Source organism: Ranitomeya imitator, chromosome 1 (assembly GCF_032444005.1).
Source record: "Ranitomeya imitator isolate aRanImi1 chromosome 1, aRanImi1.pri, whole genome shotgun sequence".
Taxonomy (NCBI): Eukaryota; Metazoa; Chordata; class Amphibia; order Anura; family Dendrobatidae; genus Ranitomeya; species Ranitomeya imitator.
The window spans coordinates 122,990,475-123,278,832 of NC_091282.1; positions in this window are offsets into that span (position 1 = coordinate 122,990,475).

Genomic DNA, 288,358 nt, shown 5'->3' on the forward strand with positions numbered 1-288,358 from the left:
GGGAACACGGGCAGCAGTGGCCTGGTCAGTGTAGTAGTACTAGAAAGAACGGACCGCAGACAGGCTTCGAAGGCCTAACATAAAAAAATTGGGTTGGCTGTAGGCAATTTTAAATTGGTTCCAGGGGAACACGGGCAGCAGTGGCCTGGTCAGTGTAGTAGTAGTAGAAAGAACGGACCGCAGACAGGCTTCGAAGGCCTAACATAAAAAAATTGGGTTGGCTGTAGGCAATTTTAAATTGGTTCCAGGGGAACACGGGCAGCAGTGGCCTGGTCAGTGGAGGCCTAGTGGAAGGAGTGACCGCAGACAGGCATCGAAGGCCTAACATAATAACAGATGGCTGTAGGCAATTTTAAATTGGTTCCAGGGGAACACGGCAGCAGTGGCCTGGTCAGTGTTGTAGTATTAGAAAGAACGGACCGCAGACAGGCTTCCAAGGCCTAACATAAAAAAATTGGGCTGGCTGTAGGCAATTTTAAATTGGTTCCAGGGGAACACGGGCAGCAGTGGTCTGGTCAGTGGAGGCCTAGTGGAAGGAGTGACCGCAGACAGGCATCGAAGGCCTAACATAATAACAGATGGCTGTAGGCAATTTTAAATTGGTTCCAGGGGAACACGGGCAGCAGTGGCCTGGTCAGTGTAGTAGTAGTAGAAAGAACGGACCGCAGACAGGCTTCGAAGGCCTAACATAAAAAAATTGGGTTGGCTGTAGGCAATTTTAAATTGGTTCCAGGGGAACACGGGCAGCAGTGGCCTGGTCAGTGTAGTAGTAGTAGAAAGAACGGACCGCAGACAGGCTTCGAAGGCCTAACATAAAAAAATTGGGTTGGCTGTAGGCAAATTTAAATTGGTTCCAGGGGAACACGGGCAGCAGTGGCCTGGTCAGTGTAGTAGTAGTAGAAAGAACGGACCGCAGACAGGCTTCGAAGGCCTAACATAAAAAAATTGGGCTGGCTGTAGGCAAATTTAAATTGGTTCCAGGGGTACACGGGCAGCAGTGGTGTGGTCAGTGGAGGCCTAGTGGAAGGAGTGACCGCAGACAGGCATCAAAGGCCTAACATAATAACATATGGCTGTAGGCAATTTTAAATTGGTTCCAGGTGAACACGGCCAGCAGTGGCCTGGTCAGCGGAGGATGATTGTAATGAGTGTCTGCCAGTTAGTAGTCCAAAACAATACATAAATGTGAATGTCTCACATTAAAATCCAGCGAAAACACTAAAGGGTGCAATCCTTAGGTACAGGGGTGGGATCCTCTGCGTTGTTTCTGACCTACTAATTTGGCACAAAGGTTTTACTTTGGTAAATAGAGGACACTGCCCCTGACTATGTTAAGTACCATTATACATGTCAACACAATGGTATTGTCAGTGGCAGGAATGGAAGGATGTCAGCGCATAGTCTAAACATTGGTGGAAGTGTGAGAGATAATTGTGGAAGTGGCAGAGCAATGTTTGACCTGGGGGTGGGTGAACTCTCTTGTGGCCGGCGGTACAGGCCCAGGGCCCCTCATGTTACAACAGTGTGTCTGACATTGGGTGCGCACCACCACCGCCAGAGACAGTTTATTGTACTATGAGGGACCCAGTGGCAGTGCTGTCGACCAAAAGCGGGCACACCCACCTCTTCAGACAAACAGCACTCTCACGGGTGCTTGCGCCAAGTCGCGATACCACGGCCCCGTGTGGGGAGTTTGGCCATTTAGGGAGGTGTAAACATGTCGTATGCTGGACAATCAGCTGCTGCAAATTAAGACATTTGAAAAGTCATTCACAGTAGTCCACAGGCAAGAGCTTTTCATAGGAAAGCTAGGTGTCGCCCGGGCAAGGTGGGGCAAAAGAATTCGAAATCCAGTTGTGGTTCATTTTAATGAATGCTAGATCATCAACATTTTGTGTAGCCAGACGAGTCCTTTTTTCGGTTAATATTGAACCTGCAGCACTGAATACTCTTTCTGATAGGACACTAGCTGCCGGGCAAGCAAGCTCCTGCAATGCATATTCAGCCAATTCTGGCCAGGTGTCTAATTTTGATGCCCAGTAATCAAATGGGAATGACGGTTGAGGGAGAACATCGATAAGGGATGAAAAATAGTTTGTAACCATACTGGACAAATGTTGTCTCCTGTCACTTTGAATTGATGCAGCAGTACCTGTCCTGTCTGCGGTCATAGCAAAATCACTCCACAACCTGGTCAGAAAACCCCTCTGTCCAATGCCACTTCTGATGTGTGCACCCCTAACACTCCTGGTCTGCTGCCCCCTGGAGCTCGTGTGAGAACGATCACGGGCGCTGTGTGCTGGGAATGCCTGAAGCAAACGGTCAACAAGAGTTGATTGTTTTGTTGCTAATATTAGTTCCAAGTTCTCATGTGGCATAATATTTTGCAATTTGCCTTTATAGCGAGGATCAAGGAGGCAGGCCAACCAGTAATCGTCATCGTTCATCATTTTAGTAATGCGTGTGTCCCTTTTGAGGATACGCAAGGCATAATCCGCCATGTGGGCCAAAGTTCCAGTTGTCAAATCTGCGGTTGTGCTTGGTTGAGGTGCAGTTGCAGGCAAATCTACGTCACTTGTGTCCCTCAAAAAACCAGAACCCGGCCTTGCCACGCCACCAATTTCCAGTGCCCCCGGGAAAGCTTCATCATTAAAAATATACTCATCCCCATCATCCTCCTCGTCCTCCACCTCCTCTTCGCCCGCTACCTCGTCCTGTACACTGCCCTGACCAGACAATGGCTGACTGTCATCAAGGCTTTCCTCTTCCTCTGGTGCAGACGCCTGATCCTTTATGTGCGTCAAACTTTGCATCAGCAGACGCATTCGGGGGGTGCTCATGCTTATTATGGCGTTGTCTGCACTAACCAGCCGTGTGCATTCCTCAAAACACTGAAGGACTTGACACATGTCTTGTATCTTCGACCACTGCACACCCGACAACTCCATGTCTGCCATCCTACTGCCTGCCCGTGTATGTGTATCCTCCCACAAAAACATAACAGCCCGCTTCTGTTCGCACAGTCTCTGAAGCATGTGCAGTGTTGAGTTCCACCTTGTTGCAACGTCTATGATTAGGCGATGCTGGGGAAGGTTCAAAGACCGCTGATAGGTCTGCATACGGCTGGAGTGTACAGGCGAACGGCGGATATGTGAGCAAAGTCCATGCACTTTGAGGAGCAGGTCGGAGAAACCAGGATAAGTTTTCAATAAGCACTGCACCACCAGGTTTAAGGTGTGAGCCAGGCAAGGAATGTGTTTCAGTTGGGAAAGGGAGATGGCAGCCATGAAATTCCTTCCATTATCACTCACTACCTTGCCTGCCTCAAGATCTACTGTGCCCAGCCACGACTACGTTTCTTCCTGCAAGAACTCGGACAGAACTTCCGCGGTGTGTCTGTTGTCGCCCAAACACTTCATAGCCAATACAGCCTGCTGACGCTTGCCAGTAGCTGCCCCATAATGGGACAACTGGTGTGCAACAGTGACAGCTGACGATGTAGTGGTTTGGCGACTGCGGTCTGTGGAAGAGCTCTCGCTTCTGCAGGAGGACGAGGAGGAGGAGGAGGAGGGGGTGCGAACGCCTACAGCCAACTGTTTCCTAGACCGTGGGCTAGGCACAACTATCCCGAAATTGATGTCCCCTGTGGACCCTGCATCCACCACATTCACCCAGTGTGCCGTGATGGACACGTAACGTCCCTAGCCATGCCTACTGGTCCATGCATCTGTAGTCAGGTGCACCTTTGTACTCACAGATTGCCTGAGTGCATGGACGATGCGCTGTTTAACATGTTGGTGCAGGGCTGGGATGGCTTTTCTGGAAAAAAGTGTCGACTGGGTAGCTCTTAGCGTGGTTCAGCGTACTCCATCAGGGCTTTGAAAGCTTCGCTTTCAACTAACCGGTAGGGCATCATCTCTAACGAGATTAGTCTAGCTATGTGGGCGTTCAAACCCTGTGTACGCGGATGCGAGGATAAGTACTTCCTTTTTCTAACCAGAGTCTCATGTAGGGTGAGCTGGACTGGAGAGCTGGAGATCGTGGAACTAGCGGGTGTACCGGTGGCCATGGCAGACTGAGAGACTGTTGGAGACGGTATTGTTTACGCCGGTGCCCTAGATGCAGTATTTCCTCCTACAAAACTGGTGATTCCCTGACCCTGACTGCTTTGGGCTGGCAAAGAAACCTGCACAGATGCTGCCGGTGGTGCAGAAAATGGTGGCCTTACAGTGACGGAAGGGATGTTGCGTTGCTGACTAGCTTCATTGGCCGAGGGTGCTACAACCTTAAGGGATGTTTGGTAGTTAGTCCAGGCTTGCAAATGCATGGTGGTTAAATGTCTATGCATGCAACTTGTATTGAGACTTTTCAGATTCTGACCTCTGCTTAAGCTAGTTGAACATTTTTGACAGATGACTTTGCGCTGATCAATTGGATGTTGTTTAAAAAAATGCCAGACTGCACTCTTCCTAGCATCGGATCCCTTTTCATGAATTGCAGACTGAGCTTTAACCGGATGGACACGCTGTCCTCCAACAGTTTTTTGCTTTGCCACGCGTTTTGGGCCAGATACGGGCCCGGCAGATGGAACCTGTTGCGATGTTGATGCCTGCTGCGGCCCCTCCTCCTCCGCTTCAGAACTACTGCCGCCTGCACCCTGTTCCCCCAATGGCTGCCAATCGCGGTCAACAACAGGGTCATCTATTACCTCCTCTTCTACCTCGTGTGCAACTTCGTCTGTGTCACCGTGTCGGTCGGTGGTATAGCATTCGTGATGGGGCAACATAGTCTCATCAGGGTCTGATTGTGGATCAGTACCCTGAGAGGGCAATGTTGTGGTCTGAGTCAAAGGACCAGCATAGTAGTCTGGCTGTGGCTGTGCATCAGTGCACTCCATGTCAGAATCTACTTGTAATGGGCATGGCCTGTTAACTGTTTCACTTTCTAAGCCAGGGACGGTATGTGTAAAGAGCTCCATGGAGTAACCCGTTGTGTCGCCTGCTGCATTTTTCTCTGTTGTTGTTTTTGCTGAAGAGGACAAGGAAGCGACTTGTCCCTGACCGTGAACATCCACAAACGACGCGCTGCTTTTACATTTACCAGTTTCAGAAGAGGAGGCAAAAGAGCTAGAGGCTGAGTCTGCAAGGTAAGCCAAAACTTGCTGTTGCTGCTCCGGCTTTAAAAGCGGTTTTCCTACTCCCAGAAAAGAGAGCGTTCGAGGCCTTGTGTAGCCAGACGACGAACCTGGCTCCACAGCTCCAGACTTAGGTGGAATATTTTTTTTCCCACGACCACCTGATGCTCCACTACCACTACCATCATTACCAGCTGACAATGAACGCCCACGGCCACGACCTCTTGCACAAGACTTCCTCATTGTTTTAAAAACTTAACCAAAGTAACTTTATTTGTTGCTGTCAAACAACTTACACGGTGAGCTATAACTTCAGTTTGATTTCAATATTCCTTTACAGGTTGGTGAGACCACAAGGAAAATCAGGCACAATGTTACACACTCTGTTTTCTGTGGCACCAAATCACAGAGATGCCACACACGCAGGACTGTCACTCAAGCACAAATGTCAATATAAATCTCCCACTGTTTTTTTTTTTTTTTTTTTCCCGGGAGACTTTATAAACAAAATAAAATAAAATGATTTTTTCAGGAAGAATTTAGAAACCAAATAAAATAAAATGATTTTTTCACGGACAATTTAGAAACCAAATAAAAAAAAATAGGCTTTCTATGGCCCACTGAGTGAGAGATCGCACACACAGGAGTCAGGAGTGGCACACAAGCCCAGAGGCCAATATTTTTCTCCCACTGATTGATGTAGTGATTTTTTCAGGTAGATTTTAGAACCCAAATCAAGCAAAAAAATAAATAGGCTTTCTATGGCCCACTGAGTGAGAGATGGCACACACAGGAGTCAGGAGTGGCACACAAGCCCTGAGGCCAATATTTTTCTCCCACTGATTGATGTAGTGATTTTTTCAGGTAGATTTTGGAACCCAAATCAAGCCAAAAAATTAATAGGCTTTCTATGGCCCACAATTTGAGAGAGAGAGAGATAGCACACCCAGGAGTCAAGACTGGCACACAAGCAGAAAGGGCAATATTAATCTCCCACCTATTTTTTTTTTTTTTTTTTTTCAGGGAGACTTTATAAACAAAATAAAATAAAATTATTTTTTCAGGAATAATTTAGAAACCAAATAAAATAATATGATTTTTTCAATGACAATTTAGAAACCAAAAAAAAAAAAAAGGCTTTCTATGCCCCACTGAGTGAGAGATGGCACACACAGGAGTCAGGAGTGGCCCACAAGCCCAGAGGCCAATATTTTTCTTCCACTGATTGATGTGATTTTTTCAGGTAGATTTTGGTACCCAAATCAAGCCTAAAATTTAATAGGCTTTCTATGGCCCACAATTTGAGAGAGAGAGAGAGATGGCACACCCAGGAGTCAAGACTGGCACACAAGCAGAAAGGGCAATATTAATCTCCCACCTATTTTTTTTTTTTTTCAGGGAGACTTTATAAACAAAATAAAATAAAATGATTTTTTCAGGAATAATTTAGAAACCAAATAAAATAAAATGATTTTTTCAATGACAATTTAGAAACCAAATAAAAAAAAATAAAAAAAGGCTTTCTATGCCCCACTGAGTGAGAGATGGCACACACAGGAGTCAGGAGTGACACACAAGCCCTGAGGCCAATATTTTTCTCCCACTGATTGATGTAGTGATTTTTTCAGGTAGATTTTAGAACCCTAATCAAGCAAAAAAATAAATAGGCTTTCTATGGCCCACTGACTGAGAGATGGCACACACAGGAGTCAGGAGTGGCACACAAGCCCTGAGGCCAATATTTTTCTCCCACTGATTGATGTTGTGATTTTTTCAGGTAGATTTTAGAACCCAAATCAAGCAAAAAAATAAATAGGCTTTCTATGGCCCACTGACTGAGAGATGGCACACACAGGAGTCAGGAGTGGCACACAAGCCCTGAGGCCAATATTTTTCTCCCACTGATTGATGTAGTGATTTTTGCAGGTAGATTTTAGAACCCAAATCAAGCAAAAAAATAAATAGGCTTTCTATGGCCCACTGACTGAGAGATGGCACACACAGGAGTCAGGAGTGGCACACAAGCCCTGAGGCCAATATTTTTCTCCCACTGATTGATGTAGTCATTTTTTCAGGTAGATTTTAGAACCCAAATCAAGCAAAAAAATAAATAGGCTTTCTATGGCCCACTGACAGAGATGGCACACACAGGAGTCAGGAGTGGCACACAAGCCCTGAGGCCAATATTTTTCTCCCACTGATTGATGTTGTGATTTTTTCAGGTAGATTTTAGAACCCAAATCAAGCAAAAAAATAAATAGGCTTTCTATGGCCCACTGACTGCGAGATGGCACACACAGGAGTCAGGAGTGGCACACAAGCCCTGAGGCCAATATTTTTCTCCCACTGATTGATGTAGTGATTTTTTCAGGTAGATTTTAGAACCCAAATCAAGCAAAAAAATAAATAGGCTTTCTATGGCCCACTGACTGAGAGATGGCACACACAGGGATGGCACTCTAGCAGAAATGCCAATCTTAATCTCCCACAAAAAAAAACAAAAAAAGACAGGGACTGTCCTGCAATTACTATCCCCCTGCAGTAATCTCAGCCAGGTATGGCAGGCAGCAATAAGGAGTGGACTGATGCACAAATTAAATAAAAAGTGTGGACAAACAAAAAAGATAGCTGTGCAGAAAGGAAGGAACAAGAGGATTTGTGCTTTGAAAAAAGCAGTTGGTTTGCACAGCGGCGTACACACAGCAATGCAGCTATCAGGGAGCCTTCTAGGGCAGCCCAAAGAGCTACAGCGCTGAGAAAAAAAAAAAATGTAGCTTCCACTGTCCCTGCACACCGAAGGTGGTGTTGGACAGTGGAAATCGCTACAGCACAAGCTGTTTGGTGGTTAATGGACCCTGCCTAACGCTATCCCTGCTTCTGACGAAGTGGCAGCAACCTCTCCCTAAGCTCAGATCAGCAGCAGTAAGATGGCGGTCGGCCGGAACGCCTCTTTATAGCCCCTGTGACGCCGCAGACAGCAAGCCAATCACTGCAATGCCCTTCTCTAAGATGGTGGGGACCAGGACCTATGTCATCACGCTGCCCACACTCTGCGTTCACCTTCATTGGCTGAGAAATGGCGCTTTTCGCGTCATTGAAACGCGACTTTGGCGCGAAAGTCGCGTACCGCATGGCCGACAACGCACAGGGGTCGGATCAGGTTTCATGAAACTCGACTTCGCCAAAAGTCGGCGACTTTTGAAAATGTTCGACCCGTTTCGCTCAACCCTAGTGGTAAGCCATCAAGTCAACCGACTGTAATTTATGAAGACAACCAAGGATACATTAAACTTGCATACAGTGAGAAGATTAATGTGAGAACCAAACAAATTGACGCTAAACATCATCATTGATTGAAAGTGGCATAGTTGAGTTTGTTTATGGCGAGACTGACCAGATGATAGCTGATGTTATTACAAAGCCATTTCGAAGAGCCAAATTTGAAGAATTCAGAACCACTATGGAACTAACATAAGTAGTTGTTGAGTGGGGGTGTTGGAATAATGATCATTATTGTGTATATTGCAACTACTACTATTTGCTACTGTTTAATAAAGCATGAGTTTCTATATCCAGTAATAGTGTTATATTGCTAATAATGCAGTGTTTAAGAGAAAACGAAACAGGATGTTCCTGTTTACTGTAGGCATAGCTAGAGCACATTATTACTTTCACTTTGCAAGCTGACAGACAGATGCTAAGATCCTAAGCTATGAGAAATACCAGTTGTAAGCTGTGTTAACTTTGTTCCTGAATAAATATTCGCTATTAAATGGATGGACAGTACAGAGATTAATCCGCTGAAAACAGATGCACAACTGTCAGTCACAGGAAAAAGGGACAGAAAAGCCTGACAGTGTAGACTTCAAAAGAAGGAAAGATAAGTGAGGATACTGAGAGGATAACCTGAGAAGCACATTTTGTGGAAAGAAGCAGAACAACACTTCCGCCAGGTCTGGTTCTAAGTGAAAAATGTAAGCCACCATACAAGAGAGCCGTAGCTGCAGTGATGTCCGATGACTGGATCCTGGTTTCAGTAAGAGCCAGAAAGTTAAGAAAGTTTGAAAGTAAAAAGTCATGGATGTAGGAGAATTTGTTACATACTAACCGTGAGTTCTAGAGGGCACAGTGAAAGGATATTGAAGGCATGCAAAGAATTTTAATGAGATTCGCAGGGTTTCTGAGTGTAACAGGGAAGGAATTAAAGTTACCATTACAAGAAAGGACTAGGTTCAGGAAGCTATGTCCTGCGACATGGGAATGTTTTAAGCAAATGTGGGCCCTGGGCAAAAGTTCAATTTACATGTTCTGAGTTATGATCATGAAATGAGTGCGATTGACAATATTGAAGTGTTTCTCTATTTGTTTATCAGCCTCTTTACACAGCTTAATGAATATTGATGGTACAGAACGATCACTAGTAGTAACTCAAACTGTCCCAGTACAGTACCATGCTATCAGCAGCACATCTGCAATTTACAGCAGGTGATGTGCTGCTGAGAACAATGATTTTTGTTCTGCCATAAGCAATCCAATCACCCAATGAATGAACAACAATTTTGCTCATTCATTGGGCGATTGTCCACCTATGAACTCTTGTCTATGCAGCCGGGATTTATATATAGATGCTACATAATCACACTGTATGTAACAGACACACATATGTATAGACATACATAGCACAAATGCATGTATACACAGAGCACATACACACATGAATACACACAGATCATACATATAAATGTATGCAGAGCACATACGTAGACATATGTGCACACATGTATGCACAGAGGACATATATACATATAGACATATGTGAACCTTCATACAAACACATGCATACAAAGAGCACATACAGTTGTGCTCAAAAGTTGATATACCCCAGCAAATTTTTTGCTTTCTTGGCCTTTTTCCAGAAAATATGAATGGTAACACCAAAACTTTTTGAACTTTTTCTCCACTCATTGTTATCGGTTGGGTGAAGCCATTTATTGTCAATCTAATGTGTTTTCTCTTTATAAATCATAATGGCAACAGAAAACATACAAATGACCCTGATCAAAAGTTCAAATACCCCATTTCTAAATACAGTGCATTTCCCCCTCTAACATCAATGACAACTTGAAGTCTTTTGTGGTAGTTGTGGATGAGGTTCTTTATTTTCTCAGATGGTAAAGCTGCCCACTCTTCTTGGCAAAAAAAACTTCAGTTCCTTTAAATTCCTGGGCTGTCTAGCATGAACTGCGCACTTGAGATCTCCCCAGAATGGCTCAATGATATTGAGGTCAAGAGACTGAGATGGTCACTCCAGAACTTTCACTTTATTCTGCTGTAGCCAATGACAGGTTGATTTGGCCTTGTGTTTTCGATCGTTGTCATGTTCGAGGGTGCAAATACGACCCATGCACAGCTTCGGGGTTGATAAGTGCAAATTTGCCTCCAGTATTTGCGGATAATGTGCTGCATTCATCTTTCCTTCAACTTTGACCAAGTTTCCTGTGCCTTTGTAGCTCAATATCCCCAAAACATCAGCAATCCACCTCGGTGCTTTACAGTAGGAATGGTGTTCCTTTCATCATAGGCCTTGTTGACCTCTCTTCAAATGCAACGGTTATGGTTGTGGCCAAAAAGTTCAGTTTTAGTCTCATCACTCCAAATTACTTTGTTGAAGTTTGAGGCTTGTCTCTGCGCTGTTTTGCGTATTGTAGGTGAGATACTTTGTGGCATTTGCGCAGTAATGGCTTTCTTCTGGCGACTCGACCATGCAGCCCATTTTTCTTCAAGTGCCTCCTTATTGTGCATCTTGAAACAGCCACACCGCTAGTTTTCAGAGAGTCCTGTATTTCAGCTGATGTTATTTGTGGGTTTTTCTTTGCATCCCGAACAATTTTCCTGGCAGTTGTGAACAAAATTTTTGTTGGTCTACCTGACCGTGGTTGTGTTTTTACAGAGCCCCTGATTTTCCATTTGTTAATCACAGTTTAACCGCTGCTGACTGGCATTATCAATTCCTTGGATATCTTTTTGTATCCCTTTTCTGCTTTATACAGTTCAACTACCTTTTCCCGTAGATCCGTTGACAATTCTTTTGCTTTCTCCATGACTCACAATCCAGAAACGTCAGTGGCTGAACGAAAGATGCAAGAGTCTGTCTGCATCCTAGAAACTCACAGTTTTTATGCACACATGCTGTTTGCAAGCAAACAGGTCACAGGTGAGGATGTTTCCTTTAGTAGCCATTCAAACCCATTTGTGTCAACTTCTGTGCATGTTATCAGGCCAAAGTCACCAGGGTATGTGAACTTTTGATCAGGGTCATTTGGATATTTTGGGTTGTCATTATGGTTTAAAAAGAGAAAACATAATCAGTTGACAATAAATGGCTTCACCCAACCACTAACCATGAGTGGAGAAAAAGTTTTGGTGTTATTATTCATATTCTCAGAAAAAAATGTCATGAAAGCAAAAATACTGCGGGGGTATGTAAACTTTTGAGCACAACTGTACACACAAGCAAGGGCCAGCTCCAGGTTTTCGTGGGCTACGGGAGAAAGACTCTAAGTGGGCACCTTTAACACATACCACAATTCATGATGCACATATACGGCAGAGAAATATAGGTATAGTATAATGACAAAGATTTCACTTACTTCTTGCATTACATGAGGCTCAGAAACCAGACAGTACAGTGTACTCCTCCATACAGTATTATGGAGACCACATAATGCTCCATACAGAATAATGAGCCCAATATAAATCTCTATATAGTATTATGGGCACCACATAGCGCTCCATACAGAATGATGAGCCCTATATATTTCTCCATACAGAATAATGGACCCCATATAATGCGCCATACAGAATTAGCCCCATATATTGCTCCATACAGTATAATGAACCCCATATATTGCTCCAAACAGTATAATTTACCTATATATTGCTCCATACAGTATAATGGGCCCCATATAATGCTCCATAAAGAATAATGAACCTCATATATTGCTCAGTACAGTTTAATGAGCCCCATATAATGCTCCAAACAGTATAATGAGCCCCATAAAATGCTCCATACAGTATTATGGACACCACATAATGCTCCATACAGAATAATGAGCCCAATATAAATCTCTATATAGTATTATGGGCACCACATAGCGCTCCATACAGAATGATGAGCCCTATATATTTCTCCATACAGAATAATGGACCCCATATAATGCGCCATACAGAATTAGCCCCATATATTGCTCCACACAGTATAATGGGCCCCATATAATGCTCCATAAAGAATAATGAACCTCATATATTGCTCAGTACAGTTTAATGAGCCCCATATAATGCTCCAAACAGTATAATGAGACCCATAAAATGCTCCATACAGTATTATGAGCCCCATATACTGCACCATACATAATGTGCCCCATATAATGTTCTATACAATATATGATAGGCCACATATAATGCTCCAGTATATGATGGGCCCCATATATTACTCCAAACAGAATGGGTTCCATTTAATGTTACATATATAATAGGCTCCATATGATGCTCCAACTTATGATGGGCCCCATATATGATGCTCCAGTGTATGATGGGCCCCATATAATGCTCCAGGAACAGGGTGAGGGAAGTATTGCAAGTACTGGGGTCCTGAGTAAGTGGGGGTCCCACTTGCGGATGTCGGCACTGGCACTAAGCCCCCATAGTGTGCCACTGTCCCCGACGGCGAATGGGCTCCCCCACCTGCTCAGGGCCCCGCCATTTGCCTGAGTGCTGACGTCGACCCTGATACTGACACATATACCTACTGGGAGCTCACAAATTCTGATGTCTTCATTAATATATACTGGGACCTAGAGCCATTCCAGCAGGAGGAGATGACTAAAGGTTTCAATACTTACCCTACATTTTTTATTTCTCCTACTATGTATTAATCACGGTTTGGACATCTAAACTCGGGCTGTGACTATTATAGCACTTTGCCCTTCGCATATATATCCTGCATATTGTGATCATATACTAATTTATCTCTTCTGCTGTTTTGTGTTATTCCCTTTTTTGTGTACTCTTCTTATTTTTAAGCTTTTATTTTACACCTGTAACTTGGCTATTTTTTGTGAGCAAGTTTTGGTTAGCTATTTATTTATGGCCACATGTACCACCCTTATCCAAACATTCTAAGGTGCTTCTATTGACACTATGCATTATAAATATTGGGGCTTTTTGATATTTTTCACAGAGAAAAATTAAAATCCTATAAGAAATCTCAAGAGAGGTTACATATCACCTTCACATTGAACATATTGTATGGGTTTAATAGCTAGGGAGGAGAGAAAACTAATTATAATTAGAGAAGTGAGAGAGCTGGCACTTCAAACTCCATTGAAGTATGGTCCTCCTGTAGTGACCAGGTAACTACAACAGGGAGATTTGCTGGAAAGAAGACACCAAGTCTGGGATATGTTTACGCAGAGGCGGGAAAGTACACTTTCAAACCAAATACCTTCCTCTAATCAAAGAATTTTTCAGAGACATTTCAGAGTTAGTGGTCACTGTTGAATATCGGGGTTTGCATTGATCCAATATTTATGGTAGATATATTTTCGGAGTCGTAGAAAAGGGACGTACATTACGCATTCACTCACATCACCATAAAGCCAGCAGAACCCCCAACTTAAAGAGGTAGTCCACTACATTGCGTATAACCCCATTGATTTACACCTTTTAACTACCGTATTTTGTGGATTATGAGACGCTCCGGATTATAAGACACACCCCAAATTTTGAGGAGAAAAATAAGAAAATTTTTTTTTTTTATAAAATGGTGGTGCTTCTTATTGATCTCTACATCGATCAAGTAGGGCCCTCTATCACTGACTGCATTGTACTTCTGGACAGCGCCAGCCAATCTTTGATTGAGAATAAAAGTGACATTGCTTCATTTTTGGTTGTCGTAATAAGAGATTTAGTAATCAAATTAAAAAAATTTACTATTAGTGAGGCAAATGTATTTTCACACATGTTTGCAAGCATAAGGCCTATTTTTTATTTATGACAGATTTCAATATACTTTTCAATGGTTTAATCTCTAAATAGCCAAAACATGCATCTATTTTCACAGAAGATTACAAACTCTAATATCATAGGAGCTTGATCTGGTTTATAAATCCCATATATCGCTGGTTATAAGTTCTCAGGACCCAAGCAGCTAACTCAAAGTTGATGTAGTCAGTCATGAGATCTGTGTCTTAATCTGGTAAGGAAAGATAAATTATATTTTTCCAGACAACCATGACCAAGACATCCTTGAATCACTTGTTAGGTCAAGTTAAGAGTAATAATAAAAAGAAGTGAAGACTGAAAAAGCTGATTACGAAGCCTAAGGTAAACATGGCTGGTGGCCTGGGTTCTAAACAATGGAGTCAGCTGACGCACCATGGGTTTTCCTTGCTGTGCTTTTAATGTCCCTCACTTCTTCCTACAGACGAAGTTACATGTTGAGAAGATGCAAGACATGGAAAAGCCTGGGATTTGTCTTGTTATTTTAGCTGGGGGAGTTTATAATGTCTGTGTGAGTTCCTACTCTGGGACACAAACTAAGTTACAGGCATCTTCCTAATTTTTAAAAAAATAACATTAAAACCATCTCATCCCTTTATTTCAAGGCCAACAATCATGAAAGAGAAATTTTAGCACCTCACATCTTGTACTTATTTGCTCTTGTCAAGGCTTTGCCTTTATTAACAACCATGGGAAATATGTTTTGGGACTGACTTGAGGTCAGTTTTAAGGATGGGAACAAACAAGTATGTTTTTATTAATTAAGCTCAATATTTATGTCAGTATTATGGTGTTTCATTATTTTTCATCCCTATCGTTATTTGTGATGTATTCAATTTTTTCTCATGTTCTAGATAAAAAATCAGATCTGTAATTTGGATTTCACATTGTTGTGAAATATGTATGCTGTGAAAAATGATACTTTTATGCTTAGAACATGCGGTGCACACCAAGCTTTAAAAACCAAACTGTCACAGATGTAAATAAGGAAATACACTTATTTGGCAGAATTTTCAGGAATTAAATATCTGGAATGATTACAGATCCTGACGTGTAGAAGAGAAATAATTCTCATCAAGCCGTCATGCTAAAGCAAAGGAATATAAATTGTGTCTATAAAATGCTTTATTTTCAGACACAGAAAAAAGAGAATCCAGCATTGCACAGTTCCATTATAATAAATTACTGTTTTTTTATTCTGCCATTACAAAGGAGTATAAAAAACAAATAGCTGCCGGGGTTGAGATTTAAGCTAGTGAGCTATTACTCATAGCCAGGGCAAGATGGTTATGGTTAAATGGCAAGCTGTGGAGCTGTTGTGGAACACATGTAAGAGGAGGCGCGGGTACCCCTGAAGAGCCCCTGCATGATTTGTCATTGGTGCGGGAAGGCTCCTACATTCTGGCTAGATGGGACCATGTGGAGCCAAGCAGCACCAGAAGAGTTGCAGGGGGGACAAGTTCAAGTGCAACAATCAGTCAGGTGTCTTTAATGACGAAGTTACCAGATATAAAAGTCCTGCACTCTAAACCATGGGGTGGTTTGGTGCCCAGGGAAGGAGAGGTGCAGACATGGGCAAGACTGAACGCTGAAGCCAGAGTGATAGGCCTCAATGGAAAGCGTGTGCCAGCAGGGTGCTGGCTGCTGTCAGACGAGGCCCAGACGTCACCACATGAGACCCAAAGACCCAACTATGCTGGACAAGACCCGAGGACCAAATATATACTGGTCAAGACCCAGAGCCCAGACTGTGGCGGTCAAGGTTCTAGCTGTCTTTCCTCCAGGTTCAGGAGACACCTGCCAGCAGTCAAGCACCAAATATCAAAAGAGGCTTAAGGTACCGTCACACTAGACGATATCGCTAGCGATCCGTGACGTTGCAGCGTCCTCGCTAGCGATATCGTCCAGTGTGACAGGCAGCAGCGATCAGGCCCCTGCTGGGAGATCGCTGGTCGGGGAAGAAAGTCCAGAACTTTATTTCGTCGCTGGACTCCCCGTAAACATCGCTGAATCGGCGTGTGTGACACCGATTCAGCGATGTCTTTGCTGGTAACCAGGGTAAACATCGGGTAACTAAGCGCAGGGCCGCGCTTAGTAACCCGATGTTTACCCTGGTTACCATCCTAAAAGTAAAAAAACAAACAGTACATACTTACCTACAGCCGTCTGTCCTGCAGCGCTGTGCTCTGCTCTCCTCCTGCTCTGGCTGTGAGCATCGGTCAGCCGGAAAGCAGAGCGGTGACGTCACCGCTCTGCTTTCTGGCTGCCCGGAGCTCACAGCCAGACCAGAGAAGCAGAGCGCCGAGGACAGACAGCGGTAGGTAAGTATGTAGCGTTTGTTTTTTTACTTTTTAGGATGGTAACCAGGGTAAACATCGGGTTACTAAGCGCGGCCCTGCGCTTAGTTACCCGATGTTTACCCTGGTTACCGGGGACCTCGGGATCGTTGGTCGCTGGAGAGCTGTCTGTGTGACAGCTCTCCAGTGACCAAACAGCGACGCTGCAGCGATCCGGATCGTTGTCGGTATCGCTGCAGCGTCGCTATGTGTGACGGTACCTTTAGCGTTCCTTGATAGACTTCATTAGGAGGTCTTGTGGCCTATCGGGAATATCCAGTGACCACCGCTAGGGGCATTGTGTGAAAATGAGCTAGTGTACCAGCTTTCTCAGGAACGGATGTATCAGCCCTGTCCCGAGACCTGTATAATCCTTTAGGAGACTTCTCTGACTATTCAGATTGAGCTTTAAGACTCACTCACTAGTATCACTCTCTAGTGTTTGTGTTGTTTTTCTATTGTTAAAACGCTTCCCTAGTTCTATAAATTCTGACTGAGGGCAGATATTAAAAGCCTAGAGAGGGACCATGGTTATTGGCCCCCCCTGACTAAAAACATCTGCCCCTAGCCACCCCAGAAAAGGCACATCTGTAAGATGCGCCTATTCTGGCACTTGGCCTCTCTCTTCCCACTCCACTGTAGTAATGGGATATGGGGTAATAAAGGGTTAATGTCACCTTGCTAATGAAAGGTGACATTAAGCCTGGTTAATAATGGAGAGATGTCAATAAGACAACTATCCATTATTAATCCAAAAGTAGTAAAGGGTTAATAATACACACACATTATGAATAAAGTATTTTAATGAAATAAATACATATGGTGTTAAAATCTTTATTGTACGCTTAATCCACCTGAAGACCCTTGTTCTGTAAAAATAAAACATGAAAAAGCAACAATATCCCATACCTCTCCGGCATTCAGTCATGTCCCACGCTGTAAATCCATCTGAAGGGGTTAATTACATTTACAACCAGGAGCCTGCTAATGCAGCTGTTGCTCCAGGTTGTAAAAACTGGGGAATGAATGGAATGCAGGGGAACGTAGCATCGTAGACTTGCGGTGATACGCCCCCTGCAGGCATAAACTCATATGAACTCTAGCGTGGGAATTTTTCTGAATATTTTCTCACACAATGCGTTGTTTTTGCGCCTCTCATGCATCCGTAAAACTCTCTAGTGTGACACCGGCCTAAATGAATCAAGGCCACAGTATTTTGTGGAAGAGCACAGTTTTAAATTTTGGGTAGAGGTATTGTCACGGGGCTACCGCGACAGAGAGGTTCCAGAGAACCGCACCGCTCTGGGCCTCGTTCACACACAGTGAATAGAAGCTCTTCTCCTGTATTCTGACCTGGCTGCTTTGTGCCAGCAGTGCAGGAGTTAAGCTTGTTTCTGAGATGCTGTGAGCTGGGTCTCTCAGCTGAAGTGGATTTTGTAATCTTCTCCTCTATATAGACCCAGCCTTGACGACAGCTATTGTCAGTGTTCAGTTCTGCTGCCTGGCTTGGAGGTTGAAGGAGCGTGATATTAGGAGCTTGGAGGTTTATTTACAGAGATTGGTGTCTGCTGTTTTGGTTGCATGTTAAACCTGTTTTCCTTCCTAGTTTTTTCCTTCTCTTCCCTTCTCTGTGCTTCCTCTGTGGCTGTGTGAGCATTTGGTGAGTTTGAGACTTTTTGTTACCTTGTCTGTATACCCTGTTTATTGTTGTATTTATACACTGGTGCAGTCCTCCTCCCTGGGGGGGAGAAGGGGTCACTGATAGGGCCTGCACAGGAGACAGGGATATGCTGGCGGCTCAGGCCTCCTAACCATCATAGGTACCCCCGAGATAAGGGAAAGCCAGGGCCCCTTATAGTGGCAGGGACAGGTGCGGGTCCCAGTACGCCGTCCTGCCCTTATCGCCATAATCAGCGTGACAGGTATTCCGTAGGCCACAAATGTATCATTGCATTTTCTGTCATTTCAAGAAACTTTACATTATTGCACTTCAACAAAAACATGGAATGCATAAGTCAAAGTCACACAGAAACAAAAAGCAAGGCAAAGCTTTAGCCACTGCAAATCAGCTTCATAGATTTTACAGCCATTGAATCAATAGGTTGCAGCTTTACAAGTTAGTCTATAAATCTTTTCTTGGGATTAAACATTGTCATGTTAGCAACCTGTGAAGCTATTTAGAATAGCAGACAACTGAGAACTATCAGCTGTAATTATATTTCCTCATCATTAATGCCATGGGTGAGGAGCACAAGAGAATCCAATCTTTGAGAGAATCTTTAATTTTCAAAACAGCTATAAAAAATAATATTACAGGCTCAGACTGTGACCTAAGCATACTATCACAATAATGACTACAAGTCCCTTATTTCAGGATACATGGAGTTTCATCATTCTCAATGGACATTTGCAATAACTCATTTTACTGACAATATTTGATCAGACATTAGCAGTTCACTCCCCAAACTATTCATATGTGCATAAGCTCTTTCAAGGACAAGTCCAGCAATACCTTTACATGGTCACTCCATTCTTCCATTATTAAAAAAATCAGCATTTTAATTGAAATGGAAGAACTATGAGGGGTTACCCAAAAAAAGAGAATTATTTAAATTTAATTTGTTCAAGATAAAATCTTGAAAACATAAATCTCCTTCAAAATACTGTCCACTGAGATGATATACAGTTGTCACAATGGCTTTTCCACTCTTCGAAACATTTTTTATATTCTTCTGAACTAATGCTGTTAAGTGCCTCCAGCTAGTCTTTCTTATCCTCTTCTATATCCTGAAAACTCCTCCTCTTTAGGTTTTTTTTCTCATTCTAGGGAAAAAGAAGTCACAAGGGGCTAGGTTGGGCGAATAAGAAGGTGACCCTGATTTTTTTGTCTAAAATCATCACAAGGGAGGAATCATGTTGTTACACTCATCATCCTGAAACAAAACAGCAGTCTAGCCAGTGGAAGATGGCTTCATCGCTCAGACCAAAAAAAGCACGGCAAGTGAAATCAAATTTGAAGTCCATGATGGTTTCCTTTTCGACATCAAAGGTGTTGTTCATGTCGCATTTGTTCCTCAGGGAACCACAGCGAACCACCATTACTATCTGCAATTGCTGAAGTGATTGCATGAGGCAGTGAGAAAAAAAAACCCGACCTAAATTGTGGAGATCGGGGGCTGGCTGCTTCATCATCAACGCGCCTGTCCACACAGCATTGGAAATCAACCAGTTTTTGGCAAAAGATGGCATGACAATGGCTTCTCACCCCCCTTACTCGCCCAACTAAATTTACAAAATACTAACAAAATAATCTAATATATAAAGCTGAATGTGTGTGTGTGTGTTTGTATGTGTGTGTGCATGTCCGGGATTGGCATCTGCACCGTCGCACCTACAGCCACAAAATTTTGCACAGTCACACGTCTGGACCCCGAGAGCGTCTTAGGCTATGTTGTGAGACGAAATTTTAACCCCGCATGTTCCAATTCACCAAACAATTTTGCCCCTATCTACATAATGGGGAAAAAGTGAAAGGAAAAGCAAATTGACAGCTGCCAGATGTGAACAAGGGGGACTTAAAGAACAAGAGCGACAGCGCCAAAGAGTATATACTGTACAGTTGCTAAGGTGGGGCCCCGACATGGGATACTCACCACACACAGGGATATGAGCACACACACAAAATGCGCCACACACTACCACGTGTTTGAACACATATCACCCTCAGCACACATTTCACCACGCATACACCAACTTCCCAAAAAAAAAAAATGTCCAGCTTCACCGAGTCCGTAAAAAGGCGATTTCTTTATTAAACAGCGGGTCCGTGCTCCCGAGGTTTGGTTGCTGAATCATGGGTGAGCTGGTTTATGTTCCTTCATACACCAACTTCGCCACATAAAAGTCGAAACACAAAAGTCGCTGCTCAAAACTCGCCACGCGCAAATCTAGCCACATGCAAAACTAGGCTCATGCAAAACTCGCCACATGTGCAAAACTCACCTCATGGAAAACTCGCCACATGCAAAACTTGCACATGGGGGAAAAATTCCCACATGCACAAAAGTTGCAACACATGCAAAAGTTGCCTCACACAAAACTTGCACATACTCAAAACGCACCACACATAGAACTTGCCACGCGCAAAACTCGTCATGCGCAAAACTTGCCGCACACAACTTGCTACACTAACCTGTCACATGCAACTCGACACACAAAAAGTTGCTACACGCATGTTGCCACACAAAACTCATCTCACAAAAGTCGCTACATGTATGTTGCCACACGCACTCAACACACACAACTTGACACATGAAACTCGCCCTAAAACACACACAAGTCTGGTATTATCCTTCAAAAATAAAAATCTGATTAATAAGCAGACAAACTACAAGAGCAACAACTGTACCATATAGGAAATACGCCAGCTGTCAGTCACATGACCTGTCTATTATGTGTATGTGTGAGCTAATATATACTGCCAGGGGGGAGGGCTACCTGTTGGCCGGGGATTTTACAGGCTGCCAATTTAGCTTACAAATAACATGTGAATGAGGTCTAATACTGGAGGAGATAACACACAGATATCTATATATATAATTGCCTAAGGGTTTTTCCGTCTGTCTGTCTTTCTGTCTGTCTGTCTGTCTTTCTGTCTGTCTGTCTGTCTGTCCTGGAAATCCCGCGTCTCTGATTGGTCGAGGCCGCTAGGCCTCGACCAATCAGCGACGGGCACAGCGACGATGATGTCATAAAGGACGTAGACTTCCCGCATCTCTGATTGGTCGAGGCCGCCTCGACCAATCAGCGACGGGCACAGCGACGATGATGTCATAATGGTTGCCATGGCGACGATGATGTCATAATGGTTGCCATGGTGACAATGATGTCATAAAGGTTGCCTCGACCAATCAGCGACGGGCACAGCGACGATGATGTTATAATGGTTGCCATGGCGACGATGATGTCATAATGGTTGCCATGGCGACGATGATGTCATAAAGGTTGCCTCGACCAATCAGCGACGGACACAGTCTGCCGCGAATTCTGGAATCATCATTGTCCATATACTACGGGGACATGCATATTCTAGAATACCCAATGCGTTAGAATCGGGCCACAATCTAGTATACTATATACAGGAGGAGATGACACAGGTATATACTATATACAGGGGAGATGACACACACATCTATATATATAATTGTCTAAGGGTTTTTCCGTCTGTCTGTCTGTCTGTCTGTCTGTATGTCCTGGAAATCCCGGCTCTCTGATTGGTCGAGGCCGTCAGGCCTCGACCAATCAGCAACGGGCACAGCGACGATGATGTCATAAAGGGCGTAGACATCCTGCGTCTGATTGGTCGAGGCCGCCAGGCCTCGACCAATCAGCAACGGGCACAGCGACGATGATGTCATAATGGTTGCCATGGCGACGATAATGTCATAAAGGTTGCCTCGACCAATCAGCGACGGGCACAGTCTGCCGCGAATTCTGGAATCATCATTGTCCATATACTACGGGGACATGCATATTCTAGAATACCCGATGCGTTAGAATCGGGCCACAATCTAGTATATACTATATACAGGGGAGATGACACACAGGTATATACTATATACTATATACAGGAGGAGATGACATACAGGTATATACTATATACAGGAGGAGATGACACACATATATTTACTATATACAGGGGAGATGACACAGGTATATCCTATAAATTTAGTAGCATCTTAAGGGGTGCACGCGTGTGGGGTCAGGCACGCGCATCTCTGCAGCAAAGCATCACGGCAGCTAAGCATACAGACGCCGCAGTTATTTCAACGGCCAAGAATTAACATCCATCTCCTCTCTTCATACAGGTACGAACATCTCTGCTACTCGCTGTTATCTGCCGCCCCTAATCCTGCACCCTTCCCTTTAATGGTACGAACATCTCTGCTACTCGCTGTTATCTGCCGCCCCTAATCCTGCACCCTTCCCTTTAATGTGCCTGTTGACTGTATGCTAAATGCATTTGTTGCATTGTATTACTTACTGCTGTCCATCCATGCTGGGGTCACAGGAGACATTATTGTGTTCATGGTGTTAGAGCAAATGTTTGCAGCCAGGTCTAGTGCCTTTGATCTTGTAACCTCCCCCGGGGTGTTGGCCAATTGCTAATTTTTCCCAAATAAGGACCCACAATCCCTCTCACCTGATCCTTTAGTCAGTCCTGTAAATTTAGTAGCATCTTAAGGGGTGCACGCGTGTGGGGTCAGGCACGCGCATCTCTGCATCAAAGCATCACTGCAGCTAAGCATACAGACGCCGCAGTTATTTCAACGGCCAAGAATTAACATCCATCTCCTCTCTTCATACAGGTACGAACATCTCTGCTACTCGCTGTTATCTGCCGCCCCTAATCCTGCACCCTTCCCTTTAATGGTACGAACATCTCTGCTACTCGCTGTTATCTGCCGCCCCTAATCCTGCACCCTTCCCTTTAATGTGCCTGTTGACTGTATGCTAAATGCATTTGTTGCATTGTATTACTTACTGCTGTCCATCCATGCTGGGGTCACAGGAGACATTATTGTGTTCATGGTGTTAGAGCAAATGTTTGCAGCCAGGTCTAGTGCCTTTGATCTTGTAACCTCCCCCGGGGTGTTGGCCAATTGCTAATTTTTCCCAAATAAGGACCCACAATCCCTCTCACCTGATCCTTTAGTCAGTCCTGTAAATTTAGTAGCATCTTAAGGGGTGCACGCGTGTGGGGTCAGGCACGCGCATCTCTGCAGCAAAGCATCACGGCAGCTAAGCATACAGACGCCGCAGTTATTTCAACGGCAGTTAGTCACGGCAGGAATCAGGACCCCACTCTATGTTCTGTTTCTTCTGGGTGTGTCTTCCGAGTAAGCACTTCTTATTACTTGAATCTAGCTTTCTATTAACCCATCTTACTTCTTTGCCATGTTTACCTATGCCCCTACATTGTTTGCTCCACTAGTCCTCTCTCTCCTTCGCTATCACAAATCCCAGCACTCCCTAACCTAATAATCATCTCCCCTTCCCACCTGTCCTCCTCTGCTGACCTGCTCCTCAACCTCAAATCTGTCCAACAAACACATAAAACAAGTCGGACACTCTCTTTCTCCCACCTGCTCTTTCTCTCTCCTTCTCCTCACTGCTGGAGACATATCTCCCATCCCTGGACCCCCACATCTCATACCTCCCATTACTACTCCTTCCTGTCACTCACTATCCAACATGAACTTCCGCACTCTTTCCAACGTAAAACCCGTGCCCCTGACGCCCACCCCCCTGCTCCCTCTCTCTGGAGCACTCTGGAATGCCCGCTCAATCTGCAATAAGCTTCATGTGATTCACGACCTTTTTCTCTCCCGCAATCTTGCCTTCCTTGGCCTCACAGATACATGGCTAACATCCTCTGACACCGCCTCCCCTGCTGCGCTGTGTTACGGAGGCCTCCACTTCACCCACACCCCTCGACCCGGCAACAAACATGGTGGAGGAGTGGGTCTTCCCCTTTCTTCAAACTGCACCTCTAACCCAATCCCACCTCTTCCCTCCCTTATCCTCCCCTCTTTTGAAGTCCATTCTGTCCGCATCTACTCTCCCTCCAACCTCCAAGTGGCTGTCATATACCGACCTCCGGGCCCGGCCACTGCCTTTATTGACCAATTCTCCACCTGGCTTCTTCACTTTCTCTCTGCTGACACTCCCACCATCATCATGGGTGACTTCAACATCCCCATTGATACCCTTCAGTCAACAGCCTCCAAACTTCTGTCCCTTACCTCATCCTTTGGACTTACTCAGTGGTCCTCCGCAGCCACCCACACAGATGGGCATACACTAGACCTGGTATTCACCCGTCTCTGCTCTCTATCTAACTTCACCACCTCCCCTCTCCCTCTATCCGACCACCACCTGCTCACCTTCTCATCCCTGTCCTCCTCATCAATCATCCATATCCAGCAACATGCGCACCCACGCAGAAACCTTGCACACCTAGACACCCACACACTCTCTGACTCCATCCTACCACTGGCATCCATATCCTCACTCCACGACACAGACAGTGCTGCTGCTTTCTACAATGCCACTCTCGCATCAGCTATTGACACGGTTGCCCCTCTCGTCCATGGCAGAGCGTGACGTATCAATAGACAACCTTGGCATAATAACACCACCAAAAAGCTAAGGCAAGTGTCCAGGGTTGCGGAGCGGCGTTGGAAGAGAACACACTCGCAAGACGACTTCACTGTATTCAAACAAGCAACACTCGCTTTTAAATCTGCACTCACCTCTGCTAAACAGGCCTACTTCACAACCCTCGTATCTTCCCTATCCCACAACCCCAAACAGTTATTCAAAACATTTAACTCCCTCCTCCGCCCCCCACTGCCCCCTCCAACCTCCCTCATCTCTGCTGAGGACTTTGCCACACACTTTAAAAATAAGATCGACCAGACAAGGCAAGACTTTATTGTTCAACCACCACAACCCCTTTGTATACCAGACCAATGTTCAAACCCCATAACCTCCCTATCCAACATCACTGAAGGGGGACTTAATTGTCTCCTCTCCAAATCCCACCTCACCACCTGTGCGCTCGACCCCATCCCATCCCACCTCCTCCCCAACCTCACCACCACACTTATCCCATCCCTAACCCACCTCTTCAACCTATCACTAACTTCTGGCAACTTCCCCTCTGCGTTCAAACATGCCACAATCACGCCTATCCTTAAAAAGCCAACCCTCGATCCAACTGCTATGTCCAGCTATCGCCCAATATCGCTGCTCCCATTTGCTTCCAAACTCCTGGAGCAGCACGTCCATGCTGAGCTCTCCTCCCACCTCTCATCTAACTTGTTGTACGACAATCTACAATCTGGTTTCCGCCCCCATCACTCAACTGAGACTGCCCTGACCAAAATCACTAACGACCTACTTACCGCCAAAGCTACTGGACAATACTCTGTACTCCTCCTTCTAGACCTGTCCTCTGCTTTCGACACAGTTGACCACTGCCTCCTACTACAGATCCTCTCCTCCTTTGGCATCAAAGACCTCGCCGTATCCTGGATCGCCTCGTACCTTTCCAACCGCACATTCAGCGTTTCCCACTCCCATACTACCTCCTCATCCCACCCTCTCTCTGTTGGAGTCCCCCAAGGCTCTGTTCTAGGACCCCTACTCTTCTCAATCTATACACTTGGCTTGGGACAACTCATAAAGTCCCATGGATTCCAGTACCACCTCTATGCTGATGACACTCAGATCTACCTCTCTGGCCCAGACGTCACCGCTCTGCTGTCCAGAATCCCAGAGTGCCTATCAGCCATATCCTCCTTCTTCTCCTCTCGCTTCCTCAAACTCAATGTGGACAAATCTGAACTCATCATCTTTCCTCCATCCCACAAATCTTCCTTACTTGACCTATCTATCACAGTCAATGACATCATGCTTTCCCCTGTACCCGAAGTCCGCTGCCTCGGAGTAACCTTCGACTCTGCCCTGTCCTTCAAACCACACATCCAAGCTCTTTCCACCTCCTGTCGCCTCCAGCTCAAAAATATCTCCCGGATCCGTCCTTTCTTCAACCCCCAATCTACTAAAATGCTTGTGCACGCCCTCATCATTTCCCGCCTTGACTACTGCAACATCCTTTTCTGTGGCCTCCCTGCTAACACCCTTGCACCTCTCCAGTCCATCCTTAACTCTGCTGCCCGACTAATCCATCTCTCTCCTCGCTACTCCTCCGCTTCCCCCCTCTGCAAATCTCTTCACTGGCTCCCATTCCCTCTGCGTATCCAGTTCAAATTGCTAATACTGACCTACAAAGCCATCCACAACCTGTCTCCTCCATATATCTCTGAACTAATCTCTCGATATCTTCCCTCACGTGACCTCCGGTCCTCCCAAGACCTCCTTCTCTCCTCCACACTTATTCGCGCCTCATCCAATCGCCTCCAAGACTTCTCCCGAATATCCCCCATCCTCTGGAACTCTCTGCCCCAACACGTCCGACTATCAACCACAGTCGGATCCTTCAGACGGAACCTGAAAACTCATCTCTTCAGGAAAGCCTACAGCCTGCACTGACACCGCTGCTGCCTCATCACCAACGAAGCTACCGCCTCACCAACACCGGAGCTACCGCCTCACCAACACCGGAGCTACTGCCTCACCAACACCGGAGCTACCGCCTCACCAACACCGGAGCTACCGCCTCACCAACACCGGAGCTCCTGCAACCCTCAACCTACTGTCTCCTTCCCCATAATCCTGTAGAATGTAAGCCCGCAAGGGCAGGGTCCTCGCCCCTCTGTATCAGTCCGTCATTGTTAGTTTGTTTACTGTATGTGATATTTGTAACTTGTATGTAACCCCTTCTCATGTACAGCATCATGGAATCAATGGTGCTATATAAATAAATAATAATAATAATACTATATACAGGGGAGATGACACACATATATACTATATACAGGGGAGATGACACACAGGTATATACTATATACAGGGGAGATGACACATAGGTATATACTATATACAGGGGAGATGACACACAGATATATACTATAGACAGGAGGAGATGACACACAGGTATATACTATATACAAGATGAGATGATACACAGGTATATACTATATACAGGGGAGATGACACACGTATATATTATATACAGGAGGAGATGACACACAGATATATACTATATACAGGAGCACATGACACACAGGTATATACTATATACAGGAGGAGATGACACACAGGTATATACTATATACAGGGGAGATGACACACGTATATATTATATGCAGGAGGAGATGACACACATATATATACTATATAAAGGAGCAGATGACACACAGGTATATACTATATACAGGAGGAGATGACACACAGGTATATACTATATACAGGGGAGATGACACACGTATATATTATATGCAGGAGGAGATGACACACAGATATATACTATATACAGGAGCAGATGACACACAGGTATATACTATGTACAGGAGGAGATGACATACAGTTACATACTATATACAGGAGGAGATGACACACAGGTATATACTATATACAGGAGCAGATGACACACAGGTATATACTATATACAGGAGAAGATGACTTACAGGTATATACTATATACAGGAGGAGATGACACACGTATATACTATATACAGGAGGAGATGACATACAGGTATATACTGTATAAAAGAGGAGATGACATATAGGTATATAGAGGAGGAGATGACATACAGCAGGTATATACTTTATACAGGGGAGACGACATACAGGTATATACTGTATACAAGAGGAGATGACATACAGCAGGTATATACTATATACAGGGGAGATGACATACAGGTATATACTATATACAGGAGATGACATACAGGTATATACTATATATAAAAGGAGATGACATACAGGTATATAGTATATACAGAAGAGATGACATACAGGTATATACTATATACAGGAGGAGGTGACACATAGGTATATACAATATACAGGAGGAGATGACATACAGCAGGTATATACTATTTACAGGGGAGATGACATACAGGTATATACTATATACAGGAGATGACATACAGGTGTATACTATATATAAGGGAGATGACAAACATGTATATACTTAGGGGAAAATGAGAGGTGTGAGGTGAGAATGAGGGGTGTGAGGTGAAAATGAAAAGGTGTGAGTGCAAAATGAGAGGAGTGAGGGAAAATAGTGGAGTGATCGAAAAATGACAGATGTGAGGTCGAAATGACAAGTGTTAGGGGGGAATGAGAGGAGTGATGGGGAAAATGAGAGGAGTGAGGGGGAAAGTGAGAGGTGTAAGGGAGAAAATGAGAGATGTGAGGGGGAAAATGAGAGGCGTGATGGGAAAATAAGAGAAGTGAGGTGCTATAACTAACCACAGATATTTACTATGCCCAGGCAACGCTGGGCTCTTCAGCTAGTGAAAAATAAAATTTAGATTTTTAGGAGCAAAACAGTAACAGTGCAGTGACATGACAAGAATCTCCATAACTAATCATATGCTATATAATTGCAAGTCAAATTAATGTATGAGATAGCCAAGATGAATGTCTATAAAATGATGGTAGTTTCACGTTGGACGTCATAGTGGATGGCGAGATATGGAGACTGAAAGTCAAAAGGTCAAAACATTGTTACCCTTTTGCTCATCACTGTGTACATGCTCATATAAATTGTTTGGAGGGTGAAATCCTGCTGACAGATTCCCTTTAAGCACCCTTGATATGATTTTAACCTCACACCTTTTGTACAGACTGTGTAGACAAGTCCAATATCATCACTATGTAATAACTTTTGGTTAACGTGAGTTTTCAGTGCACATATCAAGTGACCCATTAAAATGTCTGCCACAGTAATAGCTGTAAATAAAGAGATTAAGTTTAGCCCAACTTTAACGTAGGTGCATTGAATTTCCTAAGTAGACCGCAGAGAAACATTCCATAAACAGCGGATTGGTTTTCTTTGTTTGCTATATGTCCTGCTTTTATTTGCATTTTGATCCGAGCTTGAAAAGTGTTTAAAAAGGCGTATAATGCAGTCACTGCTCTGCTTCCCTTTTTCTATGCTCTCTTTGATTGCTCAAAACTTCCTTTCTCTGTTAAATCTTTCCAAAGCAAACTTCTCAAGTGACTGATGACTTAAGTGTTGCTTAGGTGGATAACCCATTCTTATCTTTTTTCCGGTTCTGCCTTTAATAAGTAAATTAGAACATTATCTGATGCTGACTGTAGTTGCTAACAATCCAGTTTTCCTGATTGTTGCACCACTGACTCAGATGGATCATGCTTTGGGTTAGGCTACGTTCACATTGGCGTTCCGCCAATGTGCGTCGCTGTTGCGCCGGCGACGCAGCGGTGACGCAGCGGCGACGCGCCCCTATGTTTAACATAGGGGACGCGTGCGTCGTTTTGGTGGCGTTTTTCGCCACGTGCGTCGTTTCCGACGCTAGCGTCGGACGCAAGAAAACGCTACATGTAGCATTTCTGTGCGTCCGATTTTCGTCGGAAAACGACGCACGCGTCGCAAAACGCGCGCGTTTTTGCGCGCGTTTGCACGCGTTTTAGCGTGCGTCGCGCGTTGCGTCGCCGACGCACGGCGGCGCAACGCTAATGTGAACGTAGCCTTAGTTATTGCTGTGACACTGAAGGATGTTCACAACATCTACTTCAATCTTTCCAGATTCTTCTTATTCTTATCTTCCAGCAAAGCTTTTTTCTTGCACACTGCTGCGACTCTTGACTGGGGACTCATGAGCACGCTAAACCAGGGGTGGATAGAGAAAGAAGAGGGCTCCTGTACAAGAACAGTATATTGGTCCATAGCAGTCCAATAAGGCACACCTTTATGCATCTGTAACAAACTTCTTGCTGCTTTTAAGGTAGAAGTGGGCCCTCTTTCCTTTTGTGCCTGTGTGGCTGCACAGATTGCGTCAATGGTATTTCCTTCCGTGTACTAAATAGGTCTTAAAAGTGCTTGTTAGGACTGATCCTCAAACCTATCTTCTGACACTCCAATTAATTCTTCGGTATGTCACACAGCTGTAGCATACAATGGTACCTGCTTAATCTGGTGAAATCATGGCATTACTGACATTCTGACTAACCAAAAATTAGAATGCAAATAATTTAGCACGCTTCATGCAGAAACGAGTAAGGTTGCTTTCACGATTCCTCCACTCAATGAGTGATTGTTTTGCTTCCCTATGGAATCTGGGTCATGCTGAGTTGTCGGTGTTTTCAATAATAGCTCGGCCATCCAATCTTGTGATGGGCCTGCTGAGCTGTCAGTACTTTGTCAGCTTGGCTGTCCAATCTGTGTCTGGGAGGTGCAGGGCTTTCTCCAGGTGTTCTCTGTTCTGGAGATTCCCCAGCTACTTAACTGAGGTGTCTGCCTCTGATCCCTGCCAGACACAGTTTTTGCTTTCTGGTGAGTGTTTGCCTAATTCTGTTGTGCTGAGTTCGGATCTTCTGCTGCCTGACCCTTTAGACTGCATTCTGACTATCCCTTTGTCTTGCCCTTTTGCTTTGATGTGCTATCTCCTGGTATTTTGACCCCGGACCATGATCTGACTTTTGTCTTTTCCCTTGGTTTTCTATGTACTCTCTTGGTACTGACCCCGGAACATCTTACTTCTCTGCCTCACAGTCTGTCTGTGAGTAGTGACTAGCATCAAAGTTGCATTAAAGTAAATCTGTCAGTAGGATCAATCCTCCTAAGCCGTGTATATGGGCATGTAGGTTCTACTGTCCTGTGTTGCATGTCTCACAATGATAATTCCCCCTATAATTGAATGTAATCTCTGGATACAGATCGTTATACAGATCAGTGTCCAGTCCATAGACCTGATCAACTCTTTTACACATAAGAAAAATGTGGATTTCTCTGGAATAAGACATCATGTCGCAGATATCAAGGAATCATTTTATGTAGCTTCCTAGGACCGAAATACCCATATAGAGGGTTGATTTTGCTGACAAATTCCCTTTAAAGTCACGATTTTCCTTTAAACCTTTAAATATTTGCAAAACATTCTGGATATTTTAAACTTGAAAGAATTATATTATAATATAGAACTATTGAACATATATATTTGTTTTATCTGTTCACATTATACCAAGCAGCTAATGATATAGTCTGTAATTCTGCATTGTTTGATGGTAAATGCAGTTTCTCCGAAACCTCCTATTGGCAGGCAGAGGACGATCAGATATGCATTTTTAAGCATAAGGCTACTTGCGTGCCAATTTATTTTTCCCGACCCAGGGTGCTATTAATTTCAGTTAGAGTCGGATATGGGAGAAACACCGGGAGATACTTTACAGCTCATTAATTTCAATCTCAGAGCAGAGGTCAAGGCTTCAGCCCTGTGCTGCATGAAATCTGTTTGAGTTTAAGGATATGATGTGTTATCTCTGGTAACAGCAAAGACAGATGAAATTATTTTATGGCAATCTGTAGCGGTCATGAAGGACACTCTTTTGTCTTCTGCATTGGCTTGAAGATTGCTAATGAGTTTCAGTTGTAGCATGTAGGCTTTTGTATTGGACTCTGAAATATGACATTTCTGCTATATTTGCCTTTAATGTTTGACACATGGACACATGTTTTTCCATTTTAATCTATGTGGAAGTAGGCAGTAAACCTAGAAGAGAAATGTTTCATTATAATGCCTTGTTCATAAATATCTGTAAAGGCTCATTTATCATTTTTACAAAAATCACCAACATAAAAGTGGGTGAAAATCGGACTAAAATTACAAATATTCTTCCATTTCTATTTTCTTTCCCCCTAAACACACAATCAATAAAAAGGAGAAAACAAAATTACCTAGAGATTCTGCTAAAGCCAAAAAAGGCCTTGATGACTTCAATATGAACTGCTTTTCTAACTGCACCTCACCAATACCTGTGGGGCACCATCAACAGTGGGGCCTATCTCACATTTTGAGAAAGCACCACCACAAAGTTGCTGATAGCCCCAAATTTACTGGGATTTTATAGAAACATGAAATCCTGGAAAATTTGGGAATATCCAAGGCCTTATGTGTTATATAAACCCCACCCAAAAGTGTGACTAATGTTGTCACATGACTAAAGTTTGCTAGGTGTCACAGTGCAATGTAAATGGAAAGGGTCGCATTGCAACCCTGAGAGCAACTATGACAAACAAGTCTTCCAACCTTGTTTTTTTGTGACCTTGTCATTGTCACAGTACCCTTGGGTACATGAAGTGACACCCAGTTCCCATGTAAATCACCATGAGCCACAATCCAAGAGTGGACAAACAGAAACGCACAGTTTGCTTATGACCATGGCACATAGGCAATAAGTGTTTTTATCTATGATTGAATAAATGATTTAGATTTTTATACCAGGTACTGGAATTTTTTCAACTTTTTGTATTTACCCTAAAAATTAGGTAATTGTACCTGGTTGGTTTGAGGATGTTCTTGGACTTGATTGCTGCATTTTGAGGTGGGACTGGAGACAGAACTTAAATGTCCCTATTTTGCCAACAGAAAATTTTCTACAATAAAGAATATCATAGAGATACAACAAAGAAATATTCAATGCTATATAGAAATTTAAAGGATCTCAAAGAAAGGGGTCTTTTTGTTGAGCCACAAAAAAATACTATAGATGCAAAAAGGTATGAAAAAGTGGGAAATAAAAGAGCTATCTGCCATGGTCACATTGATGTTAGGGCCCTTAATGGGGTTATCAAGGACAGTCCAGAGCTACTTTTGCATTAGAAATAAACGGTGTTGATAAAGATATGTTCCCACACACTTGCTGAGGTGCATGATGATCGGCAGGAATGATGCATGTATTCAACAGTTTTTTACAGTGGGGAAAAAAGTATTTAGTCAGCGACCAATTATGCAAGTTCTCCCACTTAAAAAGATGAGAGAGGCTTGTAATTGACATCACAGGTAGAGCACAACTATGAGAGTCAAAATGAAAAAACAAATCCAGAAAATCACCTTGTCTGATTTGGCAAGATCTGATGATAAAGCATCATTTTTTGCATTTTTTTTATTTTTTTATATGACAAAGGGGCTCGATAGTGGCACAGTTTAATAGGTCAAATCGTTCCGGACGCAGTGATACCAAATATGTGTACTTTTTTGTTTATCTTTTTTACATAAATAAATGTATTTATTGGAATAATATCTATTTAATTTGTTTTGTTCTTTATTTGTTTGTCTTTTGATATATTTTACAGTTTCTAATAACTTTTTTAGTTACTTTGATACATTGTCCCACTATGGGACATTATCTTTACACTGACAATGCGCTTCTCTGATACTCTGAAATGCTTCTGCACTGCTGGGCATCAGAGCAGCATCTGACAGGCAGGGAGGAGGCGTGTCAGCTCCTGTGTTGTAAATTCTGTTGTCGAACTCCCTCCTGTGGTCGTGAATGGTACTTCGGCGAGTTCTGTCCATGGACTCCCTCTGGTGGCTGTGAGTGAAGCTGCTGCTTCTGAGGTTCCTTACACAGGTGATGTGGTTTATCCTTTGGTTGGCTGCTCTATTTAACTCCACTCAGATCGTTACTCCATGCCAGCTGTCAATGTTCCTGCATTGGTTCAGTTCGCTCTTGGATCTATCTGGTGACCTGTCTTCTCCAGCAGAAGCTAAGTTCCTGTTAGTTATTATTTGTTCATTGTTTCCTTGTCCAGCTGGTTATTATGATTTTGTCTTGCTAGCTGGAAGCTCTGGGATGCAGAGTGGCCCCTCCGCACCGTGAGTCGGTGTGGAGGTCTTTTTGCACACTCTGCGTGGTCTTTTATAGTTTTTGTGCTGACCGCAAAGATACCTTTCCTATCCTCTGTCTGTTTAGTAAGTCTGGCCTCCCTTTGCTGAAACCTGTTTCATTTCTGCGTTTGTGACTGTCATCTTTACTCACAGTCAATATATGTGGGGGGCTGCCTTTTCCTTTGGGGAATTTCTCTGAGGCAAGGTAGGCTATATTTTCTATCTCTAGGGCTAGCTAGCTCTTAGGCTGTGAAGAGGCGTCTAGGGAGTGTCAGGAACGCTCCACGGCTATTTCTAGTTGTTGTGATAGGATTAGGGCTTGCGGTCAGCAGAGCTCCCACATCCCAGAGCTTGTCCTGTGTGAGTTTAACTATCAGGTCGTGCCGGGTGCTCCTAACCACCAGGTCCATAACACTCCTGCTCTTAGCATGTGTTCACAGGTCACCTTCCCTGCAGGACCCTGAAGGACCCCGCAGCCATCTTGTGTCCCAGTGTCACCATGGTGACCATCATCACAATGCGAACGCATCGTATAATGTCAATGGGAGCAAACAGGGAGCTCACTCCCTCAGCGATGTTTACTATTGACAGCAGCATCAGAGGTGTTAAACATCCATGATCAGTGTTAGCACCGTTCATAGGTATGCTGCAGCGGGTCAGCTCTCACAGAGAGCTGACCTCTGCGATCAATCGCAGTGGCAATTGAGAAGAAGTATATGTACTGGGGTTAATTACAGTCACAAGATTGCGGAGCTGGACTGCAGCTATGCTGGGAAGAGCTGAAAACAGTGACTGGCAAGTATAATACTAGGTCATGGACCTTATATTAGTGACACCACTCTATCGATGGAATAAAAAGGAAAGCACTGAAGTGGTGCTTTAAATAATAAAGGAAAATATTTGCCTTTGGTATGTTGAGAAGAACATGTTTTTGGTCTGAGCACAGTTCATGTGGAAAATGGATGGCCCATGTACTGCATTTAGACCAATGTTAACTAATGTGTTAGTTCACATGGAGGTTTCCACATGGAATTATGGTGTGTTGGGAAAAAATTGCATCATCTTCCAGTCTCTTCCACTTATTGGATAAGACTCATCTGACTGGCATCCATTTTTTATCACTCACAAATATTTAAATTTTAATTATTGATATAAAGAAAAGGATTCCATGCTAATGTCAAAAACAGACATATGGAAGGCAAAAAAGTGACAATACGGATTAAAAAACGACAAAAATTGACTATTTTTCATACGCTTTTGTGAGCTTAGCCTTATTAGTACTAGAATATTACACATAATTAATTCATCAATAAAATGTGTAAAAAAAAGCAAAGACTGTCTATTCATATTGAGTATGTAGCTTGTATTCTGTACTTATTACCCCCAAAATGTTATTAGGCAATGGAATAAGAGCTGAGGATATGACTATCCCCATTACTGATATGACGGTGACCATTACCGATTGGTCTCTATGGTAACCAGTTAATTAGGACTCTACTGTCAATTAAATATTCACTTTCCTCTTGAATTGGTCTTCCATGCGAAACATCCTGGAATTAATTCATTTATAAATGTGTGTTGGCAGATAAACATATTGGTCACAGGTTTCTTCTTGTCACAGCCACATAAACCTTTGAAATCGGTTTTAAGCCTAATGATGTGTACAAGTCAACAGGCCACCATATAAGTAGCAACACATCCAGTTTCTGTAATTAATGACCATAGCTTCTGCCAAAATAAATTGATAAAGTAGAAAAGATCACAGGGTTCAACAAAATGGATGTAATAAATTCTTTCCACATTTGCCTCTAGACACGTTACCTCGCATCATTCCCTGTAGTTTCATTTAAGGTGCACACAGTGTTGGACTGGAGAGCCAGGGGCCCACCAGTAACCAACTCCAGGGCCCCACTTTTCAGCTACATGCAAATGTGACATTATCCTCAATCACAAATGTATATAACAATGAACTGGGTAGACTGTTAAATGAATAAGATGCTGCCTTTGTCTGTACATAATGATTCAAGATAATTAGTTGCATAGTTACATAGGTTGAAAAAATACCTAAGTCCATCAAGTTCAACCTTTCTCCACCAACTGTACATTTTGTCATAAATTTAACTATAAGCCGCAATGTTATGTGTATCAAGGAAATCTTCCAGGCCTTTTCTAAAAGCTGTTATAGTGTCTGCCATTACTACCTCTTGAGGTCAACACTCCACAGTCTGACTGCTCTAACTGTAAAGAATCCTTTCCTATTTAGCTGCGGGAATCGCCTTTCTTCCACCCGTAATGAGTGCCCCCGGGTCCTTAGTATGGTCCTTGGAAGGAATAAGTCATGCGCCAGTCCTTTTTACTGACCACACATATATTTATACATGTAAACAAGATTACCTCCGAGGCGTCTTTTTTTTAAGCTAAACAAACCCAACTTTCTTCATATGAGAGGCTTTCAATACCTTGTAATAATCTAATTGCTCACCTTTGAAATAACTCTAATTTCTCAATGTCCTTTGTAAAATGTGGAGCCCAAAACTGGATCCCATATTCTAGATGTGGCCTCACCAGTGATTTATTAAGGCATTGCGGGATTTTAACTCTCTTTTTATACACCTTAAAATCTTGTTTGCTTTTGCTCAGCTTACTTGTATCCAGAATATCCAAGTCCTTCTCCTGTTCTGTAGTCCCGAGTAGACTCCCATTTAATGTATATGCAGCTATAGGATTACTCCATCCTATAATAACAAATAATAATCTTTATTTTTATATAGCGCTAACATATTCCACAGCGCTTTACATTTTGCACACATTATCATCATTGTCCCCAATGGGGCTCACAATCTAAATTCCCTATCAGTATGTCTTTTGGAATGTGGGAGGAAACCGGAGTGCCCGGAGGAAACCCACGCAAACACAGAGAGAACATACAAACACTTTGTAGATGTTGTCCTTGGTGGGGTTTGAACCCAGGACTCCAGCACTGCAAGGCTGCAGTGCTAACCACTGTGCCACCGTGCCACCCGTTAGGTCCTAGGTGCATTACTGTACATTTATCTACATTAAATCTCAATTGCCAAGTGTTTACCCATTCAGTCATCTTATTCCGATAGTTTTACAATATTGTAATGTCAAGGCCAGATTATAATATCTTACATAGTTTGGTGTCGACAGCAAAGACTGACACCTTACTCTCAATCTCATCCAGAAGGTCATTAATAAAGAGGTTAAACACAATCGGTCCTAGCACAGATCCCTGTGGTCCCCACTGCTGACTATATGCCATTTAGAGAACGTACCATTTATGACAATTGTGCACAACGTGGGCAGCGGATGCAGTTTTTCAACGCTGCCCATTCTTTGTCCCGGGGAGGAGGGGGCGGAGTTCTAGCCGCACATGCGCCGTAGGAAATGGCGGATCCAACGTACGAAAAAACGTTACATTGAACGTTTTTTCATGCCGACGGTCCACCAAAACACGACGCATCCAGTGCACGACGGACGCGACGGATGGCTATCCGTCACAATCCATTGCTAAAACAAGTCTATGGGAAAATGCAGGATCCTGCTAATTTTTTTGCAGGATCCTGCATTCTCAAAAAGTGACGGAGTGTGACGGAAGCTAAAAAACCCAAGTGTGAAAGTAGCCTTAGGGTACTTTCACACTAGCGTTTTTTTTAATCTGTCACAATGCGTCGTTTTGCAGAAAAAACGCATCCTGCAAAAGTGCTTGCAGGATGCGTTTTTCCCCATAGACTTCTATTGACGACGCATTTGCGACGGATTGCCACACTTCGCATCCGTCTTGCGACGGATGCGTCGTGCTTTGGCGGACCGTCGGGAAAAAAAAACGCTACATGTAACGTTTTTTTCTCCTGACGGACCACTTTTTGCGCTCCCACCTCCCCGCCGGAAAAATGCATCCGCTGCACCCATTGTGCAATGCAGCAAACGCTAGCGTCGGAATCTCTCCCCGACGCATTGCGACGGGGAGATTCCGACGCTAGTGTGAAAGAAGCCTTAGTTAGATACGACTTATTCTTCATGAGTCCATCCAGTTAGTATATTATTATCTACAATTTATTTCTGCAGTTCATCTCTTGTAATCCTCTCAAGCATTTTGCACCCTATTGATGTCAGGTTTACTGTACGGTAGTTGCCTGGATCCACCTTCTTACCTTTCTTAAATATTCGTACCACATGAGCCATTCTCCAAACCTATGGCACCACTCCTGTTACAAGAGAGTCTAAGAACATGAGATACAGTAGTCTGTCAATTATTGAGAACAATTCCCTCAGTATCTGTGGATGAATGTCACCTGGGGCGTAGGATTTGTCAATGTTTAAATTACTCAGAAATAGATGGTGTTAGGGCTGGCGGAACGCACCAAATAATATTAAGGAAGATATAAGGTGCGTTTGCAGCCCGGGGTCCACCGTGCAGAGAAGACACGTACTGCTCGGTAATGGTGGACAGTATATGGCGGTATAATGTGAACACACCCAGGTTAGCTTCATCCGGTATGTAAGGAGGTGAACCCTGTTGCGTCACAGGGCCGCAATACCGCAGAGTGAATGCTAGTGTTTGGTCACAGGACTCTACCCCAAGGACACAGGGTTAGAGTCTCTCTAGATCCACTAGCACTTAGTGCAGGAACTGCAGTGCCAGGAGAAAATGAAATGCTAATAGACTTAGTGCACTAGGTGCACACAACGCCACTCTTGCGGATGCCTCTAATCACCCCAACTAGGGCCTGGTTGCGCACGGCGCTACACTGGCAAACGCTGTTGCTCTTGTGCTGGATTGGATGGCGCTAGTCAGCTTCAAACACCCAACCACATACAACAACACTAGGGAAGGGGTTCAATTAGGAGCTTTCAACAGATTGCATACACACATCCACACATTTTAGGTTTATACTAACGCATGGCCAAGCGGCCATGCAAACCTTTTATAGCTGCGTCCTTCCAGGACCTTCATGGTGGTCCAATCAGGGCCGTTTCAGGAACTGAACATGAGAGGTCATCCCATGGGCATGCTCAGTTGACCGAAAGCAGGACTTAGTCCCTGGGACGTCTGCTCGCCGCTGATTACTGCTGGTTACAATAGCTGAACCTGAGAGGGCAACAGTAACCAGACGCTTGAGCAAGACACTGAAAGCGATGTCTCTGCTGAGCAGGCTCCTCTGGGGAAGAATGAGAGACTGCACAGAACATGGTTCGAGGTTCCCACTGTGCAGCAGTGGGAACTCAACACCTAACAGATGTGCTTCTTTTTGTATTAAACAGGTTATGAATAGTGTTGAGCGATACCTTCCGATATCGGAAAGTATCGGTATCGGATAGGATCGGCCGATATTCAAAAAATATCGTATATCGCCGATACCGATACCCGATCCCAATGCAAGTCAATGGGACCAAAATATCGGAATTAAAATAAACCCTTTCTTGCCTTGTAGGTTCATTCTACATGAAGGAAAACAACTAAGAATAATGTAGGATGTATTGTGGGAGGTGGCGGAGACATTAAAGGCAATGAGGTTTAGCCCAATCAAATAGAATAGCATGTTTTTTTTTTTTTTTTAAGACGTTCGGAGTGAAAAAGATATTGAGTATGTTTATTTTTTCATTTATTTTGTCAGATATTGATGTTTCACTATTCCACGCCCTTCCCCTTCTTTTTTTTTCTTTTTTTTTTTTACTTTTCCCACACTTTCATCTTCATCATCATCAGCATCTTTGACATCAACTTCTTCTTCACCTTATTCATCTTCTTCTTCATCTTCTACCTATTTTTTTTTTTTATTACATTCTTCATATTCATTTTATTCAACTATTATTATTCTTCCTATTCTACATATTCTTTTTATTCCACTGTTATTATTCTTCCTATTCTACTTCTTCATCATATTCTCATTTGTGACAGGCATTCCCGTAGTTGTTTTCTATAAAAGTTGGAAGATTACACCTTCCGTTCTGCCAGTCACAAAAGTTACATTTGTCCACGTTCAGTTTGGCCTGCAGCATCAGGCTTTATCCAGGGGCACCACGAGGAGGAACGGACTCACCCCCATACACTGCTTGGTCTTCTTCTGCATATAATTTAGATAATATCTTTTGCTCTGATATTAAGTCTTATGCTTAATGTTCTTCTGCTCTTTGTTCTGCAGCCTCTTGTTCTTCTGCTTCTCGGTCTTCCATGTCGTCGTCTCCAGGGTCGTCGTCTCCAGTGTCGTCATCTCCGCCGTCGTCGTCTCCGCCGTCGTCGTCGTCGTCATCGGGGTGGTCTTCTGGGTCGTCGTCGTCGTCATCGGGGTGGTTTTCCGGGTCGTCGACTTTAGGGTCTTCAACTTGGAAATGTAGCAGAAGGTACAAGAAGGCTGAGAAAATGCCAAGAACCAGCTGATGGAACTGGAACTCGGATGGCTACCCGAAGGTTCAAGAGCCTATGGAACTACCGAGGACCAGCTGACGTTACTGGAACCCGGTTACTAAGCAGGAGGTACCCGTGCTAAAAAGCACTACCAAGGACCGCCTGACGTTGGCGGAACTCGGATACCCAGAAGGAGGCACCTAAGCCAAAGGCTCTGCCCGGAACCAGCTGACGGTACTGGAACCAGGATGGGGAGCAGAAGGTACAAGAGCAAAAGACACTGCCGAGAACCAGCTGACGGTACTGGAACCCGGATGGGTAGCCGAAGGTCCAAGAGCCAATGGAACTACCGAGGACCAGCTTACGTTACTGGAACCCGGTTACTAAGCAGGAGGTACCCGTGCCCGAAAGCACTACCAAGGACCACCTGACGTTGGTGGAACTTGGATACCCAGAAGGAGGCACCTAAGCCAAAGGCTCTGCCCGGAACCAGCTGACGGTACTGGAACCAGGATGGGGAGCAGAAGGTACAAGAGCAAAAGACACTGCCAAGAACCAGCTGACGGTGCTGGAACCAGGTGGTGGACCTGAAGGTCCACAGGAGAGGAGAGAACAGCTAGGCCGCGAGGCAGCCGCAGTTACCGAACCCCAACAGTCCTACAGGGGGAGCTGGGCCTACTGGCACTACAGAACCAGCCTTGACTACCAGTTCACGCAGCCCACATAGGAAGCTCCTAAACTGGAGGCACCCTGGAGTTGGCTAACCCGACCGCATCACGACGGGGCAAGCATAGGCGTCTCAGTGAGCTTGACACAACCCGGAAACAGCTGGCGGTGCTGAAACCAGGCTTGGCACGAGGGAGTACCTGTGACAAGAACACTGCCGAGAACCAGCTGGCGGTGCTGGAACCCAGATGCGTTGCCCCAGTGTGCAAGAGCCAATGGCACGACCGAGGACCAGCTGGCGGTGCTGGAACCCGGTTACTAAGCTGTAGGTGCCCGCGCTTAAAAGCACTACCAAGGACCGCCTGACGTTGGCGGAACTCGGATACCCAGGAGGAGGCACCTAAGCCAAAGGCTCGGCCTGGAACCAGCTGACGGTGCTGGAACCAGGTGGTGGACCTGAAGGTCCACAGGAGAGGAGAGAACAGCTAGGCCGCGAGGCAGCCGCAGTTACCGAACCCCAACAGTCCTACAGGGGGAGCTGGGCCTACTGGCACTACAGAACCAGCCTTGACTACCAGTTCACGCAGCCCACATAGGAAGCTCCTAAACTGGAGGCACCCTGGAGTTGGCTAACCCGACCGCACCACGACGGGGCAAGCATAGGCGTCTCAGTGAGCTTGACACAACCCGTAAACAGCTGGCGGTGCTGAAACCAGGCTTGGCACGAGGGAGTACCTGTGACAAGAACACTGCCGAGAACCAGCTGGCGGTGCTGGAACCCAGATGCGTTGCCCCAGTGTGCAAGAGCCAATGGCACGACCGAGGACCAGCTGGCGGTGCAGGAACCCGGTTACTAAGCTGTAGGTGCCCGTGCTTAAAAGCACTACCAAGGACCGCCTGACGTTGGCGGAACTCGGATACCCAGGAGGAGGCACCTAAGCCAAAGGCTTGGCCCGGAACCAGCTGACGGTGCTGGAACCAGGTGGTGGACCTGAAGGTCCACAGGAGAGGAGAGAACAGCTAGGCCGCGAGGCAGCCGCAGTTACCGAACCCCAACAGTCCTACAGGGGGAGCTGGGCCTACTGGCACTACAGAACCAGCCTTGACTACCAGTTCACGCAGCCCACATAGGAAGCTCCTAAACTGGAGGCACCCTGGAGTTGGCTAACCCGACTGCAACACGACGGGGCAAACATAGGCGTCTCAGCGAGTTTGACACACCCCGGAAACAGCTGACGGTGCTGAAACCAGGTTTGGCACGAGGGAGTACCTGTGACAAAAACACTGCCGAGAACCAGCTGGCGGTGCTGGAACCCAGATGCGTTGCCCCAGTGTGCAAGAGCCAATGGCACGACCGAGGACCAGCTGACGGTGCTGGAACACAGTTACTAAGCTGTAGGTGCCCGCGCTTAAAAGCACTACCAAGGACCGCCTGACGTTGGCGGAACTCGGATACCCAGGAGGAGGCACCTAAGCCAAAGGCTCGGCCCGGAACCAGCTGACGGTGCTGGAACCAGGTGGTGGACCCCAAGGCCCACAGGAGAGGAGAGAACAGCTAGGCCGCGAGGCAGCCGCAGTTACCGAACCCCAACAGTCCTACAGGGGGAGCTGGGCCTACTGGCACTACAGAACCAGCCTTGACTACCAGTTCACGCAGCCCACATAGGAAGCTCCTAAACTGGAGGCACCCTGGAGTTGGCTAACCCGACTGCAACACGACGGGGCAAACATAGGCGTCTCAGCGAGTTTGACACACCACGGAAACAGCTGACGGTGCTGAAACCAGGTTTGGCACGAGGGAGTACCTGTGACAAAAACACTGCCAAGAACCAGCTGGCGGTGCTGGAACCCAGATTCGTTGCCCCAGTGTGCAAGAGCCAATGGCACGACCGAGGACCAGCTGGCGGTGCTGGAACCCGGTTACTAAGCTGTAGGTGCCCGCGCTTAAAAGCACTACCAAGGACCGCCTGACGTTGGCGGAACTCGGATACCCAGGAGGAGGCACCTAAGCCAAAGGCTCGGCCTGGAACCAGCTGACGGTGCTGGAACCAGGTGGTGGACCCCAAGGCCCACAGGAGAGGAGAGAACAGCTAGGCCGCGAGGCAGCCGCAGTTACCGAACCCCAACAGTCCTACAGGGGGAGCTGGGCCTACTGGCACTACAGAACCAGCCTTGACTACCAGTTCACGCAGCCCACATAGGAAGCTCCTAAACTGGAGGCACCCTGGAGTTGGCTAACCCGACCGCACCACGACGGGGCAAGCATAGGCGTCTCAGTGAGCTTGACACAACCCGGAAACAGCTGACGGTGCTGAAACCAGGCTTGGCACGAGGGAGTACCTGTGACAAGAACACTGCCGAGAACCAGCTGGCGGTGCTGGAACCCAGATGCGTTGCCTATTAAAGATTGTCTTCCTAGAGCCCCAACTAGCGGTGTTGGAGCTAAGGGTAAGCAGGGGGAGCAGAGTGTAGGCCGAAGCCTGCACTGGAGGCAGCTTTGTGTCTGCGTTGCGTTTGCAGGACACTTTGCCGGCTACACAGTGGGGGAACAGCTGGCGTTGCTGAACCCCACTAACACAATGGCGTGTGTTTTTCTCTGTGCAGCTAGCACTTGCGGTCAAAAACTAGCGATGTTAGAGCCCGTGTTGAAGCAGGAGGAGGAGGAGAGGAGCAGAGTGTAGGCCGAAGCCTATTTGAACCAATTTCAAAGGAAACCTTTAACCCCCCCTCAGGTGTTACAAAGTACAAGAGACACACCTTGTGCAGTATTAATGCTGCACAAGTGGAAGGTTGCTCTATTAATTTGTCTACTTGCACACGCTGAATGAAAGACGTACACAATTTAGCCTATTCTACAGTCAAACTGTAGTGGATGCGTGACTTGGCTTTTTAAGGAGACGCAGCACAGGTGTCCCAAATAACGCCTTGGTGCTTGGCGCAGCTTCCTGAGCGTTGTTATTTGCTGTACAGGAGTCTGCGCTCTTGTGTTATCCCTTGGCAATGCCCTGTTAGAGCTGCCCGTCTTATGACCTCATTTCATGTTGGCCGGTGCGGTTAACGATGGCCATAAATCCCAGACCCACAGTGCCTTTTCATAAAGTCACACTGCGGTGCTGTGATTCGTGGCCTTGAGCAGTAAATATTTTGGCCGCTCACACACGTCCTTACACCTGCTTCAGACTGGGCGGCCTCTGCTGATCCCTTCTCGCATGCCGCGGCCATGAGGCTGCACAGTCTGAAGAAGGCGGAAGGAGATGAGTTAAGACAGGTGAAGATATGCACTGCTCGTGCCCATCAATCACACCCTCGCAGTCAAAATAAGACAACGAGGAGCATTGTTTCAGGCAGGGCGGACGCACAGGCGCAACAAGCCAACCAATGATGTCAGAAGACGGGAAGCGCTACCAAGGGGGGTGCTGCGTATCATTAGAAAGGAAAGTCACACCTCAGGGACAGTGGAATGGTCTCAATGAGACACATTTTGTACGTTTTGATTTCCACGTGGGCAAGGACAAAAAGGCAGCCACCTTGTACAAATGCAGCAGTACTGCTGTACAAGGTGGCTGTTATACATAGAAACACCTGGGGGTGGGGGGCAGGCTCCCTTCAATTTCAGTTCATGTGCCTGCGTGGCGTTTGCAGGACACGTTGCCAGCTACACAGCAGGGGAACAGCTGGCGGTGCTGAACCCCACTAACACATTGGCTGGTGTTTTTCTCTGTGCAGCTGGCATGTCCGGGCAGAAACTGGCGTTGTTTGAGCCCAGGGTCAGCAGGAGGAGGAGAGGAGCAAAGTGTAGGCCGAAGCCTGCACTGGTGGCAGCTTTTGTTCAGTTGTGCCAGCGTGGTTTGTGCTGGACACGATGCCGACTACACAGCAGGGGAACAGCTGGCGGTGCTGAAGCCCACTAACACATTGGCTGGTGTTTTTCTCTGTGCAGCTAGCATGTCCGGGCAGAAACTGGCGTTGTTTGAGCCCAGGGTCAGCAGGAGGAGGAGAGGAGCAAAGTGTAGGCCGAAGCCTGCACTGGTGGCAGCTTTTGTTCTGTTGTGCCAGCGTGGCTTGTGCTGGACACGTTGCCGACTACACAGCAGGGGAACAGCTGGCGTTGCTGAACCCCACTAACACATTGACTGGTGTTTTTCTCTGTGCAGCTAGCAGTTCCGGGCAAAAACTAGCGGTGTTTGAGCCCAGGGTCAGCAGGAGGAATAGAGGAGCAGAGTGTAGGCCGAAGCCTAGTTGAACCAATTTCAAAGGTTACCTTTAACCCCCCCCTCAGGTGTTGCAAGGTACAAGAGCCACACCTTGAACAGCATTAATGATGCACAAGTCAAAGGTTGCTCTATTTAATTTTGCTCCTTGCACACGCTGAATAAAACACGTAGACTATTTAGCCCATTATACTGTCAAACAGTAGTGGAGGCGTGACTACTAGTCTTTTTAAGGAGATGCAGCACAGGTGTCAAAATTTACACCTAGCTGCTGTGCGCAGATTCCTGAGCGTTGTTATTTGCTGTACAGGAGTCTGCGCTATTGGGATCCCTTGGCCATGCGCTGTGAGCGCTTCCTGTCTTCTGACCTCATTTAATGTCGGCCGTTACGGTTAGCGATGGACATGAATCCCAGACCCACAGTGTGTTTTCAAAAAATCACACTGCGTGGCTGGGATTCGTGGCCTTGTTCAGTAAATATGTTTGACGCTCACACATGTCCTTACACCTGCTTCAGACTGGGCGGCCTCATCTGATCCCTTATCGCCTGCCGCGGCCATGAGGACACCCAGTCTGAAGAAGGCGGAAGGAGATGAGTGAACACAGGCAAACATATGCACTGCACATGCCCATCAATCACACCCTCGCTGTTCAAAAAAATAAGACACCGAGGGGCGTTGTTTCGAGCAGGGCAGACGCACAGGCGCAGCCAGCTAACCAATGATGTCAAAAGATGGGCAGCGCTAACAAGGGTGGTGCTGCGTATCATTAGAAAGGAAAGTCACACCTCAGGGACAGTGGAATGGTCTCAATGAGACACATTTTGTACGTGTTGAGTTCCACGTGGGCAAGGAGAAAAAGTCAGCCACCTTGTACAAATGCAGCAGTACTGCTGTACAAGGTGGCTGTTTTACATAGAAACACCTGGGGGTGGGGGGCAGGCTCCCTTCAATTTCAGTTCATGTGCCTGCGTGGCGTTTGCAGGTCACGTTGCAAGCTACACAGCAGGGGAACAGCTGGCGGTGCTGAACCCCACTGACACATTGACTGGTGTTTTTCTCTGTGCAGCTCGCATGTCCGGGCAAAAACTGGCGTTGTTTGAGCCCAGGGTCAGCAGGAGGAGGAGAGGAGCAATGTGTAGGCCGAAGCCTGCACTGGTGGCAGCTTTTGGTCAGTTGTGCCAGCGTGGCTTGTGCTGGACACGTTGCCGACTACACAGCAGGGGAACAGCTGGCGGTGCTGAACCGCACTAACACATTGGCTGGTGTTTTTCTCTGTGCAGCTAGCACTTCCGGGCAGAAACTGGCGGTGTTTGAGCCCAGGGTCAGCAGGAGGAGGAGAGGAGCAGAGTGTAGGCCGAAGCCTGCACTGGTGGCAGCTTTTGGTCAGTTGTGCCAGCGTGGCTTGTGCTGGACACGATGCCGACTACACAGCAGGGGAACAGCTGGCGGTGCTGAACCTCACTAACACATTGACTGGTGTTTTTCTCTGTGCAGCTAGCAGTTCCGGGCAAAAACTAGCGGTGTTTGAGCCCAGGGTCAGCAGGAGAGGAGCAGAGTGTAGGCCGAAGCCTAGTTGAACCAATTTCAAAGGTTACCTTTAACCCCCCTCAGGTGTTGCAAGGTACAAGAGCCACACCTTGTGCAGCATTAATGCTGCACAAGTAAAAAGTTGCTCTATTTGTTTTGCTCCTTGCACACGCTGAATAAAACACGTACACTATTTAGCCCATTATACTGTCAAACAGTTGTGGAGGCGTGACTTGTCTTTTTAAGGAGACGCAGCACAGGTGTCAAAATTTGCACCTAGGTACTGGGCGCAGATTCCTGAGCGTTGTTATTTGCTGTACAGGAGTCTGCGCTATTGTGATCCCTTGGCCATGCGCTGTGAGCGCTTCCTGTCTTCTGACCTCATTTCATTTCGGCTGTTGCGGTTAGCGATGGACATGAATCCCAGACCCACAGTGTGTTTTCAAAAAATCACACTGCGTGGCTGTGATTCGTGGCCTTGTGCAGTAAATAGGTTTGCCGCTTACACATGTCCTTACACCTGCTCCAGACTGGGTGGCCTCAGCTGATCCCTTATCGCCTACCACGGCCAGGAGGCCGCACAGTCTGAAGAAGGCGGAAGGAGATGAGTTAAGACAGGCGAACATATGCACTGCTCGTGCCCATAAACCACACCCTCGCTGACAAAATAAATATGACAACGAGGGGCGTTGTTTCTAGCAGGGCGGATGCACAGGCGCAGCCAGCTAACCATGATGACAAAAGACGGGAAACGCTACCAAGGGGGGTGCTGCGTATCATTAGAAAGGAAAGTCACACCTCAGGGACAGTGGAATGGTCTCAATGAGACACATTTTGTACGTGTTGAGTTCCACGTGGGCAAGGAGAAAAAGTCAGCCACCTTGTACAAATGCAGCAGTACTGCTGTACTAGGTGGCTGTTATACATAGAAACACCTGGGGGGGTGGGGCCAGGTTCCCTTTAATTTCAGTTCATGTGCCTGCGTGGCGTTTGCAGGTCACGTTGCCGGCTACACAGCAGGGGAACAGCTGGCGTTGCTGAACCCCACTAACACATTGGCTGGTGTTTTTCTCTGTGCAGCTAGCACTTCCGGGCAAAAACTAGCGGTGTTTGAGCCCAGGGTCAGCAGGAGGAGGAGAGGAGCACAGTGTAGGCCGAAGCCTGCACTGGTGGCAGCTTTTGTTCTGTTGTGCCAGCGTGGCTTGTGCTGGACACGTTGCCGACTACACAGCAGGGGAACAGCTGGCGGTGCTGAACCGCACTAACACATTGGCTGGTGTTTTTCTCTGTGCAGCTAGCACTTCCGGGCAGAAACTGGCGGTGTTTGAGCCCAGGGTCAGCAGGAGGAGGAGAGGAGCAGAGTGTAGGCCGAAGCCTGCACTGGTGGCAGCTTTTCGTCAGTTGTGCCAGCGTGGCTTGTGCTGGACACGATGCCGACTACACAGCAGGGGAACAGCTGGCGGTGCTGAACCCCACTAACACATTGGCTGGTGTTTTTCTCTGTGCAGCTAGCAGTTCCGGGCAAAAACTAGCGGTGTTTGAGCCCAGGGTCAGCAGGAGAGGAGCAGAGTGTAGGCCGAAGCCTAGTTGAACCAATTTCAAAGGTTACCTTTAACCCCCCTCAGGTGTTGCAAGGTACAAGAGCCACACCTTGTGCAGCATTAATGCTGCACAAGTAAAAGGTTGCTCTATTTGTTTTGCTCCTTGCACACGCTGACTAAAACACGTACACTATTTAGCCCATTATACTGTCAAACAGTTGTGGAGGCGTGACTTGTCTTTTTAAGGAGACGCAGCACAGGTGTCAAAATTTGCACCTAGGTACTGGGCGCAGATTCCTGAGCGTTGTTATTTGCTGTACAGGAGTCTGCGCTATTGTGATCCCTTGGCCATGCGCTGTGAGCGCTTCCTGTCTTCTGACCTCATTTCATTTCGGCCGTTGCGGTTAGCGATGGACATGAATCCCAGACCCACAGTGTGTTTTCAAAAAATCACACTGCGTGGCTGTGATTCGTGGCCTTGTGCAGTAAATAGGTTTGCCGCTTACACATGTCCTTACACCTGCTCCAGACTGGGCGGCCTCAGCTGATCCCTTATCGCCTACCACGGCCAGGAGGCCGCACAGTCTGAAGAAGGCGGAAGGAGATGAGTTAAGACAGGCGAACATATGCACTGCTCGTGCCCATAAACCACACCCTCGCTGACAAAATAAATATGACAACGAGGGGCGTTGTTTCTAGCAGGGCGGATGCACAGGCGCAGCCAGCTAACCATGATGACAAAAGACGGGAAACGCTACCAAGGGGGGTGCTGCGTATCATTAGAAAGGAAAGTCACACCTCAGGGACAGTGGAATGGTCTCAATGAGACACATTTTGTACGTGTTGAGTTACACGTGGGCAAGGAGAAAAAGTCAGCCACCTTGTACAAATGCAGCAGTACTGCTGTACTAGGTGGCTGTTATACATAGAAACACCTGGGGGGGTGGGGCCAGGTTCCCTTTAATTTCAGTTCATGTGCCTGCGTGGCGTTTGCAGGTCACGTTGCCGACTACACAGCAGGGGAACAGCTGGCGGTGCTGAACCTCACTAACACATTGACTGGTGTTTTTCTCTGTGCAGCTAGCAGTTCCGGGCAAAAACTAGCGGTGTTTGAGCCCAGGGTCAGCAGGAGAGGAGCAGAGTGTAGGCCGAAGCCTAGTTGAACCAATTTCAAAGGTTACCTTTAACCCCCCTCAGGTGTTGCAAGGTACAAGAGCCACACCTTGTGCAGCATTAATGCTGCACAAGTAAAAGGTTGCTCTATTTGTTTTGCTCCTTGCACACGCTGACTAAAACACGTACACTATTTAGCCCATTATACTGTCAAACAGTTGTGGAGGCGTGACTTGTCTTTTTAAGGAGACGCAGCACAGGTGTCAAAATTTGCACCTAGGTACTGGGCGCAGATTCCTGAGCGTTGTTATTTGCTGTACAGGAGTCTGCGCTATTGTGATCCCTTGGCCATGCGCTGTGAGCGCTTCCTGTCTTCTGACCTCATTTCATTTCGGCCGTTGCGGTTAGCGATGGACATGAATCCCAGACCCACAGTGTGTTTTCAAAAAATCACACTGCGTGGCTGTGATTCGTGGCCTTGTGCAGTAAATAGGTTTGCCGCTTACACATGTCCTTACACCTGCTCCAGACTGGGCGGCCTCAGCTGATCCCTTATCGCCTACCACGGCCAGGAGGCCGCACAGTCTGAAGAAGGCGGAAGGAGATGAGTTAAGACAGGCGAACATATGCACTGCTCGTGCCCATAAACCACACCCTCGCTGACAAAATAAATATGACAACGAGGGGCGTTGTTTCTAGCAGGGCGGATGCACAGGCGCAGCCAGCTAACCATGATGACAAAAGACGGGAAACGCTACCAAGGGGGGTGCTGCGTATCATTAGAAAGGAAAGTCACACCTCAGGGACAGTGGAATGGTCTCAATGAGACACATTTTGTACGTGTTGAGTTACACGTGGGCAAGGAGAAAAAGTCAGCCACCTTGTACAAATGCAGCAGTACTGCTGTACTAGGTGGCTGTTATACATAGAAACACCTGGGGGGGTGGGGCCAGGTTCCCTTTAATTTCAGTTCATGTGCCTGCGTGGCGTTTGCAGGTCACGTTGCCGGCTACACAGCAGGGGAACAGCTGGCATTGCTGAACCCCACTAACACATTGGCTGGTGTTTTTCTCTGTGCAGCTAGCACTTCCGGGCAAAAACTAGCGGTGTTTGAGCCCAGGGTCAGCAGGAGGAGGAGAGGAGCAGAGTGTAGGCCGAAGCCTGCACTGGTGGCAGCTTTTGTTCTGTTGTGCCAGCGTGGCTTGTGCTGGACACGTTGCCGACTACACAGCAGGGGAACAGCTGGCGGTGCTGAACCCCACTGACACATCACCTAGTGTTTTTTCTGTGTAGACAACACTTCCAGGTGGCAACTGACAGTGTTGAAACCCAGGGAATCAAAGAGGAGCAGAGTGTAGGCCGAAGCCTGCAGTGGAGCAAGTTGAAAGGGAACCTTTAACCCCCCCCCCCAGGCATTTGTTGCTGAAAGAGCCATCTTGTACAGCAGTAATACTGCACATGGAAAATGGTGGCTCCGAAAATTATGCTCCTTGCAAACGCTGAAGTACACACTCATATAATGTGACCCCTCACACCGTCAAACCATCCCGGAAGTGGGACTTTCCTTTGTAATGTGACACAGCACAGCCGTCATTCCAACCCCCTTGGTGCCGGGCGCCACCTCCTCAACGTTGTTTGGTTCTGTCACGGAGCCCGCGCTGTAATGTTATCCCTTGGCCATGCACAGTTAGCGGTGCCCGTCTTCTGACATCATGTAGGTGTCAGGCTGGCAGTGCCTGTGCGTCCAAGCTGCCCGAGATCCAACCTTGCAGTGTCATCTAATGTAGTCCCACTGCGGGCCAGGGATCCATGGGCATGCGCAGTGCATATCATCGCCTCTCACTCACCTCCTTCCTGCTTCTTCAGACTGTGCGGCGTCACGGCCGTGGCATGCTATTAGGGATCAGCTGACGCCGCCTAGTCTGAAGAAGCGTGAAGAAGGGGAGTGAGAGGCTAGTATATGCACTGCGCATGGCCATGGATACCAGGCCCACTGTGGGATCACATTAGACGACACTGCGAGGTGTGATTTCGGGCAGCGTGGACGCACAGGCGCAGCCAGGACGACAACAAATGATGTCAGAGGACGGGCAGCGCAAACTGTGCATGGCCAAGGGATAACATAACAGCGCAGGGTCCATGACGGAATCAAACAACGCTAAGGAGGCAGCGCACGGTGCCAAGGGGGTAGCAATGACGGCTGTGCTGCGTCACATTACAAAGGAAAGTCCCACCTCCGGGACGGTTGGACGGTGTGAGGGGACACATTACATGAGTGTGTAGTTCAGCGTTTGCAAGGAGCATAATTTCAAGAGCGACCTTTCCCTTGTGCAGTATTAGTGCTGCACATGGTGGCTCTTTCAGTAACAAACGCCTAGGGGGAGGGGACAGGTCCCCTTACATTTTAGTTGTGCCAGCGTGGCGGTCGCATGACACGTTGCCGGATACACAGCTGGGGATCAGCTGACGTTACTGAACCCCAATAACAGAGGAGCAACTGTTGACTGTGCACACAGCACTTCCAGGCACCAACTGGCGGTGTTAGAGCCCAGGGACAGCAGGAGCAGCAGATTGGAGGTATTGCCGCACACACAGCTGGGGATCAGCTGACGTTACTGAACCCCAATAACAGAGGAGCGACTGTTGACTGTGCACACAGCACTTCCAGGCACCAACTGGCGGTGTTAGAGCCCAGGGACAGCAGGAGGAGCAGATTGGAGGTATTGCCGCACACACAGCTGGGGATCAGCTGACGTTACTGAACCCCAATAACAGAGGAGCGACTGTTGACTGTGCACACAGCACTTCCAGGCACCAACTGGCGGTGTTAGAGCCCAGGGACAGCAGGAGGAGCAGATTGGAGGTATTGCCGCACACACAGCTGGGGATCAGCTGACGTTACTGAACCCCAATAACAGAGGAGCGACTGTTGACTGTGCACACAGCACTTCCAGGCACCAACTGGCGGTGTTAGAGCCCAGGGACAGCAGGAGGAGCAGAGGAACAGAGTGTAGGCCGAAGCCTGATTGGAGCAAGTTGAAAGGAAACCTTTAACCCCCCCCCCCCAAGACGTTTGTAGCTGAAAGAGCCATCTTGTGCAGCACTAAGGATGCAAAAGGAAAAGGTTGCTCTTTTAATTATGCTCCTTGCAAACACCGAAGTAAACACTAAAAATGTGTCCCTTTATACCGTTAAACCGTTCCGGAGGTGCGAATTTCCTTCGTAATGGGACACAGCACAGCTGTCATTCCTATCCCCTTGATGCCGTGCGCTGCCTCCTCAGTGTTGTTTTAAGCTGTCACGGAGCCTGCGCTGTTCTGTTAGCCCTTGGCCATGCCCAATTAGCGCTGCCTGTCTTCTGACATAATTTGGTGTCAGGCTGTCAGTGCCTGTGCGTCCACGCTGCTCCAGATCCCACCTCGCAGTCTCGTCTAACGTAATCCCACTGCGGGCCTTGGAACCATGGGCATGCACAGTGCATAACCTCGACTTTCACTCCCCTCCTTCCCTCTTCTTCAGACTGTGCGGTGTCACGGCCGTGGCATGCTAGGGATCAGCTGACGGCGCACAGTCTAAAGAAGGCGGAGGGAAATGAGCGAGAGCCCGAGGGGAAGATATGCACTGCGCATGCCCATGGATCCCAGGCCCGCAGTGTGACTCAATCAGAAGACACTGCGAGGCGGGATCTCGGGCAGCGCGGCCGCACAGGCGCAGCCAGCCTGACACCAAATTATGTCAGAAGTCAGGCAGCGCAAATAGGGCATGCCCAAGGGATAACAGAACAGCGCAGGCTCCGTGACAGCTTAAAACAACGCTGAGGAGGCAGCGCATGGCACCAAGGGAGTAGGAATGACGGCTGTGCTGCGTCACATTACGAAGGAAAGTCCCAGCTCCGGGACGGTATAACGGTATCAGTGAACACATTTTATAAGTGTTAAGTTCTGCGTGTGCAAAGAGCTAAAAAAAAAGAGCTACCTTTTCCTTGTGCAGCATTACTGCTGCACAAGATGGCTCTTTCAGTAACAAACGACGGGGGGTGGGGGGGGACAGGTTCCCTTACATTTAGGTTGTTGTGCCAGCGTGGCGGTCGCAGGACACATTGCCGGCTACACAGCTGGGGATCAGCTGACGTTACTGAAACCCAATAACACTGGGTCGTATGTTTTTACTGTGCAGCCTGCACTTCTGAGCCGCAACTGGCGGTGTTGGAGCCCAGGAATAGCAGTTCAGGTGGTAGAAAGATGAACACAGCAGGAGACCTGGATGACACCCAATTACTTAATCAGGCAGAGGAGTGGCAAATTCCTGCGAGATCCAGGCCTGGTTCATTTTCAGGATAGTAAGCCGGTCAACGTTATCGGAGGATAGTCGCATGCGACGGTCTGTTAGTACACCACCTGCGGCACTAAAGACACGTTCCGATAAGACACTAGCCGCAGGGCAAGCCAGCACCTCCAATGCATACTGGCTTAGCTCTGGCCATGTATCCAGCTTAGAGACCCAAAACTTGAACGGGGAAGAGCCGTCTGGGAGTACAGTAAGAGGGCAAGCCATGTAGTCTGTCACCATCTGACGGAACCGTTGCCTCCTGCTGACTGGAGCCGCCGGTGATGGTGTAGACATTTGGGGCAGGCACACAAAAGTGTGCCAGAGTTGTGCCATACTGGGCTTGCCTTGGGCAGAGGCACTGCTTCTGCTCCCTCTTTGGGCAGAGCCTCCCCCACTGCCTCGACGCACTGAGCTGCTTTGTAAAGCACTAGCAGCACTCCTCTCAGTTGGACAGGAGAAGATGATGGAATTCACCAGTGTGTCGTGGTACTCCCGCAATTTACGCTCCCGGGTCAACGCAGGGATGAGGTTTTGGACGTTGTCCCGGTAGCGAGGATCGAGGAGGGTGAACACCCAATAATCAGGCATGTTGAGAATGTGGTCGATGCGGCGGTCGTTTCTCAGGCACTGCAGCATGAAATCCACCATGTGCTGCAGAGTGCCAACTGGCCCAGAAACGCTGTCCCCTGCTTGAGACATGATCTCTGCCCGCTCGTCATCACCCCACCCTCGCTGTACACACTGACCACTGGACAATTGTGTCGCTCCCTCCTCTGGACGGAGCTCTTCCTCCTCCATTGACTCCTCCTCATCCTCCTCACAAATTGGCCCCTGCGTACCCCTTTGTGAGGAACCACGTGGCGCTGACTCTCCAGAAGCTGATGGAAAAGGTGACTCCTCATCCTCCACCTCTTCCACCACATCATCCCTTAACCCTTGCAAAGTTTGCTGAAGCAGGCAGATAAGGGGGACAGTCATGCTGACTAGTGCATCATCTGCACTTGCCATCCGCGTGGAATAATCAAAAGGACGCAAAACCTGGCAGACGTCCTTCATAGTGGCCCACTCTGTGGTTGTGAAGTCTGATCGGCGCTGACTGCGACTTCTTTGCGCCTGATGCAGCTGGTACTCCATAACTGCTTGCTGCTGCTCACACAACCGCTCCAACATATGTAACGTGGAATTCCACCGGGTAGGTAGGTCACATATGATGCGGTGTTCCGGAAGGCGGAATCGGCGCTGCAGAGCAGCAATGCGGGATCTGGCCAAGCTGGAACGCCGCAAGTGAGCACACTCTAGGCGGACCTTGTGCAGCAGGGCATCAAGATCCGAATAGTCCCTCAGAAAACTCTGCACAACCAAATTGAGCACATGTGCCAGACATGGGATGTGAGTGAGGTTGCCAAGGGCCAAAGCTGCCACCAGATTTCGGCCATTGTCACACACTACCATGCCTGGCTGGAGATTCGCTGGCAGTAACCACACATCGCTCTCCTGCTTGATGGCATTCCAGAGCTCCTGCGCTGTGTGGCTTCGATGCCCCAATGAAACTAGTTTCAAGACGGCCTGCTGACGTTTGGCCACGGCTGTGCTCATGTCGGTCATAGGTAAACGTTCACGGGTCCATGTGGAGGTGGACTGTGACGGATCCTGCAGAGAGGAATCAGAGGAACTGGTGTAAGAGGAGGAGTCGATGCGTACAGACTGGATTCCTGCAATCCTTGGAGTGGGCAGGACACGTCCTGCGCCACTCGCATGATCTGTACCTGGCTCAACAACATTAACCCAATGGGCAGTGAGGGAAACATATCGCCCCTGTCCATGCTGACTGGTCCACGCATCGGTGGTGAGGTGGACCTTGCTACTGACGGCGTTCAGTAGCGCATGTTTTATGTTTGCCTCAACATGCCTGTGCAGGGCAGGGACAGCCTGCCTGCTGAAGTAAAAGCGGCTGGGTACCTTGTACTGTGGGACTGCCAATGCCATCCAGTCACGGAAGCTGTCAGTCTCCACCAGCCTGAACGAGAGCATTTCCAGGGACAACAGTTTGGCAATGCCTGCATTCAGAGCCTGTGCTCGGGGGTGGTTGGCCGAGAATGCCCGCCTTTTCTCCCATGCCTGGACTACCGATGGCTGTAGAGTAGACTGGGAGTGTGAGGATGACTGGGAAGGTGGTGCTGTGGGTGGAATTACACTAGGTCTCTGGACAACAGTGGAGGAAGAGGCAACACGAGATGAAGAGGTGGTAGCTGCCACTGTTGGTTGGCCTACGTCTTCACTGTGTTTCTGTAACTCCACCGCGTGCCTGTTCCGCACATGTTTCCACATATTTGTGGTATTGAGGTTGCTGACACTTTTACCTCTTTTTACTTTCTGATGACACAGCTGGCATTTGATAAAACAAATGTCATCTGCAACTGTGTCAAAAAAGGACCAGGCACTGCAAGTCTTGGGAGCGCCCTTTTTGGCTTTGGAAAGAGACAGGCTCCTAACGGGTGCCAAAGTGGAGGCTACAGGCTCCGCAGTCTTCCCCCTCCCTCTCCCTCTTTGGCCCGTAAGGGGAAGCTCTTCCTCAGAGCTGCTCCCACCACCTTCCTGTTCCTCACGCCATGATGGGTCAAGGACCTCATCATCTCCACTACCCTCTGCCACCAACTGCTCCTCCTGGGTAGTCTCGGCAGCACAGTACGCATCAGAAAGCGGCACCTGAGTTTCATCATCAGATGCGTACTGCGCTGTGGTCACCGGAGGCACTGGCCCACCTGCCTCTTCAGAGTCAGAGAGATAAAGCTTTTGGGCATCACTGCACACTGCCTCTTCTTCCATTTCTCCAATGCTGCTTGGCTGGCCCCCTGTTTCCAAGCCAAGAGATTCAGAGAACAGAAGTAGAGACGGCTCCTGTCCTGGGCTCTCTGACTGCCTGGCCAATTTGGCAGGTGGTGAAGAGACAGATGGCTGCTCTCCAGTGCTCTGTGCCTGAGAGGATGTGGCACTAACTGAAGTCGATGCCGAGGCGTTAGCTGCCATCCACCCGACAACGGCTTCAATTTGGTCTTCACGTAGCAGCGGTGCACGGCGCTCTCCGACAAAGCTGCGCATGAAGGACTGTTCCCTGCTGAAACTGAGTGACGACGAGTCACCGGCGCCCGCAGCAGGCACAGAATCACCACGTCCTCTCCCTGCTCCTCTCCCTGCTCCGCGCCCACGCCCACGTGCCTTACTCCCTGCCCTCTTCATCTTGGTTGACAGATAAAGATAAGCAGAAAAGTACTAAAGGTACTGTCACACTAGACGATATCGCTAGCGATCCGTGACGTTGCAGCGTCCTCGCTAGCGATATCGTCCAGTGTGACAGGCAGCAGCGATCAGGCCCCTGCTGGGAGATCGCTGGTCGGGGAAGAAAGTCCAGAACTTTATTTTGTCGCTGGACTCCCCGTAGACATCGCTGAATCGGCGTGTGTGACACCGATTCAGCGATGTCTTCACTGGTAACCAGGGTAAATATCGGGTAACTAAGCGCAGGGCCGCGCTTAGTAACCCGATGTTTACCCTGGTTACCAGCGTAAAAAAACAAACAGTACATACTTACATTCAGCTGTCTGTCCCTTGTCGTCTGGTTCCTGCACTGACTGCTGGCCGTAAAGTGAAAGCAGAGCACAGCCACAGCGGTGAGTCACCGATGTGTGACTCACCGCTGTGCTGTGCTTTCACTTTCACTTTACGGCCAGCAGTCAGTGCAGGAACCAGACGGCAAGGGACAGACAGCTGAATGTAAGTATGTACTGTTTGTTTTTTTACGCTGGTAACCAGGGTAAACATCGGGTTACTAAGCGCGGCCCTGCGCTTAGTTACCCGATGTTTACCCTGGTTACCGGGGACCTCGGGATCGTTGGTCGCTGGAGAGCTGTCTGTGTGACAGCTCTCCAGCGACCAAACAGCGACGCTGCAGCGATCCGGATCGTTGTCGGTATCGCTGCAGCGTCGCTAAGTGTGACGGTACCTTAAGGCCTTAGTGTGCTTATTCCTGAAATGCTCCTCCTAACAGGTGTAAGAAACACTAATGTTGTAAATTGTGGACTAAACTTTATTATTTTTCAAATGTGGCCTACACAAGTGTTAAGTTGTGTTTGGTGAACTTAACTTTTTTTTTGGTGCAGATCGGGCTACAGAGCTAGTTTAAATCACACGGAGACCGTGTAGACAGCCGTAAACGGCGCTGCAAGGCCAAAAAACCCTCCTCTCGGTTATCCTATATAGTGTTTTTCCACTATTTAGCTGGATACGAGTGGAAAGACACTAATAGGAATTTTTTTTTTCAAATTTTAAACAGGCTGCACTATTTGAAAAAAAGTAAAATTTTTCTCAAGGTATGAGGCAGTAACGAACCCTGAGCTGAATCCAACTGGCTATGGCTGCACACAGACTACAGGGCGAGCTGGGCTCACACGGAGACCGTGCAGACAGCCGTAAACGGCGCTGCAAGGCCAAAAAAACCTCCTCTAGGTTATCCTATATAGTGTTTTTCCACTATTTAGCTGGATACGAGTGGAAAGACACTAATAGGAATTTTTTTTTTCAAATTTTAAACTGGCTGCACTATTTGAAAAAAAGGAAATTGTTTTTCAAGGTATGAGGCAGTAACGCACCCTGAGCTGAATCCAACCGGCTATGGCTGCACACAGACTACAGGGCGAGCTGCGCTCACACAGAGACCGTGCAGACAGCCGTAAATGGCGCTGCAAGGCCAAAAAACCCTCCTCTAGGTTATCCTATATAGTGTTTTTCCACTATTTAGCTGGATACGAGTGGAAAGACACTAATAGGAATTTTTGTTTTTCAAATTTTAAACAGGCTGCACTATTTGAAAAAAAGTAAAATTTTTCTCTAGGTATGAGCCAGTAACGAACCCTGAGCTGAATCCAACCGGCTATGGCTGCACACAGACTACAGGGCGAGCTGGGCTCACACGGAGACCGTGCAGACAGCCGTAAACGGCGCTGCAAGGCCAAAAAACCCTCCTCTAGGTTATCCTATGTAGTGTTTTTCCACTATTTAGCTGGATACGAGTGGAAAGACACTAATAGGAATTTTTTTTTTTCAAATTTTAAACAGGCTGCACTATTTGAAAAAAAGTAAAATTTTTCTCAAGGTATGAGCCAGTAACGAACCCTGAGCTGAATCCAACCGGCTATGGCTGCACACAGACTACAGGGCGAGCTGGGCTCACACGGAGACCGTGCAGACAGCCGTAAACGGCGCTGCAAGGCCCAAAAACCCCCCTCTAGGTTATCCTATGTAGTGTTTTTCCACAATAGAGCTGGAGACTGGTGGAAAAACACTAATAGGAAATTTGAGAAAAAATGTGCAGCACGCTGCACTAAGAGCAAAAAAGGACAACTGTGTGAGGCAGTGTGAACCCCCCCTGAGCTGAATACAACCGGGTATATGGCTGCACACAGACTACAGAGTGAGCTGCACACACACACACACACAGAGACCTTGCAGAACGCTGTTAAAACAGCGCTGCAAGGCAAGAGCAAGGTGAACAGTGAAGAACACACAGCGTTTTGCTAAATTAGCCTTTGGAAAGGAAAATAAAGCAATTAGCTAGCTCGACTGGCCCTCAGTTAGAACACAGCGTCCTGTCCCTAACTGAAATCACAGCAGAGTGAGCGCAAAATGGCGGCAGCGTTTTTTATAGTGCAGAGTGACATCATTTCAGCAGCCAATCCAAGCCTTGCCAGTACTTACATGCCCACCATGCTAAACAGGATGTGCCCACACTTCCAATCATTCCTCATTGGCTGCTGCGTTCAGTTTGAATTCTGGGAACTTCCGATTCCGGTATCCGATACGCGGGAAGTATCGGAATTCGGTATCGGAATTCCGATACCGCAAATATCGGCCGATACCCGATACTTGCGGTATCGGAATGCTCAACACTAGTTATGAATTTTGATTTTTGCCTTGTTGAATGATTCCTGTTACAGACCTCTTAATGGTGAACATGGATGAAAATTGCCTGTTTAATACCTCAGCCTTTTCTTTGTCCTCAATAATTATGATTTAAAAAGAGAAAACACAGTAGTTTGACAATAAAGGGCTTCACCCAGCAGCACGGTGGCTCAGTAGATAGCACAGCAGCCTTGCAGGGCTGGAGTCTTGTGTTCAAGCCCCATCCTGGACAACATCTGCAAAGAGTTTGTATGTTCTCTCCATGTTTGAGTGGGTTTCCTCCAGGTTCTCTGGTTTCCTTCCAAAGACATACTGATAGGTAATTTAGATTGGGAGCCCCATTGGGGACAGTGATGATAATGTGTGCAAACTGTAAAGCACTGTGGAATATGTTAGCGCTATATAAAGACTATTATTATTATTCACCAAACCGCTAACCATGAGTGGAGAAAAAGTTTTGGTGCTATCATTCATATTCTCTGAAAAAAGGCCAAAAAAGCAAAAATTCTGCCGGGGTATGTAAACTTTTGAGCACAACTGTATTTGTTATCCATCTTGACAGCTGACTGCGACCATTAGAAAGCTATGAGCTACTAATGAAGGCATTTATAAATCAAAATCAACTCTGTTCATTTTAGCATTATAGTGTCTTGTTCGGCATAATTTCTAATAAAATAGCTAAAAAAAATGTTTCCTTGAAGCCTCATTTTGACTTTTACAAAAAATACACAAAACAATTACTGCACCTCCAGGTCGTCCAAGTGTAGCAGACACGGGCTCTTTGACAGAGCCTCTGTTATACGACCTAGATTGTCTTGTAAGACACCTATTGAAAGATGTGTCATCTTATTTGAAGGACACAAATACATTTCTGAAGGTTTTACATGAGATATCTTGTCAAGACAATTTTAAATTAGCATCTATAGATGTCGTAAATATATACACATGCATTCCACGATGTCAGGAACAGCACTCCTGCTGTCACCAATTTGTCACGAAATCACTCGCTCGCGACACACGTGCCTGGGATGCCACCATAAAGGGGGGCTCCGCTTCCAACACTATCTCATCTATATCAATAGACTAACAATCAGATAAGCGCACCCCACAGCCAGTTCTCACATCCACCTCACCCTTTTCTCTGCCACTACTTCTTATTTATTTTGATAGGCCAGTGAAATGCCAGCTTTTCCGACCACCTGATGGGTACTCTTCTTGCACTCTGCACACACAGGGTAAAACAAGCAAACTATACTCTCCCAGCTTAAAATTTGTGGGTATGTTTAGAGTAGCAAGGAACAAACATATTATATTTTAGATTTAATTAAAAAAAATACAGTGCTTAAAAAAGATTCCAAAGGTGAAATAGCAAACAGATACATAAAAGCAAAAGCAGTATAAAATTAAATAGATAAAATACCGATACTCCCTATGAATTTGATCAATACGATCTTCTGATGGAGGAGAGTGCCACAGGAAATATGGACAGATCTGCAATACTCCTTGCTTCTCCTGGATTTTGATAATGATATTCAGTAGATCATATGTTATAAAGGGTCTCACCAGACCCCTCACTTCGTTCTGTGCTTATTGCTTAGATAAGTGAGGAATGGCTAATTAGATTAGATTGTAATCCAGTTTTAGCTCTTATTTTTTCTGTTGGTCTTATTTTCCCCGAGGAACCTCCTGGAGAAACAATATGGCCATCATCTTATTAAACATCTTTCAGGTATTCTATACATATCACACATGAATATAATATATCAATAATTCAGGGAGATATTATGTTCCTGTGGATTACCAGCTACCAAAACTTTAGCAATTTTACCTACAGATGCAAATATGTTCCCTGATCATTTATATATCTATGGATTATATCAAACTCAGATTTTATAGATATGGCATGAAAAATTTCGTAATTCCATTTTCATTTGAGGTCTCAGATATGGATTTGCACTGTCTGCCTTCCTGCAGCTATCTTTACCTTGTGTTGACTAGCACCTTTTGGTAATAAAGCTGTGCACATTGAAAATGTGCCCTACCAACAACTTTCAGCTACTTGTTAATTGCTCTGTGTGAACACTCCATGTCTGCTCTCCATCAGATAACCTGCTTCAATTATGTGTTCACAGTGGGGGATGCAGGCAGTGATCCTGTGTCTCCAGCCTTTGATCTGTATAACTCAACTCCATTTATGACAAGCAAGAAAAAGACATTGAAGTGATGAAATGCATACTTAATTCTATTGGAGAGTCTAATGCTGGCCATACACATTAGATGGAAATTGGCAGAATGTTGCTTCGGCCAACAGCCATCTTAGGCTACGTTCACATTAGCGTCTTTGAGCGCAGCGTCGTCGACGGATACCAACGCATGAGTCATGCGCCCCTATCTTTAACATAGGGGCGCATGGACATGCGCCGGTATGCGTTGTATTGCGCTTTATGATGCATGCATCATATTGACGCACAGACAGGGCGCAGAGGACGCTACTTGTAGCGTTTTCCCTGCAACAAAATTCCTGCTCTGTGCGATCCTATGACAATGCATGCATCGCAAAACGCTGCATTGTGTATTTGCATTGTTGGTTGCGTTGCGTCGCAATTGCCGAGGCTGCGCCCAATGACGCAAATGTGAACGTAGCCTAAGCCAACACTCCCATGCACAGAAGCGCTCACTTGGTCAAGAACTTGTGTTCTCTGGGAAGAAAGCACCGAATAACACGTTAAGGCTATGTGTTAAGGTACCGTTACACTAAATGATTTACCAACGATCACGACCAGCGATACGACCTGGCCGTGATCATTGGTAAGTCGTTGTGTGGTCGCTGGGGAGCTGTCACACAGACAGCTCTCCAGCAACCAACGATGCCGAAGTCCCCGGGTAACCAGGGTAAACATCGGGTTACTAAGCGCAGGGCCGCGCTTAGTAACCCGATGTTTACCCTGGTTACCATTGCAAATGTCCCCCGGCGTCAGCATCATTGCACTGTGTAAGTGCCGGCCGTAAAGCAGAGCGGTGACGTCACCGCTGTGCTCTGCTTTATGGCCGGCCAGCGCTGACACAGTGCAGGGAAGCTGACGCCGGGGGACGCGACAGACACCGGAATGTAAGTATGTAGTGTTTTTTTTTTTTACATTTACAATGGTAACCAGGGTAAACATCAGGTTACTAAGCGCGGCCCTGAGCTTAGTAACCCGATATTTACCCTGGTTACCAGTGAACACATCGCTGGATCGGCGTCACACACGCCGATCCAGCGATGACAGCGGGTGATCAGCGACCAAATAAAGGTCCTGATCATTTGCAGCGACCAACGATCACCCAGCAGGGGCCTGATCGTTGGTCGCTGTCACGCATAACGATTACGTTAACGATATCGTTGCTACGTCACAAAAAGCAACGATATCGTTAATGAAATCGTTATGTGTGACGGTACCTTTAGGTGTCAAGTTCCCGCCGCTGAACAGGGGGAATCTCGAACCATATCTGCTGCAGTCTCCCATTCTCCTACAGCCACAGTGGAGCCTGCTCAGCGGAGACGTCGGTCCCAGCGTCTGGCTCAGGCTGATACTGGACGACTGGCTTCTACTGCCCTTCCAGGCTCTACCTTTGTAGCCAGCAGTGTTCAGCAGCAAGCAGGTCTTTCTGGGACGAAGTCCTGTTTTTCTCATACTGAGCATGCCCACGGGATGACCTCCCATTGGAAGTCGGTCACATGCTTAGGTCTTGTTGCGGTTCCTATTGGACCACTAGGAAGGTCCTTGTCTGCTGCAGATATAAATGGTTCACATGGCCGAATGGCCATGCGCTAGTATCAACCTTTGTCATGAGCTTTGCTGCTTTAGTGGTCATGTCTGCATAGGTCAGGGTTGGCTGAAATAAGCCCCTAGAATACTGGCACCTCCGGTGAGGAGTTTTGTGTGTTTGAATTCAGGGCTTGGCTGAAATAAGCCCCTAGAATACCAGCACCTCCAGTGAGTTTTGTGTGCTTTGCTGACTGCGTTGCTCTCTACTCAGTTAGGTAGCTGTGATCCTCTGTGAGGTTAACAGGGCACAGCGTTTTCCCTATCTATGCGATTCTGTGAAGTAACAGAGTTTGCTTATACCGCCATATAGTGCCACCAATTCTAGCAGCAGGTTACTCTCCTGCACGGTGGACCCCGGGTTGCGAACGCACCTATTATTATTTATATATATACTCGGTGCGTTCCGCTAACCCTACACTATGTGCACACATCAGGATTCTTTTCAGAAACTTCCTGAACAAAACCAGACTTTTTCTGCAGGAAATCCGCATTCGTTTTTTTCGCAGTGCGCAGGCGCCAGAAAGGTCAGAGAGGCCCGGCGCCTGCGCACTGCAGTACTTTGCTCTGCCCTCAACAGGGCAGACAAAGTACGCCTGCGCCGGAGCCGCAGCATGAAGACCAGAAGAGGACGTCATGGAATGAAGATGGGAGGCTCCGGAGCGGACCTGAAACACCCATTTGACCGGACCGCAGCGGGACCGCCCCTGGGCGAGTATAATCTAACCTCTTTTTCTCATCTTTCAGGATACATCGGGGGCTTATCTGCAGCATTACAGAATGCTGTAGATAAGCTCCTGATGACAGTGTGCTTACCTCACCATCGATTTTGGGGGTGACAGGTTCCCTTTAAGTTTTGTCATCTCTTGCTAGGTAAGTAGATTTTCTCATTGAGGTAGTCCAGAAGAAATCCATAGGAGGAAATTTTGTCTCTTTTTTTCTAGTTGAATGATGACAGCCCTTTGTTGGTTAAGAATAAAATTGTAAAGTGTAACTGAGTGGTGATAGCCAGGGTTCTTGTCGTACAAAGACCAAGAGAGGAGGGCAAATTTCCTTGGAGAGCTGCTGACAATCTTAAAGATGATGATGGTTATAACTGGCAGCAAAGTGTCAAAGACCATAGCACAAGTCAAGGACGGAGCACGCTGTATGGATTCATAATCAATAAAACATGGTCATGGTCACTGGCAGAAGACAAAGGTCAAACCAAAGTCGCAGTTGTGCTCATAAATCAGACAGTAAAATATGCCCAAGCGGAATAGGTTACCCAACCTGTTGGTCTTGCACAACAGGCAGAGACGGTTAAATGTATATGAGTGACATCATAGATTTTTCAGTTTTTCTTTTTATCTATGTAACAGTGATAAATTACTGTGGTTGCCTAACTCTGCAAGAAAACAATACCATATCCCTTATGTCCCACATCTGTGGAAGACATATTTCGGTAATAACCCCGCAATTCATTAAAGTCTGTATTTCATTTTTCTGTTTTATCATAATTGTATTGTTTTTCTCCCTTTATAGTTGCAGTATTGTAAATTACCACACAGAGGAAGAATCCCCCGACTGCTGCATGTTCCACTCCCTTATGCCTGGGAGCTTAGATTAAATAGACTTCTTTATGGAAGAACATGTGGTGATCTAATGCTGCATAGTTTCTAAATGAATATCATCCTTCAGTCAAAACTCCCCAAAGGGAAGCAGTATGTATTGAGTATATAACGTAGCAGAAAGGGAGTCATCATAGGTTATGTGTGGGAACATTCCAGATCAGCTTTTAAGAGAGTGCCGTAGAATATACTGTATATGTCAGGTACACTTTTGTAGGGTGGCTGCATATATATAGACATGTATAGCTACTGTATGTGTTGACATAGTGGTGTGGTAAGGCTTTATTGTTACAAGACAACATAAGAATTTGTTGTATGTGCGGGCGTCACTTGTTTATAATACACCCTTAATACAAAAGAATAGACGAAGAAGGAAATTACACAGTACAGAGGAAGAGTCATCAGACAGTGATTTTATATAGTAGGTGACTCCCTCTGGAGAGGCCCTTTGTGCAATCATCCTTGGAGTGAGATTAATTTCTGGAAGGCGAAGGCGCCGGCAGTGAATAGCAATCTCTATGTTTTTATGTGTGTGTCTTGTATACAAGGTCATACGAGAAGCCAACACATTGTCATGGAAGATAAATAACAAAGGATGTTCTGAATTTGTTATGCGGGAAGCCGTAAACCAAAAAAACAAAACAAAACCAGACATGGTAAAGTCTGACTTCTACGCAAGCCTATGCTATGTCTGTGTAGTATATACTGTAATAGCAACTAGCACAGGAATGTTTTTCATCATACGTGTACATGTACATCTAACCAATATGGTTCAAATACTGCCCAAACTCTTAAAGGGGTCTTCTCGGAATAGAAAAAGTAAACAACTAAAGGAAATATAATTGTAGATGACATGTGAGCATGTGCAGTATGAAGCTTCGCCTCACTCGCCTACATTGGTTTAGGAAGATGTGCTCCCTATGAATATTCTAATCTAATATTTGTGATACCAGGGATGCTGAGAAGAAGAGGCTGCACATATTGCTTTTCACTCTGATTATATAATCTAATACTGGAGATACCAGGGGTGCTGAGGTAAAGGTACCTTCACACATAATGATATCGTTAACAAAATCGTTATGTGTGACAGCGACCAACGATTAGGCCCCTGCTGGGAGATCGTTGGTCGCTGGGAATGATCAGGACCTTTTTTCTGGTTGCTGATCACCCGCTGTCATCGCTGAATCGGGGTGTGTGACGCCAATCCAGCGATGTGTTCACTGGTAACCAGGGTAAATATTGGGTTACTAAGCGCAGGGCCGCGCTTAGTAACCCGATATTTACCCTGGTTACCATTGTAAATTTACAAAAAAAAAAAAACACTACATACTCACATTCCGGTGTCTGTCACGTCCCTCGCCGTCAGCTTCCCGCACTGACTGTGAGCGCCGGCCATAAAGCACAGCGGTGACGTCACCACTGTGCTCTGCTTTACGGCCGACCTCACAGTCAGTGCGGGAAGCTGACGGCGAGGGACGTGACAGACACTGGAATGTGAGTATGTAGGGGTTTTTTTTTTTTTTTACATTTACAATGGTAACCAGGGTAAATATCGGGTTACTAAGCGCGGCCCTGCGCTTAGTAACCCGATGTTTACCCTGGTTACCCGGGGACTTCGGCATCATTGGTCGCTGGAGAGCTGTCTGTGTGACAGCTCTCCAGCGACCACACAACGACTTACCAACGATCACGGCCAGGTCGTATCGCTGGTCGTGATCGTTGGTAAATCGTTTAGTGTAACGGTACCATAAGAAAAAGCTGTTCACATTATTGTCCACCCTGTTTTTCTGATCTAACACTGGAGATACCAGGTGTGAAGACATAAGAAGAGACTGCTCACACTTCTGTCCACCTGGTCCTTCTGATCTAATACTGGACATACCAGGAGCGGTGAATTAACCCCTTCCCGACCTGTGACACAGCGTATGCGTCATGAAAGTCGGTGCCAATCCGACCTGTGACGCATATGCTGTGTCACAGAAAGATCGCGTCCCTGCAGGCCGGGTGAAAGGGTTAACTCCAATTTCACCCGGCCTGCAGGGACAGGGGGAGTGGTAGTTTAGCCCAGGGGGGGGTGGCTTCACCTCCTCGTGGCTACGATCGCTCTGATTGGCTGTTGAAAGTGAAACTGCCAATCAGAGCGATTTGTAATATTTCACCTAAAAAACTGGTGAAATATTACAATCCAGCCATAGCCGATGCTGCAATATCATCGGCCATGGCTGGAAACACTGATGTGCCCCCACCCCACCCCACCGATCGCCCCCCCGCCCCCCGATCTGTGGTCCGCTCCCCTCCGTCCTGTGCTCCGCTCCCCCGTCCTCCTGTCCGCTCCCCACGTTCCAATCCCACCCCCCGTGCTCCAATCAAACCCCCCCCGCACTCCGATCACCCCCCCCGCACAGCGATCCCCCCCGTGCTCCGATCCACCCCCCTGCACAGCGATCCCCCACCCCGTGCTCCAATCCACCCCCCCGTGTTCCGATCCACCCCCCCATGCTCCGATCCACCCCCCCCGTGCTCCGACGCTCCCCCCGTACCCTGATCTCCCCCCCCCCTTATACTTACCTCCCGGGATCCGTCCGTCTTCTTTCCTGGGCGCCGCCATCTTCCAAAATGGCGGGTGCATGTGCAGTGCGCCCGCCGAATCTGCCGGCCGGCAGATTCGTTCCAAAGTGAGTTTTGATCACTGAGATATAACCTATCTCAGTGATCAAAATAAAAAAAAATAGTAAATGACCCCCCCCCCCCCTTTGTCACCCCCATAGGTAGGGACAATAAAAAAATAAAGATTTTTTTTTTTTTTTACACTAAGGTTAGAATAGGGTTAGGGTTAGGGGTAGGGTTAGGGGTAGGGTTAGGGTTAGGGGTGGGGTTAGGGGTAGGGTTAGGGGTAGGGGTAGGGTTAGGGGTAGGGGTAGGGGTAGGGTTAGGGGTAGAGTTAGGGGTAGGGTTAGGGTTAGGGGTAGGGGTAGGGTTAGGGGTAGGGTTAGGGGTAGGTGTAGGGTTAGGGGTAGGGTTAGGGGTAGGGTTAGGGGTAGGGTTAGGGTTAGGGTTAGGGGTAGGGGTAGGGTTAGGGTTAGGGGTAGGGTTAGGGTTTCGGTATGTGCACACGTATTCTGTTCCTCTGCGGTTTTTTCCACTGTGGATTTGATAAATCCGCAGTGCTAAACCGCTGTGGATTTATCGCGGATTTACCGCGGTTTTTCTGCGCATTTCACTGCGGTTTTACAACTGCGATTTTCTATTGGAGCAGTTGTAAAACCGCTGCGGAATCCGCAGAAAGAAGTGACATGCTGTGGAATGTAAACCGCTGCGTTTCCGTGCAGTTTTTCCGCAGCATGTGTACAGCGATTTTTGTTTCCCATAGGTTTACATTGAACTGTAAACTCATGGGAAACTGCTGCGGATCTGCAGCGTTTTCCGCAGCGTGTGCACATACCTTTAGAATTAGGCTATGTGCACACGGTGCGGATTTTGCTGCGGATCTGCAGCTGATTGGCCGCTGCGGATTCGCAGCAGTGTTCCATCAGGTTTGCAGTTCCATGTAAACATATGGAAAACCAAATCCGCTGTGCCCATGGTGCGGAAAATACCGCGCGGAAATGCTGCATTGTATTTTCCGCAGCATGTCAATTCTTTGTGCGGATTCCGCAGCGTTTTACACTTGCTCCACAATGGGAATCCGCAGGTGAAATCCGCACAAAAAACACTGGAAATCCACGGTAAATCCGCAGGTAAAACACAGTGCCCTTTACCCGCGGATTTTTCAAAAATGATGCTGAAAAATCTCACACGAATCCGCAACGTGGGCACATAGCCTTAGGGTTAGGGTTGGCATTAGGGTTGTGGTTAGGGGTGTGATTAGGGTTATGGCTACAGTTGGGATTAGGGTTAGGGGTGTGTTGGGGTTAGTGTTGGAGTTAGAATTGAGGGGTTTCCACTGTTTAGGCACATCAGGGGTCTCCAAACGCAACATGGCGCCACCATTGATTCCAGCCAATCTTGTATTCATAAAGTCAAATGGTGCTCCCTCAATTCCAAGCCCCGACGTGTGCCCAAACAGTGGTTTACCCCCACATATGGGGTACCAGCATACTCAGGACAAACTGTGCAACAATTACTGGGGTCCAATTTCTCCTGTTACCCTTGTGAAAATTAAAAAATGCTTGCTAAAACATAATTTTTGAGGAAAGAAAAATTATTTTTTATTTTCACGGCTCTGAGTTGTAAACATCTGTGAAACACTTGGGAGTTCAAAGTGCTCACCACATATCTAGATAAGTTCCTTGCGGGGTCTAGTTTCTAAAATGGGGTCACTTGTGGGGGGTTTCTACTGTTTAGGCACACCAGGGGCTCTGCAAACGCAACGTGACGTCCGCAGACCATTCCATCAAAGTCTGCATTTCAAAAGTCACTACTTCCCTTCGGAGCCCCAACGTGTGCCCAAACAGTGGTTTACCCCCACACATGGGGTATCAGCGTACTCAGGACAAACTGGACAACAACTTTTGTGGTCCAATTTCTCCTGTAACCCTTGGGAAAATAAAAAATTCTGGGCTAAAAAATTATTTTTGAGGAAAGAAAACGTATTTATTATTTTCACGGCTCTGTGTTATAAACTTCTGTAAAGCACTTGGGGGTTGAAAGTGCTCACCACATATCTAGATAAGTTCCTTTGGGGGCTAGTTTCCAAAATGGGGTCATTTGTGGGGGGTTTCTACTGTTTAGGCACACCAGGGGCTCTGCAAACGCAACGTGACGCCCGCAGACCATTCCATCAAAGTCTGCATTTCAAAAGTCACTACTTCCCTTCGGAGCCCCGACGTGTGCCCAAACAGTGGTTTACCCCCACACATGGGGTATCAGCGTACTCAGGACAAACTGGACAACAACTTTTGTGGTCCAATTTCTCCTGTAACCCTTGAGAAAATAAAAAATTCTGGGCTAAAAAATTATTTTTGAGGAAAGAAAACGTATTTATTATTTTCACGGCTCTGTGTTATAAACGTCTGTAAAGCACTTGGGGGTTGAAAGTGCTCACCACATATCTAGATAAGTTCCTTTGGGGGTCTAGTTTCCAAAATGGGGTCATTTGTGGGGGGTTTCTACTGTTTAGGCACACCAGGGGCTCTGCAAACGCAACGTGACGCCCGCAGACCATTCCATCAAAGTCTGCATTTCAAAAGTCACTACTTCCCTTCGGAGCCCCGACGTGTGCCCAAACAGTGGTTTATCCCCACACATGGGGTATCAGCGTACTCAGGACAAACTGGACAACAACTTTTGTGGTCCAATTTCTCCTGTAACCCTTGGGAAAATAAAAAATTCTGGGCTAAATAATTATTTTTGAGGAAAGAAAACGTATTTATTATTTTCACTGCTCTGTGTTATGAACTTCTGTGAAGCACTTGGGGGTTCAAAGTGCTCACCTCGCATCTAGATAAGTTCCTTTCGGGGTCTAGTTTCCAAAATGGGGTCACTTGTGGGGGGTTTCTACTGTTTAGCCACATCAGGGGCTCTGCAAACGCAACGTGACGCCCGCAGAGCATTCCATCAAAGTCTGCATTTCAAAACGTCACTACTTCACTTCCGAGCCCCAGCATGTGCCTAAACAGTGGTTTACCCCCACATATGGGGTATCAGCGTACTCAGGAGAAACTGGACAACAACTTTTGGGGTCAAATTTCTCCTGTTACCCTTGGGAAAATAAAAAATAGAGGGCTAAAAAATCATTTTTGAGAAAAGAATTTTTTTTTTTAATTTTCATGGCTCTGCGTTATAAACTTCTGTGAAGCACTTGAGGGTTCAAAGTGCTCACCACACATCTAGATTAGTTCCTTTGGGGGTCTAGTTTCCAAAATGGGGTCATTTGTGGGGGATCTCCAATGTTTAGGCACACAGGGGCTCTCCAAACGCGACATGGTGTCCGCTAATGATTGGAGCTAATTTTCCATTTAAAAAGCCAAATGGCGTGCCTTCCCTTCTGAGCCCTGCCGTGCGCCCAAACAGTGGTTTACCCCCACATATGGGGTATCTGCGTACTCAGGACAAAGTGGACAACAACATTTGTGGTCCAATTTCTCCTATTACCATTGGCAAAATAGGAAATTCCAGGCTAAAAAATCATTTTTGAGAAAAGAAAAATTATTTTTTATTTTCATGGCTCTGCATTATAAACTTCTGTGAAGCACCTGGGGGTTTAAAGTGCTCAGTATGCATCTAGATAAGTTCCTTGGGGGGTCTAGTTTCCAAAATGGGGTCACTTGTGGGGGAGCTCCAATGCATAGGCACACAGGGGCTCTCCAAACGCGACATGGTGTCCGCTAACAATTGGAGCTAATTTTCCATTCAAAAAGTCAAAAGGCGCGCCTTCCCTTCCGAGCCCTGCCGTGTGCCCAAACAGTGGTTTACCCCCACATATGAGGTATCGGCGTACTCGGGAGAAATTGCTCAACAAATTTTATGATCCATTTTATCCTATTGCCCATGTGAAAATGAAAAAATTGAGGCGAAATTAAATTTTTTGTGAAAAAAAAGTACTTTCTCATTTTTACGGATCAATTTGTGAAGCACCTGAGGGTTTAAAGTGCTCACTAGGCATCTAGATAAGTTCCTTGGGGGGTCCAGTTTCCAAAATGGGGTCACTTGTGGGGGAACTCCAATGTTTAGGCACACAGGGTCTCTCCAAATGCGACATGGTGTCCGCTAACGATGGAGATAATTTTCCATTCAAAAAGTCAAATGGCGCTCCTTCCCTTCCGAGCCTTACTATGTGCCCAAACAGTGGTTTACCTCCACATGTGAGGTATCAATGTACTCAGGAGAAATGGCCCAACAAATTTTAGGATCCATTTTATCCTGTTATCCATGTGAAAATGAAAAAATTGAGGGTAAAAAAATTTTTTGTGAAAAAAAAGTACTTTTTCATTTTTACGGATCAATTTGTGAAGCACCTGGGGGTTTAAAGGGCTCACTATGCATGTAGATAAGTTCCTTTGGGCGTCTAGTTTCCAAAATGGGGTCACTTGTGGGGGAGCTCCAATTTTTAGGCACACGGGGGCTCTCCAAACGTGACATGGTGTCCGCTAAAGAGTGCAGCCAATTTTTCATTCAAAAAGTCAAATGGCGCTCCTTCCCTTCCAAGCCCTGCCGTGCGCCCAAACAGTGGTTTACCTCCACATATGAGGTATCAGCGTACTCAGGACAAATTGGACAACAACTTTCGTGGTTCAGTTTCTCCTTTTACCATTGGGAAAATAAAAAAATTGTTGCTGAAAAATCATTTTTGTGACTAAAAAGTTAAATGTTCATTTTTTCCTTCCATTTTGCTTCTGCTGCTGTGAAGCACCTGAAGGGTTAATAAACTTCTTGAATGTGGTTTTGTGCACCTTGAGGGGTGCAGTTTTTAGAATGGTGTCATTTTTGGGTATTTTCAGCCATATAGACCCCTCAAACTGACTTCAAATGTGAGGTGGTCCCTAAAAAAAATGGTTTTGTAAATTTCGTTGTAAAAATGAGAAATCGCTGGTCAAATTTTAACCCTTATAACTTCCTAGCAAAAAAACATTTTGTTTCCAAAATTGTGCTGATGTAAAGTAGACATGTGGGAAATGTTATTTATTAACTATTTTGTGTCACATAACTCTCTGGTTTAACAGAATAAAAATTCAAAATGTGAAAATTGCGAAATTTTCAAAATTTTCGCCAAATTTCCGTTTTTATCACAAATAAACACAGAATTTATTGACCTAAATTTACCACTAACATGAAGCCCAATATGTCACAAAAAAACAATCTCAGAACCGCTAGGATCCATTGAAGCGTTCCTGAGTTATTACCTCATAAAGGGACACTGGTCAGAATTGCAAAAAACGGCAAGGTCTTTAAGGTCAAAATAGGCTGGGTCATGAAGGGGTTAAGAAAATGCTTCTCATACTGCTGTCAACTCTATTTGTTTGATCGATTGCTGAAAATACCAGAGCTACTGATGTAAGAAAAGACTGCTGTCCACCCTGTCTATATGATCTAATATTGTAGATTCCAGAGGAGCTGAGATAAGGCTGGGTTCACACTGCGTTATGGTGGTACATTAAACGGACTACGTTACACCGCGGCATAACGTGGTGTAACGTAGTCCGTTAACGCTGCCATTGAAAGCAATGTCGGACGCATCGTTAGCGCATGCCCACAATGGGCATGCGCTAGGGATGTGCGGTCATTGAGTGACGGACCCTGAGACGCGGGCTGCAGCGTTTCCGGGTCCGTCACTGCTAGCGCAGATAGAGCTGGCAGATTCTCTATTTGCGCTAGCGCGATGCAAATGCCAGCACTTGCATTACAGTAGCCCGTTAGCGTATGTGCTGAACGGGCTGCTGCTAACGCAGTGTGAACCCGGCCTAAGAGACTGCTCATTCTGCTGTCCACCCTGTCTATCTGATCTAATACTCATACAGCTGTTTATCCTGTCTGTATGGTCTAATAATGGAGATACCAGGGGTGCTGAGGTAAGAAGAGGCTGCTCACATTTCTCTACATGCTGTCTATATGATCAAATACTAGAGATTCAAGGTGTTCTGAGGTAAAAAAAAAAAACCTATTTGCACTGCTGTCCACCCTGTTTTTTTCAAATATACTAGGGCTGCTATGGTTAGAGAAGTCTGCATATATTGCTGTCCACCCTGGTTTTTCAGATTTAACACTGGAGATTAGGGTTGAGCGAAACGGGTCGAACATTTTCAAAAGTCGCCGACTTTTGGCTAAGTCGGGGTTTCATGAAACCCGATCCGACCCCTGTGCGGGGTCGGCCATGCGGTACGCGACTTTCGCGCCAAAGTCGCGTTTCAATGACGCGAAAAGCGCCATTTCTCAGCCAATGAAGGTAAACGCAGAGTGTGGGCAGCGTGATGACATAGGTCCTGGTCCCCACCATCTTAGAGAAGGGCATTGCAGTGATTGGCTTGCTGTCTGCGACGTCACAGGGGCTATAAAGAGGCGTTCCCGCCGACCGCCATCTTACTGCTGCTGATCTGAGCTTAGGGAGAGGTTGCTGCCGCTTTGTCAGAAGCAGGGATAGCGTTAGGCAGGGTCCATTAACCACAAAACCGCTTGTGCTGCAGCGATTTGCACTGTCCAACACCACCCTCGGTGTGCAGGGACAGTGGAATTTTTTTTTTTTTTTTTTTTCCCCTCAGCGCTGTAGCTCATTGGGCTGCCCTAGAAGGCTCCCTGATAGCTGCATTGCTGTGTGTACGCCGCTGTGCAAACCAACTGCTTTTTTCAAAGCACAAATCCTCTTGTTCCTTCCTTTCTGCACAGCTATCTTTTTTGTTTGTCCACACTTTTTATTTCATTTGTGCATCAGTCCACTCCTTATTGCTGCCTGCCATACCTGGCTGAGATTACTGCAGGCAGGGAGATAGTAGCTGCCTGCCATACCTGGCTGAGATTACTGCAGGCAGGGAGATAGTAATTGTAGGACATTCCCTGTTTTTTTTTTTTTTTTTTTTTTGGTGGGAGATTAAGATTGGCAATTTGGCATTTCTGCTAGAGTGCCATCCCTGTGTGTGCCATCTCTCTCACATAGTGGGCCATAGAAAGCCTTTTCATTTTTCTGTATTTTTTTTTGTGGGGTGTATAAATTCTCCCTGATAAAAATACAGTGGGAGATTAATATTGGCCTTTGGGCTTGTGTGCCAGTCCTGAGTGTGCCATCTCTCTCACAAATAGTGGGCCATAGAAAGCCTATTTATTTTTTTTTTTGGTTTTATAAATTCTCCCTGAAAAAAAGGGAGATTAATATTGGCCTCTGGGCTTGTGTGCCAGTCCTGAGCGTGCCATCTGTGCCAGCCCTGAGCGTGCCATCTCTCTCACAAATAGTGGGCCATAGAAAGCCTATTTAATTTTTTTTTTTGTTTTATAAATTTTCCCTGAAAAAAGGGAGATTAATATTGGCCTCTGGGCTTGTGTGCCAGTTGTGAGCGTGCCATCTGTGCCAGTCCTGAGCGTGCCATCTCTCTCACAAATAGTGGGCCATAGAAAGCCTATTTAAATATTTTTTTGGTTTTATAAATTCTCCCAGAAAAAAAGGGAGATTAATATTGGCCTCTGGGCTTGTGTGCCAGTCCTGAGCGTGCCATCTGTGCCAGCCAGCCCTGAGCGTGCCATCTCTCTCACAAATAGTGGGCCATAGAAAGCCTATTTAATTTTTTTTTTTGTTTTATAAATTTTCCCTGAAAAAAGGGAGATTAATATTGGCCTCTGGGCTTGTGTGCCAGTTGTGAGCGTGCCATCTGTGCCAGTCCTGAGCGTGCCATCTCTCTCACAAATAGTGGGCCATAGAAAGCCTATTTAAATATTTTTTTGGTTTTATAAATTCTCCCAGAAAAAAAGGGAGATTAATATTGGCCTCTGGGCTTCTGTGCCAGTCCTGAGCGTGCCATCTGTGCCAGTCCTGAGCGTCCCATCTCTCTCACAAATAGTGGGCCATAGAAAGCCTATTTTATTTTTTTTTTGGGTTTTAGAAATTCTCCCTGAAAAAAGGGAGATTAATATTGGCCTCTGGGCTTGTGTGCCAGTTGTGAGCGTGCCATCTGTGCCAGTCCTGAGCGTGCCATCTCTCTCACAAATAGTGGGCCATAGAAAGCCTATTTAAATATTTTTTTGGTTTTATAAATTCTCCCAGAAAAAAAGGGAGATTAATATTGGCCTCTGGGCTTCTGTGCCAGTCCTGAGCGTGCCATCTGTGCCAGTCCTGAGCGTCCCATCTCTCTCACAAATAGTGGGCCATAGAAAGCCTATTTTATTTTTTTTTTGGGTTTCAGAAATTCTCCCTGGAAAAAAAAAGGGAGATTAATATTGCCCTTTGGGCTTGTGTGCCAGTACTAAGCGTTCCATCTCTCTCTCTCTCTGTCAGTGGGCCATAGAACGCATATTTTTGGTTTTATTTGTTTTCTAAATTCTCCCTGAAAAAATCATTTTATTTTATTTGGTTTCTAAATTCTTCCTGATAAAATCATATTTTTTTTATTATTTTTATTTCTAAAGTCTCCCTGAAAAAAAAAAAAAAAAAACAACCAAAAAAACAGTGGGAGATTAATATTGGCCTTTCTGCTTGTGTGCCAGTCTTGACTCCTGGGTGTGCCATCTCTCTCTCTCTCTCTCTCTCTCTCTCTCTCTCCAATTGTGGTCCATAGAAAGCCTATATTTTTTTTCCTTGATTTGGGTTCTAAAATCTACCAGAGAAAATAACTACATCAATCATTGGTAGAAAAATATTGGCCTCTGGGTTTGTGTGCCACTCCTGACTCCTGTGTGCGTCATCTCTCAGTCAGTGGGCCATAGAACGCCTATTTTTGGTTTTATTTGTTTTCTAAATTCTCCCTGAAAAAATTATTTTATTTTATTTGGTTTCTAAATTCTTCCTGATAAAATCATATTTTTTTTATTATTTTTTTTTCTAAAGTCTCCCTGAAAAAAAAAAAAAAAAACAGTGGGAGATTAATATTGGCCTTTCTGCTTGTGTGCCAGTCTTGACTCCTGGGTGCGTCATCTCTCAGTCAGTGGGCCATAGAACGCCTATTTTTGGTTTTATTTGTTTTATAAATTCTCCCTGAAAAAATCATTTTATTTTATTTGGTTTCTAAATTCTTCCTGATAAAATCATATTTTTTTTATTATTTTTTTTTCTAAAGTCTCCCTGAAAAAAAAAAAAAAAAAACAACCAAAAAAAACAGTGGGAGATTAATATTGGCCTTTCTGCTTGTGTGCCAGTCTTGACTCCTGGGTGCGTCATCTCTCAGTCAGTGGGCCATAGAACGCCTATTTTTGGTTTTATTTGTTTTATAAATTCTCCCTGAAAAAATCATTTTATTTTATTTGGTTTCTAAATTCTTCCTGATAAAATCATATTTTTTTTATTATTTTTTTTTCTAAAGTCTCCCTGAAAAAAAAAAAAAAAAAAACAACCAAAAAAAACAGTGGGAGATTAATATTGGCCTTTCTGCTTGTGTGCCAGTCTTGACTCCTGGGTGTGCCATCTCTCTCTCTCTCTCTCTCCAATTGTGGTCCATAGAAAGCCTATATTTTTTTTCCTTGATTTGGGTTCCAAAATCTACCAGAGAAAATAACTCCATCAATCATTGGTAGAAAAATATTGGCCTCTGGGCTTGTGTGCCACTCCTGATTCCTGTGTGCGTCATCTCTCACTCAGTGGCCCATAGAAAGCATATAGTTTGTTACATTTGTTTTCTAAATTCTCCCTGCAAAAATCTATTTTTTTTTTTTTGGGGGGTTTCTAAAGTGTTCCTGAAAAAAATAAAAATAAAAAAAAAATAATAGTGTGACATTAATATTAACATTTGTGCTTCAGTGACAGTCCTGCGTGTGGGGCATCTCTCTAATTTGCAGCCACCAAAAAAAGAGTGTGTAACATTGGGCCTGATTTTCGCTGTGGTCTCACCAACCTGTAAAGGGGTAGCTAAATCATACTGAAGTTATAGCTCACCGTGTAAGTTGTGTGACTGCAACAAATAACGTTAGTTTGGTTACGTTTTTAAAACAATGAGGAAGTCTAGTGGAAGAGGTCGTGGCCGGGGGCGTTCATTGTCAGCTGGTAATGAGGGTAGTGGTAGTGGTGGAGCATCAGGTGGTCGTGGGGGAAAAAATATTGCACCTAAGTCTGGAGCTGTGGAGCCAGGTTCGTCGTCCGGCTACACAAGGCCTCGAACGCTCCCTTTTCTGGGATTAGGAAAACCGCTTTTAAAGCCGGAGCAGCAAGAGCAAGTTTTGGCTTATCTTGCTGACTCAGCCTCTAGCTCTTTTGCCTCATCTCGTGAAACTGGTAAAAGTAAAAGCAGCGCGTCGTTAGTGGATGTTCACGGTCAGGGACAAGTCACTTCCTTGTCCTCTTCAGCAAAAACAACAACAGAGAAGAATGCAGCAGGCGACACAACGGGTTACTCCATGGAGCTCTTTACACATACCGTCCCTGGCTTAGAAAGTGAAGCAGTTAACAGTCCATGCCCATTACAAATTGAATCTGACATGGAGTGCACTGACGCACAGCCACAGCCAGACTACTATGCTGGTCCTTTGACTCAGACCACAACATTGCCCTCGCAGGGTGCTGATCAAGAATCAGACCCTGATGAGACTATGTTGCCCCATCACGAACGCTATACCACCGAACGACACGGTGACACAGACGAAGTTGCGCAGGAGGTACAAGAAGAGTTATTAGATGACCCAGTTCTTGACCCCGATTGGCAGCCATTGGGGGAACAGGGTGCAGGCGGCAGCAGTTCTGAAGCAGAGGAGGAGGAGGGGCCGCAGCAGGCATCAACATCGCCACAGGTTCCATCTGCCGGGCCCGTATCTTGCCCAAAACGCGTGGCAAAGCCAAAACCTGGTGGAGGACAGCGTGGCCATCCGGTTAAAGCTCAGTCTGCAATGCCTGAAAAGGTATCCGATGCTAGAAAGAGTGCAGTCTGGCATTTTTTTAAACAACATCCAATTGATCAGCGCAAAGTCATCTGTCAAAAATGTTCTACTTCCTTAAGCAGAGGTCAGAATCTGAAAAGTCTCAATACTAGTTGCATGCATAGACATTTAACCACCATGCATTTGAAAGCTTGGACTAACTACCAAACGTCCCTTAAGGTTGTTGCACCCTCGGCCAATGAAGCTAGTCATCAACGCAACATCCCTTCCGGCAGTGTAGGACCACCATTTAGCGCACCACCTGCTGTATCTGTGCAGGTATCTTTGCCAGGCCAAAGCAGTCAGGGTCAGGGAATCACCAGTTTCGTAGTAGGAAACACTGCATCTAGGGCACCGGCGGCAACAATACCATCTCCCACCGTCTCTCAGTCTGCCATGTCCACCGGCACCCCCGCTAGTTCCACGATCTCCAGCTCTCCAGTCCAGCTCACCCTACATGAGACTATGGTTAGAAAAAGGAAATACTTAGCCTCGCATCCGCGTACACAGGGTTTGAACGCCCACATAGCTAGACTAATCTCGTTAGAGATGATGCCCTACCGGTTAGTTGAAAGCGAAGCTTTCAAAGACCTGATGGACTACGCTGTACCACGCTACGAGCTACCCAGTCGACACTTTTTTTCCAGAAAAGCCATCCCAGCCCTCCACCAGCATGTTAAAGAGCGCATCGTCCATGCACTCAGGCAATCTGTGAGCACAAAGGTGCACCTGACAACAGATGCATGGACCAGTAGGCATGGCCAGGGACGTTACGTGTCCATCACGGCACACTGGGTAAATGTGGTGGATTCAGGGTCCACAGGGGACAGCAAGTTTGGGACAGTTCTGCCTAGCCCACGGTCTAGTAAACAGTTGTCTGTAGCCGTTCGCACCCCCTCCTCCTCCTCCTCCTCGTTCTCCTGCAGAAGCAAGAGCTCGTCCACAGACCGCAGTCGCACAAACACTCCATCCGCACCTGCCACTGTTGCACACCAGGTCTCCCATTATGGGGCAGCTACTGGCATACGTCAGCAGGCTGTATTGGCTATGAAGTGTTTGGGCGACAATAGACACACCGCGGAAGTTCTGTCCGAGTTCTTGCAGCAAGAAACGCAGTCGTGGCTGGGCACTGTAGATCTTGAGGCAGGCAAGGTAGTGAGTGATAACGGAAGGAATTTCATGGCTGCCATCTCCCTTTCCCAACTGAAACACATTCCTTGCCTGGCTCACACCTTAAACCTGGTGGTGCAGTGCTTCCTGAAAAGTTATCCGGGGTTATCCGACCTGCTCCTCAAAGTGCGTGGACTTTGCGCACATATCCGCCGTTCGCCTGTACACTCCAGCCGTATGCAGACCTATCAGCGTTCTTTGAACCTTCCCCAGCATCGCCTAATCATAGACGTTGCAACAAGGTGGAACTCAACACTGCACATGCTTCAGAGACTGTGCGAACAGAGGCGGGCTGTTATGTTTTTGTGGGAGGATACACATACACGGGCAGGCAGTAGGATGGCAGACATGGAGTTGTCAGGTGTGCAGTGGTCGAAGATTCAAGACATGTGTCAAGTCCTTCAGTGTTTTGAGGAATGCACACGGCTGGTTAGTGCAGACAACGCCATAATAAGCATGAGCATCCCCCTAATGCGTCTGCTGATGCAAAGTTTGACGCACATAAAGGATCAGGCGTCTGCACCAGAGGAAGAGGAAAGCCTTGATGACAGTCAGCGATTGTCTGGTCAGGGCAGTGTACATGACGAGGTACCGGGCGAAGAGGAGGTGGAGGATGAGGAGGATGATGGGGATGAGTATATTTTTAATGAGGAAGCTTTCCCGGGGGCACGGGAAATTGGTGGCGTGGCAAGGCCGGGTTCTGGTTTTTTGAGGGACACAAGTGACGTAGATTTGCCTGCAACTGCCCCTCAACCAAGCACAACCGCAGATTTGACAACGGGAACTTTGGCCCACATGGCGGATTATGCCTTGCGTATCCTCAAAAGGGACACACGCATTACAAAAATGATGAACGATGACGATTACTGGTTGGCCTGCCTCCTTGATCCTCGCTATAAAGGCAAATTGCAAAATATTATGCCACATGAGAACTTGGAACTAATATTAGCAACAAAACAATCAACTCTTGTTGACCGTTTGCTTCTGGCATTCCCTGCACACAGCGCCCGTGATCGTTCTCACACGAGCTCCAGGGGCCAGCAGACCAGAGGTGTTAGAGGGGCAGAAATCAGAAGTGGCGTTGGACAGAGGGGTTTTCTGACCAGGTTGTGGAGTGATTTTTCTATGACCGCAGACAGGACAGGTACTGCAGCATCAATTCAAAGTGACAGGAGACAACATTTGTCCAGTATGGTTACAAACTATTTTTCATCCCTTATCGACGTTCTCCCTCAACCGTCATTCCCATTTGATTACTGGGCATCCAAATTAGACACCTGGCCAGAATTGGCAGAATATGCATTGCAGGAGCTTGCTTGCCCGGCAGCTAGTGTCCTATCAGAAAGAGTATTCAGTGCTGCAGGTTCAATACTAACAGAAAAAAGGACTCGTCTGGCTACCCAAAATGTAGATGATCTAACCTTCATTAAAATGAACCACAACTGGATTTCAAAATCTTTTGCCCCACCCTGCCCGGCTGACACCTAGCTTTCCTATGAAAAGGTCTTGCCTGTGGACTATTCTGAATGACTTTTCCAATCTCGTAATTTTCTTCACCTGATTGTCCAGCATACGACATGTTTCCACCTCACGAAATGGCCAAACTCCCCACACGGGGCCGTGCTATCGCCACTTTGCGCTTGGACCCTTGAGAGTGCTGTTTGTCTGAAGAGGTGGGTGTGGCCGCTTTTGGTCGACGGCACTGCCACTGGGTCCCTCATAGTACAATAAAGTGTCTCTGGCGGTGGTGGTGCGCACCCAACGTCAGACACACCGTTGTAATATGAGGGGCCCTGTGCCTGTACCGCCGGCCACAAGACAGTTCCCCCCCCCAGCTCAAACAGTGCTCTACCACTAGCAAAATTATCTCTCACAGCTTCACCAATGTGTAGTCTAGCCGCTGACATCCTTCAATGCCTGGCACTGACAATACCATTGTTTTGACATTTTTGTTATGTTAGGCCTTCGAAGCCTGTCTGCGGTCCCTTCTTTCTACAACTACTACACTGACCAGGCCACTGCTGGCCGTGTTACCCTGGAACCAATTTAAAAGTGCCTACAGTCAGCCCAATTTTGTTATGTTAGGCCTTCGAAGACTGTCTGCCGTCACTCCTTCCACTAGACTTCCACTGACCATACACTGCTGCCCATGTACCCCTGGAACCAATTTAAAGTGCCTACAGCCAGCCCAATTTTGTTATGTTAGGCCTTCGAAGCCTGTCTGCGGTCACTCCTTCCACTAGACTTCCACTGACCAGACCACTGCTGCCCGTGTACCCCTGGAACCAATTTAAAAGTGCCTACAGCCAGCCCAAGTTTGTTATGTTAGGCCTTGGAAGCCTGTCTGCGGTCACTCCTTCCACTAGACTTCCACTGACCAGACCACTGCTGCCCGTGTACCCCTGGAACCAATTTAAAAGTGCCTACAGCCAGCCCAAGTTTGTTATGTTAGGCCTTGGAAGCCTGTCTGCGGTCACTCCTTCCACTAGACTTCCACTGACCAGACCACTGCTGCCCGTGTACCCCTGGAACCAATTTAAAAGTGCCTACAGCCAGCCCAAGTTTGTTATGTTAGGCCTTGGAAGCCTGTCTGCGGTCACTCCTTCCACTAGACTTCCACTGACCAGACCACTGCTGCCCGTGTACCCCTGGAACCAATTTAAAAGTGCCTACAGCCAGCCCAAGTTTGTTATGTTAGGCCTTGGAAGCCTGTCTGCGGTCACTCCTTCCACTAGACTTCCACTGACCAGACCACTGCTGCCCGTGTACCCCTGGAACCAATTTAAAAGTGCCTACAGCCAGCCCAAGTTTGTTATGTTAGGCCTTGGAAGCCTGTCTGCGGTCACTCCTTCCACTAGACTTCCACTGACCAGACCACTGCTGCCCGTGTACCCCTGGAACCAATTTAAAAGTGCCTACAGCCAGCCCAAGTTTGTTATGTTAGGCCTTGGAAGCCTGTCTGCGGTCACTCCTTCCACTAGACTTCCACTGACCAGACCACTGCTGCCCGTGTACCCCTGGAACCAATTTAAAAGTGCCTACAGCCAGCCCAAGTTTGTTATGTTAGGCCTTCTAAGCCTGTCTGCGGTCCATTCTTTCAACTACTACTACACTGACCAGGTCACTGCTGCCCGTGTACCCCTGGAACCAATTTAAAATTGCCTACAGCCAGCCCAATTTTTTTATTTTAGGCCTTCGATGCCTGTCTGCGGTCCATTCTTTCAACTACTACTACACTGACCAGGTCACTGCTGCCCGTGTACCCCTGGAACCAATTTAAAATTGCCTACAGCCAGCCCAATTTTTTTATTTTAGGCCTTCGATGCCTGTCTGCGGTCCATTCTTTCAACTACTACTACACTGACCAGGTCACTGCTGTCCGTGTACCCCTGGAACCAATTTAAAATTGCCTACAGCCATGTGTTATTATTTTAGGCCTTCGATGCCTGTCTGCGGTCACTCCTTCCACTAGACTTCCACTGACCAGACCACTGCTGCCCGTGTACCCCTGGAACCAATTTAAAAGTGCCTACAGCCAGCCCAAGTTTGTTATGTTAGGCCTTCGATGCCTGTCTGCGGTCACTCCTTCCACTAGGCCTCCACTGACCACACCACTGCTGCCCGTGTACCCCTGGAACCAATTTAAAATTGCCTACAGCCAGCCCAATTTTTTTATTTTAGGCCTTCGATGCCTGTCTGCGGTCCATTCTTTCAACTACTACTACACTGACCAGGTCACTGCTGCCCGTGTACCCCTGGAACCAATTTAAAATTGCCTACAGCCATGTGTTATTATTTTAGGCCTTCGATGCCTGTCTGCGGTCACTCCTTCCACTAGGCCTCCACTGACCACACCACTGCTGCCCGTGTACCCCTGGAACCAATTTAAAATTGCCTACAGCCAGCCCAATTTTTTTATTTTAGGCCTTCGATGCCTGTCTGCGGTCCATTCTTTCAACTACTACTACACTGACCAGGTCACTGCTGTCCGTGTACCCCTGGAACCAATTTAAAATTGCCTACAGCCATGTGTTATTATTTTAGGCCTTCGATGCCTGTCTGCGGTCACTCCTTCCACTAGACTTCCACTGACCAGACCACTGCTGCCCGTGTACCCCTGGAACCAATTTAAAAGTGCCTACAGCCAGCCCAAGTTTGTTATGTTAGGCCTTCTAAGCCTGTCTGCGGTCCATTCTTTCAACTACTACTACACTGACCAGGTCACTGCTGCCCGTGTACCCCTGGAACCAATTTAAAATTGCCTACAGCCAGCCCAATTTTTTTATTTTAGGCCTTCGATGCCTGTCTGCGGTCCATTCTTTCAACTACTACTACACTGACCAGGTCACTGCTGCCCGTGTACCCCTGGAACCAATTTAAAATTGCCTACAGCCAGCCCAATTTTTTTATTTTAGGCCTTCGATGCCTGTCTGCGGTCCATTCTTTCAACTACTACTACACTGACCAGGTCACTGCTGTCCGTGTACCCCTGGAACCAATTTAAAATTGCCTACAGCCATGTGTTATTATTTTAGGCCTTCGATGCCTGTCTGCGGTCCATTCTTTCAACTACTACTACACTGACCAGGGCACTGCTGGCCGTGTACCCCTGGAACCAACATCAGAAAATATAAAAATAAGTATTTTGCTTATAAAAAAGAAAATACTGGTGAGATATCAAATGCAGACATTTTAACATTAAAAACAAACACACAACTCTAATCTGGTACAGTACTAAAAATGGCCACCAGCTACAATTACTTTCTCCTGCAAGTAGTTAACTGAAAGTTTTTTTAAATTGAAAACACACATATGGCATCCACCGAGTGTTGTCCTGTCGCGTCTTCTTTATATTATTGCCAAGAAGATGCAAAATAATGAAAATAATAAAATCATTAATTACCAAAATAATAGAGAAAGTCAACACCACATTGCAAATAAACATTCATTCCAAATAAAGAAGCAGGGCGCGTCCGAGGGTGAGTATATACCTAATAAGAATATAATCACCCTCGGACGCGCAATGCTTATTTCCAACAGCCTTCCTTCCTAAGAATCAGCCCTTCCGTCGTGTAGAGAGACGTTGTGTTACACTCCAAGGTGTTCCCCAGGTTGCCTTTCCTGAGCTTCGATCTTCCGGCTCTCGTTTAGTAGTTCTTGGAAACTACACTGCATTAGGCCTTCAAATTGGGTATGGGGTGTAGAGAGAGGGTGTGTTACACTCCAAGGTGTTCCCCAGGTTGCCTTTCCTGAGCTTCGATATTCCGGCTCTCGTTTAGTAGTTGTCGGAAACTACGCTGCATTAGGCCTACAAATTGGGTATGGGGCGTAGAGAGAGGGTGTGTTACACTCCAAGGTGTTCCCCAGGTTGCCTTTCCTGAGCTTCGATATTCCGGCTCTCGTTTAGTAGTTGTCGGAAACTACGCTGCATTAGGCCTACAAATTGGGTATGGGGCGTAGAGAGAGGGTGTGTTACACTCCAAGGTGTTCCCCAGGTTGCCTTTCCTGAGCTTCGATATTCCGGCTCTCGTTTAGTAGTTGTCGGAAACTACGCTGCATTAGGCCTACAAATTGGGTATGGGGTGTAGAGAGAGGGTGTGTTACACTCCAAGGTGTTCCCCAGGTTGCCTTTCCTGAGCTTCGATCTTCATGCTCTCGTTTAGTAGTTGTCGGAAACTACGCTGCATTAGGCCTACAAATTGGGTATGGGGTGTAGAGAGAGGGTTTGTTACACTCCAAGGTGTTCCCCAGGTTGCCTTTCCTGAGCTTCGATCTTCCGGCTCTCGTTTAGTAGTTGTTGGAAACTACGCTGCATTAGGCCTTCAAATTGGGTATGGGGTGTAGCGAGAGGGTGTGTTACACTCCAAGGTGTTCCCCAGGTTGCCTTTCCTGAGCTTCGATCTTCCGGCTCTCGTTTAGTAGTTGTTGGAAACTACGCTGCATTAGGCCTTCAAATTGGGTATGGGGTGTAGCGAGAGGGTGTGTTACACTCCAAGGTGTTCCCCAGGTTGCCTTTCCTGAGCTTCGATCTTCCGGCTCTCGTTTAGTAGTTCTTGGAAACTACACTGCATTAGGCCTTCAAATTGGGTATGGGGTGTAGAGAGAGGGTGTGTTACACTCTAAGGTGTTCCCCAGGTTTCCTTGCCATTGCTTCGGTCTTCCGACTCTCGTTTAGTAGTTGTAGAAAAGTACACTGCATTAGGCCATACAAAATGGGTATGGGGTGGAGAGAGATGGTGTGTTACACTCCAAGGTGTTCCCCAGGTTGCCTTTCCTGAGCTTCTATCTTCAGGCTCTCATTAAATTGTGGTTAAATGGAACAACTGCATTTGGCGTACTAGTTGGTTTGGGGCCTACTATCGGTGTCTGCCACTCCTTGCTGTTCTCCTCCACTGAACAAAGCTGTGCCGCCTGTTTACTACGGTTGCCAATTTTGAACTGCATTTCGACTACTTACTGATTTGGCCCTACTCTCTGTGTCAGCCTCTCATTCCAGTTGTCCTCCACTGCAATGCCCCCTGGTTATTCCTGTGTTACCAATTTTGAACTGCATTTAGCCCACTTTCTTCTTTGGGCCTATATCTGTGTTTCCACTTCATCGTGCCCATTGCCCAGCCAGTGATAGATGAGTCTGCTGGTACATTGACCCATAACGCAACATTCCCCGTGCACGCTACACAACAACATTGTGACCCTGCTGAAAGTCAGGTTGCTCTTCCCGCATACCATACCACCTTACACGGGGACAAAGAGGAAGGTGCAGATGAAAGTGCAGGTTCCTTCATCAGGTGGGGGGAGGAATACTAGTTGGCGACGTCACTGGCACAGGGCCTCTCATAGTACGCAAAAGTGTTGCTGCCGGTGGGAGGCGCCCCCGCCGTGCAAACACACCGCTGTACTTTGAGGGGCCCTGTGCCAGTGCCAATGCCAACGAGTGGGCCCCCCCTGCTTGCTCAGGTTCACAGCACTTGCAAAGTTGAAATACTTACCTCTCCCTGCTCCACTGCCGTGACGTGGTCCAGATTTCCTGGGCCCACTAATTACTTGAACCAGCCCTACCCCCCACAACTTTAGCCAAATGACCCCCAATTTCAAATGCCTTCCAATTATTATAAGGTAAATTACGCTTGACAAGCTTCATTAAGAAGAATGGATGGTTTTGACATTAAAATGGCCACTCTAGGTGTTTTCCTGGCCCCCACTCACTGCCGACTATGCTGCCCCATTGACTTGCATTGGGTTTCGTGTTTCGGTCGATCCCGACTTTACGTCATAATCGGCCGATTTCACTCGACCCGACTTTGGACATAGTCGGGTTTCGCAAAACCCGGCTCGACTCTAAAAAGGTCAAGGTCGCTCAACTCTACTGGAGATACCAGAATTGTTGAGGTTAGGTGAGGCTGCTCACACTGTCTTCCACCCTGTCTATCTTATCTAATACTGGTAATACAGGGGTGTTGAGATAAGAGGCAGCTCACACTGTCCACCTTGTCTTTCTCCTCTAATACTGGAGATATCAAGGGTGCTGAGGTTAGATGAGTCTGTTCACATTGCTGTCCATCCTGTCCTCCTAAATGCTGATCTGTTGCTGTGACCTGGAGAAAAATATTAAGTTTTGAGAGTCCTCAGTGGTTGATACATTTTAATGGCTAACTGAAAAGCTGGTTACAAATTGCAAGCTTTCGAGACTACTCAAGTCTCTTCATCAGGCATAGAATAACACAAAATCTGAAGTCTCATATTTATGCACAACGGGACACAGAAATAATACAATTGATAAGACAAGTGAACAGAACTATCTTTCTATTTATGTAGAAAGACATATATCCATGCAACACATTCATTCCTGCACTTAGTGTTTCAAAGGTTGTCATATGTTTACACTCCCAGACTCTTCTGTCTCTCTGAGATTTGAAATTAAAAGGGAACCTGTGACCCCCAAAATTGAAGATGAGCTAAGCCCACCAGCATCAGGGGCTTATCTACAGCATTCTGTAATTCTGTAGATAAGCCCTCGATGTATCCTGAAAGGTAAGAAAAAGAGGTTAGATTATACTCACCCAGGGGCGTTCCCGCTGCGGTCTGGTCCGATGGGCGTCGCGGTCCAGTCCGAGGCCTCCTATCTTCATAGGATGATGTCCTCTTCATGTCTTCACGCTGCGGCGCAGGCGTACTTTGTCTGCCCTGTTGAGGGCAGAGCAAAGTACTGCAGTGCTCAGGCGCCGGGCCTCTCTGACCTTTCCCGGCACCTGCACACTGAAGATGGGAGGCCCCGGACAGGACCGCGATGCCCATCGGATCGGACCGCCCCGGACCGCCCCCCCCAGGTGAGTATAATCTAACCTCTTTTTCTCATCTATTAGGATACATCGGGGGCTTATCTACAGCATTACAGAATGCTGTAGATAAGCCCCTGATGCCGGTGGGCTTAGCTCATCTTCAATTTTGGGGGTGACAGGTTCCCTTTAATACTATTAATTTCACGTCTTTGGTGCTGTGATCAGGGATACAAAAATGTTTGGCCACAGGTAGACCTATTCTTTTTTTATTTTATTATGTGGCGATGAGAATTCATCCTTTTTCTAAGTTTTTGCCCTATCTCCCCTACATACAGACCCCCAGTTGGATTTCAAATTTGGATTATAAAGGGACATGTTTTACTTTTTTTCTGGTTGCAGGGAAAGGCTCCTGTAGCTGTTGGAGAGGGCACGGAGCTTCTAACAATTATGCTACTTAGATTTGAGGGCTTCCTAAAACACAGTAGTCGAGGGTCTGGGAATATGGATTGTAGTCGGGCCTCTTTTTACAGTAAGGGTTGTCATTTTCATGCAGCTCCTCTTCGCACCTCTTCGTGAGTTGTGAACTGGTGCATGGTCTTGCAGAAGGCGGACACCTTCGGTCAGCATGACACGTCTCTTGGTTTTGATGGCCTCCAGCAATTTCTGCAGCAGTAAAGCATAGTATTCCCCAGTGATCATGGTAGCCTTTGCTAGGAAATCCATCAATACCACTCCTTGCTAGTCACAAAATACTGTGACCATGACCTTGCCTGCCGAGGGTTTGGCATGCGACTTCTTTGAAGGTGGTGTGTCATGATGCTTCCATTGCATGGACTGGACTTTAGTCTCAGGATCATAGTGATGGACCCAGCTTTCATCCTGTGTGATCAGTCTCTTGAAAAAGTCCTCCTGGTTTCCATGGCACATCGTCAATAGAGACTGAGAGCATTCAACTTGCTTCTGCTTCAGGAAAGGTGTGAGCAGCCGGGGAACCCAGTGAGCGGAAATATTATGCATGTGAAGATGGTCTTGGATGATTTTTTTCTACGGACTCTTCCACACTAAGCTTGACACTTTGGGCTAGGTGGTGAAAGGTTACGCTGCAATTTTCAAAAATGGCGGCCTCCGCTTGCTGGATGGTGTGTTCATCAATAGCAGAGTGGAATTGGAGCTGTTTGCACCAAAGTCCGAACACATTTGCATTGACGATGCCAATTCTTGACTACATCATATGATGTGGAATAGTCACCATAAACCTCTTTTATCTCATCGAACGTCTCCTTTGGTGTGCGACCTTTCATTTAAAGGAACTTGTTCACTGCTCTGTATTTCACTGGGTCCATTATCAAACCTCACACCACTTCAGCACCTGTAAAATAAAGACCGTTATCAGTTCTGAGTTGCAAATTGGCATGTAACCTATAGAGACTTATATCATTACACATGTCCAGTTTCAGCATCCTGTGGAAAATAGAAATGGGTCGGGAAATCTTTAATGAACATCCCTCGTATGCATGAGAGATAACGTCAGACTGTTGGGATTACTGTCCTTCTTAATGTTTTTTTCTTTTATATGATCTTTACTTTAAAAAAATTATTTGTTGTATTTGAAACACTGAATCATTACATGACCCATTCGTCTGCAGTATAGACAGAAATGAGCAGGAGCTTCACATATACAACTCCACCCTTGGATTCTCTGCAGGCCCCAAGTTGTATGGGTTCACCTGCCTCAATAAGATGAGAAGGAGTATTCACAGAATCAGTATCAAATATGTCCTTATTCCTAAGACGTTGGTTCAGGTGCACTACCAGAGACATAGCCTCATCCAGGGACAACGGAGAGGGACTATAAACAATGATATCACGGATTTTACTAGAACCTGGTGGAATTGACTGTGGAGAGCTGGGTCATTCCAGGAGGTCTACAATGCCTAGCATCAGAACTGAAAGCAGTAGTCCTCCACTTTATTTCCCTGAACCAACCTATGGACCATTGATTCAGCAACTGCAACTTTATTTGTGTTCCATAGTTTGGAAGTTATGAGGGTACAGTACAGTTTAGGCAAGGACTATAGGGCAAGTTAGACTGCGACAAACATTGCGCCAATAATTTTAGCATCACAATACTACAGTAAATTGGACCATAATGAGGGAGACTGTATCAATTCATCACTAGAAAATCAGGCAGGCTTTGATTTCTAGCAACATGCCAAGGGGCAATCCAACCACATTCACTTTCATTGTAATACTACAATCCTTACCCATGCTGTGTCTCATGGCAAAATTTGCAATGTATCCTCAGCCTTATCACAAACATCTACGAATATAAACAGGTACATACACATACTGTATACACATATACATTTATTTCCATAAACAAGATTACACAAGGAAATAGTCATACTGGCAATGACTGCATCAATTTTATAATCCAAATTGGGTTTTATTTTCCTTGTCCAGTAATTAAATCCCCCATAAGTTCTTTTAGGATCAATATAAAAGCATTACACTCACATATGGGATCAATTATTGTTAGTTTTGGCTCAGGATTAGAAATAGTAGAAAAAAATGTTTAAAATCTAGGAGTAATAGATTTTAACTTGGCAACTTTCTTCTTGGTGCATTGTAATAGCAATCTTATATAGGCTGTATCCCACACAGTGTTTACTTATCTGTTGGCCGGGGATCAAAGACTGAACTAATCTCAAGCTAGAATGAAGTTTTAAATCTTATGATGAAAAGATAAAGTCTGAGGCTCGTGGTGTTAAATAAGTGCACATATTGCAAAGTTTCATTCAAAGTGGATTGCCAGAGACTAGTTTATTTCCCAAAGTTCATATTTAAGGTGCGTTTCGATGAAAAATTTAAGCTTACATATATAATAGTAAATCAGATAATAGGGTAACAGAAAGAATGTATTAAAGTTTTTGTCTGAGCACGTACTCACTGCACTTACTGGCTTTGGAAACTGCAGGGTTCAATGGTCTTACACTTCAATCTGGGCGTCAATACATCAGGTACCTACTGAATGATGCCGAGCTTCCTTCAGACACATGTCCAATGGCTCTGCTGGTTCTTCTCTCAGCTTGATCTGTGGAACTTCTGTCATTGGGATGCTTAGCACGAGCCTGACTGACTCAAGGGTGCTGCGACTAACAGAAAGGAGCATAATTGATGAAATTTGGTTAATCAGATTTGATTTTACAGTCCAAGGCATGGAAGAATGAAGATGGAAGAGAAAACCAGACCCGAAGGCCAGATGGGAGCCAGTGGAGGACTGAGTAGGAAGCTGTGGTGTCAGGGCAGGTGAAGGAAGAAATAAAAATATTGTTTATTTGTGTTTTAACTCCTTTCTGGCCCTAAAATGAAAAAGAAAATGGTGGCCAGGTTAGCTAATCGAATTGCTAAAAATTGAGGTTCTTGCAAATCTGCATTTTTTTTGTGAAATTACAAGAAAATTCCATTTACCATTAATTAGATTATCTCTAGTGACCAACACTCAACTTCTGCTGCATAGGGTGTATTGGGGGTAGTCCAGGAGTCCAACACTGCACTTTGGTCCAGCTTTACCTTTGTAGACAGGTCCTCTTGTCCTTCTGTCAGGCTCCTGTGCCAAGCACACATAAACTAAAGTATAACTTGACAATCACTCTACCCTTCTGCGTTCCACAAACCAGCTCCTCGGGAATCAGCTTTCCTCATGGTGTGCTCCAACTTAGTTATAATATCACTTTTTAATGGTACGAAAACTTTATTTTATCACTGATTTTTCCAATTGCTCAATTGTAAGATTGATGAGTGGTGGCATACACAGGGATTTATTTTTGCTCCGAAGGCCCTTTTGTCCTATGTAAATGATCGACTTTAGGTATTCTAAAGATTCCTACATTTAAATTTGCATATCTTTTATATTCCGGTAAAAATAGGACTCATTATAGAGCCAAATGACTATGACAACCCAGCGATTGTGCCATTGTGTTTGTACGTATGTTCTATTTCAGCTTCTCTGCTTACATAAAATAACATTACTAAGAGACCTGCCGTAGTTTGGGTATTCTAACACAAATAAGTAATGTGATCTAGTAAAATCTCCAGTTTCAGATGTGTCATTTATCACATCAGAAAGTGACTTTGCAAAAACCAACTAAACCCAAACTGAAAGCTAACCGTTGGATAAGAGCATACGGCAACCTCCATGGAAGATAAAGACTAAAAATATGACTTTCGTATCTCGACCCTGCTGCCTGTTTCTGCCTGGTAGCCCTAGTAGCCACTTCAGTTTACAATTACAGTATGTCTAAAGAAATCGCCAAGCAATGGAAAGGCAGTCATTTCTAGCATGCAAATAATAGGGAGTAAGGCTGTGCATTTTCAATAATACGACAATTATAGGCCCCAATCCCTGGAAGGGTTAGAAACTGAGTTCTAAATATGTGTATATATCTATGCAGCTAAGGTGAACATCTACTAACATACTGTATTAAAAGGGTCGTCCAGTCCAAATCAATAAGTCTACAGGCACTCTGTGTGAGTGCAGACTTATGAATCCCCCCAGGGCGCACACTGTTAAGGATAAGTTGTACATACTCATAGCCAGAGACCGTCCAGTGGGTGCTGCCTCATTCCATACATTTCTATGGAGTAAGGCCGAGATCTCTGGACAGCCGCATCACTAGTCAGGGTGTTACGTAGCTCCATACAAGTGTATGGAGTGAGGCCATGCCCACTGGACTGGTTCTGGCTGTGAGTATGTATAACGTATACATACCCTTCTGTGCCAGCTCAGAATCCAGCAAATCCTCGCAGCTCACAGTGCGTGCACTGGGAGGACTCATAAGTCTGCCATCACACAAAATAACTACAGACTTATCAATTTGGACAAGACAACCCCTTTAAGGTTTTGGCTCATCTGGTAAGGGGATTCTCAAAGCTCTTGGAATGGATGAGCAGTTGTGAAGCTGCACAGACTGATGATGTTGGGGAAGCAGGGAACTCTAGATCAGGGGTGTCAAACTGCATTCCTTGAGGGCTGCAAACAGGTCATGTTTTCAGGATTTCCTTGTACTGCACAGGTGATAATTTAATCACCAACTCATTATTTGTGTAGGTGATTAAATTATCACCTGTGCAGTACAAGGAAATCCTGAGCGGAGTTCACTTAGCATTATAGTAGAATTGAGTTTGTTACAGAGTCTGATTCAGAGCTGGCAATATTTTTACTGATTGAAGTTTTTCTGCTTCAAGTAATAAAAGTCTATGTGTTTAATAATAATATTAATAAAAATAATAATAATAATAATAATAAAAATGTTATTTCTACAGCACCAACATATTCCGCAGCACTTTACATTTTAGGGGGGACTTGTACAGACAATAGATATTACAGCATAACAATAAACACATAGATCAAAACAGATAACAAGAGGACTGAGGGCCCTGCTCGCAAGCTTACATTCTATGAACTTTAAAATTTAAGTCTGTTATCTTCTCATATAACTTACCTGACAAACCTGAACCCCCAATAAAATGTTGAAAAATTAAGTAATTCTTGTGTATATCATTCAACGCTGCTGATATCAAGGGGGTTCAATCTGGCATGAGGTGGTATTAAAGGGCCTAAGCCAATTTAAATACCAGAGTATAAATTGGTCTAGGCTATAATATACCCGCAGCATAATCAAGCCTAGGCTGCATTAACCCCGGGTATTGTCTGGACTTGGGGTACATGATGGCCTGTTGCACTGGGACTCTTGCAAATCCAAGGAGAGAAGAACAGCAATTACTTTGGCATAGTGTATCTACTGCACAGTGGAGCTCCCTGACACACTAACAAAACCTAAGATACAAACAAAATGAACATATACCCTGCTGTAAGTAAAAAAGCAATAGTGCATATACAGTTGAAACTAGAAGTTTGCATACACTATATAAAAAGATATATATGCATATTTTTCTCAATATCCATCATGAAATCAGAATAAACCTTTTCTGTTTTAGGTCAATTAGGATTACCATAATTATTAATATTTGCCCAATGCCAGAATAATGAGAGAGAGAATGTTTTAAGGCATTTTTATTACTTACTGCAAAGTCAAAAGTTTACATACACTAAGATTACTATATCTTTAAACAATTCTTGACTGCCCATATGATGATGTCATGTGTTTGGAAGCTTATGTTAATTAGAAATACACCTGTGGATGTATTTTAATGCACACCTGAAACACACTGCTTCTTTGTGTAGCATCATGGGAAAGTCTAAAGAAATCAGCCAAGATATCAGGCAAAGAATTGTGGACTTGCACAAGTCTGGCTCATCCTTATGTACAATTTTCAAAATACCTCAAGGTGCCCCGTTCATCTGAACAAACAATTATGCACAAGTACAACCAAAATGGGAATGTCCAGCCATCATACCGCTCAGGAAGGAGACAGGTTCTGTGTCCCAGAGATGAACGTGCTTTGGTGCTACATGTGCATATCAACCCAATGACAAAAGGAAAAGACCTTGTGAAGATGATGGCTGAAGTTGGTAACATTGTGTCAATATCCACAGTGAAACGAGTACAGTTTCAACATGTGCTGAAAGACCACTCTGCCAGGAAGAAGCCATTACTCCAAATGAAATGCACAAAAGTCAGATTAATGTTTACAAATGCACACAGGAACAAAGACCTTAATTTTTGGAGACATGTCCTGTTGTCTGATGAAACTAAAATTGATCTTTTTGGGCATAATGACCATCATTACATTTGGAGAAAATGGAGAAGCTTGGAAGCCTAAGAACACCATCCCAACTTTGAAACATGGGGGTGGCAGCATCATATTGTTGGGTTGTTTTGCTGCAGGAGGGATTGGTGCACTTTACAAAATAGATGGCATCATGACAAAAGAAGATTATGTGGCAATACTGAAGCAACATCTCAAGACATCAGCCAGGAAGTTAACGCTTGGGCAGAATTGGGTCTTGCAAATGGATAATGACCTGAAGCATACTGTCAAAATGGTAACAAAGTGGCTTAAGGACAGCAAAGTAAATGTTTTGGAGTGGCCATCACAAAGGCCTGATCTCAATCCTATTGAAAATTTATGGGTAAAGCTGAAAAGACCGATGCGAGCAAGGCGTCTTACTAACCTGGATCAGTTACACCAGTTTTGTCAGGAGGAATGGGCCCATATTCCGACCAAGTATTGTGAGAAGCTTGTGGAAGGATATTCCAAATGTTTGATCCAAGTAATTTGGTTTAAGGGCAATGACACAACAAATTAATGAAATGTATGTAAACTTTTGACTTTGCAACAAGTAATAAAAATGCCTGAAAACATTCTCTCATTATTCTGGCATTTGGCAATTATTAATAATTATGGTAATCTTAGTTGACCTAAAACAGGAAAGATTTACTCTGATTTCATATCAGATATTGAGAAAAACATGCATTAGTGTCTTTTTATATAGTACACATAAACTTCAAGTTTCAACTGTAAATAGCATACAGTACTTAGTAAACACTGTTTTTGATAAAAAAAAGCATAAGCCATCTCACCAGTGACAAGATGTACTTTGTCGGTATGGTCCTAACCCCCAGTATTAAAACCTTATGATATGTCAAAAATGACCTCTATGTGAATAAGGACTGAGCAGGACTAGGGCACCAAGCGCAAAAACCTATAGCAAAACAAAAAGAAATGAACTCGTGTATAAGTTGGTATACATGAAACATGTTGGAGCAAGTTCACACTGGCCACTAAACAGATAAAACCTAGGATAGAAACAAAATGAACATATACCCTGCTGTAAAGGGGCGATCTAATAACCATGTATAAGTATATAAGGGGACAATACAAATATCTTGCTGAGGATCTGTTTATACCAAGGAAGGTGACGGGCACAAGGGGGCATTCTTTGCGTCTGGAGGAGAGAAGGTTTTTCCACCAACTTAGAAGAGGATTCTTTACTGTTAGGGCAGTGAGAATCTGGAATTGCTTGTCTGAGGAGGTGGTGATGGCGAACTCAGTCGAGGGGTTCAAGAGAGGCCTGGATGTCTTCCTGGAGCAGAACAATATTGTATCATACAATTATTAGGTTCTGTAGAAGGACGTAGATCTGGGGATTTATTATGATGGAATATAGGCTGAACTGGATGGACAAATGTCTTTTTTCGGCCTTACTAACTATGTTACTATGTTACTACACGTTACAGAGATGGTACATACTAACAATATGCCATCACTACCTACAGTTGAAAAAATATATTTCCATAAGAATGAAATCTATAAATTAAATCTGTAAAACCAGATAGCACTGTGTAATGGCACGCCATGAATAAACGTATTACCTTAATGCATTTGTCACTCTCAGTGACATTCCTAAGCCAAACATTGTTTTATTAAAGATAAAGGATTTGGCCTAGCTGTGGGTCTCAAAGATTTAATACACTTTCAATCCCTTCTAACAATTCTTCTGTGAGAGGACATAAGATCCTGTTTTACAGGCAAAAGAAATCCCAGGGAGTTAAGAAGTCTTTTTGTGTTACTGGGATTTCAAAGGTGGGAATTCCTTAATAATCCTGTTAGGTACCATGACATCATAAATTTCAATGGGATCATCAGGAGTTAAGAGGTGAATCTATACATCTAGCAGCTACCATACAGAACATTACATGGATGGTCAGCGTTGAATAATCACACTCAGGCCATGACATTCCTCATGATTGGGGTCATTAATAATGGATTACTCTGTTGACTTCATGGGATCTTGAAAGCTATAAGTTACCTACATTACTTGTAATGGAGTATTTTATACTCAGGAGATCACCCTAGTTTATTATAGCATTAAGAAATGGAGATGTGCATATTTTTGCATGTACAATATCTATCTATGTATAGCATATAACTATCTATCTACTCTACAAGGATAGCTCACAGATGCATGTTAAAGGGAATCTGTCAGCAGGATTTCATCCACAAATTATTCATATGCATATGTAGCTCTTTCTAAGACAAGTCCAATAATACTTTGACATGGCCAGTCTGGTCCTCCATTACTGAGAAATAAAGATTTGAATTAATGTCCAAATGAGACTGAAAAGCTATATGTAGATCTGAAGACTTTGTCACTCCAACTCTATTCCCAACACAGTGCTGTATCCTCCTTCTTGACTGACAGCCTCTATGCTGTGTGACTTCAGTGAAGCAAGAGGAGGTGTCACTGGGTAAGGAATAGAGATGGTGGGATAGATGCTTCAGTTTTACAAATGCAATGAATGAGGAATATGGTGGTTCAGAGTCTGCGCTGCCCAAGGTTGAAACATACGATCACACACCAAGGTGAACCATGAATGTGGTTTGTTGTCAATGTGTTTCAAGGTTTCCAATCCTCTTCATCAGGACCAAACCACAATGATAGCATAATTACTTCATTACAAATTTGTCGCACAATCCCTGCAGGTGTTGTGGCTGTCTACCAACCGGGAGACAGGTAGCCGTGGGGACTTGAACATACTTTTTGAGCACGCTGATGTCACGCACAGTGTTGGAAAGACTAAGTGCAACACGAAGGGATAAGGGGAAGGGAACCCAGCACTAGGTAAGGGGCAGTGGAGGCCCCTAGGCAGATCTAACGTCACCCTGTCTGCCCTAAGTGTCTCTATATAGGTTCCGCACCTATCACCGAGCAGGATACCTAACCCCTGCCTGACCCTGGCGATAAGCCCTGAATAGTGATGAGTGAGTATACTCATTGCTCGAATTTTCCCGAGCACGCTCAGGTGATCTCCGAGTATTTGTTAGTGCTCAGAGATTTAGTTTTTGTGGCCTCAGCCACATGATTTACGGCTGCTGGAAATGTGGGAATTCCCTAACAAACAGGCATTCCTCACATCTATTCAACCTGTCTAGCAGCCGTAAATCATGCAGCTGCGGCAATGAAAACTAAATCTCCGAGCACTAACAAATACTCGGAGACCACCCGAGTGTGCTTGGGAAAACCCGAGCAATGAGTACCCTCGCTCATCGCTAGCCCTGAATAGGGAAGGACAGGATTAGCATTAGTCAATTCCCACTACCACTAAAGATAGCTGGGATACACAAACAAGGGGAACACTTAGCTTGAGTAGACTAAGAGAGAAATACAGATGTCCTCCAAACACCAAAGAGGAAGATAGCTGACTGCTATAGCTCCAAGCCTCAACAGGGAAATGGAATTATCACTGGCAACTCCCAGCAGCAAGCCGGGAGTTATAAATCCCCCGGTCCATGTATGTCAACCAGAGCCAGGGGAGGTTGCCACTGGGTCCTAAAGTCAGAAGGACTAGGAAGGAGTCTGCAAAGCCAACCGCTGAGACTTTCTGCATCTAGATGCAGTGCAACTATCTGCAGCCTCTGAGATACCCATGACAGCCGAAGACACTCAGTTAGCACACGAGCATGCTCGGACAACAACTTATCTGAGCACGTTCGCTCATGAGTCATAACTAGTCCCCACTAGTCCTGCAGACAAAACCTGAAGCAAAACCTGATATCAGCAAAGTGAATGAGAAATCTGACATGTAATGCATATGAAAAGTATTTTTGACATGCAGATTTGGTGCAGAATATAATCTGCAGTATGTTAATTCTCTGTGCATTTTTGCCCTGCCTGACTTCACTCTAATCAATCAAAAATGCAGGCAAAAACATGCATTTTTTTCAGCTGTGTTTTTCCTGACAAGAGATGCAGAAGTGGTGCAGAAATTTAACTCAACGTGTGCACATACCCTTATCGGTATTATATTGCTCACTCCTAGACTATTCCATGGTCTCGAAGTACATTTCATTGGTATATAACCCTCAAAAGTGCATTGAATTTATGAGTCTAGGACAATTTAAACAGAATGTGTATGAGCTCTTCCTTTATGTCTAATACAGGGTGTATGTGAATTCCTCTGAGTCGCTTATTTTGGCAATTCTTGCTTCCTTCATAAATTAAACTGAAATGTCCTATGTTTTAATAAAAAAATCTATTTTAGTTTACCTAAATTATTTTTGTTTCTCAATCCTTTTTTAAAATTTTGCCTTACATACAAGTCATCATACAAGAAAAAATGTTTTTTAACTTTTTCCCTGTAAAATGCAATTTTTCATCACTTTAGAATGTTTTATTGTCACTCCTTACAGTGGAGTAAAAGTGTGACACCATTGTTCTTAGCAGAGATCCGAGATGCTTCTAGGGGTCTTCCCCATGCTGTCCTCCTTCCATTCAGCACTTTTCCCATCCATTTGAACATTTTCACTGCCCCCCAGACTTTTTTGTAGCTGGTAAATAGCTTGGTTTTCTCATTGACTTCCATTATACTCGTTACTTGCAACGAGCATGTGAGTATAAGGCTTGAGTCACATACAACATATAAAAATAAGGTCCGTTTTTTTACGGACCAAATACGCAGAAATGTTCCCTGAACAGTGATCCGTATGTCATCCGTTGGCAAAGTGTGGCTGCATATTTTGCTCATGTAAACCTCTGTATGGCATTCGTATGGCAAGATTTTCTTGCCAGCTTGCAAAATGGACATATAATGGATCCATGGGCTCAAATACTCGTGAAAACATATATACACTCTATATATATATGTCAGTGAGACCCTGTTAGGTGTCGAGTTCCCGCCGCTGCACAGGGGTAATCTCTAACCATCTCCACTGTGGTCTCTCATTCTCCTCCAGCCGCAGTGGAGCCTGCTCAGCAGAGATGTCGGTCCCAGCGCCTGGCTCAAGCTGATACTGTGCGGCTGGTTACTGCTGTCCTTCTGGGCTCAGCCATTGTAACCAGTACTGATCAGTGGTGAGTAGGCGTCCCTTGGACTAAAGGTACCGTTACACTAAACGACTTACCAACGATCACGACCAGCGATACGACCTGGCCGTGATCGTCGGTAAGTCGTTGTGTGGTCGCTGGGGAGCTGTCACACAGACAGCTCTCTCCAGCGACCAACGATGAGGGGAACGACTTCGGCATCGTTGAAACTGTCTTCAACGATGCCGAAGTCCCCGGGTAACCAGGGTAAACATCGGGTTACTAAGTGCAGGGCCGCGTTTAGTAACCCGATATTTATCCTGGTTACCATTGTAAAAGTAAAAATAAAAAAAAACACTACATACTCACATTCCGATGTCTGTCACGTCCCCCGCCGTCAGCTTCCCGCACTGACTGTGTCAGCGCCGACCGTAAAGCTGAGCACAGCGTGATGTCACCGCTGTGCTCTGCTTTACGGCCGGCGCTGACAGTCAGTGCAGGGAAGCTGACGGCGGGGGACGTGACAGACATCGGAATGTGAGTATGTAGTGTTTTTTTTAACTTTTACAATGGTAACCAGGGTAAATATTGGGTTACTAAGCACGGCCCTGCGCTTAGTAACCCAATATTTACCCTGGTTACAAGTGAACACATCGCTGGATCGGCGTCACACACGCTGATCCAGCGATGACAGTGGGTGATCAGCGACCATAAAAAGGTCCTGATCATTCCCCAATGACCAACGATCTCCCAGCAGGGGCCTGATCGTTGGTCGCTGTCACACATAACGAGATCATTAGCAGGATCATTGCTACGTCACAAAAAGCGTGACGTTGCAACAATATCGTTAACGAAATCGTTATGTGTGAAGGTACCTTAAGACCTGCTTTTCTTCTTCTGAGCATGCCCAAGGAACGATCTTTCATTGGAGGTCGGGGGTCACATGCTCAGGTCCTGGAGCAGCTCCTATTGGACCACTAGAAAGGTCCCGGAGCACCTCCGCTATAAAAAGTTTGCATGGCTGCACGGCCAAGCGCTAGTATAAACTTACTAATGTGTGTGTGGATGTATGCCTGTAGATGGATGAAGGCTCCGAATCATTCCCATCCCTAGAGTTGTTGACTGTTCGCGAATGATGGAGTAATCTAGCGCCAGACAGTGCTATCCAAGCACAAGAGCACAATCCTTACAGCATCTATCCAGCAATGACCGCCAGTGCGGCACCGTACGCAATGAGTGCGCTTTCCTGGCTTTAGACAGGGTGGTTAGTGGCATCCACCAGTGCGGCACTGTATGTACTCACATGCGGTAAATATTAGTTAGTTTTCCCCTGGCACTGCGGTTGCAGCGCCGAGCACTAGTGGTCTAGAGGGACTCTTCCCCCTGTCCTTGGGGCAGAGTTCTGTGACATCGCTCTAGTGCTCACTCTGGGGTTCGGCGGCCCTGTGAAGCAACAGGGTTCGTCTCCCTTTTCATACCGGATGAAGCTAACTCATGTGTGAACACGTTATACCGCCATATTGTGTCTGTTATTACTTAGCAGCAGGTTCCATCTCTGCACGGTGGACTCCGGGCTGCAAACGCACCTCATATCACTCATTATATTATTTGGTGCGTTCCACCAGCCCTAACAGACACATACTGTATATATATTTATATTTAATACAGAGCTAGATAGCAGAAAAGCCGGTAATTCAATTGCCTGTTTTTGCTCTCTCCTTATGAAACCCGGCAGGATATGAGACATGGTTTACATACGGTAAACCATTTCATATCCGTTATATTTTGACATATTCCTCACTAATAATGTTAGTAGTGTGTGTGTGCAAAATTTGGGAGCTCTAGGTGTTAAAATAAAGGGTTAAGTCACAGAAAAAACTGTCGCGGGCTCCTGCTCAATTTTCTCTGCCAGAGTGGGAAAGCCAGTGACTGAGGGCAGATATTAATAGCCTAGAGAGGGATCATGGTTATTGCCCCCCCCCGGCTAAAAACATCTGCCCCCCAGCCACCTCAGAAAAATTCCCACGCTAGAGTTCATATGAGTTTATGCTACCAGGGGGCGCAGCACTGCAAGTCACCGAAGCTGCATTCCATTCATTCCCCAGTTTTTACAGCCAGGGGCAGCTGCATTAGCAGGCTCCTGGTTGTAAAATTATTTAACCTCTTCAGATGGATTTACATCATGGGACATGGCTGTACGGTGGACTGGTATGGTATATTGTTTTTTTCATTTTTTTCAGAAGATCGAGGGTCATCAGTTGGATTGAGAGTACAATAAAGATATTAAAACCCTATGTGTGTTTATTTCATTAAAATACTTTATTCATAATGTGTGTGTGTTTATTTAACCCTTTATTACTATTGGATTAATAATGGATAGGTGTTTTATTGACATCTCTCCATCATTAACCAGGTTTAATGTCACCTTACATTAGCAATGTGACATTAACCCCTTATTACCCCATATCCCACCGCTACTCGGGAGTGGGAAGAGAGAGGCTAAGTGCCAGAATAGGCGCATCTTACAGATGCACCTTTTCTGGCGTGGCTGGGGGCAGATGTTTTTAGCCGGGGGGGTGGGCTGTTAGGAGTCGAGTTTCCTCTGCTGCACAGGGGGAATCTCGATCCGTCTCCGCTGCGGTCTCCCATTCTCCTCCAGCCGCAGTGGAGCCTGCTCAGCAGGGATGTCGATCCCAGCGTCTCGCTCAGTCTGACTCTGTGAGAAGAGTTACTGCTGCTTCTCCAGCTTCTGCCTGTAAAGCCTATACTGGTCAGCAGCGAGTGGACTTCTCTGGGACTAAGTCATTGTCTGCGCACACTGAGCATGCCCAGGGCAAGATCTCCCGTTGGAGATCGAGGGTCATGTGCTCAGACTCTGCAGCGCATTCTATTGGTCCTCTTGGCAGGTCTTGGAAGGGCAAAGTTTCTGTGGCCGCTTCCTGTCCTGCAACTATATAAACTGCGCATGACCGCACGGCCATGCGCTAGTGTACAATTTAATACGTGTGTTTGTTGTGAGTGCAAGTCGTTCTTTAAATACCCCTACCCTATTGTATGATTGTTCGCGTATGGAGTATGGCTGCTATCAAGCGCCCGACTGATCACTCAACGTGTCACACACATGTCAGCGTCTACTGCTGTGACCGCCAGTGCGGTGCCACGCGCCAGTGTGCGCTTCCTGACCCACGTCTGGGTGCTTAGTGGTGCTTGCCAGCACGGCACAGTTCGCACTTCGGTGCCTTAATTATATATTCCTTTCACACCCAGTTGCGGTGTAGTGCCAGCAAGGGTCTAATCGGACTACAATCCCTGTTGGGGTTTAGTTCGCTGACCACTTGCTCGCGCTCTATGTGCGGTACCGCGGTCCTGTGACGCAACAGGATCGCTTTCTTCACGCTGGGTGAGGTTTAACCCACGCGTGTATACTTTTGAATACCGCCATATTGTCTGTCATTTCCTAGCAGCAGGTTTCACCTGCACGGTGGACCCCGGACTGCGAACGCATCTATAGCATCTCTCTTGGTGCGTTCCGCCAGTCCTAACAGGGGCAATAACCATGGTCACTTTCTAGGCTATTAATATCTGCCCTCAGTCACTGGCTTTCCCACTCTGGCAAAAAAAATTGCGCGGGAGCAGTTTTTTCCATGACTTAAAGGGAACCTGTCACCCCGTTTTTTGAGATTGAGCTATAAATACTGTTAAATAGGGCCTGCGCTGTGTGTTCCTATAGTGTATGTAGTGTACCCCGATTCCCCATGTATGCTGAGAAATAACTTACCAAAGTCGCCGTTTTCGCCTGTCAATCAGGCTGGTCAGGTCGGGAGGGCGTGGTGACATCGCTGGTTCTTCCTCAGCTTTACGTTGGTGGCGTAGTGGCGTAGTGGTGAAGACACAGCGCGCGATCTGCGCTGTCATCCCTTTCGTCGGTGGGGGCGGCCATCTTCCTGGGGCCGCGCGTGCGCAGATCGAGTGCTCTGCTGCACGGGGCTTCAGGAAAATGGCCGCGGGATGCCGCGCGTGCGCATTAGAGATCGCGGCGGCCATTTTCCCAAAGCCGAGATGCAAACTCGGCTTTGGGAAAATGGCCGCCGCGATCTCTAATGCGCACGCGCGGCATCCCGCGGCCATTTTCCTGAAGCCCCGTGCAGCAGAGCACTCGATCTGCGCACGCGCGGCCCCAGGAAGATGGCCGCCCCCACCGACGAAAGGGATGACAGCGCAGATCGCGAGCTGTGTCTTCACCACTACGCCACTACGCCACCAACGTAAAGCTGAGGAAGAACCAGCGATGTCACCACGCCCTCCCGACCTGACCAGCCTGATTGACAGGCGAAAACGGCGACTTTGGTAAGTTATTTCTCAGCATACATGGGGAATCGGGGTACACTACATACACTATAGGAACACACAGCGCAGGCCCTATTTAACAGTATTTATAGCTCAATCTCAAAAAACGGGGTGACAGGTTCCCTTTAACCCTTTATTTTAACACCTAGAGCTCACAAATTTTACACACAGACACTTCTAACATTATTAGTGAGGAATATGTAAATATATAAAGGATATGAAATGGTTTACTGCATGTAAACCATGTCTCATATCCTGTTGGGTTTGATAAGGAGATTGCAAAAGCCGGCAATTGAATTACCGGCTTTTAAGCTATCTAGCTCTATATTAAATATATATATATATATATATATATATATATACCAAATGGAAAAAAGAAGGCAGCACTCCAAAAGTTTCAGATGAAAAAGAGGTGAAGTTTTAATCGACCCACATCACTGCGCGACGTTTCGGCTCACTGAGCCTTTTTCAAGCAATTGGTGTTAACAATGATTGTGCTTTTATAGAAACAATTTCAATAAATTTGCATATTACAATTGCCATTAATAAATAAATAAACAAACAGTTGTACAGTTTTCTATGACATGCATATAGTGTCTCTTTAGTGCAATATCTGTGTTTATTAAGGTGCTTTGTGTTATGTTCTTTATAAAATATTACACTTCCCCATTATCTCCTCTGTTTCACAGACTGTCTCATTAGCATAGATTTATATTAATATTCATAGTGATCACACTTTATAACCCTCACCTTGCCGCTATCCGGTGACTCCACATGGAGGACTCTGTATCGGCCGTTATCGGCGTTCATACAACTCCATTGCACATGTCTACAAGTCCAATTACTATGTCACACAATGTCGGCCAATAGGAGTTCCAATACACTTTCATTTTACTAGCGCATGCGCACTAGCGTTATGTCCGCACCGCGGCGCCATCTTGGTAGTGGCAGAACATTCCATTATATCTATATGCGCCACTATTACGATCAGGCACCAGCGCTCATTTTACTACTATATGGACCACTGTTCTAATCTTGTATCAGCGCTCAAACGAGCGTCTTTGTACTTTATATAAAGTGAATGGTACTAAGTACATTTAGGCTGTATGTCTAAAGAACGGAATATATTCCTTAATTGGATACCAAATGGCTATAAGGATATGTATATCACTCAGACATAACGGATGAAAGCCTTATTCAGGCTATCTCCCTTAGTCTATGCTGTTCCAAGAAGACGTACAGCCTCTCCAGGCCATAACATCGTACTTTAGAACAGACAAAGAAGTGAACATATATAATGTACCATATATCCAAATATCAGACAACAGCTATTGATATTTCATTTGCAGACATTTTTATTATGGATAAGGAACTTTTACTATAAGTCGACATTCGTGACAGGCAAAAATAGGCAGAGCATTTTATAAAAATTTAAATTTCGTTTTCCAAAAAGAACAGAGAAAAAAAAAAAAAATTGAATAGTTATTTTGATGCCTCCATATGGGTACTTCATCAAGCGGCTGGTGAGGAAATATATAAGACCCACCGGTCATACGGATATCTATGAAACAACAAAAAAATATTAAAATCATATTAAAATCAATGCACTCTTGAAAGTACAACCAGGAGCCTATATACATCCAACTCAGAGTTACATCATAGGAGATTATCACATACCTGACTGGATTTTAAATTCTACATTAAGTCCTTTAGGTTTTAAAGTGTTCAATTCGTAAATCCATCTCAATTCTAATTTTTTTAAGAGGCATATTCTATCCCCTCCTCTCCTCTGTATGGGGACCCTATCTATTATTTTACATTTAAGGTATTTTTCTGTATGTTGAAACTCTGTAAAATGTTTCGAAACCGGGAGATCTAATCGCTTTTTCCTTATTGAGTGCCGATGGTTGTTTAAACGCATTTTTAACTCACAGGTCGTTTCCCCTATATACCACAATTTACATGGACATTCAAGTAGGTACACTACATAATCAGAGTTGCATGTCAAAAAATGTTTGATTGTATATACCTTATTTGTCTCTGGATGTTTAAATGTAGAACCTTTTAATATATTTGGGCAGTTTACACAGGACAGACATGGAAAGCAACCTCTTTGAGTCCTGCCTGTAATTGTGGTCTGACTGGAATTTCTTAAAGGACCAATATCTGCTTTGACCACATAGTCTTTGATATTTTTAGCCCTACGATATGAAAATAATGGCGGCTCCCCTAGTTCCTTAATCCTTGGTAGGCAATTGCCTAACATCCCCCAATGTTTTCAAATGATGTTTGCCACCGCCCCACTTTCCTCTGAGTAAGTCATCACACAGGGAACTCTACTCAATCTTCTTTTACCATGATCATTGTTTCTTAATAGATCTTTTCGATCTTTTTGCATAACTTTATTTTTAGCAATGTCAATCACATTTTGAGGATATTTCCTTTTTAGAAATTTTTTTGCTAGGATATCAATAACTCCCTCCATCTCTTTGTCCTCTTTAACAATCCTACGCACTCTTAGAAGTTGACTAAGGGGTATTGACCTCACCATACTGCGTGGATGTTGGCTGTCATATGTAAGGAGATTGTTCTTATCTGTCTCTTTCACATACAATGTAGTTGTTAATACTCCCTCATTCTGTGTCACAGATACGTCTAGAAATTGTATTTTGGTTCTGGAGAAGTTTAAAGTAAATTTGATGGTATCATCTATTCCATTTAGGAACTGATGAAAATTATTCAACTCTTCTTCAGTATCTTTCCATAGGAGGAAGACATCATCTATGTATCTCCACCACACCAGAACATGCCGGAAGTGGTGGGACACATAGACTAGGTCTTCCTCCAAGGTACTCATTACCAGATTTGCATATGCGGGGGCCATATTGGCCCCCATGGCTGTACCTCTTTGTTGTCCATAAAAGGTATACCCAAATAGGAAGTAGCTCCGCCTCAAAATTATTTCCAACAATTTGATAATAAATATTTTACCTTCAGGGGTTATATTTGTTGTATTTAGCTTTTTATCAACCGCCCTTATTCCCGAGGTGTGGTCTATAGAGGTGTAGAGCAAAATGACATCAAACGAGGCCAAAATGACATTACCCTCCAATTTTATAGATTCCAATTTGTTTAAGAAATCTGTAGTGTCTTTGACGTAAGATTTTGATTTTTTTGCAATTGGATTAAGGATTTTGTCTAAGAAAGTACCTATTCTACTAAATACTGAATCTACACCTGCCACTATAGGCCGCCCAGGAGGGTCGACCAGTGACTTGTGGATTTTAGGAGTTATGTACAATACAGGTGTTCTTGGGGATTCTATGGACAAATAGTCCATTAATTCCTGATCTATAATTTTATTATTAAGAGCTTCTTGTAAATAATTGTTAATCTCCCCCATTATTTTGAATTTAGGATCACTTTCAAGTTTTTTATAGACATTCTCATCCCCCAACTGTCGATTTATTTCTGCTATATATTTGAACTTGTCCATGATGACGACAGCACCACCTTTATCCGCAGGCTTAATGTAGAATTTAAAATCCAGTCAGGTATGTGATAATCTCCTATGATGTAACTCTGAGTTGGATGTATATAGGCTCCTGGTTGTACTTTCAAGAGTGCATTGATTTTAATATGATTTTAATATTTTTTTGTTGTTTCATAGATATCCGTATGACCGGTGGGTCTTATATATTTCCTCACCAGCCGCTTGATGAAGTACCCATATGGAGGCATCAAAATAACTATTCAATTTTTTTTCACTGTTTTTTTTTTTTTTTCTCTGTTCTTTTTGGAAAACGAAATTTAAATTTTTATAAAATGCTCTGCCTATTTTTGCCTGTCATGAATGCCGACTTATAGTAAAAGTTCCTTATCCATAATAAAAATGTCTGCAAATGAAATATCAATAGCTGTTGTCTGATATTTGGATATATGGTACATTATATATGTTCACTTCTTTGTCTGTTCTAAAGTACGATGTTATGGCCTGGAGAGGCTGTACATCTTCTTGGAACAGCATAGACTAAGGGAGATAGCCTGAATAAGGCTTTCATCCGTTATGTCTGAGTGATATACATATCCTTATAGCCATTTGGTATCCAATTAAGGAATATATTCCGTTCTTTAGACATACAGCCTAAATGTACTTAGTACCATTCACTTTACATAAAGTACAAAGACGCTCGTTTGAGCGCTGATACAAGATTAGAACAGTGGTCCATATAGTAGTAAAATGAGCGCTGGTGCCTGATCGTAATAGTGGCGCATATAGATATAATGGAATGTTCTGCCACTACCAAGATGGCGCCGCGGTGCGGACATAACGCTAGTGCGCATGCGCTAGTAAAATGAAAGTGTATTGGAACTCCTATTGGCCGACATTGTGTGACATAGTAATTGGACTTGTAGACATGTGCAATGGAGTTGTATGAACGCCGATAACGGCCGATACAGAGTCCTCCATGTGGAGTCACCGGATAGCGGCAAGGTGAGGGTTATAAAGTGTGATCACTATGAATATTAATATAAATCTATGCTAATGAGATAGTCTGTGAAACAGAGGAGATAATGGGGAAGTGTAATATTTTATAAAGAACATAACACAAAGCACTTAATAAACACAGATATTGCACTAAAGAGACACTATATGCATGTCATAGAAAACTGTACAACTGTTTGTTTATTTATTTATTAATGGCAATTGTAACATGCAAATTTATTGAAATTGTTTCTATAAAAGCACAATCATTGTTAACACCCATTGCTTGAAAAAGGCTCAGTGAGCCGAAACGTCGCGCAGTGATGTGGGTCGATTAAAACTTCACCTCTTTTTCATCTGAAACTTTTGGAGTGCTGCCTTCTTTTTTCCATTTGGTATACATGTTGGATTAATGTTTGGACCATTTTTATCCAGGGGGCTAGGCACCCACCATTGGTGAGCATTGTGTTGTTCCATTTTCTTTATATATATATATATATATATATATATATATATATATATATATATATATATATATGGGTCAATGATATATATATATATATATATATATATACATATATATATATATAGATATATACTGTATATATATACATTGTATATGATATATACCTATTCTACTGTATGTGTAGACATTTATTTTAGCTATTCTATTCTATCCTGTCAGTGTGATTTTACTGTATACCGCTCTGAATTACTGGCTATTCTATAGGACACCTGTGCGTATTTATCGCAATTCACACGCATGGTCCGTGTTTAATCCGTATTTTTCACATCCCCATGGACTTTCATTGTCGGATTTTTTGCGCAATACGCTGACAAACGCAGCATGCTGCGATTTTCTCAGCCTGTAATATACGGCCGAGAAGTATACGGCTGATGGAAGCTGCCCCATAGAGAAACATTGGTCCTTGTGCAATGCGTTGTTTTTGCGCCTCTCATACGTCCGTATTTCTCTCTAGCATGACCCCGGCCTTAGGAATTGCTCGGTTCCAGCAACAAGCATTTTAGTGCTCGCTCATCTCTAATGAACATGTGTTTATATGGATATAAAGATATATTTATAATTATGGACTATTTTAACATATTTCCTGTTTGCTGATTTTTTTTTATTCTATTCAACAATTTAAAATGGATCTAAACTTTTGGATTTGAGGCTGATGAGGTTAGCAAATCTGACAATTTTGGCAATCAATAGTAATAAAGAAACACATTATGGTAGCTTAATCATCTTAGTTTAATCATCTTAGTGACTCTGCTTTTGGAATATATTAAACATGCGTGCGCTGTCCTTATGCAAAATGGGTAGCATGCAGAAAGCAGAAGGAACAATACAAGTCAATCTATGGTGTACCCAATCGGGACAGGTAGGGTATATGCTTATTTTGTTTATTTTTCTTGAGTTTTAATATATCAGTGAGACAAGTTTTGGCATTTTACCACAACATGTTCAATATATAGTTATATAATCAATATGATCTTAGCAGTAAGTGCAAAGCCTCAGCTTTAATTTTTGAGTATTTGCATCCTAATTGGAGAAAGGGTTTAGGAATCACAGCTTTTTAACCCCTTCATGACCCAGCCTATTTTGACCTTAAAGACCTTGCCGTTTTTTGCAATTCTGACCAGAGTCCCTTTATGAGGTAATAACTCAGGAACGCTTCAACGGATCCTAGCGATTCTGAGATTGTTTTCTCGTGACATATTGGGCTTCATGTTAGTGGTAAATTTAGGTCAATAAATTCTGCGTTTATTTGTGATAAAAACGGAAATTTGGCGAAAATTTTGAAAATTTCGCAATTTTCACATTTTGAATTTTTATTCTGTTAAACCAGAGAGTTATGTGACACAAAATAGTTAATAAATAACATTTCCCATATGTATACTTTACATCAGCACAATTTTGGAAACAAAATTTTTTTTTGCTAGGAAGTTATAAGGGTTAAAATTTGACCAGCGATTTCTCATTTTTACAACGAAATTTACAAAACCATTTTTTTTAGGGACCACCTCACATTTGAAGTCAGTTTGAGGGGTCTATATGGCTGAAAATACCCAAAAGTGACACCATTCTAAAAAATGCACCCATCAAGGTACTCAAAACCACATTCCAGAAGTTTATTAACCCTTCAGGTGCTTCACAGCAGCAGAAGCAACATGGAAGGAAAAAATTAACATTTAACTTTTTAGTCACAAAAATTATCTTTTAGCAACAATTTTTTTATTTTCCCAATGGTAAAAAGAGAAACTGAACCACGAAAGTTGTTGTCCAATTTGTCCTGAGTACACTGATACCTCATATGTGGGGGTAAACCACTGTTTGGACGCACGGCAGGGCTTGGAAAGGAAGGAGCGCCATTTGACTTTTTGAATGAAAAATTGGCTGTACTCTTTAGCGGACACCATGTCACGTTTGGAGAGCCCCCGTGTGCCTAAAAATTGGAGCTCCCCCACAAGTGACCCCATTTTGGAAACTAGACGCCCCAAGGAACTTATCTAGATGCATAGTGAGCACTTTGAACCCCCAGGTGCTTCACAAATTGATCCGTAAAAATGAAAAATTACTTTTTTTTCACAAAAAAATTCTTTTAGCCTCAATTTTTTCATTTTCACATGGGCAACAGGATAAAATGGATCCTAAAATGTGTTGGGCAATTTCTCCTGAGTACACGATACCTCACATGTGGGGGTAAACCACTGTTTGGGCACATGTTAAGGCTCGGAAGGGAAGGAGCGCCATTTGACTTTTTGAATGAAAAATTATCTCCATCGTTAGCGGACACCATGTCGCATTTGGAGAGCCCCTGTGTGCCTAAACATTGGAGCTCCCCCACAAGTGACCCCATTTTGGAAACTAGACCCCCCAAGGAACTTATCTAGATGCCTAGTGAGCACTTTAAACCCTCAAGTGCTTCACAAATTGATCTGTAAAAATGAAAAAGTACTTTTTTTTCACCCCAAAAAATTCTTTGCCTCAATTTTTTCATTTTCACATGGGCAATAGGATAAAATGGATCATAAAATTTGTTGGGCAATTTCTCCCGAGTACGCCGATACCTCATATGTGGGGGTAAACCACTGTTTGGGCACACGGCAGGGCTCGGAAGGGAAGGCGCGCCATTTGACTTTTTGAATGGAAAATTAGCTCCAATTGTTAGCGGACACCATGTCGCGTTTGGAGAGCCCCTATGTGCCTAAACATTGGAGCTCCCCCACAAGTGACCCTATTTTGGAAACTAGACCCCCCAAGGAACTTATCTAGATGCATATTGAGCACTTTAAACCCCCAGGTGCTTCACAGAAGTTTATAACGCAGAGCCATGAAAATAAAAAATAATTTTTCTTTCCTCAAAAATGATATTTTAGCCTGGAATTTCCTATTTTGCCAAGGGTAATAGGAGAAATTGGACCCCAAATGTTCTTGTCCAGTTTGTCCTGAGTACGCTGATACCCCATATGTGGGGGTAAACCACTGTTTGGGCGCACGGCAGGGCTCGGAAGGGAAGGCACGCCATTTGGCTTTTTAAATGGAAAATTAGCTCCAATCATTAGCGGACACCATGTCACGTTTGGAGAGCCCCTGTATGCCTAAACATTGGAGATCCCCCACAAGTGACCCCATTTTGGAAACCAGACCCCCCAAGGAACTTATCAAGATGCATATTGAGCACTTTAAACCCCCAAGTGCTTCACAGAAGTTTATAACGCAGAGCCATGAAAAAAAAAAAAATTATTTTCTCAAAAATGATTTTTTAGCCTGCAATTTTTTATTTTCCCAAAAGTAACAGGAGAAATTTCACCCCAAAAGTTGTTGTCCAGTTTCTCCTGAGTACGCTGATACCCCATATGTGGGGGTAAACCACTGTTTGGGCACATGCCGGGGCTCGGAAGTGAAGTAGTGACGTTTTGAAATGCAGACTTTGATGGAATGCTCTGTGGGCGTCACGTTGCGTTTGCAGAGCCCCTGATGTGGCTAAACAGTAGAAACCCCCCACAAGTGACCCCATTTTGGAAACTAGACCCCGAAAGGAACTTATCTAGATGTCTGGTGAGGACTTTGAACCCCTAAGTGCTTCACAGAAGTTTATAACGCAGAGCCATGAAAAAAAAAAAAAATTATTTTCTCAAAAATGATCTTTAGCCTGCAATTTTTTATTTTCCCAAGGGTAACAGGAGAAATTTCACCCCAAAAGTTGTTGTCCAGTTTCTCCTGAGTACGCTGATACCCCATATGTGGGGGTAAACCACTGTTTGGGCACACGTCGGGGCTCAGAAGGGAAGTAGTGACTTTTGAAATGCAGACTTTGATGGAATGGTCTGCGGGCGTCACGTTGCGTTTGCAGAGCCCCTGGTGTGCCTAAACAGTAGAAACCCCCCACAAGTGACCCCATTTTAGAAACTAGACCCCCAAGGAACTTATCTAGATGTGTGGTGAGCACTTTGAACCCCCAAGTGCTTCACAGAAGTTTATAATACAGAGCCGTGAAAATAATAAATACGTTTTCTTTCCTCAAAAATAATTATTTAGCCCAGAATTTTTTATTTTCCCAAGGGTTACAGGAGAAATTGGACCCCAAGAGTTGTTGTCCAGTTTCTCCTGAGTACGCTGATACCCCATGTGTGGGGGTAAACCATTGTTTGGGCACACGTCGGGGCTCAGAAGGGAAGTAGTGACTTTTGAAATGCAGACTTTGATGAAATGGTCTGCGGGCGTCACGTTGCGTTTGCAGAGCCCCTGGTGTGCCTAAACAGTAGAAACCCCCCACAAGTGACCCCATTTTAGAAACTAGACCCCCCAAGGAACTTATCTAGACATGTGGTGAGCACTTTGAACCCCCAAGTGCTTCACAGACGTTTACAACGCAGAGCCGTGAAAATAAAAAAATCATTTTTCTTTCCTCAAAAATGATGTTTTAGCAAGCATTTTTTTATTTTCACAAGGGTAACAGGAGAAATTGGACCCCAGTAATTGTTGCGCAGTTTGTCCTGAGTATGCTGGTACCCCATATGTGGGGGTAAACCACTGTTTGGGCACACGTCGGGGCTCGGAAGTGAGGGAGCACCATTTGACTTTTTGAATACAAGATTGGCTGGAATCAATGGTGGCGCCATGTTGCGTTTGGAGACCCCTGATGTGCCTAAACAGTGGAAACCCCTCAATTCTACCTCCAACACTAACCCCCCACACCCCTAACCCTAATCCCAACTGTAGCCATAACCCTAATCACAATCCTAACCCCAACACACCCCTAACCACAACCCTAACCCCAACACACCCCTAACCCTAACCACAACCCTAATTCCAACCCTAACCCTAAGGCTATGTGCCCACGTTGCGGATTCGTGTGAGATTTTTCAGCATCATTTTTGAAAAATACGCGGGTAAAAGGCACTGCGTTTTACCTGCGGATTTTCCGCGAATGTCCAGTGTTTTTTGTGCGGATTTCACCTGCGGATTCCTATTGAGGAACAGGTGTAAAACGCTGCGGAATCCGCACAAAGAATTGACATGCTGCGGAAAATACAACTCAGCGTTTCCGCGTGGTATTTTCCGCACCATGGGTACAGCGGATTTGGTTTTCCATAGGTTTACTTGGTACTGTAAACCTGATGGAAAACTGCTACGAATCCGCAGCGGCCAATCCGCTGCAGATCCACAGCCAAATCCGCACCGTGTGCACATGGCCTAATTCTAAAGGTATGTGCACACGCTGCGGAAAACGCTGCGGATCCGCAGCAGTTTCCCATGAGTTTACAGTTCAATGTAAACCTATGGGAAACAAAAATCGCTGTACACATGCTGCGGAAAAACTGCACGGAAACGCAGCGGTTTACATTCCGCAGCATGTCACTTCTTTGTGCGGATTCCGCAGCGGTTTTACAACTGCTCCAGTAAAAAATCGCAGTTGTAAAACCGCAGTGAAATGCGCAGAAAAAACACGGTAAATCCGCCATAAATCCGCAGCGGTTTAGCACTGCGGATTTATGAAATCCGCAGCGGAAAAATCTGCAGAGGACCAGAATACGTGTGCACATACCAAAACCCTAACCCTAGCCCTAACCCTAACCCTACCCCTAACCCTACCCCTACCCCTAACCCTAACCCTACCCCTAACCCTACCCCTAACCCTAGCACTAACCCTAACCCTATTCTAACATTAGTGGAAAAAAAAATTCTTTATTTTTTTATTGTCCCTACCTATGGGGGTGACAAAGGGGGGAGGGTCATTTATTATTTTTTTTATTTTGATCACTGAGATAGATTATATCTCAGTGATCAAAATGCACTTTGAACGAATCTGCCGGCCGCCAGATTCGGCGGGCGCACTGCGCATGCGCCCGCCATTTTGGAAGATGGCGGCGCCCGGGGAGAAGACGGACCCCGGCAGGACCGGTAAGTATGATGGGGTGGGGGGAGCACGGGGGGGGGGGATCGGAGCACGGGGGTGGTGGATCGGAACGCGGGAGGGGTGGAACGGAGCACCGGGGGGGTGGAACGGAGCACGGGGGGGTGGAACGGAGCACGGGGGGTGGAACGGAGCACGGGGGGGTGGATCGGAGTGCAGGGGGGTGATTGGAGCACGGGTGGAGTGATTGGAGCACGGGGGTGAGCGGACAAAAGCACGGGGGGAGCCGGAGCACAGGACGGAGGGGAGCCGGAGCAGTGTACCGGCCAGATCGGAGGGCTGGGGGGGTGATCGGTGGGGTGGGGTGGGGGCACATTAGTATTTCCAGCCATGGCCGATGATATTGCAGCATCGGCCATGGCTGGATTGTAATATTTCACCCGTTATAATAGGTGAAATATTACAAATCGCTCTGATTGGCAGTTTCACTTTCAACAGCCAATCAGAGCGATCGTAGCCACGGGGGGGTGAAGCCACCCCCCCTGGGCTAAACTACCACTCCCCCTGTCCCTGCAGATCGGGTGAAATGGGAGTTAACCCTTTCACCCGGCCTGCAGGGACGCGATCTTTCCATGACGCCACATAGGCGTCATGGGTCGGATTGGCACCGACTTTCATGACGCCTGCGTGGTGTCATGGGTCGGGAAGGGGTTAATATGTAGAAGACTTTTTTAAAGGAATCAAAAGTAATTGGACAAGTATCTCAAAAGCTATTTCATAGGCTGCATGAGGAACTCCCTATTTAATCCATCATCAGTTAAGAAAGTAAAAGGTCTAGAGCTCATTCCAGGTGAGACGTTTGCATTTGAAAGCTATTGCTGTGAACTCACAATGTGCAGTAAAAGCTCTTATTAGAAACAGACCATCATTAGGCTGAATAAAAAGAAGAAATTCATGAGAGAATAGTAGAAATGTTGAGAGTGGCCAGATCAACAGTTTGGTACACTCTGCAAAAATAAATAGTGCACTGGTGAGCTTGTGAACTCAAAAAGGCCTGGACATCCACAGAAAACAATAGTGGTGCATCAATGCAGAATCCTTACAATGGTGTAGAAAAACCCTTTCACAAAATCCACCCAAATGAAGAACACTCTCCAGGAAGTAGGTGTTTCAGAATCTAAGGTGCAAAACATTAACCAGCCTTAAATATAGAAAAGTAAGATTAGACTTTGCCAAAAAAACAGCTAAAGAAGCCAGCACAGTCCTGGAAAAGCATTATTTGGACAGATGAAACTAAGATCAACATGTATCAGAATGATGGGAAGAAAAAAGTATGGAGAAGGCTTGGAACGACACATGAACCAAAACACAGGATATCCTCCTTATACAGTAACATGATGGAGTCAGTGTGATGGCATGGGCATGCTTGGCTTTCAATGGCACTAGGTCACTAGTGTTTATTGATGATGTGACTAAAGACAGAAGCTGATGGATGAATTCTGAAGTGCACAGGGTGAAATGTTCTGCTCAAATTCAACCAAATGTAGAGAGGTTAATTGTATGAGGCTTCACAGTATAATTGGATAATGACTCTAAACATGTTGCGAAAGTAAACCAGGAGTTTGTTAAGGCAAAGATGTGAAATAGTCTGCATTAGCTGAGTCAATCACCAGATCTCAAAACCATCAAGCAACATTTCACATGCTTAAGACTGGGATCCAAGAAGTATCATTTCTCCTTGCGGAGAGTGACATGATAAGCATGTCGAGGTGTGGAGACTTAAAGCCGCAATGCTCCTCTGGGAAATATGCAAATTGTCTCTTCAGAGAGGAAGAGGACTAGAACTCTAGTGCCACCTATTGGAAGTAGCAATCCTGTTATGACCTGGTGGTTAAGAGGCCACACTGATATGACCTGGTGGCTAAAACGCAACATGGAGCGAGCTCTGAGAAGGTGGTATCTCTACTGACCGCAGTCCCTAATCCTAACAACAACACTAGAAATAGCCGTGGAATGTTCCTGGCTCTCCCTAGACACCTCTTCACAGCCTAAGAAATAACTACCCCTAAAGAAGGAAATAGAAAGCTATCTTGCCTCAGAGAAAACCCCCAAAAGGAAAGATAGCCCCCCACAAATATTGACTGTGAATGGAGAGGGAAATGACGAACACAGAAATGAAATCAGAATTCAGCAAAGGAGGCCAATACTAAACTAGATAGACAGAGAGAAAAGGATACTGTGCGGTCAGTATAAAAAACTACAAAATCCACGCAGAGTTTACAAAAATGAACTCCACACCGACTCACGGTGTGGAGGGGCAAATCTGCATTCCCAGAGCTTCCAGCTAGCCTGAATAAGACATAGTGACAAGCTGGACAAAAAGAGACATATTTGCAAAGCAAATGGACAAACAAAAACTAGCAAAAACTTATCTTTTGCAGACAAGGACTGGCCATATGAAAATTCCAAGGAGAGAACCAAATCCAACCAAGAACATTGACAGCAGGCATGGACTAAAGCCCAGAGCAGGTTTAACTAAGAAACCCAGGCAAGGCGATTAGTGAAGGCAGCTGCTACAGCTACCTAAAGGAGCAGCAGTTCCACTCGAAACCACCAGAGGGAGCCCAAGGGCAGAACTCAAAAAATACCATTAGCAACCACAGGAGGGAGCTCAAGAACGGAATTCACAACAGTACCCCCCCCTTGAGGAGGGGTCACCGAACCCACACCACAGCTCCCAGGCCGATCAGGACGAGCCAAATGGAAAGCACGAACCAAATCGACAGCATGAACATCGGAGGCAACAACGCAAGAAATATCCTCCTGGCCATAACCCTTCCACTTGACCAGATACTGAAGCTTCCGCCTCGAAAAACAGGAATCCAAAATCTTCTCCACCACATATTCCAATTCCCCCTCAACCAACACCGGAGCAGGAGGATCAACGGAGGGAACCATAGGTACCACATATCTCCACAACAAGGATCTATGGAACACATTATGAATGGAAAAGGAAGCTGGAAGGGCCAAACGAAAAGACACTGGATTGATAATTTCAGAAATCTTATAAGGCCCAATAAAGCAAGGCTTAGCCCGAGCACAGGTCCCACAGGACTGCACAAACAAACGCACATCCCGCGACAAGGAATGCCACCAAAAGGACCTAGCCACCAAATCTCTGGTACCGAAAATCCCAGGGTGCCCAGCCAACACCGAACAATGAACCTCAGAAATTACCCTACTAGTCCATCTATCAGGAACAAACAATTTCTCCACAGGACAGCGGTCAGGTTTATCAGCCTGAAACTCCTGAAGTACCCACCGCAAATCAGGGGAGATGGCAGAAAGAATCACCCCTACCTTGAGGATCCCAGGCGGCTCAAGACCTCCCGGAGAATCAGGCAAAAAACTCCTAGAAAGGGCATCAGCCTTTACATTCTTAGAACCCGGAATATACGAGACCACAAAATCAAAACGTGAGAAAAACAAAGACCACCGAGCCTGTCTAGGATTCAACCGCTTAGCAGACTCGAGGTAAATCAGATTCTTGTGATCAGTCAAGACCACCACGCGATGCTTGGCTCCCTCAAGCCAATGTCGCCACTCCTCAAATGCCCACTTCATAGCCAACAACTCCCGATTGCCGACATCATAATTACGCTCAGCAGGCGAAAACTTTCTGGAGAAGAAAGCACACGGTTTCATCAAAGAGCCATCAGAATTTCTCTGAGACAAAATGGCCCCTGCCCCAATCTCAGAAGCATCAACCTCAACCTGAAAAGGGAGAGAAACATCTGGCTGACGCAACACAGGGGCAGAAGTAAAACGACGTTTAAGCTCCTGAAAGGCCTCAACAGCCGCAGAGGACCAATTCACCACATCAGCGCCCTTCCTCGTCAAATCGGTCAGAGGCTTCACCACACTAGAAAAATTAGCAATAAAGCGGTGATAAAAATTGGCAAAGCCCAAAAATTTCTGAAGGCTCTTTACAGATGTAGGTTGAGTCCAATCATGAATGGCCTGGACTTTAACAGGGTCCATTTCAATAGCCGAGGGGGAAAAAATGAAACCCAAAAAAGAAACCTTCTGAACTCCAAAGAGGCACTTAGACCCCTTCACAAACAATGCATTAGCACGACGGACCTGAAATACCATCCTAACCTGCTTTACATGAGACTCCCAATCCTCGGAGAAAACCAAAATATCATCCAAATACACAATCATGAATTTATCCAGATAATTCCGGAAGATATCATGCATAAAGGACTGAAATACCGATGGAGCATTAGAGAGCCCGAATGGCATCACAAGATATTCAAAATGGCCTTCGGGCGTATTAAATGCTGTTTTCCATTCATCACCTTGTTTAATACGCACGAGATTATACACCCCTCGAAGGTCGATTTTAGTAAACCAACTGGCACCCTTAATCCGAGCAAGCAAATCAGAAAGTAAAGGTAAAGGGTACTGGAATTTGACAGTGATCTTATTGAGAAGGCAATAATCTATACAGGGTCTCAAGGAGCCATCCTTCTTGGCAACAAAAAAAAATCCCGCTCCCAACGGTGACGAAGACGGCGAATATGCCCCTTCTCCAAGGACTCCTTTACATAACTCCGCATAGCGGCATGCACTGGCACAGACAGATTGAAAAGTCGGCCCTTAGGGAACTTACAGCCAGGAATCAAATTAATGGCACAATCGCAGTCCCTATGAGGAGGCAGAGAACTGGACTTGGGCTCATCAAATACATCCTGGAAATCCGACAAAAACTCAGGAACTTCAGAAGAAGGGGACGAGGAAATGGACATCAAAGGAATATCACTATGTATCCCCTGACAACCCCAACCAGTTACAGACATAGATCTCCAATCCAGCACTGGGTTATGTACCTGTAACCATGGAAAACCCAGCACAACAACATCATGCAAATTATGCAACACCAAAAAGCGAATATTTTCCTGATGTGCTGGAGCCATGTACATGGTTAACTGAGTCCAATACTGAGGTTTATTCTTGGCCAATGGCGTAGCATCAATCCCCCTTAAGGGAATAGGACTCTGCAAAGGCTCCAAGGAAAAACCACAGCGCTTGGCAAATTCTAAGTCCATTAAGTTCAGGGCAGCGCCAGAATCCACAAATGCCATAACAGAGAAGGACGACAATGAGCAAACCAGGGTAACAGACAAGAGAAATTTAGGCTGTACAGTACTAATGGTAACAGACCCAGGAACCTTCCTAGTACGCTTAGGGCAATCAGAAATAGCATGAGCAGAATCACCACAGTAAAAACACCGGCCATTCTGACGTCTGAATTTCTGTCTTTCTGCTCTAGTCAAAATCCTATCACATTGCATAGAGTCAGGACTTTGCTCAGAGGACACTGCCATATGGTGCACCACCTTGCGCTCACGCAAGCGCCGATCAATCTGAATGGCTAGAGACATAGATTCGCTCAAACCGGTAGGCGTAGGAAAGCCCACCATAACATCTTTGAGGGTTTCAGAAAGACCTTTTCTGAAAATAGCAGCCAGAGCCTCTTCATTCCACTTAGTGAGCACAGACCATTTTCTAAATTTCTGGCAGTATAACTCTGCCGCTTCTTGACCCTGACACAGGGCCAACAGTGTTTTCTCAGCATGCTCTACTGAGTTAGGTTCGTCATACAACAATCCGAGCACTTGAAAAAATGCATCCACACTCAACAATGCCGGATCCCCTGTTTCAAGAGCAAAAGCCCAGTCTTGAGGATCACCACGCAGTAAGGATATGATGATTTTTACTTGCTGAATGGGATCACCAGAAGAACGGGGTTTCAAAGCAAAAAACAATTTGCAGCTATTTTTAAAGTTCAAAAACTTGTATCTATCCCCAAAAAACAAATCAGGAGTAGGAATTCTAGGCTCTAGAGCCGGAGTCTGGACAATATAATCTTGGATACTCTGGACTCTTGCAGCAAGTTGATCCACACGAGAAAACAAACTCTGAACCTCCATACCTAAGCACATATCCAGCACCACCCAGATATCAAGAGGAAAAAAAAGACAGAACAGAGCACAGAAAAAAAAATGGTTCAGAACTTTCTTTTCCTTCTTTGGAGATGCATTTAATTCATTTCTGGCCTGCTGTACTGTTATGACCTGGTGGTTAAGAGGCCACACTGATATGACCTGGTGGCTAAAACGCAACATGGAGCGAGCTCTGAGAAGGTGGTATCTCTACTGACCGCAGTCCCTAATCCTAACAACAACACTAGAAATAGCCGTGGGATGTTCCTGACTTTCCCTAGACACCTCTTCACAGCCTAAAAAATAACTACCCCTAAAGAAGGAAATAGAAAGCTATCTTGCCTCAGAGAAAACCCCCAAAAGGAAAGATAGCCCCCCACAAATATTGACTGTGAATGGAGAGGGAAATGACGAACACAGAAATGAAATCAGAATTCAGCAAAGGAGGCCAATACTAAACTAGATAGACAGAGAGAAAAGGATACTGTGCGGTCAGTATAAAAAACTACAATATCCACGCAGAGTTTACAAAAATGAACTCCACACCGACTCACGGTGTGGAGGGGCAAATCTGCATTCCCAGAGCTTCCAGCTAGCCTGAATAAGACATAGTGACAAGCTGGACAAAAAGAGACATATTTGCAAAGCAATAGAGTCCAAAACAAATGGACAAACAAAAACTAGCAAAAACTTATCTTTTGCAGACAAGGACTGGCCGTATGAAAATTCCAAGGAGAGAACCAAATCCAACCAAGAACATTGACAGCAGGCATGGACTAAAGCCCAGAGCAGGTTTAAATAACAAACCCAGGCAAGGCGATTAGTGAAGGCAGCTGCTACAGCTACCTAAAGGAGCAGCAGTTCCACTCGAAACCACCAGAGGGAGCCCAAGGGCAGAACTCACAAAAATACCATTAGCAACCACAGGAGGGAGCTCCAGAACGGAATTCACAACACAATCCTAACAGTCAATGCCGACTCTTTAACGAGCCTTGTCACATGACTTAGGATAAAAGCCAAACCAGAATCTCAATTTGCAGACACTGTGTTTCGGGGTATTGCCCCTCGTCAGTGCAAAGTGGAGATTTGGTTTGGCTGATTGAGAGGTGTCTGACCTGGATCCAGGAAGTATCTCCTAGCAGAGAGTGACATGATAAGCATGTCGAGGTGAGGAGACTTAAAGCTGCAATGCACCTCTGGGAAATATGCAAAATGTCTCTTCAGAGAGGAAGAGGACTAGAACTCTAGTGCCACCTATTGGAAGTAGTAATCCTAACAGTCAATGCCGACTCTTTAACGAGCCTTGTCACATAACATAGGATAATAGCCAAACCAGAATCTCAATTTGCAGACACTGTGCTTAGGGGTACTGCCCCTCATCAGTGCAAAGTGGAGATCTGGTTTGGCTGATTGAGAGGCGTCTGACCTCTCACTCTCCTTCTTGGTCAAATAGCCCTTACACAGCCTGGAGGTGTGTTTGGGGTCATTGTCCTGTTGAAAAATAAATGATAGTCCAACTAAACGCAAACCAGATGGAATAGCATGCCGCTGCAAGATGCTGTGGTAGCCATGCTGGTTCAGTACGCCTTCAATTTTCAATAAATCCCCAACAGTGTCACCAGCAAAGCACCCCCACACCATCACATGTCCTCCTCCATGCTTCACGGTGGGAACCATGCATGTAGAGTCCATCCGTTCACCTTTTCTGCGTCGCACAAAGACACGGTGGTTGGAAACAAAGATCTCAAATTTGGACTCATCAGACCAAAGCACAGATTTCCACTGGTCTAATGTTCATTCCTTGTGTTCTTTAGCCCAAACAAGTCTCTTCTGCTTGTTGCCTGTTCTTCGCAGTGGTTTCCTAGCAGCTATTTTACCATGAAGGCCTGCTGCACAAAGTCTCCTCTTAACAGTTGTTGTAGAGATGTGTCTGCTGCTAGAACTCTGTGTGGCATTGACCTGGTCTCTTATCTGAGCTGCTGTTAACCTGTGATTTCTGAGGCTGGTGACTCGGATAAACTTATCCTCAGAAGTAGAGGTGACTCTTGGTCTTCCTTTCCTGGGGCGGTCCGCATGTGAGCCAGTTTCTTTGTAGGGCTTGATGGTTTTTGCCACTACACTTGGGGACGCTTTCAAAGCTTGCCAATTTTTCGGACTGATTGACCTTCATTTCTTAAAGTAATGATGACCACTCATTTTTCTTTACTTAGCTGTTTTTTTCTTGCCATAATACAAATTCTAACAGTCTATTCAGTAGGACTATCAGCTGTGTATCCACTAGACTTCTGCACAACACAACTGATGGTCCAAAACCCCATTTATAAGGCAAGAAATCCCACTTATTAAACCTGACAAGGCACACCTGTGAATTGAAAACCATTTAAGGTGACTACCTCTTGAAGCTCATCAAGAGAATGCCATGAGTGTGCAAAGCAGTCATCAAAGCAAAAGGTGGCTACTTTGAAGAACCTAGAATATAAGACATATTTTCAGTTGTTTCACACTTTTTTGTTAAGTATATAATTCCACATGTGTTAATTCATAGTTTTGATGCCTTCAGTGTGAATGTATAAGTTTCATAGTCATGAAAATACAGAAAAATCTTTAAATGAGGAGTGTCTATACTTTTGGTCTGTACTGTATATACACTACTCAAAAAAATTAAGGGAACACTTAAACAACAGAATATAACTCCAAGTAAATCAAACTTCTGTGAAATTAAACTGTCCACTTAGGAAGCAACACTGCTTGACAATCAATTTCACATGATGTTGTGCAAATGGAATAGACAACAGATGGAAATTATTGGCAATTATCAGGACACGCAATAAAGGAGTGGTTCTGCAGGTGGGGACCACAGACCACATCTCAGTACCAATGCTTTCTGGCTGATGTTTTAGTCACTTTTGAATGTTGGTTATGCTTTCACACTTGTGGTAGCATGAGACGGACTCTAGAATGCACACAAGTGGCTCAGGTAGTGCAGCTCATCCAGGATGGCACATCAATGCAAGATGTGGCAAGAAGGTTTGCTGTGTTTGTCATTGTAGTGTCCAGAGGCTGGAGGCACTACCAGGAGACAGGTCAGTACACCAGGAGACGTGAAGGGGGCCATAGGAGGGCAACAACCCAGCAGCAGGACCGCTACCTAAGCCTTTGTGCAAGGATGAACAGGAGGAACACTGCCAAAGCCCTGCAAAATGACCTCCAGCAGGCAACAAATGTGCATGTGTCTGCATAAAAGGTTAGAAACCGACTCCATAAGGATTGTCTGAGCGCCCGACATCGACAGGTGGGGGTTGTGCTCACAGCCCAACAAGGTGCAGGATGCTTGTCATTTGCCACAGAACACTAGGATTGGCAAATTCACCACTGGCACCCTGTGCTCCACACAGATGAAAGCAGTTCACACTGAGCACATGTGACAGACGTGACAGAGTCTGGAGATGCTGTGGAGAGCGATCTGCTGCCAGCAACAACCTTCAGCATGACCAGTTTGGCAGTGGGTCAGTAATGGTATGGGGGGCATTTCTTTGGAGGGCTGCATATCCCATGTGCTCGCCAGAGGTAGCCTGACTGCCATTAGGTACCGAGATGAGATCCTCAGACCCCTTGTGAGACCATATGCTGGTGCGGTTGACCCTGGGTTCCTCCTAAAGCATGACAATGCCAGACTTCATGTGGCTGTAGTGTGTCAACAGTTCCTTCAAGATGAAGGCATTAAAGCTATGGACTGGCCCGACTATTCCCCAGACCTGAATCCGATTGAACACATCTGGGACATCATGTCTTGCACCATCCACCAACGTCATGTTGCACCACAGACTGTCCAGGAGTTGGCGGATGCTTTAGTCCAGGTCTGGGAGGAGAACCCTCAGGAGACCATCCGCTGCCTTATCAGGAGCATGCCAAGGCGTTATAGGGAGATCATACAGGCACGTGGAAGCCACTCACACTACTGAGCATCATTTCCTTGTCTTGAGGCATTTCCACTGAAGTTGGATCAGCCTGTAACTTCATTTTCCACTTTGATTTTGAGCATCATTCCAGTTCCAGACCGCCGTGGGATATTAGTTGTGATTTACGGTGATCATTTTTAGGTTTTATTGTTCTCAACGCATTCCACTATGTAATGAATAAAGATTTACAACTGGAATATTTCACTTAGTGATATATAGGATGTAGGATTTTAGTGTATATGAAAAAATCATATATACTTTTTTTCTTTTGTGCTTTTTTCTTTAAATTAGCTAGTAATAATCCATCATAACATATTAGTTAAATCCTTTAAATGCTGGATTTTTTTATCCAGAATTTTTTCATATTTTTTTTACAGAATTTTATTTAGCGTTATTCATGCTAAATGGATAGTAATTATATACAGACTTGCTTAAGAGCATTAAAAGTATAAGGCTAATCACATATAATTATAACATAATAATAAATGAAGTATAATTTACCATTGAGTTACTTTTAAAAGAATAAGAAACATATCACTATGAGCTTAGTTACTATAGTAATATTAAGACTTTAACAGTCCATTGTAGTTAAAGTTTTCATACACCTATATAATATTAGAAAATGCAATAATACATGACAAAGTCACCAAGAGGTTTATCTTTATTGACATCAAATTAATCACTAAAAGGTATGTTCACGTATAACTCTGCTACACAGTTCTTGGAAATTGAGACTTAATGGTTGGTAAAACCATATTCATGGCAGAGAGCATGTTAGTAGTTATGTCGTTAAAACAACACATTCTGGTTATTAGCTACTTGACGTACATTTTACTACATTGTTTCCAACTCATCAATTTACACCAGAACTTTGGCATCAAGTGTTTGAAATTTTGCAAAATGCCAATAGAGTTCTTAATATTCTGTCATTACTTGGATTAAATGCAATAACAATAAAAATGCAAATTGTTATTGATATAGCACCAACATACAGGTGCTTCTCACAAAATTAGAATATCATAAAAAAAAATAATTTCTTTCAGTTCTTCAATACAAAAAGTGAAACTCATATATTACAAACAGTCATTACAAACAGAGTGATCTATTTCACGTGTTTATTTCTGTTAATGTCGATGATTATGGCTTTCAGCCAATGAAAACCTAAAAGTCATTATCTCAGTAGATAACACCTCAGCAGAGCAACACACACATCTGGGGCGCCGGACAGCTGATCAGCAGGAGCGATCCAGGAATCCAGGTTCCCTCTGCAGGTTATTTGGTAAGTGCTATAGCTTGCTGAATAAGGAGGGAGCCGAACATATTCTCCTATCTCTACACAGGAACTGCCTGTCATGGGTGTGGGTGGGGTAGTAGCTAAGACTTTTGAGCTGTGTATAACATCTACATCAGACAAACAAGGTTTCTATCAAAACGCCACCCAGCCGTCTAGTAAGTGACACATCACTGGAATCATTGTCACTTGCCCCATATTATGCTGCTCTCAGATTATACAGTAAAAACCTGCTTACAGATTCCCTTTAATTGCTGTCTAAATAGATATATTTTTATGGTCTCTTAAAACTGTAGACACTCGCAATAACCTGATTGTCCAGCATAGTACTTTCCCAAAAACAAACAAGAAAAATCTTTACGATGGAATTGGGATGTTCCGATAATAGAATATGTTAGTTTTAGGTTATTAATTGAGTGGAGAGAACAGGAAGGGTGGTCACCAGAGATAAGAAGGACATGCAAGATGAGAGTCAAAAGTTTATATTAATTCAATAGCAGATGGGTAGCCAGTGCAATGACTGGCACAGGGTAGAGGCATCAATGTAGTGGTTGGACAGAAATATGAACCTGGATGCTAAGTATAGGGTAGACTAGAGAGGTGAGAGTTTAGTGGGATAAAGACCAATTAGTAATGACTTGAGAACGTCAAGTCAAGATGAGAATGAGAATGAGCTGCAGTACATTTTTATGGTTTCAGTGGTGAAAAAAGCATTGATTTATTGAGAGAAGTGCAGGAGAATCTAGACGGCAAGTTACCAAAACTATGTAAATCGACTACTTCTAGTATTTACATTGGGAATAAAAGGAAATCATGTGTGTGTGTATTGCACACCTCCACTATTCAGCCGTCTGCAGTCACACAGAGTGACTCCAGACTATTCTTGTCAGTCCCAGAAAATCCATTTAAATAGGTGGCTATATACTCATTACTGACAACAGTGGTAGATGCCTGCATTTTGGGACTGAGGGATTGCTACAATCTGTGTTGGAGGGGTATTTCTATGTATCTTACTATATTGTTGGGCATCCATATATATAAGAATATGAAAAGACGAGGGATTACTATGTTTGTAATCCTGTTGCTTGCAGATATTGAACTAGACTGCTCTCAGGTTATGGGAGTGTAGCTTAAAGATGCAGCTAATTAACTGGATTAATGCAAAAGGTAGAAAAAAATTTCACGTCCCAATTCCTTTTATAAAAACATTGAAATTTTGTTGCATCTTGATTAAATAAACAGCATATCGTATTCTTGCATATACTCAATAGAAAAATGTTTTTATCAGGATGGAATAACATTTTGGAATGTGGATTGGGATGTGCAGCTTTTTCTACCTTGTTCCTTAATCCAGTATAATGTTGGGTAGCAAATCTGGGACAAAAAAGATAAGATATTGGGGGCAATGATTACTGTAAACGTTCTGCTCTCCCAAACAATTAAGATCTGCATATAGCTCTTTAAAAGACAAGTCCAGCAATACATAGTAACATAGTAACATAGTTATTAAGGTTGAAGGAAGACTTTAAGCCCATCTAGTTCAACCCATAGCCTAACCTAACATGCCCTAACATGTTGATCCAGAGGGAGGCAAAAAAAAACCTATGTGGCAAAGAGTAAGCTCAACATTTGGGAAAAAAATTCCTTCCCGACTCCACATACGGCAATCAGACTAGTTCCCTGGATCAACACCCTGACAAGGAATCTAGTGTATATACCCTGTAACATTATAGTTTTCAAGAAAGGCATCCAATCCCCTCTTAAATTTAAGTAATGAATCACTCATTACAACATCATACGGCAGAGAGTTCCATAGTCTCACTGCTCTTACAGTAAAGAATCCGCATCTGTTATTATGCCTAAACCTTCTTTCCTCCAAACGTAGAGGATGCCCCCATGTCCCTGTCTCAGGTCTATGATTAAAAAGATCATCAGAAAGGTCTTTCTACTGTCCCCTCATATATTTATACATTAAAATAAGATCACCCCTTAGCCTTCGTTTTTCCAAACTAAATAGCCCCAAGTGTAATAACCTATCTTAGTATTGCAGACCCCCCAGTCCTCTAATAACCTTGGTCACTCTTCTCTGCACCCGCTCTGGTTCAGCTATGTCTTTCTTATACACCAGAGACCAGAACTGTGCACAGTATTCCAAGTGTGGTCGAACTAGTGACTTGTATAGAGGTAAAATTATATTCTCCTCATGAGCATCTATGCCTCTTTTAATGCATCCCATTATTTTATTTGCCTTTGTAGCAGCTGCCTGACACTGGCCACTAAATGTGAGTTTGTCATCCACCCATACTCCCAGGTCTTTTTCATTGACGGTTTTGCCCAGAGTTTTAGAATTAAGCACATAATAATAATAATCTTTATTTTTATATAGCGCTAACATATTCCGCAGCGCTTTACAGACATTATCATCACTGTCCCCAAATGGGGCTCACAATCTAAATTCCCTATCTGTATGTCTTTGGAAAATTATACATCTTATTACTTCTACCCAAGTGCATGACCTTACATTTATCCCCATTAAAACTCATTTGCCATTTATCAGCCCAAGCTTCTAGTTTACATAAATCATCCAGTAATATAAAATTGTCCTCCTCTGTATTTATTACCCTGCAGAGTTTAGTGTCATCTGCAAATATTGAAATTCCACTATGTATGCCCCCTACAAGATCTTTAATAAATATGTTAAAAAGAAGAGGGCCCAATACTGACCCCTGTGGTACCCCACTGCTAACCGCGACCCATTCCGAGTGTGCTCCAATAATAACCACCCTTTGTTTCCTATCCCTGAGCCAGCTCTTAAGCCACTTACACATATTTCCCCTATCCCCATTATTCTCATTTTATGTATCAACCTTTTGTGTGGCACTGTATCAAAAGCTTTTGAAAAGTCCATATACACTATGTCCACTGGGTTCCCTTTGTCCAGTCCAGAACTTACCTCTTCATAGAAGCTGATCAGATTAGTCTGACATGAACAGTCCCTAGTAAAGCCGTGCTGATACTGGGTCATGAGGTTATTCCTCTTCAGATACTCCAGTATAGCATCCCTTAGAATGCCCTCCAGGATTTTACCCACAGTAGAGATTAAGCTTACTGGCCTATAATTACCGAGTTCAGTTTTTGTCCCCTTTTTGAATATTGGCACCACATTTGCTATACGCCAGTCTTGTGGTACAGACCCTGTTATTATGGAGTCTTTAAAAATTAAAAATAATGGTCTATCAATGACTGTACTTAATTCCTGCAGTAATTGGGGGTGTATACCATCCGGGCCTGGAGATTTGTCAATTGTAGTGATTTTTAGACACCGCCGTACTTCCTGCTGGGTTAAGCAGGTGACACTTAATGGGGAATTTTTGTTATCACTGATCATATTGTCTGCCATGAAAAAAAGTCATTTAGCATATTGGCTTTTTCCTCATCCTCATCCACCATTTCACCCAGACTATTTTTAAGGGGGCCAACACTATCATTTTTTAGTTTCTTACTATTTACGTAGTTAAAGAATATTTTGGGATTATTTTTACTCTCTCTGGCAATGAGTCTCTCTGTCTCAATCTTTGCTGCCTTCATTTGCTTTTTACAGAATTTATTTAATTTTCTGTATTTAATGCCTCATCACTACCTACTTCCTTTAATTCTCTAAATGCTTTCTTTTGGTCACTTATTGCGCCCCTTACAGCTCTATTTAGCCATATTGGTTTCCTCCTATTTCTAGTATGTTTATTCCCATACGGTATATACTGTGCACAGGTCCTATCCAGGATGCTAATAAACGTCTCCCATTTTATTTGTGTATTTTTATGTCTCAGGATATCGTCCCAGTTAATTGCACTAAGATCATCTCTCATCCGTTGGAAATTTGCCCTCCTGAAGTTTAGTGTCCTTGTAACCCCTCTACTACACATCTTATTAAAGGATACATGAAAACTTATTATTTTGTGATCACTATTCCCAAGTGACCCCCAACCCTTATGTTTGACATGCGGTCTGGCCTGTTGGTTAATATTAGGTCTAGCAGTGCCCCCCTTCTTGTTGGGTCCTGAACCAGTTGTGAAAGGTAATTGTCTCTCATAGTTGTCAAAAACCGATTACCTTTGCTGGAACTGCAGGTTTCTGTTCCCCAATCTATTTCAGGGTAGTTGAAGTCCCCCATAATAATGACTTCTCCTTGAGTCGCAGCTTCATCTATTTGCTTTATGAGGATATTCTCCATTGCTTCCATTATTGTTGGAGACTTATAACAAACCCCTAATTTATTATTTTTCCCCCTCCCCTTATCTCCACCCACAGGGACGCTACATTTTCATTAGATTCACCAATATTATCACGCATGATGGGTTTTAAGGATGATTTTACATATAGAACACCCCACCATGTCATAATTATGCTCCAACATCATTAATTCTAATTCATCCATTTTGTTGGCAAGGCTTTTGGCATTAGTATACATACATTTTAGGTATCTCTCTGCACCTCTATTCTTTCTTAAATTATTAATTGATCTAACCTCACCCCCCATGCCATCGCCACCCGCAACTTCCTTATTTGTGCCCAGGTCTCTATCTGCACTATTTTCCCCTCCTATAAATTGAATACCCTCCCCCCCAATCCCTAGTTTAAACACGCCTCCAACCTTCTAGCCATTTTCTCCCCCAGCACAGCTGCACCCTCCCCATTGAGGTGCAGCCCATCCCTAGAGTAGAACCTGTAGCCAACTGAGAAGTCGGCCCAGTTCTGCAGGAACCCAAACCCCTCCTTCCTAAACCAATTCTTGAGCCACTTATTAACCTCCCTAATCTCCCGTTGCCTCTCTGGAGTGGCACGTGGTACAGGCAGTGTTTCGGAAAATACCACGTTGGAGGTCCTTGCTTTCAGCTTGCAGCCTAATTCCCTGAAATCGTTTTTAAGGACATTCCACCTACCTCTAACGTTGTCATTTGTGCCAATGTGCACCATGACCGCTGGGTCCTCACCAGCCCCTCCCAGTAATCTGTCCACCCGATCAGCGATGTGTCGGACTCGAGCGCCAGGTAGGCAGCACACCGTTCGACGATCCCTGTCTTTGTGACAGATTGCCCTATCTGTTCCCCTAATACCTTTAACACAACATTTCATTTCTCCATTCCTAAAAATCAGCATTTGAATATATATGGAAATGAAATTGAAGTGTTTTCAAGACACATAAATGCTCATCCTGATCCTCTGTCACTCCGGCTCTATTCCTCTTCCAGCGATTATTTCTGGATTATTTCTGGATTTGTCTTTGAAAGAGCTACATGTATATATAAATAATTTAGGGAGAGGTGTAAAATCATAGAGAATGGGAGTGAGGTTTGGGAAAATTGCCTGAAAAGTGCATTGAAAAGAAAGAAGCTGGCTAACTTCATGCATGCTCTCAGGTCTAGGGTTATGATAAATGTGTGGCCCACAATACGAAACAGCAGTACTAGAAATGGTGTTAGATTATTTGTTCCAAGATTCAGAGAGAGTCAGCAAATTAAAACAATTTTAAAGGACGTCATCAATGTCGGGAGTTTGTAACACACTGACAAGGGTTCCAGAGAGCTCCAGAGTTTCATTACATTAGGAAGGTTCCTGTGTGCAGCATTCAAAAAAGAGACTAAACAGGTACCAAACTGATATGATTACAATTTATTAATCTGACCTGCAATATGGATTTTTAAGTCCACAGTATATCAATTTATCGTGGCGATATATTTTGCGGATTGCACCTTTTGAAATGCATAAAGTAAAATTTGTTGCAAATTCTTTTACACCCTGATATTAAACTGAGCATTTCTTGATTTCAGCTGGAGCTAAAATGCTCATTTCAGTATCAGGTAAAACAAAAATAAATAGAATTATGAAGTCATTTTAAGATGGATTTTCATAGATTCTAAGATTGATTTTCAATGTCAGTTCACCATCCTCATCAGGTATAGGAGAACTATTTAATAATATATGTAGTGTCCCAAAGAGTTGGTAGCAAAGATTCCAAAAATGAAGAGCAAATAGCTGTCAGATCTATGATTTCTGTAAATCACTATGATAAAAGAGTAGATAAGGTATATTTGAATTTAGGAAAATGGTGGTAAACTTATATATCGGCCTGGTTTCATAAATTTTTAGAGCCATCATACTTAACACAAAAGAAAAATAAATAACACTACTGACATATGACACAATTATGGTTACAATTCACTGTAAAAAATAGTAGTTGTGGATGAAATGATAGATTTCATTGGTTACCTGGTGAGAAAGAAAATGAGAGCTTTAGGCTTCATGTCTCAGTCAAATGTGACATTGCTTCTACTGGGAGGGGTTGAAAATTCAACATGGTTGTAAAATAATAAAACATGTCTGTGCTACTATTCTGCTCATTTGTAGCAGGCTCTTAACATCAGGTTCTCAATAATAAACCTTGCAGGAGGTTATCCTGGGAACTTTTTAGTACAATCTTACAGCACCTTACAAACAGACTTAGGATCAAAGGACAAATGGCATGCCAATAATTGCATGCGGCTATATCGCTGTTTATACCTGAAAGAACAGCAAATATTTTGAGCATAGCGTTACGTTGTAAATGATTCTCGGAAATAGATTGTGCAAACTATTGACAGTAATACACAAAATAAGACTTCTCTAGAATTGGAAACATTTTTTTAAAGTAGTTATACGGGTGATCAAGTGATTAAAGGTTTAAGTCCCCTAAGTTTAAAAAAAAATGGTAAAATATTTCAAAAGTTTACATCATCCCATTATCTTGAAATGAAAATAGCAATATGTAAAAAGGAAATAAAATTGACCTATTTGATATTGCTATGTGCGTAATTGCCTAAATTAATCAAATATACAAATATTTATCCCATTAGGTGAGGGCCGAATTGAAAAATTAAAATGAATGAATGATCACTCAAAAATCAAAAAATTGTGATTAAAATATTATATGTACCTCAAAATGGTATAAAAAATGTCAGTTTAATACATAAACAATTGGCCCTCTCATAGGTCCATGAATGGAAAATAAAAAACTTGCATGCAAAGACTTCAGGGGTTCTCATAGCAAAATTCCTCTAATGGCGCAGTCAGGCGGCCATATTTCTCCTGCAAGGATCGCACCGCAATCCTAGGACTGACCAGGCACCTCTCCTGACCTGAGCATGACAGCTGCATAGAAATACATAAATCTGTCAGGCTCAGGTCAGGAGAGGTGCCGGGCCAGTCTGAGGGTTGCGATGCGATCCTCGCACGAGAAATACGACCATCTGTCTGCGTCCTAAGATATCTAACACTGCACTCATCTATTACTCAACTCGCATTGTAGTTTTGCCACTATGGAAGCCACTTATTGTTCTCACCCACTACAATTCTCCTTCCATGGCTGCCATAAAATATGATGCCCTCCAAATGTCCTTATGTATGATACTCCCACAGTGAATTCCACCACAGTAACTGCCACATGCACAGTATGATAACCCCACAGTGCACCCAGTGAGATATGATGCCCCACAGTGACTCCATCACAGTATGATGCAGCCACAGTGCCCCACAATACATTTAGAAGTCTATCTGATTTCCCTCACACATCATGATGTCCTCACAGTTTTCACACACACAATCTGAGGTCCACAAAATAACCACTCAAAACAGCATGATAGCCCCACAGTTCTCTCACAACCATTTTGAGGGCCCTAGAGTGAATAGAAACTCTGCATGATGCCCCCAAATCTTTCTACATAGTATGATCCCTGTACAATATGCTTCCCTCGCACATGATGGCTCCACTGACCCCACACAATATAATGCAACCTACAGTCTCCCATAAAGTATGACATCTCACAAACCCTAAACACTATATAATGATCCTACAGGCCCCAACACAAATAAATAATATAATAAATAATCTTTATTTTTATATAGCGCTAACATATTCCGCAGCGCTTTACAGTTTTTGCACACATTATCATCACTGTCCCCGATGGGGCTCACAATCTAGATTCCCTATCAGTATGTCTTTGGAATGTGGGAGGAAACCGGAGTGCCCGGAGGAAACCCACGCAAACACGGAGAGAACATACAAACTCTTTGCAGATGTTGTCCTGGGTGGGATTCGAACCCAGGACCCCAGCGCTGCAAGGCTGCAGTGCTATCCACTGAGTCACCGTGCTGCCCTACACAAGATATGATGGCTCCACAACTCCCCGCCAGGTATGATGGACCTACAGCATTCCATATAGTATGATGGCCCCCACAGCCTTCGGGCACTGTATGATGGCCCTCACATTCCACCACAAAATATCATGCAACCATAGTCCCCCACACAGTATATATTTTCAAAACCCACCACATTTTATGATGTTGCCTAAATACTATATGATGGTCTCCACAACCCCCTTAAGCAGTATAGTGGTCTCCACAGCTGCCCACATAGTATGTAACCTACACACACAGTATGATGGTGCACCACAGCATACCTACACAGTATGATAGACCCTATAGCAGTGGTCCACGACATTTTATCAAAATATTTGTACTAACATGGAGAATCATACTGCCAGTCATTACCGCATTGTCAATGCCGCAAGGAAAAAAAATATTGGAATTGTGATTTTTTCACATCACGTTATAAATTATGTCATTAAAAATCACAACTTCTCCAACAAAAAGATATTGCTATAACCACAGGAAAATGAAAAAAGTTATATCTTTAAAGACACCAATGGTTATAAAGTAGGATTACTCACACTCAGCTCATTGTGTCCTGGATGCCAGGCTGAGCAGTCACATTAGTTATGTCACTGCTCAGTAATACATGAGACATATGGATTATCAGTGGAGAGGTAAGTATAACTTTTTTTTATTTTTACATTAATAAATGGGTAAAAGGGGGTTGGGGAGTGTTTATTTCGATTAAAGGACTTTTCTCTGTGTCTTTATTAAACTTGACAACGGGGTTAGTAATGGGGGGTGTTTGATAGAAACCTTTCCTTTACCAACCCTTAAGTTTGATGTCAGCAGGTAGAAAACAGCTGACATAAACCCCAAAGCCAGTACCCAACTTGACAATGCACCTGGTCAAGTGGGAATAGCAGGGCAGAGCACCAGAATTGGTACATCTAATGGATGGTGCGGCTGTGGGCTGGGGAGGGCCAATATCTATTGCTCCTTCCAATCTGAGAATACCAGCCCCCAGCTATTTGCTTTAGCTTGGCTGGTTATCAAAAATGGGGGACCCAACACCGTTTTTAAAATTATTTATTTATTGTTGGGACCTCTCTATTTTTGATAACCATCCAAGATAAAGCTGACAGCTGAGGGCTGTAGTCCGCAGATGTAAGCTTTACCTGTGCTGATTGTCAAGAATAAAGAGGACTCCACATCATTTTTTTCTTTTATTTATTTAACTAAATGGACAGGTGCTGGCTGGTGAATACTCTCATCAGCATAGCCTGCTATTACTGTAATCAGTGAGACATGGTGTACGCTGATGAGAGTTGCACTCATCAGCTGATGCCTGACTGGCTGTAACCTATTGATCGCCGGTCACAGTTGCTGGTTCACATGCTATCATCTGTTTGACAGCATGGGAACCACAGCGTTGTGACCGGCGGTAACGTCTAATGTGTCTCTGTCATAAAGATGACCTCATGTGAAACGCCAGATGTTCGGGTTTGAGTTCAGGTACCGCTTTATTACAAGAACTAAACTTTTTTTTTAAAGTTCGGCTGAACCCGAATATCCATGAATCTATGTATGTTATTTTACATACAGTGGGGAAAAAAATATTTAGTCAGCCACCAATTGTACAAGTTCTCCCACTTAAAAAGATGAGAGAGGCCTGTAATTGATATCATAGGTAGACCACAACTGTGAGAGTCATAATGAGAAAATAAAACCAGAAAATAACCTTGTCTGATTTGGCACTGATACTCAGTGGCCCAAGGTGTTGTTTTCAGATGAAAGTAAATTTTGCATTTAATTTGGAAATCAAGGTCCCAGAGTCTGGAGGAAGAGTGGAGAGGCCACAATCCAAGCCGCTTGAGGTCTAGTGTGAAGTTTTCACAATCAGTGATAGTAACATAGTTAGTAAGGCTGAAAAAAGACATTTTTCCATCCAGTTCAGCCTATATTCCATCATAATAAATCCCCAGATCTACGTCCTTCTACATTACCTAATAATTGTATGATACAATATTGTTCTGCTCCAGGAAGACATCCAGGCCTCTCTTGAACCCCTCGACTGAGTTCGCCATCACCACCTCCTCAGGCAAGCAATTCCAGATTCTCACTGCCCTAACAGTAAAGAATCCTCTTCTATGTTGGTGGAAAAACCTTCTATCCTCCAGACGCAAAGAATGCCCCCTTGTGCCCATCACCTTCCTTGGTATAAACAGATCCTCAGCAAGATATTTGTATTGTCCCCTTATATACTTATACATGGTTATTAGATCGCCCCTCAGTCGTCTTTTTTCTAGACTAAATAATCCTAATTTCGCTAATCTATCTGAGTATTGTAGTTCTCCCATCCCCTTTATTAATTTTGTTGCTCTCCTTTGTACTCTCTCTAGTTCCATTATATCCTTCCTGAGCACCGGTGCCCAAAACTGGACACAGTACTCCATGTGCGGTCTAACTAGCGATTTGTACAGAGGCAGTAGAATGCTCTCATCATCCAGACCTCTTTTAATGCACCCCATGATCCTGTTTGCCTTGGCAGCTGCTGCCTGGCACTGGCTGCTCCAGGTAAGTTTAGTCCTTCTCCCTGTCAGATTTACCCAGTGGTTTCCCATTCAGTGTGTAATGGTGATATTGATTCCTTCTTCCCATGTGTATAACCTTACATTTATCATTGTTAAACCTCATCTGCCACCTTTCAGCCCAAGTTTCCAACTTATCCAGATCTATCTGTAGCAGAATACTATCTTCTCTTGTATTAACTGCTTTGAATAGTTTTGTATCATCTGCAAATATCGATATTTTACTGTGTAAACCTTCTACCAGATCATTAATGAATATGTTGAAGAGAACAGGTCCCAATACCTACAACTGAGGTACCCCACTGGTCACAGCGACCCAGTTAGAGACTATACCATTTATAACCACCCTCTGCTTTCTATCACTAAGCCAGTTACTAACCCATTTACACACATTTTCCCCCAGACCAAGCATTCTCATTTTGTGTACCAACCTCTTGTGCGGCACGGTATCAAACGCTTTGGAGAAATCAAGATATACCACGTCCAATGACTCACCGTGGTCCAGCCTATAGCTTACCTCTTCATAAAAACTGATTAGATTGGTTTGACAGGAGCGATTTCTCATAAACCCATGCTGATATGGAGTTAAACAGTTATTCTCATTTAGATAATCCAGAATAACATCCCTCAGAAACCCTTCAAATATTTTACCAACAATAGAGGTTAGACTTACTGGCCTATAATTTCCAGGTTCACTTTTAGAGCCCTTTTTGAATATTGGCACCACATTTGCTATGCGCCAATCCTGCGGAACAGACCCTGTCGCTATAGAGTCCCTAAAAATAAGAAATAATGGTTTATCTATTACATTACTTAGTTCTCTTAGTACTCGTGGGTGTATGCCATCCGGACCCGGAGATTTATCTATTTTAATCTTATTTAGCCGGTTTCGCACCTCTTCTTGGGTTAGATTGGTGACCCTTAATATAGGGTATTCATTGTTTCTTGGGATTTCACCTAGCATTTCATTTTCCACCGTGAATACCGTGGAGAAGAAGGTGTTTAATATGTTAGCTTTTTCCTCGTCATCTACAACCATTCTTTCCTCACTATTTTTTAAGGGGCCTACATTTTCAGTTTTTATTCTTTTACTATTGCTATAGTTGAAGAACAGTTTGGGATTAGTTTTACTCTCCTTAGCAATGTGCTTCTCTGTTTCCTTTTTGGCAGCTTTAATTAGTTTTTTAGATAAAGTATTTTTCTCCCTATAGTTTTTTAGAGCTTCAATGGTGCCATCCTGCTTTAGTAGTGCAAATGCTTTCTTTTTACTGTTAATTGCCCGTCTTACTTCTTTGTTTAGCCACATTGGGTTTTTCCTATTTCTAGTCCATTTATTCCCACAAGGTATAAACCGCTTACACTGCCTATTTAGGATGTTCTTAAACATTTTCCATTTATTATCTGTATTCTTATTTCTGAGGATATTGTCCCAGTCTACCAGATTAAGGGCATCTCTAAGCTGGTCAAACTTTGCCTTCCTAAAGTTCAGTGTTTTTGTGACTCCCTGACAAGTCCCCCTAGTGAAAGACAGGTGAAACTGTACAATATTGTGGTCGCTATTTCCTAGATGCCCGACCACCTGCAGATTTGTTATTCTGTCAGGTCTATTAGATAGTATTAGGTCGAAAAGTGCTGCTCCTCTGGTTGGATTCTGCACCAATTGTGAAAGATAATTTTTCTTGGTTATTAGCAGAAACCTGTTGCCTTGATGGGTTTCACAGGTTTCTGTTTCCCAGTTAATATCCGGGTAGTTAAAGTCCCCCATAACCAGGACCTCATTATGGGTTGCAGCTTCATCTATCTGCTTTAGAAGTAGACTTTCCATGCTTTCTGTTATATTTGGGGGTTTGTAACAGACCAAAATGAGAATTTTGTTACCATTTTTCCCTCCATGAGTTGCGACCCATATGGACTCGACATCCTCATTCCCTTCGCTAATGGTGATGGTTTGGGAAGCCATGTCACTTGCTGGTGTAGGTCCACTGTGTTTTATCAAGAGCAAAGTCCCCCCAGCTGTTGCGGCTGTGTGACAGTCACAACACATGCATGGAGAGCCCAACAAATAGGCTTTCCATGCATATTTTGTGACTGTCACACAGCCGTGACACATGTAGCTGCGGCACTGAACAGCTGATCAGCTGATCAGCAGGAGCGATTCAGGTATCCAGGTTCCTGCGGCAGCTTGTTCAATAAGCACTATAGCTTGCTGAATAAGGAGGGAGCCGAGGATATTCTCTCATCTCTAATTAAGGACCAGTAATAAGTTCTTCACATATGGAATGGAAAAAATCTTAGGAAACCAAGATACCACAGAGTCTAAATCAAGATCATTCATTAGAATTTTCCAGAGTTTTTAGCATAATACTGATAGATCTAAATCAATGATGTCCAACACATTTCCAACATGTACAGTAGGTACGGAAAGTATTCAGACCCCTTTAAATTTTTCACTCTTTGTTTCATTGCAGCCATTTGGTAAATTCAAAAAGTTCATTTTTCCTCATTAATGTACACTCTGCACCCCATCTTGACTGAAAAAAAAGAAATGTAAACCTTTTTGCAAATTTATTAAAAAAGAAAAACTGAAATAGCACATGGTCATAAGTATTTAGACCCTTTGCTCAGACACTCCTATTTAAGTCATATGCTGTATATTTCCTTGTGATCCTCCTTGAGATGGTTCAACTCCTTTTTGTACCCACTGTATAATAGTTATATTTCAATATATATACAAGATATAACACCCCCTCACTGTTGGTGAAGTGAGGTTAGTCATATTTGGCTACTCATAGGTTCGCTAGATATAGCTGTTGATAGATCAATCAAGAGCCATTCAATGATTGCTTGAGATATAGAGTGGGTATGATATGTTGAAATGGCTCATGGTTAGTGAGCCCCAAACACCAAAATGAAAGAGGGCAACCAAAAATCAAAGTTTAAAACTTGTAGAGAGGCATCAGATTGTATGTTATTTATCTGTAGACTCTGTAGTATACGCAGCCACGACACGTTTCCCCTCTGTCTTATGGTCCCTCAGGAGACTCATGAAATGACCAGTGTCCGTATGACATCTGTGATATGTTTTGGCCTAATTGTAGGTGTCTTGATAAGTATATCCCTTACTGATGTTATAATAAATGTCAGCACATGTGTGTGGCATTCACAACACATCCTGTTAGATCCGCTGGAGAGACAGTGCACATGCCCCCGAAATGTAAACCGAAAGGATGAACATGGCCACTGGTATTACCCCAGTCTGGGACTGGGGCACATTTTTGGAGCAAGTTACACCAGTAAAGTGGCTTAACTTTTGAAGAATTTGTAGGACGGGCTTTGTCACACCCCATCCCGCCCATGCTTTGTCCGCTTTGGCAGATCTGGCTAACACTGGCATAAAAATGGCAAAATTGCAAACATTTTGCAACTTGTTAAAGTGTTTTATGCCAGAAATCAGGTGAAAACACTTTGATGAATCTAGGCCAGTGTGTATTCATGAGTTTTGCATTATCCCAGGGGAGTTGTCTTTGCCTTTCAGGCACAAACAGCCTTTATCATTGTATAAATCCCTGGCAGGATATGGGGGTCTTAACATAGCCTAAAGAAATTCTTCCCAGCCAAATACCCTGAAATTGTGATCTACTTATTAGCCTCCTGCCAGCAGAAGCCGTTCCTCTCATTGTTCTGATTTTTAAGTCTTTCCATCCTGTCTCTGGTTTAGTTTTCACCATCCAATGTTAAATTTACATGGATGTATCCAGAAATAATTAGTGTCACAAAAATGTAAGCGGCAGTGTGCATCTGCCTAACAATAGCAGAAGTTAAGCTTTGAGTGACTGAATGGAACCTATTGAAAGAGTTTTTCAGGAGCCTGACATTCATTAGATATGCTTTAATAAAGCTAATGTGGTAATTAGCCTGTCATATGTTACTGGCTCTGGAAACGATAGCTAAAAGTGAAAGCAAATTGTGCAGTCTTATATTTTTGGACACATAAAAACAACAAAAAAAAAGAAGGAATTCAATGATTTCCATGGTTGAAACTAACACTGTATCAGCTATAGTCACCAACAATTAAGTCAATCAAGAAAATTAGAAAAGAATGCATGGATGAAAAAATGCCTGCTGTTTCCTGGGTGGAAAAGTACTAAAGGCCCCTTCACATTAAGCGACGCTGCAGCGATACCGACAACGATCCGGATCGCTGCAGCGTCGCTGTTTGGTCGCTGGAGAGCTGTCACACAGACCGCTCTCCAGCGACCAACGATGCCGGTAACCAGGGTAAACATCGGGTAACTAAGCGCAGGGCCGCGCTTAGTAACCCGATGTTTACCCTGGTTACCATCCTAAAAGTAAAAAAAACAAACAGTACATACTTACCTACCGCTGTCTGTCCTCCAGCGCTGTGCTCTGCACTCCTACTGTACTGGCTGTGAGCACAGCGGCCGGAAAGCAGAGCGGTGACGTCACCGCTCTGCTTTCCGGCTGACCGACGCTCACAGCCAGAGCAGGAGGAGTGCAGAGCACAGCGCTGGAGGACAGACAGCGGTAGGTAAGTATGTACTGTTTGTTTTTTTTACTTTTAGGATGGTAACCAGGGTAAACATCGGGTTACTAAGCGCGGCCCTGCGCTTAGTTACCCGATGTTTACCCTGGTTACCAGTGAAGACATCGCTGGATCGGTGTCACACACGCCGATCCAGCGATGTCCACGGGAGATCCAGCGACGAAATAAAGTTCTGGACTTTATTCAGCGACCAACGATCTCCCAGCAGGGGCCTGATCGTTGGTCGCTGTCACACATAACGATTTTATTAACGATATCGTTGCTACGTCACAAAAAGCAACGATATCGTTAACAATATCGTTATGTGTGAAGGTACCTTAAGAAGCAAGATTGGAATCCAGCAATCCTCAAAAAGCAAATACAAAGTACCGTAATATTTATTACAAGATCTTTCAAAACATGATGAAAAATTAGAAAGGAAAAGTGAACAAAATCATCATCATGTAATTTTATTCTTTTTTCCGTTCTATTTTTTCTGCAATGTTTTTAAAGATTTTAGAATAAATATAAACTTTTTAATTGCTTTTTGGGGATTGCTGGATTCCAATCTTGATTTTCAATAAACTGTGTGTGCCTTCTCTATAGGGAGTCTGGCTGTGTCTGACAGCAGGCTCCTGTTCCCTCATCTGCACTATGTCATGGAGCTGCTATACTTTGCAGTGACATTTTAGAACATCACTGCAGAGTAAATCATTGGCTGCTTGGATATTTTTCATCTATGGGTGGTCCAAGGGTAGTTACAGTTAGGGGAAAACAGAGCTCTGACCCTTACTAATAAAATCTACATATTGGTCTCCTGATCTATTAATATCCTTACATTTTTGTATTGTTAATGGTACATCCTATTGCACCCTATTCAGTGTCCATGTCTCGTTGCTGGGAGTTTTTGTGAACAGTTGGAGCGAAAATAGTGAAAGAAGCCCCTGACATTTCCCTCTTGTGTTCTCCCTATAAGGGTTCGCTCACATTAGCGTATAAATGAGATGGTGCAGATTTCCTTTTTTTTTTCTCAGCTGTATTTGGCATGAGAACAAAATTACAGCATGCTATCATTTCACGGGTATGACATCAGTATGACATCTGATTTTTATGGATACAATTCTGTAGCATAGTAAACTGTAATAAATTCTGTAAAATATTAATAGCTGCTGAGTAAAAAAACAGATTACATCCTGACAGAACATGGACAACAAGTGAGAAAAAATCATCCCACGTCTGTGTAAGAGAATGGGACCGATTTTTGATACGCAAGTGTGAGCAAACCCTAATTCTGCCCCATATATATCATCAAAGGCTGCAGTTTGTTATAGAAGTAATAACCCCTAAAATAATACTTAGGCTGGGTTCACACTGCGTTGTGTGAACCCGTTTAACGGACTACGTTACACCGCGGCATAACACGGTGTAACGTAGTCCGTTAACGCCTCCATTACTTGCAATGGCGAACGCATCGCTAGCGCACGCCCACAATGGGCATGCGCTAGCGATGAGCTGTCATTGAGTGATGGACCCGAGACGCGGGCTGCAGCGTTTCCGGGTCCATCACTGCTAGCGCACTGCTAGCGCAGATGGAGCTAGCAGATGCTTCATCTGCGCTAGCGCAGTGCCAAAGTCGGCACTTGCGTTAGTGCAGTCGGTTTAACGGATTTGTTGAACGGACTGCACAACGCAAGTGTGAACCTAGCCTTACTGTAGCTTCTGTGGCCTCATGTGACTTTCAGTTCATAGTGTGGACCAGGAGTGAGTTCCTTTCTTATTCATGACTCTACTTTGACTATTTATCATGAATTTCTACATTTTAGCTTCACTAACAGTTTTCATATATTGTACATAAAGCTACTTCACACCAGAGAATAATCGTACAGCACAGATCAACTCAAGGTTGTAACAGACCTCATTACTCCTCTGTTATCTCTCATTATCCGACCTGTTTGAGGCCTTCTTGCTGTACACAATATTTTTCACATTTTATGGCGACATTTAGTTAGGAGATGTGATAACAATTTGAAAAGCACTTGCCAGAAATCCTTTTTATCCTTGTGTGAAACAATCATTTATAACTCCTGTTTGTGAGATAAGGGATTCTCTATGTATCGTGCAACACATCATTTCAATGGCATGCAAACCATTCCACAGGCAGGAATAATGCGGATGGTAAAACAGATAACACGTCAAATAATAAATGTCTGCACAGTGATGGGACAGAATGGCCAACCTTGGCTTGGATCTCGGCACTGATAGGAACAAACAGTTTTCTGACACACAGCCCTGAGTGTTTTATTCCAGTCTGCGCAGAGAACTTGAGGAATGTACGCTCATTTGTTCCACAAGCCACAAACGAAGAGGTGCGGCCCACTGTTCCCAGATGAACTTGGAGTTCGGATTGGTGGGATAGGTCAAATTGTGGTGAAGGTCACAGCCTTACTAATGAAACGTGCAATAGCTCCATCTTTTGCTTTTGCTTGATCCATCCTATAGCTTTCTAGCTTTAAGTTTTACAGAATATTTAAGTGAAATTAAATCTTTTTAGTAAATCAACAGTTGAGTTAAAGTAGGTCAATTACATTTCTGCCCAGAAATTATAATGTTACAATTGAGTGCTAGTTTTAATTGATCAATTCATTATGGCATAGGTAGATTAACGGGGTTGTTCCCTTTCAATTAAGTTCCTACACGCCTGCTGTTTTGTTTAAGAGTACACTATCCCATGTTTTATCGGATAACACTCGGACCAATGCTATACTATGGGGCAGTGCAGATCTGCAATTTTTTTCTCATTCCAATTCGAGGTATACTGCAAGTACATCCAATAATCGGATCAGGTGCACCCATATAAGCCTATGGGTGTGAGGGAAACATCGGACTGCACGCGGATGACATCGGAGCGCAATCTAATGTACGAACACAGAGACAATTGAGATGGAAAAATTAAGTTATCCTTCTTCTCCGAACCTGTGACATGATTCTCTAATGCGAGAGAATTGGATCATACTAAGATGACACTCTGATCAAACTCTGACAGTGCAAACTTACCCTTAAAACAACAAACTCCGTGATACTCGCCTTCCCCAGGTACCCTACTCCATGTGTCTAACATTGGCTGTGGAGCAGCACGACAGCTAGAAGTGAGCTCAGAGACTCTGCCAGTGTAAACGGAACGCAACCTTTAGAATCAATGAGCTCACTGATTGTCTGCCGCACTGTCAATGTGAAGTCAATGCCGCAGCCAATGCTAGGTACCGAAAGCAGTGGCCAAGACTCGCTGGTGGACCAGTGGAAGGTGAATATAGCACAGTTTGTTGTTGTGTAGAAACTTAATTAAAAGAGAAAAACAAATTGAAGGGAATCCTCTCAGTGTATGTGCTGCAGATTATCCAGCAAGGAATTGCATGAATAATACCAGCAAAATGGATGAGGCATTACAAAATATCATCCACACAGTGTGGGAAAAAATGGTTGATTTTCCCGGTCGCATCTCTTTAGAAAAATATATAGATGTGGCAATACACATGCTGACTTACAGACCCCCTGCTTCCCCTACAGTCTCTGTGATCTTGTCTGCCATTTATTTTTTGCACTAATATACTTCATTGCTTGATGTTGCATTTTGTTTTCATTTGTGTTTTTTCCCTGTAGTTTGCATTGAAACTTAAATTAAACTCTATGTTTTCCGATGCCCGCTATTGTGCAGTGTTATTATTCATGTACCCCTTGGTCTTTTCTTTTCGTCTACAAGGAAAAAAACACATACAGTAAAAAACTGTTTTAGCAACACCAGTGTACATAGGAAAAGACCTATCAATCAACTGAAGTGGAGCAATGAGAAACCAGACAGCTTTTTGAACCATACTTTTTCTGAAACATTGCAGAATTTCAGAGACAGACATGCTGTACATGGCTGAAATCCTGCAGCATGGCTCTGATTCATTGGTTTGGGAAGCATAAATCTTTTCACAGGTCTCCTTTATAGGAGTTTTCTTATCTTGTCTTCAGGAGTTTAGTGGTTTTCAGCCTTCTGGCTAAAGGTACCGTCACACTTAGCAACTTTACAACGAGAACGACAACAGTCCGTGACGTTGCAGCGTCCTGGATAGCAATCTCGTTGTGTTTGACACGCAGCAGCGATCTGGATCCCGCTGTGCCATCGCTGGTCGGAGCTAGAAGTCCAGAACTTTATTTGGTCGTCAGGTCGGCGTGTATCGTCATGTTTGACATCAAAAGCAACGATGCCAGCAATGTTTTACATGGAGCTAACAACCAGCTACAATGATAAGTGAGTTGCCGTTACGTCACTGGATCGCTCCTGCATTGTTCTGGAGCTGCTGTTTGACGTCTCTACAGCGACCTAAACAGCGACGCTGCAGCGATCGGCTCGTTGTCTATATCACTGCAGCGTCGCTGAGTGTGACGGTACCTTTATGACTTGCCAGATTGCGGTATTTGCCTGCTTGGTTTTCAACTCTCGGATGCTGCAAACAAAGTCAACTTTGCCTCTACAGTTTCAGAGGAGAGCAGTGGCACCGATGCAAGCTGGATCCAACAGTCCATCTAGCTTCAGAATAGTGCTTACAAGCACCTTTGGAAAAAGCTTGTAAGCGCTGCGCTCCTTGCCTAAGAAACTAGCCAACTCAAATAGACTGGATTTTTAAGAAAGGAGTAAATTGCATAGTTGCTCATTTTTACAAGCACTTTGCATTTTTTTCCCCATTTTGACCTTATTCAGACATCTGTAATTTATCTTGGGCGTAAAAAAAATCGGACTATCCATGAATCTGAGATTCACAAACACATAGACTTGTATGGGTAATATTGATCTATTACTAGTATCAAAAATGGATACTTAGTCTGGAAAAAAAACAAAGACATGTGATCACCCCAATAAAATATAATAGCTACGCGTTCTATCAATAAAAAAGACAGGACACATACGTGACTAACAAGCATCTGAGTGAGACCTTATGATGATGAGACAACCATTCAGGCCTCGTTCAGACATCCATGAGTCATGTTCTGTAAGTGTTCTATGTATTTCAGGGTTTGAACACATACCCATTTTATTGTACTGGGGTGTTCACCTGTCTGTAATTTTTTTGCAGACCAAGTGGTCTGCAAAAAATTACAAAGACAAGTTCATTTTTTAATGTGGGTCCATGAAAGTCATACACAGCACAAAAATGGCATGAGTTCACAATGCTTGTGCTGTGTGTGAGTGACACTGCAAAGTATAGAAGCTTTCCAATTTATTTACTTAATTTTTTCATAAGTGAAAATAACTGATGAAAACCTGATGGTAAAAACGGACACTGACCAAATATTAATGAAAATCGGATCTAAAATACTAATTAACAGCAGTCCATGTTTTTACTTACAAGGAAATGATAGACAACTGAAGGAGGCCTCAAACCATATTGTCTAGCTGTCCATCCACAGGTATCAGGAGACCAAGGATGTGTCAAGTATACAGCTCTGGCAAAAATTAAGAGGCAACTGCAAAATGTTCAGTTTGTCTGATTTTTCTCTTTATAGGTATATTTTTGAGTAGAATGTAAATTTTTCATTTATTCTATAAACCACTGACAACATGTCTCCAAATTTCAAAGCAATAAATTTAGAATTTTTTTTCTGAAAAGGAAAAATGGTCAAAACTAGAGATGAGCGATGTTCGAGTCGAACTGTTCGCCAATTTCAAATTTGAGCTGTTTTGGGCGGTGTTTGAGTCGTTCTTCGAACCCGAACAATTTGCTTAAAATTCGGCTGTTCGAGTTTCTGTTCGATAACTGTTCGTTCACCAAAAGTCTAACTTGATTTGCACATTAAAACTTTTTATCATTGTTAATAGACTGTTTCAGTGTATAGTGGGCGGGGGGGGGGGATAGATCTGTGCTGAAATAACGCCGATCTCCATTTTTTTTCTTTCCCGCATTTACAGTGGGGCGGTGCAGTCTCTCAGCCTATCAGCATTGCACACACACACAGTAATGTGCATGTGATGCACACAAGCAAGGGCATGTGTCATTGGCTGTGTATGTCACATGTCCTCCTTGCCCTATAAGAACCAGCCATTTGCCCCGTCGCCACCATTTCCTCACTGCTGCAGCTTAGTGTTAGACGGCACCGCTGCTGCTGTGGGCGCTATACAGACTAAGAGTGTTTTTTTGGAGCGAATTGTCAGAGAGATAGGTTTAGGGAGTCGGGAGGAGTCGGGACTAGTTGTAATATCAACCCTTTTCAGGGTAGGTTGCAGCAGTTCATAGCACTGTTTGCCAGGCAAGTCTGTGCCAGTGCTATGCAAGTGTTTGTCACAGTATTTGGTGTAATCTAGCTCAGCCAATCCTTTTGGGCTAGTAGCATTGTCAGATAGTCATCTGAGTAGCCCGCCTATGAAGCTAGCTACACCGCCTGTGTATCTCCATTTTTACTGCATCTAATCAAGTTAATAGTTTAGGGCCTAGGAGCAGTGTCTGCACGTCAGCAGAGTAGCCCGCCTGTGAAACTAACTACACCGCCTGTGTATCTCTATTTTCACTGCATCTAATCCAGTTATTAGTTTTAATCCTAGGAGCAGTGTCTGCACATCAGCAGAGTAGCCCGCCCGTGAAACTAACTACACCGCCTGTGTATCTCAATTTTCACTGCATCTAATCTAGTTATTAGTTTTGGGCATAGGAGCAGTGTCTGCACGTCAGCAGAGTAGCCCACCTGTGAAACTAACTACACCACCTGTGTATCTCAATTTTCACTGCATCTAATCCAGTTAATAGTTTAGGGCCTAGGAGCAGTGTCTGCACGTCAGCAAAGTAGCCCGCCTGTGAAACTAACTACACCGCCTGTGTATCTCTATTTTACTGCATCTAATCCAGTTAATAGTTTAGGGCCTAGGAGCAGTGTCTGCAAATCAGCAGAGTAGCCCGCCTGTGAAACTAACTACACCGCCTGTGTATCTCAATTTTTACTTCATCTAATCCAGTTAATAGTTTAGGGCCTAGGAGCAGTGTCTGCACGTCAGCAGAGTAGCCCGCCTGTGAAACAAACTATACCGCCTGTGTATCTCAATTTTCACTGCATCTAATCCAGTTATTAGTTTTGGGCCTAGGAGCAGTGTTTGCAGGTCAGCAGAGTAGCCTGCCTGTGAAACTAACTACATTATCATGTAAGAAATGGTCTTCTGAATACAGTTGGCTCAGTTGCGATGTCACTTCACTTTATACGTGTATACCATTCAATATAGCCATTTAAGCTTTACGGTTTAATTTAGATTGTTACAGTTCTTATTCAAATGAGTTAATTAATTTTATTTTGCAGGTGACTTCTTTTCTTCTAACACACAATTTTTTTTCTTTTGATTGTAAATATTATTTACAGCATACTGGAGTAGCCATGGGTGCTAAATTTTCACCTTCGTTAGCCAATTTGGTTATGGCCTCATGGGAATTTTCTTTTTTGTTTTCATCTACTAATCCTTTTTCTACATGTATCAATTGGTATGGCAGATACATCGACGATACGTTGATCGTGTGGTCGGGCGATGTGTCTGCCATACCGATGTTCATTGATTATATTAATACTAATAATTTTAATATAAAATTTACTTTTGTTCATCACACAACAACTATTACTTTTCTGGATTTGGAGTTGACTGGTATTCCTGGGCAATGTATTTCTACCAGAACATATTCCAAACCAATTTCTGGCAATACAATTTTGCGTGTTAATAGTGGCCATCCTAGGCACACAATAAAGTCGATTCCAGTTGGTGAATTTATTAGACTTAAAAGGAACTGCAACAACAATGATCACCTTAATAATGATTTAACTAAATCTTGTAAAAAATTTCATGATAGAGGTTACCCAAATTGGATGGTAAATCGAGCCTATAACATCGTTATTAATAAAAATCAAAAAGACCTTATTTCATCTCAAAAGAATCATGAAACACATAGACAGAAAAAAGAATTCTCGAACAAACCATTCGTATGTCTGCAATATAGTCCCCAATTTAATGCCATCAAAACCATTATTAATAGAACCATACCTATATTGTATGAGGATCCCATTTTAGCGAGAATATTGGACAGAGGCTGCAATGTTGTGGCCAGACAAGCTCCAACTCTCGGTAACATTCTATCTCTGAGTTTATTTGTATCACAGAATAACCGCAGGTCTAAAACGTGGTTAGACTGCAAGGGCAGTTACAAATGTGGCACCGTTAATTGCACTACGTGCAAACATATGGCTGTTACAAAAACGTTTTATGATTCTAATAAAGCTAATTTTTATCATATTCGTGATTTCATTAATTGTAATTCAAGACATGTTGTCTACAAAATTGATTGCAACCTTTGTAACAAATCTTATATTGGTTGCACCACCCGGAAACTAAAAACACGTTTTTCCGAACATCTGTATGATATTTCCAGTATCAGAAATATCAACCGCAATATATCTGCAGCAGCAAAACATTTTGTGGACGTACATGCCATGAATACTAGTTCTTTAACAATTACCGGCATTGAAAAAGTGAAAAAACCTCCCCGCGGCGGTGATCTGGCCAGATCTTTGCTCACACGTGAAGCATTTTGGATATTTAATCTAGGGACCAGATTTCCTGAAGGGTTAAATAAACGTCACAAAATTATGTTTCACTATTGAGAATGATCTTTCATGATAATTTTATCATATTTTTGTTATTATTCATGTATTTGTTGTTTTTGCATGTTTTGTATATATTTTTGTATTCGTTTTCTTAAATTTAGTTTAGACATATCATGTCCTATAGGACCTTAAACATGTGACCTATTTGTAGTTACCTGATTGGCAGAAGGGTTCCTTTTTTTTTTTTTAGTTTAGATATATCATGTCCTATAAGACCTTAAACATGTGACCTTTTTGTAGTTACCTGATTGGCAGAAGGGTTCTTTGTATTCTCACAGGAATCTTGGTAGATGTGCTTTGACAAAGACCTTTCTGGTCGAAACGCGTAGCCAAACTCACGCAGGTCATGGTGTTGTCTGCATGGAGCTCATGATTTTTCATGTTTTTATATTTTCCCAATAAAGTTTGTTTATTTTACCTTTTGGAGCTGGAACATCGTGTTTTTTTTTTTTTCCCATTGGTTCGCATCGTGTCAGGACTTGGTTCCGTGCTCTGCTGGATATGGTGAGCTGGCTTTTTTTCTTTTTTCTTTGCATATGTTTCAATTGATTGCCGTGCACCCATTCCTTTTTGCTCCGTATTTTTTACATATTATATTTTTTTGACACATCACCCTGTTATTTTTAAGTGAGTTAAACATCTACCGCAGTCATCAGCAATTTTTTTTTATCATGTCTGACTTTGCTAAAAATCGCCTTCAAAAAGCCACACATGTTTTCTCTGATTCCTCCACCATGGATAAAGAGACCTCAGATGTATCCAATTTGTGGACACAGTTGCACAAGTTAATGATCCAAGAGAATAAAACATGGTGGGATTATACCACTTTAAATAATTATGTCTCTAAGGATATGATTCCTAGGGGTCTGAGGATCAAGAAAAAATGTACCACCACTTTTGGTGATCAGTTTTCCAATGAATGGAATTCTATCTTAAGCGCTTGTTCACTGAATCTGATGCGGCTGATCATCAAGTATGAGGAAATAAAATTAACAGACATACAAAAAGAGATTGACGCTACTAAATTGAGTTTCAATACACACGTCACAGTTATAGAGGATAATACATCGTTCAAAAAAACACAAGATGAAATTAATAAATTGGAGGATGAGATTATGTCCCGTAAAAAACGTAAATTCCAGCGTGATTTGGAAGATTACTCGTCTAACAAAATCTATGATTGGAACGATGACAATTCCTCCACCAGAACACCAAGATCTATTTTAAGAAATACGTATTACCGGAAAAAACATAAACGCTATGTGAGTTTTAGCTCACATGATGGTGATTCTGGTGATAGCAATCCCAATATAAAAAATCATATAAATCCCCATAAAATTCTTTTATTTCAAAAATATTATTAAAAAGGCCACCAACCTGTGGTCTACCCAAAATATCACAAAAAACACACACCGTGAAAAAACTGGTTGGGAAAACTATTAACCCTACGATAGAAGCTATACTGGTACCTGCCTACCTGCGGGGGTTGGCGCCCTAGGGGAAACGTTATGGCGCCCCCACTCCACGGTGGCTGGCCCTGGGGTCCCTATTGAGCCCTAGAAGGTCCCAGGTCCCACTACCCAATCGTTGATCTAAAGGGACCCCTCGCAACTATACATAGACATACCTATACACTAAGGGTTAACTCGACCCCAAACCGTGTCATAAAAACAATAAGGAACATGTAAGAGAGGTGGTACATAGAAATGAAAACAGCCTAGGAGCACTTGATTTCCACTCCACTAAACATATGATATTTCTATCAATAGACTGCACACATGCTCCTCCTTAGTACACATAGATATGCTGGTGAGTGTATCTCCACATAGGGACATTATTGTTAGTGTACTCATCCAGTCACCGCATGTGGTCCTCCTCTCCCCAGTACCGCCTCAACGCGTTTAGCTTCGTTGGCTCATCAGGAGGCCCTGATCAAACAAACATGTGTCCCGATGATAACAGATAAGGTTGAGTGACTGATGCCGTTACCTCTGATTTAAAGGATCCACTCGTGACGCTGGGACCTGCCATATCCGGTCCACTTACGTCATATCCTTGACTGCAAAGAGGTCTAATGTGCAGAATCATGGTGAACCGCACACAAAGGTGAAGCGCGCAGAATCCCTGTAAGGGATCATGATGACGCACCAACACACGTAAAGCATCCTGCGTAGAATCCCCGATGCGGGATCCCCCAGTATACGGTCCACCTACATCAGAAAAAGGCCTACTGCGCAGACTCATGATGACGCGCAGACCCAAGTCGAGCCTCCTGCGCAAAAATCATCATGAAGCGCAGAAAGACTCCCTCCATGCCAGCTAGAGCACCCACGCATGCCCACTACGGACCATCTCATCCCGGGCTCGGCAATCCCCGATGCGGGATCCTCCAGTATACGGTCCACCTACGTCAATAGGAGGCCCAATGCGCAGACTCGTGATGACGCGCAGACCCAAGTCAAGCGGCCTGCGCAGAATCACCATGAAGCGCAGAGAGACTCTCCCTCGATGCCAGATACAGCACCCGCGCATGCCCACTAAGGCCCATCTCATCACGGGCTCGGCATGAGATCCCGGGCATGTCAATTATAGCCCATCTTGTCACGATCGAGAGTTTACTGAACGGCCTTCTGCGTTTGCATATAGCCAACCCGCAACAAGCGCTCGTAAGTCACCTAAAAGTGGATATCGATCGGGATTCATGGCTTCTCTGGCTCTTTAATAAAGGATAGACAAATATACGCCTATAATCAAACAAAATAGAACACTCATTTTATATGTGATCCTGAATCAGAGGATTTTGATTAAACCTATTGAAAGGCACACCAATCTATGCCGTACCCTACCCAGGGGTTACATAATTGTAGCATAGACATAGCCAGCCCTTTTTAATCATTATGATATCTAGCTCATTCACCCCAAACAAATGAATGGGAAAGAAAACAGAATAACTGGACTAGAAAGGACACCCATCCAAGACAAAATTAAACACAAATTTCTAGAAGGGGGGGGGGGGGGGTGTGGGGATTATGGGGTTTATCAATCTCTCAAGGGGACTTTGCATAATGTTAGATAGACGCCATAGGCCAGCTGACATGCCATATGATACATCAAGAAGACCTTTACAAAAAACAGGCAAAAGACAATTGCTCGTTCAGCCCCCTAGGGGCCATTGCATCCATACGGAAGGTCCATTCACATTCCCTTTGCAGGAATTTTTTGGTCCAAATTGCCCCCTCTTGGGCTAGGCTTTACTACTTCAATCACTGCAAACCTAATATTGGACCTTTCTCCCGGATGTATCTCCCTCATGTGTCTCGCAAGAGTGGTGTCCCTGTTGTTTCTCACATCTCCCAAGTGTTCACCCACCCTTCTCCGCAATTCCCTTTTCGTTTTGCCAATATAGTCCCTCGGGCACGGACAAGTGGCCATATAGACGACCCCTGTGGTTTTACAGTTAGAAAAGTCCGTCTGATAGAATGTCTTTCCTGTAGAGGAACTAGAAAAAGACTTACCAGGTTTCATATATTTACACATTTGACAATCCCCACAGCGGAAAAAACCACATGGTCTCCTATCAAGCCACGTTCCACCTATTTTAGGTCTCGTATAGTGGCTATGGACCAATGTGTCTTTAAGTGACGTGCCCCGTCTAAAGGTAATGTCTGCATGCGCACCCAACAAGTCACCAAGATCTGGGTCCATTTTAAGGATGTCCCAGTGCCTGTTGATAATGTCCCTTACTTTTTGATGCTGGTGATCATACGTCCCTACAATTCTAATGACATCTTTTGTTGTATCTTCAGATCTGCCCTGCTTATGCAGCAGTTGTTGTCTGTCCAGATTAGCAGCCCCCTGATATGCCGAATCCAGCACATACCTGGGGTACCCTTTTTCTTTGAACCTGTTAAGCATGTCACTCGATTGGCTATGGAACGTTCTCACATCGGAGCAGTTTCTCCTCAATCTCGTAAACTGCCCTTTAGGGATCCCCCTTTTTAACGGTATTGGGTGGTGGCTATTCCAATTCAGGAGATTATTTGTGCTTGTTGGCTTCCGATAGATGCTTGTTGTTAAACCCCCATTCATTCCTTTTCTAATTTTAACATCAAGGAACGCCAGTTCTTCTTTATTGATTTCAAAAGTGAATTTCAGGCCGATCTCATTGATGTTCAGATCTCTAATGAATCTTTCAAATTGATGTTTTGTTCCCGTCCATACCACAAACACATCATCAATAAACCTGAACCACATTGCCACAAATTCATGCCACCATCTGACTGTATCACCAAACACCAGGACCTCCTCCCACCAGCCCAGGAACAAAATAGCATACCATGGGGCACAGGGGCACCCCATCGTTGTGCCCCTGAGCTGGTGGTAGTGTTTTCCGTCAAGTTTGAAGGTGTTGTGGGTAAGTATGAACCTTAGTAGGGCCTCTGTGAACTGATTATGTTCACCACATACCACCGACCTCTGTTTGAGATAATGATGTATACTCTCAATCCCTTTCTCATGTGGAATGCTACTATAGAGAGCTTCTACATCTATAGAAGCTAACCATGAATTTTCATCAAGATGGAGCCCTTCCAACTTTCTCAACAGGTCAGTTGTGTCCCTAAGATATGAGGGTATAGAAACAACAAAAGGTCGGAGGATCTCATCCACATAGAGGCCGCAATTTTGCGTTAAAGATCCCACACCAGACACAATGGGTCGTCCTTTAAGGGGGTTAGCCCCTTATGGACTTTGGGCAGAGTATAGAACGTTGCCTGCTGGGGATATTCAGGAAATAAAAATTCAAACTCACTCTTGGAGATTAATCCTCTATCAAGGGCTCCCCCCAGAAGCTCACCTAGGCGTTTCTTAAAAATATCCATGGGATCATATTTCAAAACCTCATAGGTATTACTATCCTGAAGAATTTGATAGCACATATCTCTATATGTCTGATGCTCCATTATGACCAGATTCCCACCTTTATCAGATGGCTTGATTATTAACTGGTCATTTTTTCTTAGTGCCTCTAACGCCTGTTTTTCTCCCTCAGTGAGATTGTAATCAATATCCTGACTCCCATTACCTATCCTTCTGAGGTCCCTTTCAACGAGCTGTAAAAAGATATCAATATTACTCTTATCCATCTGCGGTGGCATTCTCCTGCTGCTGTTCTTTAGTGCTGTAAACGGGCCTTTACCTGTCGCTGCCCCTTGATCATTTTCAGCCAGAAGACCTACGAGGTCCTGATAGCTATCCCAATCTTCCTCCTGAATGCCCTGTTCTAGGCATTCCTCACCATTATGATGTTTAAAGAACTTTTTCCATTTTAATTTTCTACAAAAAAGGTTCAAGTCCTTGAACCACCCAAAACAATTATAATGATTTGTAGGTACGAAATTAAGGCCTTTCTGAAGAATACCGTACTCATCCCTCGAGAGGACATACTGGGATAGATTAATAATCTGGCCTCTGTCTAGGCATGTTTGGTTCTGAGATTGTATCCCAGTCCCATCCCCTGCTCTAAAAAAGAGACAGATGAGGAGGATGAGGATTGTGGGGGTGCTGGCGGGATTTGTACAGGATTTTCCCTTGGAGAAGGGACAAAAGTTCTTTGTATCCCTTCTCCATTTCTGTGATATCCTCTTCCCCTCTTTCCATATTTCCCTCTTGAATGTTGCCATTTTTGTCTAAAGGTCGATCTCTCAGCTTGTGCCCCCCTAAAGAAAGTCTCAGATCTCTCTGTATCTGACGTATCAATGTCAGACGAGGAAATCTCCCCTGATATTGTTTTTTGAAAATTATACGCTTGATTTTTAGAAACATTTTTTAAGTCTTTTTGAAACTGAATCTGCTTCCTCTCTTTTAATAGGGCCTGATACTTTTCAACAGACGTCTGCAGCAGGCCTTCCCTCCTATTAAAATCTGGATCTGATTTGAATTTTAGGACACGTTCAATCAAATTATTGAGGTCACTCGTCGATTTTTCCAGTAGCTTTTTTTCCTCAATTAGTAACAATTGCATGAAACGTATCGATGAATCGACTGATTCTTTCAACCATGCATTTAGAAGTTCAGGGGAAGAAGTCCTGGGGGAGGGGCTAATATTGATCCTTAAGCCTCTAGGGATTATCCTGTTTTTAATATAATTTTCAAAAGTCCTTATTTCCCACCATGACTTCAAGTATGCCTTATAACCCCCATATACCTCATTAAACAGATTTTTTAAAGTTAGAGTGCCCGTATTTGAATCTTTTGCCCCTTCAATATTGAATGCTTGGATAGCATCCTCTAGCCACAAATCATTATTCACTGGTCCTGACAAAAAACTGGCCATGCTACACCACAATACGAATCAGAATATTTCAGAAAGTCTAATATTGCACAGGGGTATTAGCAACAAAAAATCATATAAATCCCCATAAAATTCTTTTATTTCAAAAATATTATTAAAAAGGCCACCAACCTGTGGTCTACCCAAAATATCACAAAAAACACACACCGTGAAAAAACTGGTTGGGAAAACTATTAACCCTACGATAGAAGCTATACTGGTACCTGCCTACCTGCGGGGGTTGGCGCCCTAGGGGAAACGTTATGGCGCCCCCACTCCACGGTGGCTGGCCCTGGGGTCCCTATTGAGCCCTAGAAGGTCCCAGGTCCCACTACCCAATCGTTGATCTAAAGGGACCCCTCGCAACTATACATAGACATACCTATACACTAAGGGTTAACTCGACCCCAAACCGTGTCATAAAAACAATAAGGAACATGTAAGAGAGGAGGTACATAGAAATGAAAACAGCCTAGGAGCACTTGATTTCCACTCCACTAAACATATGATATTTCTATCAATAGACTGCACACATGCTCCTCCTTAGTATACATAGATATGCTGGTGAGTGTATCTCCACATAGGGACATTATTGTTAGTGTACTCATCCAGTCACCGCATGTGGTCCTCCTCTCCCCAGTACCGCCTCAACGCGTTTCGCCTCGTCGGCTCATCAGGAGGCCCTGATCAAACAAACATGTGTCCCGATGATAACAGATAAGGTTGAGTGACTGATGCCGTTACCTCTGATTTAAAGGATCCACTCGTGACGCTGGGACCTGCCATATCCGGTCCACTTACGTCATATCCTTGACTGCAAAGAGGTCTAATGCGCAGAATCATGGTGAACCGCACACAAAGGTGAAGCGCGCAGAATCCCTGTAAGGGATCATGATGACGCACCAACACACGTAAAGCGTCCTGCGTAGAATCCCCGATGCGGGATCCCCCAGTATACGGTCTACCTACATCAGAAAAAGGCCTACTGCGCAGACTCATGATGACGCGCAGACCCAAGTCGAGCCTCCTGCGCAAAAATCATCATGAAGCGCAGAAAGACTCCCTCCATGCCAGCTAGAGCACCCACCCACTACGGACCATCTCATCCCGGGCTCGGCAATCCCCGATGCGGGATCCTCCAGTATACGGTCCACCTACGTCAATAGGAGGCCCAATGCGCAGACTCGTGATGACGCGCAGACCCAAGTCAAGCGGCCTGCGCAGAATCACCATGAAGCGCAGAGAGACTCTCCCTCGATGCCAGATACAGCACCCGCGCATGCCCACTAAGGCCCATCTCATCACGGGCTCGGCATGAGATCCCGGGCATGTCAATTATAGCCCATCTCGTCACGATCGAGAGTTTACTGAACGGCCTTCTGCGTTTGCATATAGCCAACCCGCAACAAGCGCTCGTAAGTCACCTAAAAGTGGATATCGATCGGGATTCATGGCTTCTCTGGCTCTTTAATAAAGGATAGACAAATATACGCCTATAATCAAACAAAATAGAACACTCATTTTATATGTGATCCTGAATCAGAGGATTTTGATTAAACCTATTGAAAGGCACACCAATCTATGCCGTACCCTACCCAGGGGTTACATAATTGTGGCATAGACATAGCCAGCCCTTTTTAATCATTATGATATCTAGCTCATTCACCCCAAACAAATGAATGGGAAAGAAAACAGAATAACTGGACTAGAAAGGACACCCATCCAAGACAAAATTAAACACAAATTTCTAGAAGGGGGGGGGTGTGGGGATTATGGGGTTTATCAATCCCTCAAGGGGACTTTGCATAATGTTAGATAGACGCCATAGGCCAGCTGACACGCCATATGATACATCAAGAAGACCTTTACAAAAAACAGGCAAAAGACAATTGCTCGTTCAGCCCCCTAGGGGCCATTGCATCCATACGGAAGGTCCATTCACATTCCCTTTGCAGGAATTTTTTGGTCCAAATTGCCCCCTCTTGGGCTAGGCTTTACTACTTCAATCACTGCAAACCTAATATTGGACCTTTCTCCCGGATGTATCTCCCTCATGTGTCTCGCAAGGGTGGTGTCCCTGTTGTTTCTCACATCTCTCAAGTGTTCACCCACCCTTCTCCGCAATTCCCTTTTCGTTTTGCCAATATAGTCCCTCGGGCATGGACAAGTGGCCATATAGACGACCCCTGTGGTTTTACAGTTAGAAAAGTCCCTCTGATAGAATGTCTTTCCTGTAGAGGAACTAGAAAAAGACTTACCAGGTTTCATATATTTACACATTTGACAATCCGCACAGCGGAAAAAACCACATGGTCTCCTATCAAGCCACGTTCCACCTATTTTAGGTCTCGTATAGTGGCTATGGACCAACGTGTCTTTAAGTGACGTGCCCCGTCTAAAGGTAATGTCTGCATGCGCACCCAACAAGTCACCAAGATCTGGGTCCATTTTAAGGATGTCCCAGTGCCTGTTGATAATGTCTCTTACTTTTTGATGCTGGTGATCATACGTCCCTACAATTCTAATGACATCTTTTGTTGTATCTTCAGATCTGCCCTGCTTATGCAGCAGTTGTTGTCTGTCCAGATTAGCAGCCCCCTGATATGCCGAATCCAGCACATACCTGGGGTACCCTTTTTCTTTGAACCTGTTAAGCATGTCACTCGATTGGCTATGGAACGTTCTCACATCGGAGCAGTTTCTCCTCAATCTCGTAAACTGCCCTTTAGGGATCCCCCTTTTTAACGGTATTGGGTGGTGGCTATTCCAATTCAGGAGATTATTTGTGCTTGTTGGCTTCCGATAGATGCTTGTTGTTAAACCCCCATTCATTCCTTTTCTAATTTTAACATCAAGGAACGCCAGTTCTTCCTTATTGATTTCAAAAGTGAATTTCAGGCCGATCTCATTGATGTTCAGATCTCTAATGAATCTTTCAAATTGATGTTTTGTTCCCGTCCATACCACAAACACATCATCAATAAACCTGAACCACATTGCCACAAATTCATGCCACCATCTGACTGTATCACCAAACACCAGGACCTCCTCCCACCAGCCCAGGAACAAAATAGCATACCATGGGGCACAGGGGCACCCCATCGCTGTGCCCCTGAGCTGGTGGTAGTGTTTTCCGTCAAGTTTGAAGGTGTTGTGGGTAAGTATGAACCTTAGTAGGGCCTCTGTGAACTGATTATGTTCACCACATACCACCGACCTCTGTTTGAGATAATGATGTATACTCTCAATCCCTTTCTCATGTGGAATGCTACTATAGAGAGCTTCTACATCTATAGAAGCTAACCATGAATTTTCATCAAGATGGAGCCCTTCCAACTTTCTCAACAGGTCAGTTGTGTCCCTAAGATATGAGGGTATAGAAACAACAAAAGGTCGGAGGATCTCATCCACATAGAGGCCGCAATTTTGCGTTAAAGATCCCACACCAGACACAATGGGTCGTCCTTTAAGGGGGGTTAGCCCCTTATGGACTTTGGGCAGAGTATAGAACGTTGCCTGCTGGGGATATTCAGGAAATAAAAATTCAAACTCACTCTTGGAGATTAATCCTCTATCAAGGGCTCCCCCCAGAAGCTCACCTAGTCGTTTCTTAAAAATATCCATGGGATCATATTTCAAAACCTCATAGGTATTACTATCCTGAAGAAGGCCACTTGAAAATTGATACAAGCAATGTGTTAAATTTATCATCTAGGGTTTTTTCACAAGAACAATTGGAAGTTTTGTCATATGGACTTAATTTTGTCCCGGATAACAATTTCAATATTTTTTCGACTATTTTGGATTTGAATAAATTCATTCGCAATCTTACTATCAAGAAACATTTTTGGACTAATGATGACACGGTCGAGGATGTTTCTAAAGTGACTCCTGTTAATGAATTTCGCACTTTGGATTTTCAAGATCAAATGTCCCTCTTAACATTACAAGAATTACAACACAGCAATGAAGTGCCTGATTATTTGGTTCATTATTCTGACAATTTTATCACAAAAAATTCTTTTTTCTATCCTGTCCAAACAAGATCTGATTGCATGAGCAGATTTCAGGAAATTATTGAACGTGAACGTAAAATTCTTCAGAATGATGTCTCTACCAACAAAAGGATCAGCAATTTATCCAAAAAACACAGGAAAGCTATTGAAGACATCAAAAACATGGGGGACATTACCATTAAAATGAGCGATAAAAGCGGATTAATTGTTATAATGGATTCTGAGGACTATAAAAACGGTATTTTGGAGTTATTATCTGACGTTGATGTCTATCGAGAATTATCATCGGATCCCACTATTTTGTTTAAAAAGCAGGCAGATGAAATAATTATGGAGGGTGTGTCTTTGGGCATTTTCTCTGAAAAACAAGCAGAGTTTTTACAAGTATCACATCCCGTCATGCCTATTTTACATGGTCTTCCTAAGACACATAAAACTGGCGGTTTTCCTCCCATGCGACCCATAATTTCAAGCATTGGGTCTATTAATGAACATTTGGGTCAGTGGCTTGATTCTGTTTTGCAGCCTCTTGTTCGTAGGATTCCGGGTCTTATTAAAGACACCAAGGACGTATTGGGTCCATTATCATGTAAGAAATGGTCTTCTGAATACAGTTGGCTCAGTTGCGATGTCACTTCACTTTATACGTGTATACCATTCAATATAGCCATTCAAGCTTTACGGTTTCATTTAGATCGTTACAGTTCTTATTCAAATGAGTTAATTAATTTTATTTTGCAGGTGACTTCTTTTCTTCTAACACACAATTTTTTTTCTTTTGATTGTAAATATTATTTACAGCATACTGGAGTAGCCATGGGTGCTAAATTTTCACCTTCGTTAGCCAATTTGGATATGGCCTCATGGGAATTTTCTTTTTTGTTTTCATCTACTAATCCTTTTTCTACATGTATCAATTGGTATGGCAGATACATCGACGATACGTTGATCGTGTGGTCGGGCGATGTGTCTGCCATACCGATGTTCATTGATTATATTAATACTAATAATTTTAATATAAAATTTACTTTTGTTCATCACACAACAACTATTTCTTTTCTGGATTTGGAGTTGACTGGTATTCCTGGGCAATGTATTTCTACCAGAACATATTCCAAACCAATTTCTGGCAATACAATTTTGCGTGCTTATAGTGGCCATCCTAGGCACACAATAAAGTCGATTCCAGTTGGTGAATTTATTAGACTTAAAAGGAACTGCAACAACAATGATCACCTTAATAACGATTTAACTAAATCTTGTAAAAAATTTCATGATAGAGGTTACCCAAATTGGATGCTAAATCGAGCCTATAACATCGTTATTAATAAAAATCAAAAAGACCTTATTTCATCTCAAAAGAATCATGAAACACATAGACAGAAAAAAGAATTCTCGAACAAACCATTCGTATGTCTGCAATATAGTCCCCAATTTAATGCCATCAAAACTATTATTAATAGAACCATACCTATATTGTATGAGGATCCCATTTTAGCGAGAATATTGGACAGAGGCTGCAATGTTGTGGCCAGACGAGCTCCAACTCTCGGTAACATTCTATCTCCGAGTTTATTTGTATCACAGAATAACCGCAGGTCTAAAACGTGGCTAGACTGCAAGGGCAGTTACAAATGCGGCACCGTTAATTGCACTACGTGCAAACATATGGCTGTTACAAAAACGTTTTATGATTCTAATAAAACTAATTTTTTTCATATTCGTGATTTCATTAATTGTAATTCAAGACATGTTGTCTACAAAATTGATTGCAACCTTTGTAACAAATCTTATATTGGTTGCACCACCCGGAAACTAAAAACACGTTTTTCCGAACATCTGTATGATATTTCCAGTATCAGAAATATCAACCGCAATATATCTGCAGCAGCAAAACATTTTGTGGACGTACATGCCAGGAATACTAGTTCTTTAACAATTACCGGCATTGAAAAAGTGAAAAAACCTCCCCGCGGCGGTGATCTGGCCAGATCTTTGCTCACACGTGAAGCATTTTGGATATTTAATCTAGGGACCAGATTTCCTGAAGGGTTAAATAAACGTCACGAAATTATGTTTCACTATTGAGAATGATCTTTCATGATTTTATCATATTTTTGTTATTATTCATGTATTTGTTGTTTTTGCATGTTTTGTATATATTTTTGTATTCATTTTCTTAAATTTAGTTTAGACATATCATGTCCTATAGGACCTTAAACATGTGACCTATTTGTAGTTACCTGATTGGCAGAAGGGTTCTTTGTATTCTTACAGAAATCTTGGTAGATGTGCTGTGACAAAGACCTTTCTGGTCGAAACGCGTAGCCAAACTCACGCAGGTCATGGTGTTGTCTTCATGGAGCTCATGATTTTTCATGTTTTTATATTTTCCCAATAAAGTTTGTTTATTTTACCTTTTGGAGCTGGAACATCGTGGTTTTTTTTTTCCATTGGTTCGCATCATGTCAGGACTTGGTTCCGTGCTCTGCTGGATATGGTGAGCTGGCTTTTTTTCTTTTTTCTTTGCATATGTATCTTAATTTTCACTGCATCTAATCCAGTTAATAGTTTAGGGCCTAGGAGCAGTGTCTGCACGTCAGCAAAGTAGCCCGCCTTTGAAACTAACTACACTGCCTGTGTATCTCTATTTTTACTGCATCTAATCCAGTTAATAATTTTGGGCCTAGGAGCAGTGTCTACATGTCAGCAGAGTAGCCCGCCTGTGAAACAAACTATACCACCTGTGTATCTCAATTTTTACTGCATCTAATCCAGTGATTAGTTTTGGGCCTAGTACCACAGTTTGGACACTCAGTTCTGCTCAGTTTTCATTCATCGGTTGTTGTGCCAACAACTACAGATACAGAGTTGCCAATTAGTTAAGCACTAAAATGAGTGGCAAAAGGCCTGCTACTCGTGGAAAGGGGAATAGGCGTGTTGGAAAGGGAAAAAAAAGTTGTGTCCGTGGGGTAGGTGGTAAAGCAACAGTAACATCTGTAGAAGAAAGACCATCTTCCAGCCAAAGTAAGATGTCTACTTCTTTTCGTGGACAATCTGATATGATCCCTTTCTTATGACCATCGCTACAAGCATTGCCAAAAATTCCAGATGAGGCACAAAAACAGTAGGTGCTTGAATGGATATCAAGTGCTCATTCAAGTGGGCTCTCCTCCATGTCAACTTCAACATCACAACTACTCCAATCCTCAGAGTTGTCACCCCAATCGCACTTGCTTCCTCACAGCTCCCAAGTCTCCAGCTGCCCGTCTGAGCATGGGGTAACACACATGGTTGAGTCTGTAGAGCTGTTTACGCATACTATAGCCTGGGAATCAGAGGTCTGCTCCAGAGCTTCTATGAGTCCAGACGAGGAAATGATCTGCACTGATCCCCAGAATCTTCGGATTCAGGCCCAGATGAAGAAGGTTCTGAGCATAATGTAGACCCTCGTTCCCAAACTGTAACTCCTGTTGGTGGAGACAGTGAGGAAGATGATGATGAGACTGAGATACCTGATTGGAACGAAAACTTGACATTTCGGTCGGGGCAGGAAGAGGTTGGCTCTGAGGACGATGGGTGTGAGAACACACAGGATGATGATGGCAAGGTTGTAGACTCCACTTACTGTCAACCCCCAGTCCGCCAGTCCATGAGGTCAGCAGAGGAGGTGGAGGAGGACGCTAGAGACGAGTCTGACGATGAGGTAACGGTGCGCCTTCTTGGACAGAGACGGAGTACTGGAAGCATGTCAACAACTGCATCCTCAACCCCAACTGTGCCTCAGACCAGAAGTCGTGGTGGCTCTTCAGGTCGCATGGGCTCTAAGCCTTGCATAGCCTGGGCATTTTTTTGACATCGCAAAGGATGACCCAACTCATGTTGTCTGTAAGATTTGTCAACAAAATCTCAGTAGAGGCCAAAAAATCACTAGCTTGAGTACTTCATGCATGAACCGTCACATGGATATGAGGCATAAGTTGCAGTGGGAAGCTCACTGTGCTACAATGTGGCCTAGTGGGCCAGGTCAACCACCGTCTGCCCCATCAAGTGCATCCGCATCCTCTTCATCCTCTGTGACTGTGGGGACAGCAGTCGCACATGGTTTTGGATGCAGATCTTCCACCTCTTTACCCGCAACAGCCAGTGTGATTGGCAGGTCGTCAGGACATTTGCAAGTGGAAACACCTGCTGGTGTTGAGCGCTCTCTGACATCGACACCACATTTTGATCAAGGCAACATTACATCTCCGCCTGCACCTTCCTCACAGACCAGCAGTTTGCCGGGGACACCCTACTCAACTCCGTCTAAGCACGGAAGCCAGCCCTCAGTCCCTCAGATGTGGACAAGTAAAAGACCATTTCCTCCTAGCCATGGCAAAGCTAAGAGGTTGAATTTCTCTATCTGCAAGCTGTTGGCTACAGAAATGCTGCATTTTAGCCTGGTGGACACAGAAGATTTTTGAGACCTTATGTCCGTCGCAGTGCTCCAGTACCAGATGCCCAGTCGCCACTACCTCTCAAAGAAAGCTGTGCCTGCACTACACCAGCATGTCGCACACAACATCACCTCTTCCTTGAGAAACTCTGTGTGTCAGGGTGCCTTTCACCACAGACACTTGGACAAGTAGACATGGACAGGGGCGTTACATGTCGGTGACTGGGCACTGGGTAACTACGGCGACATCAGGAGAAGGGGCTGCTGTCCAAGTCTTGCCATCACCACGAGTTGCTCGTCGATCCTCTGTATCTAGAAGTTCCTCCACTGCTTCTGCCTCCTCAACCTCCTCTCGGTCCTCCACCTGCACCCAAAGCCTGTCTGGTAATACCACCCGCGTTGTAACTGCGCAGAAGAAATCCTGCACACCTCCTCACTATGCTGTCACCAGGGCTCAACGGCATCAGGCAGTGTTTACATTGAAATGTCTGGGAAATGTGAGTCACACAGCTGAGGAGTTGTGGTCAGCTCTGGAGACCGAGTTCCATCAATAGTTGTCTCCACTCAACCTGCAGCCAGAGAAGGCTGTGTGCGACAATACTGTAAACCTGGGTGCAGCCCTTCTCTGGGTCACACACATGCCTTGTATGGCTCCCGATTTGAACCTGGTTGTCCAGCAATTTTTATCCCACTATCCCGGACTAGATGGGCTTCTGCAGAGGGCATGGTCGCTGTGTGCTCACTTCCGCCATTCGCATCCTGCAGCTCGACGACTTGCATCTCTACAGAAGTCATTGGGCCTGCCAGTTCACCGGCTGAAATGCGGTGTGCCCACACGGTGGAATTCAACTCTGCACATGTTACAGCGACTGTTGCAGCACCGACGAGTAGGGTTGAGCGAAACAGATCGGCACTTTTTCGTGAAACCCGACCCGATCCCACTCTGGGATCGGGTCGGTGGTCGGCGATCTCTAATTAAAAGTGGGGTTTCGTTTTCTATATATATATGTATATATATATGTCATTCAGACACATATATATATATATATATATATATATATATATATATTAACTTCAGCGCGATATAGCAGAAAAGCCGGTAATTCAATTACCGGCTTTTCATTTCTCCTGCCAAAACCCGACATGATTTGAGACATGGTTTACATACAGTAAACCATGTCATATCCCCATTTTTTTTACATATTCCACACTACTAATGTTAGTAGTGTGTATGTGCAAAATTTCAGCGCTCTAGCTCCTAAATTTAAGGGTTAAATCGCGGAAAAAATTGGCTCCCGCGCAATTTTCTCCGCCAGAGTAGTAAAGCCAGTGACTGAGGGCAGATATTAATAGCCTGGAGAGGGTCCACGGTTATTGGCCCCCCTGGCTAAAAACACCTGCCCCCAGCCACCCCAGAAAAGGCACATCTGTAAGATGTGCCTATTCTGGCACTTGGCCACTCTCTTCCCATTCCCGTGTAGCGGTGGGATATGGGGTAATGAAGGGTTAATGCCACCTTGGTATTGTAAGGTGACATTAAGCCAGATTAATAATGGAGAGGCGTCAATTCTCCATTATTAATGGAGAGGCGTCAATATTATTGCCAACCGTGGAACTATCGAGTCATCACTCAAACCGTAACAGTAACATCGTATCTAATGGCAACAGCCATTTTTTCCAATCATTTCAAGAGTTTTTAGACCATCCTTTGAAAGGCCACAGGAGACAAGAAGTCTGACGCCCAGCCAACGCCTAGAGAGAATGGTACAAGAGTATCTCCAAATTAACATCGATGCCATGACTGTGGAACTGGACCCTTGCTTGTTTTGGGCTTTCAATCTTGAAAAATGGCCTGAGCTCGTCACTCACGCCTTGGAGATCTTGTCGTGCCCCGGTGCCAGCGTTCTCTCTGAACGTGTGTTCAGCGCTGCTGGTGGTGTGCTGACAGATAAGCGCACGCGGCTGTCCAGTGACAATGTAAACAGACTAACGTTCATCAAGATGAACAAATCCTGTATCCGCAACAACTTTTCTACCCCTGTATCATCTTGGGGAGACTAAAAGCTTGATGATTTTTGAAAATCACCTCACCAACCATTTTAAAAAACATTGGCGAAATTGATGCCATTTAAGTGGTGTCTGTGGCTAAATTTTTGGAAAAAATGGAGACTCTTTTATTTAGTCCCCTTGCTGAGTTTTACATGACGTTGCCATCATCAATTCCAGGTAGGTGCTTGAATGGATATCAAGTGCTCATTCAAGTGGGCTCTCCTCCATGTCAACTTCAACATCACAACTACTCCAATCCTCAGAGTTGTCACCCCAATCGCACTTGCTTCCTCACAGCTCCCAAGTCTCCAGCTGCCCGTCTGAGCATGGGGTAACACACATGGTTGAGTCTGCAGAGTTGTTTCCTCATACTATGGCCTGGGATTCAGAGGTCTGCTCCAAAGCTTCAGTGTCTGCTAGTCAGCAGAGTAGCCCAGCCACCCACCTCCTGTTTACCTAAGTACTATTTTTAATGGCATCTGGCCCAGGAAATCCTTTTGGGCCTAGTAGAATTTGGTGCTACTCAGCAGTGTACCCCACCCATGAAGCAAGCTACACCGCCTGTTTACCTAAGTACTATTTTTTAACGGCATCTAGCCCAGGAAATCCTTTTGGGCCTAGTAGAATTTGGTGCAACTCAGCAGCGTACCCCACCCATGAAGCAAGCTAAACCGCCTGTTTACCTATCTACTATTTTTTAATGGCATCTAGCCCAGGAAATTCTTTTGGGCCTAATAGAATTTGGTGCTACTCAGCATTGTACTTCACCCATGAAGCAAGCTACACCACCTGTTTACCTAAGTACTATTTTTTAACGGCATTTGGCCCAGGAAATCCTTTTGGGCCTAGTAGCAATTTCTGCTACTCAGCAGAATACCCCACCCATGAAACAAGCTACACTGCCTTCTTTCTTTCTCAGTCTAACCCCTCGGCTCTGGGGTGTCCACTCTCCCTCAAGCTCTCTCCTTCTCACAGGTGGTTTTCACATTGTGGCGAATCTTTTGGGCCCAGGCATAAGAAGTCGTCGAGGTAATGGATAATATGTGCTGCCTTACAAACGTCTAATACGACACATTCGAGGAAGCAACTAAACGCTTCAAATAGTGAGCAGGATATGGAGCACCCCATGGGCAAACAGCGATCTATGTAGTATGCTCCTTCACATAAGCAGCCCAATGGGAGGACACTATTCGGAGGCACAGGTAGTAACCGGAACGCCCCCTCAATGTCTGTTTTGGCCATTAGGGTGCCCCTTCCCAACTTCTTGACCCGCCTGATTGCCTCGTCAAAGGAGGTACAGTACATAGTACTGTACTTGGTTCCGCGTTGATGTTGTCGTTTACTGACCTGCCCCTTAGATATGACAAGTGGTGGATTAGCCTTAATGTATTGGGCTCATTTTTTGGCACAACTCTCAATGGGGGTACCACTACGTCTTCTAAGGAAAGTGTTCTGAATGGACCCGCCGCCATTCTACCTAATAATAATAATAATAATTTTTTTATTTATATAGCGCCAACAAATTCCGCAGCACTTTACAATTAAGCGGGGGCATGTACAGACAAATTCAGTACAAGTTAAGACAATTTAAACAGTGACATTAGGGGTGAGGTCCCTGCTCGCAAGCTTACAATCTACAAGGAAATGGGGGGACACAATAGGTGAAAAGTGCTTGTTATTTCAGGTCTGGCAATTATAATAAATAGGGATTTTCATATAAAGCTGCATGATCCGGTCATCAGCCCGTGTGTTTAAGTGCAATAGTCAAGCATCAAGTGCAGTTATCATGTGCATGGAGGGTGTGGAGACAGATGAATAGTAGGGTGCAGATTCACATGCAGATAATATTTGGAAGGAGGGAACAGGACAAAGTTAGTTTACAGAGTAGTTGATTTGGTAGGCTTGTTTGAAGAGATGGGTTTTTAAAGCGCGCTTGAATAGGTCGGGGCTAGGTATCAGTCTGATTGTCTGGGGAAGTGCATTCCAGAGAGCTGGCGCAGCACGAGAGAAGTCTTGAAGACGGAGGTGCGAGGTTCGGATAATGGGGGATGTTAGTCTTAGGTCATTTGTAGAACGGAGGGCACGTGTAGGGCGATAGACTGAGATGAGAGAGGAGATATAAGGCGGTGCAGAACTGTGGAGAGCTTTGTGGGTGAGAGAGATGAGTTTATACTGGACCCTGCAGCGAATGGGTAGCCAGTGTAATGACTGGCACAAGATGGAGGCATCAGTGAAGCGGCTGGACAGAAATATGACCCTGGCTGCCGCATTTAAGATGGATTGGAGAGGAGAAAGTTTGGAAAAAGGGAGACCGATCAGAAGAGAGTTGCAGTAGTCCAGACGGGAATGAATGAGAGCAACAGTAAGAGTCTTAGCAGTTTCCAAGGTGAGAAAAGGTCGGATTCTGGAGATGTTTTTAAGATGCTGGTGACAGGAGCGAGTGAGTGATCGGATATAGGGAGTAAAGGAAAGTTCGGTGTCAAATATCACCCCAAGACAGCGGGCATGCTGCTTGGGAGTTATGGTTGAACCCTCCAGGGTAATTTCGATGTTGGGTAGAGTGAGGTTAGTAGAAGGGAGAAACACAAGTAGTTCAGTTTTGGAGAGATTTAGTTTCAGATTGAGGGAGGACATGATGTTAGAGACAGCAGACAGACAATCCTTGGTATTTTGAATTAGGGTAGGGGTGATGTCGGGGGAAGAAGTGTATAATTGGGTGTCGTCAGCATAGAGATGGTACTGGAACCCAAATCTGCTGATCTGCTGACAGTGTCAAATGCGGCAGAGAGATCCAGGAGAATCAGCAGAGAGCAATGACCTTTGGATTTAGCTGTTATTAGATCATTAGAGACTTTAGTGAGGGCAGTTTCAGTGGAGTGTAAAGAGCGGAAACCAGATTGTAAGGGGTCAAGAAGAGAGTTATCCGAGAGATAGCGGATAAGACGGGAGTGGACCAAGCGTTCCAGGAGTTTAGAGATGAAGGAAAGGTTAGAGACAGGTCTGTAGTTAGCCGTGCAGTTCTGGTCCAGGGTTGGCTTTTTAAGTAAAGGGGTAATGATGGCATGTTTAAATGAGGAGGGAAAGATGCCTGAGGAAAGAGAGAGGTTAAATATTTTAGTCAGGTGAGTGGTGACCACTGGTGAGAGAGACTGCAGGAGAGGTGAAGGAATGGGGTCACTATTGCAGGTTGTAGGCCGAGCAGAAGCGAGGAGCTTGGAAACTTCTTCTTCTGAAACAGGCTCAAAGATGTCTAGTGAGCTTGAGGTGCGGCAGGGAAGGGGATCCAGGCACTGAGGAGATTGGGCTGAGATATCCTGATGGATGTGGTTGATTTTTTCTAGGAAATAAGTGGCCAGATCCTCACCACTGAGATTGGAGATGGGGGCCTGTACTTTAGGTTTCAGGAGGGAGTTTAAGGTTTCTAAAAGTCGTTTTGGGTTGTTGGATAGTGAGGTGATGAGGGTGGTGAAGTAGGATTGTTTGGCCAGAGAAAGGGCCGAGTTATAGGTTTTGAGCATGAACTTATAGTGGATGAAGTCTTCTGCTAAGAGAGATTTTCTCCACTGCCGCTCTGCACACCTTGAGCAGCGCTGAAGAAAGCGTGTTTGAATAGTGTGCCAGGGCTGCCGTTGTCTGTGTCGGGTCTTTCTGCGTGTAGAAGGTGCTGCTTTATCCAGGGCATTCTTCAGTGTAATATTGAAGTGTGACAATGCTAAGTCTGGACAGGAGAGTGAGGAGATGGGGGCTAAAGATGTGTGGAGGTTGTCCATAAGCTGCTGGGTATTAATAGTACGTGTATTCCGATAAGTGTGGTAAGTGGGGGTATACCGGGTGAGGAGACAATTCTTGACAGAGAAGGAAAGAAGGTTGTGGTCTGAGAGCGGGAGAGGGGAGTTAGTAAAGTCGTGCAGCGCTCCGGGACAGGAGAAAACCAGGTCCAGAGTATTCCCGTCCTCATGCGTTGGAGAATTAGTAAACTGTGAGAGGTTGAATGAAGAAGTTAGAGAGAGAAGATGAGAGGCAGATTGGGAGAGGGGATCATTGATGGGGATGTTAAAGTCTCCCATGATGAGGGCGGGGATGTCACAGGATAGGAAGTGAGTAAGCCAGGTGGCAAAGTGGTCTAGAAACAGGTGGGAGGAGCCTGGAGGGCGATAAACGACAGCCACCCGCAAGGGGAAGGGCTTAAAGAGTCTGATGGCGTGGACTTCAAAGGAAGGAAATGTAAGTGAGGGAACCGGGGGGATGACCTGGAAAGCACATTGTGATGAAAGGAGTAAACCAACACCTCCACCCTGTCTGTTCTCAGGTCTGGTGGTATGTGAAAATTTCAGCCCACCAAACGAGAGCGCGGCAGCAGCAGTGGTGTCTGAGTGCTGTATCCAGGTTTCTGTAATAGCCAGAAGGTTAAGGGAATTAGAGATGAAAAGATCATGAATGTAAGTTATTTATTTTTTTATTTTTTTTGTCAAGACGTCTGGGTGTTGGTAGAGTGAGTTTACATTTTTACTCCAGCCTTTCTTGATTTTAGAAGGGCATGACATGCCTATATCTGTGTCTCCTCCTCCTTTTACTCATCCAACTCTTTTCTTTTTGCATGACTATATGTAGTTGTGACTTTTCCATGTGTTTGTTGTGTCTTCTGAGCAGTTTGTCAGCTTTTGGACACCTTTTAAGGTCTTTTCTATGTGTTTTCCATGTGTTTGTATGTGTTTGTGTTTGCCTGCCTTTGGTTTCAATGGGGTTCGACGGTGTTCGTTGATCGTTCGACGAACATTTCGTCGAACACGTCCCTGTTCGACGAACCGAACCTGAACACTAGGCAGGTGGCTCAACACTAGTCAAAACTACACAAAAAAAACCAGTGCTTTCAGACCTTAAATAATGCAAAGACAACAAGTTCATAACAACAATACTAATGTTTTAACTCAGGAAAAGTCCAGAAATCAATATTTTGTGGAACAACCATGATTTTTATTCATATCTTTCATGGGTTTTGGCATGCTTTCCACCAGTCTTTCACACGGCTCCTGGTGGAAATATTTAAGCAGTTCTTCTTTGTTTGATGGCTTGTGACTATCCATCATCCTCTTGATTACATTTCAGAGGTTTTCAATGGGGTTCAGGTCTGGAGATTAGACTGCCCATGACAGGGTTTTGATGTGGTGGTCTCTTAATTTTTGACAGAGCTGTATACTCCCCACACCATTGCTCTACCTCCCCAAGCTGAACTCTTGATACAGGACATGAAGGGTTCATTGGTACATGCTTGCTTGTGCCAAACTCTAATCCTTTCATCTCCATGATGCAGAAGATTCTGGATTCTTCTGATCAGGCAATGTTTTTCCACTGCCCAGTGATCTAATTTTTACACTTTATGGTCTACTAGTCTTGCCTTTTTCATGACCATAGATATGGCACTCAAACAGGTCATCAACTTCTATAGCTTATGTTTGCTAACGAATACCAAAATGTACATTCAAACATTTTAGTTGGAGCACCAGCATTAAATTAGGTTGTACTTTACTTGACTGTGCACCGTTGGCTAGTCACGCCGATTCCTGACATCCTCCTTTGTCCTCTTATATCAGTCTTTATATCCACACTATTGTTACTATACTTTTGACACTGTTGCAAAAGAAAACCTCAAAATGTGGACTGTTTTTTTTAATAAAATATTAGGGATGAGCGAACGTGCTAAGATATCACTCAAGTATATGGGTGCTCTTATGTGCTCATTACTTGGGGAACATTAGCCGGTGCTCGATTTCAAACTTGAATCCCTACCCTGTATCTTTGGCGACTGTTACACAGCCAATAAGTATGCCTGCGAGTCACTGTAATGCTGTAGCCATGTTGGTGGTGGCATTCCTGTGATTGGCTGGCCATGTGACATCGTCAGGGGTCATAAAAGGACAGGCACCGCCAGGCTCTGCACACTGATGCCATTTCACAGCTCGGTGACAGTTCTTGTTGGAGGAAGAGAGTGCTTATCCATGCCTGTGTGCACAGTATAATGAATCAGAGGCTTGAGGTAATGATACTGGTGCTGAAGCTGAACTTGAACCATCGTACTAACAGTCCTTTTAAGGGCTAATTTTGTGCTTTGCTGCTTGTATCAGGTGCATTCTGCATTTAGCCTAGGGAGACAGAGAGAGTTGCAGGAGCAGTGAGAATGCCTGAATACAGTCTGTAGGCAGGGATTAGGGCTTTGAATTCTATTGCTGAATACAGTATATAGCTGCGGCAGTTGACCACATTTATAACACTCTACAAGAGTGTTGAAATATTTTTCTGGATTCAATTACTCACCCATAGAGTATAAGGCTACTTTCACACATCAGGTTTTCACCGTCAGGCTAAATCCAGCTAAATTTCAAAAAACAGATCAGGCGATTGTTGTTGCCAGATCAGGTTTTTTTCCCATAGAGTTGTATTAGTGCCGGATTGCACCGGATGACATTGCGTTTCGTCCGGTTTTCGCCGGATCTGGCAAATCTGCCGCTTCCGGTTTCTTGAAAAAACGTCCACTGCAACGTTTTTTGTCTCCGCCAAAAAAGCCTGAAGCGCTTCCCGCTGTTTGCTAGAATGGAAGCCTATGGGAGCCGGAAGGTGCCAGATCCGGAAAAAGGTGGATCCGGCGGCCTGATCCTGTCTTTTAACCCCTCTGTGACCTTAGACGTACTATCCCGTCGAGGTGCCCTGGGCTTATCTGACCCTGGACGGGATAGTACGTCATATGCGATCGGCAGCGCTCACGGGGGGAGCGCCGCCGATCGCGGCCGGGTGTCAGCTGCTTATCGCAGCTGACATCCGGCACTATGTGCCAGGAGCGGTCACGGACCGCCCCCGGCACATTAACCCCTGGCACACCGCGATCAAACATGATCGCGATGTGCCGGCGGTGCAGGGAAGCACCGCGCAGGGAGGGGGCTCCCTGCGGGCTTCCCTGAGCCCCCCGCAGCAACACGATGTGATCGCGTTGCTGCGAGGGTCTCCTCACCTCCCTCCCTGCTCGAGCCCTGGGATCCAAGATGGCCGCGGATCCAGGTCCTGCAGGGAGGGAGGTGGCTTCAGAGACTGCTCAGAGCAGGCACTGTGAAGGCTGCAGCGCTGCTAGTCAGATCAGTGATCCGACAGAGTGCTGTGCAAACTGTCAGATCACTGATCTGTGATGTCCCCCCCTGCGACAAAGTAAAAAAGTTAAAAAAAAAAATTTCCAAATGTGTAAAAAAAAATTTAAAAAAATATTCCAAAATAATGAAAAAAAAATATTATTCCCATAAATACATTTCTTCATCTAAATAAAAAAAAAAAAACCAATAAAAGTACACATATTTAGTATTGCCGCGTCCGTAACGACCCGACCTATAAAACTGGCCCACTAGTTAACCCCTTCAGTAAACACCGTAAGAAAAAAAAAAAAAAAACGAGGCAAAAAACAACGCTTTATTATCATAACGTCAAACAAAAAGTGGAATAACACGCGATCAAAAGGACAGATATAAATAAACATGGTACCGCTGAAAACGTCATATTGTCCCACAAAAAACGAGCCGCCAAACAGCATCATCAGCAAAAAAATAAAAAAGTTATAGTCCTGAGAATAAAGCGATGCAAAAATAATTATTTTTTCTGTAAAATAGTTTTTATCGTATAAAAGCGCCAAACCATAAAAAAATGATATAAATGAGGTATCGCTGTAATCGTACTGACGCGAAGAATAAAACTGATTTATCAATTTTACCAAACGCGGAACGGTATAAACGCCTCCCCCAATAGAAATTCATGAATAGCTGGTTTTTGGTCATTCTTCTTCACAAAAATCGGAATAAAAAGCGATCAAAAAATGTCACGTGCCCGAAAATGTTTTCAATAAAAACGTCAACTCGTCCTGCAAAAAACAAGACCTCACATGACTCTGTGGACCAAAATATGGAAAAATTATAGCTCTCAAAATGTGGTATTGCAAAAAATATTTTTTGCAATAAAAAGGGTCTTTCAGTGTGTGACGGCTGCCAATCATAAAAATCCGCTAAAAAACTCGCTATAAAAGTAAATCAAACCCCCCTTCATCATCCCCTTAGTTAGGGAAAAAAAATGTATTTATTTCCATTTTCCCATTAGGGCTAGGGTTAGGGCTAGGGTTAGGGCTAGGGTTAGGGCTAGTGTTAGGGTTAGGGTTAGGGTTAGGGCTAGGGTTAGGGCTAGGGTTAGGGTTAGGGCTAGGGTTAGGGTTAGGGTTAGGGCTAGGGCTAGGGTTAGGGCTAGGGTTAGGGCTAGGGTTAGGGTTAGGGCTAGGGTTAGGGTTAGGGCTAGAGTTAGGGCTAGGATTAGGGCTAGGGTTAGGGCTAGGGTTAGGGCTAGGGTTAGGGTTAGGGCTAGGGCTAGGGCTAGGGTTAGGGTTAGGGCTAGGGTTAGGGTTGGGGCTACAGTTAGGGTTGGGGCTAAAGTTAGGGTTAGGGTTTAGATTACATTTACAGTTGGGAATAGGGTTGGGATTAGGGTTAGGGGTGTGTCAGGGTTAGAGGTGTGGTTAGGGTTACCGTTTGAATTAGGGTTAGGGGTGTGTTTAGATTAGGGTTTCAGTTATAATTGGGGGGTTTCCACTGTTTCGGCACATCAGGGGCTCTCCAAACACGACATGGCGTCCGATCTCAATTCCAGCCAATTCTGCGTTGAAAAAGTAAAACAGTGCTCCTTCCCTTCTGAGCTCTCCTGTGTGCCCAAACAGGGGTTTATCCTCACATATGGGGTATCAGCGTATTTAGGACAAATTGGACAACAACTTTTGTGGACCAATTTCTCCTTTTACCCTTGGGAAAATACAAAACTGGGGGCTAAAAAATAATTTTTGTGGGAAAACAAAAAGATTTTTTATTTTCACGGCTCTGCGTTATAAACTGTAGTGAAACACTTGGTGGATCAAAGTTCTCACAACACATCTAGATAAGTTCATTGAGGGATCTAGTTTCCAATATGGGGTCACTTGTGGGGGGTTTCTACTGTTTAGGTACATTAGGGGCTCTGCAAACGCAATGTGACGCCTGCAGACCAATCCATCTAAGTCTGCATTCCAAATGATGCTCCTTCCCTTCCGAGCCCTCCCATGCGCCCAAACGGTGGTTCCCCCCCACATATCGGGTATCAGCGTACTCAGGACAAATTGGACAACAACATTTAGGGTCCAATTTCTCCTGCTAACCTTGGAAAAATACAAAACTGGGGGCTAAAATATAATTTTTGTGGAAAAAAAATATTTTTTATTTGCACGGCTCTGCGTTATAAACTGTAGTGAAATACTTGGGAGTTCAAAGCTCTCACAACACATCAAGATGAGTTCCTTAGGGGGTCTACTTTCCAAAATTGTGTCACTTGTGGGGGGTTTCTACTGTTTAGGTACATTAGGGGCTCTGCAAACGCAATGTGATGCCTGCAGACCATTCCATCTAAGTCTGCATTCCAAATGGCGCTCCTTCCCTTCCGAGCCCTCCCATGCGCCCAAACTGTGGTTCCTCCCCCACATATGGGGTATCAGCGTACTCAGGACAAATTGGACAACAACTTTTGGGGTCCAGTTTCTCCTGTTACCCTAGGGAAAATACAAAACTGGGGGCTAAAAAATAATTTTTGTGGGAAAAAAATTTTGTTTTATTTTTATGGCTCTGCATTATAAACTTCTGTGAAGCCCTTGGTGGGTCAAAGTGCTCACCACACATCCAGATAAGTTCCTTAGGGGGTCTACATTCCAAAATGGTGTCACTTGTGGGGGGTTTCAATGTTTAGGCACATCAGTGGCTCTCCAAACGCAACATGGCGTCCCATCTCAATTCCTGTCAATTTTGCATTGAAAAGTCAAACGGCGCTCCTTCCCTTCCGAGCTCTCCCATGCGCCCAAACAGTGGTTTACTGCCACATATGGGGTATCAGCATACTCAGGACAAGTTGGACAACAACTTTTGAGGTCCAATTTCTTCTCTTACCCTTGGAAAAATAAAAAATTGGGGGCAAAAATATAATTTTTGTGAAAAAATATGATTTTTTATTTTTACGGTTCTGCATTATAAACTTCTGTGAAGCACTTGGTGGGTCAAAGTGCTCACCACACCTCTAGATAAGTTCCTTAGGGGGTCTACTTTCCAAAATGGTGTCACTTGTGGGGGGTTTCAATGTTTAGGCACATCAGTGGCTCTCCAAACGCAACATGGCGTCCCATCTCAATTTCTGTCAATTTTGCATTGAAAAGTCAAACGGCGCTCCTTCCCTTCCGAGCTCTCCCATGCGCCCAAACAGTGGTTTACTGCCACATATGGGGTATCAATGTACTCAGGACAAATTGGACAACAACTTTTGAGGTCCAATTTCTTCTCTTACCCTTGGAAAAATAAAAAATTGGGGGCAAAAATATAATTTTTGTGAAAAAATATGATTTTTTTATTTTTATGGTTCTGCATTATAAACTTCTGTGAAGCACTTGGTGGGTCAAAGTGCTCACCACACCTCTAGATAAGTTCCTTAGGGGGTCTACTTTCCAAAATGGTGTCACTTGTGGGGGGTTTCAATGTTTAGGCACATCAGTGGCTCTCCAAACGCAACATGGCGTCCCATCTCAATTGCTGTCAATTTTGCATTGAAAAGTCAAACGGCACTCCTTCCCTTCTGAGCTCTCCCATGCGCCCAAACAGTGGTTTACTGCCACATATGGGGTATCAGCGTACTCAGGACAAATTGGACAACAACTTTTGGGGTCCAATTTCTACTGTTACCCTTGGTAAAATAAAACAAATTGGAGCTGAAGTAAATTTTTTGTGTAAAAAAGTTAAATGTTCATTTTTATTTAAACATTCCAAAAATTCCTATTAAACACCTGAAGGGTTAATAAACTTCTTGAATGTGGTTTTGAGCACCTTGAGGGGTGCAGTTTTTAGAATGGTGTCACACTTGGGCATTTTCTATCATATAGACCCCTCAAAATGACTTCAAATGAGACGTGGTCCCTAAAAAAAAATGGTGTTGTAAAAATGAGAAATTGCTGGTCAACTTTTAACCCTTATAACTCCCTAACAAAAAAAAAATTTGGTTCCAAAATTATGCTGATGTAAAGGAGACATGTGGGAAATGTTACTTATTAAGTATTTTGTGTGACATATCTCTGTGATTTAATTGCATAAAAATTCAAATTTGAAAATTGTGAAATTTTCAAAATTTTCGCCAAATTTCCATTTTTTTCACAAATAAACGCAGGTACTATCAAAGAAATTTTACCACTATCGTGAAGTACAATATGTCACGAGAAAACCGTGTCAGAATCACCAGGATACGTTGAAGCTTTCCAGAGTTATAACCTCATAAAGGGACAGTGGTCAGAATTGTAAAAATTGGCCTGGTCATTGACGTGCAAACCACCCTTGGGGGTAAAGGGGTTAAACTGAGCATACTCCAAATTTTTTTTATCCAATAATCTAGATAGGCTAGCCGGATCCGTCAAAAAAACGGATCCGTCGCATCAGTTTTTCACAATCTGCGCCGGAGTCAGTTTTTCCAACATTCGCCGGATTTAGCCTGACACTGAAAACTTGATGTGTGAAAGTAGCCTTAGGGAGGCACAAAGAAACACCACTTCTGAAGCCAGTACAATACTAACAGGTGCTCGGTTAGATAGTAAATAATGCTTCCAGCATGCTTGGCCGCACCACCCAATCTTCGACATGGTTCACTATCACTAGCCAAGAATCTGGATCACTTAATCATCACCCTGATCCTCCTTCCTCCAATCATGTTGAGTCCCAGTAGACTAGTGATTCCGCACTATGACACTCCAAGGAGTTCTTTAAAGCATCACTTCTGGTTTGTGACCTCTCACCCTGCATGTTCCAAGAGGGACAAGGAGTAGATGCTGTTAAGTGATGAACAAAACTGAAAGCAGCCATGGCCACAAAAAGATGATAGTGGGGACAAATTTTGTTTAAGGAGGAAGATGATGTTGAGACTCAGTTGCCGATAAGTTATGTTGTTGTTAAGTCACCAAGTCAGGAGGACTGGGGTATGGCAGTGAAAGACGAGGTAGTGAATGTAACCGACCCAAACTGGGAATCTAGGATGCAAAGCAGGGCCAGCAGTTCTGAGTGGGAGGGATTGGCAACACTGAAACAGGCAGGAAGAGGCAGCGAGGAGACCAGAGGCAGAAGGCGGACAACTGTTCTGCAGAGCACTACCAAATTTCCCCTGTCAAAGAGTTAGGTGTTCCACAGTCTGGGCCTTTTTAAAGAAAGTTCTGTGACAAAAAAATTTAATTTGCAACCTGTGCCATGCCAAGTTCAGCAGGGTACTGACCACTAAGAGCCTAATCACCATCAGCATGATCATGGACATGTCATCAAAGTACCTGATTCAGTAGGCCTAAAGCCTGGGTCCACGATTTTTGGCAGCGGATGACACCACTGCCTCCTCACCTGTGCTAGGTGCTTTCCAATCCCCTGTCCATGACACTGACGCAGATGCCTCCCGCCCTGCACCTGTCCTTGCATATTCTAAAGCAAAATTACAGCAAAAAGGTCCAGGTCTCCATACAAATGCACTAACAGGATGCAGTGGACCCATATGGTTAAAATGGCAGTAACACAGATGCAAGAATACCCATGGGGCAACCACTCCCCACCTACCAATTCATGGAGGGGGCAGTTGCTTGGTATATTGATGCACAATAAAGACTTGTATGTGACGCTGTTCACACTATGGCAATGCACAGCATCCAGGTTAACATCCTAGTAGTTACACCCTTCTATTAGATCAGACAGGCTGCCCAGCACAATCAAAATGCATTCCATGTGAACAGGCACCACAGTTTACAAGACAAAATGAGTCCAACTGAACCCCGAAAAAAAGTGCAAAGAACACATATAAAAATGTGAGGTATTAGTTAATATTTTGGCCAAATTAAGTAAGCTCATAAACCCCCGTCTCGGGTCCTCATGCTTACGAGCCCTAACTCTAAACAGCAATAGCACAAAAAGAGGACTTGAAAATAATCCAAAAATAGAAAAATAAAGCAAAAACGCAGAGATCCTTGCCTGCCCATGCCTCCAAACAAATGCACTAACAGGCTGCAGTGGACCCATATGGTTAAGATGGCAGTAACACAGGTGCAAGAATACTGATGAAGCAACATCTTATAGCCTACCAATTCATGGAGGGGGTGGTTGCTTGGTATATTGATGCACAATAAAGATTCTATATAATAAATATTCTAAAGCACCATCATAAGGCACTTCCAAATCCTTGTTCCAGTACTGCATTCAGCTGTCCTTACCTAGGCCTTGGAAAGAAAAAGTTTCTAGCGACCCACCCACAATCTTAGAGGCTAAATGGGGCACATTTCCAGGCTGCTTGCCATGAAAATATTGTCATTTACCCTTGTCAACATGATGGATTTCTGCCGACTCATGGTGATCCCTCGGAATTCGGTCCCCAGCTGCCATTTTTCTCCCGATGTAGCGTCCCCACCTTGTACCAGCATTGTCCAGGAACATCATCTGTGCCCTTGCCAATGCGGCTACTAGTATTGTTCACTTAATCTCTGATACGTGGGCAAGCATTTGTGGCCAGGGACGCTACATTTTCCTGAATGTCCAGTGGGTGAACATTGTGGGGCCTAGAGTTGAGTCCCGCCCTGGCACATCACATGTGATGCTGACGCCGAGGATTGCTGGCTCTACTTCTATCAGGGTTTGCTCCACGTCATATGTCAGTTTCTACACGCCCTTTTGCTCCTCCTCATCCTTCATCTCTTATGTATTGTCTTAGAGCACGTCATCCACATCAGGTTGAGGCTGTGCAGCACTGCATCAGCGAGGCAGCAACAGACTCTGCTGAAGATCATTTGTTTAGTAGACAAACCACACACTATGGTACTATTATTGAAAGGAATAACAGACCAAACAGATCTGTGGCTCTCGCTGCTGAACCTACAATAAGGCATTGTCATGCGTGATAATTGGCTTGGCAAGCTCACAGAAGTACCATGCTTGGCCCACATGCTCAATATTGTAGTTAATCGGTTTCTGAAAATGTACTCATATTTGCCTGGTCAAGGTACACCGTGTTAGCGGCCATGTCTACAAGTCAGTTACAGATGTTGCCTCTCTGACAGTGCTGCAGCAGCACATGCAAGTGTCAGCTCACTGACTGGTGTGCGAAGTGACCACGCACTGAAACTTCACACTGCACATACTGTCAAGGTTTTGTGAGCAGCAGAGGCCAATTGTGGAATACCGGCCTCAACACGCCTGTCGGTATTCTGGTCAGCCTCCACACATAACAACGGAATAGTGAGTATGGATGTCTGACATTTGAGCAATTCTCCAACACTTTGAGGACCCCACAAATTTTGTATGCAGTTATGACGCCATCATCAACACAATGATCCCGCTTTGTCTCCTATTTAAACAGTTGCTGCTGACAATTAAACATGAAGCTTTGCAAGTGGAACTGGTGGAGATAGAGAAAGACATGAGACAGGGATATTCTACACTGCCCACCCTCATCTCATCTGATCAGCACGGATTGAGAAACAATGAGGATATGAAGGCTGAGGAGTAACAGGAGCTGGCTTCGTCCTGTCTCTCCTATGTGGATGGGTTGAGGAGGGGAATGAAGAGGAAGAGATGAGGTAGAGAGTAGTTGGCTGTGAGGACCTTGGCACATATGGCAGACATTATGCACTGCTGCCTTTCCCATGACCATTGTGTTACATTCATCTTGGCCAAAAAAGATTTCTAGTTGTTCACTCTGCTAGACCCACACTATAAGGAGAATGTTGCATTTGTTCTTCCTGAGGCAGAGAGGTTTTCTAAATTGGTGCTATGCCAGAAGGCTATTGTAGAAAATATGTTGAAAAAATTCCCATTAGACAATGCTAGTGGCAAGGGTCAAGCTTCCATGCCCAACCAAGGAGTAGAGGCAAGGGAGCCACAAATCAGGTAGAGCAGAGGCAGGGTTACACTGTCAAAGTCATGGGCCAATTTCACAACATCCTCCTAGTAGTAAAAATAAATAACTTGGCACTCAACTTGGTGGATAGTGGTAGTTAAGAAAAACAAAATTTATTACTTTCGAGTAGCAGTCCAGAATATTAAGACGTTTCGGTCATTTACAACAGACCTTCTTCAGTAAACATATAAAGAAAAAGTCCGAAGGAAATGGGAGCTAGAAACACCCTCTTGTAGGTTAAACTAATGGGCACAGGCAGCTCCGATATAAAGTGAGTGGCGGGCGTACATCAATGCGGTGTCCACCGCTAATTGAATCAATAAATTTTGTTTTTCTTAACTACCACTATCCACCAAGTTGAGTGCCAAGTTATTTATTTTTACTTCTATTTACTGGTGTGGGAAACCTCTCTTGAGCACCGACACAGCTGTGCCGCGCTATACTTTACTAACATCCTCCTAGTGTCCATGCCCTGATGACCAATTAATTTTCAGAAGGAGATAAAAGTTTTTAAAGATGGGCAAGCAATACCTGGCCAGCAAAACCAGCGTACTTTGCAATTCGTCTGTAACCTTCAGCTATTGGGACTCAAAGTTGGACACCTGGCATGAATTGTCCCTCTATGCTTTGGAGGTGTTGTGCTGCTCTGCTGCTATTGTCTTGTCTGAGCGGGATTTTAGTGCCACTGGTGGGGGTCATGAAAGAGCAGCGCTTTCACCTGTCAACAGAAAATGCTAACAGGCTCAGTCTGATAATAATTAACAAAGCCTGGATTAGACTCGGCTTTTCCCAACTTTTTAATGTTCAATATTTGAATGAGGCCCACCAGTTGTTGTCTTCTAGGGTCTATGGATAAATGGATGACTCTACTTATAATTTTTTCCTGGCTTTGCACTTTGTGCAAAACCTTTATGAGTGTAGAAGTACCACAACAACAATTTATTAATTTTTTTATGAGGCACTCAAGTTGATGTCTTCAAATGTGTATGGATGACACTGCTCGTAATTTTTGACAGGATTTGCACTTAGTGCATAGCCTTTATGAATCTAGGAATACCACTACATTACAAATTAAGTCTAATACAGGGTTTATCTGAGTTTCACTGGGTCCTTAATTTTTGGCACTTCTTGCTTCCTTCATAAATTACACTGACATTTCCAAATTTTTACTAAAAAAATAAATTCTGGTTTACTTAAGTGTTAATTTTAAAAAATTAAATTTTGCCTCACATACAAGTCATTATACAGGAAAAAATGTGTTTAGCATTTTTTTCCTGTAAGCTTCAATTTCTGGAATGTTTTATATCAGTCCTTGAAGTGGATGGAGTAAAAGTGTGACTCCATTGCTCTCAACATCAATCTGGGAGTCAGAGATGCTACTAGGGGTCTTTCCCATGCTGTTCTCCTTCCATTCATGCACTTTTTCCATTCATTTCAACATTTTCACTGCCCTCCAGACCTACCGTACTTGTAAAGTCTGTTGGAAAAATGCTTGGATTTCTCACTGATTCCCATGATTCTCTTTACTCAAAACAAGCATCTAAGCATTTGAAATTGGTCAGTTTGAGTAATGAGCATCCGAGCATTTTAGGGCTTGCTCATCTCTATAAAATACTAGTCTAGCGCTGGTGACTTTGTCTTGTTCAATTGAAGAATGGATTCACACTTAAAAGAGTTAACCCATGAACAAAATACATTTTAGTTAATAGATTTTGCAATAATAATACATTTCACAATTAGATGTGTTTATAAAAATGTTCCTGTGCTGAGACATCTAAACCTACAAATTTGGCAGCAAGCCGATGGGACACTTTTGCATAGCAATTACTTTTATTGCAGTTGTAAGATAGCGTTTACTGCTTGTATTGGGGGACACTCGATTAGCAACGGGATTAAGGCACATGGGCACGTTTTTCTCACAAAACAGTCTATTTGGTTTATTTATATGTCATAAATCGCATAACATAAAGTCCAGTACATTACATCCACAGAACATCATACGCACCAACAGTCTGTTCCAATAGCAGATACTTCATATTTCACGGGATTAACCACTTTTCAGACACAACACCCGCCAGTCCTCCTTTGACTGGTTCCCCGGGGTGCCCGTATGCCATGTCAATTACTCACACAGCACGACCTTAAGTTGCAGTCTCTAAACACAGCAGACCTCACTTCATCCAGTTACTGTGGGAGACTATACAGTTCGTAGTAACTGACCCTCGTAAGTGCACACAGTCCCCCATACTCTGGGTTATCATCCAGGAGCTCCTGCTCCACACACTGACTTCTCATCAGTCTTCACTCCTGGGGAAACTGCCTTACTGGGATCACGGTTCCGGACTATGCCTTGCTCACCAGGCCACCTGACAGTTCCAGACCCACAGAAGGATGGCAGCTTCCCCAACACAGTAGCTGTCACAGGCTCTGCAGGACCATGGCCTCACCATGTGCTTCTCAGGATTCCGATCCTACTCCCAGGACCTTCCATCACAGGCCACTCAGGTACGCGGCCTCATTACAAGCAGAGTGATCTATTTCAAGTGTTTATTTCTGTTAATGTTGGAAACTTGGGAAGAAAGGTGGCAGATGCGGTTTAGCAATGATAAATATAAAGTTATACACATGGGAAGAGGAAATCAATATCACCATTATACACTGAAACCACTGGGTTAATCTGACATGGAGAAGGACTTGGGGATCCTAGCTAATGATAAACTTACCTGGAGCAGTCACTGCCAGGCAGTGACTGCCAAGGCAAACAGGATCATGGGGTGCATTAAAAAAGTATTAGAGTATTATACTGCCTCTGTACAAATCCCTGGTTAGACCGCACATGGAGTACTGTGTACATTTTTGGGCACTGGTGCTCTGGAAGGATATAATGGAACTAGAGCGAGTACAAAGGAGGGCAACAAAATTAATAAAGTGGATGGGTGAACTACAATACCCAGAGAGATTAGCAAAATTAGGATTATTTAGTTTAGAAAAAGACGACTGAGGGGAGTTCTAATAACCATGTATAAGTATATAAGGGGACAATACAAATATCTCTCTGAGGATCTGTTTATACCAAGGAAGGTGATGGTCACAAGAGGGCATTCTCTGCTTCTGGAGGAGAGGAGGTTTTTCCACCAACATAGAAGAGGATTCTTTACTGTTAGGGCAGTGAGAATATGGAATTCCTTGCCTGAGGAGGTGGTGATGGCAAACTCAGTCGAGGGGTTCTAGAGAGGTCTGGATGTCTTCCTGGAGCAGAACAATATTGTATCTTACAGTTATTAGGTTCTTTAGAAGGACGTAGATCTGAGGATTTATTCTGACAGAATATAGGCTGACCTGAATGGACAAATGTCTTTTTTTGGCCTTGCTAACTATGATGCTATGTGTTAGGGGTCGAGTTCCTGCCTCTGCATAGGGGGAATCTCGGGCCATCTCTGCTGCGGTCTCCCATTCTTCTCCTGCCGCAGTGGAGCCTGCTCAGCGGAGACGTCGATCCCAGCGTCTCGCTCAGTCTGACTCTGTGCTAAGAGTTACTGCTGCGTTTCCTGCTTCTCCCATTGAAGTCAGTGCTGGGCAGCAGCGAGCGGACGCTTCTGGGGCTAAGTCCTGCTTTTCACATTCTGAGCATGCCCTGAGTAAGATCTCTCAGTGGAGATCGAGGGTCACATGATCAGATACTGCAGCTAAGGTCCTTGTAGCTGCTAGGACTAAATCCTGCTTTGCACTCTGAGCATGCACAGGGCGAGATCTCTCAGTGGAGATCCAGGGTCACATGCTCAGGTGCTGCAGCACTCCATTGGTCCTTCTTTGTAAGGTCCTAAACATGCTGCAACTATTTAAGGCTCGCATGGCCGCACGGCCATGCGGTGGTATCAAGTCATATGTGCTTTGCGCCAGTGTGGTTATGCATAAGTGTGTTCAGGGACCCGGCTGAAATAAGCCCCTAGAATACCGGCACCTCCGGTGAGGAGATTGTATGAGAGTGTTCAGGGACCCGGCTGAAATAAGCCCCTAGAATACCGGCTTCTCCGGTGAGGAGATTGCATGTTGTATAACCACAGACTGCTATCAGCTTGGCAGTAAGCTTGTGCTCCTGTGAGGCTAACAGGGCGCAGTGCTTTCCTCTCGCGGCTGCTCTGTGAGGTAACAGAGCTAGTCTATACCGCCAAACAGTGCCACCATTCACTAGCAGCAGGTTCTCCCTGCACGGTGGACCCCAGGCTGCGAACGCACCATTTATAATAAATATCTATTTCTACTCGGTGCGTTCCGCTAGCCCTAACAGTATGTTACTATGATTATGGCTTACAGCCAATGAAAGCCCAAAAGTCATTCTAACAGTAAATTAGAATACTTTCTAACACCAGCTTGAAAAATGATTTTAAAATCCAAAATGTTGGCCTACTGAAATGTATGCTCAGTAAATGCACTGAACACCTGGTTGGGGCTCCTTTTGCATCAATTACTGCATCAATAAGGTGTGGCATGGAGGCGATCAGCCTGTGGCACTGCTGAGGTGTTGTGGAAGCCCAGGTTGCTTTGAAAGGAGCCTTCAGCTTGTCTGCATTGTTGAGTCTGGTGTATCTCATCTTCCTCTTGACAATACCCCCTAGATTCTCTATGGGGTTAAGGTCAGCTGAGATTGTTGGCCAATCAAGCACAGTGATACTATTATTTTTAAACCAGGTATTGGTACTTTTGGCAGTGTGGACAGGTGCCAAGTCGTGCTGGAGAATGGAATTTCCATCTCCAAAAAGCTTGTCGGCAGAGGGAAGCATGAAGTGCTCTAAAATTTCCCGGTAGATGGCTGCGCTGACTTTAGTCGTGATAAAACCCAGTGGACCTACACCAGCAGACATGGCTTCCCAAACCATCACTGATTGTGGAAACTTCACACTAGATATCAAGCAGCTTGGATTGTGTGCCTCTCCACTCTTCCTCCAGACTCTGGGATCTTGATTTCCAAATGAAATGCAAAATTTACTTTCATCTGAAAACCATACCTTGGACCACTGAGCAACAGTCCAGTTCTTTTTCTCCTTGATGCGGGTAAGACGCTTCTGGCGTTGTCTATTGGTCATAAGTGGCTTGACACAAGGAATGAGACACTTGTAGGCAATTTCCTGGATATCGCTGTGTGTGGTGGCTCTTGAAGCAATGACTCCAGCAGCAGTCCACTTCTTGTGAATCTCCCCTATATTTTTGAATGGCCTTTTCTTAATCCTTTCAAGGCTGTGGTTATCCCAGTTGTTTGTGAACCTTTTTCTACTGCACTTTTTCCTTCCATTTAACTTTATATTAATATGCTTGGATACAGCACTCTGTGAGCAGCCATCTTCTTTGGCAATGACCTTTTATGGCTTGTCAATGACTGCCTTCTGGACATCTTTCAAGTCAGCAGTCTTCCCCATGATTGTGGAGCCTTTTAAGGGACCTTTCTAGATGCTTAGGAAGCCTTTTCAGGTGTTTTTTGTCAATTATTCTAATTTACTGAGATAATGACTTTTGGGTTTTCATTGGCTGTAAGCCATAATCATCAACATTAACAGAAATAAATAGAAATAGATCACTCTGTTTGTAATGACTCTATATAATATATGAGATTCACTTTTTGGATCGAAGAACTGAAATAAATTAACTTTTAATGATATTCTAATTTTGTGAGAAGCACCTGTATATAGCATTCAAAGGGTTCAACTTGACTGATCTCTTTAGGCAGGGGGTGGTAGAATGGTTCCCATAATTTCTGTAAATGGTTATTTGATTAAAACACATGGAATAATGCGAAAATATGGGACACACCTTCATATTTGCATAAATATACTCTAAATTTTAAAGATAACTTATTGCTAGATGCATGGTGGTCAGAACCTTAGGCCTCATAAATCAGAGCCAGGTATGGCCTACTCTAAAATACTGCCCCGTTTCAGAGAAAACATAGTTTGAAAACCTGACCTGGGACTATAGCACAATGATGTTCCTGGCCAGCTGCTTCGCACCTTGCTACATTTAATTGACCGGTCTCCTCCATCTGTATACATAAGGAAAGACCTATCAATCAAGCAGCAAGGAGAACCATCTAGGGATTCAGGCTGCCCATGGTTCAGGCAGAATTAATCTAATGACAAGTTTCCTTCAAACTATATACATTTAGCTATGTAATAGTTTCTGATTTATTGATCATATTTCTTTCTGAAAGAAATAACATATCATGAATCTGAAATATAGGATAAAACAGTGAATTGAAACAGTAAAATTATCTGCACTAATTATACAATAACTGCCTGCAGAAACAGGACTTTAATGAAAGTGATGGCAGATCCCAATGCTTTGAACCACCTACATTGTGCAAGGTAAATGGGTTCAGACAAGTTTCTAATCTGTGATCTACGAAACAGAAAACAACTCTGTCATTATGGTCTGCTATTTTTTTTCTTTAATTTAAGTTTTCCACATAGCAGGACACAAAAAACCTTTTGTTTTCTGGAAAGAGCAAAAATGGGTGAAAGCAAAAGCATATATACACACATGCTCAAAGTCACATTATTCATTATCTAGGGCATAAATACCTAGGCAGACAAATATATCTTGTAGGCTGATGCATCATTACAAAATTGTAGTTTAACCCCTTCCTGTCGTGCTCTATATATATATATATATATTTATATATATATATATACGGAACCGCTATTTTCGGTTACCGTGTGACTGAGATAAGATGGCTGCTGGTGGTTAAAGGGGTTTTCCAATTTTAAAAAAATGATCCCTGAAAGGATTTATATTTGTAAAAATAAGAAACAAAGCAGGTTCTCAGCCTTTCTAGGTTTAGCGCCAGCTCTGCCGCTGCTCTGTTCTCTGTGTTGGCTGCAGCAGTGATGCCACAGCGACAGCGCATAGCACTGATGCAGCCAATCACTGAGCTGAGCAGCTCATTTAGTGAAGATCGGCAGTGCCATTGAACTCAGTGATTGGGGGCAGCGGTGATGAGAACTGATTGTAAGGGTGTGATAGAGACTGTCGTGTTCCTGCCCCTGAAGACAACAATTGTGTAATGTGAATGCCATCATTCATTTTTACTGTGTTTTATGGTGACATGTAAAATGTATAGAGTGTAATGAATCTAATCTGTATAGTGGGATCGGTACTGATGGTGCTGTATGGGTACTGCAAAGAGTGACTTAATCCCTTCCATACAGAGGAAGCCGGACAGGGAGCCGAGCGAGGGAAATGTAGCGGATCTCGGGAACACTGCGGTGCTAGGTGTGGAATCCCTAGGGCTAACAAGAGCTGTTAAAGTAGGAATAGTCCCAGCTGAGAGTAAGCAAATGCTTGAAATGTCCTTTGTTGATCGAACAAGAGCTCAATTCTGCGTGTTAAAAACTGATGTACCTGAACTGTCCAGTAAAGTTGAACTTGTTAAAACATATCAGATGTCCCCTGATGTATGTGCGGCTGGTCCTGGCCTGCAAGTAAATACAATGCAATATACACAGCACAATACATATGGACTGGGGCACGATTTGTTTGTAAAGTGCCAGAGCATTATGGAGCAGCAGCTCTGCCGCATGATGTTGTAATGAGTGATTCTTTACTAAAATTTAAGAGGGGACTGGATACCTTTCTTGAAAAGTATAATGTTACAGGTTATATAAAATAGATTCCTTGATAGGGCGTTGATCCAGGGAACCAGTCTGATTGCCATATTTGGAGTCGGAAAGGAATTTTTTTCCCCGATGTGGAGCTTACTCTTTGCCACATGGGTTTATTTTGCCTTCCTCTGGATCAACATGTTAGGGCATGTTAGGTTAGGCTATGGGTTTAACTAGATAGACTTAAAGTCTTCCTTCAACCTTAATAACTATGCTACTATGTCTTGATGTGACAATACCATTGCAGCCAAAACCTAAAGACCAGAGAATTTGCAGAAGAAACAGTGCTAGATCCGTGGAGGGCGAGAACCTGCTCTAGTGGGTATTTTACATACTATATATATAAAAGCTATATATACAGAGAAAAGAAGAAGAGCCTAAGAGATTTCAACACAAGATTGTGCGGATGTTGGATAAAGAACCTCGACTAACATCCAAACAAATTCAAGCTGCCCTGCAGTCCGAGGGTACAACAGTGTCAACCCGTACTATCCGTCGGCATCTGAATGAAAAGGGACTGTATGGTATGAGACCCAGGAAGACCCCATTTCTTACCCCGAGACATAAAAAAGCAAGGCTGGAGTTTGCCAAAACTTACCTGAAAAAGCCTAAAACGTTTTGGAAGAATATTCTCTGGTCAGATGAGACAAAAGTAGAGCTTTTTGGGCAAAAGCATCAACATAGAGTTGACATGGCGGAGGATCCCTGATGTTTTGGGGTTGCTTTGCTGCCTCTGGCACTGGACTGCTTGACCGTGTGCATGGCTTTATGAAGTCTGAAGACTACCAACAAATTTTGCAGCATAATTTTGGGCCCAGTGTGAGAAACTGGGTCTCCCTCAGAGGTCATGGATCTTCAAGCAGGACAATGACCCAAAACACACTTCAAAAAGCACTAGAAAATGGTTTGAGAGAAAGCACTGGAGACTTCTAAGGTGGCCAGCAATGAGTCCAGACCTGAATCCCATAGAACACCTGTGGAGAGATCTAAAAATGGCAGTTTGGAGAAGGCACCCTTCAAATATCAGGGACCTGGAGCAGTTTGCCAAAGAAGAATGGTCTAAAGTTCCAGCAGAGCATTGTAAGAAACTCATTGATGGTTATTGGAAGTGGTTGGTCGCAGTTATTTTGGCTAAAGGTTGTGCAACCAAGTATTAGGCTGAGGGTGCCAATACTTTTGTCTGGCCCATTTTTGGAGTTTTGTGTGAAATAATCAATGTTTTGCTTTTTGCTTCATTCTCTTTTGTGTTTTTTCATTTAAGACAAATTAAATTAAGATAATAATACCAAAGAATTTCTGTTTGTAATCATTTTCAGGAAGACACTAAGTATTATCTGACAGAATTGCAAAAGTGTCAATACTTTTGGCCACAAATGTAGCCGCTCAGTGATGTCTATTCCTCCCAGCCTCCCTGGTGATAAATATTTCCCAGCATCTGTGATGTTTATGCCCCTCAGCCCCTCCTGTAATTTATGACCCCAGAGTCTCCTGTGATGCATATACAGCAGTCTCAATATTTCCTATGTTATAATAATTATCTATATTTTTATATAGCGCTAACATATTCTGCAGCGCTTTACAGTTTGCACACATTATCATTATCACATCACATTATGTTATGTATAGCAATCCCAGCGTCTCCTATGTGATGTATGTACAGCTGTCTCAGCATCATTTATGTGATATAGATACAGCAGTCTCTGCGTCTCCTATGTGATGTATATACAGCAGTCACAATGTCTCCTATGTGATGCTTATACAGTAATCCCATTGTCTCCTATGTGGTGTATATACAGCTGTCTCAGTGTCTCCTATGTGATGTATATACAGTACTCCCAGCATCTCCTATGTGATGTATATGATTTACAAAACTTATTATGACAAAAAGTTGACTGCTCTCCTGGCCGCCATAAACCTGAGAAAGCAGCTGTGAGAAGCAACATGATCAGTATCACCTAACATCACAGCTGCACCGTAGAGAAGCAGCTCCAGCCATCACATTAAGGGTGAGTTACCGTAATTAATTGATTGACTAAATATACCGGGGTCATTTTCAAAGTGATCATTTTTGTGTGGCCCCCAAATGATGTAAGAAATTTCCAAATGGCTCCTGGCTGGAAAAAGGTTCTCTACCCCTGCCCTAAGGGATTATTTTTTGTGTCCTGAGCTGTAGTTTTCATTGATACCATTTTGGGGTACATGAGGCATATTGATCACATTTTATTGCATTTTTAAGCAACTGCAGTGACTGGAAAGACAAAAACTTGCTTACACTTTTTTTCTCATTTGTAATATTTTTTACCTTATTTTTTAGTTTCCCTTTGGGACTTTTTCCTGCAAAAATGTGATTGTACTATTTATAGCAATGCATGGTATAAATCTCAGTCTTTTTTGATGATCTGTCGATAGCTAAGATTCAAAGAAGTACCGAGAAGATGACTTCCTTGGTGAACCATCGGTCATCACAGTCACAGTCACAGTCATGTCAAGGAGGGTCCGTGGGCGCCAGTGAGCACATACAGTGGAGATCTCACTATTTAAATGCCACCATCAGTGACATTTTTAAATAAACTGCCATGAGTAGAACTGTATGCTGCTAGCACAAACACTTTTCTGATATGTCTTTGGAGGATACTAGGTCAGTGCCCAAAAATTGTAACCTTTTGAAACATCAGATTTGCATATTGCTGCTTACCTTGAGGATTTAGTAGGCAAATAGAAGCACATCAAAAGTAAATCCTCCATGGGCGCCTGGCTCAGAGAACTGTTATGGTATGTTTCCACTGTCAGAAACTGGCAGCGCTTTGGACGCATTACATGTCTGCTCCGTCCAAATCGCTGCTGGATTTTGAACGCAGGTGTTTCCGCATGTGTTCAATGAACCGTGCGGAATCACCATGCCCAATACATTGGATGAGAAATTTATCTTGTGGAGACTGGGCGTCTCCGCAATATAAATTGACATGCTGAGGTCTCGAAAGAGGCGCCGCATGTCCGTCTCCGCAGAGAAGCCGGAGGCGTCCCTGCATGCCTAGTGGAGATGGGAATTCTTCAAATCCCATTCACTATGCTGTAACATCTGGGCACTGCGGGTTGGACGCTGCGGATGTACGGTTTCCTGACCGTGGGAACATACCCTTAAAATATAATAATGAAAAATGAGACAGCCCATGAAAGTATGGGTGAGTAAGGGATGCAATTATACTTTTTTTCACAAAAATTTGATGTGCTGCCTCATTTTTCATGATTAGATAGAATTTAATTCCAGGTTTTATACTGTACATGGCTTGAAACAAGGCATTTTATACATGTATATAATTAATCTGAAGATAAATACTTAGGACTGGGAGAAAATTAACTTATTTTCTATCAGGAGCCGCCAGCTTTCAGTCATGGGGGCTTGGGAGTGATTTCAGTCGTCACTCGCTGTACTTTGAGTGTCAGCTGTAAGCATACCCCAAAACTTCCATTGACAGCTCACACTGCAGCACATTAGTACAGTGCTGGGGTGTGCTTACAGCTGTTACTCACAGTATAGAGAGCAATGACTGAAGCACGCTCCCATCACTAAAAAAAGTCATTTTATCTCAGTAGCCACATTTTCAGCAAGGAGGCAGGCAGCATGGTAATGTTGTATATCTGTATCTTAACCCTATATCTGCAGATGAATAGTATTTTGCAATATGACAGGCTTCTTTCAAAGACTCTGTAAGCACAGGGTGACTGTTCAAATCAAGTACAGGCGCTATGTGCATCATGATAAACACTTAAAAGGATTGTTTGAGAATTTTTCATTTTTTTACAATGTGCCAAAGAAATAACAGACAGGTAGTTACTGTCTGTCCTGCCCACTGGCATTCTCTGGTAGCTCAGAGTGGTCACAGTCCTATCCTGCCAGCAATTTTTTGGCTTCCACTGATATCACGCCAACTAAGCAGCTGCTTCTCTTCTACTCTGTTGATGGGGCGTGACTGCTGATGTCATGCTGATTGACAGCCGGCTACAGTGTCCTAACTGTGGGAATGGGGCTGTCAATCGCCATGACATCGGCAGGCACACTCGATTGACATAGCAGCTCTGAAGAGGAAGAGCTGCTCTCTTGATGTGAAACAGCAGGTAGTTAGCAAGTGCCTGCCTGTCAGTTCTTAAGCCCATAGTACAAAAAATAAAATAGTTCCAGAAAAAACAATTAAGGGCACCTTCCCACCTACTTGTTTTCGATTTATCTCCATCCTTCTCTGGCCAGAGCTGTCCATCAAGGAAGGTTGGGGGGGATGGTGGAAATGGAGGGAAAACAAGCAAGTAGAAAGGTGTAGCTAAGTGGCCCCCATCTTGGTGCACCAAGTCAGTTTTCTTTTTGACTACAGACTGAGAATGTAAAGAGCTAGAGAAGATATCTTTCAATGTTCTGTGCAGTTTATTATTTTTTTTAAAAAAAAAGCCCATTAAGATAAAGCTTCACTATGATCTAATTAAATATCCTCTTCTGATTCTAAAGTGTCTCAGTATATTTAAACGAAAGCCCCAATAAGATTGCATCGTCCAAGAATCAATGAGTAAAATGTGCATTATGGCATTGCTGAGACACCTCATCGCAGCTGCATGCTCCTCATCATAATATAGGGCTTCATGCAGAAGCTGTGAAGTCTGCACACATGGCTTATTATCTCTGTCATTCATACATTTCATTTAATGACTACAGAATGGGACTATCTATGTTCTGATGAATGGATGGCAGGTGCATCGTCTATGGCACAAGACTCGCTCATACATAATGGATTTATGCCGGAGGGTTTGGCTTATACAAAGTCATGTCTGTGCAACTGAGCACAATCAGTGGAAAATCAATAACTTCGAATTTATCAATGGAAAAGTTATATGACGCATAAGAAATACATTTATGTTCACTCTATGCAACATCCAGCTTTCGTTGTACTGTTTGCTTGAATTTTTACAATTTCTATTTAAAAAAAATAAAAAAATAAAAAAAAAAAAAATATATATATATATATATACACATGTGGCAAGGTATTAACACTGGGAGGATGGCTGTGTAGTGGCCATTATTATTAAAATGATTAAAAATGGTTATAAAGGCTCGCTCACACTGACGTATACATTGGCTGAATGCTATCCAATGTTTCATCAGATTGCACTCAGATCACTGTTATTCTATGGGTCAGTACTGATCAGCGATTTTTTTCTCAAACTGATTTGCCATTCAAGTCTATGGGTGCGTGGAAAACATTTTCCATTTCTTCGGACTCACATAATGGCGAAAATGGAATTTTTTTTCCATCTTCTCCTCACCTGTGCTAGGATTCTGTTATCCTAGAGTATTGAATCACACAAAGCTGATGGATTAATCCCTTCCCAAATTTTGCAATTTTCATTTTTTTGTGCTTTTATTTTTTGCTCCCCTTCTTCCCAGAGTCACAACTTTTTTATTTGTCTGTCAATATAGCCATATGAAGTCTTTTTTTTTGTTAGGGAAACAAGGTATTGTTTTCAATGGCGAAAACAACCATGAAAACAACCTGTTATTTTACCATAAAAAAAAATCCAAGTGTGGTAAAATTACAATACAATTGCAATTCCACAGTTGTTTTTTTTGTTTTTTAATTCACCATGTTCACTAAATGCTAAAACTGACTGGGCAATATCATTCCCAGTACACTGGGGCACTGAGGTATAAAAACAACCAAGAGAAAAAATGTGCAAGGAACGTAGTAATACTCAAGTGTCTATATAAAAGTACATTTTTATTCAAACAATTACCTTTAAGAACAATGCACACAGGCAAAAACACCAATTACAGACAAAAAAGACTAAAATTTGGTGGAAAAATATTTAGAATTGAGAGTCCTCAGTGGTTGATACCTTTTAATGGCTAAGGCCGGGATCACACATGCGAGAAACACGTCCATGTCTTGCATGTGAAATCCAAGCTCTGGCGCCATCACATGGGAGCGGAGCGTGCGGCCGCATAGCAACACATGGAGCCGCACGATACGCTCCCAAGTGCCGGCGCCAGAGCTTGGATTTCACATGCGAGACACGGACGTGTTTCTCGCATGTGTGATCCCGGCCTAAGCTTTCGAGACTACACAGGTGCATAAATATGTGTTTTTTCAGAATTTATATTAGTCTATGCCTGATGTAGGGACATGCGTAGTCTCGAAAGCTTGCAATTTATTACCATCTTTTCAGTAAGGCCGGGATCACACATACGCGAGATACGGCCGAGTCTCGTAGGTGAAAACCCAGCTCTGGCGCCGACACTCCGGAGCGGAGTGTGCAGCCGCACAGCAATACATGGAACCGCACACTCTGTTCTGGAGTGCCGGCGACAGAGCTGGGTTTTCACCTGCGAGACTCGGCCGTATCTCGCGTATGTGTGATCTCGGCCTTAGCCATTAAAAGGTATCAACCACTGAGGACTCTCAATTCTAAATATTTTTCTATCTACTGGCTGAGGGCAGTCTCACACGTCCAGATAATTCCGGTACCGGAAAAATCGGTACCGGAATTATCCATGTCCGTGTGCCCGTGCGTTTCTGTGGCACATCAGTGTGGCACACGTGCAGCACACGTGTGCCACCCGTGTGCCCACTGGGTACCACACCGTGCTGGGTACCACATGCACCAGCATCTGGTGCTGAAGCCGCCATTCATATCTTCCCTGCAGCAGTGTTTGCTGTAGAGAAGATATGAATATTCCTTTTTTTTTTAGTTTCACATGTTTAAAATAAAGCCCCATGTCCCCACCCCCCTCCCACCCCCTGTGCGCCCCCCCGCTGTTCTTAAAATACTCACCCGGCTCCCTCGCTGGCTGGCATTGCTTCCTGTCCTGGCCGCACCTTCTGCTGTATGAGCGGTCACGTGGGGTCGCTCATTTACAGTAATGAATATGTGGCTCCACCCCTATGGGAGGTGGAGCCGCATATTCATGACTGTAATCGGCAGCCCCACGTGACCGCTCATACAGTAGAAGGTGCGACCAGGACAGGAAGCAGCACCAGCCAGCGAGGGATGCAAAGAAATTTGGTGCAGGGTCAAAACAGCTAGCACTGTTGCTTGTCCGGTGATTGTTGGTTGATTCTATTTTTCTTTTAGAGTAATTCATTACAAAGTTACATTTTATCTGACATATCTTTAAGTGATATAGGGTTAATTTCTTTGTAAGTCCTTTTGATTCATTGACCTTATTAGTTCATTTTTTGAAATGATTTCTCAGGTGTCTCTGAACAGTAGAACAATGTACCACAACTCAAGTCTACAAAATCTAATATATGTGCTTGATTGGCCAGCAAACTCGCCTGACCTTAACCCCATAGAGAATCTATGAGGTATTGTCAAGAGGAAGATGAGAAACAACAGACCAAACAACACAGACAATCTGAAGGCTGCTATCAAAGCAACCTGGGCATCCATAACACCTCAGCAGTACCACAGGCTGATCGCCTCCATGCCTCTCCACATTGATGCAGTAGTTGATGCAAAAGGAGCCCCGGCCAAGTATTGAGTGCATTTGCTGAACATACATTTCAGTAGGCCAACATTTCGGATTTTAATATCTTTTTCAAGCTGGTTTTCTAAAGTATTCTAATTTACTCAGATAATGACTTTTGGATTTTCATTGGCTGTAAGCTATAATCATCAACATTAACAGAAGTAAACACTTGAAATAGATCACTTTATTTGTAATGACTATACAATATATGAGTGTCACTTTTTGTATTGAAAAACTGAAATAAATTAACTTTTTGATGATATTAAAATTTTGTGAGAAGCACCTGTATATAGATAATAGATAGAGATAGATAGATAGATAGATAGATAGATAGATAATAGAGAAAGAGAGTGAGATAGATAAGTAGGCAGATACATTTGTTTTTCTAAATGTGATATACTGTATGCCCTTGTGGCATAGCACAATATCTAAATCCCTAACACAAGCATTATTTTAACCTAGTAGTTTGCATTGTTCTTTCCATGACGTATGATTCTTTCATAGTGAAATGTCAGTTGAGGAAAGGTGGAAATCTAGGTCACCTTGTAGCTTTTATATAGTAACACCTTAAAATGAGGCCATATGGCTTACAATCTATCCAAGTAAGCTGGGAACGGGAAGCAAACTCAGCTCCATATGATTGTTTTAATTATTAGATAGTGTGTTTCCGAAAAACTAATATAAATTTTTGCAATTGTAAGTAAATATTTTATTTATGAGTAAACCTAAGACCTTGTCCTTGAATATTTATTTATTTTACTCTCTTATATAGCACCATTAATTTCACAACACTTTACAGCACTGTCCCCAGGGCCGTATTTAGACTTTATGCTGCCCTAGGCACTTTTCGTGCTGCCTCCCCCATTGGTATGACTAATGCAGATACTGTCGATGGTGACTTAGGCTACTTTGACATCAGCAATTTTTGCCATTTGCGGATGATCCGGCAGTTTTTCTGCATCTGCCACGTAACGGATCACTTACGGCAACACTGTGTTCGGCCTCATTCATTCAATATGGGACTTGCGGACATGTGTGGCACTTGCCACGATCCGGTTAGCAGTGTTTTTTTGTCTCACCACAAGTGCAAAACTGCAAGTGCCGCACATGTCCGCAAGTAGCCATAACTACCTGTCCCTGCACCTTGCTAGCTCATCCCTAACAACCCCTCTGATCTAAAACTGCACTATAAAGCTTTAGAAAAACAATTTAACTGACATATTCCTCTGATAATGAGGCTCCAGGTTACGGCGTAGAATGGGATGGGCAGTCTCCGGGTCTCCAATCTCTCCCCCTCGTTGCTCTTATCATGCCCCGCTGGGCGTCATCATTCCTTCTTTTCTCGCCCCCTATGTTAAAATTCCTGCCTCCTCCTCATAGTATGACGTGCAGCCGGACATCAGTTCTGATCCGGTGCATTGTGGGGGCTTATCAGGTGTACGGCCACGACGGGCCAGCTTCAATATGAGGACTGCGCGTGCACCTGGACCCAGACCGTACAGCCCATACACCTGCTGTATTTTTACAGCAGCTCTCTTAATCTGATGAATTTGTATGGCATAACTGAGTTTAGCTAGGAGAGTCTCCCTTATTATTAAAACATAACTTTTTATACAACACTAAAATCATGGGCAAAAAAGACACAAAGAAAACCACGTGTATATAGTGCTCGTGCATACCAGTGCTCAAGATAAAAAATGGTTTGGTCTCACCATTGTAGTAGACATATTTTCATTGAGGGTCCATTTTTTCATAAGGGGAGGGACTGAAATAGTTCTCTGACTCCCTGTCGTGCCGCTGGCTCCTGACACTGTGGGAACCGCGGCTCACTGACCCGCCGGGACGATTTCACCGCCGATCAGAAGCGGTGTTTGCTGCGCTGTCATGCACATGACAGCATGTCAAAGGCTAGGTTCACATCACGTTATGTGAACCCGTTTAACGCACTACGTTACACCATGGCATAACGCGGTGTAACGTAGTCCATTAACGCCGCCATTGTGTGAACTTACCCTAAAACATTACTAATAAGACTGTGTTCATGTGTTGTATTTTTGCAGGGTTTTTTGCTGCTTTTTTATGCAAGTTGTAAGCTGCGTTTTACAGTATCGGGAAAGTGTATGAGATTTCAGAAATCTCATGCACACACTTTGGTTTTATTTCCCTGACTGATTTGGAAAACTACTGTGTTTTTAAAAACTGCAACATGTCACTTTCAGCGGTTTTTATGCCTTTGTTTAAAAAAAAAAAAAAAAAGGCATAAAAAATGCTGAAAGTGACATGCTGCACTTTTTAAAAACGCAGCAGAAATCGCAAGTAGCAGTTTTTGGTGCAAAAACCTTAGAGTTAAATCAGACTTTTTTGGGGAGTGGAGGGGCACTAAACTTTATCAACATGCACGAAAGACAACAAAACACAGCAAAAATTGCTTTTTGTAAGGCTACGTTCACATTAGCGCCGCGTCACTGTTGCGTCGGCGACGCAGCGGCGACGCAGCGGCGACGCGCCCCTATGTTTAACATAGGGGACGCGTGCGTCTTTTTGCACGCGTTTTCCGACACGTGCGTCGTTTTAGACGCTAGCGTCGGACGCAAGAAAACGCTACAAGTTGCATTTTTCTTGCGTCCGATTTCGTCAAAAAACGACGCACGCGTCGCAAAACGCGCGTTTTTCAGTGCGTCGCGCGTTGCGTCGCCGACGCAGGGCGGCGCAACGCTAGTGTGAACGTAGCCTAAGCAGCTTCAATGCAGCTTTAAATTTGCATTAAAAAAAATGTGAACATGTGAACATAGACGAAAGGTACCGTCACACTGAACGATATCGCTAGCGATCCGTGATGTTGCAGCGTCCTGGCTAGCGATATCATTGAGTTTGACACGCAGCAGCGATCTGGATCCTGCTGTGCCATCGTTGGTCGGAGCAGAAAGGCCAGAACTTTATTTCGTCACTGGACTCCCGCAGACATCGCTGAATCGGCGTGTATGACGCCGATTCAGCGATGTCTTCACTGGTAACCAGGGTAAACATCGAGTTACTAAGCGCAGGGCCGCGCTTAGTAACCCGATGTTTACCCTGGTTACCAGCGTAAACGTAAAAAAACAAACACTACATACTTACATTCCGGTGTCTATCCCCCGGCGCTGTGCTTTCCTGCACTGGCGGTCAGCGCCAGCCAGCCGTAAAGCACAGCGGTGACAGTGCACAGAAGCACAGCGCCGGAGGACAGACACCGGAATGTAAGTATGTAGTGTTTGTTTTTTTACATTTACGCTGGTAACCAGGGTAAACATTGGGTTACTAAGCGCAGCCCTGCGCTTAGTAACCCGATGTTTACCCTGGTTACGAGGGGACTTCGCATAGTTGGTCACTGGAGAGCTGTCTGTGTGACAGCTCTCCAGCGACCACACAGCGACGCTGCAGCGATCGGGATCGTTGTCTAGATCGCTGCAGCGTCGCTTAATGTGACGGTACCTTAACAGTTCCATACATCCCGTCCCCAATATGTACTGCGCTGCCTAAAAGAAAATAGTGGACAAGCTGCTAAATATCAGAAATGTCACAATAACAATCAGTCATAAATGCTGACAACCCCACAGTCGTAGTGACAACCCCAGTGTAGTGTCATTATGGATGGCAGTGCTCATATTGGACCTATGACCTTCTAGGGACCACCTAGTATTTTCCCCCATAGTGACCCTAAGGTTAAGTGCACACGCTGCGGATTCCATTGCGGAATTTTCCACAGTGGATTTGCAAAATCCGCAGTGAAAAACCGCTGCGTTTTTTACTGCGGATTTACCGCGGTTTCTTTTGCGGTTTCCTCTGCGGGTTTTCACCTGTAGTTTTCTATTGGAGCAGGAGCAAACCCACAGCGGAATCCGCAGAAAGAATTGACATGCTGCGGAAAATAAACCACTGCGTTTCCGCACGCTCTTTTCCGCACGCTCTTTTCCGCAGCATGTGCACTGCAGATTTCATTTCCCATTGCTTTACATGGTACTGTAAATGCATGGGAAATGCTGTGGATCTGCTGCAAAATCCGAAGCGTGTGCACATACCCTTACATGACAGGCGGCTGCAGACCATCTGCTGACGGTACAGTGACATGATGAAGGTGCCAGGACTTGCAGGCATTGTTGGGACCATGGCATCCCCTGGAGGTGCACAGATCAGTATCAGCCCCATTACTCCCCCAAGACCTTTCACACATCATTAGCGTTCTCTTCAACACACAGACTCCTTTGATCAGTGCTCCTCGGCTATACCGCCCCCATCACAGAGCAGCCCCGAGCCCCTGCCGTGCACTTACACTATCCACGTCCCGGTAAAGAGAAGGCTGGCAGCGTGATGGGCAGGATCACCAAGCCTGGATTCCTGGAGAGAGGCATGCTGGTGCCAGGTCTGTGCTGCTCTGCTGACCGCTGTCCTGGGCTTCAGTGTTGTGAATTCTGTTGTCGGGCTCCCTCCTGTGGTCATGAATGGTACTTCGGCTGGTTCTGTCCATGGACTTCCTCTGGTGGGTGTTTCTGAGTTTCACAGGTGACCAGGTTAATTCGTTAGCTGCTGCTCTATTTATCTCCACTTAGATCTTTGCTCCATGCCACCTGTCAATGTTCCAGTATTGGTCTGTTCACTCCTGGATCGTTCTTGTGACCTGTCTTCCCATCAGAAGCTAAGTTCCAGCTTTTTTTTATTGGGTTTGCTATTTTTCTGTCCAGCTTGCTATTTAATTTGTTGTCTTGCTTGCTGGAAGCTCTGGGACGCAGAGAGAGCGCCTCCGCACCGTGAGTCGGTGCGGAGGGTCTTTTTGCGCCCTCTGCGTGGTCTTTTTGTAGGTTTTTGTGCTGACCGCAAAGTAACCTTTCCTATCCTCAGTCTGTTCAGTAAGTCGGGCCTCACTTTGCTAAATCTATTTCATCTCTGTGTTTGTATTTTCATCTTTACTCACAGTCATTATATGTGGGGGGCTGCCTTTTCCTTTGGGGATTTTCTCTGAGGCAAGGTAGGCTTTATTTTTCTATCTTCAGGGCTAGCTAGTTTCTTAGGCTGTGCTGAGTTGCATAGGGAGCGTTAGGCGCAATCCACGGCTATTTCTAGTGTGTTTGATAGGTTTAGGGATTGCGGTCAGCAGAGTTCCCACGTCCCAGAGCTCGTCCTTATTATCAGTAACTATCAGGTCATTCCGTGTGCTCTTAACCACCAGGTCCATTATTGTCCTGACCACCAGGTCATAACAGTACAGGTGGCCCAAAGTACTAATGCATCTCAATAGAGGGATAAGAGAAGTTCTGAGACCATTTTTTTTTCTTTGCAATGTGTTTTGTCTTTATTTTCCCCTTTACCTCTGGGTGGTTCAGGACACTGGTGTAAACATGGACATTCAAGGTCTGTCCTCTTGGATGCATAATCTCACTACAAGGATACAAAACATTCAAGATTTTGTGGTTCAGAATCCGATGTCAGAGCCTAGGATTCCAATTCCTGATTTGTTTTTTTGGTGATAGATCTAAGTTCTTGAATTTCAAAAATAATTGTAAATTGTTTCTTGCCTTGAAACCTCGCTCCTCAGGTGACCCTGTTCAACAAGTAAAGATCATTATTTCTTTGTTACGTGGTGACCCTCAAAACTGGGCATTTTCCCTTGCGCCAGGAGATCCGGCATTGCGTGATGTTGATGCGTTTTTCCTGGAGCTTGGATTGCTTTATGACGAACCTAATTCAGTGGATCAGGCAGAGAAAATCTTGCTGGCTCTGTGTCAGGGTCAGGATGAAGCGGAGATATATTGTCAGAAGTTTAGAAAGTGGTCTGTGCTCACTCAGTGGAATGAATGTGCCCTGGCAGCAATCTTCAGAAAGGGTCTCTCTGAAGCCCTTAAGGATGTCATGGTGGGGTTTCCCATGCCTGCTGGTCTGAATGAGTCTATGTCCTTCGCCATTCAGATCGATCGATGCTTGCGTGAGCTTAAAGCTGTGCACCATTTGGCGGTACTATCTGAGCATGGGCCTGAGCCTATGCAATGTGATAGGACTTTGACCAGAGCTGAACGGCAAGAACACAGACGTCGGAATGGGCTATGTTTTTACTGTGGTGATTCCACTCATGCTATCTCCGATTGTCCTAAGCGCACTAAGCGGTTCGCTAGGTCTGCCACCATTGGTATGGTACAGTCTAAATTTCTATTGTCTGTTACTCTGATTTGCTCTTTGTCATCCTATTCTGTTATGGCATTTGTGGATTCAGGCGCTGCCCTGAATTTGATGGACTTGGAGTATGCTAGGCGCTGTGGTTTTTTCTTGGAGCCCTTGCAGTATCCTATTCCATTGAGAGGAATTGATGCTACGCCTTTGGCCAAGAATAAGCCTCAGTATTAGACCCAATTGACCATGTGCATGGCTCCTGCACATCAGGAGGATATCCGCTTTCTGGTGTTGCATAATCTGCATGATGTGGTCGTTTTGGGGTTGCCATGGCTACAGGTTCATAATCCAGTATTGGACTGGAAATCTATGTCTGTGTCCAGCTGGGGTTGCCAAGGGGTACATGGTGATGTTCCATTATTGTCTATTTCGTCTTCCACTCCTTCTGAAGTTCCAGAGTTTTTGTCGGATTATCGGGATGTATTTGATGAGCCCAAAGCCAGTGCACTACCTCCTCTTAGGGATTGCGATTGTGCAATTAATTTGATTCCTGGTAGTAAGTTTCCTAAGGGCCGATTGTTCACTTTATCTGTGCCAGAATACGCCGCTATGCGGAGTTATATAAAGGAATCCTTGGAGAAAGGCCATATTCGCCCGTCGTCATCACCGTTAGGAGCAGGGTTCTTTTTTGTGGCCAAGAAGGATGGTTCTTTGAGACCTTGTATTGATTACCGCCTTCTTAATAAAATTACAGTCAAATTTCAGTATCCTTTGCCATTGCTGTCTGATTTGTTTGCTCGTATTAAAAGGGCTAGTTGGTTCACCAAGATAGATCTTCGAGGGGCGTATAATCTTGTGCGTATTAAACAAGGCGATGAATGGAAAACAGCATTTAATACGCCCGAGGGCCATTTTGAGTACCTGGTTATGCCATTCGGGCTTTCCAACGCTCCATCAGTATTTCAGTCCTTTATGCATGACATCTTCCGAGAGTACCTGGATAAATTTCTGATTGTGTATTTGGATGATATTTTGGTCTTTTCGGATGATTGGGAGTCTCATGTGAAGCAGGTCAGAATGGTGTTCCTGGTCCTTCATGCGAATTCCTTGTTTGTGAAGGGGTCAAAGTGTCTCTTTGGAGTTCAGAAGGTTTCATTTTTGGGGTTCATTTTTTCCCCTTCTACAATCGAGATGGACCCTGTTAAAGTCCAGGCCATTTACGATTGGACTCAGCCGACATCTGTGAAGAGCCTGCAAAAGTTCCTGGGCTTTACTAATTTTTATTGGCGCTTCATCGCTAATTTTTCTACTGTTGCTAAACCGTTGACTGATTTGACCAAGAAGGGTGCTGATGTGGTCAATTGGTCTTCTGCGGCTGTAGAGGCTTTTCAGGAGTTGAAGCGTCGTTTTTCTTCTGCCCTTGTGTTGTGCCAAGCCAGATGTTTCGCTTCCGTTTCAGGTTGAGGTTGATGCTTCTGAGATTGGAGCAGGGGCTGTTTTGTCGCAAAGAAGTTCTGAGAGCTCGGTGATGAAGCCATGTGCTTTCTTTTCTAGAAAGTTTTCGCCTGCTGAGCGTAACTATGATGTTGGTAATCGTAAATTGTTGGCCATGAAGTGGGCATTCGAGGAGTGGCGTCATTGGCTGGAAGAAGCCAAGCATCGCGTGGTGGTCTTGACAGATCACAAGAATTTGACTTATCTTGAGTCTGCCAAACGGTTGAATCCGAGACAGGCTCGATGGTCATTATTTTTCTCCCATTTTGATTTTGTGGTTTCGTACCTTCCGGGCTCTAAGAATGTGAAGGCTGATGCCCTGTCAAGGAGTTTTGTACCTGACTCTCCGGGTGTATCTGAGCCGGCGGGTATTCTCAAAGAGGGGGTAGTTTTGTCTGCCATCTCCCCTGATTTGCGGCGGGTGCTGCAAAAATTTCAGGCTGATAGACCTGACCGTTGCCCAGCGGAGAAACTGTTTGTCCCTGATAGATGGACTAGTAGAGTTATCTCTGAGATTCATTGTTCAGTGTTGGCTGGGCATCCTGGAATCTTTGGTACCAGAGATTTGGTGGCTAGATCCTTCTGGTGGCCGTCTTTGTCGCGGGATGTGCGTTCTTTTGTGCAGTCCTGTGGGACTTGTGCTCGGGCTAAGCCCTGCTGTTCTCATGCCAGTGGGTTGTGTTATGGAAAGCAATTCAGTATCACAATGGACATGGAGGTCAGAGCACATACAGTGATCTGACAATAACCCAAAATAATAGAACGAGCTCTGAGACGTGGGAACTCTGCAGACCGCAATCCCTAATCCTCTCCAAACACAACTAGAGGCAGCCGTGGATTGCGCCTAATGCTCCCTATGCAACTCGGCACAGCCTGAGAAACTAACTAGCCTGAAGATAGAAAAATAAGCCTACCTCCTCAGAGAAATACCCCAAAGGAAAAGGCAGCCCCCCACATATAATGACTCCGAGTAAGATAAAAAGACAAACGTAGGGATGAAATAGATTCAGCAAATTGAGGCCCGACTTTCTAAACAGAGCGAGGATAGGAAAGATAACTTTGCGGTCTACACAAAACCCTAAAGAAAACCACGCAAAGGGGGCAAAAAGACCCTCCGTACCGAACTAACGGCATGGAGGTACACCCTTTGCGTCCCAGAGCTTCCAGCAAAACAAATAGACAAGCTGGACAGAAAAAATAGCAAACAAATAGCAAAGAAGCACTTAGCTATGCAGAGCAGCAGGCCACAGGAATGATCCAGGGAAATACAAGTCCAACACTGGAACATTGACAGGAAGCATGAATCAAAGCATTAGGTGGGGTTAAGTAGAGAAGCACCTAACGACCTCACCAGATCACCTGAGGGAGGAAACTCAGAAGCAGCAGTACCAGTTTCCTCCACAAACGGAAGCTCCCAGAGAGAATCAGCCGAAGTACCACTTGTGACCACAGGAGGGAGCTCTGCCACAGAATTCACAACAGTACCCCCCCTTGAGGAGGGGTCACCGAACCCTCACCAGAGCCCCCAGGCCGACCAGGATGAGCCACATGAAAGGCACGAACAAGATCGGGAGCATGGACATCAGAGGCAAAAACCCAGGAATTATCTTCCTGAGCATAACCCTTCCAATTAACCAGATACTGGAGTTTCCTTCTTGAAACACGAGAATCCAAAATCTTCTCCACAATATACTCCAATTCCCCCTCCACCAAAACCGGGGCAGGAGGGTCAACAGATGGAACCATAGGTGCCACGTATCTCCGCAACAATGACCTATGGAAGACGTTATGTATGGAAAAAGAACCTGGGAGGGTCAGACGAAAAGACACAGGATTAAGAACCTCAGAAATCCTATAAGGACCAATGAAACGAGGTTTAAACTTAGGAGAGGAAACCTTCATAGGAATATGACGAGAAGATAACCAAACCAGATCCCCAACACGAAGTCGGGGACCCACACGGCGTCTGCGATTAGCGAAACGTTGAGCCTTCTCCTGGGACAAGGTCAAATTGTCCACTACATGAGTCCAAATCTGCTGCAACCTGTCCACCACAGCATCCACACCAGGACAGTCCGAAGACTCAACCTGTCCTGAAAAGAAACGAGGATGGAACCCAGAATTGCAGAAAAATGGCGAAACCAAGGTAGCCGAGCTGGCCCGATTATTAAGGGCGAACTCAGCCAAAGGCAAAAAGGACACCCAGTCATCCTGATCGGCAGAAACAAAGCATCTCAGATAGGTTTCCAAGGTCTGATTGGTTCGTTCGGTCTGGCCATTAGTCTGAGGATGAAAAGCCGAGGAAAAAGACAAGTCAATGCCCATCCTACCACAAAAGGCTCGCCAAAACCTCGAAACAAACTGGGAACCTCTTTCAGAAACGATATTCTCTGGAATGCCATGCAAACGAACCACATGCTGGAAGAACAATGGCACCAAATCAGAGGAGGAAGGCAATTTGGACAAGGGTACCAGATGGACCATCTTAGAAAAGCGATCACAGACCACCCAAATGACTGACATCTTTTGAGAGACGGGAAGATCTGAAATAAAATCCATAGAGATATGTGTCCAAGGTCTCTTCGGGACCGGCAAGGGCAAAAGCAACCCACTGGCACGAGAACAGCAGGGCTTAGCCCGAGCACAAATCCCACAGGACTGCACAAAAGTACGCACATCCCGCGACAGAGATGGCCACCAAAAGGATCTAGCCACTAACTCTCTGGTACCAAAGATTCCAGGATGACCAGCCAACACCGAACAATGAACCTCAGAGATCACTTTATTTGTCCACCTATCCGGGACAAACAGTTTCTCCGCTGGACAACGATCAGGTTTATTAGCCTGAAATTTTTGCAGCACCCGCCGCAAATCAGGGGAGATGGCAGACACAATTACTCCTTCCTTGAGGATACCCGCCGGCTCAGATAAACCCGGAGAGTCGGGCACAAAACTCCTAGACAGAGCATCCGCCTTCACATTTTTAGAGCCCGGAAGGTACGAAATGACAAAGTCAAAACGGGCAAAAAACAGCGACCAACGAGCCTGTCTAGGATTCAAACGCTTAGCAGACTCGAGATAAGTCAAGTTCTTATGATCAGTCAATACCACCACGCGATGCTTAGCTCCTTCAAGCCAATGACGCCACTCCTCGAATGCCGACTTCATGGCCAGCAACTCTCGGTTGCCCACATCATAATTTCGCTCAGCAGGCGAAAACTTCCTGGAAAAAAAAGCACATGGTTTCATCACTGAACAATCAGAACCTCTCTGCGACAAAACAGCCCCTGCTCCAATCTCAGAAGCATCAACCTCGACCTGGAACGGAAGAGAAACATCTGGTTGACACAACACAGGGGCAGAAGAAAAACGACGTTTCAACTCTTGAAAAGCTTCCACAGCAGCAGAAGACCAATTGACCAAATCAGCACCCTTCTTGGTCAAATCGGTCAATGGTTTGGCAATACTAGAAAAATTGCAGATGAAGCGACGATAAAAATTAGCAAAGCCCAGGAACTTTTGCAGACTTTTCAGAGATGTCGGCTGAGTCCAATCAAGGATGGCTTGGACCTTAACAGGATCCATCTCGATAGTAGAAGGGGAAAAGATGAACCCCAAAAATGAAACCTTCTGCACACCAAGGAGACACTTTGATCCCTTCACAAACAAAGAATTAGCACGCAGGACCTGAAAAACCGTTCTGAACTGCTTCACATGAGACTCCCAATCATCCGAGAAGATCAAAATGTCATCCAAGTACACAATCAGGAATTTATCCAGGTACTCTCGGAAGATGTCATGCATAAAGGACTGAAACACTGATGGAGCATTGGCAAGTCCGAATGGCATCACTAGATACTCAAAATGACCCTCGGGCGTATTAAATGCAGTTTTCCATTCATCGCCTCGCCTGATTCGCACCAGATTATACGCACCACGAAGATCAATCTTGGTGAACCAACTAGCCCCCTTAATCCGAGCAAACAAATCAGATAACAAAGGCAAGGGGTACTGAAATTTAACAGTGATCTTATTAAGAAGGCGATAATCTATACAAGGTCTCAGCGAACCATCCTTTTTGGCTACAAAAAAGAACCCTGCTCCTAATGGCGACGATGACGGGCGAATATGCCCCTTCTCCAGGGATTCCTTCACATAACTGCGCATAGCGGTGTGCTCAGGCACGGATAAATTAAACAATCGACCTTTTGGGAATTTACTACCAGGAATCAAATTGATAGCACAATCACAATCCCTATGCGGAGGTAGGGCATCGGACTTGGGCTCATCAAATACATCCCGGTAATCAGACAAGAACTCTGGAACCTCAGAAGGGGTGGATGACGAAATTGACAAAAATGTAACATCACCATGTACCCCCTGACAACCCCAGCTGGACACCGACATGGATTTCCAATCCAATACTGGATTATGGGCTTGTAGCCATGGCAACCCCAACACGACCACATCATGCAGATTATGCAACACCAGAAAGCGAATAACCTCCTGATGTGCAGGAGCCATGCACATGGTCAGCTGGGTCGAGTATTGAGGCTTATTCTTGGCCAAAGGCGTAGCATCAATTCCTCTCAATGGAATAGGACACTGCAAGGGCTCCAAGAAAAACCCACAACGCTTAGCATATTCCAAGTCCATCAAATTCAGAGCAGCGCCTGAATCCACAAACGCCATGACAGAATACGATGACAAAGAGCAGATCAAGGTAACGGACAGAAGAAATTTTGACTGTACCGTACCAATGGTGGCAGACCTAGCGAACCGCTTAGTGCGCTTAGGACAATCAGAGATAGCATGAGTGGAATCACCACAGTAGAAACACAGCCCATTCAGACGTCTGTGTTCTTGCCGTTCAACTCTGGTCAAAGTCCTATCGCACTGCATAGGCTCAGGTTTAAGCTCAGGTAATACCGCCAAATGATGCACAGATTTACGCTCACGCAAGCGTCGACCGATCTGAATAGCCAAAGACATAGACTCATTCAAACCAGCAGGCATAGGAAATCCCACCATGACATCCTTAAGGGCTTCAGAGAGACCCTTTCTGAACATAGCTGCCAGCGCAGATTCATTCCATTGAGTGAGCACTGACCATTTTCTAAATTTCTGGCAATGTACCTCTATCTCATCCTGACCCTGACAAAGAGCCAGCAAATTCTTTTCTGCCTGATCCACTGAATTAGGCTCATCGTACAGCAATCCGAGCGCCAGGAAAAACGCATCGATATTACTTAATGCAGGATCTCCTGGCGCAAGGGAAAATGCCCAGTCTTGAGGGTCGCCGCGCAAAAAAGAAATAATAATCAAAACCTGTTGAACTGGATCACCAGAGGAACGAGGTTTCAAGGCCAGAAATAACTTACAATTATTTTTGAAACTCAGAAACTTAGTTCTATCTCCAAAAAACAAATCAGGAATAGGAATTCTTGGTTCTAACATAGATTTCTGATCAATAGTGTCTTGAATCTTTTGTACTCTTGCCGAGAGCTGATCCACAAATGAAGACAGACTTCTAATGTCCATCGCTACACCTGTGTACTGAACCACCCAAATGTCTAGGGGAAAAAAAAGACAAAACACAATGCCAAGAAAAAAAAATGGTCTCAGAACTTCTTTTTTCCCTCTATTGAGAAACATTAGTACTTTTGGCTTCCTGTACTGTTATGAAAGGCAATTCAGTATCACAATGGACATGGAGGTCAGAGCACATACAGTGATCTGACAATAACCCAAAATAATAGAACGAGCTCTGAGACGTGGGAACTCTGCAGACCGCAATCCCTAATCCTCTCCAAACACAACTAGAGGCAGCCGTGGATTGCGCCTAACGCTCCCTATGCAACTCAGCACAGCCTGAGAAACTAACTAGCCTGAAGATAGAAAAATAAGCCTACCTCCTCAGAGAAATACCCCAAAGGAAAAGGCAGCCCCCCACATATAATGACTGTGAGTAAGATGAAAAGACAAACGTAGAGATGAAATAGATTCAGCAAATTGAGGCCCGACTTTCTAAACAGAGCGAGGATAGGAAAGATAACTTTGCGGTCTACACAAAACCCTAAAGAAAACCACGCAAAGGGGGCAAAAAGACCCTCCGTACCGAACTAACGGCACGGAGGTACACCCTTTGCGTCCCAGAGCTTCCAGCAAAACAAATAGACAAGCTGGACAGAAAAAATAGCAAACAAATAGCAAAGAAGCACTTAGCTATGCAGAGCAGCAGGCCACAGGAATGATCCAGGGAAATACAAGTCCAACACTGGAACATTGACAGGAAGCATGAATCAAAGCATTAGGTGGGGTTAAGTAGAGAAGCACCTAACGACCTCACCAGATCACCTGAGGGAGGAAACTCAGAAGCAGCAGTACCAGTTTCCTCCACAAACGGAAGCTCCCAGAGAGAATCAGCCGAAGTACCACTTGTGACCACAGGAGGGAGCTCTGCCACAGAATTCACAACAGGGTTGCTTTTGCCCTTGCCGGTCCCGAAGAGGCTCTGGACGCATATTTCTATGGATTTTATTTCGGATCTCCCCGTCTCTCAAAAGATGTCGGTCATTTGGGTGGTTTGTGATCGCTTTTCTAAGATGGTCCATTTGGTACCTTTGTCTAAATTGCCTTCCTCCTCTGATTTGGTGCCATTATTTTTCCAGCATGTGGTTCGTTTACATGGTATCCCGGAGAACATCGTTTCTGACAAAGGTTCCCAGTTTGTTTCAAGGTTTTGGCGATCCTTTTGTGCTAGGATGGGCATTGATTTGTCTTTTTCCTCGGCTTTCCATCCTCAGACAAATGGCCAAACCGAACGAGCTAATCAAACTTTGGAAACATATCTGAGATGCTTTGTTTCTGCTGATCAGGATGATTGGGTGTCCTTTTTGCCATTGGCTGAGTTCGCCCTTAATAATCGGGCCAGCTCGGCTACTTTGGTTTCACCGTTTTTCTGCAATTCTGGTTTCCATCCTCGTTTCTCTTCAGGGCAGGTTGAGTCTTCAGACTGTCCTGGTGTAGATACTGTGGTGGATAGGTTGCAGCAGATTTGGACTCATGTGGTGGACAACTTGACATTGTCCCAGGAGAAGGCTCAACGTTTCGCTAACCGCCGGCGGTGTGTGGGTCCCTGACTTCGTGTTGGGGATTTGGTTTGGTTGTCGTCTCGTTATGTTCCTATGAAGGTTTCCTCTCCTAAGTTTAAGCCTCGTTTCATTGGTCCTTATAAGATTTCTGAGGTTATCAATCCTGTGTCATTTCGTTTGGCCCTTCCTGCTTCTTTTGCCATCCATAATGTGTTCCATAGGTCGTTATTGCGGAGATACGTGGCGCCTGTGGTTCCATCCGTTGATCCTCCTGCCCTGGTGTTAGTTGAGGGGGAGTTGGAGTATGTGGTGGAGAAGAATTTGGATTCTCGTGTTTCGAGACGGAAACTCCAGTACCTGGTCAAGTGGAAGGGTTATGGTCAGGAGGATAATTCCTGGGTTTTTGCCTCTGATGTTCATGCTGCCGATCTGGTTCGTGCCTTTCATTTGGCTCATCCTGGTCGGCCTGGGGGCTCTGGTGAGGGTTCGGTGACCCCTCCTCAAGGGGGGGGTACTGTTGTGAATTCTGTTGTCGGGCTCCCTCCTGTGGTCATGAATGGTACTTCGGCTGGTTCTGTCCATGGACTTCCTCTGGTGGGTGTTTCTGAGTTTCACAGGTGACCAGGTTAATTTGTTAGCTGCTGCTATATTTATCTCCACTTAGATCTTTGCTCCATGCCACCTGTCAATGTTCCAGTATTGGTCTGTTCACTCCTGGATCGTTCTTGTGACCTGTCTTCCCATCAGAAGCTAAGTTCCAGCTTTTTTTTCTTGGGTTTGCTATTTTTCTGTCCAGCTTGCTATTTAATTTGTTGTCTTGCTTGCTGGAAGCTCTGGGACGTAGAGGGAGCGCCTCCGCACCGTGAATCGGTGCGGAGGGTCTTTTTGTGCCCTCTGCGTGGTCTTTTTGTAGGTTTTTTGTGCTGACCGCAAAGTTACCTTTCCTATCCTCAGTCTGTTCAGTAAGTCGGGCCTCACTTTGCTAAATCTATTTCATCTCTGTGTATGTATTTTCATCTTTACTCACAGTCATTATATGTGGGGGGCTGCCTTTTCCTTTGGAGATTTTCTCTGAGGCAAGGTAGGCTTTATTTTTCTATCTTCAGGGCTAGCTAGTTTCTTAGGCTGTGCCGAGTTGCATAGGGAGCGTTAGGCGCAATCCACGGCTATTTCTAGTGTGTTTGATAGGTTTAGGGATTGCGGTCAGCAGAGTTCCCACGTCCCAGAGCTCGTCCTTATTATCAGTAACTATCAGGTCATTCCGTGTGCTCTTAACCACCAGGTTCATTATTGTCCTGACCACCAGGTCATAACACTTCAGCACTTCACAGTAAATTGCCGGGATCCAGGTGGAGGCTTCTCCTACCAACTCCAGAGGTTTCAGCTGCTCTTCTCCCACAGCCCAGGATGGCGCTCCCCACCACCAGCGCCCCTCACTGCTAGCCGCTCGCAGGTCCTGATGGGCAGAGCGTGCTTTAGCCTTTCCAATCCCCGGGTCAAGGCACCAGCAGTCCGGCCAGGTTACAGCAGAGGGACGTGATCCCCAGCAGCCAGGACACTGAGGTGGGTGGGTGGACTGTCAGGCAACTGAATTTGGCGCCTTAGCGAGGAGGGGGAGGGGCCTATGATGTGACGTGTTTCCGCTTCTGGCTCCCTGTGCAGTACATTTAACTGCGTGTGATCTGAGACCCGCCGCAACAAGAAGACGTAGGTGGGTGGAGGGAGGTGGGCGGTGGAGGGCGGAGCTGGGCGGAGGAGGGCGGAGGTGGGCGGAGGAGGGCGGGCAAGCCCCGGACTATTGATGAAAAAAAAAAAATAATAAAATAAACAAAACCTTATTCAGGTGCCGCCCCCCGCATCCTGCCGCCCTAGGCTCGTGCCCTCAAGTGCCTAGTGGTAAATACGGCCCTGACTGTCCCCAATGGGGCTCACAATCTAGATTCCCTATCGGTATGTCTTTCGAGTGTGGAAGGAAATTGGAGAATCAGTAGAAAACCCACACAAACACAGGGAGAACATACAAACTCCTCGCAGATGTTGTCCAGGGTGGGATTTGAACCCAGAACCCCAATGCTGCAGTGCTAGCCATTGAGCCACCGTGCTGCCCTTCAATAAAATTTCATCTTAGTTTTACAGCCAGGTGAGTGATATTAATAATCATAATGGAACAGAGCGAAGTTAGAATACACTGGACACAAAGTGACCGATACTTCAAAATGCTTACATAAAACACTTTGAATAGTTGTATAACAAAGAGTTGAGCAAAAATTGGTGACTTTGGGAGTTTTCACACCAGTTTAAATCAGCCGGTTTGGCAGAGCTGAAGGTAAAGTATAGCTACTCCTGTCAAATTCTGCAAAAGTGCTGTTGCTTGTTACGCCAGAAATGTTACAGATAAAGAGTTTCAACTTCCTGTTGGAAATTAGTGAAGTAACACCATGCATTTACTGTTTGTAATTAGTAAGATCCTAACACAAAATAAATTAGAAAGTTGTTGCTTTCATTATGCAGTAATTGAGATATAAACCCATTAAAGCCAATTTAATATTAAACTTAATGCTAAATTTTAAATATTAAAAGGGTTGTCGGGTGCTGAAAGTCTGCAGTCACTTTATGTGGCTGCGGACTTCTGATCCCTTAGGTGCGCCACAAGCTCTTAGGATTCTTCAGTATGGCTGCCGAGACTCTTGATTTGCATACTTCCAGCCACATTCTGACTAGATGTGCATGTAAATTTTCCCACAGTCCATAAAAACCCTATGGTTTTCTCTACCGTCTGTAGCAGAAAAAAGGACCATCCGTGAATTTTACCCCTCCCCCCGAAGATTGTACCGTGCATGGGCTAAAAAGGCTGCTAAGTGCAGTACAAACAGGGCCTATCCCAGAAGAAGATGCCTCCTCCTTATTCTTGGCATTGCCTTGTCCAGGCTCAGGGCATCATGAAAGTACAGAGGCAGGGGGAGGGTCAGCAGAGTCGTGCATGCGCCTGGGCAGCGCAACTTGAGACTCGCTTGATATAAATGTCCAGGGGAGAAGACATTTAATTCTGCACCTCCAGTGTTAGCGCATAGAGAGGGTGCTGGGCGCAGGGAAAGATGCTCGCCACCCCTCGGCAGGTCACCATTGTTGCAGAAGGCATCCTGGAAGGAAGAAGGTGTGCTGGGCATACAATGCCTGCTTGGCTTGTGGGCATATATTGCAGGCTGGCAGCGTGTGCTCTTCTCTCTTGGAGCTGCCCGTCATCCTCAGCCTGTGGTCCTGTCTTATCTTGTTTATTTCTGCCCTGCAATATACAGTATCCATAGTATTGATGCCCTATGGTACAGGGCAACTTTTGTCTCCCATAGTCTATAATGTGTGCCAATCAGTGTCTGCACTGGGCATCGACTTCTGCACCAAATGCCATAGAAGTTACATTATGCTACCCACTTGGTACAAAATAAGGAATGTAAGTTTTGCAATGTCTTGTGCCAGGCTTTGTCCAGCACAATCAGTTGTGAGACCACAGACTAATCGTGATCAGTCAGTCCTTAAAATGTCCCCTGTCCCTTCTGTCCGCTACAGGGAAAGCTGGGCAGCCATCGATATCGCTAGTACCATTCACACAGTAGCTATCATCCATCTTTCCAACATCCTGATTGGCAGATCTGCCCATTTATGTGATGATACAGATATTATCCCACAGTACTGTGGTAAAGTGAGTTATAATGGTCAGGGTTTCTTCAAATAAAGTGATTTTTTTTATTTTTAAGTATTTTTTAATTGAGTTTTGAACTTACATTTTTTTGCGGTGAAGATGTTTTTCCTATAGAAAAACTATGGGAAAACACTTAAAAAAACAAACCCCACACTTAGGGAGAATGGCCTATTCTCTCAAGCACTTCTGTGCCATTCACCTCAGTGAGCGGACACGTGATCTCTATTCGTGATCGCTATTGCTCTCTTTCTTGACCTACTGTGCTGTCTGCAATCACTGAAGACAATAGTTCTGATGAATGCCTAAGAAATCTTATTTTTCGCATCATACAACTTGGGAGTGCCATTTATCTTAAATTGCATTTGGAGTGGTATCCTAATCATGCACCCCTCTTTCCGGAGTGCCGCGCAGCCTTACTTTCTAAGGATTCAAAACCCTGCAGTCACAAAGAGTGATTGTAAACTTTCACAACTAGACCTTACAACCCTTTTAAGTTGCCCTAAAAAACATAAAACTTGTAACTTGAAGACAACCAGTAGGACAAGAATGGATATCATCATCATTTCAAATAATACCTTTCGCACATATCAAAAAATCTGAGTTTTGGATGTAAAAACCCTCTATGCTTATACTATAGACTGTAATATCTGTTTTTAAAATTGTGTTTTTACTTAAAACAGCAGTAATGAGAAATTAGAAGGCTGACGTGCAAGGACAGTCTGGCTCCCATAATCTCTTCATTGTGATTTCGGTTTGTTGGACTGTGAATTATCGCTAGAACACTGGGCTCTATCATCGAGACATAAAACACATGTATTGTGTGGAGTTGTCCTATTACACATTACTTTATGGATGGAAAGTTGTGTTTACAGGGGAATCAGCAGGAAAAGCTTTCTTATGTCTGAATGTTGTGTACTCAACTGGATTTTCATAAAGAAAAGTAATTAGTCTTTCGCTATACGCAACATTTCTTTATATTGCACAATTAAAAAGGGTTTTCCCATCATGATCCCTGTTCAGATTAAAACCAGTTTGGAAAAAAAAGTCTGTCTGACTGCACATTTCCATTACAGACGCTGCAGGTGAGATTTAGTATTGTGTAATGGTCATCCAAATAAATGGCAGTCTACAACCACCTCTGACTAACAGAGTCAGAGTTCAGCTAGGTAACCCCTATATAAGTCTTTAATAGGTCATTTAGCTATTTAATAGGTTGATTAGATAATACCTTTTAAGAGAACCTGTCAGAATCTTTTAACTCCCGTCCATAACATGATTGCATTGACCTTTAAAAAATAAGCCAGTCAATCCCTGAACAGCTCAGAGAGCAGCAATAGGGCAGCACGGTGGCGCAGTGGTTAGCACAGCAGCCTTGCACCGCTGGGGTCCTGGACTCAAATCCCACCAAGGACAACATCTGCAAGGAGTTTGTATGGTCTCCCCTTGTTTGCGTGGGTTTCCTCCAGGTTCTCCAGTTTCCTCCCACACTCCAAAAACATACTGATAGGGAATCTAGATTGTGAGCCCCATCGGGGACAGCGATGATAATGTGTGTAAAGTGCTGTGGAATTAATGGCGCTATATAAGTGAGTAAAATAAATAAATAGTATATCAGCACACTTACACTTTATTACATGCACATACACACATTTAATGAATTAAAACCTTATTGGGAGTGCTTTTTTAAAAGACTGGATCCCAGGGGCACCTGAACTCTCAATTAACCCTTCACTGCCCTGGAGCATCATATATTATAGCAAATATATTATATAGGTTTAAAAGTTAAAGCAAGTAACACAATAGCATTCACCTATTCTTCAATGACATCAGCGCATTACGCCAGGAGCACCCTCCATTCCATTCCCATGCGCCATGCAGCAGCTGTGTTGCCTCACTGTAATCCTTCCTGATCTGTAGGTTGGCCACCCATACCGTCTGCTTGTGGCTGGAGTAGAGCTGTATATTTTGAGCTGTCATGTTGACGTTTTGTTCCTGTTGGTAAATGTCTGAGTGCTTATTACTTGCGATAATTGAAACTGTCACTATAATAACGTGTTGTAATGTTTTCTTCATAGGATCTGATTGATAAATGATATCGCAGAAAACTGGGGTATCTGAGCTATTATTCTGTTTTTAATAATACATCATTATATATCAGAAATAACTCGACAAAACTAGGTCAGATGAAAAAAATGTTGTAGTGTTGGCCAAAACAGCTAAATGGATTGCAGCTTTCATTTTTCTAATATATTGGAAAAGGAAAGCTGGAATCTGATCAGTGACTTTTTTGTAGCCTTTATACATCAAAGTGTATTTTTTCATCTGACCTTTTATAGATTTTGCTTGATGAATTTTAAAAATAATCAAATGTTCTAAGTTAGTTTATCATTAGCAAAATGTACATTTTGGGCTGAAGCATATGAAATGAGTTGTGGCACGTGGAGTCTCTCCTATGGGCATTCTGTGCGTCACCTTGTGGTGCGTCCGTATGGCTTGTATTTATTACAGATGTACCATTTCTTACTTGAATCGCAGATTCACATGCTGCAATGCAACAAGATACTGTGTATAGCTGCATCACTCAAGCAGAAGATTGATAACATCACAGACAGTTTTGGTCAACAACCCCCAGAGCCCTTCCTCCCGACTTCCCAGCCTCCAAAACCAACTTCTCCACCATTACAGAAGATCAACTCTCCACTCTACTCTCAAGATCACATCACACCACCTGTGCACTTGACCCGCTCCCATCCCACTTCGACCCAAACCTCACCAGTCTTCATCCCAACCCTAAACCATCTCTTCAACCTATCACTAACAACTGGTGTTTTCCCCTCAAGCTTTAAACATGCCTCCATCACACCTATCCTCAAAAAGCCTTCTCTTGACCCATCCTCTGTATCTAGCTATCGCCATATATCACTTCTCCCCTATGCCTCCAAACTACTGGAACAACACGTCTACCTTGAACTGTCCTCCCATCTCTCTTCTTGCTCCCTCTTTGACAGCTTACAATCTGGCTTCCGGTCACCATTCCACTGAAACTGCCCTAACTAAGGTCACCAATGACCTCTTAACCGCTAAGAGCAAGCGACACTACTCTGTCCTCCTCCAACTCGACATGTCGGCTGCCTTTAACACAGTGGACCATTCCCTATTATTACAGACCCTCTCATCCCTTGGCATCAGAGACTTGGCCCTATCCTGGATCTCATCATACCTAACAGACCGGACATTCAGCGTCTCCCACTCACACACCACCTCCTCACCTCGCCCACTATCTGTCGGAGTCCCACAAGGTTCAGTCCTAGGGCCCCTGCTCTTCTCCATTTACACCTTTGGCCTGGGACAGCTCATAGAATCTCATGGCTTTCAGTATCACCTCTATGCTGATAATACACAGATCTACATCTCTGGACCAGATATCACCTCCCTACTAATCCCTCAATGTTTGTCCACTATTTCATCCTTCTTCTCCACTAGATTTCTGAAACTTAACATGGACAAAACAGAATTCATCATCTTTCCCCATCTCACACGACCCCCCCAACGAACCTATCCATTACAGTAAATGGCTGCCCACTCTCCCCAGTCCCACAAGCTCGCTGCCTCGGGGTAATCCTTGACACTGATCTCTCCTTCAAACCACATATCCAAGCCCTCTCCACTTCCTGCCGACTTCAACTCAAAAATATTTCACGAATCCGTAAATTCCTCAACCAAGAATCTGCAAAAACCCTAGTGCATGCCTTTATCATCTCTCGCTTTGACTACTACAACCTCCTGCTCTGTGGCCTCCCCTCTAACACTCTCGCACCCCTCCAATCTATTCTAAACTCTGCTGCCCGACTAATCCACCTGTCCCCCCGCTATTCCCCGGCCTCTCCCCTCTGTCAATCCCTTTACTGGCTCCCCATTGCCCAGAGACTATAGTACAAAACCCTAACCATGACGTACAAAGCCATCCACAACCTGTCTCCTCCATACATCTGTGACCTCATCTCCCGGTACTTACCTACATGCAACCTCCGATCCTCACAAGATCTCCTTCTCTACTCCCCTCTTATCTCCTCTTCCCACAATCGTATACAAGATTTCTCTTGCGTATCACCCCTACTCTGGAACCCTCTACCACAACACATCAGACTCTCGCCTACCATCGAAACCTTCAAAAAGAGCCTGAAGACCCACCTCTTCCAACAAGCCTACAACCTGCAGTAACCACCGATCGACCAAACCGCTGCACAACCAGTTCTACCCTCGTCTACTGTATTCTCACCCATCCCTTTTAGATTGTGAGCCTTCGTGGGCAGGGTCCTCTCTCCTCCTGTACCAGTTATGACTTGTATTGTTTAAGATTATTGTACTTGTTTCTATTATGTATACCCCTCCTCACATGTAAAGCGCCATGGAATAAATGGCGATATAACAATAAATAATAATAATCTACTATATAATTGTCTAAGGGTCACTTCCGTCTGTCCTTCTGTCTGTCACAGTTATTCATTCGCTGATTGGTCTCGCCAGCTGCCTGTCATGGCTGCCGCGACCAATCAGCGACGGGCACAGTCCGGAAGAAAATAGCCGCTCCTTACTCCCTGCAGTCAGTGCCTGTCGCACGCATACTCCCCTCCGGTCACCGCTAACACAGAGTTAATGCCGATGGTAATGAACCGCGTTATGCCACCGGTAACGCACTCCGTTACCACCGCTATTAACCCTGTGTGTCCCCAACTTTTTACTATTGACGCTGCCTATGCGGCATCAATAGTAAAAAATGTAATGTTAACAAAAACCTGCTATACTCACCCTCCGTAGTCGCTCGCGCCGGCCATCATCTTCCGTTGCAGGTTCCGGTGGCAAAGATGGTATGGGAGAAGGACCTGCCATGACGTCACGGTTATGTGACCGCGACGTCATCACAGGCCCTGCGCACCTGCGCTAGAAAGACCTGCCATGAAGTCACGGTCATGTAACCGCGACGTCATCACAGGTCCTGCGCTCATACCAACCCTGGGACCGGAAGCTGCCGTGGACTACAAGGGGCCCTCAGAAAGGTGAGTATATGTTTATTTTTTATTTTTTAACCTGTGACAAACTTGGCTGGGCAATATACTACGTAGCTGGGCAATATACTACGTGGCTCTGTGCTGTATACTAGTTCGCTGTGCAATATACTACGTGGCTCTGTGCTGTATACTACATGACTGGGCAATATACTACATAACTGGGCAATATACTACGTAACTGGCCAATATACTACGTGGCTCTGTGCTGTATACTACGTCGCTGTGCGATATACTACGTCACTGGGCAATATACTACGTGGCTCTGTGCTGTATACTTCGTCACTGGGCAATATACTGTGTAACTGGGCAATATACTATGTGGCTCTGTGCTGTATACTACATCACTGGGCAATATACTACGTCACTGGGCAATATACTACGTGGCTGCGCAATATACTACGTTGCTAGGCAATATACTACGTAACTGGCCAATATACTACGTGACTGGGCAATATACTACGTGGCTGGGCAATATACTACGTGACTGGGCAATATACTACGTGACTGGGCAATATACTACGTGACTGGGCAATATACTACATGGCTGGGCAATATACTACGTGGCTGGCCAATATACTGTACTACGTAGCTCTGCTATATACTATGTGGCTGGCCAATATACTACGTCACTGGGCAATATACTATGTGGCTGGGCAATATACTACGTGGCTGGGCAATATACTACGTGACTGGGCAATATACTACGTGACTGGGCAATATACTACGTGGCTGGGCAATATACTATGTGGCTGGGCAATATACTATGTGACTAGGCAATATACTACGTGGCTGGGCAATATACTACGTGACTGGGCAATATACTATGTGGCTGGGCAATATACTACGTGGCTGGGCAATATACTACGTGACTGGGCAATATACTACGTGACTGGGCAATATACTATGTGACTGGGCAATATACTACGTGGCTGGGCAATATACTACGTGGCTGGGCAATATACTATGTGGCTGTGCAATATATTACGTGACTAGGCAATATACTACGTGGCTGGGCAATATACTACGTGGCTGGGCAATATACTACGTGGCTGGGCAATATACTACGTGACTGGGCAATATACTACGTGGCTGGGCAATATACTACGTGACTGGGCAATATACTACGTGGCTGGGCAATATACTACGTGACTGGGCAATATACTACGTGACTGGGCAATATACTACGTGACTGGGCAATATACTACGTAGCTGGGCAATATACTACGTCACTGGGCAATATACTATGTCACTGGGCAATATACTACGTGTCTGGGCAATATACTACGTGTCTGGGCAATATACTACGTGGACATGCATATTCTAGAATACCCGATGCGTTACAACCGGGCCACCATCTAGTAATAATAATAATCACTCAGTGTTTAGGCACATCAGGGGCTCTTTTTTGTCCCACCCAAAAATCATCTTAATAATTTCTATAAATCTAGAACACTTCATAAAATTTAAACTCTGATTCATTATTGCATATTGCTTTTTGTCTACTTTTTGGTGTTTGATTTTGATTTGCAAAATTATTTTCCTATTTTGATTAATTTTATTTATCTATTTCATATGTGTTTGCCTATTTTTTTTTTTTTTACCTTTTGGGCATCGCAACTTTTTTTTTTAAAAAATCACAAAATCATTGCTCAAATGTACTCCAATTCTCCCTTCAAGTGTTTTTTTCATACAGCAAAATTTTTTTCATAAATGTTAAACCTGTGTGCGACATTATATCAGAACATGCAACATTTTGCTGCAAAAAAGGTTCATGACAAAAATTAAGCGAATGTTTGATTTGGTGCAAAACTCATAAACTACATTCACCATGTTGTAGAAATTAGCACTTAAAATGGCAATGAATATGGCATTCACCCGGCTGCAGTGCGATATACGTCGACACCGGGAGCAGAGGAGATGGGGAAATTAATTTCTCCGCCTCCTCCGCAACTGTGTTATGATCCTCTCTTTGCGAGAGGATTTGAGCACAGGCACATGACACTTGGCTCACTAGCATATTGCATCAGATGCCATACGCTGGTGTAACTCCAGCCTATAGCTGTGTGCTGTTGTTTCATAACAATGAAAGTTTATTAGCAGGAGATCATCACTGCCTGGACTACAGCTCCCGTGAGCCCTGGTCCAACCAAATCCCCTCATCTGATAAGCAGCTCACTGTCAATAGACAATGTACATATAGAGCTGTGGGGTTGACAGGGTTAGCTTTTTGAGCACTGCTACATGCAACATCTGAAAACTCAGATTGTCTAACAACTGCTGCACCCAGTAATCTAAGTGATATATCACTGGACTCAGGGTCTCCTTTCCTACATTATGCTACTCTCAGATGAGGTATCAAAAACCTGGAGACAGATGTCCTTTAAAGAAAAAAATGATAAATCAGGCCCTTAGGGTACCGTCACACTATACGATTTACCTACGATCACGACCAGCGATATGACCTGGCCGTGATCGTAGGTAAATCGTAGTGTGGTCGCTGGGGAGCTGTCACACAGACAGCTCTCCAGCGACCAACGATGCCGAGGTACCCGGGTAACCAGGGTAAACATCGGGTTACTAATCGCAGGACCGTGCTTAGTAACCCGATGTTTACCCTGGTTACCAGCGTAAAAAAAAACAAACAGCACATACTTACATTCCGGTGTCTGTCCCTTGCCGTCTGCTTCCCGCACTCACTGACTGCCGGCCGTAAAGTGAAAGTGAAAGCACGTCACCGCTGTGCTCTGCTTTCACTTTACGGCCGGCAGTCACTGAGTGCGGGAAGCAGAGACGGCAAGGGACCTGACGGACGCCAGAATGTAAGTATGTGCTGTTTGTTTTTTTTTAGTTTTACGCTTGTAACCAGGGTAAACATCGGGTTACTAAGCGCGGTCCTGCGCTTAGTAACCCGATGTTTACCCTGGTTACAAGCGAACGCATCGCTAGATCGCATCGCTAGATCGCTAGATCGGTGTCACACACACCGATCTAGCGATGCCAGCGGGAGATCCAGCGACAAAAGAAAGTTCTAAACGATCTGCTACGACGTACGATTCTCAGCAGGATCCCTGATCGCTGCTGCGTGTCAGACACAGCGATATCGTAACGATATCGCTGGAACGTCACGAATCATACCGTCGTAGCGATCGAAATGGCAGTGTGTGACGGTACCCTTAGACTCATTTTGACCCTGAGCATTCTGTATATCCATTGTTTCAATGCTGTTAAAATTAATCATGAAAACCAGAGTGGGGATGAATACTTTTCATAGATCTTGTATATCTGGTATCTCCTTGCTATCTCTAGCTCTTGAATCTCATTCATTTTAAACAAACCTTCTCACTTGTGTAATCCGCACATCTAGAGATAACACGCTGTACATTCGAATCCTCTTATGGTAAGGGTTATCCTATTTTGTCAGATATATTGGCTTACCCTGGTTATGAATAAATGATGCAGTGTGATAAATAATATAATAAAACCCTTGCAGCATCTTCTTTGATATTGTACTTCTTTTGTGCAAGTTAAAATTGTAAGAATAAATATTGCATTACCAGTGAATACATTCTGTCTCATGTTCTGCTTTCATCTTCCATAGTTGACTTCATATCTTCTGAGGGCTAAAAAAATAATATGATGGAAAATGCAGAAAAAAAACAGCCTTTAAAAGTACATAAAAAGTAAATAAACATAGAAAACTAATTGCCGTTATTGTGATGTATTGTTTGGAAAACCGGAAAAAAAACCAGGCTGATACAGCTGTACCGCTCATAAAACGCGGATGTAATGAGGTCTCATTACAAGGGTTTGCAAGCTCAGGGAGGTTACAATAGATTTGTTGGAAAAAAAGTTGTTAAAATTTCATGGACATCAAAGACCAAGCACATTTCCTTCACTAAGACCCCATGCGCACAACAGGGTCATGTACGTGAAGCCTGTTCATAAGCACACCGTCCATGATGGAACCTACAAGTTCTTCTACATGGTGCCTTCATGCAGATCCATATGAGGGCTTGCTTACACTCTGCGTTTTTGACTAGTTTTTTTTCTGTGCGTTTTTGTCATAGAAAAAAAAATCCCCTCATTCCTTTGCACCTGTTTTTTTTGTTGTTGTGTTTTGTGCCTTTTTTTGTTTGCACCCAATTCATTATTGCATTTGCTCCTTTTTTTTAAATCCTGTGTTATTTTTTTTATTTTCTGCTTTGTGGCCAGAGTTTAGAGATTCTAGATGTTTTTCAATAGTTTTCAATAGTGACTTTTTTACAAGTTTCAAAATTTCGCCCCCAACTCCACTCCAGTTCCCGTTTCATGCGCATTTCAGCACGGCAGTTTATTGGTGCAATTTTTTGATAGATGCAACTTTTGGAACCAGAAAGATACAAAACAATTCAAGACATAAAAAAACGCCCATTATTGACTTTGTGTCCAATTCACGAATCAAATGTGCTACAGTATGTTGAAGAATTTGGTGCCAAAAATGGCAACTAACTCCACAACACAAAAGAGGAAAGTGACTTAAAAAAAGACACAATAATATCTTGTTATCCTTAACCGTTACATTGAGTTCTTTTTCTTGTTCAATAATTCAAATGTTTGCCTATCTTTTGCGAAATGTTGAGTCTAATTTTTATGTTAATTTTATATTTTTATTTTTGTCGATATCGGGGAGAACTGGAAATAAATGATATTGCTGTCTTTTTTTCACATTTAAAACACATTTTAGATTATGATCCTCTTTCTGTAACAATTATTTATTTTACCCATCTGACAGTTTTATTCTTTCTCAGTCAGCGGTGGTATTAAAAAATGCAATTGGGATTTTTAGTGGCTTTCCTCTTTATTAATTTTGTTTGATTATTTTTTTTCTTGCTTTTTATTTCTTCACTTATTTTTTTAATTTACTTCACACATCGTGCCCCTTTGGGGATGTCAATATTTACGTTGCTGATTTTTCCTGTAAGTAGGGCTGGTATATGAGCCCCAGTACGTAGCAAAGTCAGTCTTCCTGAATCAACTGTAGAACTGGTCTGGGTCAGCTATGAACCAGCGCCTCCTGCTTAGTTCTGGCACTGGATGATCACGTGATTGCTGGGATGGAAGAAGGACACGCTACTAGTTTATTTTAAAATGTATACATAGAGCTCGTTCAGTGCTGTGTACTGTACATAATGATCTATGGGGAGACAGCTATGTATGATGACTGGCTCCCCACTCCTGCAGCTACGCAATCATATTCTAAGAGGTACTTGCAGATTTACATGCAGACAGTCTAATGTTTTAAGACTTAAAGTGGTCCGCAAGTACTTAAAAAAAACAAAACCATTATTACCCAATGCCGTTGCCTCCATTGATCACCAATGTTCTACGCTAATATACAGGTGCTTCTCACAAAATTAGAATATCATCAAAAAGTTAATTTATTTCAGTTCTTCAATACAAAAAGTGAAACTCATACATGATATAGAGTCATTACAAAACAGAGTGATATATTCCAGGTGTTTATTTCTGGTAATGTTGATGATCATGGCTTACAGCCAATGAAAACCAAATGTCATTGTCTCAGTAAAGTAGAATATTTAACAAAAACGCCTGCAAAGGCTTCCTAAGCATTTAAAAAGGTCCCTTAGTCTGTTTCAGTAGGCTCCACAATCATGGGGAAGACTAATGACTTGACAGATGTCCAGAAGGCAGTCATTGACACACTCTTCAAGGAGGTTAAGCCACAAAAGGTCATTGCTAAAGAACATAGTAACATAGTTAACAAGACCAGAAAAAGACTTTTGTCCATCCATTTCAGCCTATGTTCCATCAGAATAAATCCCCAGATCTATGTCCGTCTAAAGAACCTAATAACTGTAAGATACAATATTGTTCTGCTCCAGGAAGACATCCAGGCCTCTCTTGAACCCCTCTACTGAGTTCGCCATCATCATCTCCTCAGGCAAGCAATTCCAGATTCTCACTGCCCTAACAGTAAAGAATCCTCTTCTATGTTGGTGGAAAAACCTTCTCTCCTCCAGACGCAAAGAATGCCCCCTTGTGCCCGTCACCTTCCTTGGTATAAACAGATCCTCGGAGAGATATTTGTATTGTCCCCTTATATACTTATACATAGTTATTAGGTCACCCCTCAATCGTCTTTTTTATGGACTAAATAATCTTAATTTTGCTAATCTCTCTCGGTATTGTAGTTTCCCCATCCCCTTTATTAATTGTGTTGCCCTCCTTTGTACTCACTCTAGTTCCATTATATCCTTCCTGAGCACCGGTGCCCAAAACTGTACACAGTACTCCATGTGCGGTCTAACTAGGGATTTGTACAGAGGTAGTATAATGCTCTCATCATGTGTATCCAGACCTCTTTTAATGCACCCCATGATCCTGTTTGCCTTGGCAGACAGTGGCTGCTCCAGGTAAGTTTATCATTAACTAGGATCCCCAAGTCCTTCTCCCTGTCAGATTTACCCAGTGGTTTCCCATTCAGTGTGTAATGGTGACATTGATTCCTTCTTCCCATGTGTATAACCTTACTTTTATCATTGTTAAACCTCATCTGCCACCTTTCAGCCCAAGTTTCCAACTTATCCAGATCCATCTGTAGCAGAATACTATCTTCTGTTATATTTACTGCTTTACATAGTTTTGTATCATCTGCAAATATCAATATTTTACTGTGAAAACCTTCTACCAGATTGTTAATAAAGATGTTGAAGACAATAGGTCCCAACACCAACCCCTGCATTCACAGAGTGCTGTATCCAAGCAAATTAATGGAAAGTTGAGTTGAAGGAATAATTGTGGTAGAAAAAGGTGCACAAGCAACTGGGACAACCGCAGCCTTGAAAGGATTGTTAAAAAGAGGCCATTGAAAAATTTGGGAGAGATTCACAAGGAGTGGACTGCTGCTGGAGTCATTGCTTCAAGAGCCATCACACACAGATGTATCCAGGACATGGGCTACAAGTGTCTCATTCCTTGTGTCAAGCCACTCATGACCAACAGACAATGCCAGAAGTGTCTTACCTGGGCCAAGGAGATAAAGAACTAGACTGTTGCTCAGTGGTCCAAGGTGTTGTTTTCAGATTAAAGTAAATCTTGCATTTAATTTGGAAATCAAGGTCCCAGAGTCTGGAGGAAGAGTGGAGAGGCCACAATCTTCTGCATGAGCCACCACCATCACATCCAGTTCCCTGTCCCTTGCCACGCGCTTTACTCATTTTAAGTGGGCGACAATATTTTCCACGTTCACTACAAATGGCTGAATTTGGAGCAAACTTATATGTGATACTTGTGAGGGACAAACCACAGTTTTAAATAGCTGGCCTGTAGGTAACTATTTTTAGCAGCAAACTGGTGTCAATAACTTAGCTAACACACTGCAACAAAATTTAAATGGAGGCCAGAAATGGTAGAATTATGATCGCAATTTTATGTGATCCGTGTGATGGATAAACTACAGTTTTAAATAGATGGATTTTTAGCGCTGTAATATGGAAAGGATCTGGCTGTATTCTGCAGTGCCAACAAGAAAATGGAGCAGAAAAACGTTGTTTTCTGGATTGCTTTTTAAGCAAATAACCAGGATTAAGATCCCCAAAAACGTATTCTTGGCCCCTGATACCTGGGGCTATGTCTAGAAATATCTGTAAAAAGAGCAGCAGCAGACAGACCTGGAATGGACCCTTTTGCTACATGCACTGCAGTCTGCCATATACACTGCCTGCCTGCCTGCCTAGCACTGATTTCTATGCAGCTGGATTAGTCTGCAGAAGGACTGTTAGTTGAGATGGATATGTGTATAATATATTGTGGTATACCTTCACTAACTAAGAAACAAGCAAATCTCTCCCTAGCTCAGCAGCACTTCTCCCTACACTGCCTGATTCGGGAGTAAACTGTGACGAGCATGGCGGTGCCAAGACTGATATAGACCTAATGACGCTTTGCAGCCAGCCAATCACTGTAATGCCACAACCAACATGGCTGTGGCATTACAGTGTATGACAGACAATCCCTGCATGTTCAATGGCTCTCTTAAGAGCGCCAAACATGCAGGGAGGGGACTCGAGCTCCAGCCGAGCAACCCCGAAAATACTCGGCGAGCTTCAAGCATCTCTCGCATTGATATGCTCGGGTGTGTCCCGGAGTAGTGGCGAACATGTTCATTCATCACTAGTTATAAAATATTCTAATTTACTGAGATAATGACTTTTGGGTTTTCATTGGCTGTAAGCCATAATCACAACATTAACAGAAATAAACACTTGAAATAGATCACTCTGTTTGTAATGACTCTGTATAATACAAGAGTTTCACTTTTTGTATTGAAGAACGGAAATAAATTAACTTTTTCATGATATTTTAATTTTGTGAGAAACACCTGTAGTTGCAGTGATTGGGTGCAGCTGTCACAATCTATACATGTGACATCACTGCTGTTCTCATGTGAACAAAGACCAGCAAAGAGGATACAACGTCGCTGTAAGTAGTGGTAATTTTTATCATTTTCAAGGAGAGCAAGCCTTTGGACAAGTGGCAAAAAAATTGATAAATTTAGAATTATATTGCCTAATGCAAGCATTTCATGTTGACAGCTGCAGAAAGGTTGTAGAGAATTAATATTTTCTTAATGCAAATTCTGCAGATAGGCTGTATTTTCTTAAATGCAAATTATCTGCTTCATAATCTGTAGGCAAATATTTGTGCATTATGTCACACAGCACAAGCTGCAAACAGGCGCTCAGTGAACGCTAAGTACATAGCAAAGCTGCAAAACACAGATCCATTGTTCATATATTCTGAAGGTGCAAATACTCTTCAGTTGGAAGAAAGAAATTCACAACTATTCCACTGTAAGCATTGTATAAACGTACTTTATATATAAATCTAATTAGATGAACACAATTTAGGAAGAATGTTCACTTTCAGCCTGTGTATAACCTGTTGAAAAGACTTTCAAAGAGGCACCCAGGCTCCATATTACTTTCAGGCATCACAATATCCTGCTATTACATTTTGGAATACTGGACCTCATTTATCAAAACTGTCTAAAGCCTCTTCTTTACATGTCCTCATATATCTGGTGCTGGAAAAACAATACCGATGCTATCCGCGTCTGTGTGTCCGTGTGTGGCATCCGTTTGCCGTCCGGGTGGATTAAAATGCAGAATAGAAATGACAGATGTTTAAGTGTTAGATGTGCAAACATAGAGATAGAGCGATAGATAGAAAGATAGATATCCATAAGATATATAATAGCGCCATACATGTGTAGCTCACTGTATAAGTATTAATTTAATAAATGAAAAAAATGACGTGGGGTCCCCTCTATTTTTGATAAGCAGTCAAGGTAAAGCAGACAGATGTGGGTTTATATTACCAGGCAGGGAAAGTCCATGATTTTTGGGCCCTTCCCAGCCTGAAAATACAAGTCCGCAACTGACCCAGAATTGGCGCATCAATTACATGCTCCAATTCTGGTTCTTTTCCTGGCTCTTGCCAATTGCCCTGGTGTGGTGTAATTGGGATAATGGCAAAAAAAAGAAGGAAAGCACTACCGCACAGCTGTTATACGTCAAATCCAAATACCTCTAACCCTTTCCAATGCACACTAAGCCGTATTACTATAGCCCCATAAATCCTTCTGGTGCAGCTTAAAAAATACAAGTCCATAAAACAGTCTGATAAAAGAAAGTAGAGCGCACTCACCGGAGTAAAAAGCATCAATCTTTAATTCGGACATACAAAAAATCCAGCAGGGAGAACAGTGGAGACAGACGGACGATGGCCATTTCGTGCATAACTAGCACTTCAACGGGTCCCGTTGAAGTGCTAGTTACGCACGAAACGGCCGTCGTCCGTCTGTCTCCACTGTTCTCCCTGCTGGATTTTTTGTATGTCCGAATAAAAGATTGATGCTTTTTACTCCTATGAGTGCGCTCTACTTTCTTCTATCAGACTGTAATTGGGGTAATGGTAGTTGGGGTTAATGACAACTGTGAATTGTCAAAAATCACAGTTGGCATCAAGGCCTGGTGTCTATTATACACCCTCATTACTATCCCAGTAATCAAAAAAATAAAAACACACACAGAAAAAAACACAAGGAGAACTATACAGACTGTGAGGAAAGAGGAAAACCCCTAATGCTTATATATTAGTAAGCACCACAAAATCATGTCTCCAGCACATCTGTTAAAAGCGGACCAACTAAAGTTTATTTCAGCCTGGGGGAAAAAGAATGAATGCAAGTCAGATGTCTCTGGCAGCATCTTACTCTCCGTCAGCTGATGGTTATCTATTTTGCATCGGCTCCTTTAAGACACCCATATATTGGCTTATAACTGTTTGATTTAGTGGAAAAAATATAATACAAATTAAAAAAAAGTATTTTTTTAACTTTTTTTTATATAGGAGTAATAGCCTCACATGAACATACTTGATGATATAATTAGTGATGAGCGAATATGCTCGTTACTCGAGATTTCTCAAGCACGCTCGGGAGTCCGAGTATTTTTTAGTGCTCGGAGATTTAGTTTTTCTTGCCGCAGCTGAATGATTTACATCTGTTAGCCAGCTTAATTACATGTGGGGATTCCCTAGCAACCAGGCAACCCCCACATGTACTTATGTTGGCTAACAGATGTAAATCATTCAGCTGCGGCAAGAAAAACTAAATCTCTGAGCACTAAAAAATACTCGGAGGTCACCCGAGTGTGCTCGAGAAATCTCGAGTAACGAGTATATTCGCTCATCACTAGATATAATGATATCTACTAAAAATTACAACTTCTTCCTGCAAAAATACTATTACAGGCTGCCCCCAAAAATATTAGCACATATAGTGAATAGCCCTGAATCCTACAGAGTGAAAGTCACTGATGGATATTAGATGACACCCCAGATCCTTTATGATATCCATCTTTCAGAACAGGGCACATGCAATAGATGGAATAACCTCGTCAGGTGGTTAAGCATTACCAGTATCAGTGTCAGTGGTGATTTGTACAGTAGCAGAGTGATATAAACAGAACTTATCATGTATCATCATTTCACTGCCAGAATATGAACGTCAACAACCGTGAAGGCATTTTGGATCAATGTGTAGAATGAGGGAAAGAGATATGGGACATTGGAGGTGCAAAGTAATAAATAACATCATAATTATGCCACCGTCCCAGATTATGTCTCTGCGCTTGCACTTGGCAGCATACCAAAAGCATTACACTGTAATTAATGATCATGTGGCTCCCTATCTAGATATTTCATTACAGAAGTAAAGATATTAACAAACATATTTATTGCTCTGCTACAAAATGACCAGGGGCGCTCTAATTCTAACATATCAGTAAGACACTAGATGACCTACGAGGATTTACAATTCTATAGACGTTCAATGACCTAAGAATCGTTATCTATCTAAAACTGCAACCAAAGACGGAGGCAGGCACCTTCATCTCACATGTCCTCGTGGTCTATTCTTTCCCATATAACAAGCTCTTCTTGTCTCTGAATACGGTGAAACATGAGCAAGTTGACATGTTGCAGTTGTTATGGCGTCTAGAGCTTTACTCTGTCCACCACCTGGCAACCCCCATGGCATATGTCCTTCTGAAAATCATTCTCAAGTTTTTTAGGCAGCTTTATCTAAACAGCTTTTACTGTTTCTACAGAAGGAAGAAAATATCCCTAGGACCTGTGGGGTCTCGTGTGATTCATAAATGTAAAAGTGGTATGCATTGCTTGATTGAGCAGCATCAGCTATATCATCATCTTTACATTTCTGCTTCTTGTGTTATTGAATTTGTAGATGGAACAAATTTTAACCCCTTAAGCCCCGAGGGTGGTTTGCACGTTAATGACCGGGCCAATTTTTTACAATTCTGACCACTGTCCCTTTATGAGATTATAACTCTGGAACACTTCAACAGATCCTGATGATTCTGACATTGTTTTCTCGAGACATATTGTACTTCATGAGAGTCATAAAATTTCTTTGATATTACCTGCGTTTCTTTGTAAAAAAATGGAAATTTGGCGAAAATTTTGAAAATTTCGCAATCTATCAAAGTTGAATTTTTATGCCCTTAAATCACAGAGATATGTCACACAAAATACTTAATAAGTAACATTTACCACATGTCTACTTTACATCACACAATTTTGGAATCAAAATTTTATTTTGTTAGGAAGTTATAAGGGTTAAAATTGACCAGCAATTTCTCATTTTTACAACACAATTTTTTTTAGGGACCACATCACATTTGAAGTCATTTTGAGGGGTCTATATGATAGCAAATAACCAAGTATGACACCATTCTAAAAACTGCACCCCTCAAGGTGCTCAAAACCACATTCAAGAAGTTTATTAACCCTTCTGGTGCTTCACAGGAATTTTTGGAATGTTTAAAAAAAAAAATTTTTTCACAAAAATTTATTTCAACTCCAATTTGTTTTATTTTACCAAGGATAACAGGAGAAAATGGACCCCAAAACTTGTTGTATAATTTGTCCTGAGTACCCCGATACCCCATATGTGTGGGGTAAACCACTGTTTGGGCGCATGGCAGAGCTTGGAAGGGAAGGAGCGCCATTTGACTTTTCAACGCAAAATTGGCTGGAATTTAGATGGGACGCCATGCTGTGTTTGGAGAGCCACTAATGTGCCTAAACATTGAAACCCCCCACAAGTGACACCATTTTGGAAAGTAGACCCCCTAAGGAACTTATCTAGATGTGTGGTGAGCACTTTGACCCACCAAGTGCTTCACAGAAGTTTATAATGTAGAGCCGTAAAAATAAAAAAATAATATTTTTTCACAAAAATGAACTTCGCCCCCAATTTTTTATTTTACCAAGTTTACCAGAAGAAATTGTACCCCAAACCTTGTTGTGCAATATGTCCTCAGTATGCTGATACCCCATATGTGGGGGTAAACCACTGTTTGGGTGCATGGCAGAGCTCAGAAGGGAAGGAGTGCCGTTTGACTTTTCAATGCAAAATTGGCTGGAATTGAGATGGGACACCATGTTCCTTTGGGGAGCCCCTGATGTGCCTAAACATTGAAACCCCCCAAAAATGACACTATTTTGGAAAGTAGACCCCCTAAGGAACTTATCTAGATGTGTTGTGAGAGCTTTGAACCCCCAAGTGTTTCACTACAGTATATGACGCAGAGCCGTGAAAATAACATTTTTTTTTTACAAAAATTATTTTTTAGCCCCCAGTTTTGTATGTTCCCAAGGGTAACAGGAGAAATTGGACCCCAAAAGTTGTTGTGCAATTTGTCCTGAGTACGTTGATACCCCATATGTGGGAGGTAACCACCGTTTGGGCGCATTGCAGAGCTCGGAAGGGAAGGAGCACCATTTGGAATGCAGACTTAGATGGATTCGTCTGCAGGCGTTATGTTGCATTTGCAGAGCCCCTGATGTACCTAAACAGTAGAAACCCCCACAAGTGACCCCATATTGGAAACTAGACCCCCAAGGAACTTATTTAGATGTGTTTTAAGAACTTAGAACCCCCAAGTATTTCACTACAGTTTATAACGCAGAGCCGTGAAAATAAATAATCATTTTTTTCCTAGAAAAATGTTTTTTTAGCCCCCAACATTTTTACTTTCCCAAGGTTAACAAGAGAAATTGGACCCCAGAAGTTGTTGTCCAATTTGTCCTGAGTACGCTGATACCCCATATGTTGGGTTAAACCCCTGTTTGGGCGCACGGAAGAGCTCGGAAGGGAAGGAGAACTGTTTTATTTTTTCAACGCAGAATTGGCTGGAATTGAGATCGGATGCCATGTCACGTTTGGAGAGCCCCTGATGTGCCTAAACAGTGGAAACCCCAATTCTAACTGAAACACTAACCCAAACACACCCCTAACCCTAATCCCAACCACACCCCTAACCCCAACTCCAACACACCCCTAACCCTAATCCCAATCATAAACCTAACCACACCTCTAACCCTGACACACCCCTAACCCTAATCCCAACCTTAAATGTAATCCAAACCCTAACCCTAGCCCCAACCCTAACCCTAGCCCTAGCCCTAGCCCTAGCCCTAACCCTGACGCTAGCCCTAACCCTAATCCTAACTCTAGCCCTAACCCTATCCCTAACCCTAGCCCCAACCCTAACCTTAGCCCTAACCCTAACCATAGCCCTAACCTTAACCCTAACCCTAACCATAGCCCTAACCCTCGCCCTTACCCTAGCTCTAACCATAGCCCTAACCCTAACCCTAATGGGAAAATGAAAATAAATACATTTTTTTATTTTTTTTTTTACTTTTTCCTAACTAAAGGGGTGATGAAGGGGGGTTTGATTTACTTTTATAGCGGGTTTTTTAATGGATTTTTATGACTGGCAGCCGTCACACACTAAAAAACGCTTTTTATTGCAAAAAATATTTTTTTGCGTGACCACATTTTGAGAGCTATAATTTTTTCCATATTTTGGTCCACAGAGTCATGTGAGGTCTTGTTTTTTGCGGGACGAGTTGACATTTTTATTGGCAATATTTTCGAGCATGTTACATTTTTGATCGCTTTTTATTCCGATTTTTGTGAGGCAGTATGACGAAAAACCAGCTATTCATGAATTTCTTTTGGGGGGGCGTTTATACCATTCCGCGTTTGGTAAAATGGATAAAGCAGTTTTATTATTTGGGTCAGTACATTTACAGCAATACCTAATTTATATCATTTTTTTATGTTTTGTCGCTTTTATACGATAAAAACTATTTTATAGAAAAAATAATTATTTTTGCATCGTTTTATTCTGAGGACTATAACTCTGATAACTTTTTTATTTTTTCGCTGATGACACTGGTGGCTCGTGTTTTGTGGGACAAGATGAAGTTTTCAGCGGTACCATGGTTATTTATATCCGTCATTTTGATTGCGTGCTATTCCACTTTTGTTCAGCGGTATGATAATAAAGCGTTGATTTTTGCCCGTTTTTTTTTTTACGGTGTTCACTGAAGGGGTTATCTAGTGGGACAGTTTTATAGGTCGGGTCATTACGGACGCGGCAATACTAAATATGTGTACTTTTATTGTTTTTTTTATTCAGATAAAGAAATGTATTTATGGGAATAATATATATTTTTCTTTATTTAGGATTTTTTTTTTTTACACAATTAAATATTTTTTTTTTTATTTTATAACATTGCCCCGTGTCGGGGGCATCATGTTATAATGTCAGACTGCTGATCTGACACTTTGCAGAGCACTGTGTCAGATCAGCGATCTGACATGCAGGGCTCCTGGCTTACCAGCGCCTGCTCTGAGCAGGTGCTTGGTAAGCCACCTCCCTGAAGGACCCGGATGCAGCCCCAAGGCCATTTTGGATCCGGGGCCTGCAGGGAGAAGAAGGTAGGAGACCCTCAGAGCAATGCGAGGGTCTCAGGGAAGCACGCAGGGTGCCCCATCCCTGCGCGATGCTTCCCTATACCGCTGAAATACTGTGATCATGTTTGATCGCAGTTGGCCGGGGAGTTAATGTGCCGCGGGCGGTCCGTGACCGCTCCTGGCATATAGTACCGGATGTCAGCTGCGATAGTCAGCTGACACCTGGCCGCGATCAGCCGTGCTCCCCCCGTGAGCACGACCGATCGCTATGACATACTATCCCGTCCCTGGGAATTAAGTCCCAGGTCACCTTGATGGGCTAGTACGTCAAATGTGATTAAGGGGTTAAAGAAGCACTCCTCCTCCCATAAAAGTTTGTATCCTTAAAACATATTGCATTCATCATATTATATAGCACTGTGTACTTACAATTGTTCCCTTTGCCTTTCTACCCAGCTAATTAGTCTCTTTTCCATTAGGTCTATGATTAAAAACTGACTAGCAGAATCCTTATAAGCTCTATATAGAAGCAGGAGGTCAATTTTCCCTGTATGAGTCATAACTCACTCCAAAAGTCCTTGGCAGGAGGAGGGGGGAGCACTTGGGTCAAGAGGGGAATGATAAATGTAGACAAAAGTGACTTCCTGTTTCTACATGGAGAGGAAAAAAATAGAAAAATTAGATGGGTTGAAAGGAAAAAAAAGCTTCTCTAAATACAAAGGGTTCTTCAGTCCCGTGATTTGCAAGAACAAAATATCAAGCTACATATCATAAACTCTTGTCCCACCTACAAGTTACTGCAAAGAATGATCAGAAAATGACTTATTGTTTAATTCAGGTTTTTCTGGTAAATGTATTTTTATTTCATTTTGCAATTTTTTTCATATCATAATCAGTATTAAAAGAACAAAATTAGAAATATTGTATTTTGTTGACTCCCCACCTGGGCTATTTTAGACTTATACTTCCTGTTGTTGCAGAAACTTTTCAGAATTCTTCTTATCATCACAGACAGGATTGCAACCAATACTATACACAGTGGATCTACTAATTACAAAAGATAACATCACACCTTCTCCCTTCCCAATGACATTAGCACACTCTCATTACATACTTCAATGCAAAGATAGGGCTTTAGTCAGTCTAATACTGTTAATGTCCATGAGCATTTCCTGAAGGAACAGGAAGTGTAAGGGTAGAAAAGTCCTAGCGGCCAGTTATAAAATTGCAAGACTTCTATTTTTAAATATAGAGCACAAAAAAACTGGCACTCACTTAATCAAATGAGCACTGGTGGCACTATGAAACCTTGCAGAGAGTGTTGTAGGTGGCAAATTCAATTTTCTTAAGATGTCTCCCTGGACTCCACCTCCGAATAGAGTGTTGTCACTTCTCAACATCTGAGGATTCTGAAATGAGATCTTCATTATCTTTAGTGGACCAATGTATGGAAAAATATTAAATTCATGGAGACTATCCATTATTCCCATAATTCATACAGTCATATTGACTTTTTTCCTTAGTCACTGTGCTTAAGGGTGGCATCTACAGGCCTCTATAGGAAATATCGTAGGGTCAGATCATGCCTATGTCCTATAATTCTTTGGCGCTCCCAACCCAATGGTCTTTGGCAGTCCTGGACATGGAGGTCTAACGATACTATGAATAGCAGATCTTCAGCATGCCATAAGTTCTTCTGTCATAATCCTCAGCTCAGACACCATGCCCTTGCTTGTACTGTACAACGGGAAGCATTAAAATGGATCTTTACACGGTGTCAATAAATCATGTGACACGTCCACAAAAACACTCTTTTAGAAGTAACTAAACACAGTAATGAACTCAACACCCTATTACTTCAGAAGTACCTGGGTTATAGAGACAAAACGGTACTTGTGGATTATTTATATAAATGCTGACGTGTCTTGTTGTGTCTACTTCTCCCATGCACAGCAAATGCAAATATTACTTATTAAAAGGTCTACCAGGGGGGAACATGATCCTGCTGTAATATTGGAAACAATTCAAACTTGTTACAAACTTTACACTATCAGATGTGATTTCCTGGACATTCATGGAATGAGTGGAGGAATACTTTAGGTAATGACCTTGCCTGTACTGGATAATGAAGGAATGGAAGAAACAGACACTGATTTTTCTCCCTCGGAAAGACAAAGCCTAAGATAGAAACACAATGAACATATACCATTCTGTAAGTAAAAAGCAATAGTGCATTAAAATAGCATAAGGTATTTAGTAAGCACTGTTTTTGATTTAAAAAACAGAAAAACCATCCCACCAGCGACAAAGTGTACCCAATTGTGACAGTCCTAACCTGTAGTATTAAAACATTGCCATGTGTAAAAAACGACCTCAATGTGAATAAGGGCTGAGCAGGACAGAGGATTTTACAAGATTGCCTTGTGCAGGCATGTACTACGGAGGACAGAGAATGAACTTCAATCCAATATTGAAGCCAGCATGCAGCCAGCGGGTAAGGAAAGGGTGAATCAAACACCCAAAAACCCCGCCTCCATGGCTAAAGATTGTTCCCTCCAAATTCAGGTGACAGTGTCCATTTAAATTCAAATTAATTTCTTTCTGGTTTGGCTTAGGTTTTCGCTCTAATGCACACAAGGACGTGGCCTCCCTTTCTTTGAGATGAACATTATGTTTATATAGCTTCCCTTTGCTAGGTATCCATATTTGAGACCTGTTCCTTCTCTACCCTTATTCATATTGAGGTCATTTTTGACACATGGTAAGGTTTTAATACTAGAGGTTAGGACCATTCTGATTTCATGGCCAGTTTGAACCTTCTCCTACAAGTTGTATGTATACTAACTTATTACTAACTATCTTATAATCCAATTCATTTATTTTGGTTTTACCTTCAAGAAGGAGTCTGAAACATGTTGGTTTCATTCTACAAATTATTTAAGGACCAACTCACTCCATTTTTAATTAGAGTGTTCAACTCTATTTTGGAGGTTTCATCCTTCATCTCACAACGCTTGGGGGCCCATGTGTGTGTTTTATATAAACCAGGAAAGGTCCTGTGTCTCAACTGGGTTTATTGTGAGTTTTTGCTCATGACTCTCAGACAAATTAGGATGAGTAGCTGCTACCTTCATCGGATATTCTCATTGTACACCTGCCCCATGGCACAAGTTAGGATTAATGGTGCCCTATCCAAAGACTTTTGTAATGGTACAGAGCATGGCTGCCTTTTCTTACCTTAATTTTATGTACTGGTGACAGAACAACATAGCCATTAGAGTGAGCCCAATATTGAAGAAATCCAAGCGGGACAAACAGCATCATTATGTGCCGATGACCTCTTGATTAGGGTTGAGCGACCTTGACCTTTTTAGAGTCGAGCCGTGTTTTGCGAAACCCGACTATCTCAAAAGTCGAGTCGAGTGGAATCGGCCGATTATCGCGAAAAGTCGGGGATCGCCCGAAACACGAAACCCAATGCAAGTCAATGGGGGAGCATAGTCGGCAGTGAGTGGAGGCCAGGAAAACACCTACACTGCCCATTTTAATGGCAAAAACATCCATTCTTGTTACAGAAGCTTGTCAATCGTAATTTACCTTATAATAATTGGAAGGCATTTGAAATTGGGGGTCATTTGGCTAAAGTTGTGGGGGGTAGGGCTGGTTCAAGTAATTAGTGGGCCCAGGAAATCTGGAACACGTCACGGCAGTGGAGCAGGGAGAGGTAAGTATTTAAACTTTGCAAGTGCTGTGATCCTGAGCAAGCGGGGGGGGCCCACTCATTGGCATTGGCACTGACACAGGGCCCCTCAAAGTACAGCGGTGTGTTTGCACGGCGGGGGCGCCTCCCACCGGCAGCAACACTTTTGCGTACTATGAGAGGCCCTGTGCCAGTGACGTTGCCAACTAGTATTCCTCCCCCTACCTGATGAAGGAACCTGCACTTTCATCTGCACCTTCCTCTTTGTCCCCGTGTAAGGTGGTATGGTATGCGGGAAGAGGAACCTGACTTTCAGCAGGGTCACAATGTTGCTGTGTAGCGTGCACGTGGAATGTTGCGTTATGGGTCAATGTACCAGCAGACTCATCTATCACTGGCTGGGCAATGGGCAGGATGAGGAGGAAACACACATATAGGCCCAAAGAATAAAGTTGGCTAAATGCAGTTCAAAATTGGTAACACAGGACTAACCAGGGGGCATTGCAGTGGAGGACAACTGGAATGAGAGGCTAACACAGAGAGTAGGCCCAAATCAGTAAGTAGTCGAAATGCAGTTCAAAATTGGCAACCGTAGTAAACAGGCGGCACAGCTTTGTTCAGTGGAGGAGAACAGCAAGGAGTGGCAGACACCGATAGTAGGCCCCAACCCAACTAGTAGGCCAAATGCAGTCTAACATTAACAACTACTTAACGAGAGCCTGAAAATGGAATTTCAGGACAGGAAACCAGGAGAACAGCAAGGAGCGGCAGACACTGTTAGTAGGCCCCAAACCAACTAGTACGCCAAATGCAGTTGTTCCATTTAACCACTATTTAACAAGAGCCTGAAGATAGAAGCTCAGGAAAGGCAACCTGGAGAACACCTTGGAGTGGAAGACACCGTCTCTACACCCCATACCAAATGTGTAGGCCTAATGCAGTGTAGTTTCCAACAACTACTAAACGAGAGCATTAAGATCGAAGCAATGGCGAGGAAACCTGGGGAACACCTTGGAGTGGAACACACCGTCTCTACACCACATACCCAAATGTGTAGGCCTAATGCAGTGTAGTTTCCAACAACTACTAAACGAGAGCATTAAGATTGAAGCAATGGAGAGGAAACCTGGGGAGCACCTTGGAGTTGAACAAACTGTCTCTACACCCCATACCCAATTTGTAGGCCTAATGCAGTGTAGTTTCCAACAACTACTAAACGAGAGCATTAAGATCGACGCAATGGCGAGGAAACCTGGGGAACACCTTGGAGTTGAACACACCGTCTCTACACCCCATACCAATTGTGTAGGCCTAATGCAGTGTAGTTTCCAACAACTACTAAACGAGAGCATTAAGATCGAAGCAATGGCGAGGAAACCTGGGGAACACCTTGGAGTTGAACACACCGTCTCTACACCCCATACCAAATGTGTAGGCCTAATGCAGTGTAGTTTCCAACAACTACTAAACGAGAGCATTAAGATTGAAGCAATGTGGACGAAACCTGGGGCACACCTTGGGGCGGCAGACACCGTTAGTAGGCCCTACCAAAGTTGTAGCCCCAATGCAGTTTTAAAATTCCTAGAGGCTGAAAACAAGACTATTGACGCTCAGCTTTTTTCAAAGGAACACAGCTGTATTGAGTGGCGCAGACAGACACAGGTAGTAGGCCTTAAACCAAAAATGTGGCTCACTGCAGTTTAAAAAAGGATACAAGGGTACACAGGCAGCATTGCTCTGGGCAGTGGAGGACAATTTCAATAGTGGACCGCAGACAGACTTTGTACGCCTACTATTAAAAAAAGGATGCTCTATGCAATTAAAAATAGGTTCCAGGGGTCCACGGGCAGCAGTGGTGTGGTCAGTGGAGGAGTAGTAGAAAGAACGGGCCGCAGACAGGCTTCAAAGGCCTAACATAAAAAAATATTGGGCTGTAGGCACTTTTAAATAGGTTCCAGGGGTACACGGGCAGCAGTGGTCTGGTCAGTGGAGGAGTAGTAGAAAGAACGGGCCGCAGACAGGCTTCGAAGGCCTAACATAATAAAATATTGGGCTGTAGGCACTTTTAAATAGGTTCCAGGGGTACACGGGCAGCAGTGGTCTGGTCAGTGGAGGAGTAGTAGAAAGAACGGGCCGCAGGCAGGCTTCGAAGGCCTAACATAATTAAATTGGGCTGGCTGTAGGCAATTTAAAATTGGTTCCAGGGGTACACGGGCAGCAGTGGTCTGGTCAGCGGAGGCCGATTGTAATGAGTGTCTGCCAGTTAGTAGTCCAAAACAATAAATAAATGTGAATGTCTTGCATTAAAACAAAACGAAAACACTAAAGGGTGCAATCATTAGGTACAGGGGTGGGATCCTCTGCGTAGTTTCAGACCTACTGATTTAGCGCAAAGTATTTACTGTGGTAAATAGAGGACACTGCCCCTGACTATGTTAAGTACCATCATACATGGCAACACAATGGTATTGTCAGTGGCAGGAATGGAAGGATGTCAGCGCATAGACTAAACATTGGTGGAAGTGTGAGAGATAACTGTGGAAGTGGTAGAGCAATGTTTGACCTGGGGGTGGGTGAACTCTCTTGTGGCCGGCGGTACAGGTCCAGGGCCCCTCATGTTACAACAGTGTGTCTGACGTTGGGTGCGCACCACCACCGCCAGAGACACTTTATTGTACTATGAGGGACCCAGTGGCAGTGCCGTCGACCAAAAGCGGGCACACCCACCTCTTCAGACAAACAGCACTCTCATGAGTGCTTGCGCCAAGTCGCGATACCACGGCCCCGTGTGGGGAGTTTGGCCATTTAGGGAGGTGTAAACATGTCGTATGCTGGACAATCAGCTGCAGCAAATTAGACATTAGAAAAGTAATTCACAGTAGTCCACAGGCAAGAGCTTTTCATAGGAAAGCTAGGTGTCGGCCGGGCAAGGTGGGGCAAAAGAATTCGAAATCCAGTTGTGGTTCATTTTAATGAATGTTAGATCATCAACATTTTGGATAGCCAGACGAGTCCTTTTTTCGGTTAATATTGAACCTGCAGCACTGAATACTCTTTCTGATAGGACACTAGCTGCCGGGCAAGCAAGCTCCTGCAATGCATATTCTGCCAATTCTGGCCAGGTGTCTAATTTTGATGCCCAGTAATCAAATGGGAATGACGGTTGAGGGAGAACATCGATAAGGGATGAAAAATAGTTTGTAACCATACTGGACAAATGTTGTCTCCTGTCACTTTCAATTGATGCAGCAGTACCTGTCCTGTCTGCGGTCATAGCAAAATCACTCCACAACCTGGTCAGAAAACCCCTCTGTCCAACGCCACTTCTGATGTGTGCACCCCTAACACTCCTGGTCTGCTGTCCCCTGGAGCTCGTGTGAGAACGATCACGTGCGCTGTGTGCTGGGAATGCCTGAAGCAAACGGTCAACAAGAGATGATTGTTTGGTTGCTAATATTAGTTCCAAGTTCTCATGTGGCATAATATTTTGCAATTTGCCTTTATAGCGAGGATCAAGGAGGCAGGCCAACCAGTAATCGTCATCGTTCATCATTTTAGTAATGCGTGTGTCCCTTTTGAGGATACGTAAGGCATAATCCGCCATGTGGGCCAAAGTTCCAGTTGTCAAATCTGCGGTTGTGATTGGCTGAGGGGCAGTTTCAGGCAAATCTACGTCACTTGTGTCCCTCAAAAAACCAGAACCCGGCCTTGCCACGCAACCAATTTCCAGTGCCCCCGGGAAAGCTTCCTCATTAAAAATATACTCATCCCCATCATCCTCCTCGTCCTCCACCTCCTCTTCGCCCGCTAACTCGTCCTGTACACTGCCCTGACCAGACAATGGCTGACTGTCATCAAGGCTTTCCTCTTCCTCTGGTGCAGACGCCTGATCCTTTATGTGCGTCAAACTTTGCATCAGCAGACACATTAGGGGGATGCTCATGCTTATTATGGTGTTGTCTGCACTAACCAGCCGTGTGCATTCCTCAAAACACTGAAGGACTTGACACATGTCTTGTATCTTCGACCACTGCACACCTGACAACTCCATGTCTGCCATCCTACTGCCTGCCCGTGTATGTGTATCCTCCCACAAAAACATAACAGCCCGCCTCTGTTGGCACAGTCTCTGAAGCATGTGCAGTGTTGAGTTCCACCTTGTTGCAACGTCTATGATTAGGCGATGCTGGGGAAGGTTCAAAGACCGCTGATAGGTCTGCATACGGCTGGAGTGTAAAGGCGAACGCCGGATATGTGAGCAAAGTCCACGCACTTTGAGGAGCAGGTCGGAGAACCCAGGATAAGTTTTCAATAAGCACTGCACCACCAGGTTTAAGGTGTGAGCCAGGCAAGGAATGTGTTTCAGTTGGGAAAGGGAGATGGCAGCCATGAAATTCCTTCCGTTATCACTCACTACCTTGCCTCAAGATCTACTGTGCCCAGCCACGACTGCGTTTCTTGCTGCAAGAACTCGGACAGAACTTCCGCGGTGTGTCTGTTGTCGCCCAAACACTTCATAGCCAATACAGCCTGCTGACGCTTGCCAGTAGCTGGCCCATAATGGGACAACTGGTGTGCAACAATGTCAGCTGCCGATGGAGTGGTTGGTCGACTGCGGTCTGTGGAAGAGCTGTCGCTTCTGCAGGAGGACGAGGAGGAGGAGGAGGGGGTGCGAACGCCTACAGCCAACTGTTTCCTAGACCGTGGGCTAGGCACCACTGTCCCGAAATTGATGTCCCCTGTGGACCCTGCATCCAACACATTCACCCAGTGTGCCGTGATGGACACGTAACGTCCCTGGCCATGCCTACTGGTCCATGCATCTGTAGTCAGGTGCACCTTTGTACTCACAGATTGCCTGAGTGCATGGACGATGCGCTCTTTAACATGCTGGTGCAGGGCTGGGATGGCTTTTCTGGAAAAAAAGTGTCGACTGGGTAGCTCGTAGCGTGGTTCAGCGTACTCCATCAGGGCTTTGAAAGCTTCACTTTCAACTTACCGGTAGGGCATCATCTCTAACGAGATTAGTCTAGCTATGTGGGCGTTAAAACCCTGTGTACGCGGATGCGAGGATAAGTACTTCCTTTTTCTAACCAGAGTCTCATGTAGGGTGAGCTGGACTGGAGCTAGAACTAGCGGGTGTGCCGGTGGACATGGCAGACTGAGAGACGGTTGGAGACGGTATTGTTTCCGCCGGTGCCCTAAATGCAATATTTCCTCCTACAAAACTGGTGATTCCCTGACCCTGACTGCTTTTGGCTGGCAAAGAAACCTGCACAGATACTGCCGATGGTGCGGAAAATGGTGGCCTTACAGTGACGGAAGGGATGTTGCGTAGCTGACTAGCTTCATTGGCCGAGGGTGCTACAACCTTAAGGGACGTTTGTTAGTTAGTCCAGGCTTGAAAATGCATGGTGGTTAAATGTCTATGCATGCAACTTGTATTGAGACTTTTCAGATTCTGACCTCTGCTTAAGCTAGTTGAACATTTTTGACAGATGACTTTGCGCTGATCAATTGGATGTTGTTTAAAAAAAATGCCAGACTGCACTCTTCCTAGCATCGGATCCCTTTTCAGGGATTGCAGACTGAGCTTTAACCGGATGGCCACGCTGTCCTCCAACAGGTTTTGGCTTTGCCACGCGTTTTGGGCCAGATACGGGCCCGGCAGATGGAACCTGTTGCGATGTTGATGCCTGCTGCGGCCCCTCCTCCACCTCCGCTTCTGAACTACTGCCGCCTGCACCCTGTTCCCCCAATGGCTGCCAATCGGGGTCAACAACTGGGTCATCTATTACCTCCTCTTTTAGCTCGTGTGCAACTTCGTCTGTGTCACCGTGTCGGTCGGTGGTATTGCGTTCGTGACGGGGCAACATAGTCTCATCAGGGACTGATTGTGGATCAGTACCCTGAGAGGGCAATGTTGTGGTCTGAGTCAAAGGACCAGCATAGTAGTCTGGCTGTGGCTGTGCATCAGTGCACTCTATGTCAGAATCTACTTGTAATGGGCATGGCCTGTTAAGTGTTTCACTTTCTAAGCCAGGGACGGTATGTGTAAAGAGCTCCATGGAGTAACCTGTTGTGTCGCCTGCTGCATCCTTCTCTCTTGTTGTTTTTGCTGAAGAGGACAAGGAAGCGACTTGTCCCTGACCGTGAACATCCACAAGCGACGCGCTGCTTTTACATTTACCAGTTTCAGAAGAGGAGGCAAAAGAGCTAGAGGCTGAGTCTGCAAGGTAAGCCAAAACTTGCTGTTGCTGCTCCGGCTTTAAAAGCGGTTTTCCTACTCCCAGAAAAGAGAGCGTTCGAGGCCTTGTGTAGCCAGATGACGAACCTGGCTCCACAGCTCCAGACTTAGGTGGAATATTTTTTTTCCCACGACCACCTGATGCTCCACTACCACTACCATCATTACCAGCTGACAATGAACGCCCACGGCCACGACCTCTTGCACCAGACTTCCTCATTGTTTTAAAAACTTAACCAAAGTAACTTTATTTGTTGCTGTCAAACAACTTACACGGTGAGCTATAACTTCAGTATGATTTCAATATCCCTTTACAGGTTGGTGACACCACAAGGAAAATCAGGCACAATGTTACACACTCTGTTTTCTGTGGCACCAAATCACAGAGATGCCACCCACGCAGGACTCACTCAAGCACAAATGTCAATATTAATCTCCCACTGATTTATTATTTTTTTTTCAGGGAGACTTTAGAAACAAAATAAAATAAAATGATTTTTTCAGGAAGAATTTAGAAACCAAATAAAAAAAAAAATAGGCTTTCTATGGCCCACTGAGTGAGAGATGGCACACACAGGAGTCAGGAGTGGCACACAAGTCCAGAGGCCAATATTTATCTCCCACTGATTGATTTATTGATTTTTTTCAGGTAGAATTTAGAACCCAAATCAAGCAAAAAAATAAATAGGCTTTCTATGGCCCACAATTTGAGAGAGAGAGAGAGATGGCACACCCAGGAGTCAAGACTGGCACACAAGCAGAAAGGGCAATATTAATCTCCCACTGTTTTTTTTTTTTTCAGGAAGAATTTAGAAACCAAATAAAATAAAATGATTTTTTCAGGGACAATTTAGAAACCAAATAAAAAAAAATAGGCTTTCTATGGCCCACTGAGTGAGAGATGGCACACACAGGAGTCAGGAGTGGCACACAAGCCCAGAGGCCAATATTTTTCTCCCACTGATTGATGTAGTGATTTTTACAGGTAGATTTTAGAACCCAAAGCAAGCAAAAAAAAAAAAGGCTTTCTATGGCCCACTGAGTGAGAGATGGCACACACAGGAGTCAGGAGTGGCACACAAGCCCAGAGGCCAATATTTTTCTCCCACTGATTGATGTAGTGATTTTTTCAGGTAGATTTTAGAACCCAAAATCAAGCAAAAAAATAAATAGGCTTTCTATGGCCCACTGAGTGAGAGATGACACACACAGCAGTCAGGAGTGGCACACAAGCCCAGAGGCCAATATTTTTCTCCCACTGATTGATGTAGTGATTTTTTCAGGTATAGATTTTAGAACCCAAATCAAGCAAAAAAATAAATAGGCTTTCTATGGCCCACTGAGTGAGAGATGACACACACAGGGATGGCACTCTAGCAGAAATGCCAATCTTAATCTCCCACAAAAAAAAAATAAAAACAGGGACTGTCCTACAATTACTATCTCCCTGCAGTAATCTCAGCCAGGTATGGCAGGCAGCAATAAGGAGTGGACTGATGCACAAATGAAATAAAAAGTGTGGACAAACAAAAAAGATAGCTGTGCAGAAAGGAAGGAACAAGAGGATTTGTGCTTTGAAAAAAGCAGTTGGTTTGCACAGCGGCGTACACACAGCAATGCAGCTATCAGGGAGCCTTCTAGGGCAGCCCAATGAGCTACAGCGCTGAGAAAAAAAAAAAATTTAGCTTCCACTGTCCCTGCACAGCAAAGGTGGTATTGGACAGTGGAAATCGCTACAGCACAAGCGGTTTGGTGGTTAATGGACCCTGCCTAACGCTGTCCCTGCTTCTGATGAAGTGGCAGCAACCTCTCCCTAAGCTCAGATCAGCAGCAGTAAGATGGCGGTTGGTGGGAACGCCTCTTTATAGCCCCTGTGACGCCGCAGACAGCAAGCCAATCACTGCAATGCCCTTCTCTAAGATGGTGGGGACCAGTACCTATGTCATCACGCTGCCCACACTCTGCGTTCACCTTCATTGGCTGAGAAATGGCGCTTTTCGCGTCATTGAAACGCGACTTTGGCGCGAAAGTCGCGTACCGCATGGCCGACCCCGCACAGGGGTCGGATCGGGTTTCATGAAACCCGACTTTGCCAAAAGTCGGCGACTTTTGAAAATGAACGACCCGTTTTGCTCAACCCTACTCTTGATGTACATTTCAAAACCTAGAATAACGTTCCATTCACTGATACATAATATTGAGAGATTTGTCTCTCTGAGGCTAATTTCACACTAGCGTTTTGAGGAGCAGTGGAGGGCTGCAGACTTCCTCAGTGAAGCCCCGCCCTCGGCCGCACCTCCACCGCTAGCTCCGCCTACTTCTGCATGCGGCCTGCGTACCTATCTTTAACATTAGGTACGCAGGTCGTGTGGCTGTGTACGGATGCTTCCGCATGTGTCGTTTTGACGATGCGGAGAAAAAAAAATTACTACAAGCTGCGTTCTACACTGGTTGCCGCATCGTCAAAATGATGCATGCGGAAACATCTGCATACAGCCGCACGACCTCAAAACGCTAGTGTTAAACTAGCCTAACTAACTTCAAAGTGAATTACAAAAGACACAGGCTTTAAATATTTCCCTTGCACCTAATGAGTTGACCAATGCAATGGATAATATCCATTTTAGGTGGAAACCTAGCGCCATTATGCATGTGGGAATCTCCATTTCCACATGAAATAAGTATTTGATACAATAGAAAATCAGAACTTAATATTTGGAACAGAAACCTTTGTTTGCAATTACTGAGCTCAGACGTTTCCTGTAGTTTTTGACCAAGTTTGCACACACTGCTGCAAGGATTTTGGCCCACTCCTCAAATACAGATCTTCTCCAGATCTTTCAGGTTTTGGGGCTATTGCTGGGAGTTTCAGCTCCCTCCAAAGATTTTCTATTGGGTTCAAGTCCGGAGACTGGCTAGGCCACTCCGGGACCTTAAAATGTTTCTTATGGGGCCACTTCTCAGCTGTCCTGACTGTGTTTTTTGGGTCATTGTCATGCTGGAAGATCCAGCCATGACCCAACTTCAATGTTCTTACGGAGGGAAGGATGTCATTGGCCAAAATCTCACAATACATGACCCCATCTATCCTGCCTTCAATACAATGCAGTCGTCCTGTCTAGTGATAAGCGAATTTGTTCAGAAAACAATCGCCAAACATAAATTCAGCACGAATATGGCACATTTGGATTCGTGATCGGAAATACAAGCAAAATTTTATAAAATTGGTACATATCATTAATATTCGGTTAAAGTGTGGGAAAATATTTGCTTTGCAATAAAAAATATTTTCAGAACTTTCGCAATTATAATGGTGGTTTATCATGAGCGTTTGACACGTGTTTGATGAGGAGAAGGGGATTGCAGAGCTCAGAGGCACATCGTTCTAGTAAGCACAGCACAGCAGTCATTTTTTTTCCTAACTTTATGAGTTCACATTGCGGCTAGCCAATCAGGGTGCAGGAAGCACCCACAATGTCCTGACACTACGGATTGTGTCATTGGCAGCTGAAATCACATGTCAATCTCCATATAAATAGCGGACATCTTGCTTTAGTGCCATTTTGACACAGTAAGGCTGGTTTCACACTTGCATGTGGGAGGACTGCGGATGGCAGCGTACTTGTTCCCTTTTTCCTCCATGAAACCACGCCTATGCTCCGCCTACTTCACCTTGCGTCCTGCGTTGCCCTGCATACCTATCTGTATCATTGGGTACGCAGGCCATGCAAATGTATGCGGATGCCTCCGCATGCGCCATTTTGACGTTGCGCCACATGCAGAATGTTGCATTTTGTTGCGGTCGGCGCAGTGTCAAAATGGCGCATGCGGAGGCATCCGCATGCATTCTCATGGACTGCGTACCCAATGATAAAGATAGGTGCACAGGGCAACCCAGCACGCAAGGAGAAGTAGGCGAAGTGTTGGTCAATCATAGGCGTGGTTTCATGGTGGAAGAAGGGAGGAAGTACGCTGCCATCCGCAGCCCTCCCGTACGCAAGTATGAAACCAGCCTAACACCGCAGAGAGGTTGCTCCTGACGCTGCCACCCTTAACAACAAGATTTTAGCTAGTTAGTTAGGCGGTTGTATATCAGTCAGATAGTGTAGCTAGATAGTGTCCAGTGTGGCTGTAAAATTTATGTTCCGGAATTTTTTTTTGAGCCATTACTTCAGGTCCTCAGACAAAGCCAGCAGAGCACATGTTCTACAAGTGTGTTGTGCACTGCTTCTATAGTGCCCCATGCACGAGTTGCAGTCCCCCAGTACCAACTACCCAGTCGCCATTACTTTTCTAAAAACGCTGTGCCTGTGCTACAACAGCATGTCACAGACAACAACACCCATTCCTTGACAAAATCTCTGTCTGCCATGGTGCATTTTACCACAGACATTTGGACGAGTAAGCATGGCCAAGGGTGTTGCATCTCGCTGACTGGGCACTGGGTGACTCTGGTGGCTGTGGGGACAGGCGCTACTCCACAAGTCTTGGAATCCCTAAGGCTTGCAAGACAAACCTCTACATTTAACACTTCCTTCACTGCTACTGCCTCCTCTATCTCCTCTAGGGCCTCAAACTGCGCCCTCAACCCCTGCCTTAATGAGACGCGCGTTCCAACAGTGCAGACTGAACTCCCACCACCTCTGTACTGCGCAGCCAGGGCTCACCACAATCAGGCAGTCTTAAAATTGATATGCCTTGGAGATCGCAGTCACATAGCTGAAGAGTTGTGGACAGCTCTCCAGGCTGACTTTGATCAATTGCTGTCTCCGCTGAACCTGCATCCAGGGAAGGCCATGTCCGACAATGGAGCGAACCTGGTGGTGGCCCTACGGCGAGGCAAGCTCACACACATGCCTTACATGGCTCACATCCTCAACCTGGTGGTACAGCGTTTTCTCAGCGACTATCCTGGCCTGGGTGACCTGCTCCAGAAAGCATGCAAGCAGTGTGCTCATTTCCACCAGTCGCACCCCCCTGCTCATCGACTTGCATCGATACAGAGATCTTTGTCCATGCCAGTTAAAATGCGATGTGCTGACACAGTGGAATTCCACTCTGCACATGTTTCAGTGACTGTGGCAGCAGCAACGACCCCTGACGCAGTATGTCATGTTGCATAGCCTGGGCCAACAAAGTACAGACATGGCGCATATCACTGAATATTTATGACCATGTGATATTTCAGTTTTTCTTTTTAATAAATATGCAACATTTTTTACATTTGTTTTTTTCAGTCAAGATGGGGTGCAGAGTGTACATTAATGAGAAAAAAATGAACTTTTTTGAATTTACCAAATGGCTGGAATTAAACAAAGAGTGAAAAATTTAAAGGGCTCTGAATACTTTCTGCACCCACTGTAATGGTAGCTATGTGTGGTTTCTATGTTATGTGGCAAGCTGGGACCTACTACATTTAAATTGACTTGATATTTACTTTACATCACGATTACATAGTTTAGGGGTATTTAGTTTGTGACAACACTGTAGCACTACTGGCACCTTATTAGAGGCATGGATACTTTATTAATTTGCTTTATAAATATCTAAATTATAACTCTGCAAAGGTTGGAGAAGTCTTCTATGTAGTATAAGTTATATTTGAATTGCATACTGTTACCCCCAACGGTGGTGCATGTGGATTTGTTGACCCACAGAGCCACATGACCAGGTCCGCCTAGGAAGGGGCATAGCTAAACGCCTACTAGGTGTTCACTGGAGCTCCAGATTGTGGAGAGAGACTGGGCTGCAGGTAGCTGCCAGGTACCACTGCTAGGCAGATCCCGATATTGCAGCTGCTGACCCCATGAGTCAGGTTTGCTGACATGGACCAGGGCTAAGTTGAGACACACTGATCTATGAAACTGGATCTTGGAATGGCGACACATGGACCGGGGGACAATGTTAAAGAATTGGTCACACTGAGACCAGGGAACTTCGGGAAGAGGACTGGCAAAACAAGGACCATGGTACTTCGGATTCAGGACTGGCCGCACGAGGACCAGTGGACAATGTTCAAGCTCTGACCACACTGTGCTCAGGGGACTTCTGGAACAGTAGAGGCCAAATCAGGACCAGGGGATAACGTTGAGGCCCTGGCCGCAGCAGGACCTGGGATTCTGGTTCAGGACACTGGCTGCACCAGGACCAGGGGACTTCACAATTGCACTGATAGAACACCACATTACCTACTGACTCAACATATTGCTTGGCAACTCTCTAAGGAAGAGGGAGTCTTTTATACAGGATGAATCCCAGTAATTGGTTGGGTGCCATCGTGTAGGTGCACTACTTACATGAAATGCCTCTCAGAAACAAGCTGAGAGCATTTTCAATATGCTCGCCGCCCCTTTAAGAGAGGGGGAGCGTGCTCTCGATCGCGCGCTGCCAGTTACTGTTGCATACACAGAGCTGGAAGCGGGGAGCATGCTGGGGACCTACTCTGCGAAGTGGTTAGTGAGCTGGTGTCCCTGCATAGAGGGAGAAGGGGACACCATGCAAGAGCGCTTGCCATTGCGCTGCATATGAATTGTCCCTTTATTTATGGATATCCCAGCTAACTGGTATATTATTTGTCAAAACTATGTTTGGCTTGATTTTTTTCCTTCTGTGAGGGGTTGTAGGATATAGGATCACCTATGGATTTCAGGGTGAGACAGTGGTGAGCGTGGTTCCCTCCCCTTCGTACCTACCTATAATCCCCTAATCAGATATATTGCCCACAATTTTACCTTTCGTTTATTGTTGTAGAACTTGGTAGTTCCTTGTTGTGAATTCTGTGGCAGAGCTCCCTCCTGTGGTCACAAGTGGTACTTCGGCTGATTCTCTCTGTGAGCTTCCGTTGGTGGAGGAAAGTGGTACTGCGGCTTCTGAGTTTCCTTCCTCAGGTGATGTGGTGAAGTCGTTAGGTGCTGCTCTATTTAACTCCACCTTGTGCTTTGATCCTGGCCTCCAGTCAATGTTCTAGTATTGGACCTGTTTCCTCCTGGATCGTTCCTGTGGCCTGCTGCTCTGCATAGCTAAGTTCCGCTTGCTATTTTGTTTGCTGTTTTTTTCTGTCCAGCTTGTCTATTTGTTTTTTCCTGCTTGCTGGGAGCTCTGGGACGCAGAGGGTGTACCTCCGTGCCGTTAGTTCGGTACGGAGGGTCTTTTTGCCCCCTTTGCATGGTTTTTGTAGGGTTTTGTGTTGACCGCAAAGTTACCTTTCCTATCCTCGCTCTGTTCAGAAAGTCGGGCCTCACTTTGCTAAATCTATTTCATCTCTACGTTTGTCTTTTCATCTTTACACACAGTCATTATATGTGGGGGCTGCCTTTTCCTTTGGGGTATTTCTCTGAGGCAAGGTAGGCTTATTTTCTATCTTCAGGCTAGCTAGTTTCTCAGGCTGTGCCGAGTTGCATAGGGAGCGTTAGGCGCAGTCCACGGCTGCCTTTAGTGTGTTGGAGAGGATTAAGGATTGCGGTCAGCAGAGTTTCCACGTCTCAGAGCTCGTTCTATGTTTTTGGGTTATTGTCATGTCACTGTATGTGCTCTGACCTCAATGTCCATTGTGGTACTGAATTACCTTATCATGACAGTTCCTTTTTAATATAGGATTAATAAAGTATATAATTTTTAATGGATTAGCTTTTTTCTTCGTGAGACATATTTAACCCCTTTACCCCCAAGGGTGGTTTGCACGTTAATGACCAGGCCAATTTTTACAATTCTGACCACTGTCTATTTATGAGGTTATAACTCTGGAACGCTTCAACGGATCCCAGTGATTCTGACAATGTTTTCTCGAGACATATTGTACTTCATGATAGCTGTAAAATTTCTTTGATATTACCTGCGTTTATTTGTGAAAAAACAGAAATTTGGCGAAAATTTTGAAAATTTCGCAATTTTCCAACTTTGAATTTTTATGCAATCAAATCACAGAGATATGTCACACAAAATACTTAATCAGTAACATTTCCCACATGTCTACTTTACATCTGCACAATTTTGGAAACAAAATTTTTTTTTTGTTAGGGAGTTATAAGGGTTAAAAGTTGACCAGCAATTTCTCATTTTTACAACACAATTTTTTTTAGGGACCACATCTCATTTGAAGTCATTTTAGGGGTCTATATGATAGAAAATACCCAAGTGTGACACCATTCTAAAAACTGAACCCCTCAAGGTGCTCAAAACCACATTCAAAAAGTTTATTAACCCTTCAGGTGTTTCACAGGAATTTTTGGAATGTTTAAATAAAAATGAGTATTTAACTTTTTTTCACAAAAAATTTACTTCAGCTCCAATTTGTTTTATTTTACCAAGGGTAACAGGAGAAAATGGACTCCAAACGTTGTTTTACTATTTGTCATGAGTACGCCTATACCCCATATGTGGGGGTAAACCACTGTTTGGGCGCATGACAGAGCTCGGAAGCCAAGGAGCGCCATTTGACCTTTCAATGCAAAATTGACTGGAATTGAAATGGGATGCTATGTTACGTTTGGAGAGCCACTGATGTGCCTAAACATTGAAATCCCCCACAAGTGACACCATTTTGGAAAGTAGACCCCCTAAGAAACTTATCTAGAGGTGTGGTGAGCACTTTGACCCACCAAGTGCTTCATAGAAGTTTGTAATGCAGAACCGTAAAAATAAAAAATCATATTTTTTCACAAAAATTATTTCTTCGCCCCCAATTTTTTATTTTTCCAAGGGTAAGAGAAGAAATTGGAACCCAAAAGTTGTTGTACAATTTGTCCTGAGTACGCTTATCCCCCGTAAGTAGGGGTAAACCACTGTTTGGGCGCATGGAAGAGCTCGGAAGGGAAGGAGCGCCGTTTGACTTTTCAATGCAAAATTGACAGGAATTGAGATGGGACGCCATGTTGCATTTGGAGAGCCACTGATGTGCCTAAACATTGAAACCCCCCACAAGTGACACCATTTTGGAAAACAGACCCCCTAAGGAACTTATCTAGATGTGTGGTGAGCACTTTGACCCACCAAGGGCTTCACAGAAGTTTGAAATGCAGAGCTGTAAAAATAAAACAAACATTTTTTCCCACAAAAATTATTTTTTAGCCCCCAGTTTTGTATTTTCCCGAGGGTAACAGGAGAAATTGGACCCCAAAAGTTGTTGTCCAATTTGTCCTGAGTACGCTGAAAACCGATATGTGGGGGGAACCACCATTTGAGCGCATGGCAGAGCTCGGAAGGGAAGGAGCATCATTTGGAATGCAGACTTAGATGGATTGGTCTGCAGGCGTCACATTGGGTTTGCAGAGCCCCTAATGTACCTAAACAGTAGAAACCCCCACAAGTGACCCCATATTGCAAACTAGACCCCCCAAGGAATTTATCTAGATGTGTTGTGAGAACTTTGAGCCCCCAAGTGTTTCACTACAGTTTATAACGCAGAGCCGTGAAACTAAAAAATCTTTTTTTCCCACAAAAATTATTTTTTAGCCCCCAGTTCTGTATTTTCCCCAGAAGTTGTTGTCCAATTTGTCCTGAGTACGCTGATGCCCCATATGTTGGGGTAAACCCCTGTTTGGGCACATGGGAGAGCTCGGAAGGGAAGGAGCACTGTTTTACTTTTTCAACGCAGAATTGGCTGGAATTGAGATCGGACACCATGTCGCGTTTGGAGAGCCCATGATGTGCCTAAACAGTGGAAACCCTCCAATTATAACTGAAACCCTAATCCAAACACACCCCTAACCCTAATCTCAACGGTAACCCTAACCACACCTCTAACCCAGACACACCCCTAACCCTAATCCCAACTCTATTCCCAACCGTAAATGTAATCCAAACCCTAACTTTAGCCCCAACCCTAACCCTAACTTTAGCCCCAACCCTAACTGTAGCCTTAACCCTAGCCCCAACCCTAACCATAGCCCTAACCCTAGCCCTATCCCTAACCCTAACCCTAGCCCTAACCCTAGCCCTAACTCTAACCCTAACCCTAGCCCTAACCCTAGCCCTAACCCTAGCCCGAATGGGAAAATGGAAATAAATACATTTTTTAAATTTTTAAATTTTTCCCTAACTAAGGGGGTGATGAAGGGGGGTTTGATTTACTTTTAAAGCGGGTTTTTTAGCGGATTTTTATGATTGTCAGCCGTCACACACTGAAAGACGCTTTTTATTGCAAAAAATATTTTTTGCGTTACCACATTTTGAGAGCTATAATTTTTCCATATTTGAGTCCACAGAGTCATGTGAGGTCTTGTTTTTTGTGGGACAAGTTGACGTTTTTATTGGTAACATTTTTGGGCACGTGACATTTTTTGATCGCTTTTTATTCCGATTTTTGTGAGGCAGAATTACCAAAAACAGGCTATTCATGAATTTCTTTTGGTGCGTTTGGTGAAATTGATGAAGCAGTTTTATTCTTTGCGTCAGTACGATTACAGCGATACCTCATTTATATCATTTTTTTATGTTTTAGCACTTTTATATGATAAAAAGTATTTTATAGAAAAAATTATTATTTTTGCATCGCTTTATTCTGAGGACTATAACTTTTTTATTTTTTTGCTGATGATGCTGTATTGTGGCTCGTTTTTTGCGGGACAAGATGATGTTTTCAGCGGTACCATGATTATTTATATCCGTCTTTTTGATCGCGCGTTATTTTACTTTTTGTTTGGCGGTATGAGAATAAAGCGTTGTTGTTTTTTTTTACGTTGTTCACTGAAGGGGTTAACTAGTGATATAGTTTTATAGGTGGGGTCGTTACAGATGCGGCGATACTAAATATGTGTACTTTTATTGTTTTTTTTTACATTTAGATAAAGAAATGTATTTGGAATTTTTTTTAAATTTTTTTTACACATTGGAATATTTTTTTTTACACTATAACATTGCCCCAGGGGGGGCATCATGTTATAGTGTAAGATCGCTGATCTGACACTTTGCTGTGCACTGTGTCAGATCAGCGATCTGACGTGCAATTTTCTTATGCTTCCCGGCACCTGCTCTAAGCAGACGCAGTGAAGCCACCTCCCTGCAGGACCCGGATGCCGCGGCCATCTTGTATCCGGGCCTGCAAGGAGGAGGAGGAGGTAAGAGACCCTCGCAGCAATGCGATCACATCGCGTTGCTGCGGGGTCTCAGGGAAGCCCACAGGGAGCACCCTCCCTGCGCGATGATTCCCTATACCGCCAGCACACCACAATCATGTTTGATCGCGGTGTGCCAGGGTTTAATGTGCCGGGGGCGGTCCGTGACCGCTCCTGGCACATAGTGCCAGATGTCAGCTGCGATAGGCAGCTGACACCCGGCCGTGATCGGCCGCGCTCCCCCTGTGAGCGCGGCTGATCGCTCTGGACGTACTATTCCATCCTTGGGAATTAAGGCCCACCCCACATGGACGGAATAGTACATCCAATGTCAGAAAAAGGTTAATACTGGCCAATATATCCTCTATACTGTTAGGCCCCTTTCACACAGTTTTTTACCATCAGTCGCAATCTGTTGAATTTTGAAAAAAACGGATCCGGCGACTGCTGCCGCCTGATCTGTTTTTTCTCATAGACTTGTATTAGCGAAGGATTGTGATGGATGGCCTCACGTTTCATCCGTCATTCGCCGGATCCGTCAAAAATTGTTTGTCCGGTGGCCGGAGACAATGGACAAAGTAATGTTTTTTATGTACGTTGAAAAAACAGACAGCGACGGATCCGTCGTCTTCCGTCGTTTGCTAGAATGAAAGCCTAAGGCGCCAGATCCATCAAATGCTGGAATCCGGCGATGGATACCATTCTTTTTAACTGAGCATGCTCCGATCCAATTAGCCAGATGCGCTAGTCGGATCTGTCCAAAACACTGGTCCTTCGCATCAGTTTTTCACAATTTGCGATGGATCCGTTGATCCGTCAAGCCAACGATTTGTGACTGACAGCAAAAAACTGATGAGTGAAAGGGGCCTTAATTCTGTACAAATGGGGAAGATAAGAGATCTTTCCTGCTGCTCTGCTTCAATCTACCTGGTTTCTTTGTGTTTTTTCCTTGTGCGTAGCCCTGCGAGGCTGGGTTTTATGTTTTTGATTCTTTCTATTATTTTACATTGTTAACTTGCTATATAATGCAATATAAAACCATTTGCCAATCTGCAGTCACAGTCAGTAACTGCAGAGATTTAGCTCAAGGCCAGAAAATCTCTTTGAGGCTCATATCAACAGGGCTGCCACTAGAAATTTCGGGGGCCCCATACTGGCAAAATTTTCGGGGCCCCCTTGAGACTCCGCCCAGGCTCCACCCCAGCCCCGCCTCTAGGCTCCACCCCTCGAACTGTCCACAGTCCCACCGCTCTCTCTTGGAAAAACTCCACTTCTCACCTATCACACATTGACAGTTCCCATCACCAGATCACACATATAGCCGGCAGCTTTTGTTTTGGCCAAAAGATTTTTTAAGCCGCCACCATAACACGGTAGACACTTTTGGCCGGGCCTTACTCTACTGTAACCTATTAAATATTTGTTAAAATATGCAATACAATTTAGGTATATTTTTATTTATTTTTCAATTTTTAAAATGACCAATAATATCACATACAAGGACCAAATACCGCTACACCATGACCAGATGACATATTACCACCACAGTGATCGAATAATATCACATACAAGGAACAAATACCGCAACACCATGTCCAGACCGCATATTACCACCACAGTAATCGAATAATATCACATACATACAAGGAACAAATACCGCAACACCATGTCCAGACCACATATTACCACCACATAGTGACTGAATACTACAATTCTGATCAGTAATTTAAAAAAAAGCACCATACTATCACCATAAGTGCCATTATACACAGGAAATCTGTACTTAGTATGCAGTGTCTGTGTACAGATAATACAGTGATCACTAGTGAAATTATACACAGGAGCTCTGTATACAGTGTATAGTGTCAGTGTATAGGTAACACACTGACTCACCAGTGACGTCTCTAGGTGAAGTCCTTCATCTTTCATCCAGCCCAGACCGCCATCACTTCATCCAGCCAGGACTCGTCTCTGCAGGAAATAACACAGTTATCTCGAGCTCTGCTTGTAGAATACATTACTTAATTTTTCCCAACTTCTACATTACACCACATGAAGAAAAAGAGGTGACATAGTGTCACTCTACACAGTAACAGGACCCCCCCCCCCATTTAAAACCATGTCTTTAAAAAATAAAATAAATACATCACTGCAGTAATAATATCCCTAAATTAGCCCCTATGGTAATAATATTCCCCATCCTGGCCACCGTGTGTCTCATTCCTGGCGTCAGCCATATGTTCTCCCATCCTGCCCTCATGAGTATCCATTCTGTCCCATATGATCTCCCCATCCTGCCCCATATGATCACCCCATGTGATCTCTCCATCCTGCCCCATCTGTCTCCATCGTATCCATCCTGCCCCATGATCCTGCACGATCTGTCTCCAATTCTGCCCCCAGTGTCTCCAATCATGCCCAATGTCTCCATTCTGCCCCCTATGTCTCCAACCATGCCCCCATGTCTGAAATCCTGCCACTTGTCTCAAATCATGCTCCATGTCTCCATTCTGCCCCCTATGTCTCCAACCATGCCCCCATGTCCAGCATTCTGCCCCCGGGTCTCACAGTCTGCCCCTGTGTCCAGCATTCTGCCCCCACTGTATCCAGTATTCTGCCCCACTGTGTCCAGCATTCTGCCCCCACTGTGTCCAGCATTCTGCCCCCACTGTGTCCAGCATTCTGCCCCCACTGTGTCCAGCATTCTGCCCCCACTGTGCCCAGCATTCTGCCCCCACTGTGCCCAGCATTCTGCCCCCACTCTGTCCAGCATTCTGCCCCCACTCTGTCCAGCATTCTGCCCCCACTCTGTCCAGCATTCTGCCCCCACTCTGTCCAGCATTCTGTACCCAACTCTGTCCAGCATTCTGCCCCCACTCTGTCCAGCATTCTGCCCCCACTCTGTCCAGCATTCTGCCCCCACTCTGTCCAGCTTTCTGCCCCCACTGTGTCCAGCTTTACTGCCCTCCCTGTGTCCAGCTTTCTGCCCCCACTGTGTCCAACATTCTGCCCCCACTGTGTCCAGCTTTCTGCCCCCACTGTGTCCAGCTTTCTGCCCCCACTGTGTCCAGCTTTCTGCCCCCCAGTGTCCAGCTTTCTGCCCCCGTGTCCAGCTTTCTGCCCCCACTGTGTCCAGCTTTCTTCCCCCACTGAGACCAACAGGACTGGAGTGACAGTTCTCCGTGACTAAGAGCACAGAGCTGCACAACTGCCAGACAGGGGGGAGGAGGAGAGACCTGAATTAGCGCCAGCAGATGCAGCCACCCGAAGCCTCTTCTCACTGGCTGCAGTCTCCTCACTTCTCCTGCTCTCTGCCTGTGCCTCAGCCCGCCCGACGACAACACACGCCACACTCCTCCAGAATGAGGAAGTGCTCAGTGTGTAACGTGACGTCGGGACCATGATGCACCAGGGCCCGCAAATTAAAGGTATAGTGCCCATTTCTCTCTGCTGGATACATTAACAACGCTGTAGGTGTAACTTTAAATCACCACAGCGTTGTTATGTATCTGGTCTGCGGCAGCTTTAAACAAAATATCCCAGGGGCCCGATGAGCATTAGCAAAGAGAGGGGGGCCCGCCCAGACCGGGCTGCCAGCGTGTGCGGGCCCCCCTTTTTGCTTCAGCTCATCGGGCCCCATACTGTAGTGATGGCTGTAATGCCCTGATGGCGGCCCTGCATATCAAGACCATTTTATGTGTCCAAGTAGGCAATAAATTTCTATTGTTTATAGCATACAGTAGCTCTTTTTGTATGGCTTATCTTAATATACTGTATGTCTAAGTTTATAATATGGACCCATAGGACTTTAGTTTGCTTGTACCCACCTAACCTAAGTCCCTGTCCATGATCTTCCTGTTTCCTGGATTGCCAAGATTTCTCCTGTCAATTTGCTGCTATACACTACCAAATCTCCTTTTCTCAGCCTGTCCACAACTCTGTCTCGCCCTTCTGCATTGACTGTCTGGTATCTGCAGTCTAACTCTCGAATCATGACTTCGGTCAGCTTTCTAACCACATCTCAATTTTTTATATCTGTTATCTGTGGATCTACTTTCGTATTCTAACCTTCACCTGTTCTTTGACTACATTCCCATTGAATATATTTTCCTATTCCATGTAGTTTATTTTCCGAGTGGCAAATCCCACTTGAGTTTCTGAATATGCCATTATCCCTTTCATTGCCAACTGAGGCTTCAACATCTGGAATCTCCTGAGTTAAAAGGTTAAAGGGAGAAAACCAAGGATTCCATTAGGCTTTGAACACAAACCTAACCTACACCAATTGGATTGAAGTTTTGAAAGCCCACTATTTCCACTGGCTTGTATGTGACATCTGGTTGAACTCTTCAATTATTCTGTTTTCTAGTTGATCTGCTCTTAGTTCTGATCTATGAATAGCATCTTACCAGAAGCCTGAAAAACAACCACCAAGTCCGGTTACTGTAGTCTGCTTAGCTGTGGTCAGGTTACAGACTAATCAAGTATAGATTCACAGGCATGACCTCCTGAGAAAAGTCAAGTTGACATGACCCAGGTATTGATTGCCTTATGCCGCTGAGAACTACAATTGTTTCCTTTCGAACACTTGTTGTTCATGGCCACAATGTGAAACTTATGTTTTCATTGTTTATGTTCAACAGCTAGAAATAAGAGCAATCTGTGCGAAATTAGAAGCACTATGTACAAAAAGCTGCAATTTCCCAATTGAATTAAATAAATCCTTATAAATTAAATTAAAATATCTCTCTTGCCTCTCTATAACCTGTACGCACAATAATAATGATTTGCTCATTCATTAGCTTATTCTGTTTCAGTAGCAAAAAATCAAGGACAGGGGTGCTCAAGATTTTTCCTTTTAGGACCTTACCTTATCAGTCAAGAGACATCTGGGCCTAATCAATAGTTGACATGACAGCTTTGGTGCTAAAATAGGGGTATATAGAAATAATGCAGATGCGGTCATTGGTCTCACAGTGACAACAACATTAATTTCCTTATGAGACTCTGGTGCCATAATCGCCAGTAATTTTAGTCAACGACATTTCCATTTTTATGATCCTGCCCAGTTTTCTTGAAGTAAGGAGGGCAAAATGGTCTCAGTATTATCAGAATTGGAGAATGTCTTCCCATTTTAAACCACCAATGCATCAAGTGCTTGAGCAGCGTGACTCTCATATCTATGTCACTGCAGACTTGTGAATTCTCAGGATGCCATCACACTAGCAGTATTTGGTCAGTATTTTACATCAGTATTTGTAGCCAAAACCAGGAGTGGAACAATTAAAGGAAAAGTATAATAGAAACATATTCACCACTTCTGCATTTATCACCCACTCCTGGTTTTGGCTTGCAAATACTGATGTAAAATACTGACCAAATACTGCTAGTGTGACGGCAGCCTCACAGAGCACAACGCACGCTGTCAGGACTCTCCGGTGCTGTCGGTGACACTGTGTGATCATGGGACCGCAAGTATGTGATATGCACACTTGCAGCCATGTTCCGACTTGACGTGTATAGGCTTACTTAGTTCACTACATACTTACACTTACATGATGGCCCTCTCTTGGTGTCGGCAATGGAGAATCCTTACTGCTCACAATGAGAGACTGCAGTCTTTCATGCCAACATCAGACAACCCCTTTAAAGGAAATCTGTTAGGATGAAGTTGAGTCGCCAAAAAGGGTAGTGGGGTACTCGGTACTGGGTCCGGTCGCAATTAAAGGGGTGGTCACAGTGGCAGCGACCCGTTCCGTGGCCCTGGGCGCCTAAGTAAAAGGGAAAGTCTTTAAAGGGGTTGAAATAATGAAAGTTCTTGACGCCACCTGTGGTTCTCGGTCAGAGGTGATCAAAGCTGCTTAAAGGGGACGTCTGGGGCTGATGGTGCTGTAGCAAAGAAAGTGTCACTTCCCACAGGTGAAGCGGTGTGCCCAGGGCTCCCGTTGCGCTTGGCAGGTATAGTGAATGCCGGCAAATAAATGGAGGACACAGGGTTGCAGTCTTTACCTGGTTTACTGGTGCTAAACAGTGCCTCAGTTCAGGGTACCAGCAACAGGTAAATATGGAGTCCAGGCAGCCCGAAGACAGGAGGAAATCCCCTTGACAGGTCAGTTTGGGAGCCTTCCACTATGCACTGGTCTGTGATCCCTTGCTGCCTGTAGCTCTCTAAGAAGGCCCTCTTTCTTCCTTGTCCAGGGACAGTACCTGCATGGTAGGCAACTTGAGCCGTCTCTTTACGCTCTCTGTCCACGGTAACTCTGGACTCTGATTGCTGCTGTACCTCAGGTATTATGTGGGCAAGTCCCTTTTAGTTTCATGCCCTCTAGTTCTTCCGTGAGACCAGTAGTTCCTCACGATCTCGGGCTCCCGGAATCCGGTTTCTGTGCTCAGCTTAGACAGGCCCAGTAGCAGTCCTACTCTAGCTCATAAGTTCTTCTGTGCTCCTTCACTGTCTGCTACCAACCGTCATCTCTCTGCTTGTTTGCACCAGACAACTGACTCCTCCTCCAGACCAGGATGTATATAGGGAAGTTCCCGTTAAACAGGGTTTAGAGCTCCCCCTTCTGGCCTGGAGTCAGAAAATGTTGCATGTACGATTTACCTGCCAAAGGGATCACTCCTGTCTCCAGGCATGGCATTACCCTCCCCGAGAGGAAGGCAATACCACTGTGGTAACAGAACTCCTGGGGTGCCACATTCCCCCCCATTAAGTCCAGTACTCCCGGACTGGAAAAGAAAACATAAACAAACAGGTTAGGAAACGTGCAAAACATTTTGAAAAACATTTCAACAGGTTAAACAGGTATAAACGTTTTCTTCCCTTATGGGAGGCATTTTGCTTAAATGTTGCAAACTTATTTACAAAAGTACAACTGGTCTTATACCAGGGCATCCTTGTTCCGTTACAACAGTACCGATGTGAGAGGACCCCCAACGTAGGCTTGGGCGGGCTACAAGGCATACATCCAGACCCGGTGTTCAGCCATGCCAGACAGTTTTGCTTCAGGTCTGTGAAGAAACAAGGCCCTACCCACAATGGCAATGTAGGTGGAAGAAAGGGTGCACCTAGAGGGTGCCAAATATGTACAAATACAATAACAGTTTTTGGGCAATTCACTGTCCATTACCCTATTGTCCACTTTGAACCTGTAATAAGCATAGTCAATAGCAGATTCTCTGGTTCGACTGCTGGTGTGACATCTGTTGCTTGAGCCTGCTGGTCTAGAGTCTTATTTTGTGTTGGTATTTCCAACTGGGGAATAATAATAATAATCTTTAATAATCTATATTTTTATATAGCGCTAACATATTCCGCAGCACTTTACAGTTTTACACACACTATCATCACTGTCTCCGATGGGGCTCACATCCCTAGAATCCCTATCAGTATGTCTTTGGAATGTGGGTGGAAACCGGAGTGCCCGGAAGAAACCCACGCAAACACGGAGAGAACATACAAACTCTTTGCAGATGTTGTCCTGGGCGGGATTAGAACCCAGGACCCCAGCGCTGCAAGGCTGCAGTGCTAACCACTGCGCCACCGTGCTGCCCCACGGGGGCAAGTCAAAACAGGCATCACTATGGCTTGATGTACTTGAGTCCAAGACTGGGGAAAATCTCCAAGAACAGTATGGATCCTCTTTTCGTCTTTTTCTGTAGGCTGAGAAGTACTTGAGTATTTTTCCTTGTCTCTCAGTTTATCAGGGCATACTTTAAGATGATCCTTTGATACTGAAGTTTGTTTCTCCTCCATCTTGCTTATAAGACACACTTTAGTATTGTCAAAGTTTGATTGGAAGATGGTATATGGTTCTGCTTCCCACTGGTCATCAAGTTTATGAGTTCTCCTTTTAGGCTTTAGCACTTGTTCACCTGGTGACAAGGGAATTGCAGGGGTACATTAATTGTAGTTTATTTCTTGTTTTTTTCTTGCCTGGGACAAGCTTCTTTCTATAGGTTCTTGGGCTTGGCAGTATTTCTGTTGTCGATCGGTATCCCAATCTGCATCTGGTGAGGTTGTTTCTGGGGTCAGGATTCCCATATCAAAATCAACAGGTAGTTTTTCTAGATCTTCCTCTCATCAGGTAGGCTTGAGTGCAGTTGGTGGAATTCACTGGGATGTGATTGTACAGATCTACCAAGTCTGGAAACTTCTCTGGCCATAAGTTTCTCTCTTCCAAAGGCAAGGTTTTCAGTAAGTCGATTACCACTTGGTTCATCTTTTCACACATGCCATTTGTTTATGGGTGGTACGGTGTTGTTCTTATCTTCTTGCATCCGAACAGGTTACAGAACTCCTGGAACACTTTTGCTTCAAAGGCTGGGTCAGTAAGTACCTTCTCAGGCTATCGGTGTGGTCGACAAAAGTGTTGTTGGAAGGCTTTGGCTGCCGTCTTTGCTGTCTGGTCCTTGACAGGCATGACTACCAGGAATCTGAAGAAATGGTCCACTATGGTCAAAGCATAGACATAGCCTGACCGGCTTGGAGTTAGCTTCATCTGGTCTAAGACCACCAGTTCAAGTGGCTGTTTGGTGACTATGGGCTGTAGGGGAGCCCTCTGGCTGTCACGGTCCTTTCTGTGCAGATTACCACTTTTCAATGACTTTTCTCATGCCAATCCAGTAGCACCTTCCATGTAATAGGATCTCTAACTTCTTCCATCCGAAGTGTCCTGCTCCATCGTGGTACGCTTCTAAGACCATTGGCGCATCTTGTCTCGGGCCACTATCTGCCAGAGCAACTCAGACATTCCTCTGGCACAGCATACCATCGTACATAAACAATTTACCCTTCCCCTTCCACAGCTGCTGAGTCTCTTGTGGAGCATCTGGACCAGCATGTGAATCTGCTTGTGTTAGCAGCTCTTTTACCAGACGGACTGCTGGGTCACTATCCTGAGTCTCAGCCCATCCATGGTGGGGTAATGGGTTCAGCGTGGCTTCTCGCTTGTTATTGTGCTTGTTCCTCACATAATGGGAATACTGAGTTGCCCCGGGACGATGGAAAGCTGGTAACTCAATCTCTTCAAGTGCTTCCTGATCTTCTTCCACATTCGGTAAGTTGGGCATCCTGGACAGCGCACCTCATTTGCATTCTTGTGCCCTGCACGGTACTTGATGGTGAATTCATAGTTGGACAACCGGGTTATCCATCGCTGCTCCAAGGCACCTAGTTTTGCCGTCTCCTGTTGAACAGCTCTGTTACTGCCCAGAGGAATTCCAGCTTGAAGGAACTATAGTTTTCAGGGTTCCTTTCAGTGGGATGAAGCTTCCTGCTGGCATAGGCAATTAATCTTTCTTTGCCTTTCTGCACCTGGGACAACACTGCTCCCAATCCCACGTTGCTGGCGTCCGTGTATAGCACAAACGGTTGGTCGTAGTCAGGTTAGGCCAGTACCTCATCTCCTGTCAGAGCCAACTTCAACCGTCCCACTCAAACGGGGGACCCTTGCTCCTGGTCTTCTTGGATTGGCCCACTAACAAGTCTTGCAGTGGTGCGGCTATCTTAGTGAAGTCTTTAATGAACCTTTGGTAGTAGCCTACCAACCCGAGGAACTGCTGGATTTCGTGGATGTTGCTGGGTTTAGGCCAGTCCCTGATCACTGTGACCTTGTCAGGGTCTGCTGCCACTCCTTCAGAGCTTACCACATGGCCCAGGTACTGCACTTTGGGCTTTAACAGGTGACACTTAGATGGCTTTACTTTCAGGCCAAAGTTAGACAGAGCTTCAAACACCTCGGCCAGGTGCTTCAGGTGGTCTTCATATGTCTTAGAGAAGACGATTACATCATCCAGGTACAACAGGAAGGTCTCAAAATTCTTGTGTCCGAGATAGCACTCCATCATCCTCTGGATTTTTCCTGGTGCATTGCACAGTCCGAACAGCATGTAGTTGAATTCAGAGAGGCCCATAGGTGTCGTGAAGGCAGTCTTTTCTTTATCTGCCTCTGCCACGGGAACCTGCCAATACCCACTAGTAAGATCCAAGGTGGAGAAATAGTTAGCAGATTTTAAAGCAGCTAATGACTCTTTGATTCTGGGCAACGGGTATGCATCCTTATGTGTAATGCGGTTTATCTGCTTTTAATCAACACACATCCTCATTGTATCATCCTTTTTCCTGATGAGAGTTAATGGAGCTGCCCAGGGGCTACAACTATCTCTGATTACCCGAGCCTTCTTCATCTCTCGTAACATACTCTTGGTACATTGGTAGTGAGTTGGAGGTACAGGCCGGTACCTCTCTTTAATGGGCGGACGACTTCCCGAGGGGATATAATGTTGAACCCCTTTTACCTACCCAAAATCTAGTGGGTGTTTGCTGAATACCCGCTCATACTCATGGACCACCCGGTAAGCCCCTTATTTTTGTTGTGATGAGTCAGTGCCCAGGTGTAATTTCTGACACCAATCCTCCATTTGTCCTGCAGAGCCATTGTCCTCTGCCCGGTTGGACGGGATCAAGGGTTCTGTTGCCTGTATTGCATTATTATTAACAGTAAACAGTTTAGCAAGTGTGGCATATCTGGGTAAGTGGACCTCTTTCTCCCCACAGTTAAGGTTAAAGAAAGGTGGTAAAAGGAAAAAGGTAAAAGGTAAAAAGAAACATGCCTCACCTAGGTGCAGGTAGACCTCTGCACGCACCCCAGGTGAGGCATGTTTCTTTTTATTTCCTGACTTTTAGGCATTTGATATGGGGCACTTATTATGGGTTAGGTCCCCTGCCTATTGACGCACCATACTTATGGTTTATCCCTAATAGAATTGATACTGGTGGGATATTTGTTCGGGATACTTTTGCCTGCACCCTAAAATTTAAATAAAATAGAGTGTATCTCAATTGTACATACTATCTTTGCGCAGTAGACTCAATTGTCTGGTGTCTTTTGTAACTTGTTTGTGTGTATTGCACTGTCATTAGGTGACGGTTGCCTGTTTTTAAATATGGTATTGTTATAAATAAAGTTTGTGTTAATACCTTTTAAATGAAGCTTCCATTGGTCCTCTTGATTTGTATCTGATTATTACATGGAGGTATATGTTATTGTTTGTTACTGACAGCAGTCACTAAAATGAATCTGGAAATTTTGATATTCCTGTTGTCTCTGCATCAGGGCTCTGATTTCTTTTTGCAGGACTCTCTGCTCGCTGGAACCAGAAGTTTTGGCCACCTGTTGTAATAAGCCAATAACCTCTGCAATACAATTTTCAATGTAATTAGTACCTAAGGTCATCATGGGGTTACATTCATGTCGATCAATATCAACAATCACCAGTTCTGGGGCCTTCAATTCTACTTGCCCTACCTTAATGGTGACCTTCTTGTACCCCACCTGTGGCAAAGGCTGACCATTACTGGCTAGTATTGTCAAATCACTATCTGAGCCACGGGTAATGTCTGAGTCAGCCCAATATCGTTTATAGAGAATGTAAGGCATAGTTGTCACCTGAGAGCCGGTGTCCAGTAAAGCGTTCATCAAGATGCCATTGATCATAATGGTGAGGACCGGTCATCCTCCGACGTTCTTGGCTCGCCAGTTTTGTGAGCCTGGTCATTTTACTCCTGGAGGTTGGTCCTTTGCCCCAGGGGTCGCTCGTTTAAATGACAGTACCTTGCGATGTGCCCCGCCTGATTGCAGCGGCGGCAGATGGGTCATTCGTCCTGATGATAGTGGTCGTTGTCTCTTCCTCTGGTAGGTGGGATCCTCTTCGGTTGTTGCCAGGGGACGTCCTCTGGTCTGGAAGCCAGCTTGATTTTCTCTTTGGGGGATTCTTGCAGGGACTGCATGGTTTTAGCTAGTGCAGCTACGCTTTTAGTCAGTTCCTGGACCTGGAGACGCAATTCTGTGGAGGGTTCATCATCCAGGTTCTCTGCGTCGGCCTCAACAGGGACCTGAGGAAAGGGTGCCACCTCCTGGTGGTACATGAGGGCTGGACACCTAGGGGGCAGTGTGCGGCTGGGCTGAGGTTCATGCAGCACCTGAATGGCCCTGTCTTTAAGTTGTGCAAAGTCCAGGTCAGGGTTTTGCAAGGCCAGAATGCGCAGCTGTGTCCTGTGGGTGCTGGACAGGAGCCCCTCAATGAACTGTTCCTTTTATAGTTTGTCTCCATCCTGCACGCTGTTAGGGTCAACCTGTTTAGTGGCCCGTAGTGCCTCTTTCACATTGATGGCATAGTCCCGCATGCTATCCTGTGCTCCTTGTTTGCACCCGAAAATCCTCATTCTGATTTCTGCTGCGGTGCGGGTGTCAAAAGTGGTTTTAAGTCTGGAAAATATCTGCTGCACAGTTCCTTTTTCCATATCTGGCCAGGATTTTACTTCTCTTAGGTCCGCGTCAATTAGTTGGTCAGTTAAGATGCTGACCCTTTGATGCTCGGTCAGGGGATATACCTCAAATAGGCTGCAGAGCCTTTCCTTAAAGTCGCTCAATGTATGGGACTCTCTGGAATATTGTGGAAGCCAGGCCGCACCAGGTATATAAGGCATGGAGAACAGCATTATGGGCGCTGTTACTGCATCTGGGTCCGTCCTGTTTACAGGAGCTGCAGGCACTGCGGGGCCTGGGGGCACCATGGGGCCTGCGGCTGCATCCACTGCGGGGTCTGTGGGCATCACCAGGCTTGCAGCTGCGACCGCCGCCTATTCTCCTCCCGGGTCAGGCATGTCCCCTTCCCCCTTGCTAACCTTGCAGGGCAGACGTCTTGCCACCGGAGGCTGTAGCAGTTCCGGCTGTAAGCGGTCGGGCACTCCTAGCGGTCCTGCTTCTGGGGCTCCGGTACGGCGTCTTCACTTGCTGCTCTGCTGCATGGCGTCTTCACTTGCGGTTCCTCTCGCAGCACGGCACCCGGTTCCTTTTTGCGCTCTCTCTTCAATCTCCGCCCACAATGGCACAACCCTCTATTCCTGCGCTCCTTGTGGCGCTCTTTCTGGCAGTTATTTTAAAAATAAAGTGCACGCACTGTGTGACACAGTTATGGCGATGTTTTAATGGCGATGTTTTAAAAGCTCATTTAAGTAACATAGTAACATAGTAACATAGTTAGTAAGGCTGAAAAAAGACATTTGTCCATCCAGTTCAGCCTATATTCTATCATAATAAATCCCCAGATCTACGTCCTTCTACAGTCTGGCACACAATTTAATAAAGTCTGTCTTTTAAGCACAGTCTTTTAGGCGCACAAGACCCACTTCAAAGGGTCAGTCAATCCTGTTTGTGATGCCAAGATGAGTCGCCCGTCAGGGCAGTGGGGTACTTGGTACTGGGTCCGGTCGCAATTAAAGGGTGGTCATTGTGGCAGTGACCCGTTCCGTGGCCCTGTGCGCCCAAGTAAAAGGAAGGTCTTTAAAGGGGTTGTGGAAATAATGAATGTTCATGACGCCACCTGTCGTTCTCAGTCAGAGGTGACGAATGCTGCTTAAAGGGGTCCTCTGGGGTGATGGTGCTGCAGCAAAGATGGTGTCACTTCCCACAGGTGAAGCGGTGTGCCCAGGGCTCCCAGTGTGCTTCGCAGGGATGGTGAATGCCGGAAAATAAATGGAGGACACAGGGTTGAAGTCTTTACCTGGTTTACTGGTGTTAAACAGCCTCAGTCCAGGGTACCAGCAACTGGTAAAGATGGAGTCAAGGAAGCCGGAAGGCAGGTGGAAATCCCCTTGACAGGTCAGTTTGGGAGCCTTCCACTATGCACTGGTCTGTAGTCCCTTGCTGCCTGTAGCTCTCTAAGAAGGCCCTCTTTCTTCCTTGTCCAGGGACAGTACCTGCATGGTAGGCAACTTGAGCCGTCTCTTTACGCTCTCTGTCCACGGTAACTCCGGGCTCTGATTGCTGCTGTACCTCAGGTATTATGTGGGCAAGTCCCTTTTAGTTTCCTGCCCTCCAGTTCTTCCATGGGACTTGTAGTTCCTCATGATCTCGGGCTCCCGGTGCCCAGTTTCTGTGCTCAGCTTAGAGAGAGCCAGTAGCAGTTCTCCTCTAGCTCCTAAGTCCTTCTGTGCTCCTTCACTGTCTGCTACTGGATCGCCCCCAGACACAGGGCCACAGGTTACTCAGTATCGGTCCTTTCTGTCTCAGTTCGGGGGTTGTCAAGGTGGCTGGACCCGGTCGTGACCCTGCTAAGGGGCGTCCAATAAAGGGTAATGGTGTGTAGAGCGAGGAATAACGAGGACACAGGGTTCAGTTTCTTTACCTTTTACTGAAGGTTTCAGGATCCTCAATCCAGGGCACTGTCAACAGGGCTGTCTGGGACTGGCCGGTCCGAAGGCACATCCAGAGTTCCCTTTGCAGGTGGAAATCAGTGTCTACCCACTAGCGCCTGTGTGTTGTAGTGCTTCCCTGCTGAGCATTCAGGATAGTCCTCACAACTTCTGTTCTCGTTCTTTCTAGATCTTTCTCTTCTCTGTCCCCCAGGTATGTTATGGCTAGGACGCACCTTTATGACAGGTAGGCCTGGAGTTATTCTGGAACCCTAGTGTCACCCCTCCCCCACAATTGCCTCCTATGTCCTTCTTAGGTGTTGTATGGTAGACAGCCAACCTGTAATTAACAGTCCTGCAGCTGTTTGAAGTAATGCGTGGAGACTGTTACTTCTTCGGTGCTACAGCCACCAGCTATGCGCCTCAGTAAGATGTTGCCGTTCTCGGGGCACAACTCCTACTGGCTCTCCTTTGTGCTGATCTCGTTTCTCACTGTTCCACAATATCCTTCGCTTCGTGTCTCTTTCTTAGGATACCGCCGCAAGGTAGTGCAGGCGCGGTTCCGTAACAATCTGTCCTTTCGCTAGGTACCTGCCAGATTTCCCAGTTCTGACAGGTCCTCCCTGGAGCTCTCCCAGGCTTCGTTCTCCCTAAGGGTACCGTCACACTATAACATTTTGATCGCTACGACGGTACGATTCGTGACGTTCCAGCGATATCGTTACGATATCGCTGTGTCTGACACGCAGCAGCGATCAGGGATCCTGCTGAGAATCGTACGTCGTAGCAGATCGTATGGAACTTTCTTTCATCGCTGGATCTCCCGCTGTCATCGCTAGATCGGTGTGTGTGACACCGATCTAGCGATCTAGCGATGCGATCCAGCGATGCGTTCGCTTGTAACCAGGGTAAACATCGGGTAACTAAGCGCAGGACCGCGCTTAGTTACCCGATGTTTACCCTGGTTACAAGCGTTAAACTAAAAAAAAACAAACAGCACATACTTACATTCTGGTGTCCGTCAGGTCCCTTGCCGTCTCTGCTTCCCGCACTGTGACTGCCGGCCGTAAAGTGAAAGTGAAAGCACAGCGGCTGTGCTTTCACTTTCACTTTACGGCCGGCAGTCACTGAGTGCGGGAAGCAGACTGCAAGGGACCTGACGGACACCAGATGTAAGTATGTGCTGTTTTTTTTTTTTTAGTTTAACGCTTGTAACCAGGGTAAACATCGGGTAACTAAGCGTGGTCCTGCGCTTAGTTACCCGATGTTTACCCTGGTTACCCAGGGACCTCGGCATAGTTGGTCGCTGGAGAGCTGTCTGTGTGACAGCTCCCCAGCGACCACACTACGATTTACCTACGATCACGGCCAGGTCATATCGCTGGTCGTGATCGTAGGTAAATCGTATAGTGTGACGGTACCTTAACTTCCTGTCCAACCCCTAGTTTTACCAATGTGAGGAGTGGCCCAATAAATAAGCCTTTTACTCCCTCTAGTGGCCGGAGTGTGAAGTGTAGTGTGTGCTTGGTGATACCTGGTCAGTAGAACTCCTTTAGTGCCATCAGACGTACCATCACTCTCCTTAGTGGCAGAGCGACGTTACTGCAACGACCAGATCTCTGGGGCGCTGCACTACCAACTGTCAACTCTCTGCTTGTCTGCACGAGACTAACTGGCTCCTCCTCCAGACCAGGATGTGTATAGGGAAGTTCCAATTAAACAGGGTTTAGAGCTCCCCCTTCTGGCCTGGAGTCAGAAAATGGTGCATGTAAGATTTACCTGCCAAAGGGATCCCTCCTGTCTCCTTGCACCCTCCCCGAGAGGAAGGCAATACCACTGTGGTACCTGAACTCCTGGGGTGTCACAATATTAGTAATGAAACTAGTTGTATAGTTGTATTCCTCCTTGTACAATAATATAAATTATATCTATCTTGCTGTAATCCAATGTACCAGCACTGAGAAATCAAGCTGTGAAGTCACATGCAAATTAGCATGGAAGTTCATTGTACTGGAGTGAACTTCCAGGCTAATATGAACATAGCTTAAAAGTTTGATTTCTCAGCAGTGGGACAATGAGTTACAACAAACCAGGTATCATTTTAATTCTGTTTTTTAAAACCTATGCAGACAAAACTAGTTTTATGTTATCTGTATATGTATGTGCTCCATGTATGAATGTTTCAGCATGTATGTGCTCTGTGTATGCAGCATGTCTTTGTATGCACAGTTGTGCTCAAAAGTTTACATACCCCAACAGAATTTTTGCTTTCTTGGCCTTTTTTCTGAGAATATGAATGTGAGTCACCCGCCAGGGCCTAGGGGTACTCGGTACCGGGTCTGGCACTTAAAGGGATATGTCACGTGGCAGCGACCCGGTCCATGGCCCTGGGCGCCCATGTAAAAGGGAATGACTTTAAAGGGGTTTTGAATAAAGTTTGTGTTTGTAACGCCACCTGTGGAAATTCGGTCAGTGGTGACCGACGCTGCTTAAAGAGGTCCACTGGGGTGATGTTAAGGCAGCTGAGATGGTGTAACTTCCCACAGGTGAAGAAGGTCCCCAGGGCTCCTGGTTTGTAGATGAAGATGGTGAGTGGTGCAGTAAAGAACGGATGACATGGGTTTACAGTCTCTTTACCAGGTTTATTGAAGACTTCAGGCAGCCATAGTCCAGGGCACCAGATCACAGGTACAGGCAGGGTCCAGCCAGCTTGGAAGCAAATTTAGAGTCCCCTTTACAAGGTGGAGTTAAAAGCCTTACTATTAGCATGGTGGTGTTGTAGTCACTTGCTGCCTATGGCTTACGACAAGGTCCTCACAGATCTTTCTCTGTCCTCCTTAAAGGTGGGACACAAACCCGTATGACAGGTGGCTCAAGCCTTTTTTACAGGGTCTCTATCATGACCTGGGCTCTATGTACCACTGTGTCTCCTGGGTGTTAGGGCGGACAGGTTACATGTAGTCCAGCTGTCCTGCCAATTTCCGCTGTGCCTCCTAGAGTCCGACACAATCTTGGTCTTCCGGCTACCGGGAATCTGCACTCTGCAGGGAGGTAGCCCAGTCACAGCTATCCTCCCCAGTTGTCACTCTCCTGTGCTTCACTCTCCTGCACGCTCACTAAGCGCTGTTCTTTTCTTCTGTATATCACTATCCAGGGGCAGCAGCACCTCTGGCTCCACGGCCCCTCACACTGCTCTCTGCCTCAGACTGCTCCAGTCTGCTCTCTGACACTAACTAACTCACTTTCCCTCCAGACCAGAATATATATATATGGGAGTTCCCCTAAACCAGGTTTAGAGCTCCCCCTTCTGGCTTGGAGTGTGAACATGTTGTGTGCTTTGTGATTACCCGATAAGGAGATCATCCTTCCCTTGCTTCCAAGTGTGACATCATTATCTCCATGAGGAAAGCAATGCCACTGTGACAACCAAGACTCTGGGGTGTCACAAATGATAACAACAAAACCTTTTCTCCACTCATGGTTAGTGGTTGGGTGAAGACATTTATTGTCAAACTACTGTGTTTTCTATTTTTAAATAATAATAACAACCCAAAGCATCCAAATGACCCTGATCAAAAGTTCACATACCCTGGTGATTTTTACCTGATAGCATGCAAAGAAGTTGACACAAATGGTTTTGAATGGCTACTAAAGGTAACATCCTCATCTGTGACCTGTTTGCTTGTAATCAGTGTGTGTGCATAAAAGCTGGGTGAGTTTCTAGGATCTAGATAGACTCTTGCATCTTTCATGCAGCCACTGATGTTTCTGGATTGTGAGTCAAGGGGAAAGCAAAAGAATTGTCTATGGATCTACGGGAAAAGATAGTTGAACTGTATAAAAAAAGGAAAGGGATACAAAAAGATATGCGAGGAATTGATAATGCCAGTCAACAGCGTTCAAACTGTGATTGCCCAATGGAAAATTAGGGGCTCTGTAAAAACAAAACCACGGTCAAGTAGACCAACAAAAATGCCGTCCACAACTGCCAAGAAAATTTATCAGGATGCAAAAAAAAAGCACAAATAACATCAGTTGAAATACAGGACTTTCTGAAAACTAGCAGTGTGGCTGTTTCAAGATGCACAATAAGGAATCACTTGAAGAAAAATGGGCTGCATGGTCGAGTCGCCAGTAGAAAGCCATTACTGTGCAAATTCCACAAAGTATCTCACCTACAATATGCAAAACAGCACAGAGACAAGCCTCAAAACTTATGGAACAAGGTAATTTGGAGTGATGAGACCAAAATTGAACTTTTTGGCCACAAACATAAACATTACATTTGGAGAGAGGTCAACAAGACCTATGATGAATGGAACACCATTCCTACAGAAAAGCACGGAGGTGGATCGCTGATGTTTTGGTCAAAGTTGAAGGAAAGAATAATGCAGCACGTTATCAGCAAATACTGGCAGCAAGTTTGCACTCATCAGCCCAGAAGCTGTCATGGGACGCACTTGGATGTTCCAACATAACAACAATCCAAAACAAAAGGCCAAGTCGACCTGTCATTGGTTACAGCAGAACAAAGTGAAGTTTCTGGAGTGACCATCTCAGTCTCCTGACCTCAATATCATTGAGCCAGTCTGAGTAGATCTCAAGTGTGCAGTTCATGCTAGACAGCCCAGAAATTTACAGGACCTGGAGTCTTTTTGCCAAGAAGAGTGTGCAGCTTTACCATCTGAGAAAATAAAGGAACTCATTCACAACTACCACAAAAGACTTCAAGCTGTCATTGATGTTAGAGTTTGCAATACCTGGTATTAAGAAATGAGGTATGTGAACTTTTGATCAGGGTCAATTGAATGCTTTGGGTTGTCATTGGAGCGCCACCTAGAACCGTGGGGTACTCGGGCCGGGTCTGGTGGTTCTTAAGGGGATTGTCACAGCATCAGTGACCTTGTCCGTGGCCCTGGGTGTCCAATAAAATTAATGAAATGAAGGGGAAATAATGTCTACAGGGTGTTAGTTCGTGACGCCACCTGTGGTGTTCGGCAATGGATGGCCGACGCTGCTTAAGGGGAACGCTGGGGCCGATGGTGACGCAGCTGGGATGGTTCTGCTCCCCACAGGTGGAGTGGGGCCCCAGGGCTACCGGTACAGTTGAAAAGGGATTGCAGACAATGGGGTGCAGGACTGAGGGTGCGGGAAATAACTGCAGGACACAAGGATTGCAGTTTTCTTTACCTTTACATGGTTGTAGAAAGTGTAGCCTGGGGCATGGGTAACAGGTAATGATGGGGGTCCGGGCAGCCTGGAAGCAATTTAGGATCCACCTATCCAGGTGGGTTCTGAGGCCTTCCTTCTGCGCTGTTTTCTCAGGTACTTTCTGCTCCAAGCTCTGCAAAAGTTCCTCTCACTGTCTGTTGCTCTTAACCTATATGGCAGACAGCGTGAGCCTATTATGAGCACTGCCTGTTCGCACTGCCTGGCATTCTGTCCTGGGGTGAACTTGGTTACAGCTCCCCTCCCCAGGTTTTCATCAATTTCTCTCCTCTCAGACTCAGACTACTGACTAGCAAACCCCACCTCCAGACCAGAACTTACAGGGAAGCTCCCCTCAAACCGGGTGTTAGAGCTCCCCCTTCTTGTCTGGAATAGGAAAGTGTTGGATGCTGGTATTACCTGGTAAGGGGACCCCTCCTTGCTTCTAGGCATGACATCACCCCCTGTGAGGGAGGCAATGCAACTGTTGCAACCGGACTCCTGGGGTGCCACATCATTATAATTTAAAAAGAGAAAACACAGTTTGTCAATAAATGGCTTCACCCAACCACTAACGATGAGATGAGAAAATGTTTTGGTGTTATCATTCATATTCTCTGAAAAAAGGCCAAGAAAGCAAAAATTCTGCCAGGTATGTAAACTTTTGAGCACAACTGTATGTACTTTGTGTATGCAGTATACGATCTGTGTATGCAGCATGTGCCTCTATGTATGTGCTCTATATATGTAGCATGTGTCTGCATGAATGTGTTTTGTGTATGTGTAACCTGTGGACCTGAGTGGGATCCCCAGCATACATAAAAGCCCTGGACAATAAAAGCGGTAAACACTACATTTGTTAAATTAACTTTTATTGTTAAACTCAGACTGATTACGATACCACCAACCAACAAAATGTGACAGGTTAATTCACAAAAACCAGGTCAGAACTAATCAGGACCCCTGTTCTGCGTCACTCATTAGGCTAAGAAATGTTGACTACATTACTATAATTTAACAAATTGTGCAGCCTCCTAATGTGGCTACGAAGTATTTACCTGGAACACTGTCCATTGGGGATGCAGCACAGCAGCTTACAAATTTAACAAAATACCTCTAACCACCCTAGGTATTATTATTATTTATTATTATAGCGCCATTTATTCATTGGCGCTTTACATGTGAGGAGGTGCACACATGATAAAAACAAGTACAATAATCTTAACTAGGGTTGAGCGAAACGGGTCGGCCAGATTCAGAAGTCGCCGACTTTTGGCAAAGTCGGGTTTCATGAAACCCGACCCGACTCCTGTGTGGGGTCGGCCATGAGGTCGGCGATCTTCTGATCTGGAATTGGAATTCCGATACCGAGTTCCAATATGTTTAAGATATCGGGAATCGGTATCGGAATTCATATTTATGTGTAAAATAAAGAATAAAAATAAAAAAATATTGATATACTCACCCTCGGACGTGCCCTGGTTCTCACCGGCAGCCTTCCTTCCTAAGAATGAGCGCCTGAAGGGCCTTCGATGACGTCGCGGCTTGTGATTGGTCGCGTGAGCGGTCACATGGGTGGTCACGCGACCAATCACAAGCCGCGACGTCATCTAAGGTCCTTCAGGCGCTAATTCTTAGGAAGGAAGCGTCCGAGGGCGCGTCCGAGGGTGAGTATATTCCTAATAGGTATATACTCACCCTCGGACGCGCCCTGGTTCTAACCCGCAGCCTTCCTTCCTAAGAATCAGCGCCTGAAGGACCTTAGATTACGTTGCGGCTTGTGATTGGTCGCGTGACGCCCATGTGACCGCTCACGCGACCAATCACAAGCCGCGACGTCATCGAAGGTCCTTCAGTCGCTCATTCTTAGGAAGGAAGGCTGCTGGTGAGTACCAGGGCGCGTCCGATGGTAAGTATATCAATATTTTTTATTTTGATTCTTTATTTTACACTTAAATATGGATCCCAGGGCCTGAAGGAGAGTTTCCTCTCCTTCAGACCCTGGGAACCATTAGAAACCCAATGCACTGCATTGGGTTTCGTGTTTCGGCCGACCACGACTTTTCTATAGGATCGGCCGATTTCACTCGACCCGACTTTTGAAAAAGTCGGGTTTCGTGAAACCCGACCCGATCCTATAAAAAGAAAAGTCGCTCAACCCTAATCTTAACCCCTTTCTGCCAGCTGACGGAATAGTACGTCAGCTGGCAGAGCCCCTGCTTTGAGGTGGGCTCCGGCGGTGAGCCCACCTCAAAGCCGCGACATGTCAGCTGTTTTGTACAGCTGACATGTGCGCACAATGAGCGCGAGCAGAATCGCGATCCGCCTGCGCCCATTAACTAGTTAAATGCCGCCGTCAAGCGCTGACAGCGGCATTTAACTAGCGCTCCTGGCCGCGCGGCCGGAAATGCTCGCACCGCTGACCCCCGTCACATGATCGGGGGTCAGTGGTGCATTGCCATAACAATCAGAGGTCTCCTTGAAACCTCTATGGTTGTTGATGGCCGATTGCTTTGAGCGCCACCCTGTGGTCGGCGTTCAAAGTACACCTGCCTTTCTGCTACATAGAGGTGATCTGTACTTCGCCTCTATGTAGCAGAGGCGATTGTGTAGTGCATGCTTCTAGCTTCCTATGGAGGCTATTGAAGCATGCCAAAATTTAAAAAAAAAAGTGTTTACAAATATAAAAAAAATAAAAAATATATAAAAGTTCAAATCACCCCCTTTCGCCCCAATCAAAATAAAACAATTAAAAAAAAAATCAAACATACACATATTTGGTATCGCCGCATTCAGAATAGCCCGATCTATCAATAAAAACAAAGGATTAACCTGACCGCTAAATGGCGTAGCGAGAAAAAAAATCAAAACGCCACTTTTTTTGGTCACCACGACATTGCATTAAAATGCAATAACGGGCGATCAAAAGAACGTATCTATACCAAAATGGTATAATTAAAAATGCCAGCTCAGCACGCAAAAAATAAGCCTTCACCGAACCCCAGATCACGAAAATTGGAGACGCTACGGGTATCAGAAAATTACCCGGTATTTTTTATTTTAGCAAACTTTGGAATTTTTTTTCACCCCTTAGATAAAAAATAACCTAGACATGTGTGATTGAACTCGTAATGACCTGGAGAATCATAATAGCAGGTTAGTTTTAGCATTTGGTGAACCTAGCAAAAAAAAACAAACAAAAAACAAGTGTGAGATTGCACTTTTTTTGCAATTTCATCACACTTGGAATTTTTTTCCCGTTTTCTGTTACACGCCATGGTAAAACCAATGGTGTCGTTCAAATGTACATCTTGTACCACAAAAAATAAGCCCTTACATGGCCATATTGACAGAAAAATAAAAAAGTTATGGCTCTGGGAAGGAGGGGAGTGAAAAACGAAAATGAAAAAACGGAAAAAGCTCTGGGGGTGAAGGGGTTGAACAATACAAATCATGACTGGTAGAGGAGGAGAGAGCACCCTGCTTGTGAAGGCTCATAATCTACAAGGGATGGGTTAGGATTAGTGTTGAGCATTCCGATACCGCAAGTATCGGGTATCGGCCGATACTTGCGGTATCGGAATTCCGATACCGAGATCCGATATTTTTGTGATATCGGGTATCGGTATCGGAAGTGTAAAATAAAGAATTAAAATAAAAAATATTGTTATATTCACCTCTCCGGCGGCCCCTGGACATCAGCGGGAGGATCCGGCGTCCGGCACGGCTTCTTTCTTCAAAATGCGCGCCTTCAGGACCTGTGGAATGACGTCCCGGCTTCTGATTGGTCGCGTGCCGCCCATGTGACCGCCACGCGACCAATCAGAAGCCGCGACGTCATTCCTCAGCTAAAGTCCTAGAATGAGCGCCTTCTAGGACCTGAGGAATGACGTCGCGGCTTCTGATTGGTCGCGTGGCGGTCACATGGGCGGCACGCGACCAATCAGAAGCCGGGACGTCATTCCACAGGTCCTGAAGGCGCGCATTTTGAAGAAAGAAGCCGTGCCGGACGCCGGATCCTCCCGCTGATGTCCAGGGGCCGCCGGAGAGGTGAATATAACAATATTTTTTATTTTAATTCTTTATTTTACACTTTAATATGGATCCCAGGGCCTGAAGGAGAGTTTCCTCTCCTTCAGACCCTGGGATCCATGAGGATACATTCCGATACTTGATGTCCCATTGACTTGTATTGGTATCGGATATCGGTATCGGCGATATCCGATATTTTTCGGGTATCGGCCGATACTATCCGATACCGATACTTTCAAGTATCGGACGGTATCGCTCAACACTAGTTAGGATACAATAGGTGAGGGCAGAGCTGGTCGTGCAGTGGTTTGGTGGATCAGTGGTTACCGCAGGTTGTAGGCTTGTCGGTAGAACCAGTTATGGAATTATACACCATCGCGTTCACTTTAAGGGTTATGTGAGTCCAAAAGGCCGTTCCTCAGATCTCCTCTGTATACTTTTCTAGATCCCTTTTAATACTGCATTAACACATTCTCTCTCTCATTATTCTGGCAATTGCCAAATATTAATAATTATGGTAATCCTAATTGACCTAAAACGGGAAAGGTTTATTCTGATTTCATGTCAGATATTGAGAAAAATATGCATATGTGTCTTTATATATAGTGAATGTAAACTTCTGTATCAACTGTATTTGTGTGTATGTGCTCTGTGCATATTTGTGTGGGTGCTAAGTGTTTGTAACATGCAGTATGTGTAAATGTGTGTGTGTAATATATAATATTTGTCTCACATATGGTGTGTATGTAGCATCCACATTTATATAAATACCGACAGAGCAAACAAGAATTCATAGGTGTAAACATGTCGGCATTCACCCAATGAATGTGCGAAATGCTGCTCATTCATCTGGTGATTGGATTTTTTTGTGACGGAACAAAAATCATTGTTTTTCATCAGCACATCAAACTGCAGATGTGCTGCTGATAACATGATGGTGTGTGGGGACAGATTGATCTATTAATGATCGTTATGTGCCCATCATTCTTTGTCAACCGGTGTACACATACCGGTAAACAAGCGCCAAATTACTTCAATAATGTCTATCGCGCTTGTTTAATGTCCTGAACTCAGCATATATGAATGCAGCCTAAATATTTCTGTGATGGTGCAATATGTAATGATTTGGGCCCCACTTAAAAAATTTTGACTAGGACCCCACATTGTCTAAAACCATCCCTGCATGGGGCTAAGGGGACTTTGGGATCCATCAGAAACCAGGGTTTTGCTGTATATGCTATCTGTTACTCCTCTACTGCATCGCCCCTGGTAAAATGTACAGAAGTTGAATAATTGATTTACCATATTTTGCGGATTATAAGATGCACCGGATTATAAGAAGCACCCCAAATTTTGAGCAGAAAAATGGGAAAAAAAACTTAAAAAAATAAAATAAAATGGTGGCGGTTCTTATAATCCATGCGTCTTATTGCTTACCTGGGGTGGTTGCTGCACTGAGATCTCATCTCCCAAAATCTTGGTGCCAAGATCTCCATCTGCACATGCGCCGCCCCCGACAGCCATTTTTTCGGAATCCACAACACAGTAAACATGTACCGTAAGTTCGGGGGCTCTGGGATTCACAAAATGTCGGCAGAGCCCCCGCATCACCGAACACCCGCAGCGGCGCACATCAGAACACACCCTCATCCCAGCCTGCGGGCTGCAGCAGCCCTCCACTCTGGGACCCTGCTCCATCGCAGGTGGTAAGGTATATCCGCATTACAAGATGCACCCCCATTTTCCCCAAAATTTTTTTTGGGAAAAAGTGCGCCTTCTAATCCAAAAAATACAGTAAGTAGAGTGTTAAGTATCTTTCATATATAGTAATTGCTATTAAGTGGTATCTGATACTGGTTGATTGCGGCAAATCGAATGCAAAGCAAACTTCCCTGATAAAAATAATGCAACATCAGCATAGTCAACATTCCAAACATAACTTATTATATCACATAGTGCCAATCAACATCCTAACATTGTGCAGAAATAAATAAGTAAATAAATGAATTATGAATGCCTAGAATTATTTCTATTGCAGCAAGACTTTTATGTATTTCTTATGAATTGCTGTATTCCCTCCAGCTCTACTTTGAAGTGAAAGCATTAAACCTTGATAAATCACAGCGAGCTGGGAATAACATTACCAGAATTAGTTGTGACATATCTGTACATATTCCTTCCTTCCTATTTCAATTTATTTATTAATCTTAACTGTAATCCTTAAATGAGGACTTGAGAGAACATGGGGAATCTGAGCTATGTGAAGTTCTGTCACTCTTGACTGTAGCCGTAATCTCGCCAGGACTTCAATTAGCAAGCTGGTAGGTATTTTTCTTTGAAGTGACCTAATGGATATTACGTGACCATGGTCAAAAATGCAATGGCTGTGAAAAGTCGTGTTATCATTTGTAACGGTATTAAGTTGTCTGATGGGAGTAAACTGCAGGTAATTCCAAGTCAAGTGAACTGAATTCTACCCTCTGGACCTGTTTTGATGGATGAGACATTTTCTGCATGCTTGAGGACAATAGACAATGAAATTAAAAGGCTGCAACCAATTGATGTCATCTCTCTGAGCATTTGTATGGGATCTTTTGAAGTATTAAATGAACTGAAGTTATCTTCTTTTATCTCATCTAATACCATCTGACCCACTCCAATTATGGTGCAAGTTACAGTGTTTTGATCTTGTAGTACTGGAAGAGTTTTTGATTGTCTAATGTTTTCCTTAGATGTTTAAATTAAAGTTTAGGATAAAATGTAATAAGAGAAATTTGCAAGTTTTAAAATTACACCTTTGCATTTTTTTTACTGGATATTACTAGTTAAAAATGGCATATTAGTCAAAGGTAACAATATAATGACATACGTTATACTCCAAAAGTAAAATGCACAGATAAAATGCTGTGCATCATATCAAAATGTTAGGAAAACAGTAAAGTAAAATTCTGAACGCTAAATGAATTTGGGATATGTTCATTGTTTTTCAATATGTGACCCTAGTTGTTCAGTTCTCACTTTTCACTTAAAGGATTCCTGTAGGCAAATGCAGCCCAAAACTGTTTCCATAGTGCCTAGTATAGGATCACCTACTATCCTTAAGCTAGGTTCGATATTAACTCAAGATACCAATGATGACAAACAAGTGGTTTTTGTTAAAGACATTCAAAACCTTACTTTCGTGTCATTTTTGGCCTTTCATCAAGAGAATTCATAACCTTGCAAAGAAAAATCACAGTGAATTATTTAAAAGTTAAAAAAAAACAATAGACAGTAAAAACAAATCTATAAAAAAAACCTGTAGGTGATGTACATGCAGAGATTTGTAATACATGAAATCTAGAATATCAGACCAATATCATTCAATAGCATAAATAATAGATAAGAGGCATAACATCATAAAGATTTCATAACCATGTCAACAAACAATGTAAAGCCACATGTACAACATAAATACAAATAAATACCAAATGATAAATTAAAAAAAAGTAAAATAATCAGCATACAGATCGTTGGATATGAAGGATCTTGCTGTTCCTTCCAGGATAGTTTTTTTTTGTTTATATGCTTTGTTATTCTTTTATCTGCTATCCTTTATTCCGTTATCTACTGGATAACGAACATGTATTACATTGGAGAAGTGCAAGTCAGAGTAGTGGATCACTTTTATGAAAATGTTTTCATTTTGTTCACAATAAACAATAATAAACCACACCATCCTGGAATGCACACCTCATCCTGGTATATACAGTTAGGTCCACATATATTTGGACAGAGACAACATTTTTCTAATTTTGGTTATAGACATTACCACAATTAATTTTAAACAAAACAATTCAGATGCAGATACAGTTAGGTCCATATATATTTGGACAGAGACAATATTTTTCTAATTTTGGTTATAGACATTACCACAATGAATTTTAAACAAAACAATTCAGATGCAGTTGAAGTTCAGACTTTCAGCTTTCATTTGAGAGTATCCACATTAAAATTGGATGAAGGGTTTAGAAGTTTCAGCTCCTTAACATGTGCCACCCTGTTTTTAAAGGGACCAAAATTAATTGGACAGATTCAATAATTTTAAATAAAATGTTTATTTTTAGTACTTGGTTGAAAACCCTTTGTTGGCAATGACTGCTCTGCCAGACCTTCACTGCGGTGGTTTTCAGTTGCTGTTTGTTTCTGGGCCTTTCTATCTGACGTTTAGTCTTTAACAAGTGAAATGCTGCTCAATTGGGTTGAGATCAGGTGACTGACTTGGCCATTCCAGAATATTCCACTTCTTTGCTTTAATAAAATCCTGGGTTGCTTTAGCTTTATGTTTTGGGTCATTGTCCATCTGTAGTGTGAAACGACGACCAATCAGTTGGCTGCATTTGGCTGGATCTGAGCACACAGTATGGCGGCTCTGAAGACCTCAGAATTCATCCGGCTGCTTCTGTCCTGTGTCACATCATCAATAAACGCTAGTGACCCAGTGCCACTGGCAGCCATGCATGCCCAAGCCATCACACTGCCTCCGCCGTGTTTTACAGAGGATGTGGTATGCTTTGGATCATGATCTTGGTTTTATCTGTCCAAAGAATGTTCTTCCAGAACTGTGCTGGCTTTTTTAGATGTTTTTTAGCAAAGTCCAGTCTAGCCTTTTTATTCTTGATGCTTATGAGTGGCTCGCACCGTGCAGTGAACCCTCTGTATTTACTTTCATGCAGTCTTCTCTTTATGGTAGATTTGGATATTGATACGCCGACCTCCTGGAGAGTGTTGGTCACTTGGTTGGCTGTTGTGAAGGGGTTTCTCTTCACCATGGAGATTATTCTGCGATCATCCACAACTGTTGTCTTCCGTGGGCGCCCAGGTCTTTTTGCATTGATGGGTTCAGCAGTGCTTTCTTTCTTTCTCAGGATGTACCAAACTGTAGATTTTGCTGCTCCTAATATTGTAGCAATTTCTCGGATGGGTTTTTTCTGTTTTCGCAGCTTAAGGATGGCTTGTTTCACCTGCATGGAGAGCTCCTTTGACCGCATGTTTACTTCACAGCAAAACCTTCCAAATGCAAGCACCACGACTCAAATCAATCCAGGCCTTTTATCTGCTTAATTGAGAATGACATAATGAAGGGATTGCCCACACCTGTCCATGAAATAGCCTTGGAGTCAATTGTCCAATTACTTTTGGTCCCTTTAAAAACAGGGTGGCACATGATAAGGAGCTGAAACTCCTAAACCCTTCATCCAATTTTAATGTGGATACCCTCAAATGAAAGCTGAAAGTCTGAACTTCAATTGCATCTGAATTGTTTTGTTTAAAATTGATTGTGGTAATGTCTATAACCAAAATTAGAAAAATGTTGTCTCTGTCCAAATATATATGGACCTAACTGTAAAGTTCAGACTTTCAGATTTCATTTGAGGGTATCCACATTAAAATTGGATGAAGGGTTTAGGAGTTTCAGCTCCTTATCATGTGCCACCCTGTTTTTAAAGGGACCAAAAGTAATTGGACAGATTCAATAATTTTAAATGAAATGTTCATTTTTAGTACTTGGTTGAAAACCCTTTTTTGGCAATGACTGCCTGAAGTCTTGAACTCATGGACATCACCAGACGCTGTGTTTCCTCCTTTTTGATGCTCTGCCAGGCCTTCACTGTGGTGGTTTTCAGTTGCTGTTTGTTTGTGGGCCTTTCTGTCTGAAGTTTAGTCTTTAACAAGTGAAATGCATGTTCAATTGGGTTGAGATCAGGTGACTGGCCATTCATGAATATTCCACTTCTTTGCTTTAGTAAACTCCTGAGTTGCTTTGGATTTATGTTTTGGGTCATTGTCCATCTGTAGTATGAAACGACGACCAATCAGTTTGGCTGCATTTGGCTGGATCTGATCACACAGTATGTCTCTGAAGACCTCAGAATTCATTCGGCTGCTTCTGTCCTGTGTCACATCATCAATAAAAACTAGTGACCCAGTGCCACTGGCAGCCATGCATGCCCAAGCCATCACACTGCCTCCTCCGTGTTTTACAGATGATGTGGTATGCTTTGGATCATGAGCTGTACCACGCCTTCGCCATACTTTTCTCTTTCCATCATTCTGGTAGCGGTTAATCTTGGTTTCATCTGTCCAAAGAATGTTCTTCCAGAACTGTGCTGGCTTTTTTAGATGTTTTTAGCAAAGTCCAGTCTAGCCTTTTTATTCTTGATGCTTATGAGTGACTTTCACTGTGCAGTGAACCTTCTGTATTTACTTTCATGCTGTCTTCTCTTTATGGTAGATTTGGATATTGATACGCCGACCTCCTGGAGAGTGTTGTTCACTTGGTTGGCTGTTGTGAAGGGCTTTATCTTCACCTTGGAGATTATTCTGCAATCATCCACCACTGTTGTCTTCCGTGGGCGCCCAGGTCTTTTTGTATTGATGAGTTCACCAGTGCTTTCTTTCTTTCTCAGGATGTACCAAACTGTAGATTTTGCCACTACTAATATTGCAGCAATTTCTCGGATGGTTTTTTTCTGTTTTCACAGCTTAAGGATGACTTGTTTCACCTGCATGGAAAGCTCCTTTCACCGCATGTTTACATCACAGCAAAACCTTCCAAATGCAAGCACCACACCACAAATAAACTCCAGGCCTTTTATCTGCTTAATTGAGAATGACATAGTGAAGGGATGGGCAACACCTGTCCATGAAATAGCCTTGGAGTCAACTGTCCAATTACTTTTGGTCCCTTTAGAAACAGGGTGGCACATGTTAAGGAGCTGAAACTCCTAAACCCTTCATCCAATTTTAATGTGGATACCCTCAAATGAAAGCTGAAAGTCTGAACTTCAACTGAATCTGAATTGTTTAGTTTAAAAGTCATTATGGTAATGTCTATAACCAAAATTAGAAAAATGTTGTCTCCGTCCAAATATATATGGACCTAACTGTATGTCCCCCTTCCTCATCTTGGTATGCATTTTGGTTCCCTCATCCCTATCCTGATATACGCGGCCGCCTCAAGCCCATCCTGGTATACATGCCCCCATCCTGGTATATATGGTCCCCTCATCCTTATTCTGGTAAACATGGTCCCCTCATTCCCATCCTGGTATACATGGCCACTATCCCTATCCTGGTATACATGGCCCCCATAACACTGCACATGTAAAAAAATAAATTATTCTACTTAACTTCACTCCACTCCTCGCAGCAATGAATCCTGTTCTGATGCCAGCAGCTTGTTTCAGTGTGTAACATCAAATAACGTCACTGCCATGTGCTCCCACATGCTGAGGTCATTTGCTGCAATATTCACTGCTCCCCACACCCGGGACTATGGGAGTGGAGAGCTGTGAATATTCATCTTCTTTAAAAGTGGGCACACTGTTAACCACAACCACTGGGTGATCATATATGCCTGCTATTAAAGAAAATGAATATTCTCTGCTCTCCACACGCGGGACTGTGTGTGTGAGGAACATTAAATATTCATTATCTTTAATAGCGGGCACATATGATTGCTAAAGGCTAAAAAGGAAATCCAGCTCAACGAGGCAGTGAAAAGTAAAACTTGGTACTTTTATTCACTTCATATTGGAAGCAGAGGGTAAAACATCAGCACAAAATAATAATAAAAACACTATCTACGCGTTTCAGGTGGCAACGCACCCTGGATCATGATATCTAGTGTATGGCTTGTTCCGTGCTTTTTATAACGGCACCCGGAAAAACCGGTGCAATAATCAGAAGAAGGTAATCTAGTGAAGGTGAAAACACCTGGTGGTGAACATGAGCTACCAATAAAAAGTTCACGGAACAGGCAACAAGAAAAAAAGAAAACAAAACACACATGTATACTTTGGCTATACATAGAAGGCTATGGAACATGACAAAACTCTTTACATATTAGTATAACAATAATAATTCTATACAGTAATAGTTTCCAAAATTTACGCAGGAACACAAGCTGCAT